Raw genomic sequence first — 253665 nt, 5'->3', positions numbered from 1 at the left:
AGTCCAGCCCACAGGTTCATCTCTTCCTTCTCCTCCACTCTTTTACCTAGTCTAGGGTCCATGGCTCTCCACAAGAGCACAGGCAGATGTGATGGACTCCCTCAGCAAGGCAGGCAAAGCTGTCCAGACATGCAGGGCTGAGGTAATGCAGAAGTTAGGATTGGTGCCAGTCATATACTCAGGATACAGTCTGGTAAGACTTTTGGTTGAGTTTGTGCAAAGGACTTATGGCTTCACTATTAAATCACAACATTTCTCCCATGTATGAATGGATACAACCTGTCCGTCAATGTCTTCCTGACTGAAGCCTTGAATTATGCCTTGAATTATGGTCAAATTATGGGAAACATCAGTTAATATGTTGGTTTGTGCCTGTTTTGTCTAGATTTTGTTAGTACTTGAAAATTTAGAAATAGTGAGGGGAGAGGAAAACTATCTCCTGTCCTGATCATGTCAAACCCCTTATTTTATTTTTCTTCCTCCATTCTTCCATTTCTTCGGCCTCTTCTTTCTGATCTGTCTCAGCCTGGTCTTTCACAGACATATGTGAAGAAAAAGTATTGCAGAAGCTCTTTCTCTCTGTGCAGTAAACATTTTCTTGCCTTTTATCCCAACAGACAGGACCTTTGATAGGTGATTCAGGGACACAAAAGCTCTCTCATCCCACTCATTCTTAGGGTGTCTCAGTCTCTCCTCTGCCTGGCAGGTTTAGTGGAGCATGCCCTGACTCTCCACTTCTCCTGCATGTTTGCAGAGCCAGGGCTTGCTTTTTTTTTTTTTTTTTTCTCTCTCCCTTACACTTGGAGACTTCCAAAAGGACAAGAAACAAGGAGCAGGATTAAACATCTCACAGGTCCCTCATCCTGCTGGATGAGTCCTGGAGCCAGCACAGAAGGACCAGGGACTACAAGGTGTTCCCTGGAGATTCTGGGCAGCATAATATTAGGTATGGAAGACCTGGTTCTCTCTGGAGTATCCCTATGGGAGGCAAATGGCATAATTTTGCTGTGGATACATGCTGAGGGAAAGAGTGGTGGAAAACCCCTGCTTTAGAACTGGTTTCCCTCTGCATCCTAGGACAGGAAAGTATTTGCCATATGCTGTGCAGGGAACACTTGCCCATTCTCCTCTCTGTGTGCTGCATACAACACCAAGGGCTGGCAGGAACCAACCAGAAACTCACCTGAGCTTCTGTAGTGCTTTTGATTCGTGAATTTCAATATACTCATTTCCTGCTGTGGGATAGGATTAGGAACAAAAGAAAGGCAGGCTTAAAAGTTAAAGGGCATAAAGAAAACTTTTATTAGCAACTGAAAAGAATAATAGAATGCAGAATAAAACCTTCAGACCACCCTCCTCCTCTCTCCCACACCCGCTTCTTCTCAACAACAACATACAGAAACACTTCAGTCAATTACCAACTTAAGAAAAGTCTTTTTTTTCAGTTCACTCTAGGGAGAGGAGTCTTCCCTTGTTAGGCTATGGGGACTTTTCCACAAGAGAAGAAACCAGTTCTCTCATGGCTTCACTTTTCACAAATAGCAGCTGCCTGGGAAACTGCACTTGTGAAACTCCTCCCATCTCCACATCCTTCCCAGAGCTGTGCTTATAGGCCGTGTCAGACTCAGGGGGTATTACTTTTAAGGACGAGCTGTTCAAAAACAAAAGTTTGCTTCATCTATCTTTAAAATCATCCTCATCTCTAAGAACAGAGATTTTCTTCTCCCCTCGGGTCAAAGGGTCCTCTTCAAAGGGTCACTCTTCTCTCTCAGTTCATGCACAGGTACCTGTGCTCATGATCTACAAGTGGAATACTCCAACCCCCCATGTCTTTTCCCATGGTTTATAGGAATCTTGACTGTAGTGCAGTTCACTCCTATGGCTTACAAAAGGATTTTCAGCCTAAATTCACAGTGTCTCCTCATTCTCCTTCCATCTGGGATCTGACTCCTGCTTCCCTGACCTTGGTGTCTTCTTTCTGTTCTTTTTTCCTCTCACTCAAGGAAGGATTGAAGGTCTGCAAGTTTTATCTGAGCATTGAAAGAGTTAAGATTTCACACGGGGAATGCAGCGGCTGTGGCCAGGCCATGCCGGAGCTGTGCCTGGATCTCAGGAGGCTCAGGGGGCTGGCCTGGGACAGAAACGGCAGCGGCCGCTCCAGAAAGGAGGGGGGCAGTGGTACGGCCAGGACCTCAGTCAGCCTCCCTGGGCTCAGCTGGCACCCACTGCCGGTGGCCACCCCTCCTCCCTGCCGGGACATGCCAGCCTCCCAGACAGGGGGCCCAGCCCTGCCCCCGCCAGGCCCACAGGCCGCAGTGGAGCAGGGCCCGGGCCCTGTTATCTGCACTCTTGCTGGAAGAGAAAAGGGCCGTTCCTGGGGTTTGCTCGCTTCAAAATGGCAATTCACAGAGGCGGACCAAATCCTCCAGTTGGTTTCCCAAGCTATCAACACCCTAACCAGCCTCCAATTGTTCCCATCAAGTCACAGAGGAAGTTCTCAGGGAGAAAACTTCTGTGGATGCCCTCTTCTAAGTTAAAGTTATTGAAAAATAAGCAAAATAAGGTATAGAAATATTAGGAGCTCTGTATTTAACATGTGCTGTTGTAGAAACCTCACCAAAAAGTTATTGGACCCTTATGTTTCAGTCAAGAAACTGTGCAGACTGCTATGCTCGCCAGTTATGCTGCTTGGAAACCCGCTACCCTTCCCATCCTGATTTTAGTATTGAGGTTTCCAGTCAGTAGACCGTAGTTGAGATGAGCCATGATTGTTTTAGGATAAGATTATCGATGAAGTAATTGATTATTGGAACTGATCAATGTAAAGGTTAAATTTAAGAATGGGCAGAGTTTGCGTAATATGTAAAATAATTTATGTAATGATGATTCAGCAGAAAAAGTTCATGAAATGGATGGGTTTTGTTTGTTAAGTGAAACATGTTTTCAGAGGAGCTAGCCCCCATGTTCTGGGCGCACCCAACAAAAAAGTGTCTTCCTATTTGCATCAAATTGGTACTGGATAAATTTCTTTCTTTCTTTCTTATTTGATGATACCCTCAAGGGATGATGGACAATGAGGTTAAATGGCCCTTGTACTTTTCTACCTGGAGACCTGTGGCAGGTTTTCAGCTTTTCTTTTCCTAATCATCTATACCGTGGCCTTTGTCTTCCAGCCATCCACTCTCCATGTATCCCAGACAGGACAGTCCAGAATAGCTCAGATGTCTTTATAATCCCAATTTTCAGAGATTCCCCATGAGCTTCAGGGGAGGTGGGAACTAGGAGGAGGGCATGGTACAGTTATCCTGTCTTGACACAAGCAGGAGGCCCTTCTGTGTAAGGCTGAGGTAGGGAAAAGGCCTCAGTTCTCCCCTGACATCCCAATTTGCCCCATGCACCCAGAGATCAGCAAACAAAAATCCGTTTTGTGTGAAGGTCTGGACTTACTGTCTAAGGGAATATGAAAATATGGTGTTCCAGTACCTCACCGACCCCATAATAAAGAATTTCTTCATAATATTTCTTCTAAAACGTCCTTCCTTTAGTCTAAAGCAATTCCCTTTATCCTATCACTACATGACCCTGTAAGAGGTCCCTCTCCAGCTTTATTTTAGAAAATGTTTAGGTACTGGAATGTGTAATAGGATTTCTCTAGAGTTTTCTCCAATCTGAGCAACCCCAAATCTCTAAACCTGTCTTCATAACAGAAGTGCTCCCACCCTCTTATCCTCTTCATGGGCCTCTTCTGGACTCCTTCCAGCAGGTCCACATCCTTCCTGTGTTGGGGGTCTGCTGTGTTAGGGGTCCCAGACCTAGAGACAGTACTCCAGGTGGAGTTCAAGGCCGTTTGCTGCTTGGCATGTGTAATGCAACACACATCAACACTTCATGGCTTCCTTTTAACCCTCTCTTCCAGCCTTGATTTGTGTTAACTCAGGAAGCTAGAAGCTCCCTGAGGTGGCAGAAGAGGCAAAATGCAACTTTTCAGCAACTGCCCGGGTCCTTCCTCCCACTGCAAGTGTCCCGGTCCCAGAACTCCAGTCTGTCCTTCAGAGGCTCTGAGTGGCTGCAGAGAAGGGCTCTGAGAGCTGGGATCTCCTCATAGTATTTTAGTAATTAAAAGGGACCTACCAAGAGCACTCAGAATTTTTCAGCACAAGGACCCACATGGAGGAGCTGTCTGTGAGGGTTACACGCTGAGTGAAGAGGAACTGGAGATGATTTGAATGCTGGCAACTGAGACCCAAGTGGTTGGGTGTCAGAGCAGGTGAAGCCTTGGTTTCAGCACATAGGAAGAGACAATCTCTGATGACTCTGAAGATGGACATGCTGCTGAACAAGACTGGGCCAATGAGAGAAGTTGGTAATTCCTCTGTGATGACATATTTAAGAAAAAATTCAAAACAAAGTAACACAGTTTTTCTCCTGGTAAGGAAGAGGAGGAAGAGAGAACATGTGAGGGAAAACAACATGGCAACACCAAGGTCTGTGGAGAAGGATGAGGAGGAGGTGCTCCAGGCACTGGAGCCAAGATTCTTCTGCAGGCTGTGGTGAGACCATGGTGTAGCAGCTGTGCCCCTGGAGCCCATGGATCCACTCGGATGCAGAGATCCACCTGCAGCCAATGAGGATCCATGGGGAATGCAGAGATCCACAGGGGATGAAGACATCCACCCATAGACCCTGGGGGAGGTGCCCATGCTGGAGCAGGTGGATGCCTGGAGGAGGCTGTGATACAGAGGGAGACCTGGTGAAGAGAGGGGCCCTGCTTCCAGGCTGCTCTCCATGGGAAGACAGACCCACATTGCAGAAGTTTTGGGTGGAGTGTCTGCCCATGGGAGGGACTCATGTCAGAGCAGGTGCCTGGCGCTGGGCCAGTGTCAAACCATGACACTTGCCTAGTTTGAGCATGCTTGATACCAGTTCCAACTTGTGAAATAACTGAGCCCTGAATATCACAACAGCAGCTGGGCCCTGCCATGTGCTAAAGGAGGTATGAGGTACATATCTGTCCCTATGCACTGGCCATGTACACCGGATAACGGAACACAGGAGAAGGAAGAGGCAAAATTGTGAGGTGTTCCCAGGCACTGTTGTTTTCTATTTTCACTACCAGTGTTTTTTGGATTGGTGGTCTAGTCACCATTGGCTGTAGAGTAGCAGGGAATGTCTTAATCAGCTCCAAGGGAAAGGGCAAAAAGTAAAATCCACTGCAAGTACTCACACCCTCTTCTTCCTCTATTTTTTCCCTTAGCAGACTGGCATAGTTTCTACAGGGAGTATCAGGGGCAGCCACTACGATGCAGTGGCCATCCTGCAGGTTGTCCATCAGCCTCTCCTATGGAAGGAGGGAGGGCAACATGTCCCCATTAGACTGGCCTGGGGAGATAAAGACAACAAAATAAAGAGAAAAGTGGAAGAAGAAAATAGCAACCTGAAGCTCTGTCATGTGCCCAAACAATGGAAACCTTGGGCATGCAAGTGAGAAGCACCAGAGTGCTGTTGCTTTCATGACAACTTTGCCATAAAGAAATCTACAGGCATGAAACAGGTTCACATCACTGGCCCACAGGGGATGCTGCCAGCCCTTGATCTGAGCATTGTGACTATGCTGATGTCTTTCTGCCCTGAAATTCTTGAACCTCTCATCTTGACACTTACAGATGTTTGCATAAAAGAAAGCATGTGGATGAACTAGGAAATGAAAAGGCAGCAATGCAGGAAACCAGGACACAGCCTCTACCATTAGCTGGGATAGTTTGCATTTGAAATGAGATGGTCAGAAAATTATTACTTCCACAAATGTGCTACTGGGCCTGAGGCAGTGCAGGACTGCTATAAAAGGCACACCAAGTCCCTACTCTCTCAACCACCTCTCTCACCACCTTCTTCTCAGGAAACAGGTGAGTGGGAAACCTCTTCTCCCCTTCTTCCTGCTTCAAGGAAGAAACAGGAAAGCTGTAGGTCACAGCTGAAGGTCTCAGCTGACCGCTTCCTAGCCCAGGGCTGGGAGCTGCTTGTGCTGGGACAGGGCAGGGGAGAGAAGGTCTTGTGAAGACACAGAGAGGCTGGGACATGGCGGGGGTGGCTCCTGGGCTTTGAGCTGGGCAGGGCAATGTGGGCCAGCAGCTGCCTTGGCTGCAGGCTGTTTGGGTGCAGTGCTGCTCCTCATGTGTCCTCACTTTCTGCTTCTCCCTGCGCTCTGTGCCAGGTGCACCTGTGACCGTGAGCCATGTCCAGCTGCCAGCCCTGCAACCCTTGCTGCCAGCCCTGCGGCCCCTGCCCGCTGGCCAACAGCTGCAATGAGTGCTGTGTCAGGCAGTGCCAGGACTCCCACGTGGCCATCCAGCCCTCGCCTGTGGTGGTGACCCTGCCTGGCCCCATCCTCAGCACCTTCCCACAGAACACTGCCGTGGGATCCTCCACCTCTGCTGCTGTTGGCAGCATCCTCAGCTGTGGGGGAGTGCCCATCAGCTCCGGGGGCTTTGACATCTCCTGCATCACCAACTGCTATGGTGGCAACAGATGTCGTCCCTGCTAAATCTACTGGCAACCTTCTCCAGCAAGAACCTCCACGACCTCAGGAGCTCAACAGATAGAGCTTTGGGACATTTTAGAGTTTCAAGGCATTGTCCTTCTTCTCCTCTCTCCTTTTGCTCTTTCTTTTACTGTCCATGTCTCCTCATGCCAGTCCAGTGGAGACCTGCTGTCCTCCCCTCCCTCTGCAGGCCAAGCAGAAGGATACCCCCACGGCTTCTTAGTAGCTGCTCCTAATTCTCTCTCTGAGCCACACTGAGTATTTTTTTCTCTATGCTCAATAAAGCTGTTTTGCATCCATATATGGGCCTCTGAGTCCTTCTTTGTTCTGTAACAACTCTTCCAGTATGCTCAGGGAAAAAAGCTGGAGAAAGCAAATGGTGGGATTCCATGTAGTGGATTTCCCTTTGTGCCTTTTCCCTTGGCTCTGAAAAAATCATCCCTGACTTCTTGGCAGCCAAAGGCCATCAGGGAGATTGGCTCCAAAGGGTGGCAGGAATGGGGAAGGGAAAAACAATTCCTGTAACTAGCCCACAGGGCTGGGAAGACCCTTCTTCCTTCTCTGCCACTCCCTTACCTGGTCTAGGCTTCATGGCATGCAAATAGAAGCACAGGCAGATGAGATACACTCCCTCAGCACAGGCAGGCAAAACTGCTGTCCAGACATGCAGGGCTGAGACAATTCACAAGCTGAGATTGGTATCAGCCATACTCAGGGTATGCAGTGGTAAATGACTTTTGGGTTGAATTTATGCGAATGACTTAGGGCTTCACTGTAAGTTCATATTTCTTCCTCTTATGGATGGATGTTGTCTCAACATCATCTACCCTTTTGACCAAACCTTTGTCCAAGAGTATCAAGTAAAGGATGACAGACCCTGGTGAAAAAATGGTCTGCCAGAGACAGCCCACAGAACATGGAGTTATAGAATGGTTTGAGTTAGAATGGATCATACATATCATCTAATCCCACCCAGGTGCCAAAATCACAGGTGCCTTTATCTAGATCAGGATGTTCCAAGCCCCATAAGTGAGAGACTGGAAGGATTGGTGGCTTGAAATATTTAATGTGATTTTTCATAGAGAAGAAGCAGCTTGGGCTCTGCCTGGGTGAAGTGATATCCTACTCCCTACACTCGATTCTCTGGAGCTGTATCCCAACCCTTCAATGGCCACCATCCCTGGAAAACCAGACACAATGCTCCATGCCCTACCCCTGCACCCCAGTCTAGCACCAGAGTGGCCAAATGGCTGGAAGTCCCACCAGGACCCAGAAAAGTCAAGGAGTATTTAACATGAGACACAAGACAAGTACGTCTTGACCCTACCTGTTCTTGGAATTTCTATAAGCTAGACACCATTGGAACCAGAAATGGTAGCTGTGTTTGTTATTTTCTATTCCTTTTCTGTCTTTTCCCCCTTTTTCTAATTCCCTTCTGGGAATTTTGAGTAACTTAAAATCAGATGTGTTCATTGGAGGCTGCTTGAGACCTTTTGTCAAAGTTCTTTGATTTTCTAAACTTGTCAGTAAAGGGATTTTTTGTTTTTGTGACCTCTTGAGAATATCTTGTTGGTGTTTCTGCTGTATATCTAACTCAGAGTACATGAAAAACAAAAGCCCTTTTAAGTGTCACATTGAATGAGATTTTGGGGGCCTTAGATTTTAATTGGCACAGTGAGCAGGGTACTCTTGAGGTGAAGAAGAGGTATTTCATACAGAGAGAAATGCTCATTGCAGAATAAAGGAGAAACTAATTTTTGCTTGAAACCGGTATTCTCTATCAAAAAGGTCATAGAATCCTGGGTAAAAACTGATCTGACCTGTTCTCCACTGACAGAATTGCTATGAACAAAAAAGCTTGTGAACCTTGTCCAACCTCATAAAGGGGTGTTACAGATGTGCAATGAGATGGTTTGCTCTTGCAATTAAGGGATGAATATTATGTGTATGTTAAGAGCAGTTTTATTGATGCATAGTTATGTTATTGTGATTTATTTTCCCCATAGTCCTCTTTCCCCTCCCCCTTGTATTGTTGCCACTGGACAGTCTTGGTAGTTGAGGCATTTGGGAGGAGAGAAGGTTTATTATAGGAGGTGCAGCATGACCTGACCTCCAACCAGGTTGCAAAAAAGTGATCTCCACCAATGTGGTGAAGAAGGAGTTGATGGACAGACTTTGGGAGGGGTCAGGGTTGGCTGATATAACACAGGGGTATAAAGGGGGGAGCAGCCATTTTGTGGGTGAGCACGTGGCTGCTGGTCACAAAGACTCCTGTAGTTTTTTCTTATTCAGTCTTCTGTTGTATTTTGTTAGGGTTTAATAAACCTTTGAAATTCTAAAAATTGAGTGTCGTTTCTCACAGAGGGATGTGAGCTAAGAAAAATTGGCAAAATCTGTAGTTAGTTGCAGAGAAAACTTGAGCTTTGACAGGCAAAATACTACCTACGTACTAAAAGGTGGAGGCTGAACAGGAAGAGAAATATGTTGTGGAGCAGCAACAGAAAGACCTGACTGAGTTGCAAATTGCCTTGGGGGCTGAACCAATAGCCCACCCCAAGGCAGATTAAAAATGGAATGCCCAGAAGAAACTAGCCCAAAATCTGAAAAAACAGTTAAACAAACTTGTCCAAAGCCAAAGAGTTTAGGAGTTGCAAATTAACACTGCTGTGCTAACTGGGGGGTGAGGGGGTGGGGGAGGTGTGGATAGTGAGTTTTTCTGCCCTGAGGAAAAGGTGAACCTCCTTGAACATGTTGTGACAGTCCTCAGCTTTTGCGAATTTAATGCAGAAAAACCAAACCCTCCCTGCACCCTTATCTCCTGCAAAGCAAGAGGCTGAGAGGGAGGCAGGACTCCCTGAGCCTGATGCCACTTCACTCCCCAGAAAAGGGGATTGAGTCAGCAAAGCCAACCCTTCTTCATTTACCTTCGCCCCAAGCTCTGCCCACTTGAAAAGCAAAATAAATTTATCAGGAGGCAGAGTACACAGTTAAATTATCTCGCTCTGCAATAGAATTGATTAAGTTACAAGAGAAAATTTGCGATTGTCCCAAAGAAAATAGAACAGAGAAAGTTTTGAAAATTTCACTGGTGGGGGTTGTCTTGGATTAAGATAATTTTAAGAGCTGGACACTCTAAAATTAGTATTCTTCCCTTAATTCTAACCAATCCTTTTCCACAAAAATAGGTGGCCTATGTTGGCCACCTAAGCCAAAATAAATCCTTTGTTTTCACCAATAAAGAACAAGATATGAGTAGATATAAGTGAAAAAATTACAGTTTACTAACAAACAGAACAGGCAAAAAATAACAGTAAATAACTGCTAGATATAAAATTGCTGAACCTCACAAAACCCATGGGAACAAAGAGAGACATGAAATTCCAGAAAAATCCTTCCTGAAGTGGCTGTATGGCTTGAGGGACAAGGGGAAGATGGCATCACACCCTTTCTTTCCAAGATGGCAGGTGACCATGTGGTCCCAGGAAAAAAGGGACAAGATAATGGTAAACCCTAACAGGGAAGGCAAGAGCCTGTAGAGCTGTTCTAGTGGCCTATGAAAGCTTGCCAGCTCACAAGGGGTCTGCACTAATGCCACTCCTTCCTGCCATTTGTGTGGCTGCCCTGGTACTGCTGTTGTGCTCTGCTCTTTGCCTGTGGTGGAGGGGAAAGGACAGGTCTGTCCACACCAGCATAGGGTGGTCTGACCCCAAGAACTTGCTCCCTTTTTTGCTGCCTGCAAAGTTTTTGAAGTTCATTTCAGAACAATTTCTAACTTTGAAATGCAGTCTTTACAAGTGGCTACAGTTGTAGCCAAAGCAACTACCCTCAAAGCCAAGATCCCACCTTCACCAAAAGCTGCCATGAAAGAGAAGGAGTGTCTGTCTCTGTATTCTTCTTTACAGGAGTGGGGACTAATCCATCTTGACCAGCTTGCCTGGAGCATGGCTGCCTTTGGTAACAGGGAGTACCAGTGGGATTCACCTCCAGGCAGCTCAAAACTCCTACCTGTAGTCACTCTGAGACAAGGGAAAAAAACCAAAAAGAGAACCCAAAAATGAAGAAGCCTCTGCCCAAGCAAGACCAAGACCCCAGCCAGGCAGTAGCCCATACAGGTATTTGGTTCACAGGAATGGGGACTGCAAATGCATAGCCTGAATATGGCAGATATTGATACCAGCTTGTGATTCACACAAGCCTCGCAGGTCTGCAAGGCAGTCAGGCCCTGCCAGGTAATGGAGTGCATATCTCATCTGTCTTTGACCATGTGTGCTGACCAAGGACAGTAGATAATGTGATGGTGGGGAGGAGAAGACAGAGGTGAGGTTGTGGGCTGTACCCAAGACTTTGTTTCCCATCTCTATTATCGTGACATTTCAAAGCCAGGGTCTCCCTGAAGCCCGTTCTCTGTAGGCTTGCCAGAGAAGATTTGGACAGCTCCAAAAGAAAAGGCTTGAAGTAAAATTCACTGCAGGGAGTCCCAACACCAGCTTTCTCCAACATTTGCCTTGAGATGACTGGAAGAGATGCCATGGAAAGGAGGATTTGGAGGCCATGGCTTGGTTGCAAAACAACTTTATTAAGTCTAAAGACGAAAAGGAAGTGTCACACAGAGAACAACTGAAAGACCTGCAAGGATGCAGTGGAGTTCCTGCAGTGTGTCCGTCTGCCCACACTACAGAGGGAGGAAGAGGAAGGGTAACATGTTCTCCCATGTTGGTTGGGGGAGAAATAGATTGCAAAAGAAAGAGATAAAGAAGAGTAAGGAGAAGGAAAGAGTGGACTGAAACACCAGTTGCAATATCCCAAAGCTCTGTCTCTTGCCCAAAACCAGGTTCTGAGCTCATAGAGGATCTTGCCCAAGGATGTTGCCAGCAAATTTAGCAGGGATGACATCTGTTGCCACCATAACAGTTGGTGATGCAGGAGATGTCAAAGCCCCCGGAGCTGATGGGCACTCCGTCACAGCTGAGGATGCTGCCAACGGCAGCGGAGGTGGAGGATCCCACCACGGTGTTCTGTGGGAAGGAGCTGAGGATGGGGCCAGGCAGGGTCACCAGCACAGCGGGCGGCTCAATGACGACGGTGGAGCTCTGGCACTGTCTGACACAGCACTCATTGCAGCTGTTGGCCAGCGGGCAGGGGCCGCAGGGCTGGCAGCAAGGGTTGCAGGGCTGGCACTGCTGGCACTTCTCAGGGCAGGACATGTCTGGAGCCTGGCGCTGCAGCTGGCACACGGGGCAGGGAGGAAGCAGAGCACATGCACACCTGAGACACAGCCCGCAAGGCACCCCAAACAAGACAAGGCCCTGCTGCCTGCCGAGCTCCAGGCCGTGCTGGCCCAAACTGGGGATCCTTTGCCCGAGCCCAGCACGGTCCTGCAGAGCTCAGCCGGGCCCAGCCGTGCTCCCGCCTGGACTGTGTTAAAATCAGCACCTCAGCCCATTCTCAGCCTCTGGCCACAACACACGAGCTCCCCTCTGCCCACACCACCAGCATTGCAGAACACTCCCAGAAGAACAAGGAGCAGGAAGAAGGGCTGGAAAGCTCAATGCTCTCCAAGAGGAAGGAGGAGGAGGAGGAGGAGGAGGAGGAGGAGGAGGAGGAGGAGGAGGACAAAAGGGCTTGCAACTCACCTGGTTCCCAAGGAGAAGGAGGAGACAGAAGTGGTTGACAGTGCCAGCACTGAGGCTGCCTTTTATCTTGGCCCCACAGTGCCTCAGGGCCCACAGTTTGTGCTGCATCCGTGACGATATTCCTGTATGATTCCAAATGAACGGAAACATCTCAGGGAACGCTATGGCATGAGTTGGTTTTTCCCTCCACCATGACTTTGGATTTCCTGGCTTACATCATTCCCATTCCCTTCAGGACAGTTCTTCAGAGCGCTGTATGTGAGATTCCAGGTTCCCTGGGGGCAAGGATGAGTCAATGTGGGCAGAAGACATGAACTAACTGCAGAAGTGTTCCAAAGGAGGGCAGGTGATACCAGCCTGGGGCACTCTTGTGGAGATGTATAATGCTGCCGGATTTTTGTAATTCCTGCTGACTGGGAGGGCCTTCTCTGCTCCCAGCCCTTCCAGTCTTTTGCTCAGCCCCTAACAGCGCCACTATGTGCCTCGTCTCCTCCATGTGCCCTCCTTGCCCTCCTCCTCAGCCTGCACCATCCTTGAGACTGGTGCAGCGCTGCTGCCTGAGCATGTGTCCTGCACTGTGTGCTCTGAAGCAGCTCTGAACCAGAGCTCCCCAGCATCTCCTCAGTCACATCCCTTGCTACGGCCTGTGGCCCATGTGCTCAGCCACATGCAGTCATGTGTGTGGGAGTGTGGCTGTGCCCCGGCGTGTGCGAGTATCTGCACACGCCTGTGCTCGTGGCCTCACGGGAACAACCCCTGAGAGCCTCTGACCTACCCGAGGACGGTTGTGCGCAGGGCAGAGCACTTGTGCGCAACCCCCCTGCCCGTGTGCCTGTGCACGTGTGCCGGGCTCCGCGCGTCTGCCTTCTTCTCTGTGCACACCTGGGCAGGCTGGCAATGTGTCAGTGCCCCTGGGTGTGTGTCTCCACAGCTGTGCCTGAGCTGGCGGCTCAGCCCAGCCACCACAAGGCCCGCAGGCACTTCCCTGCCCAGCGGTGCCAGCCACTCACACACACTCGGCCCCCAGTTCCTTCAGTGCAGGAACCTGGAGAGGGCCACGGCCCTCCGGTCGGTCTCACCAAGCACAATCCCATTGCCAGGCCATGCCCAGGCCAGGCCACCTCCAGGCAGCCTTGGGGCACTCAGCTCTGTCCCAGGGTCCTTGCTCCTTTCTCAAAGAGAGGCTTTGAGGTGACAGTGTTCTGGTGGGACAGTGGAGATGGGGGCGTCCTGTGGCCACACTGGCCTTGGTCCTGAGCCAGGGGCTGTGGGAAAAAGTTTCTGTCTACCAGAATGGGGTGTGCGGAGAAAAGTTATTGACCGTGTCTGGGAGGTGGAGGATGGAAGATGGGAGAGTTGCTCCTTTCCCACAGCCAGAAGGGGGAACAGTGGCAGGCTCCAACAATGTGGGAGCATGGCTTTGGTTCTGTCCTCATGCTCCGTTGATCCTGTGAAACCCCTCAGCCCTGCCCTGTCGCGATGGGTGAGGGTGGTGGTTGCCGTGACCTTCCTAGGGAAGTGTCTTAGAAGCACAGCCCTAGGCACAGAGGCACATCTGCCTTCACCTGAGTGATTTCAGCTCTCTTGTGAGCGCTGCTGAGTGCAGCGCGGAAGAAAGCTACGGGAGTGTTCGTATGGGGTTCCACGGAGATCTTTTATTCTTCTCTCACAAAGGATTTAGGGACGAAGAACGGCCCACTGGGTTTGAGGGAGGCGGGATTGTATCAGAAAGGCAGGGGTTGGGGAAAAGCAGCAGGGCCGACCATCTGAGGGTTTAGGGGAGGAACAAAGGGGAATGGCCAGTGGGGTACACAGGATTTGTATGCAAATGAGGGTCACTGTGGGAGACACCTTTCTCTTACCATGAACAAGGCAAGAGGTGGCCCAAGGGCTCTATCTCCGGGGCTGAGGTGTGAGCATTTTGGCTTAAGGGCTTTCCCTCCAGGGAAGGGCCAGGGCCTCCATTAGGCCTTGTGCCTCCACACTGCCTGTGGGGTTAGAAGGTGGGCAGAAGAAGGCTAATGTGAGGGAGGTGTTTGAGGAGAGGAGGTTGTGGACTATCCCCAGGCATTGCTGTTTCCCACGTGCTCTCGTGTGACCTTTAGACGTCAACTTCTCAGGATAATCACCATTTTGGGGAAGCCCTGGATGTATTTGTGAGCTCCAATAGAAAAGGCACCAAGTAAAATCCACCATGGAGTGGGTCCACCCTCTGCTTCCTGCACCTTTTGCCGCGAGCTGGATGGAAGAGTTCCCACACAGGGAAGGAGGAAGCAGAGGGCCAGGTTTGGATGCAAAACAATTTTATTGAGTGTACGGAAGTAAAGGAGGTAGCTGAAAGAGGACACCAGGAGCAGGCACTGGGGTGCAGAGGGGGTGTCCATTTGCCCGGCCTGCAGAAGGACGGAGGGAGGTAAACAGGTCCCACTGGGCTGGCATGGGGTGGTGCTGACAGGAAAGGCAGAGAAGGGAAGAGAGCCAAAGAAAACAACAGAAAAGCAAGGGCACACATCCATTGTTCCAAAAATCCATCCTCAGTGCAGTACCACGTTCTGAGGTTGTGGAGGTTCTTGCCGGAGAAGGTTGCCAGGAGATTTAGCAGGGGGGACAACATCTGCTGCCATAGCAGTTGGTGATGCAGGAGAGGTCAAAGCCCCCGGAGCTGATGGGCACTCCCCCACAGCTGAGGATGCTGCCAACAGCAGCGGAGGTGGAGGATCCCACCACGGTGTTCTGTGGGAAGGAGCTGAGGATGGGGCCAGGCAGGGTCACCAGCACAGCAGGCGGCTCAATGGCCACGTGGGAGCTCTGGCACTGCCTGACACAGCACTCATTGCAGCTGTTGGCCAGCGGGCAGGGGCCGCAGGGCTGGCAGCAAGGGTTGCAGGGCTGGCAGCAGGACATGGCTCACGGTCACAGGTGCACCTGGCACAGAGCGCAGGGAGAAGCAGAAAGTGGGGACACATGAGGAGCAGCACTGCACCCAAACAGCCTGCAGCCAAGGCAGCTGCTGGCCCACATTGCCCTGCCCAGCTCAAAGCCCAGGAGCCACCCCCGCCATGTCCCAGCCTCTCTGTGTCTTCACAAGACCTTCTCTCCCCTGCCCTGTCCCAGCACAAGCAGCTCCCAGCCCTGGGACAGCCCTGACAGCCCCTGTCAGCTGAGACCTACAGCCAGGAAAGAGCTGGTCTTGAGCAAGCTGCAGGAGGAGAAGCTCTAGAAGGAGGACAAGGAGGAGGAGGAGGGGGGGCTTCCCACTCACCTGTTTCCTGAGGAAGAGGAGGAAGAGGTGAGAGAGAGAAGTGGATGAGAGTGTAGGGACTTGGTGTGCCTTTTATAGCAGTCCTGCACTGCCCCAGGCCCTGAGGCACCTCAGTGGAAGTCATAATTTTGTGTCCAGCTCATGTCAAATGTACACCATCCCAGCTAATGGTAGGGGCTGTGTCCTGGTTTCCTGCACTGTGGCCTCTATTTCCTGGCTTCTGCCGTGTGCGTTCCTACCTGAAGACTTCGGTAAGTGCCAGGATGAGAGGCCCAAGAATTTTCAGGAAAGAAACAATTTCAGAGTAGGCAGAATGCTGGGATCATGGTCTGGTGGCATTCCATGCAGGCACATGACATGAACCTGTGTCATTCCTGTGGGTGTGTATATGGCAAAATGTCAGGGCATCCCTCTCATTCTTCTTCTCCACCTGCCCATCTCTCCCTTCCTATGCAAGCACATGTATACTGGAAAAAGATAAACATGATGCCATTCTGCTCTCTGGAGGTGAGGGCTGGCAGTTTGCCTGGAAGCAGGGCTTCCTCCTATGTTGCGATTGACCAAAAAGACAAATTTGGAAATGCGGCTGCAGGAACAGGCTCTATGAGAAGAGTCCAGTGGCTCCTGCCACGTCTGACTGAGTCAGTTCCAAGTGTGTCCCAAGGGCACTCAGCACTGCCCAACACAAAGCACATTTGTCACGCTGCTGCTGCCTGTGTGAAAGTGGATTTTGTTGGCAATGGTATGGGCTGGAAAGAAGCTTCAAGGCCATTTCATTCCACTGCTCCTACCCTGAGAACATGGGCACTGATGCCACGCACTGAACCAGTTTGCTCAAAGCTGTGTCCAAGCAGGTCGTGCCCAATTCCGGGTTTGAGGCATCCGGAAGGTTTCTGGGCAATTCAATGCAAGGCCTCAGCACCCTCAGAGAGAGGAACATCTTTGTCAGCTCCAAGGGAAAGGGATCCAAGAAAAATGCACTACAGGGATTTCAAGGCACTTCTTCCTCAACACATTTACACATGACCAAGCGGAAAGAGCTGTCACAGAAAGATGGAGAAATCAGAGGCCGAGGTTTGAATGCAAAAGCAACTTTATTGAGCCCAAAGAAGAACAGACGGAGGCTGCTGGAGGGCAGCAGGAGCAGCTACTAAGATGCAGTGGGGATGTCTGACGTCCTGGCCTGCCAAGGGAAGGAGGTCAACATGTTTGACTAGGCTGGCATTGAGTGGTGGGGACCGGAAAGGAATGGAAGAAATAAATGAGAGGAGGAAGAGAGGAAGGAAACAACAAAATGAGAAGTTCTAAATCCAATGCCTTCAAGTTCCATCTTCATTCCAGCACCGTTATCTGAAGTCGTGGAGGTTCTTGCCCAAGGATGTTGGCGGCAGCATCTTTAGCAGGGACGACAACATCTTTCACCATAACCACAGGTGATGCAGGAGATGTCAAAGCCCCCGGAGCTGATGGGCACTCCGTCACAGCTGAGGATGCTGCCAACGGCAGCGGAGGTGGAGGATCCCACCACGGTGTTCTGTGGGAAGGAGCTGAGGATGGGGCCAGGCAGGGTCACCAGCACAGCGGGCGGCTCAATGACGACGGTGGAGCTCTGGCACTGCCTGACACAGCACTCATTGCAGCTGTTGGCCAGCGGGCAGGGGCCGCAGGGCTGGCAGCAAGGGTTGCAGGGCTGGCACTGCTGGCACTTCTCAGGGCAGGACATGTCTGGAGCCTGGCGCTGCAGCTGGCACACGGGGCAGGGAGGAAGCAGAGCACACGCACACCTGAGACACAGCCCGCAAGGCACCCCAAACAAGACAAGGCCCTGCTGCCTGCCGAGCTTCAGGCCGTGCTGGCCCAAACTGGGGATCCTTTGCCCGAGCCCAGCACGGTCCTGCAGAGCTCAGCCGGGCCCAGCCGTGCTCCCGCCTGGACTGTGTTAAAATCAGCACCGCAGCCCATTCTCAGCCTCTGGCCACAACACACGAGCTCCCCTCTGCCCACACCACCAGCATTGCAGAACACTCCCAGAAGAACAAGGAGCAGGAAGAAGGGCTGGAAAGCTAAATGGTCTCCAAGAGGAAGGAGGAGGAGGAGGAGGAGGAGGAGGAGGTGGAGGAGGGGGAGGAGGAGGAGGAGAACGAGGAGGAGGAGGAGGAGGAGGAGGAGGAGGAGGAGGAGGACAAAAGGGCTTGCAACTCACCTGGTTCCCAAGGAGAAGGAGGAGACAGAAGTGGTTGACAGTGCCAGCACTGAGGCTGCCTTTTATCTTGGCCCCACAGTGCCTCAGGGCCCACAGTTCGTGCTGCATCCGTGACGATATTCCTGCATGATTCCAAATGAACGGAAACATCTCAGGGAACGCTATGGCATGAGCTGGTTTTTCCCTCCACCATGACTTTGGATTTCCTGGCTTACATCATTCCCATTCCCTTCAGGACAGTTCTTCCGAGCGCTGTATGTGAGATTCCAGGTTCCCTGGGGGCAAGGATGAGTCAATGTGGGCAGAAGACATGAACTAACTGCAGAAGTGTTCCAAAGGAGGGCAGGTGATACCAGCCTGGGGCACTCTTGTGGAGATGTATAATGCTGCCGGATTTTTGTAATTCCTGCTGACTGGGAGGGCCTCCTCTGCTCCCAGCCCTTCCAGTCTTTTGCTCAGCCCCTAACAGCGCCACTATGTGCCTCGTCTCCTCCACGTGCCCTCCTTGCCCTCCTCCTCAGCCTGCACCATCCTTGAGACTCGTGCAGCGCTGCTGCCTGAGCATGTGTCCTGCACTGTGTGCTCTGAAGCAGCTCTGAACCAGAGCTCCCCAGCATCTCCTCAGTCACATCCCTTGCTACGGCCTGTGGCCCATGTGCTCAGCCACATGCAGTCATGTGTGTGGGAGTGTGGCTGTGCCCCGGCGTGTGCGAGTATCTGCACACGCCTGTGCTTGTGGCCTCACGGGAACAACCCCTGAGAGCCTCTGACCTACCCGAGGACGGTTGCGCGCAGGGCAGAGCACTTGTGCGCAACCCCCCTGCCCGTGTGCCTGTGCACGTGTGCCGGGCTCCGCGCGTCTGCCTTCTTCTCTGTGCACACCTGGGCAGGCTGGCAATGTGTCAGTGCCCCTGGGTGTGTGTCTCCACAGCTGTGCCTGAGCTGGCGGCTCAGCCCAGCCACCACAAGGCCCACAGGCACTTCCCTGCCCAGCGGTGCCAGCCACTCACACACACTCGGCCCCCAGTTCCTTCAGTGCAGGAACCTGGAGAGGGCCACGGCCCTCCGGTCGGTCTCACCAAGCACAATCCCATTGCCAGGCCATGCCCAGGCCAGGCCACCTCCAGGCAGCCTTGGGGCACTCAGCTCTGTCCCAGGGTCCTTGCTCCTTTCTCAAAGAGAGGCTTTGAGGTGACAGTGTTCTGGTGGGACAGTGGAGATGGGGGCGTCCTGTGGCCACACTGGCCTTGGTCCTGAGCCAGGGGCTGTGGGAAAAAGTTTCTGTCTACCAGAATGGGGTGTGCGGAGAAAAGTTATTGACCGTGTCTGGGAGGTGGAGGATGGAAGATGGGAGAGTTGCTCCTTTCCCACAGCCAGAAGGGGGAACAGTGGCAGGCTCCAACAATGTGGGAGCATGGCTTTGGTTCTGTCCTCATGCTCCGTTGATCCTGTGAAACCCCTCAGCCCTGCCCTGACGCGATGGGTGAGGGTGGTGGTTGCCGTGACCTTCCTAGGGAAGTGTCTTAGAAGCACAGCCCTAGGCACAGAGGCACATCTGCCTTCACCTGAGTGATTTCAGCTCTCTTGTGAGCGCTGCTGAGTGCAGCGCGGAAGAAAGCTACGGGAGTGTTCGTATGGGGTTCCACGGAGATCTTTTATTCTTCTCTCACAAAGGATTTAGGGACGAAGAACGGCCCACTGGGTTTGAGGGAGGCGGGATTGTATCAGAAAGGCAGGGGTTGGGGAAAAGCAGCAGGGCCGACCATCTGAGGGTTTAGGGGAGGAACAAAGGGGAATGGCCAGTGGGGTACACAGGATTTGTATGCAAATGAGGGTCACTGTGGGAGACACCTTTCTCTTACCATGAACAAGGCAAGAGGTGGCCCAAGGGCTCTATCTCCGGGGCTGAGGTGTGAGCATTTTGGCTTAAGGGCTTTCCCTCCAGGGAAGGGCCAGGGCCTCCATTAGGCCTTGTGCCTCCACACTGCCTGTGGGGTTAGAAGGTGGGCAGAAGAAGGCTAATGTGAGGGAGATGTTTGAGGAGAGGAGGTTGTGGACTATCCCCAGGCATTGCTGTTTCCCACGTGCTCTCGTGTGACCTTTAGACATCATCTTCTCAGGATAATCACCATTTTGGGGAAGCCCTGGATGTATTTGTGAGCTCCAATAGAAAAGGCACCAAGTAAAATCCACCATGGAGTGGGTCCACCCTCTGCTTCCTGCACCTTTTGCCGCGAGCTGGATGGAAGAGTTCCCACACAGGGAAGGAGGAAGCAGAGGGCCAGGTTTGGATGCAAAACAACTTTATTGAGTGTACGGAAGTAAAGGAGGTAGCTGAAAGAGGACACCAGGAGCAGGCACTGGGGTGCAGAGGGGGTGTCCATTTGCCCGGCCTGCAGAAGGACGGAGGGAGGTAAACAGGTCCCACTGGGCTGGCATGGGGTGGTGCTGACAGGAAAGGCAGAGAAGGGAAGAGAGCCAAAGAAAACAACAGAAAAGCAAGGGCACACATCCATTGTTCCAAAAATCCATCCTCAGTGCAGTACCACGTTCTGAGGTTGTGGAGGTTCTTGCCGGAGAAGGTTGCCAGGAGATTTAGCAGGGGGGACAACATCTGCTGCCATAGCAGTTGGTGATGCAGGAGAGGTCAAAGCCCCCGGAGCTGATGGGCACTCCCCCACAGCTGAGGATGCTGCCAACAGCAGCGGAGGTGGAGGATCCCACCACGGTGTTCTGTGGGAAGGAGCTGAGGATGGGGCCAGGCAGGGTCACCAGCACAGCAGGCGGCTCAATGGCCACGTGGGAGCTCTGGCACTGCCTGACACAGCACTCATTGCAGCTGTTGGCCAGCGGGCAGGGGCCGCAGGGCTGGCAGCAAGGGTTGCAGGGCTGGCAGCAGGACATGGCTCACGGTCACAGGTGCACCTGGCACAGAGCGCAGGGAGAAGCAGAAAGTGGGGACACATGAGGAGCAGCACTGCACCCAAACAGCCTGCAGCCAAGGCAGCTGCTGGCCCACATTGCCCTGCCCAGCTCAAAGCCCAGGAGCCACCCCCGCCATGTCCCAGCCTCTCTGTGTCTTCACAAGACCTTCTCTCCCCTGCCCTGTCCCAGCACAAGCAGCTCCCAGCCCTGGGACAGCCCTGACAGCCCCTGTCAGCTGAGACCTACAGCCAGGAAAGAGCTGGTCTTGAGCAAGCTGCAGGAGGAGAAGCTCTAGAAGGAGGACAAGGAGGAGGAGGAGGGGGGGCTTCCCACTCACCTGTTTCCTGAGGAAGAGGAGGAAGAGGTGAGAGAGAGAAGTGGATGAGAGCGTAGGGACTTGGTGTGCCTTTTATAGCAGTCCTGCACTGCCCCAGGCCCTGAGGCACCTCAGTGGAAGTCATAATTTTGTGTCCAGCTCATGTCAAATGTACACCATCCCAGCTAATGGTAGGGGCTGTGTCCTGGTTTCCTGCACTGTGGCCTCTATTTCCTGGCTTCTGCCGTGTGCGTTCCTACCTGAAGACTTTGGTAAGTGCCAGGATGAGAGGCCCAAGAATTTTCAGGAAAGAAACAATTTCAGAGTAGGCAGAATGCTGGGATCACGGTCTGGTGGCATTCCATGCAGGCACATGACATGAACCTGTGTCATTCCTGTGGGTGTGTATATGGCAAAATGTCAGGGCATCCCTCTCATTCTTCTTCTCCACCTGCCCATCTCTCCCTTCCTATGCAAGCACATGTATACTGGAAAAAGATAAACATGATGCCATTCTGCTCTCTGGAGGTGAGGGCTGGCAGTTTGCCTGGAAGCAGGGCTTCCTCCTATGTTGCGATTGACCAAAAAGACAAATTTGGAAATGCGGCTGCAGGAACAGGCTCTATGAGAAGAGTCCAGTGGCTCCTGCCACGTCTGACTGAGTCAGTTCCAAGTGTGTCCCAAGGGCACTCAGCACTGCCCAACACAAAGCACATTTGTCACGCTGCTGCTGCCTGTGTGAAAGTGGATTTTGTTGGCAATGGTATGGGCTGGAAAGAAGCTTCAAGGCCATTTCATTCCACTGCTCCTACCCTGAGAACATGGGCACTGATGCCACGCACTGAACCAGTTTGCTCAAAGCTGTGTCCAAGCAGGTCGTGCCCAATTCCAGGTTTGAGGCATCCGGAAGGTTTCTGGGCAATTCAATGCAAGGCCTCAGCACCCTCAGAGAGAGGAACATCTTTTTCAGCTCCAAGGGAAAGGGATCCAAGAAAAATGCACTACAGGGATTTCAAGGCACTTCTTCCTCAACACATTTACACATGACCAAGCGGAAAGAGCTGTCACAGAAAGATGGAGAAATCAGAGGCCGAGGTTTGAATGCAAAAGCAACTTTATTGAGCCCAAAGAAGAACAGACGGAGGCTGCCGGAGGGCAGCAGGAGCAGCTACTAAGATGCAGTGGGGATGTCTGACGTCCTGGCCTGCCAAGGGAAGGAGGTCAACATGTTTGACTAGGCTGGCATTGAGTGGTGGGGACCGGAAAGGAATGGAAGAAATAAATGAGAGGAGGAAGAGAGGAAGGAAACAACAAAATGAGAAGTTCTAAATCCAATGCCTTCAAGTTCCATCTTCATTCCAGCACCGTTATCTGAAGTCGTGGAGGTTCTTGCCCAAGGATGTTGGCGGCAGCATCTTTAGCAGGGACGACAACATCTTTCACCATAACCACGGGTGATGCAGGAGATGTCAAAGCCCCCGGAGCTGATGGGCACTCCGTCACAGCTGAGGATGCTGCCAACGGCAGCGGAGGTGGAGGATCCCACCACGGTGTTCTGTGGGAAGGAGCTGAGGATGGGGCCAGGCAGGGTCACCAGCACAGCGGGCGGCTCAATGACGACGGTGGAGCTCTGGCACTGCCTGACACAGCACTCATTGCAGCTGTTGGCCAGCGGGCAGGGGCCGCAGGGCTGGCAGCAAGGGTTGCAGGGCTGGCACTGCTGGCACTTCTCAGGGCAGGACATGTCTGGAGCCTGGCGCTGCAGCTGGCACACGGGGCAGGGAGGAAGCAGAGCACATGCACACCTGAGACACAGCCCGCAAGGCACCCCAAACAAGACAAGGCCCTGCTGCCTGCCGAGCTCCAGGCCGTGCTGGCCCAAACTGGGGATCCTTTGCCCGAGCCCAGCACGGTCCTGCAGAGCTCAGCCGGGCCCAGCCGTGCTCCCGCCTGGACTGTGTTAAAATCAGCACCGCAGCCCATTCTCAGCCTCTGGCCACAACACACGAGCTCCCCTCTGCCCACACCACCAGCATTGCAGAACACTCCCAGATGAACAAGGAGCAGGAAGAAGGGCTGGAAAGCTAAATGGTCTCCAAGAGGAAGGAGGAGGAGGAGGAGGAGGAGGAGGAGGTGGAGGACAAAAGGGCTTGCAACTCACCTGGTTCCCAAGGAGAAGGAGGAGACAGAAGTGGTTGACAGTGCCAGCACTGAGGCTGCCTTTTATCTTGGCCCCACAGTGCCTCAGGGCCCACAGTTCGTGCTGCATCCGTGACGATATTCCTGCATGATTCCAAATGAACGGAAACATCTCAGGGAACGCTATGGCATGAGTTGGTTTTTCCCTCCACCATGACTTTGGATTTCCTGGCTTACATCATTCCCATTCCCTTCAGGACAGTTCTTCAGAGCACTGTATGTGAGATTCCAGGTTCCCTGGGGGCAAGGATGAGTCAATGTGGGCAGAAGACATGAACTAACTGCAGAAGTGTTCCAAAGGAGGGCAGGTGATACCAGCCTGGGGCACTCTTGTGGAGATGTATAATGCTGCCGGATTTTTGTAATTCCTGCTGACTGGGAGGGCCTTCTCTGCTCCCAGCCCTTCCAGTCTTTTGCTCAGCCCCTAACAGCGCCACTATGTGCCTCGTCTCCTCCATGTGCCCTCCTTGCCCTCCTCCTCAGCCTGCACCATCCTTGAGACTCGTGCAGCGCTGCTGCCTGAGCATGTGTCCTGCACTGTGTGCTCTGAAGCAGCTCTGAACCAGAGCTCCCCAGCATCTCCTCAGTCACATCCCTTGCTACGGCCTGTGGCCCATGTGCTCAGCCACATGCAGTCATGTGTGTGGGAGTGTGGCTGTGCCCCGGCGTGTGCGAGTATCTGCACACGCTTGTGCTCGTGGCCTCACGGGAACAACCCCTGAGAGCCTCTGACCTACCCGAGGACGGTTGTGCGCAGGGCAGAGCACTTGTGCGCAACCCCCCTGCCCGTGTGCCTGTGCACGTGTGCCGGGCTCCGCGCATCTGCCTTCTTCTCTGTGCACACCTGGGCAGGCTGGCAATGTGTCAGTGCCCCTGGGTGTGTGTCTCCACAGCTGTGCCTGAGCTGGCGGCTCAGCCCAGCCACCACAAGGCCCGCAGGCACTTCCCTGCCCAGCGGTGCCAGCCACTCACACACACTCGGCCCCCAGTTCCTTCAGTGCAGGAACCTGGAGAGGGCCACGGCCCTCCGGTCGGTCTCACCAAGCACAATCCCATTGCCAGGCCATGCCCAGGCCAGGCCACCTCCAGGCAGCCTTGGGGCACTCAGCTCTGTCCCAGGGTCCTTGCTCCTTTCTCAAAGAGAGGCTTTGAGGTGACAGTGTTCTGGTGGGACAGTGGAGATGGGGGCGTCCTGTGGCCACACTGGCCTTGGTCCTGAGCCAGGGGCTGTGGGAAAAAGTTTCTGTCTACCAGAATGGGGTGTGCGGAGAAAAGTTATTGACCGTGTCTGGGAGGTGGAGGATGGAAGATGGGAGAGTTGCTCCTTTCCCACAGCCAGAAGGGGGAACAGTGGCAGGCTCCAACAATGTGGGAGCATGGCTTTGGTTCTGTCCTCATGCTCCGTTGATCCTGTGAAACCCCTCAGCCCTGCCCTGTCGCGATGGGTGAGGGTGGTGGTTGCCGTGACCTTCCTAGGGAAGTGTCTTAGAAGCACAGCCCTAGGCACAGAGGCACATCTGCCTTCACCTGAGTGATTTCAGCTCTCTTGTGAGCGCTGCTGAGTGCAGCGCGGAAGAAAGCTACGGGAGTGTTCGTATGGGGTTCCACGGAGATCTTTTATTCTTCTCTCACAAAGGATTTAGGGACGAAGAACGGCCCACTGGGTTTGAGGGAGGCGGGATTATATCAGAAAGGCAGGGGTTGGGGAAAAGCAGCAGGGCCGACCATCTGAGGGTTTAGGGGAGGAACAAAGGGGAATGGCCAGTGGGGTACACAGGATTTGTATGCAAATGAGGGTCACTGTGGGAGACACCTTTCTCTTACCATGAACAAGGCAAGAGGTGGCCCAAGGGCTCTATCTCCGGGGCTGAGGTGTGAGCATTTTGGCTTAAGGGCTTTCCCTCCAGGGAAGGGCCAGGGCCTCCATTAGGCCTTGTGCCTCCACACTGCCTGTGGGGTTAGAAGGTGGGCAGAAGAAGGCTAATGTGAGGGAGGTGTTTGAGGAGAGGAGGTTGTGGACTATCCCCAGGCATTGCTGTTTCCCACGTGCTCTCGTGTGACCTTTAGACGTCAACTTCTCAGGATAATCACCATTTTGGGGAAGCCCTGGATGTATTTGTGAGCTCCAATAGAAAAGGCACCAAGTAAAATCCACCATGGAGTGGGTCCACCCTCTGCTTCCTGCACCTTTTGCCGCGAGCTGGATGGAAGAGTTCCCACACAGGGAAGGAGGAAGCAGAGGGCCAGGTTTGGATGCAAAACAACTTTATTGAGTGTACGGAAGTAAAGGAGGTAGCTGAAAGGGGACACCAGGAGCAGGCACTGGGGTGCAGAGGGGGTGTCCATTTGCCCGGCCTGCAGAAGGACGGAGGGAGGTAAACAGGTCCCACTGGGCTGGCATGGGGTGGTGCTGACAGGAAAGGCAGAGAAGGGAAGAGAGCCAAAGAAAACAACAGAAAAGCAAGGGCACACATCCATTGTTCCAAAAATCCATCCTCAGTGCAGTACCACGTTCTGAGGTTGTGGAGGTTCTTGCCGGAGAAGGTTGCCAGGAGATTTAGCAGGGGGGACAACATCTGCTGCCATAGCAGTTGGTGATGCAGGAGAGGTCAAAGCCCCCGGAGCTGATGGGCACTCCCCCACAGCTGAGGATGCTGCCAACAGCAGCGGAGGTGGAGGATCCCACCACGGTGTTCTGTGGGAAGGAGCTGAGGATGGGGCCAGGCAGGGTCACCAGCACAGCAGGCGGCTCAATGGCCACGTGGGAGCTCTGGCACTGCCTGACACAGCACTCATTGCAGCTGTTGGCCAGCGGGCAGGGGCCGCAGGGCTGGCAGCAAGGGTTGCAGGGCTGGCAGCAGGACATGGCTCACGGTCACAGGTGCACCTGGCACAGAGCGCAGGGAGAAGCAGAAAGTGGGGACACATGAGGAGCAGCACTGCACCCAAACAGCCTGCAGCCAAGGCAGCTGCTGGCCCACATTGCCCTGCCCAGCTCAAAGCCCAGGAGCCACCCCCGCCATGTCCCAGCCTCTCTGTGTCTTCACAAGACCTTCTCTCCCCTGCCCTGTCCCAGCACAAGCAGCTCCCAGCCCTGGGACAGCCCTGACAGCCCCTGTCAGCTGAGACCTACAGCCAGGAAAGAGCTGGTCTTGAGCAAGCTGCAGGAGGAGAAGCTCTAGAAGGAGGACAAGGAGGAGGAGGAGGGGGGGCTTCCCACTCACCTGTTTCCTGAGGAAGAGGAGGAAGAGGTGAGAGAGAGAAGTGGATGAGAGTGTAGGGACTTGGTGTGCCTTTTATAGCAGTCCTGCACTGCCCCAGGCCCTGAGGCACCTCAGTGGAAGTCATAATTTTGTGTCCAGCTCATGTCAAATGTACACCATCCCAGCTAATGGTAGGGGCTGTGTCCTGGTTTCCTGCACTGTGGCCTCTATTTCCTGGCTTCTGCCGTGTGCGTTCCTACCTGAAGATTTCGGTAAGTGCCAGGATGAGAGGCCCAAGAATTTTCAGGAAAGAAACAATTTCAGAGTAGGCAGAATGCTGGGATCACGGTCTGGTGGCATTCCATGCAGGCACATGACATGAACCTGTGTCATTCCTGTGGGTGTGTATATGGCAAAATGTCAGGGCATCCCTCTCATTCTTCTTCTCCACCTGCCCATCTCTCCCTTCCTATGCAAGCACATGTATACTGGAAAAAGATAAACATGATGCCATTCTGCTCTCTGGAGGTGAGGGCTGGCAGTTTGCCTGGAAGCAGGGCTTCCTCCTATGTTGCGATTGACCAAAAAGACAAATTTGGAAATGCGGCTGCAGGAACAGGCTCTATGAGAAGAGTCCAGTGGCTCCTGCCACGTCTGACTGAGTCAGTTCCAAGTGTGTCCCAAGGGCACTCAGCACTGCCCAACACAAAGCACATTTGTCACACTGCTGCTGCCTGTGTGAAAGTGGATTTTGTTGGCAATGGTATGGGCTGGAAAGAAGCTTCAAGGCCATTTCATTCCACTGCTCCTACCCTGAGAACATGGGCACTGATGCCACGCACTGAACCAGTTTGCTCAAAGCTGTGTCCAAGCAGGTCGTGCCCAATTCCGGGTTTGAGGCATCCGGAAGGTTTCTGGGCAATTCAATGCAAGGCCTCAGCACCCTCAGAGAGAGGAACATCTTTGTCAGCTCCAAGGGAAAGGGATCCAAGAAAAATGCACTACAGGGATTTCAAGGCACTTCTTCCTCAACACATTTACACATGACCAAGCGGAAAGAGCTGTCACAGAAAGATGGAGAAATCAGAGGCCGAGGTTTGAATGCAAAAGCAACTTTATTGAGCCCAAAGAAGAACAGACGGAGGCTGCTGGAGGGCAGCAGGAGCAGCTACTAAGATGCAGTGGGGATGTCTGACATCCTGGCCTGCCAAGGGAAGGAGGTCAACATGTTTGACTAGGCTGGCATTGAGTGGTGGGGACCGGAAAGGAATGGAAGAAATAAATGAGAGGAGGAAGAGAGGAAGGAAACAACAAAATGAGAAGTTCTAAATCCAATGCCTTCAAGTTCCATCTTCATTCCAGCACCGTTATCTGAAGTCGTGGAGGTTCTTGCCCAAGGATGTTGGCGGCAGCATCTTTAGCAGGGACGACAACATCTTTCACCATAACCACAGGTGATGCAGGAGATGTCAAAGCCCCCGGAGCTGATGGGCACTCCGTCACAGCTGAGGATGCTGCCAACGGCAGCGGAGGTGGAGGATCCCACCACGGTGTTCTGTGGGAAGGAGCTGAGGATGGGGCCAGGCAGGGTCACCAGCACAGCGGGCGGCTCAATGACGACGGTGGAGCTCTGGCACTGCCTGACACAGCACTCATTGCAGCTGTTGGCCAGCGGGCAGGGGCCGCAGGGCTGGCAGCAAGGGTTGCAGGGCTGGCACTGCTGGCACTTCTCAGGGCAGGACATGTCTGGAGCCTGGCGCTGCAGCTGGCACACGGGGCAGGGAGGAAGCAGAGCACACGCACACCTGAGACACAGCCCGCAAGGCACCCCAAACAAGACAAGGCCCTGCTGCCTGCCGAGCTCCAGGCCGTGCTGGCCCAAACTGGGGATCCTTTGCCCGAGCCCAGCACGGTCCTGCAGAGCTCAGCCGGGCCCAGCCGTGCTCCCGCCTGGACTGTGTTAAAATCAGCACCGCAGCCCATTCTCAGCCTCTGGCCACAACACACGAGCTCCCCTCTGCCCACACCATCAGCATTGCAGAACACTCCCAGAAGAACAAGGAGCAGGAAGAAGGGCTGGAAAGCTCAATGGTCTCCAAGAGGAAGGAGGAGGAGGAGGAGGAGGAGGAGGAGGTGGAGGAGGGGGAGGAGGAGGAGGAGAACGAGGAGGAGGAGGAGGAGGAGGAGGAGGAGGAGGAGGAGGAGGAGGAGGAGGAGGACAAAAGGGCTTGCAACTCACCTGGTTCCCAAGGAGAAGGAGGAGACAGAAGTGGTTGACAGTGCCAGCACTGAGGCTGCCTTTTATCTTGGCCCCACAGTGCCTCAGGGCCCACAGTTCGTGCTGCATCCGTGACGATATTCCTGCATGATTCCAAATGAACGGAAACATCTCAGGGAACGCTATGGCATGAGCTGGTTTTTCCCTCCACCATGACTTTGGATTTCCTGGCTTACATCATTCCCATTCCCTTCAGGACAGTTCTTCCGAGCGCTGTATGTGAGATTCCAGGTTCCCTGGGGGCAAGGATGAGTCAATGTGGGCAGAAGACATGAACTAACTGCAGAAGTGTTCCAAAGGAGGGCAGGTGATACCAGCCTGGGGCACTCTTGTGGAGATGTATAATGCTGCCGGATTTTTGTAATTCCTGCTGACTGGGTGGGCCTCCTCTGCTCCCAGCCCTTCCAGTCTTTTGCTCAGCCCCTAACAGCGCCACTATGTGCCTCGTCTCCTCCATGTGCCCTCCTTGCCCTCCTCCTCAGCCTGCACCATCCTTGAGACTGGTGCAGCGCTGCTGCCTGAGCATGTGTCCTGCACTGTGTGCTCTGAAGCAGCTCTGAACCAGAGCTCCCCAGCATCTCCTCAGTCACATCCCTTGCTACGGCCTGTGGCCCATGTGCTCAGCCACATGCAGTCATGTGTGTGGGAGTGTGGCTGTGCCCCGGCGTGTGCGAGTATCTGCACACGCCTGTGCTTGTGGCCTCACGGGAACAACCCCTGAGAGCCTCTGACCTACCCGAGGACGGTTGCGCGCAGGGCAGAGCACTTGTGCGCAACCCCCCTGCCCGTGTGCCTGTGCACGTGTGCCGGGCTCCGCGCGTCTGCCTTCTTCTCTGTGCACACCTGGGCAGGCTGGCAATGTGTCAGTGCCCCTGGGTGTGTGTCTCCACAGCTGTGCCTGAGCTGGCGGCTCAGCCCAGCCACCACAAGGCCCGCAGGCACTTCCCTGCCCAGCGGTGCCAGCCACTCACACACACTCGGCCCCCAGTTCCTTCAGTGCAGGAACCTGGAGAGGGCCACGGCCCTCCGGTCGGTCTCACCAAGCACAATCCCATTGCCAGGCCATGCCCAGGCCAGGCCACCTCCAGGCAGCCTTGGGGCACTCAGCTCTGTCCCAGGGTCCTTGCTCCTTTCTCAAAGAGAGGCTTTGAGGTGACAGTGTTCTGGTGGGACAGTGGAGATGGGGGCGTCCTGTGGCCACACTGGCCTTGGTCCTGAGCCAGGGGCTGTGGGAAAAAGTTTCTGTCTACCAGAATGGGGTGTGCGGAGAAAAGTTATTGACCGTGTCTGGGAGGTGGAGGATGGAAGATGGGAGAGTTGCTCCTTTCCCACAGCCAGAAGGGGGAACAGTGGCAGGCTCCAACAATGTGGGAGCATGGCTTTGGTTCTGTCCTCATGCTCCGTTGATCCTGTGAAACCCCTCAGCCCTGCCCTGTCGCGATGGGTGAGGGTGGTGGTTGCCGTGACCTTCCTAGGGAAGTGTCTTAGAAGCACAGCCCTAGGCACAGAGGCACATCTGCCTTCACCTGAGTGATTTCAGCTCTCTTGTGAGCGCTGCTGAGTGCAGCGCGGAAGAAAGCTACGGGAGTGTTCGTATGGGGTTCCACGGAGATCTTTTATTCTTCTCTCACAAAGGATTTAGGGACGAAGAACGGCCCACTGGGTTTGAGGGAGGCGGGATTGTATCAGAAAGGCAGGGGTTGGGGAAAAGCAGCAGGGCCGACCATCTGAGGGTTTAGGGGAGGAACAAAGGGGAATGGCCAGTGGGGTACACAGGATTTGTATGCAAATGAGGGTCACTGTGGGAGACACCTTTCTCTTACCATGAACAAGGCAAGAGGTGGCCCAAGGGCTCTATCTCCGGGGCTGAGGTGTGAGCATTTTGGCTTAAGGGCTTTCCCTCCAGGGAAGGGCCAGGGCCTCCATTAGGCCTTGTGCCTCCACACTGCCTGTGGGGTTAGAAGGTGGGCAGAAGAAGGCTAATGTGAGGGAGGTGTTTGAGGAGAGGAGGTTGTGGACTATCCCCAGGCATTGCTGTTTCCCACGTGCTCTCGTGTGACCTTTAGACGTCAACTTCTCAGGATAATCACCATTTTGGGGAAGCCCTGGATGTATTTGTGAGCTCCAATAGAAAAGGCACCAAGTAAAATCCACCATGGAGTGGGTCCACCCTCTGCTTCCTGCACCTTTTGCCGCGAGCTGGATGGAAGAGTTCCCACACAGGGAAGGAGGAAGCAGAGGGCCAGGTTTGGATGCAAAACAACTTTATTGAGTGTACGGAAGTAAAGGAGGTAGCTGAAAGAGGACACCAGGAGCAGGCACTGGGGTGCAGAGGGGGTGTCCATTTGCCCGGCCTGCAGAAGGACGGAGGGAGGTAAACAGGTCCCACTGGGCTGGCATGGGGTGGTGCTGACAGGAAAGGCAGAGAAGGGAAGAGAGCCAAAGAAAACAACAGAAAAGCAAGGGCACACATCCATTGTTCCAAAAATCCATCCTCAGTGCAGTACCACGTTCTGAGGTTGTGGAGGTTCTTGCCGGAGAAGGTTGCCAGGAGATTTAGCAGGGGGGACAACATCTGCTGCCATAGCAGTTGGTGATGCAGGAGAGGTCAAAGCCCCCGGAGCTGATGGGCACTCCCCCACAGCTGAGGATGCTGCCAACAGCAGCGGAGGTGGAGGATCCCACCACGGTGTTCTGTGGGAAGGAGCTGAGGATGGGGCCAGGCAGGGTCACCAGCACAGCAGGCGGCTCAATGGCCACGTGGGAGCTCTGGCACTGCCTGACACAGCACTCATTGCAGCTGTTGGCCAGCGGGCAGGGGCCGCAGGGCTGGCAGCAAGGGTTGCAGGGCTGGCAGCAGGACATGGCTCACGGTCACAGGTGCACCTGGCACAGAGCGCAGGGAGAAGCAGAAAGTGGGGACACATGAGGAGCAGCACTGCACCCAAACAGCCTGCAGCCAAGGCAGCTGCTGGCCCACATTGCCCTGCCCAGCTCAAAGCCCAGGAGCCACCCCCGCCATGTCCCAGCCTCTCTGTGTCTTCACAAGACCTTCTCTCCCCTGCCCTGTCCCAGCACAAGCAGCTCCCAGCCCTGGGACAGCCCTGACAGCCCCTGTCAGCTGAGACCTACAGCCAGGAAAGAGCTGGTCTTGAGCAAGCTGCAGGAGGAGAAGCTCTAGAAGGAGGACAAGGAGGAGGAGGAGGGGGGGCTTCCCACTCACCTGTTTCCTGAGGAAGAGGAGGAAGAGGTGAGAGAGAGAAGTGGATGAGAGTGTAGGGACTTGGTGTGCCTTTTATAGCAGTCCTGCACTGCCCCAGGCCCTGAGGCACCTCAGTGGAAGTCATAATTTTGTGTCCAGCTCATGTCAAATGTACACCATCCCAGCTAATGGTAGGGGCTGTGTCCTGGTTTCCTGCACTGTGGCCTCTATTTCCTGGCTTCTGCCGTGTGCGTTCCTACCTGAAGACTTCGGTAAGTGCCAGGATGAGAGGCCCAAGAATTTTCAGGAAAGAAACAATTTCAGAGTAGGCAGAATGCTGGGATCATGGTCTGGTGGCATTCCATGCAGGCACATGACATGAACCTGTGTCATTCCTGTGGGTGTGTATATGGCAAAATGTCAGGGCATCCCTCTCATTCTTCTTCTCCACCTGCCCATCTCTCCCTTCCTATGCAAGCACATGTATACTGGAAAAAGATAAACATGATGCCATTCTGCTCTCTGGAGGTGAGGGCTGGCAGTTTGCCTGGAAGCAGGGCTTCCTCCTATGTTGCGATTGACCAAAAAGACAAATTTGGAAATGCGGCTGCAGGAACAGGCTCTATGAGAAGAGTCCAGTGGCTCCTGCCACGTCTGACTGAGTCAGTTCCAAGTGTGTCCCAAGGGCACTCAGCACTGCCCAACACAAAGCACATTTGTCACGCTGCTGCTGCCTGTGTGAAAGTGGATTTTGTTGGCAATGGTATGGGCTGGAAAGAAGCTTCAAGGCCATTTCATTCCACTGCTCCTACCCTGAGAACATGGGCACTGATGCCACGCACTGAACCAGTTTGCTCAAAGCTGTGTCCAAGCAGGTCGTGCCCAATTCCGGGTTTGAGGCATCCGGAAGGTTTCTGGGCAATTCAATGCAAGGCCTCAGCACCCTCAGAGAGAGGAACATCTTTGTCAGCTCCAAGGGAAAGGGATCCAAGAAAAATGCACTACAGGGATTTCAAGGCACTTCTTCCTCAACACATTTACACATGACCAAGCGGAAAGAGCTGTCACAGAAAGATGGAGAAATCAGAGGCCGAGGTTTGAATGCAAAAGCAACTTTATTGAGCCCAAAGAAGAACAGACGGAGGCTGCCGGAGGGCAGCAGGAGCAGCTACTAAGATGCAGTGGGGATGTCTGACGTCCTGGCCTGCCAAGGGAAGGAGGTCAACATGTTTGACTAGGCTGGCATTGAGTGGTGGGGACCGGAAAGGAATGGAAGAAATAAATGAGAGGAGGAAGAGAGGAAGGAAACAACAAAATGAGAAGTTCTAAATCCAATGCCTTCAAGTTCCATCTTCATTCCAGCACCGTTATCTGAAGTCGTGGAGGTTCTTGCCCAAGGATGTTGGCGGCAGCATCTTTAGCAGGGACGACAACATCTTTCACCATAACCACGGGTGATGCAGGAGATGTCAAAGCCCCCGGAGCTGATGGGCACTCCGTCACAGCTGAGGATGCTGCCAACGGCAGCGGAGGTGGAGGATCCCACCACGGTGTTCTGTGGGAAGGAGCTGAGGATGGGGCCAGGCAGGGTCACCAGCACAGCGGGCGGCTCAATGACGACGGTGGAGCTCTGGCACTGCCTGACACAGCACTCATTGCAGCTGTTGGCCAGCGGGCAGGGGCCGCAGGGCTGGCAGCAAGGGTTGCAGGGCTGGCACTGCTGGCACTTCTCAGGGCAGGACATGTCTGGAGCCTGGCGCTGCAGCTGGCACACGGGGCAGGGAGGAAGCAGAGCACACGCACACCTGAGACACAGCCCGCAAGGCACCCCAAACAAGACAAGGCCCTGCTGCCTGCCGAGCTCCAGGCCGTGCTGGCCCAAACTGGGGATCCTTTGCCCGAGCCCAGCACGGTCCTGCAGAGCTCAGCCGGTCCCAGCCGTGCTCCCGCCTGGACTGTGTTAAAATCAGCACCGCAGCCCATTCTCAGCCTCTGGCCACAACACACGAGCTCCCCTCTGCCCACACCACCAGCATTGCAGAACACTCCCAGAAGAACAAGGAGCAGGAAGAAGGGCTGGAAAGCTCAATGCTCTCCAAGAGGAAGGAGGAGGAGGAGGAGGAGGAGGTGGAGGAGGGGGAGGAGGAGGAGGAGAACGAGGAGGAGGAGGAGGAGGAGGAGGAGGAGGAGGAGGAGGAGGAGGAGGAGGAGGAGGAGGACAAAAGGGCTTGCAACTCACCTGGTTCCCAAGGAGAAGGAGGAGACAGAAGTGGTTGACAGTGCCAGCACTGAGGCTGCCTTTTATCTTGGCCCCACAGTGCCTCAGGGCCCACAGTTCGTGCTGCATCCGTGACGATATTCCTGCATGATTCCAAATGAACGGAAACATCTCAGGGAACGCTATGGCATGAGCTGGTTTTTCCCTCCACCATGACTTTGGATTTCCTGGCTTACATCATTCCCATTCCCTTCAGGACAGTTCTTCCGAGCGCTGTATGTGAGATTCCAGGTTCCCTGGGGGCAAGGATGAGTCAATGTGGGCAGAAGACATGAACTAACTGCAGAAGTGTTCCAAAGGAGGGCAGGTGATACCAGCCTGGGGCACTCTTGTGGAGATGTATAATGCTGCCGGATTTTTGTAATTCCTGCTGACTGGGAGGGCCTCCTCTGCTCCCAGCCCTTCCAGTCTTTTGCTCAGCCCCTAACAGCGCCACTATGTGCCTCGTCTCCTCCATGTGCCCTCCTTGCCCTCCTCCTCAGCCTGCACCATCCTTGAGACTCGTGCAGCGCTGCTGCCTGAGCATGTGTCCTGCACTGTGTGCTCTGAAGCAGCTCTGAACCAGAGCTCCCCAGCATCTCCTCAGTCACATCCCTTGCTACGGCCTGTGGCCCATGTGCTCAGCCACATGCAGTCATGTGTGTGGGAGTGTGGCTGTGCCCCGGCGTGTGCGAGTATCTGCACACGCCTGTGCTTGTGGCCTCACGGGAACAACCCCTGAGAGCCTCTGACCTACCCGAGGACGGTTGCGCGCAGGGCAGAGCACTTGTGCGCAACCCCCCTGCCCGTGTGCCTGTGCACGTGTGCCGGGCTCCGCGCGTCTGCCTTCTTCTCTGTGCACACCTGGGCAGGCTGGCAATGTGTCAGTGCCCCTGGGTGTGTGTCTCCACAGCTGTGCCTGAGCTGGCGGCTCAGCCCAGCCACCACAAGGCCCACAGGCACTTCCCTGCCCAGCGGTGCCAGCCACTCACACACACTCGGCCCCCAGTTCCTTCAGTGCAGGAACCTGGAGAGGGCCACGGCCCTCCGGTCGGTCTCACCAAGCACAATCCCATTGCCAGGCCATGCCCAGGCCAGGCCACCTCCAGGCAGCCTTGGGGCACTCAGCTCTGTCCCAGGGTCCTTGCTCCTTTCTCAAAGAGAGGCTTTGAGGTGACAGTGTTCTGGTGGGACAGTGGAGATGGGGGCGTCCTGTGGCCACACTGGCCTTGGTCCTGAGCCAGGGGCTGTGGGAAAAAGTTTCTGTCTACCAGAATGGGGTGTGCGGAGAAAAGTTATTGACCGTGTCTGGGAGGTGGAGGATGGAAGATGGGAGAGTTGCTCCTTTCCCACAGCCAGAAGGGGGAACAGTGGCAGGCTCCAACAATGTGGGAGCATGGCTTTGGTTCTGTCCTCATGCTCCGTTGATCCTGTGAAACCCCTCAGCCCTGCCCTGACGCGATGGGTGAGGGTGGTGGTTGCCGTGACCTTCCTAGGGAAGTGTCTTAGAAGCACAGCCCTAGGCACAGAGGCACATCTGCCTTCACCTGAGTGATTTCAGCTCTCTTGTGAGCGCTGCTGAGTGCAGCGCGGAAGAAAGCTACGGGAGTGTTCGTATGGGGTTCCACGGAGATCTTTTATTCTTCTCTCACAAAGGATTTAGGGACGAAGAACGGCCCACTGGGTTTGAGGGAGGCGGGATTGTATCAGAAAGGCAGGGGTTGGGGAAAAGCAGCAGGGCCGACCATCTGAGGGTTTAGGGGAGGAACAAAGGGGAATGGCCAGTGGGGTACAAAGGATTTGTATGCAAATGAGGGTCACTGTGGGAGACACCTTTCTCTTACCATGAACAAGGCAAGAGGTGGCCCAAGGGCTCTATCTCCGGGGCTGAGGTGTGAGCATTTTGGCTTAAGGGCTTTCCCTCCAGGGAAGGGCCAGGGCCTCCATTAGGCCTTGTGCCTCCACACTGCCTGTGGGGTTAGAAGGTGGGCAGAAGAAGGCTAATGTGAGGGAGATGTTTGAGGAGAGGAGGTTGTGGACTATCCCCAGGCATTGCTGTTTCCCACGTGCTCTCGTGTGACCTTTAGACATCATCTTCTCAGGATAATCACCATTTTGGGGAAGCCCTGGATGTATTTGTGAGCTCCAATAGAAAAGGCACCAAGTAAAATCCACCATGGAGTGGGTCCACCCTCTGCTTCCTGCACCTTTTGCCGCGAGCTGGATGGAAGAGTTCCCACACAGGGAAGGAGGAAGCAGAGGGCCAGGTTTGGATGCAAAACAACTTTATTGAGTGTACGGAAGTAAAGGAGGTAGCTGAAAGAGGACACCAGGAGCAGGCACTGGGGTGCAGAGGGGGTGTCCATTTGCCCGGCCTGCAGAAGGACGGAGGGAGGTAAACAGGTCCCACTGGGCTGGCATGGGGTGGTGCTGACAGGAAAGGCAGAGAAGGGAAGAGAGCCAAAGAAAACAACAGAAAAGCAAGGGCACACATCCATTGTTCCAAAAATCCATCCTCAGTGCAGTACCACGTTCTGAGGTTGTGGAGGTTCTTGCCGGAGAAGGTTGCCAGGAGATTTAGCAGGGGGGACAACATCTGCTGCCATAGCAGTTGGTGATGCAGGAGAGGTCAAAGCCCCCGGAGCTGATGGGCACTCCCCCACAGCTGAGGATGCTGCCAACAGCAGCGGAGGTGGAGGATCCCACCACGGTGTTCTGTGGGAAGGAGCTGAGGATGGGGCCAGGCAGGGTCACCAGCACAGCAGGCGGCTCAATGGCCACGTGGGAGCTCTGGCACTGCCTGACACAGCACTCATTGCAGCTGTTGGCCAGCGGGCAGGGGCCGCAGGGCTGGCAGCAAGGGTTGCAGGGCTGGCAGCAGGACATGGCTCACGGTCACAGGTGCACCTGGCACAGAGCGCAGGGAGAAGCAGAAAGTGGGGACACATGAGGAGCAGCACTGCACCCAAACAGCCTGCAGCCAAGGCAGCTGCTGGCCCACATTGCCCTGCCCAGCTCAAAGCCCAGGAGCCACCCCCGCCATGTCCCAGCCTCTCTGTGTCTGCACAAGACCTTCTCTCCCCTGCCCTGTCCCAGCACAAGCAGCTCCCAGCCCTGGGACAGCCCTGACAGCCCCTGTCAGCTGAGACCTACAGCCAGGAAAGAGCTGGTCTTGAGCAAGCTGCAGGAGGAGAAGCTCTAGAAGGAGGACAAGGAGGAGGAGGAGGGGGGGCTTCCCACTCACCTGTTTCCTGAGGAAGAGGAGGAAGAGGTGAGAGAGAGAAGTGGATGAGAGTGTAGGGACTTGGTGTGCCTTTTATAGCAGTCCTGCACTGCCCCAGGCCCTGAGGCACCTCAGTGGAAGTCATAATTTTGTGTCCAGCTCATGTCAAATGTACACCATCCCAGCTAATGGTAGGGGCTGTGTCCTGGTTTCCTGCACTGTGGCCTCTATTTCCTGGCTTCTGCCGTGTGCGTTCCTACCTGAAGACTTCGGTAAGTGCCAGGATGAGAGGCCCAAGAATTTTCAGGAAAGAAACAATTTCAGAGTAGGCAGAATGCTGGGATCACGGTCTGGTGGCATTCCATGCAGGCACATGACATGAACCTGTGTCATTCCTGTGGGTGTGTATATGGCAAAATGTCAGGGCATCCCTCTCATTCTTCTTCTCCACCTGCCCATCTCTCCCTTCCTATGCAAGCACATGTATACTGGAAAAAGATAAACATGATGCCATTCTGCTCTCTGGAGGTGAGGGCTGGCAGTTTGCCTGGAAGCAGGGCTTCCTCCTATGTTGCGATTGACCAAAAAGACAAATTTGGAAATGCGGCTGCAGGAACAGGCTCTATGAGAAGAGTCCAGTGGCTCCTGCCACGTCTGACTGAGTCAGTTCCAAGTGTGTCCCAAGGGCACTCAGCACTGCCCAACACAAAGCACATTTGTCACACTGCTGCTGCCTGTGTGAAAGTGGATTTTGTTGGCAATGGTATGGGCTGGAAAGAAGCTTCAAGGCCATTTCATTCCACTGCTCCTACCCTGAGAACATGGGCACTGATGCCACGCACTGAACCAGTTTGCTCAAAGCTGTGTCCAAGCAGGTCGTGCCCAATTCCAGGTTTGAGGCATCCGGAAGGTTTCTGGGCAATTCAATGCAAGGCCTCAGCACCCTCAGAGAGAGGAACATCTTTGTCAGCTCCAAGGGAAAGGGATCCAAGAAAAATGCACTACAGGGATTTCAAGGCTCTTCTTCCTCAACACATTTACACATGACCAAGCGGAAAGAGCTGTCACAGAAAGATGGAGAAATCAGAGGCCGAGGTTTGAATGCAAAAGCAACTTTATTGAGCCCAAAGAAGAACAGACGGAGGCTGCCGGAGGGCAGCAGGAGCAGCTACTAAGATGCAGTGGGGATGTCTGACGTCCTGGCCTGCCAAGGGAAGGAGGTCAACACGTTTGACTAGGCTGGCATTGAGTGGTGGGGACCGGAAAGGAATGGAAGAAATAAATGAGAGGAGGAAGAGAGGAAGGAAACAACAAAATGAGAAGTTCTAAATCCAATGCCTTCAAGTTCCATCTTCATTCCAGCACCGTTATCTGAAGTCGTGGAGGTTCTTGCCCAAGGATGTTGGCGGCAGCATCTTTAGCAGGGACGACAACATCTTTCACCATAACCACGGGTGATGCAGGAGATGTCAAAGCCCCCGGAGCTGATGGGCACTCCGTCACAGCTGAGGATGCTGCCAACGGCAGCGGAGGTGGAGGATCCCACCACGGTGTTCTGTGGGAAGGAGCTGAGGATGGGGCCAGGCAGGGTCACCAGCACAGCGGGCGGCTCAATGACGACGGTGGAGCTCTGGCACTGCCTGACACAGCACTCATTGCAGCTGTTGGCCAGCGGGCAGGGGCCGCAGGGCTGGCAGCAAGGGTTGCAGGGCTGGCACTGCTGGCACTTCTCAGGGCAGGACATGTCTGGAGCCTGGCGCTGCAGCTGGCACACGGGGCAGGGAGGAAGCAGAGCACACGCACACCTGAGACACAGCCCGCAAGGCACCCCAAACAAGACAAGGCCCTGCTGCCTGCCGAGCTCCAGGCCGTGCTGGCCCAAACTGGGGATCCTTTGCCCGAGCCCAGCACGGTCCTGCAGAGCTCAGCCGGGCCCAGCCGTGCTCCCGCCTGGACTGTGTTAAAATCAGCACCTCAGCCCATTCTCAGCCTCTGGCCACAACACACGAGCTCCCCTCTGCCCACACCACCAGCATTGCAGAACACTCCCAGAAGAACAAGGAGCAGGAAGAAGGGCTGGAAAGCTCAATGGTCTCCAAGAGGAAGGAGGAGGAGGAGGAGGAGGAGGAGGAGGTGGAGGAGGGGGAGGAGGAGGAGGAGAACGAGGAGGAGGAGGAGGAGGAGGAGGAGGAGGAGGAGGAGGAGGAGGAGGAGGACAAAAGGGCTTGCAACTCACCTGGTTCCCAAGGAGAAGGAGGAGACAGAAGTGGTTGACAGTGCCAGCACTGAGGCTGCCTTTTATCTTGGCCCCACAGTGCCTCAGGGCCCACAGTTCGTGCTGCATCCGTGACGATATTCCTGCATGATTCCAAATGAACGGAAACATCTCAGGGAACGCTATGGCATGAGTTGGTTTTTCCCTCCACCATGACTTTGGATTTCCTGGCTTACATCATTCCCATTCCCTTCAGGACAGTTCTTCCGAGCGCTGTATGTGAGATTCCAGGTTCCCTGGGGGCAAGGATGAGTCAATGTGGGCAGAAGACATGAACTAACTGCAGAAGTGTTCCAAAGGAGGGCAGGTGATACCAGCCTGGGGCACTCTTGTGGAGATGTATAATGCTGCCGGATTTTTGTAATTCCTGCTGACTGGGAGGGCCTTCTCTGCTCCCAGCCCTTCCAGTCTTTTGCTCAGCCCCTAACAGCGCCACTATGTGCCTCGTCTCCTCCATGTGCCCTCCTTGCCCTCCTCCTCAGCCTGCACCATCCTTGAGACTCGTGCAGCGCTGCTGCCTGAGCATGTGTCCTGCACTGTGTGCTCTGAAGCAGCTCTGAACCAGAGCTCCCCAGCATCTCCTCAGTCACATCCCTTGCTACGGCCTGTGGCCCATGTGCTCAGCCACATGCAGCCATGTGTGTGGGAGTGTGGCTGTGCCCCGGCGTGTGCGAGTATCTGCACACGCTTGTGCTCGTGGCCTCACGGGAACAACCCCTGAGAGCCTCTGACCTACCCGAGGACGGTTGCGCGCAGGGCAGAGCACTTGTGCGCAACCCCCCTGCCCGTGTGCCTGTGCACGTGTGCCGGGCTCCGCGCGTCTGCCTTCTTCTCTGTGCACACCTGGGCAGGCTGGCAATGTGTCAGTGCCCCTGGGTGTGTGTCTCCACAGCTGTGCCCGAGCTGGCGGCTCAGCCCAGCCACCACAAGGCCCGCAGGCACTTCCCTGCCCAGCGGTGCCAGCCACTCACACACACTCGGCCCCCAGTTCCTTCAGTGCAGGAACCTGGAGAGGGCCACGGCCCTCCGGTCGGTCTCACCAAGCACAATCCCATTGCCAGGCCATGCCCAGGCCAGGCCACCTCCAGGCAGCCTTGGGGCACTCAGCTCTGTCCCAGGGTCCTTGCTCCTTTCTCAAAGAGAGGCTTTGAGGTGACAGTGTTCTGGTGGGACAGTGGAGATGGGGGCGTCCTGTGGCCACACTGGCCTTGGTCCTGAGCCAGGGGCTGTGGGAAAAAGTTTCTGTCTACCAGAATGGGGTGTGCGGAGAAAAGTTATTGACCGTGTCTGGGAGGTGGAGGATGGAAGATGGGAGAGTTGCTCCTTTCCCACAGCCAGAAGGGGGAACAGTGGCAGGCTCCAACAATGTGGGAGCATGGCTTTGGTTCTGTCCTCATGCTCCGTTGATCCTGTGAAACCCCTCAGCCCTGCCCTGTCGCGATGGGTGAGGGTGGTGGTTGCCGTGACCTTCCTAGGGAAGTGTCTTAGAAGCACAGCCCTAGGCACAGAGGCACATCTGCCTTCACCTGAGTGATTTCAGCTCTCTTGTGAGCGCTGCTGAGTGCAGCGCGGAAGAAAGCTACGGGAGTGTTCGTATGGGGTTCCACGGAGATCTTTTATTCTTCTCTCACAAAGGATTTAGGGACGAAGAACGGCCCACTGGGTTTGAGGGAGGCGGGATTATATCAGAAAGGCAGGGGTTGGGGAAAAGCAGCAGGGCCGACCATCTGAGGGTTTAGGGGAGGAACAAAGGGGAATGGCCAGTGGGGTACACAGGATTTGTATGCAAATGAGGGTCACTGTGGGAGACACCTTTCTCTTACCATGAACAAGGCAAGAGGTGGCCCAAGGGCTCTATCTCCGGGGCTGAGGTGTGAGCATTTTGGCTTAAGGGCTTTCCCTCCAGGGAAGGGCCAGGGCCTCCATTAGGCCTTGTGCCTCCACACTGCCTGTGGGGTTAGAAGGTGGGCAGAAGAAGGCTAATGTGAGGGAGGTGTTTGAGGAGAGGAGGTTGTGGACTATCCCCAGGCATTGCTGTTTCCCACGTGCTCTCGTGTGACCTTTAGACGTCAACTTCTCAGGATAATCACCATTTTGGGGAAGCCCTGGATGTATTTGTGAGCTCCAATAGAAAAGGCACCAAGTAAAATCCACCATGGAGTGGGTCCACCCTCTGCTTCCTGCACCTTTTGCCGCGAGCTGGATGGAAGAGTTCCCACACAGGGAAGGAGGAAGCAGAGGGCCAGGTTTGGATGCAAAACAACTTTATTGAGTGTACGGAAGTAAAGGAGGTAGCTGAAAGGGGACACCAGGAGCAGGCACTGGGGTGCAGAGGGGGTGTCCATTTGCCCGGCCTGCAGAAGGACGGAGGGAGGTAAACAGGTCCCACTGGGCTGGCATGGGGTGGTGCTGACAGGAAAGGCAGAGAAGGGAAGAGAGCCAAAGAAAACAACAGAAAAGCAAGGGCACACATCCATTGTTCCAAAAATCCATCCTCAGTGCAGTACCACGTTCTGAGGTTGTGGAGGTTCTTGCCGGAGAAGGTTGCCAGGAGATTTAGCAGGGGGGACAACATCTGCTGCCATAGCAGTTGGTGATGCAGGAGAGGTCAAAGCCCCCGGAGCTGATGGGCACTCCCCCACAGCTGAGGATGCTGCCAACAGCAGCGGAGGTGGAGGATCCCACCACGGTGTTCTGTGGGAAGGAGCTGAGGATGGGGCCAGGCAGGGTCACCAGCACAGCAGGCGGCTCAATGGCCACGTGGGAGCTCTGGCACTGCCTGACACAGCACTCATTGCAGCTGTTGGCCAGCGGGCAGGGGCCGCAGGGCTGGCAGCAAGGGTTGCAGGGCTGGCAGCAGGACATGGCTCACGGTCACAGGTGCACCTGGCACAGAGCGCAGGGAGAAGCAGAAAGTGGGGACACATGAGGAGCAGCACTGCACCCAAACAGCCTGCAGCCAAGGCAGCTGCTGGCCCACATTGCCCTGCCCAGCTCAAAGCCCAGGAGCCACCCCCGCCATGTCCCAGCCTCTCTGTGTCTTCACAAGACCTTCTCTCCCCTGCCCTGTCCCAGCACAAGCAGCTCCCAGCCCTGGGACAGCCCTGACAGCCCCTGTCAGCTGAGACCTACAGCCAGGAAAGAGCTGGTCTTGAGCAAGCTGCAGGAGGAGAAGCTCTAGAAGGAGGACAAGGAGGAGGAGGAGGGGGGGCTTCCCACTCACCTGTTTCCTGAGGAAGAGGAGGAAGAGGTGAGAGAGAGAAGTGGATGAGAGTGTAGGGACTTGGTGTGCCTTTTATAGCAGTCCTGCACTGCCCCAGGCCCTGAGGCACCTCAGTGGAAGTCATAATTTTGTGTCCAGCTCATGTCAAATGTACACCATCCCAGCTAATGGTAGGGGCTGTGTCCTGGTTTCCTGCACTGTGGCCTCTATTTCCTGGCTTCTGCCGTGTGCGTTCCTACCTGAAGACTTCGGTAAGTGCCAGGATGAGAGGCCCAAGAATTTTCAGGAAAGAAACAATTTCAGAGTAGGCAGAATGCTGGGATCACGGTCTGGTGGCATTCCATGCAGGCACATGACATGAACCTGTGTCATTCCTGTGGGTGTGTATATGGCAAAATGTCAGGGCATCCCTCTCATTCTTCTTCTCCACCTGCCCATCTCTCCCTTCCTATGCAAGCACATGTATACTGGAAAAAGATAAACATGATGCCATTCTGCTCTCTGGAGGTGAGGGCTGGCAGTTTGCCTGGAAGCAGGGCTTCCTCCTATGTTGCGATTGACCAAAAAGACAAATTTGGAAATGCGGCTGCAGGAACAGGCTCTATGAGAAGAGTCCAGTGGCTCCTGCCACGTCTGACTGAGTCAGTTCCAAGTGTGTCCCAAGGGCACTCAGCACTGCCCAACACAAAGCACATTTGTCACACTGCTGCTGCCTGTGTGAAAGTGGATTTTGTTGGCAATGGTATGGGCTGGAAAGAAGCTTCAAGGCCATTTCATTCCACTGCTCCTACCCTGAGAACATGGGCACTGATGCCACGCACTGAACCAGTTTGCTCAAAGCTGTGTCCAAGCAGGTCGTGCCCAATTCCGGGTTTGAGGCATCCGGAAGGTTTCTGGGCAATTCAATGCAAGGCCTCAGCACCCTCAGAGAGAGGAACATCTTTGTCAGCTCCAAGGGAAAGGGATCCAAGAAAAATGCACTACAGGGATTTCAAGGCTCTTCTTCCTCAACACATTTACACATGACCAAGCGGAAAGAGCTGTCACAGAAAGATGGAGAAATCAGAGGCCGAGGTTTGAATGCAAAAGCAACTTTATTGAGCCCAAAGAAGAACAGACGGAGGCTGCTGGAGGGCAGCAGGAGCAGCTACTAAGATGCAGTGGGGATGTCTGACATCCTGGCCTGCCAAGGGAAGGAGGTCAACATGTTTGACTAGGCTGGCATTGAGTGGTGGGGACCGGAAAGGAATGGAAGAAATAAATGAGAGGAGGAAGAGAGGAAGGAAACAACAAAATGAGAAGTTCTAAATCCAATGCCTTCAAGTTCCATCTTCATTCCAGCACCGTTATCTGAAGTCGTGGAGGTTCTTGCCCAAGGATGTTGGCGGCAGCATCTTTAGCAGGGACGACAACATCTTTCACCATAACCACGGGTGATGCAGGAGATGTCAAAGCCCCCGGAGCTGATGGGCACTCCGTCACAGCTGAGGATGCTGCCAACGGCCGCGGAGGTGGAGGATCCCACCACGGTGTTCTGTGGGAAGGAGCTGAGGATGGGGCCAGGCAGGGTCACCAGCACAGCGGGCGGCTCAATGACGACGGTGGAGCTCTGGCACTGCCTGACACAGCACTCATTGCAGCTGTTGGCCAGCGGGCAGGGGCCGCAGGGCTGGCAGCAAGGGTTGCAGGGCTGGCACTGCTGGCACTTCTCAGGGCAGGACATGTCTGGAGCCTGGCGCTGCAGCTGGCACACGGGGCAGGGAGGAAGCAGAGCACATGCACACCTGAGACACAGCCCGCAAGGCACCCCAAACAAGACAAGGCCCTGCTGCCTGCCGAGCTCCAGGCCGTGCTGGCCCAAACTGGGGATCCTTTGCCCGAGCCCAGCACGGTCCTGCAGAGCTCAGCCGGGCCCAGCCGTGCTCCCGCCTGGACTGTGTTAAAATCAGCACCTCAGCCCATTCTCAGCCTCTGGCCACAACACACGAGCTCCCCTCTGCCCACACCACCAGCATTGCAGAACACTCCCAGAAGAACAAGGAGCAGGAAGAAGGGCTGGAAAGCTCAATGGTCTCCAAGAGGAAGGAGGAGGAGGAGGAGGAGGAGGAGGAGGAGGAGGAGGAGGAGGAGGAGGTGGAGGAGGGGGAGGAGGAGGAGGAGAACGAGGAGGAGGAGGAGGAGGAGGAGGAGGAGGAGGAGGAGGAGGAGGAGGAGGAGGAGGAGGACAAAAGGGCTTGCAACTCACCTGGTTCCCAAGGAGAAGGAGGAGACAGAAGTGGTTGACAGTGCCAGCACTGAGGCTGCCTTTTATCTTGGCCCCACAGTGCCTCAGGGCCCACAGTTCGTGCTGCATCCGTGACGATATTCCTGCATGATTCCAAATGAACGGAAACATCTCAGGGAACGCTATGGCATGAGTTGGTTTTTCCCTCCACCATGACTTTGGATTTCCTGGCTTACATCATTCCCATTCCCTTCAGGACAGTTCTTCCGAGCGCTGTATGTGAGATTCCAGGTTCCCTGGGGGCAAGGATGAGTCAATGTGGGCAGAAGACATGAACTAACTGCAGAAGTGTTCCAAAGGAGGGCAGGTGATACCAGCCTGGGGCACTCTTGTGGAGATGTATAATGCTGCCGGATTTTTGTAATTCCTGCTGACTGGGAGGGCCTCCTCTGCTCCCAGCCCTTCCAGTCTTTTGCTCAGCCCCTAACAGCGCCACTATGTGCCTCGTCTCCTCCATGTGCCCTCCTTGCCCTCCTCCTCAGCCTGCACCATCCTTGAGACTGGTGCAGCGCTGCTGCCTGAGCATGTGTCCTGCACTGTGTGCTCTGAAGCAGCTCTGAACCAGAGCTCCCCAGCATCTCCTCAGTCACATCCCTTGCTATGGCCTGTGGCCCATGTGCTCAGCCACATGCAGTCATGTGTGTGGGAGTGTGGCTGTGCCCCGGCGTGTGCGAGTATCTGCACACGCTTGTGCTCGTGGCCTCACGGGAACAACCCCTGAGAGCCTCTGACCTACCCGAGGACGGTTGTGCGCAGGGCAGAGCACTTGTGCGCAACCCCCCTGCCCGTGTGCCTGTGCACGTGTGCCGGGCTCCGCGCGTCTGCCTTCTTCTCTGTGCACACCTGGGCAGGCTGGCAATGTGTCAGTGCCCCTGGGTGTGTGTCTCCACAGCTGTGCCTGAGCTGGCGGCTCAGCCCAGCCACCACAAGGCCCGCAGGCACTTCCCTGCCCAGCGGTGCCAGCCACTCACACACACTCGGCCCCCAGTTCCTTCAGTGCAGGAACCTGGAGAGGGCCACGGCCCTCCGGTCGGTCTCACCAAGCACAATCCCATTGCCAGGCCATGCCCAGGCCAGGCCACCTCCAGGCAGCCTTGGGGCACTCAGCTCTGTCCCAGGGTCCTTGCTCCTTTCTCAAAGAGAGGCTTTGAGGTGACAGTGTTCTGGTGGGACAGTGGAGATGGGGGCGTCCTGTGGCCACACTGGCCTTGGTCCTGAGCCAGGGGCTGTGGGAAAAAGTTTCTGTCTACCAGAATGGGGTGTGCGGAGAAAAGTTATTGACCGTGTCTGGGAGGTGGAGGATGGAAGATGGGAGAGTTGCTCCTTTCCCACAGCCAGAAGGGGGAACAGTGGCAGGCTCCAACAATGTGGGAGCATGGCTTTGGTTCTGTCCTCATGCTCCGTTGATCCTGTGAAACCCCTCAGCCCTGCCCTGTCGCGATGGGTGAGGGTGGTGGTTGCCGTGACCTTCCTAGGGAAGTGTCTTAGAAGCACAGCCCTAGGCACAGAGGCACATCTGCCTTCACCTGAGTGATTTCAGCTCTCTTGTGAGCGCTGCTGAGTGCAGCGCGGAAGAAAGCTACGGGAGTGTTCGTATGGGGTTCCACGGAGATCTTTTATTCTTCTCTCACAAAGGATTTAGGGACGAAGAACGGCCCACTGGGTTTGAGGGAGGCGGGATTATATCAGAAAGGCAGGGGTTGGGGAAAAGCAGCAGGGCCGACCATCTGAGGGTTTAGGGGAGGAACAAAGGGGAATGGCCAGTGGGGTACACAGGATTTGTATGCAAATGAGGGTCACTGTGGGAGACACCTTTCTCTTACCATGAACAAGGCAAGAGGTGGCCCAAGGGCTCTATCTCCGGGGCTGAGGTGTGAGCATTTTGGCTTAAGGGCTTTCCCTCCAGGGAAGGGCCAGGGCCTCCATTAGGCCTTGTGCCTCCACACTGCCTGTGGGGTTAGAAGGTGGGCAGAAGAAGGCTAATGTGAGGGAGGTGTTTGAGGAGAGGAGGTTGTGGACTATCCCCAGGCATTGCTGTTTCCCACGTGCTCTCGTGTGACCTTTAGACGTCAACTTCTCAGGATAATCACCATTTTGGGGAAGCCCTGGATGTATTTGTGAGCTCCAATAGAAAAGGCACCAAGTAAAATCCACCATGGAGTGGGTCCACCCTCTGCTTCCTGCACCTTTTGCCGCGAGCTGGATGGAAGAGTTCCCACACAGGGAAGGAGGAAGCAGAGGGCCAGGTTTGGATGCAAAACAACTTTATTGAGTGTACGGAAGTAAAGGAGGTAGCTGAAAGAGGACACCAGGAGCAGGCACTGGGGTGCAGAGGGGGTGTCCATTTGCCCGGCCTGCAGAAGGACGGAGGGAGGTAAACAGGTCCCACTGGGCTGGCATGGGGTGGTGCTGACAGGAAAGGCAGAGAAGGGAAGAGAGCCAAAGAAAACAACAGAAAAGCAAGGGCACACATCCATTGTTCCAAAAATCCATCCTCAGTGCAGTACCACGTTCTGAGGTTGTGGAGGTTCTTGCCGGAGAAGGTTGCCAGGAGATTTAGCAGGGGGGACAACATCTGCTGCCATAGCAGTTGGTGATGCAGGAGAGGTCAAAGCCCCCGGAGCTGATGGGCACTCCCCCACAGCTGAGGATGCTGCCAACAGCAGCGGAGGTGGAGGATCCCACCACGGTGTTCTGTGGGAAGGAGCTGAGGATGGGGCCAGGCAGGGTCACCAGCACAGCAGGCGGCTCAATGGCCACGTGGGAGCTCTGGCACTGCCTGACACAGCACTCATTGCAGCTGTTGGCCAGCGGGCAGGGGCCGCAGGGCTGGCAGCAAGGGTTGCAGGGCTGGCAGCAGGACATGGCTCACGGTCACAGGTGCACCTGGCACAGAGCGCAGGGAGAAGCAGAAAGTGGGGACACATGAGGAGCAGCACTGCACCCAAACAGCCTGCAGCCAAGGCAGCTGCTGGCCCACATTGCCCTGCCCAGCTCAAAGCCCAGGAGCCACCCCCGCCATGTCCCAGCCTCTCTGTGTCTGCACAAGACCTTCTCTCCCCTGCCCTGTCCCAGCACAAGCAGCTCCCAGCCCTGGGACAGCCCTGACAGCCCCTGTCAGCTGAGACCTACAGCCAGGAAAGAGCTGGTCTTGAGCAAGCTGCAGGAGGAGAAGCTCTAGAAGGAGGACAAGGAGGAGGAGGAGGGGGGGCTTCCCACTCACCTGTTTCCTGAGGAAGAGGAGGAAGAGGTGAGAGAGAGAAGTGGATGAGAGTGTAGGGACTTGGTGTGCCTTTTATAGCAGTCCTGCACTGCCCCAGGCCCTGAGGCACCTCAGTGGAAGTCATAATTTTGTGTCCAGCTCATGTCAAATGTACACCATCCCAGCTAATGGTAGGGGCTGTGTCCTGGTTTCCTGCACTGTGGCCTCTATTTCCTGGCTTCTGCCGTGTGCGTTCCTACCTGAAGACTTCGGTAAGTGCCAGGATGAGAGGCCCAAGAATTTTCAGGAAAGAAACAATTTCAGAGTAGGCAGAATGCTGGGATCATGGTCTGGTGGCATTCCATGCAGGCACATGACATGAACCTGTGTCATTCCTGTGGGTGTGTATATGGCAAAATGTCAGGGCATCCCTCTCATTCTTCTTCTCCACCTGCCCATCTCTCCCTTCCTATGCAAACACATGTATACTGGAAAAAGATAAACACGATGCCATTCTGCTCTCTGGAGGTGAGGGCTGGCAGTTTGCCTGGAAGCAGGGCTTCCTCCTATGTTGCGATTGACCAAAAAGACAAATTTGGAAATGCGGCTGCAGGAACAGGCTCTATGAGAAGAGTCCAGTGGCTCCTGCCACGTCTGACTGAGTCAGTTCCAAGTGTGTCCCAAGGGCACTCAGCACTGCCCAACACAAAGCACATTTGTCACGCTGCTGCTGCCTGTGTGAAAGTGGATTTTGTTGGCAATGGTATGGGCTGGAAAGAAGCTTCAAGGCCATTTCATTCCACTGCTCCTACCCTGAGAACATGGGCACTGATGCCACGCACTGAACCAGTTTGCTCAAAGCTGTGTCCAAGCAGGTCGTGCCCAATTCCGGGTTTGAGGCATCCGGAAGGTTTCTGGGCAATTCAATGCAAGGCCTCAGCACCCTCAGAGAGAGGAACATCTTTGTCAGCTCCAAGGGAAAGGGATCCAAGAAAAATGCACTACAGGGATTTCAAGGCTCTTCTTCCTCAACACATTTACACATGACCAAGCGGAAAGAGCTGTCACAGAAAGATGGAGAAATCAGAGGCCGAGGTTTGAATGCAAAAGCAACTTTATTGAGCCCAAAGAAGAACAGACGGAGGCTGCCGGAGGGCAGCAGGAGCAGCTACTAAGATGCAGTGGGGATGTCTGACGTCCTGGCCTGCCAAGGGAAGGAGGTCAACATGTTTGACTAGGCTGGCATTGAGTGGTGGGGACCGGAAAGGAATGGAAGAAATAAATGAGAGGAGGAAGAGAGGAAGGAAACAACAAAATGAGAAGTTCTAAATCCAATGCCTTCAAGTTCCATCTTCATTCCAGCACCGTTATCTGAAGTCGTGGAGGTTCTTGCCCAAGGATGTTGGCGGCAGCATCTTTAGCAGGGACGACAACATCTTTCACCATAACCACGGGTGATGCAGGAGATGTCAAAGCCCCCGGAGCTGATGGGCACTCCGTCACAGCTGAGGATGCTGCCAACGGCCGCGGAGGTGGAGGATCCCACCACGGTGTTCTGTGGGAAGGAGCTGAGGATGGGGCCAGGCAGGGTCACCAGCACAGCGGGCGGCTCAATGACGACGGTGGAGCTCTGGCACTGCCTGACACAGCACTCATTGCAGCTGTTGGCCAGCGGGCAGGGGCCGCAGGGCTGGCAGCAAGGGTTGCAGGGCTGGCACTGCTGGCACTTCTCAGGGCAGGACATGTCTGGAGCCTGGCGCTGCAGCTGGCACACGGGGCAGGGAGGAAGCAGAGCACACGCACACCTGAGACACAGCCCGCAAGGCACCCCAAACAAGACAAGGCCCTGCTGCCTGCCGAGCTCCAGGCTGTGCTGGCCCAAACTGGGGATCCTTTGCCCGAGCCCAGCACGGTCCTGCAGAGCTCAGCCGGGCCCAGCCGTGCTCCCGCCTGGACTGTGTTAAAATCAGCACCTCAGCCCATTCTCAGCCTCCGGCCACAACACACGAGCTCCCCTCTGCCCACACCACCAGCATTGCAGAACACTCCCAGAAGAACAAGGAGCAGGAAGAAGGGCTGGAAAGCTCAATGGTCTCCAAGAGGAAGGAGGAGGAGGAGGAGGAGGAGGAGGAGGAGGTGGAGGAGGGGGAGGAGGAGGAGGAGAACGAGGAGGAGGAGGAGGAGGAGGAGGAGGAGGAGGAGGAGGAGGAGGACAAAAGGGCTTGCAACTCACCTGGTTCCCAAGGAGAAGGAGGAGACAGAAGTGGTTGACAGTGCCAGCACTGAGGCTGCCTTTTATCTTGGCCCCACAGTGCCTCAGGGCCCACAGTTCGTGCTGCATCCGTGACGATATTCCTGCATGATTCCAAATGAACGGAAACATCTCAGGGAACGCTATGGCATGAGTTGGTTTTTCCCTCCACCATGACTTTGGATTTCCTGGCTTACATCATTCCCATTCCCTTCAGGACAGTTCTTCAGAGCGCTGTATGTGAGATTCCAGGTTCCCTGGGGGCAAGGATGAGTCAATGTGGGCAGAAGACATGAACTAACTGCAGAAGTGTTCCAAAGGAGGGCAGGTGATACCAGCCTGGGGCACTCTTGTGGAGATGTATAATGCTGCCGGATTTTTGTAATTCCTGCTGACTGGGAGGGCCTCCTCTGCTCCCAGCCCTTCCAGTCTTTTGCTCAGCCCCTAACAGCGCCACTATGTGCCTCGTCTCCTCCATGTGCCCTCCTTGCCCTCCTCCTCAGCCTGCACCATCCTTGAGACTCGTGCAGCGCTGCTGCCTGAGCATGTGTCCTGCACTGTGTGCTCTGAAGCAGCTCTGAACCAGAGCTCCCCAGCATCTCCTCAGTCACATCCCTTGCTACGGCCTGTGGCCCATGTGCTCAGCCACATGCAGTCATGTGTGTGGGAGTGTGGCTGTGCCCCGGCGTGTGCGAGTATCTGCACACGCTTGTGCTCGTGGCCTCACGGGAACAACCCCTGAGAGCCTCTGACCTACCCGAGGACGGTTGCGCGCAGGGCAGAGCACTTGTGCGCAACCCCCCTGCCCGTGTGCCTGTGCACGTGTGCCGGGCTCCGCGCGTCTGCCTTCTTCTCTGTGCACACCTGGGCAGGCTGGCAATGTGTCAGTGCCCCTGGGTGTGTGTCTCCACAGCTGTGCCTGAGCTGGCGGCTCAGCCCAGCCACCACAAGGCCCGCAGGCACTTCCCTGCCCAGCGGTGCCAGCCACTCACACACACTCGGCCCCCAGTTCCTTCAGTGCAGGAACCTGGAGAGGGCCACGGCCCTCCGGTCGGTCTCACCAAGCACAATCCCATTGCCAGGCCATGCCCAGGCCAGGCCACCTCCAGGCAGCCTTGGGGCACTCAGCTCTGTCCCAGGGTCCTTGCTCCTTTCTCAAAGAGAGGCTTTGAGGTGACAGTGTTCTGGTGGGACAGTGGAGATGGGGGCGTCCTGTGGCCACACTGGCCTTGGTCCTGAGCCAGGGGCTGTGGGAAAAAGTTTCTGTCTACCAGAATGGGGTGTGCGGAGAAAAGTTATTGACCGTGTCTGGGAGGTGGAGGATGGAAGATGGGAGAGTTGCTCCTTTCCCACAGCCAGAAGGGGGAACAGTGGCAGGCTCCAACAATGTGGGAGAATGGCTTTGGTTCTGTCCTCATGCTCCGTTGATCCTGTGAAACCCCTCAGCCCTGCCCTGTCGCGATGGGTGAGGGTGGTGGTTGCCGTGACCTTCCTAGGGAAGTGTCTTAGAAGCACAGCCCTAGGCACAGAGGCACATCTGCCTTCACCTGAGTGATTTCAGCTCTCTTGTGAGCGCTGCTGAGTGCAGCGCGGAAGAAAGCTACGGGAGTGTTCGTATGGGGTTCCACGGAGATCTTTTATTCTTCTCTCACAAAGGATTTAGGGACGAAGAACGGCCCACTGGGTTTGAGGGAGGCGGGATTGTATCAGAAAGGCAGGGGTTGGGGAAAAGCAGCAGGGCCGACCATCTGAGGGTTTAGGGGAGGAACAAAGGGGAATGGCCAGTGGGGTACACAGGATTTGTATGCAAATGAGGGTCACTGTGGGAGACACCTTTCTCTTACCATGAACAAGGCAAGAGGTGGCCCAAGGGCTCTATCTCCGGGGCTGAGGTGTGAGCATTTTGGCTTAAGGGCTTTCCCTCCAGGGAAGGGCCAGGGCCTCCATTAGGCCTTGTGCCTCCACACTGCCTGTGGGGTTAGAAGGTGGGCAGAAGAAGGCTAATGTGAGGGAGGTGTTTGAGGAGAGGAGGTTGTGGACTATCCCCAGGCATTGCTGTTTCCCACGTGCTCTCGTGTGACCTTTAGACATCATCTTCTCAGGATAATCACCATTTTGGGGAAGCCCTGGATGTATTTGTGAGCTCCAATAGAAAAGGCACCAAGTAAAATCCACCATGGAGTGGGTCCACCCTCTGCTTCCTGCACCTTTTGCCGCGAGCTGGATGGAAGAGTTCCCACACAGGGAAGGAGGAAGCAGAGGGCCAGGTTTGGATGCAAAACAACTTTATTGAGTGTACGGAAGTAAAGGAGGTAGCTGAAAGAGGACACCAGGAGCAGGCACTGGGGTGCAGAGGGGGTGTCCATTTGCCCGGCCTGCAGAAGGACGGAGGGAGGTAAACAGGTCCCACTGGGCTGGCATGGGGTGGTGCTGACAGGAAAGGCAGAGAAGGGAAGAGAGCCAAAGAAAACAACAGAAAAGCAAGGGCACACATCCATTGTTCCAAAAATCCATCCTCAGTGCAGTACCACGTTCTGAGGTTGTGGAGGTTCTTGCCGGAGAAGGTTGCCAGGAGATTTAGCAGGGGGGACAACATCTGCTGCCATAGCAGTTGGTGATGCAGGAGAGGTCAAAGCCCCCGGAGCTGATGGGCACTCCCCCACAGCTGAGGATGCTGCCAACAGCAGCGGAAGTGGAGGATCCCACCACGGTGTTCTGTGGGAAGGAGCTGAGGATGGGGCCAGGCAGGGTCACCAGCACAGCAGGCGGCTCAATGGCCACGTGGGAGCTCTGGCACTGCCTGACACAGCACTCATTGCAGCTGTTGGCCAGCGGGCAGGGGCCGCAGGGCTGGCAGCAAGGGTTGCAGGGCTGGCAGCAGGACATGGCTCACGGTCACAGGTGCACCTGGCACAGAGCGCAGGGAGAAGCAGAAAGTGGGGACACATGAGGAGCAGCACTGCACCCAAACAGCCTGCAGCCAAGGCAGCTGCTGGCCCACATTGCCCTGCCCAGCTCAAAGCCCAGGAGCCACCCCCGCCATGTCCCAGCCTCTCTGTGTCTTCACAAGACCTTCTCTCCCCTGCCCTGTCCCAGCACAAGCAGCTCCCAGCCCTGGGACAGCCCTGACAGCCCCTGTCAGCTGAGACCTACAGCCAGGAAAGAGCTGGTCTTGAGCAAGCTGCAGGAGGAGAAGCTCTAGAAGGAGGACAAGGAGGAGGAGGAGGGGGGGCTTCCCACTCACCTGTTTCCTGAGGAAGAGGAGGAAGAGGTGAGAGAGAGAAGTGGATGAGAGTGTAGGGACTTGGTGTGCCTTTTATAGCAGTCCTGCACTGCCCCAGGCCCTGAGGCACCTCAGTGGAAGTCATAATTTTGTGTCCAGCTCATGTCAAATGTACACCATCCCAGCTAATGGTAGGGGCTGTGTCCTGGTTTCCTGCACTGTGGCCTCTATTTCCTGGCTTCTGCCGTGTGCGTTCCTACCTGAAGACTTTGGTAAGTGCCAGGATGAGAGGCCCAAGAATTTTCAGGAAAGAAACAATTTCAGAGTAGGCAGAATGCTGGGATCACGGTCTGGTGGCATTCCATGCAGGCACATGACATGAACCTGTGTCATTCCTGTGGGTGTGTATATGGCAAAATGTCAGGGCATCCCTCTCATTCTTCTTCTCCACCTGCCCATCTCTCCCTTCCTATGCAAGCACATGTATACTGGAAAAAGATAAACATGATGCCATTCTGCTCTCTGGAGGTGAGGGCTGGCAGTTTGCCTGGAAGCAGGGCTTCCTCCTATGTTGCGATTGACCAAAAAGACAAATTTGGAAATGTGGCTGCAGGAACAGGCTCTATGAGAAGAGTCCAGTGGCTCCTGCCACGTCTGACTGAGTCAGTTCCAAGTGTGTCCCAAGGGCACTCAGCACTGCCCAACACAAAGCACATTTGTCACACTGCTGCTGCCTGTGTGAAAGTGGATTTTGTTGGCAATGGTATGGGCTGGAAAGAAGCTTCAAGGCCATTTCATTCCACTGCTCCTACCCTGAGAACATGGGCACTGATGCCACGCACTGAACCAGTTTGCTCAAAGCTGTGTCCAAGCAGGTCATGCCCAATTCCGGGTTTGAGGCATCCGGAAGGTTTCTGGGCAATTCAATGCAAGGCCTCAGCACCCTCAGAGAGAGGAACATCTTTGTCAGCTCCAAGGGAAAGGGATCCAAGAAAAATGCACTACAGGGATTTCAAGGCTCTTCTTCCTCAACACATTTACACATGACCAAGCGGAAAGAGCTGTCACAGAAAGATGGAGAAATCAGAGGCCGAGGTTTGAATGCAAAAGCAACTTTATTGAGCCCAAAGAAGAACAGACGGAGGCTGCCGGAGGGCAGCAGGAGCAGCTACTAAGATGCAGTGGGGATGTCTGACGTCCTGGCCTGCCAAGGGAAGGAGGTCAGCACGTTTGACTAGGCTGGCATTGAGTGGTGGGGACCGGAAAGGAATGGAAGAAATAAATGAGAGGAGGAAGAGAGGAAGGAAACAACAAAATAAGAAGTTCTAAATCCAATGCCTTCAAGTTCCATCTTCATTCCAGCACCGTTATCTGAAGTCGTGGAGGTTCTTGCCCAAGGATGTTGGCGGCAGCATCTTTAGCAGGGACGACAACATCTTTCACCATAACCACGGGTGATGCAGGAGATGTCAAAGCCCCCGGAGCTGATGGGCACTCCGTCACAGCTGAGGATGCTGCCAACGGCCGCGGAGGTGGAGGATCCCACCACGGTGTTCTGTGGGAAGGAGCTGAGGATGGGGCCAGGCAGGGTCACCAGCACAGTGGGCGGCTCAATGACGACGGTGGAGCTCTGGCACTGCCTGACACAGCACTCATTGCAGCTGTTGGCCAGCGGGCAGGGGCCGCAGGGCTGGCAGCAAGGGTTGCAGGGCTGGCACTGCTGGCACTTCTCAGGGCAGGACATGTCTGGAGCCTGGCGCTGCAGCTGGCACACGGGGCAGGGAGGAAGCAGAGCACACGCACACCTGAGACACAGCCCGCAAGGCACCCCAAACAAGACAAGGCCCTGCTGCCTGCCGAGCTCCAGGCCGTGCTGGCCCAAACTGGGGATCCTTTGCCCGAGCCCAGCACGGTCCTGCAGAGCTCAGCCGGGCCCAGCCGTGCTCCCGCCTGGACTGTGTTAAAATCAGCACCTCAGCCCATTCTCAGCCTCTGGCCACAACACACGAGCTCCCCTCTGCCCACACCACCAGCATTGCAGAACACTCCCAGAAGAACAAGGAGCAGGAAGAAGGGCTGGAAAGCTCAATGCTCTCCAAGAGGGAGGAGGAGGAGGAGGAAGAGGAGGAGGAGGACAAAAGGGCTTGCAACTCACCTGGTTCCCAAGGAGAAGGAGGAGACAGAAGTGGTTGACAGTGCCAGCACTGAGGCTGCCTTTTATCTTGGCCCCACAGTGCCTCAGGGCCCACAGTTCGTGCTGCATCAGTGACGATATTCCTGCATGATTCCAAATGAACGGAAACATCTCAGGGAACGCTATGGCATGAGTTGGTTTTTCCCTCCACCATGACTTTGGATTTCCTTGCTTAACATTTTTCTCATTCCCTCAAGGATAATTCTTGGGAGTCCTAGTATGTGAGATTTCACTTGTCCTGGGGGATAGGATGTGTCTTTGTGGGCAGAATACTTGAAATAAGTGCTGATCATATTCTGATGAGTCAGGTGATTCCCGCCTGGTTTACTCTTTTGGATTATTTGTGTTTCTGCTGACTCTCAGGGCTTCATCCTTTCCCAGCCCTCCAAATTTTTGCTCCTCAGCCTTAGGCTCCCTTGAATGTGTGCCTTGTCCTTGTCTTAAAATCTCTTTGGATTCTTTCTTAGCCTGCACAGTCCCTGAGGTTCCTCTTGCACTGCTGTCTTAACCACAGTGTGTGTGAATACCTGCATATCCATGTGCTTGCCCACTTGTGTGAACACACTCCCTTGTGCTCTTGTCCAACATGGGGAGTGTTTTGCACAGGAGTGAGCAGTTCTGTGGAACCACACACTGAGAAACTGCATTTACTCATTGCTGCATTTTCAGTGGTTGCAAGAGACAAAAGTATCCTTGGTCACAGCAAGGAAAGTAAAAGTGTTGGAACAATGCTTTGTACTCTGAGTTTTGACTAGAGTCCAGGGTCTCAGGGGCCACCAAGGTGTTGCTGGAGATGGGCTTTGGACACTGGGCTTCCCTGGAGGCTCTGAGAGTCTTGTGGATTTATGACAACACATTAATGATTGGCAGCCCCATTTCAGAGCTTGCTCTTAGGTCTGGATGAGCAGGAGGTTTGGGGATTGGAGCAGGAGAAAGCAGAATGCCAGGACCTTGATTCTTTGAGTCCCTGCTGAAGGGAATACAGGATGAGCACACTGAATCCAGAGAGCCTGGAAACAACACTGTTCATGGCTGGTACTCAGTAGAATGGGGTTTGGCCTCTGTGGAACAGTGATTGGAGCTTTCCATGACCACATCTCATTGTTCAGAGCACCTGTCCTCCTGGAGGAACTGAGGTGAAACAAAAATCAAAGAGTTAAGAGCTTAGCTAAGGAATAGAAGCTATACATATAGTGATTATAGTAGAAGTAATGTAGAAAGTTAATAATTAGTGGCTGAGCCAGTAGAGCTAAGACAATAAATCATTTGCTTGGCTTTGTTGTGTCAGGACGGGTAGATGGGATATTGTTAACGTGAAGAAACCATAATTGCACCTGGACCTTGAAACCAGCCAGAACCAGGCTGAGGTGCTTGAATTGTGCCAAGGAGCCAGAGGGCCTGGCAACAGGACAAAGGTGAAAAGTTGAAGGTGAGGAAGACTCCCTGACTTCATCTTAGAAGACCACTGACCCATTTCAAACACCCACCAACCCATTTGAAGGAAAAAACTGGGCAAGCATAAAAGAATTTTGAGCTCATTTTAATACAAAGCAGGGTAGGCGGGGTTGGGTAATGCATATGTATAGGTGTATTGGGTAATTATATGAATATCTAAGACTCGTGGATAAAAGAAGGCAAGAGCCATGCCTACTTCGCACATCCCTGTAGCAGATTTCTCCCGGGTGAATAAACATATCACTTTCTAATTCAACTAGCTGGACAGTCTTTGTTTCTGCATCAGAAGGGCCATGCCTGGTCACTGCTCTGTGTGGAGAGTCAAATGGTCTCTGTGTGGGATGGGGAAGGAAGGCCATTCCTAGTACCTTTCTCTACTTCTTCAGAAAGGCATCAGAGTGTTTTGCCTAAAGAAGCATCTTCCATGCTGTCTCTAAAGGTCACCCAGCCTTGTGTCAGGGATGTGTCAATCCCCAAAGGGACAGATTTCCATCCATTCCCATGTCAGGCTGCAGAAAGATGCCTGTAGTTGTCCCACTATAGCTTTTCCTCTTTGGCATCTCTCACCCAGAGCTCTCTCTTTTGCCAAATCACGTCTGATTAAACGTCTTCATTATGGAGAGGATTGTATTTGTTTTACCTACCACAAGCCTCTGACACTACCTGTAAGGGTTCTCAATCTCTGCCACTACCTGGAAGGAGGTAGTGTAGAGATTGGTGTTGGCTTCTTCTCCCAAGGAGCCAAAGTTCTTGGCTGTCCCAGTGCCACCCAGAACATCTATCCTACCACTCAGAGCAAGACAATATCTGTACCCTGATCCCTTCAGTTCCGTACCCTCATTTGTTGTGACGTCTTGGTCCCCACCTCACCCAGCACCAGTTTGAGCGGGAGCATTGGCCTGGACAGGAAGAGACCGTGTCCCATCCTAGTGGACGAGTCTAGGAGATAAGGGCTGATGTGTATGTCTCAAACACGAAGAGCCGGATGCCCCTGGAGCCAGCTAAGGCTTGGGGGTGTATTGGGTCTGGCTGAGATGCAATTCATGTTCCCTGCAGCAGCCCTGGCAGGGCTGTGCTCTGCACTGAGTGATACAAAGGTGCCAGTAACACTCAGTCATTTGGCTCCTCCTGAGCAATGCTCACACAGCATCAGCACTGTCTCTCCAACAGTCCCTTCCCCATCAAGAGCTGGGGGGTGGCAAGATTCTGGGAGTGGATCAGACAGTTGACCCAAAGGGAATGAAAAGAATATCCCATGCCATATGACATGAGCTCAGACACAACAGCTAAGGAACGAAGGAAAAAGGGTGGGCATTTGCTATTTGCAATGTTTGCCTTCAAGCAACTCCCCTACATGTGCTTCCTGGGAAGTGGCCAGATAAAACTTTCTGACTGGAAGAAGAAGAAAAAAAGGAGTTTGTTGTATGCTTTTTTTCAGCTTACAACTGCATGCACAATCTTCTGATTATGTTTTAGGAAATAGATAAATAGGAATACTCTAGTTGTTTTCCATCTTATTTTCTCTTCCTTGTTCACCTCAGAAGGGGGAGTGATAGAGTGGCTGGAGGGCTCTGGCCATCCAGCCAAGGTCAACCCAACACAGGTGGTAATAAGAACCAAGGAGAGTTGGTAAGATGATGTGGCAAGAAAGACCAGTATTTGGCTGGGGTCTTAGGGAGCCAGGGCATCATTTTGTTGGAGAAACGTCCATGCTGTGACTCCTGGAGAGAAGCAAAACAGAACACTGGGGAAGAGCAGGAAGGAGGTGGAGAAGCAGGCATGATCTGTTGAAATAAGCCTGACCCAGAAGGGAGGAATCAAGACATATCATGTGCCTGCATGGAATGCCACCAGACCATGATCCCAGCATTCTGCCTACTCTGAAATTGTTTCTTTCCTGAAAATTCTTGGGCCTCTCATCCTGGCACTTACCGAAGTCTTCAGGTAGGAACGCACACGGCAGAAGCCAGGAAATAGAGGCCACAGTGCAGGAAACCAGGACACAGCCCCTACCATTAGCTGGGATGGTGTACATTTGACATGAGCTGGACACAAAATTATGACTTCCACTGAGGTGCCTCAGGGCCTGGGGCAGTGCAGGACTGCTATAAAAGGCACACCAAGTCCCTACACTCTCATCCACTTCTCTCTCTCACCTCTTCCTCCTCTTCCTCAGGAAACAGGTGAGTGGGAAGCCTCTCCTCCTCTTCCTCTTTGTCCTCCTTCTAGAGCTTCTCCTCCTGCAGCTTGCTCAAGATCAGCTCTTTCCTGGCTGTAGGTCTCAGCTGACAGGGGCTGTCAGGGCTGTCCCAGGGCTGGGAGCTGCTTGTGCTGGGACAGGGCAGGGGAGAGAAGGTCTTGTGAAGACACAGAGAGTCTGGGACACGGCAGGGGTGGCACCTGGGCTTTGAGCTGGGCAGGGCAATGTGGGCCAGCAGCTGCCTTGGCTGCAGGCTGTTTGGGTGCAGTGCTGCTCCTCATGTGTCCCCACTTTCTGCTTCTCCCTGCGCTCTGTGCCAGGTGCACCTGTGACCGTGAGCCATGTCCTGCTGCCAGCCCTGCAACCCTTGCTGCCAGCCCTGCGGCCCCTGCCCGCTGGCCAACAGCTGCAATGAGTGCTGTGTCAGGCAGTGCCAGAGCTCCCACGTGGCCATTGAGCCGCCTGCTGTGCTGGTGACCCTGCCTGGCCCCATCCTCAGCTCCTTCCCACAGAACACCGTGGTGGGATCCTCCACCTCCGCTGCTGTTGGCAGCATCCTCAGCTGTGGGGGAGTGCCCATCAGCTCCGGGGGCTTTGACCTCTCCTGCATCACCAACTGCTATGGCAGCAGATGTTGTCCCCCCTGCTAAATCTCCTGGCAACCTTCTCCGGCAAGAACCTCCACAACCTCAGAACGTGGTACTGCACTGAGGATGGATTTTTGGAACAATGGATGTGTGCCCTTGCTTTTCTGTTGTTTTCTTTGGCTCTCTTCCCTTCTCTGCCTTTCCTGTCAGCACCACCCCATGCCAGCCCAGTGGGACCTGTTTACCTCCCTCCGTCCTTCTGCAGGCCGGGCAAATGGACACCCCCACTGCACCCCAGTGCCTGCTCCTGGTGTCCTCTTTCAGCTACCTCCTTTACTTCCGTACACTCAATAAAGTTGTTTTGCATCCAAACCTGGCCCTCTGCTTCCTCCTTCCCTGTGTGGGAACTCTTCCATCCAGCTCGCGGCAAAAGGTGCAGGAAGCAGAGGGTGGACCCACTCCATGGTGGATTTTACTTGGTGCCTTTTCTATTGGAGCTCACAAATACATCCACGGCTTTCCCAAAATGGTGATTATCCTGAGAAGATGATGTCTAAAGGTCACACGAGAGCACGTGGGAAACAGCAATGCCTGGGGATAGTCCACAACCTCCTCTCCTCAAACACCTCCCTCACATTAGCCTTCTTCTGCCCACCTTCTAACCCCACAGGCAGTGTGGAGGCACAAGGCCTAATGGAGGCCCTGGCCCTTCCCTGGAGGGAAAGCCCTTAAGCCAAAATGCTCACACCTCAGCCCCGGAGATAGAGCCCTTGGGCCACCTCTTGCCTTGTTCATGGTAAGAGAAAGGTGTCTCCCACAGTGACCCTCATTTGCATACAAATCCTGTGTACCCCACTGGCCATTCCCCTTTGTTCCTCCCCTAAACCCTCAGATGGTCGGCCCTGCTGCTTTTCCCCAACCCCTGCCTTTCTGATATAATCCCGCCTCCCTCAAACCCAGTGGGCCGTTCTTCGTCCCTAAATCCTTTGTGAGAGAAGAATAAAAGATCTCCGTGGAACCCCATACGAACACTCCCGTAGCTTTCTTCCGCGCTGCACTCAGCAGCGCTCACAAGAGAGCTGAAATCACTCAGGTGAAGGCAGATGTGCCTCTGTGCCTAGGGCTGTGCTTCTAAGACACTTCCCTAGGAAGGTCACGGCAACCACCACCCTCACCCATCGCGACAGGGCAGGGCTGAGGGGTTTCACAGGATCAACGGAGCATGAGGACAGAACCAAAGCCATGCTCCCACATTGTTGGAGCCTGCCACTGTTCCCCCTTCTGGCTGTGGGAAAGGAGCAACTCTCCCATCTTCCATCCTCCACCTCCCAGACACGGTCAATAACTTTTCTCCGCACACCCCATTCTGGTAGACAGAAACTTTTTCCCACAGCCCCTGGCTCAGGACCAAGGCCAGTGTGGCCACAGGACGCCCCCATCTCCACTGTCCCACCAGAACACTGTCACCTCAAAGCCTCTCTTTGAGAAAGGAGCAAGGACCCTGGGACAGAGCTGAGTGCCCCAAGGCTGCCTGGAGGTGGCCTGGCCTGGGCATGGCCTGGCAATGGGATTGTGCTTGGTGAGACCGACCGGAGGGCCGTGGCCCTCTCCAGGTTCCTGCACTGAAGGAACTGGGGGCCGAGTGTGTGTGAGTGGCTGGCACCGCTGGGCAGGGAAGTGCCTGCGGGCCTTGTGGTGGCTGGGCTGAGCCGCCAGCTCAGGCACAGCTGTGGAGACACACACCCAGGGGCACTGACACATTGCCAGCCTGCCCAGGTGTGCACAGAGAAGAAGGCAGACGCGCGGAGCCCGGCACACGTGCACAGGCACACGGGCAGGGGGGTTGCGCACAAGTGCTCTGCCCTGCGCACAACCGTCCTCGGGTAGGTCAGAGGCTCTCAGGGGTTGTTCCCGTGAGGCCACAAGCACAGGCGTGTGCAGATACTCGCACACGCCGGGGCACAGCCACACTCCCACACACATGACTGCATGTGGCTGAGCACATGGGCCACAGGCCGTAGCAAGGGATGTGACTGAGGAGATGCTGGGGAGCTCTGGTCCAGAGCTGCTTCAGAGCACACAGTGCAGGACACATGCTCAGGCAGCAGCGCTGCACGAGTCTCAAGGATGGTGCAGGCTGAGGAGGAGGGCAAGGAGGGCACATGGAGGAGACGAGGCACATAGTGGCGCTGTTAGGGGCTGAGCAAAAGACTGGAAGGGCTGGGAGCAGAGGAGGCCCTCCCAGTCAGCAGGAATTACAAAAATCCGGCAGCATTATACATCTCCACAAGAGTGCCCCAGGCTGGTATCACCTGCCCTCCTTTGGAACACTTCTGCAGTTAGTTCATGTCTTCTGCCCACATTGACTCATCCTTGCCCCCAGGGAACCTGGAATCTCACATACAGCGCTCTGAAGAACTGTCCTGAAGGGAATGGGAATGATGTAAGCCAGGAAATCCAAAGTCATGGTGGAGGGAAAAACCAACTCATGCCATAGCGTTCCCTGAGATGTTTCCGTTCATTTGGAATCATGCAGGAATATCGTCACGGATGCAGCACGAACTGTGGGCCCTGAGGCACTGTGGGGCCAAGATAAAAGGCAGCCTCAGTGCTGGCACTGTCAACCACTTCTGTCTCCTCCTTCTCCTTGGGAACCAGGTGAGTTGCAAGCCCTTTTGTCCTCCTCCTCTTCCTCCTCCTCCTCCTCCTCCTCCTCCTCCTCCTCCCCCTCCTCGTTCTCCTCCTCCTCCTCCTCCTCCTCCTCCTCCTCCTCCTCCTCCTCCTCCTCCTCCTCCTCCTCCTCCTCCTCCTCCTCCTCCTCCTTCCTCTTGGAGAGCATTGAGCTTTCCAGCCCTTCTTCCTGCTCCTTGTTCATCTGGGAGTGTTCTGCAATGCTGGTGGTGTGGGCAGAGGGGAGCTCGTGTGTTGTGGCCAGAGGCTGAGAATGGGCTGAGGTGCTGATTTTAACACAGTCCAGGCGGGAGCACGGCTGGGCCCGGCTGAGCTCTGCAGGACCGTGCTGGGCTCGGGCAAAGGATCCCCAGTTTGGGCCAGCACGGCCTGGAGCTCGGCAGGCAGCAGGGCCTTGTCTTGTTTGGGGTGCCTTGCGGGCTGTGTCTCAGGTGTGCATGTGCTCTGCTTCCTCCCTGCCCCGTGTGCCAGCTGCAGCGCCAGGCTCCAGACATGTCCTGCCCTGAGAAGTGCCAGCAGTGCCAGCCCTGCAACCCTTGCTGCCAGCCCTGCGGCCCCTGCCCGCTGGCCAACAGCTGCAATGAGTGCTGTGTCAGGCAGTGTCAGAGCTCCACCGTCGTCATTGAGCCGCCCACTGTGCTGGTGACCCTGCCTGGCCCCATCCTCAGCTCCTTCCCACAGAACACCGTGGTGGGATCCTCCACCTCCGCGGCCGTTGGCAGCATCCTCAGCTGTGACGGAGTGCCCATCAGCTCCGGGGGCTTTGACATCTCCTGCATCACCCGTGGTTATGGTGAAAGATGTTGTCGTCCCTGCTAAAGATGCTGCCGCCAACATCCTTGGGCAAGAACCTCCACGACTTCAGATAACGGTGCTGGAATGAAGATGGAACTTGAAGGCATTGGATTTAGAACTTCTTATTTTGTTGTTTCCTTCCTCTCTTCCTCCTCTCATTTATTTCTTCCATTCCTTTCCGGTCCCCACCACTCAATGCCAGCCTAGTCAAACGTGTTGACCTCCTTCCCTTGGCAGGCCAGGACGTCAGACATCCCCACTGCATCTTAGTAGCTGCTCCTGCTGCCCTCCGGCAGCCTCCGTCTGTTCTTCTTTGGGCTCAATAAAGTTGCTTTTGCATTCAAACCTCGGCCTCTGATTTCTCCATCTTTCTGTGACAGCTCTTTCCGCTTGGTCATGTGTAAATGTGTTGAGGAAGAAGAGCCTTGAAATCCCTGTAGTGCATTTTTCTTGGATCCCTTTCCCTTGGAGCTGACAAAGATGTTCCTCTCTCTGAGGGTGCTGAGGCCTTGCATTGAATTGCCCAGAAACCTTCCGGATGCCTCAAACCCGGAATTGGGCATGACCTGCTTGGACACAGCTTTGAGCAAACTGGTTCAGTGCGTGGCATCAGTGCCCATGTTCTCAGGGTAGGAGCAGTGGAATGAAATGGCCTTGAAGCTTCTTTCCAGCCCATACCATTGCCAACAAAATCCACTTTCACACAGGCAGCAGCAGTGTGACAAATGTGCTTTGTGTTGGGCAGTGCTGAGTGCCCTTGGGACACACTTGGAACTGACTCAGTCAGACGTGGCAGGAGCCACTGGACTCTTCTCATAGAGCCTGTTCCTGCAGCCGCATTTCCAAATTTGTCTTTTTGGTCAATCGCAACATAGGAGGAAGCCCTGCTTCCAGGCAAACTGCCAGCCCTCACCTCCAGAGAGCAGAATGGCATCATGTTTATCTTTTTCCAGTATACATGTGCTTGCATAGGAAGGGAGAGATGGGCAGGTGGAGAAGAAGAATGAGAGGGATGCCCTGACATTTTGCCATATACACACCCACAGGAATGACACAGGTTCATGTCATGTGCCTGCATGGAATGCCACCAGACCGTGATCCCAGCATTCTGCCTACTCTGAAATTGTTTCTTTCCTGAAAATTCTTGGGCCTCTCATCCTGGCACTTACCGAAGTCTTCAGGTAGGAACGCACACGGCAGAAGCCAGGAAATAGAGGCCACAGTGCAGGAAACCAGGACACAGCCCCTACCATTAGCTGGGATGGTGTACATTTGACATGAGCTGGACACAAAATTATGACTTCCACTGAGGTGCCTCAGGGCCTGGGGCAGTGCAGGACTGCTATAAAAGGCACACCAAGTCCCTACACTCTCATCCACTTCTCTCTCTCACCTCTTCCTCCTCTTCCTCAGGAAACAGGTGAGTGGGAAGCCCCCCCTCCTCCTCCTCCTTGTCCTCCTTCTAGAGCTTCTCCTCCTGCAGCTTGCTCAAGACCAGCTCTTTCCTGGCTGTAGGTCTCAGCTGACAGGGGCTGTCAGGGCTGTCCCAGGGCTGGGAGCTGCTTGTGCTGGGACAGGGCAGGGGAGAGAAGGTCTTGTGAAGACACAGAGAGGCTGGGACATGGCGGGGGTGGCTCCTGGGCTTTGAGCTGGGCAGGGCAATGTGGGCCAGCAGCTGCCTTGGCTGCAGGCTGTTTGGGTGCAGTGCTGCTCCTCATGTGTCCCCACTTTCTGCTTCTCCCTGCGCTCTGTGCCAGGTGCACCTGTGACCGTGAGCCATGTCCTGCTGCCAGCCCTGCAACCCTTGCTGCCAGCCCTGCGGCCCCTGCCCGCTGGCCAACAGCTGCAATGAGTGCTGTGTCAGGCAGTGCCAGAGCTCCCACGTGGCCATTGAGCCGCCTGCTGTGCTGGTGACCCTGCCTGGCCCCATCCTCAGCTCCTTCCCACAGAACACCGTGGTGGGATCCTCCACCTCCGCTGCTGTTGGCAGCATCCTCAGCTGTGGGGGAGTGCCCATCAGCTCCGGGGGCTTTGACCTCTCCTGCATCACCAACTGCTATGGCAGCAGATGTTGTCCCCCCTGCTAAATCTCCTGGCAACCTTCTCCGGCAAGAACCTCCACAACCTCAGAACGTGGTACTGCACTGAGGATGGATTTTTGGAACAATGGATGTGTGCCCTTGCTTTTCTGTTGTTTTCTTTGGCTCTCTTCCCTTCTCTGCCTTTCCTGTCAGCACCACCCCATGCCAGCCCAGTGGGACCTGTTTACCTCCCTCCGTCCTTCTGCAGGCCGGGCAAATGGACACCCCCTCTGCACCCCAGTGCCTGCTCCTGGTGTCCTCTTTCAGCTACCTCCTTTACTTCCGTACACTCAATAAAGTTGTTTTGCATCCAAACCTGGCCCTCTGCTTCCTCCTTCCCTGTGTGGGAACTCTTCCATCCAGCTCGCGGCAAAAGGTGCAGGAAGCAGAGGGTGGACCCACTCCATGGTGGATTTTACTTGGTGCCTTTTCTATTGGAGCTCACAAATACATCCACGGCTTTCCCAAAATGGTGATTATCCTGAGAAGATGATGTCTAAAGGTCACACGAGAGCACGTGGGAAACAGCAATGCCTGGGGATAGTCCACAACCTCCTCTCCTCAAACACCTCCCTCACATTAGCCTTCTTCTGCCCACCTTCTAACCCCACAGGCAGTGTGGAGGCACAAGGCCTAATGGAGGCCCTGGCCCTTCCCTGGAGGGAAAGCCCTTAAGCCAAAATGCTCACACCTCAGCCCCGGAGATAGAGCCCTTGGGCCACCTCTTGCCTTGTTCATGGTAAGAGAAAGGTGTCTCCCACAGTGACCCTCATTTGCATACAAATCCTGTGTACCCCACTGGCCATTCCCCTTTGTTCCTCCCCTAAACCCTCAGATGGTCGGCCCTGCTGCTTTTCCCCAACCCCTGCCTTTCTGATATAATCCCGCCTCCCTCAAACCCAGTGGGCCGTTCTTCGTCCCTAAATCCTTTGTGAGAGAAGAATAAAAGATCTCCGTGGAACCCCATACGAACACTCCCGTAGCTTTCTTCCGCGCTGCACTCAGCAGCGCTCACAAGAGAGCTGAAATCACTCAGGTGAAGGCAGATGTGCCTCTGTGCCTAGGGCTGTGCTTCTAAGACACTTCCCTAGGAAGGTCACGGCAACCACCACCCTCACCCATCGCGACAGGGCAGGGCTGAGGGGTTTCACAGGATCAACGGAGCATGAGGACAGAACCAAAGCCATGCTCCCACATTGTTGGAGCCTGCCACTGTTCCCCCTTCTGGCTGTGGGAAAGGAGCAACTCTCCCATCTTCCATCCTCCACCTCCCAGACACGGTCAATAACTTTTCTCCGCACACCCCATTCTGGTAGACAGAAACTTTTTCCCACAGCCCCTGGCTCAGGACCAAGGCCAGTGTGGCCACAGGACGCCCCCATCTCCACTGTCCCACCAGAACACTGTCACCTCAAAGCCTCTCTTTGAGAAAGGAGCAAGGACCCTGGGACAGAGCTGAGTGCCCCAAGGCTGCCTGGAGGTGGCCTGGCCTGGGCATGGCCTGGCAATGGGATTGTGCTTGGTGAGACCGACCGGAGGGCCGTGGCCCTCTCCAGGTTCCTGCACTGAAGGAACTGGGGGCCGAGTGTGTGTGAGTGGCTGGCACCGCTGGGCAGGGAAGTGCCTGCGGGCCTTGTGGTGGCTGGGCTGAGCCGCCAGCTCAGGCACAGCTGTGGAGACACACACCCAGGGGCACTGACACATTGCCAGCCTGCCCAGGTGTGCACAGAGAAGAAGGCAGACGCGCGGAGCCCGGCACACGTGCACAGGCACACGGGCAGGGGGGTTGCGCACAAGTGCTCTGCCCTGCGCACAACCGTCCTCGGGTAGGTCAGAGGCTCTCAGGGGTTGTTCCCGTGAGGCCACGAGCACAAGCGTGTGCAGATACTCGCACACGCCGGGGCACAGCCACACTCCCACACACATGACTGCATGTGGCTGAGCACATGGGCCACAGGCCGTAGCAAGGGATGTGACTGAGGAGATGCTGGGGAGCTCTGGTTCAGAGCTGCTTCAGAGCACACAGTGCAGGACACAAGCTCAGGCAGCAGCGCTGCACGAGTCTCAAGGATGGTGCAGGCTGAGGAGGAGGGCAAGGAGGGCACATGGAGGAGACGAGGCACATAGTGGCGCTGTTAGGGGCTGAGCAAAAGACTGGAAGGGCTGGGAGCAGAGAAGGCCCTCCCAGTCAGCAGGAATTACAAAAATCCGGCAGCATTATACATCTCCACAAGAGTGCCCCAGGCTGGTATCACCTGCCCTCCTTTGGAACACTTCTGCAGTTAGTTCATGTCTTCTGCCCACATTGACTCATCCTTGCCCCCAGGGAACCTGGAATCTCACATACAGCGCTCTGAAGAACTGTCCTGAAGGGAATGGGAATGATGTAAGCCAGGAAATCCAAAGTCATGGTGGAGGGAAAAACCAACTCATGCCATAGCGTTCCCTGAGATGTTTCCGTTCATTTGGAATCATGCAGGAATATCGTCACGGATGCAGCACGAACTGTGGGCCCTGAGGCACTGTGGGGCCAAGATAAAAGGCAGCCTCAGTGCTGGCACTGTCAACCACTTCTGTCTCCTCCTTCTCCTTGGGAACCAGGTGAGTTGCAAGCCCTTTTGTCCTCCTCCTCCTCCTCCTCCTCCTCCTCCTCCTCCTCCTCCTCCTCCTCCTTCCTCTTGGAGAGCATTGAGCTTTCCAGCCCTTCTTCCTGCTCCTTGTTCTTCTGGGAGTGTTCTGCAATGCTGGTGGTGTGGGCAGAGGGGAGCTCGTGTGTTGTGGCCAGAGGCTGAGAATGGGCTGCGGTGCTGATTTTAACACAGTCCAGGCGGGAGCACGGCTGGGCCCGGCTGAGCTCTGCAGGACCGTGCTGGGCTCGGGCAAAGGATCCCCAGTTTGGGCCAGCACGGCCTGGAGCTCGGCAGGCAGCAGGGCCTTGTCTTGTTTGGGGTGCCTTGCGGGCTGTGTCTCAGGTGTGCATGTGCTCTGCTTCCTCCCTGCCCCGTGTGCCAGCTGCAGCGCCAGGCTCCAGACATGTCCTGCCCTGAGAAGTGCCAGCAGTGCCAGCCCTGCAACCCTTGCTGCCAGCCCTGCGGCCCCTGCCCGCTGGCCAACAGCTGCAATGAGTGCTGTGTCAGGCAGTGCCAGAGCTCCACCGTCGTCATTGAGCCGCCCGCTGTGCTGGTGACCCTGCCTGGCCCCATCCTCAGCTCCTTCCCACAGAACACCGTGGTGGGATCCTCCACCTCCGCTGCCGTTGGCAGCATCCTCAGCTGTGACGGAGTGCCCATCAGCTCCGGGGGCTTTGACATCTCCTGCATCACCCGTGGTTATGGTGAAAGATGTTGTCGTCCCTGCTAAAGATGCTGCCGCCAACATCCTTGGGCAAGAACCTCCACGACTTCAGATAACGGTGCTGGAATGAAGATGGAACTTGAAGGCATTGGATTTAGAACTTCTCATTTTGTTGTTTCCTTCCTCTCTTCCTCCTCTCATTTATTTCTTCCATTCCTTTCCGGTCCCCACCACTCAATGCCAGCCTAGTCAAACATGTTGACCTCCTTCCCTTGGCAGGCCAGGACGTCAGACATCCCCACTGCATCTTAGTAGCTGCTCCTGCTGCCCTCCGGCAGCCTCCGTCTGTTCTTCTTTGGGCTCAATAAAGTTGCTTTTGCATTCAAACCTCGGCCTCTGATTTCTCCATCTTTCTGTGACAGCTCTTTCCGCTTGGTCATGTGTAAATGTGTTGAGGAAGAAGTGCCTTGAAATCCCTGTAGTGCATTTTTCTTGGATCCCTTTCCCTTGGAGCTGACAAAGATGTTCCTCTCTCTGAGGGTGCTGAGGCCTTGCATTGAATTGCCCAGAAACCTTCCGGATGCCTCAAACCCGGAATTGGGCACGACCTGCTTGGACACAGCTTTGAGCAAACTGGTTCAGTGCGTGGCATCAGTGCCCATGTTCTCAGGGTAGGAGCAGTGGAATGAAATGGCCTTGAAGCTTCTTTCCAGCCCATACCATTGCCAACAAAATCCACTTTCACACAGGCAGCAGCAGCGTGACAAATGTGCTTTGTGTTGGGCAGTGCTGAGTGCCCTTGGGACACACTTGGAACTGACTCAGTCAGACGTGGCAGGAGCCACTGGACTCTTCTCATAGAGCCTGTTCCTGCAGCCGCATTTCCAAATTTGTCTTTTTGGTCAATCGCAACATAGGAGGAAGCCCTGCTTCCAGGCAAACTGCCAGCCCTCACCTCCAGAGAGCAGAATGGCATCATGTTTATCTTTTTCCAGTATACATGTGCTTGCATAGGAAGGGAGAGATGGGCAGGTGGAGAAGAAGAATGAGAGGGATGCCCTGACATTTTGCCATATACACACCCACAGGAATGACACAGGTTCATGTCATGTGCCTGCATGGAATGCCACCAGACCGTGATCCCAGCATTCTGCCTACTCTGAAATTGTTTCTTTCCTGAAAATTCTTGGGCCTCTCATCCTGGCACTTACCAAAGTCTTCAGGTAGGAACGCACACGGCAGAAGCCAGGAAATAGAGGCCACAGTGCAGGAAACCAGGACACAGCCCCTACCATTAGCTGGGATGGTGTACATTTGACATGAGCTGGACACAAAATTATGACTTCCACTGAGGTGCCTCAGGGCCTGGGGCAGTGCAGGACTGCTATAAAAGGCACACCAAGTCCCTACACTCTCATCCACTTCTCTCTCTCACCTCTTCCTACTCTTCCTCAGGAAACAGGTGAGTGGGAAGCCCCCCCTCCTCCTCCTCCTTGTCCTCCTTCTAGAGCTTCTCCTCCTGCAGCTTGCTCAAGACCAGCTCTTTCCTGGCTGTAGGTCTCAGCTGACAGGGGCTGTCAGGGCTGTCCCAGGGCTGGGAGCTGCTTGTGCTGGGACAGGGCAGGGGAGAGAAGGTCTTGTGAAGACACAGAGAGGCTGGGACATGGCTGGGGTGGCTCCTGGGCTTTGAGCTGGGCAGGGCAATGTGGGCCAGCAGCTGCCTTGGCTGCAGGCTGTTTGGGTGCAGTGCTGCTCCTCATGTGTCCCCACTTTCTGCTTCTCCCTGCGCTCTGTGCCAGGTGCACCTGTGACCGTGAGCCATGTCCTGCTGCCAGCCCTGCAACCCTTGCTGCCAGCCCTGCGGCCCCTGCCCGCTGGCCAACAGCTGCAATGAGTGCTGTGTCAGGCAGTGCCAGAGCTCCCACGTGGCCATTGAGCCGCCTGCTGTGCTGGTGACCCTGCCTGGCCCCATCCTCAGCTCCTTCCCACAGAACACCGTGGTGGGATCCTCCACCTCCGCTGCTGTTGGCAGCATCCTCAGCTGTGGGGGAGTGCCCATCAGCTCCGGGGGCTTTGACCTCTCCTGCATCACCAACTGCTATGGCAGCAGATGTTGTCCCCCCTGCTAAATCTCCTGGCAACCTTCTCCGGCAAGAACCTCCACAACCTCAGAACGTGGTACTGCACTGAGGATGGATTTTTGGAACAATGGATGTGTGCCCTTGCTTTTCTGTTGTTTTCTTTGGCTCTCTTCCCTTCTCTGCCTTTCCTGTCAGCACCACCCCATGCCAGCCCAGTGAGACCTGTTTACCTCCCTCCGTCCTTCTGCAGGCCGGGCAAATGGACACCCCCTCTGCACCCCAGTGCCTGCTCCTGGTGTCCTCTTTCAGCTACCTCCTTTACTTCCGTACACTCAATAAAGTTGTTTTGCATCCAAACCTGGCCCTCTGCTTCCTCCTTCCCTGTGTGGGAACTCTTCCATCCAGCTCGCGGCAAAAGGTGCAGGAAGCAGAGGGTGGACCCACTCCATGGTGGATTTTACTTGGTGCCTTTTCTATTGGAGCTCACAAATACATCCACGGCTTTCCCAAAATGGTGATTATCCTGAGAAGATGATGTCTAAAGGTCACACGAGAGCACGTGGGAAACAGCAATGCCTGGGGATAGTCCACAACCTCCTCTCCTCAAACACCTCCCTCACATTAGCCTTCTTCTGCCCACCTTCTAACCCCACAGGCAGTGTGGAGGCACAAGGCCTAATGGAGGCCCTGGCCCTTCCCTGGAGGGAAAGCCCTTAAGCCAAAATGCTCACACCTCAGCCCCGGAGATAGAGCCCTTGGGCCACCTCTTGCCTTGTTCATGGTAAGAGAAAGGTGTCTCCCACAGTGACCCTCATTTGCATACAAATCCTGTGTACCCCACTGGCCATTCCCCTTTGTTCCTCCCCTAAACCCTCAGATGGTCGGCCCTGCTGCTTTTCCCCAACCCCTGCCTTTCTGATATAATCCCGCCTCCCTCAAACCCAGTGGGCCGTTCTTCGTCCCTAAATCCTTTGTGAGAGAAGAATAAAAGATCTCCGTGGAACCCCATACGAACACTCCCGTAGCTTTCTTCCGCGCTGCACTCAGCAGCGCTCACAAGAGAGCTGAAATCACTCAGGTGAAGGCAGATGTGCCTCTGTGCCTAGGGCTGTGCTTCTAAGACACTTCCCTAGGAAGGTCACGGCAACCACCACCCTCACCCATCGCGACAGGGCAGGGCTGAGGGGTTTCACAGGATCAACGGAGCATGAGGACAGAACCAAAGCCATGCTCCCACATTGTTGGAGCCTGCCACTGTTCCCCCTTCTGGCTGTGGGAAAGGAGCAACTCTCCCATCTTCCATCCTCCACCTCCCAGACACGGTCAATAACTTTTCTCCGCACACCCCATTCTGGTAGACAGAAACTTTTTCCCACAGCCCCTGGCTCAGGACCAAGGCCAGTGTGGCCACAGGACGCCCCCATCTCCACTGTCCCACCAGAACACTGTCACCTCAAAGCCTCTCTTTGAGAAAGGAGCAAGGACCCTGGGACAGAGCTGAGTGCCCCAAGGCTGCCTGGAGGTGGCCTGGCCTGGGCATGGCCTGGCAATGGGATTGTGCTTGGTGAGACCGACCGGAGGGCCGTGGCCCTCTCCAGGTTCCTGCACTGAAGGAACTGGGGGCCGAGTGTGTGTGAGTGGCTGGCACCGCTGGGCAGGGAAGTGCCTGCGGGCCTTGTGGTGGCTGGGCTGAGCCGCCAGCTCAGGCACAGCTGTGGAGACACACACCCAGGGGCACTGACACATTGCCAGCCTGCCCAGGTGTGCACAGAGAAGAAGGCAGACGCGCGGAGCCCGGCACACGTGCACAGGCACACGGGCAGGGGGGTTGCGCACAAGTGCTCTGCCCTGCGCACAACCGTCCTCGGGTAGGTCAGAGGCTCTCAGGGGTTGTTCCCGTGAGGCCACGAGCACAAGCGTGTGCAGATACTCGCACACGCCGGGGCACAGCCACACTCCCACACACATGACTGCATGTGGCTGAGCACATGGGCCACAGGCCGTAGCAAGGGATGTGACTGAGGAGATGCTGGGGAGCTCTGGTTCAGAGCTGCTTCAGAGCACACAGTGCAGGACACATGCTCAGGCAGCAGCGCTGCACCAGTCTCAAGGATGGTGCAGGCTGAGGAGGAGGGCAAGGAGGGCACATGGAGGAGACGAGGCACATAGTGGCGCTGTTAGGGGCTGAGCAAAAGACTGGAAGGGCTGGGAGCAGAGAAGGCCCTCCCAGTCAGCAGGAATTACAAAAATCCGGCAGCATTATACATCTCCACAAGAGTGCCCCAGGCTGGTATCACCTGCCCTCCTTTGGAACACTTCTGCAGTTAGTTCATGTCTTCTGCCCACATTGACTCATCCTTGCCCCCAGGGAACCTGGAATCTCACATACAGCGCTCTGAAGAACTGTCCTGAAGGGAATGGGAATGATGTAAGCCAGGAAATCCAAAGTCATGGTGGAGGGAAAAACCAACTCATGCCATAGCGTTCCCTGAGATGTTTCCGTTCATTTGGAATCATGCAGGAATATCGTCACGGATGCAGCACGAACTGTGGGCCCTGAGGCACTGTGGGGCCAAGATAAAAGGCAGCCTCAGTGCTGGCACTGTCAACCACTTCTGTCTCCTCCTTCTCCTTGGGAACCAGGTGAGTTGCAAGCCCTTTTGTCCTCCTCCTCCTCCTCCTCCTCCTCCTCCTCCTCCTCGTCCTCCTCGTCCTCCTCCTTCCTCTTGGAGAGCATTGAGCTTTCCAGCCCTTCTTCCTGCTCCTTGTTCTTCTGGGAGTGTTCTGCAATGCTGGTGGTGTGGGCAGAGGGGAGCTCGTGTGTTGTGGCCAGAGGCTGAGAATGGGCTGCGGTGCTGATTTTAACACAGTCCAGGCGGGAGCACGGCTGGGCCCGGCTGAGCTCTGCAGGACCGTGCTGGGCTCGGGCAAAGGATCCCCAGTTTGGGCCAGCACGGCCTGGAGCTCGGCAGGCAGCAGGGCCTTGTCTTGTTTGGGGTGCCTTGCGGGCTGTGTCTCAGGTGTGCATGTGCTCTGCTTCCTCCCTGCCCCGTGTGCCAGCTGCAGCGCCAGGCTCCAGACATGTCCTGCCCTGAGAAGTGCCAGCAGTGCCAGCCCTGCAACCCTTGCTGCCAGCCCTGCGGCCCCTGCCCGCTGGCCAACAGCTGCAATGAGTGCTGTGTCAGGCAGTGCCAGAGCTCCACCGTCGTCATTGAGCCGCCCGCTGTGCTGGTGACCCTGCCTGGCCCCATCCTCAGCTCCTTCCCACAGAACACCGTGGTGGGATCCTCCACCTCCGCGGCCGTTGGCAGCATCCTCAGCTGTGACGGAGTGCCCATCAGCTCCGGGGGCTTTGACATCTCCTGCATCACCCGTGGTTATGGTGAAAGATGTTGTCGTCCCTGCTAAAGATGCTGCCGCCAACATCCTTGGGCAAGAACCTCCACGACTTCAGATAACGGTGCTGGAATGAAGATGGAACTTGAAGGCATTGGATTTAGAACTTCTCATTTTGTTGTTTCCTTCCTCTCTTCCTCCTCTCATTTATTTCTTCCATTCCTTTCCGGTCCCCACCACTCAATGCCAGCCTAGTCAAACATGTTGACCTCCTTCCCTTGGCAGGCCAGGACGTCAGACATCCCCACTGCATCTTAGTAGCTGCTCCTGCTGCCCTCCGGCAGCCTCCGTCTGTTCTTCTTTGGGCTCAATAAAGTTGCTTTTGCATTCAAACCTCGGCCTCTGATTTCTCCATCTTTCTGTGACAGCTCTTTCCGCTTGGTCATGTGTAAATGTGTTGAGGAAGAAGAGCCTTGAAATCCCTGTAGTGCATTTTTCTTGGATCCCTTTCCCTTGGAGCTGACAAAGATGTTCCTCTCTCTGAGGGTGCTGAGGCCTTGCATTGAATTGCCCAGAAACCTTCCGGATGCCTCAAACCCGGAATTGGGCATGACCTGCTTGGACACAGCTTTGAGCAAACTGGTTCAGTGCGTGGCATCAGTGCCCATGTTCTCAGGGTAGGAGCAGTGGAATGAAATGGCCTTGAAGCTTCTTTCCAGCCCATACCATTGCCAACAAAATCCACTTTCACACAGGCAGCAGCAGCGTGACAAATGTGCTTTGTGTTGGGCAGTGCTGAGTGCCCTTGGGACACACTTGGAACTGACTCAGTCAGACGTGGCAGGAGCCACTGGACTCTTCTCATAGAGCCTGTTCCTGCAGCCGCATTTCCAAATTTGTCTTTTTGGTCAATCGCAACATAGGAGGAAGCCCTGCTTCCAGGCAAACTGCCAGCCCTCACCTCCAGAGAGCAGAATGGCATCATGTTTATCTTTTTCCAGTATACATGTGCTTGCATAGGAAGGGAGAGATGGGCAGGTGGAGAAGAAGAATGAGAGGGATGCCCTGACATTTTGCCATATACACACCCACAGGAATGACACAGGTTCATGTCATGTGCCTGCATGGAATGCCACCAGACCGTGATCCCAGCATTCTGCCTACTCTGAAATTGTTTCTTTCCTGAAAATTCTTGGGCCTCTCATCCTGGCACTTACCAAAGTCTTCAGGTAGGAACGCACACGGCAGAAGCCAGGAAATAGAGGCCACAGTGCAGGAAACCAGGACACAGCCCCTACCATTAGCTGGGATGGTGTACATTTGACATGAGCTGGACACAAAATTATGACTTCCACTGAGGTGCCTCAGGGCCTGGGGCAGTGCAGGACTGCTATAAAAGGCACACCAAGTCCCTACACTCTCATCCACTTCTCTCTCTCACCTCTTCCTCCTCTTCCTCAGGAAACAGGTGAGTGGGAAGCCCCCCCTCCTCCTCCTCCTTGTCCTCCTTCTAGAGCTTCTCCTCCTGCAGCTTGCTCAAGACCAGCTCTTTCCTGGCTGTAGGTCTCAGCTGACAGGGGCTGTCAGGGCTGTCCCAGGGCTGGGAGCTGCTTGTGCTGGGACAGGGCAGGGGAGAGAAGGTCTTGTGAAGATACAGAGAGGCTGGGACATGGCGGGGGTGGCTCCTGGGCTTTGAGCTGGGCAGGGCAATGTGGGCCAGCAGCTGCCTTGGCTGCAGGCTGTTTGGGTGCAGTGCTGCTCCTCATGTGTCCCCACTTTCTGCTTCTCCCTGCGCTCTGTGCCAGGTGCACCTGTGACCGTGAGCCATGTCCTGCTGCCAGCCCTGCAACCCTTGCTGCCAGCCCTGCGGCCCCTGCCCGCTGGCCAACAGCTGCAATGAGTGCTGTGTCAGGCAGTGCCAGAGCTCCCACGTGGCCATTGAGCCGCCTGCTGTGCTGGTGACCCTGCCTGGCCCCATCCTCAGCTCCTTCCCACAGAACACCGTGGTGGGATCCTCCACTTCCGCTGCTGTTGGCAGCATCCTCAGCTGTGGGGGAGTGCCCATCAGCTCCGGGGGCTTTGACCTCTCCTGCATCACCAACTGCTATGGCAGCAGATGTTGTCCCCCCTGCTAAATCTCCTGGCAACCTTCTCCGGCAAGAACCTCCACAACCTCAGAACGTGGTACTGCACTGAGGATGGATTTTTGGAACAATGGATGTGTGCCCTTGCTTTTCTGTTGTTTTCTTTGGCTCTCTTCCCTTCTCTGCCTTTCCTGTCAGCACCACCCCATGCCAGCCCAGTGGGACCTGTTTACCTCCCTCCGTCCTTCTGCAGGCCGGGCAAATGGACACCCCCACTGCACCCCAGTGCCTGCTCCTGGTGTCCTCTTTCAGCTACCTCCTTTACTTCCGTACACTCAATAAAGTTGTTTTGCATCCAAACCTGGCCCTCTGCTTCCTCCTTCCCTGTGTGGGAACTCTTCCATCCAGCTCGCGGCAAAAGGTGCAGGAAGCAGAGGGTGGACCCACTCCATGGTGGATTTTACTTGGTGCCTTTTCTATTGGAGCTCACAAATACATCCACGGCTTCCCCAAAATGGTGATTATCCTGAGAAGATGATGTCTAAAGGTCACACGAGAGCACGTGGGAAACAGCAATGCCTGGGGATAGTCCACAACCTCCTCTCCTCAAACACCTCCCTCACATTAGCCTTCTTCTGCCCACCTTCTAACCCCACAGGCAGTGTGGAGGCACAAGGCCTAATGGAGGCCCTGGCCCTTCCCTGGAGGGAAAGCCCTTAAGCCAAAATGCTCACACCTCAGCCCCGGAGATAGAGCCCTTGGGCCACCTCTTGCCTTGTTCATGGTAAGAGAAAGGTGTCTCCCACAGTGACCCTCATTTGCATACAAATCCTGTGTACCCCACTGGCCATTCCCCTTTGTTCCTCCCCTAAACCCTCAGATGGTCGGCCCTGCTGCTTTTCCCCAACCCCTGCCTTTCTGATATAATCCCGCCTCCCTCAAACCCAGTGGGCCGTTCTTCGTCCCTAAATCCTTTGTGAGAGAAGAATAAAAGATCTCCGTGGAACCCCATACGAACACTCCCGTAGCTTTCTTCCGCGCTGCACTCAGCAGCGCTCACAAGAGAGCTGAAATCACTCAGGTGAAGGCAGATGTGCCTCTGTGCCTAGGGCTGTGCTTCTAAGACACTTCCCTAGGAAGGTCACGGCAACCACCACCCTCACCCATCGCGACAGGGCAGGGCTGAGGGGTTTCACAGGATCAACGGAGCATGAGGACAGAACCAAAGCCATGCTCCCACATTGTTGGAGCCTGCCACTGTTCCCCCTTCTGGCTGTGGGAAAGGAGCAACTCTCCCATCTTCCATCCTCCACCTCCCAGACACGGTCAATAACTTTTCTCCGCACACCCCATTCTGGTAGACAGAAACTTTTTCCCACAGCCCCTGGCTCAGGACCAAGGCCAGTGTGGCCACAGGACGCCCCCATCTCCACTGTCCCACCAGAACACTGTCACCTCAAAGCCTCTCTTTGAGAAAGGAGCAAGGACCCTGGGACAGAGCTGAGTGCCCCAAGGCTGCCTGGAGGTGGCCTGGCCTGGGCATGGCCTGGCAATGGGATTGTGCTTGGTGAGACCGACCGGAGGGCCGTGGCCCTCTCCAGGTTCCTGCACTGAAGGAACTGGGGGCCGAGTGTGTGTGAGTGGCTGGCACCGCTGGGCAGGGAAGTGCCTGCGGGCCTTGTGGTGGCTGGGCTGAGCCGCCAGCTCAGGCACAGCTGTGGAGACACACACCCAGGGGCACTGACACATTGCCAGCCTGCCCAGGTGTGCACAGAGAAGAAGGCAGACGCGCGGAGCCCGGCACACGTGCACAGGCACACGGGCAGGGGGGTTGCGCACAAGTGCTCTGCCCTGCGCACAACCGTCCTCGGGTAGGTCAGAGGCTCTCAGGGGTTGTTCCCGTGAGGCCACGAGCACAGGCGTGTGCAGATACTCGCACACGCCGGGGCACAGCCACACTCCCACACACATGACTGCACGTGGCTGAGCACATGGGCCACAGGCCATAGCAAGGGATGTGACTGAGGAGATGCTGGGGAGCTCTGGTCCAGAGCTGCTTCAGAGCACACAGTGCAGGACACATGCTCAGGCAGCAGCGCTGCACCAGTCTCAAGGATGGTGCAGGCTGAGGAGGAGGGCAAGGAGGGCACATGGAGGAGACGAGGCACATAGTGGCGCTGTTAGGGGCTGAGCAAAAGACTGGAAGGGCTGGGAGCAGAGAAGGCCCTCCCAGTCAGCAGGAATTACAAAAATCCGGCAGCATTATACATCTCCACAAGAGTGCCCCAGCCTGGTATCACCTGCCCTCCTTTGGAACACTTCTGCAGTTAGTTCATGTCTTCTGCCCACATTGACTCATCCTTGCCCCCAGGGAACCTGGAATCTCACATACAGCGCTCTGAAGAACTGTCCTGAAGGGAATGGGAATGATGTAAGCCAGGAAATCCAAAGTCATGGTGGAGGGAAAAACCAACTCATGCCATAGCGATCCCTGAGATGTTTCCGTTCATTTGGAATCATGCAGGAATATCGTCACTGATGCAGCACGAACTGTGGGCCCTGAGGCACTGTGGGGCCAAGATAAAAGGCAGCCTCAGTGCTGGCACTGTCAACCACTTCTGTCTCCTCCTTCTTGGGAACCAGGTGAGTGCAAGCCCTTTTGTCCTCCTCCTCCTCCTCCTCCTCCTCCTCCTCCTCCTCCTCCTCCTCCTCGTCCTCCTCCTCCTCCTCCTCCTCCTCCTCCTCCTCCTCCTCCTCCTCCTCCTCCTCCTCGTCCTCCTCGTCCTCCTCCTTCCTCTTGGAGAGCATTGAGCTTTCCAGCCCTTCTTCCTGCTCCTTGTTCTTCTGGGAGTGTTCTGCAATGCTGGTGGTGTGGGCAGAGGGGAGCTCGTGTGTTGTGGCCAGAGGCTGAGAATGGGCTGCGGTGCTGATTTTAACACAGTCCAGGCGGGAGCACGGCTGGGCCCGGCTGAGCTCTGCAGGACCGTGCTGGGCTCGGGCAAAGGATCCCCAGTTTGGGCCAGCACGGCCTGGAGCTCGGCAGGCAGCAGGGCCTTGTCTTGTTTGGGGTGCCTTGCGGGCTGTGTCTCAGGTGTGCGTGTGCTCTGCTTCCTCCCTGCCCCGTGTGCCAGCTGCAGCGCCAGGCTCCAGACATGTCCTGCCCTGAGAAGTGCCAGCAGTGCCAGCCCTGCAACCCTTGCTGCCAGCCCTGCGGCCCCTGCCCGCTGGCCAACAGCTGCAATGAGTGCTGTGTCAGGCAGTGCCAGAGCTCCACCGTCGTCATTGAGCCGCCCGCTGTGCTGGTGACCCTGCCTGGCCCCATCCTCAGCTCCTTCCCACAGAACACCGTGGTGGGATCCTCCACCTCCGCGGCCGTTGGCAGCATCCTCAGCTGTGACGGAGTGCCCATCAGCTCCGGGGGCTTTGACATCTCCTGCATCACCCGTGGTTATGGTGAAAGATGTTGTCGTCCCTGCTAAAGATGCTGCCGCCAACATCCTTGGGCAAGAACCTCCACGACTTCAGATAACGGTGCTGGAATGAAGATGGAACTTGAAGGCATTGGATTTAGAACTTCTTATTTTGTTGTTTCCTTCCTCTCTTCCTCCTCTCATTTATTTCTTCCATTCCTTTCCGGTCCCCACCACTCAATGCCAGCCTAGTCAAACGTGTTGACCTCCTTCCCTTGGCAGGCCAGGACGTCAGACATCCCCACTGCATCTTAGTAGCTGCTCCTGCTGCCCTCCGGCAGCCTCCGTCTGTTCTTCTTTGGGCTCAATAAAGTTGCTTTTGCATTCAAACCTCGGCCTCTGATTTCTCCATCTTTCTGTGACAGCTCTTTCCGCTTGGTCATGTGTAAATGTGTTGAGGAAGAAGAGCCTTGAAATCCCTGTAGTGCATTTTTCTTGGATCCCTTTCCCTTGGAGCTGACAAAGATGTTCCTCTCTCTGAGGGTGCTGAGGCCTTGCATTGAATTGCCCAGAAACCTTCCGGATGCCTCAAACCCGGAATTGGGCATGACCTGCTTGGACACAGCTTTGAGCAAACTGGTTCAGTGCGTGGCATCAGTGCCCATGTTCTCAGGGTAGGAGCAGTGGAATGAAATGGCCTTGAAGCTTCTTTCCAGCCCATACCATTGCCAACAAAATCCACTTTCACACAGGCAGCAGCAGCGTGACAAATGTGCTTTGTGTTGGGCAGTGCTGAGTGCCCTTGGGACACACTTGGAACTGACTCAGTCAGACGTGGCAGGAGCCACTGGACTCTTCTCATAGAGCCTGTTCCTGCAGCCGCATTTCCAAATTTGTCTTTTTGGTCAATCGCAACATAGGAGGAAGCCCTGCTTCCAGGCAAACTGCCAGCCCTCACCTCCAGAGAGCAGAATGGCATCATGTTTATCTTTTTCCAGTATACATGTGCTTGCATAGGAAGGGAGAGATGGGCAGGTGGAGAAGAAGAATGAGAGGGATGCCCTGACATTTTGCCATATACACACCCACAGGAATGACACAGGTTCATGTCATGTGCCTGCATGGAATGCCACCAGACCGTGATCCCAGCATTCTGCCTACTCTGAAATTGTTTCTTTCCTGAAAATTCTTGGGCCTCTCATCCTGGCACTTACCAAAGTCTTCAGGTAGGAACGCACACGGCAGAAGCCAGGAAATAGAGGCCACAGTGCAGGAAACCAGGACACAGCCCCTACCATTAGCTGGGATGGTGTACATTTGACATGAGCTGGACACAAAATTATGACTTCCACTGAGGTGCCTCAGGGCCTGGGGCAGTGCAGGACTGCTATAAAAGGCACACCAAGTCCCTACACTCTCATCCACTTCTCTCTCTCACCTCTTCCTCCTCTTCCTCAGGAAACAGGTGAGTGGGAAGCCCCCCCTCCTCCTCCTCCTTGTCCTCCTTCTAGAGCTTCTCCTCCTGCAGCTTGCTCAAGACCAGCTCTTTCCTGGCTGTAGGTCTCAGCTGACAGGGGCTGTCAGGGCTGTCCCAGGGCTGGGAGCTGCTTGTGCTGGGACAGGGCAGGGGAGAGAAGGTCTTGTGAAGACACAGAGAGTCTGGGACACGGCAGGGGTGGCACCTGGGCTTTGAGCTGGGCAGGGCAATGTGGGCCAGCAGCTGCCTTGGCTGCAGGCTGTTTGGGTGCAGTGCTGCTCCTCATGTGTCCCCACTTTCTGCTTCTCCCTGCGCTCTGTGCCAGGTGCACCTGTGACCGTGAGCCATGTCCTGCTGCCAGCCCTGCAACCCTTGCTGCCAGCCCTGCGGCCCCTGCCCGCTGGCCAACAGCTGCAATGAGTGCTGTGTCAGGCAGTGCCAGAGCTCCCACGTGGCCATTGAGCCGCCTGCTGTGCTGGTGACCCTGCCTGGCCCCATCCTCAGCTCCTTCCCACAGAACACCGTGGTGGGATCCTCCACCTCCGCTGCTGTTGGCAGCATCCTCAGCTGTGGGGGAGTGCCCATCAGCTCCGGGGGCTTTGACCTCTCCTGCATCACCAGCTGCTATGGTGGCAACAGATGTCGTCCCTGCTAAAGTTCCTGGCAATATCATTGGGCAAGAACCTCCATGACCTCAAGATGTGGTGCTGGAATGAAGATGGAATATTTTGAACATTACATTTATGCCCTTAGCCTATTGTTGCTTTGTCCCACTCTCTTGCATTTCTCTTGCATTCCTTTTCTGTCAGCGCCACCCAATGCCAGCCTTGTGGGACCTGTTGGCTTCTCTCCCTCCCTCTCTCTGCTGTCCAGGCAGATGGACACTCCCAGTGCTCCTTAGTGGCCTCTTCAGGTGCCCTCTGTGATCCTCCTCGTTTTCTTCTTTTGACTCAATAAAGCTGCTTTGCATCCATGCCTTAGCTTCTTATTATCTTTTCATCTGTGGCAACTTCTTCCAGTAAGTTGTGGAGCAAACATAGAGAAGAATTGGGTGGGACTCTCTACAGTGGATTTTACTTTTTTGGCCGTTCGATGGGAGCTGATAAACACATCCCTGGCAACTCCATGGAAATGACTGCCAGGGCGAAGAGGGCAGGGAGTAGAAAACTGCAAGGCCTGGGATCACCCACAGCCTCTTGTCTTCCAACGCCGTCCTCACTTTTAATATTTGTCCTAGCTTCTGTCCAGACAGACAGGACTGAGGGGCTTCATGGTTAGTATTGGTATCAGCCACAGAAAAGAGCTGATTTGGAGCAACTTTTCTATGGACTCCTCTGCTGGTTCATCCATCACCGCCAAACTTCCTCCAGTGTCACACAATGCGACCAAGTGGGCATTTTTTTACCATGGCTCCTTCAGATTTTCCACTACCCATTTCCAAATATGTCGTGGTTTGATACTGGCCAAATGCCAGGCACCCACAAAATTTGTTGCCTCACCCTCGTCTGCTAGAGTTGGGCAGAGGAAAGGGAAAAAAAAAAAAGAAACAAAGGGCTCATGAGTTGAGAAAAGGACTGGAAGAAAAACACACCAAGGGAAAACTGGTTAAAATTAAAAGGTATAAGGTAAATTTAGTATTAACACCGTCAGAGGAGGATAATGAGAAGTAAAATAAACCTTTAAAATGCCTTTTTTCCTTCCCAGCCCCTCCCTCTTTCCCACTGAATGTGCAGGGAGACAGGGCATTGGGGTTTTGGTCAGTTCCTACCTTGAGATCTTCTTTGGTTTGCTCAGGAAGAAGAGTTTTTTCTCTGCTATGCCATTGGGTCCTTCCCACAGGCAGTTTTCCCAAAACTGCTGTGGCATGGGTCACCCGTCCATGGGGTGCAGTCCTCTAAGGAGAGGCTGCTCTAGTTTGGGAGCAAGGGCCCTCTCTCTGTCTCTAGAAGCAGGGGCCCTCTCTCTGTACATTCAGTCTCCCACTGGATCACAGCTTTCTTTGGCAATACACCCTCTCCAGCGTGAGCACTTCTCTCATGGGCTGAGAGTGGATCTCTGCATCCGCCATGGACTTCATGGATTACAGGGGGTCAGTTTGTTTCACCATAGCCCTTGCCAAGGCTTGCAGAGGAATTTTGGCTCTGGCACTTGGAAAATTCCTCCCACTCTTTTTCCCAATGCCCTTGGTGCCGCCGTGTTGTTTTCCCTCACGAGTCCTCACTTCCTCCTCTTCTCTGACTAGAAGAAAAACTGCTGCTCCTAGGCACCATTGCCAAAGAGTTCCAGCAATTCAAAGATTTCTGCAGGAGCACCGAGAAATCGATTTTTCTTGGTTCCACACCAGCGAGTCCCTTGCCGTGTTTTTGCTGCCAGCCATGTGGCCCTGTCACCATCCCATGGGCAGTGGTGGCTGCCAGGGTGCTGGCCCTACTTAACACCTCTCCTCATGTGGGGCACCAGGAGGGAGAAGTCGCTGTCACCGGCCCTGCACTTCTGGCTAGCCCATGGCACGGCTGGCTAGGAACAGCCAGGCAGGCAAGGCTTGCCGTGGGCCATGTTGAGATGGCAGTGGCTGCAGCACAGGGCATTGTTCTCAGCTGTGCAGGGATGGCCACAGCAGCGGCTCCTTAGCATCCCTGGAAAATCTGCCCTTGTGCTGTTATGATTTTCCTCCTGAATATGTCATCACAGAGGCGTTACCAGCCTCTCTAATGGGGCCAGCAGCATGTCCATCTTCAGAGCCATCAGAGATTGGCTTTGTCAGACATGCTGGAAGCTTTTTAGCAGCTTCTTACAGAAGCCACTTCTGTGGCCCTCCCCTGCTACAAATAACCAGGCTCTGCCAAACCAACACAAAATACTAGATCAGAAATATTACTACACTGATACAAATACAAAACTATTATCAATTGATCAAATCAACTCAAATACTAAATTCCAGAACACTGAATAACCCTCGCCCAGCACCAAAAGATCCACGCATCGTACACATGCAGGATTGCCAAAAGAAGGTCTTGTTATCAAATGATGTCTTGCTTGTGTCCCAGACTGGTCCATGGCTCTATGGTCTTTCCCAGGAAATTCCCAGTGCATACCAGAGATCTTCCAAACCCACAGGAGATCAGGTACAGTGTCCAATTGCACAGGCAAAATATGATTCTCACATCAGCCAGCCAGACAAATTAGAACACATTTTTGAGTATTAGGAAGCAGGAATTCTTCATTGCAGCTTTTGGCTCTTGGGGGATCCATCCTCTGACACAGTGCACCAGACATTCAGGCAAAGAGATTTTTTTTTATCATACACACTGATTACATATTCATTAGCTAGCCCAACTCACTTGACTTTATTTTACACACTTGCCATCCTTATCAGCTGTCCTATGCTCCTTTGGCATCTGTCCTCAAGTTTGATGACCTTCTTAGGTAGCTGGTCCTCAACTGCCATATTTGAGTAAGCCCAGTCTTGTTGTTTAGAAGAACTTCTGTCCTGTCAGCCTTGGAGAGCTGAGGGGGAATCCTACTTGCCTTTTGCAGGATTTCTCTTTGCCCAAGTTACATCTTTATCTATAACTAAAAGTTTGTGATGTTTTGGGATATTGACATTATCAGAATAAAATGCCGATCTCTTCTGCTGTCCTTTTTACCTCCCTACATCTACCTCCCAGACACAGTAAAACTTTCCTCCACATGCCTAATTCTGTTTGACAGAAACCTTTTCCCATAGCTCGTGGCTCAGGACAAAGGCCAGTGAGGCCACAGGACGCCCCTATCTCCACTGTCCCACCAGAACACTGTCACCTCAAAGTCTCTCCTTTCTTGGAGGCTATTCTCACATCCTTCTTTTGCTTCTTCAGAAAGGCATCAGAGTGTTTTTTCTAAAGATGCGTCTTCATGCAGTACTTCTAAGTGAGCCCATACTGTCTCACAAACGTGTCAAATCCAGCAGCTACTGCAATCCTGCTGTATGTATCAGAGATGACCAAAGAGCTGGAAAGCCTGTGCTGTGAGTGAAGGTTTGGAGCCTTTCTCTCTCAAAAGGAGAAGGTTTTGGAAAACTCTGTTCCAGCAGTTCAAGGATTGCAAAGAAAAGGATAAAGCCTCTTTGATTCCAAGCATTTCCAGGGAAAGGGAGGGTCAATTCCAAGGGGTGCACTTGTTCATGAAAAGAATGCTCCAGGGCAGCTCCCCAACAGACGAAAAAGTCCTGCCAGCAGAGCTGGCTCAATTTTGCCTGTCTCTCCACTTCAGGGGTCATTCCTGATAGGAATATTTTCTGGTGCAGGCTCCTCCTGGGGATGCAGATTCCTTCATGGTACATTCACCTGCAAATGTCCTCATAGAACTGCTGACCCAAATCAGCTCTTCTGTGTGGGGGATTGTGAACCTAAGCCATGACACCCCTCAGTCCTGTGAGTCTGGACAGCAGCTGAGCAGGACAGTAAATGTGAGGGAAAAGACAGAAAAGAAGAGGTTGGGGGCTATCCCCAATCACCGCTCATCCTCACCCACCCTGTTTCATCCCCCCTTTCTTCAAGTTTGGAACCATCTTCCTCCCCCAGTAGTTGCAGAGGAGTAGTGAGGGATGTGCTTGTGAGCTCCAACAGAAAAGGCGGAAAGTCAAATCCACTGCAGGGAGTGCCAAACTCTGCTTCCTCAAACATTTGCCTGGAGATCACTGAAAAAATTGACATGGATGGAAAATGAATCACAGCCATTTCCATGGAGTAGTCAGGAATGTGTTTATCAGCACCCATCGAACGGCCAAAAAAGTAAAATCCACTGTAGAGAGTCCCACCCAATTCTTCTCTATGTTTGCTCCACAACTTACTGGAAGAAGTTGCCACAGATGAAAAGATAATAAGAAGCTAAGGCATGGATGCAAAGCAGCTTTATTGAGTCAAAAGAAGAAAACGAGGAGGATCACAGAGGGCACCTGAAGAGGCCACTAAGGAGCACTGGGGGTGTCCATCTGCCTGGACAGCAGAGAGAGGGAGGGAGAGAAGCCAACAGGTCCCACAAGGCTGGCATTGGGTGGCGCTGACAGAAAAGGAATGCAAGAGAAATGCAAGAGAGTGGGACAAAGCAACAATAGGCTAAGGGCATAAATGTAATGTTCAAAATATTCCATCTTCATTCCAGCACCACATCTTGAGGTCATGGAGGTTCTTGCCCAATGATATTGCCAGGAACTTTAGCAGGGACGACATCTGTTGCCACCATAGCAGCTGGTGATGCAGGAGAGGTCAAAGCCCCCGGAGCTGATGGGCACTCCCCCACAGCTGAGGATGCTGCCAACAGCAGCGGAGGTGGAGGATCCCACCACGGTGTTCTGTGGGAAGGAGCTGAGGATGGGGCCAGGCAGGGTCACCAGCACAGCAGGCGGCTCAATGGCCACGTGGGAGCTCTGGCACTGCCTGACACAGCACTCATTGCAGCTGTTGGCCAGCGGGCAGGGGCCGCAGGGCTGGCAGCAAGGGTTGCAGGGCTGGCAGCAGGACATGGCTCACGGTCACAGGTGCACCTGGCACAGAGCGCAGGGAGAAGCAGAAAGTGGGGACACATGAGGAGCAGCACTGCACCCAAACAGCCTGCAGCCAAGGCAGCTGCTGGCCCACATTGCCCTGCCCAGCTCAAAGCCCAGGAGCCACCCCCGCCATGTCCCAGCCTCTCTGTGTCTGCACAAGACCTTCTCTCCCCTGCCCTGTCCCAGCACAAGCAGCTCCCAGCCCTGGGACAGCCCTGACAGCCCCTGTCAGCTGAGACCTACAGCCAGGAAAGAGCTGGTCTTGAGCAAGCTGCAGGAGCAGGAAGAGGAGGAGAGTATTCCCACTCACCTGATTCCTGAGGAGATGGAGGTGAGAGAAGTGGATGAGAGTGTAGGGACTTGGTGTGCCTTTTATAGCAGTCCTGCACTGCCCCAGGCCCTGAGGCACCTCAGTGGAAGTCATAATTTTGTGTCCAGCTCATGTCAAATGTACACCATCCCAGCTAATGGTAGGGGCTGTGTCCTGGTTTCCTACATTGCAGCCTTTTCATTTCCCATCTAATTCTATGTGCTTTCCTCTCTGAAGGCCCCTGGAAGTGCCAGGATGGGAGGCCCAAGTATTTCCAGGTTTTAAACACGTCAGCTCTGGCAGATGGCCCAGATGGTGGCATTGCATGTGGTCAGTTGATGTGAACCTGTGTCATGTGTTTGGGGGATTTTTGTGCTAATATTTTCAGGGAATGTACACTGCTCTCATTCCTGCATGTGAAGGACTGCTATGTGAGGGGACATTAGGCATCCTTTTCTACTTTTCTCCCTGACTCTCTGTGACAGTCAGTCATTGCTACACTGACCCTATTGCTACAACAAATACTGCTCTCAGAAAAATTTAGCTGGTCTCATTTCCCTCATTTCTACCTATGCAGTCTCTGTGGTCATCTGTGAACACCAGCAGTGTGTCTGTGACCTCATCTTTTCCTGATATACCTTAGTCCTCTCCTGTCAGAATTGCTCCCAACGTGTCCTCAGCTGAAGTCTGAGTTTCTGGTATTTTTATGGCCTTCTATGAATATAAAGAGTTTTGCTTGGCTCCATGCAGCTATTCATGAGCCCAGCATGAGTCAGAGTGTGTGTGTGTGTGTGTGTGTGTGTGTGTGTGTGTGTGTGTGTGTGTGTGTGTATGTGTGTGTGTGTGTGATCCTCATCATGAGGGCATGAGAAGATTCTCTCAGTCGAGAGGGAGCAGAGGGGAACTCCAGCATCAGCTGGCATCACCACACAGGGAAACCACCCATTGTCTCTCCTCTTGAACGGTTATTATTAAAAGCAAGCTTCCTGGCCAAATGATTTTGGCCTTTGCCAGATACAGCCTTTCATCTGCAGGAGCTGCAGCTGCCTGCTCTGACTCCTGCCAAGTTCAGCTGTCTACTATCAATGTTTCCAGGCAACCTGCAGCCTTCCTTCCCCAGAGGCTTACATTCCTGAAAAGGCTACTATCTACATCTCAACCTAGTCTCTAAGCCAGTTTCTTCACTCCTGCTCCCTCCATGTCCTGGAATCAGTTTTACCTCCTCTGGCTACTACTGAGAATTTCCTGAGCAGATGCAAGGCCATATTCAAATTGATTCCAGAGGTAGACAGGAAAGTCTTATCCCTTTCTCCTTCATCACCTGGACTTCGCATTCCTACTACTGCAGCCTGAACATGTGATCCTAATAGCTCTTGTGCTGAATTGAAACTTTGCATTTCCTGTTCTCTGCACTAGGAAAGACAACTAGACAGAGTAAACTAGTAAAGTGTTCCAAGCTAAATATTTTTTGGCATTTACTGGTAAGGACCGGATGGAAATGCTGTCTCTGATGCATCCGAGGATACAGGTGGTCTTCCAAGAAAGAAGGAAAAAATCACTGTTTGTGGCTCCAGCATTAAACCAGCTGATGGAGTATCCAGGGTCCTGGAGGTGCTGCCTGGGTTTTGTGGGGCTGCCTTTTTATAGATGTGCTTTCCCACTTGAAGCTAAGTTTCCCACTTTGATGCAAACTAGTTATGAAGTGCAGTTTGTTCTCCCAGACACTTCTAGAAATGGGTCGGAGGGCTTTGGGGGCTTTGGTGGTCTTGATCCTCTGCATTTTGTTGGCCTATGGTCAACAGTCCACGCCCACTTCTCCACCCCATTCCCGCTCTTGCCCTGTGGTGTGCTTCTATGTAGCAGCCAGAACAAGGATATTTGTCCCAGAAAAGTGCTGTCCTACCTCCACATGGCCCCTTCTCCAGCCACATCCCATTTGTTCTCACAGTGTCTTCTTAACAAGTGCCCTCAGGTGGCTCCACAGCCATCAAGCTGTGGGTTTAAGACATACACGAGTCCCTCATCTTCTAATGCTCCTACACCACTGCTCAGTGAGATGTACACACATGGTGTCTGTGCCATGAACTCTGGGCAGGAAAAGCATCAGAGGAACCAAACAAGATCCATGGGGTATTGTGTGCCTGAGCTGTTTTTTTGAGCCCAACTGTGCCTTCAGGAGTTCTTGAAGATGCTGTGAGAAAAAAACAGGATGTGGCTGGAGAAGGGACCATACAGAGGTAGGCAGCTTGATACTGGGACAAACATCCTTGCTGTAGTTCCTGGAGAGAAGCACAACACAGGGCAGCACAAGGACAGGAATGAGGTCACAAAGTGGGTATGAACTGCAGGGGGGGATCAAGGCCCCCTAAGACCCCTGAAGCCTCCAACCCATTTGCAGAAAGGAAGAACAGACTGTGTATGAGAACTCATTTGCATAGAAAGCAAGAAACCTATCTTTGGGGCAGAGAAACCTATCCATGAAAAGGTACACCCCCCAGTCAGAGCACTGTCCTCATGTTGCGTTCCGCTGTGGAGAAATCTGAGGAGTTCTTTTTAAAATAGATGGTCTAGAACAAAATTAACTGAGACAACATTGTGTCTGACAACAGTTTTTTTGGTAATGAAAAAAAACCAACAAAACTAAGAAAGGAGTTGTCCTACTAATGAGGGCTAGAAAAGGAGGAAGGAAAATGGAAAAGGGGGGGTGGGGAGACAGAGAGAGGGGAGACAGAGAGAGCAAAAGCAGGCATTAACATGAGAAGATGGGGGAGTGCCATTGACATCCATGCTGCAGGGGTGTGTGCAGGCTCCCTGCCAAGGAGTCTGTGCAGCTTTTGGAGGGACACAGCTCCACAGGCACAGCTCCCACAATATTGGGCAGCCAGACACCAGGTGAGTGGGGAAAGGGCAGGAGTGTGCGCCCCTGGACAGGGTCATCACAGGGATCGCAGTGGCCCTGCTGGATTGGAGGCAGGCAGGGCTGGATGCAGGTGGCTCAGGCAGGAATACAGGGACAAAGCAGGCAAAGCACCAGACAGGAACACAGGGAGGCAGGACAGGCTGTGAGTGGGATGGGTGAAGGGGTAGGGCAGGACACAGGCTACAGACAAAGGTCAGAGGTAACCTGGTGTCCCACCAAGTGCCCAGAGAGAGGGAAGGTGAATATGTGGAGGTGAGCAAGGGCCAGCAAAGGCTGGAGTGCCAAAAGGAAGGCTGGATGCAGGGCAAAAAGGACAAAAAAATGGGCCAGGGCCAGGATAAAGAAGCAGACCTCAGTAGACTGGAGCCAAAGCAAAACCACAAAACTCAAAAGGGCCCCAGACTTAAAAAGCCCAGACTCAAAAAGGCCCTAAAAGACAAGATTCAAAAACCCAAACCAAAAAGCCCAAAGCCAAAAAGCCCTAAAAGCCCCAGAGTTTATGATCAAGTTACTTTAATGCCCTCTGGCTCCTCCCAAAGTCTGCCTGATGACAAGAGACCATTGGCCCAGTCCAGCACTTCTGTGGCAGTCTGTTGGTGGAGATATTTTTGCCATCTGATTGGAGAACCTCTCTGGAGGGTACAGTGGCTCTGGTGTTCCCCCACTGATTGCCACTCCCCTGTGAGACATGAAATAGTTTCCAGGCAAAGTCACCCCAGAGACAAGGCTTTCTCCCATCTTCTTCTAGCTGACTCCTCCAAGTGGCACTTGTGCAACCTGTGATGGCTAACAGCTGGCCTGCAGGCCTCGCAGTCATAAGTAACCCTGACTGCAACTCAACCAGCCTATACTGATAAAGGAAAGAAACCAACACTTCTGTGAAGAAGACACTGAGAGGCGGAGAGATTCAAATACAAACAATGGTCTCCAGTCAATCCCTGATGAGCATGTATGCAGGCAGCTTTTGGCCAGTGAGCTGGGTGGTAAGAAAATTGTATCCAATCAGGACTGAACCTGGGGTTTTTGAAAACCCTATGAAAGGAAGCTGTAAACAATAAAATTTGCTATTGGCACATGAACCTTGGAGTGCCACATTGTGTCTGTCTCAACTGCGACACAAACGCTCCCCCGCATGCCTCTAACAACCAGTGTTGAGGCAGAAATCAAGATTAAATTGGCACCTTGGACATCCAAAGGACTGGACTGGCACAGCTGGATGGATGTTGAAACCAGGACTAACACTCCAGAAGCTGGGTCAACACTGAAACTAGGACTGAGATCTCACCCACTGGAATATCACTGAAACTGGAACTGACATTGTATCAGCTGGATGAAAGCTGGAACGAGGGGTAGTGATTTCTTTTTCTCTCTCTTTCCCTCTCTTTTCCTGCCTTTCTTTCTCTTTTTCCCGCATTAATTCATCACTCCCTCTTTAATTTCTCTCTTCCCTTTCACCAAACCCCTTAATCCAAAACACACTACCATTATTTATATAGTAGGTCTGGGACTACTATAACATACCAGTCTCCACACCAAGAGTGTAATTTACTAATAAAACTTTCTGGTGGTTCATGGACCCTCTGAACTCTGCCATTGCTTTTGAACTTGAGCTTTTAAGAAACTGAGTGTTTCCTTCACCTTAATGGTGCAACCCCACAGTCTGCTCAACTTTATTGGCAGATACAGATCCCACCTTCTGTATCACCTTAGCCCTGCATGTCAGGACATCAGCTGGGTCCTGCCAGGTGCTGGAGGACTCCATCTATAGGAGGCACCTATCTGTTGGAGGTTGTTTTTTTCCCTTTTCCCTCTGTGGAATTTTCCCCATTGTCATGCTAAGATACCTGTTGACTGGGCCCTGGTGACAAGGGGGAGGAGAGAGAAGAGGGAAACCCCACGAGATTCAAACAGCCAGAAGAGGAAACAGAAGGCTCTGGCTCGGCCCACTTCCCCCGCAGAGTTTGGACGAGAAGGATGATCATCGCCGCCTGTGCACCCCATCCCTGCCATCCCAGCGTTGGGAGCCATCCTCACTGCTGTCAGTCTCTCGCCTTATCTTGCCATCATCCAGCACTCTGCTGAGCACCAAGGCTGACACCGTGAGCGGAGAGCTCTCTCCATCTCTCTCTCCCCCTGGGACAGCACTGCCATCACCCCCAGCCCTCCTGCAGCTCTGCAGGACCTGCCCGCCCCCAGCACCGGGAACTGCAGCTCAGGGAAAAGGTGCCTGCAGCCAAAAAACACTGGGACTGAGTTACTGTTCTGTTTGTGGCTAATTTCATAGCTGTTGTTGTTCTTGTTTGTCTTGTTAGATATGCTAGTAAAGAACTGTTATTCCTACCCCCATATCTTTGCCTGAGAGCTCCCTTAATTTCAAAATCCTAATAATCGGAAGGAAGGAAGGATCACATTTTTCAGTTCAAAGGGAGACTTCTGCTTTCCTTAGCAAACTCCTGTCTTTCAAACCAGGACACTATCTCATCTGCCTTTGACCACATGTGCTGCACATGGGGTCTAGACTGGGTAATGCAGGGGAGAAGGAAGAGATGAGGCTGTGGGTTGTTCCTGCACATTGCTGTTTTGTTTCCTCATTCCTGCCACCCTTTGGAACTATCTTTTCACTGTTTGCCATTGGCTGTGGAGTAGCCAGGGATGTTCTTCAGCAGCTCCAAAGGGAAAGGCAGATGGTTAAATCCACTACAAGGAGTCTCATAGTTTGTGCCTCCACCTTTTACCCGGAGCAGACAGGAAGAGTTGCCATGGAAAAAAAAGGAAGATCTGGAGACCAAGGCTCAGATGCAAAACAGCTTTATTGAGTGAAAAGTGGAAAAGGAGATGGCTCACAGAGGCCAAAAAGAGCATTCACTAAGATGCAGTGGAGCTCCTGCAGGGTATGCATCTGCCTGCCCTGCAGAGGGAGGAAGGGCAACACATCCCCACTAGACTGGCCTGGGAAGACACAGACAGTTAATAAAAAAGAGGGGAGAGTAGAACAACAGAAGAGTAGCCTGCAGGTCTAAATACAATGTCCCAAAGCTATATCTCTGCCCAGAAGCAGGTTCTGAGGTTGTGGAGGTTCTTGCCCAAGGATGTTGCCAGGAACTTTAGCAGGGACGACATCTGTTGCCACCATAGCAGTTGGTGATGCAGGAGAGATCAAAGCCCCCGGAGCTGATGGGCACTCCCCCACAGCTGAGGATGTTGCCAACAGCAGCGGAGGTGGAGGATCCCACCACGGTGTTCTGTGGGAAGGAGCTGAGGATGGGGCCAGGCAGGGTCACCACCACAGGCGAGGGCTGGATGGCCACGTGGGAGTCCTGGCACTGCCTGACACAGCACTCATTGCAGCTGTTGGCCAGCGGGCAGGGGCCGCAGGGCTGGCAGCAAGGGTTGCAGGGCTGGCAGCAGGACATGGCTCACGGTCACAGGTGCACCTGGCACAGAGCGCAGGGAGAAGCAGAAAGTGGGGACACATGAGGAGCAGCACTGCACCCAAACAGCCTGCAGCCAAGGCAGCTGCTGGCCCACATTGCCCTGCCCAGCTCAAAGCCCAGGAGCCACCCCAGCCATGTCTCAGCCTCTCTGTGTCTGCACAAGACCTTCTCTCCCCTGCCCTGTCCCAGCACAAGCAGCTCCCAGCCCTGGGACAGCCCTGACAGCCCCTGTCAGCTGAGACCTACAGCCAGGAAAGAGCTGGTCTTGAGCAAGCTGCAGGAGGAGAAGGTGGAGAAGAGGCTTCCCACTCACCTGATTCCTGAGGAGATGGAGGTGAGAGAAGTGGATGAGAGTGTAGGGACTTGGTGTGCCTTTTATAGCAGTCCTGCACTGCCCCAGGCCCTGAGGCACCTCAGTGGAAGTCATAATTTTGTGTCCAGCTCATGTCAAATGTACACCATCCCAGCTAATGGTAGGGGCTGTGTCCTGCATCACTTCATTTTCATTTCCTGGCACGTGCCATATTCTTTCCCCCTTGAGGGCTTTTCTAAGTGCCGGGTGGACAAGCCCAAGGATTTCCAGGATGTAAACACATCAGGACCTGCAGAATGCTCAGATCAAGGGCTGCTGGCATTCTATGCAGGCACATGACATGGACCTGTGTCAATCCTGTGGGTTTGTTAGTGGCAAGGTTGCCATGAAATGGGTGCCCCTTTTGCGCTTCTTGCCTAAGGACTGCCATGTGAGCAAACATGTTGTGTCAGCAGAGCTGTGTCAGCTGCTGAACTTTTCCAGTGCGTATATGAGTGCACATATTTTTGAGTTTTGCCATTCAGACCACTGAACTGAAGTCCCTGAATTGATTGTCTTATGCTGGAGTGTTGCTGCTGACCGGGATGGGACACAGGTTCCTCCTCTGCAGACCAATGCCAGATGCACTTATACAACTCACCTGCCTGGTACTGAGGGGGAAGTGGTTGTATCTCACAGCAAATGGCTGTTGGACTGAAGGGACTGGGGTCTAAGTTGTGCTCTGTTGTGAGATGTAGAACAGACTCTCTGTGTGGTACAGGGGAAGTCAAACATCTTTAACTCAAACTCCTTTCATGTTCAAGCACCAGGACCTCCATACCTCCCCAAAAATGCCTAGAAACTGTGTCTGGAATGGTAGGAAAGTGTAATTTTTTTAGGCTAACTGCCAAAATCCTCCTGCTTTTTTATGATCATGCTTTGACCTTCATGTTATAGTAGATCTTTGCCCAAAAAATAACTGCTGTCTTCTGAGTGCAAACCCTCATTCTATATCCCACTGTTCTGCTTAAACATGGAGGAAATAGGAGGGAACCAGGGATGAGGAACAGCAATTGCGTTGGTGAAAAAGAGTTGGAGGTGAAGTTATTTTAGTGGTTTTTTGAAGTCTTGCTCTGTTTTTTTTGTGAAGTGCAGAATGAATGTTCCCCAAATCAAGCCTTGGTTTTTTTCTTCTGTTGGTAATTGGTAAGCAATCCCTCCATCTTTACCTCAACCCACAACATTTTGAGAGGGAAATACCTCTTCCTCTCAGAGAAGACAGATACTGCTCTTCCAGCACAGCCTTGCAGTGCCCCATGCAGGTCCAGATGTTCATTGCACACACTGTCAGGCCTGAGGTGTCCTGCAGACAGCACATTCCTTACTCTTGTTCCACGGAGCGCCTCCAGGAGAGGAAAGGTTATTCACATGGGCTAGCAAGATGACAGGTACAAGTCACCACCAGTTCCTGGCATGGTACTGGAACAAGAGCACCACAGCGCCCCCTGCAGGCGCGGGGGAATCATCGCACCCGCCCTGCCCGGCCGGGAGCCAGCAGCGCCCCTGCTGGCTGTGCCCGGAACTGCACCCGAGGGGAAAGTGCCTGCAGCCGAGAGCAGGCTGGGACTGGGGTCTGCTTCTGATGGAGCTGCTGCTGTTGGTTGTTTGTTTGCCTTGTTATACACACACATACTGGTAAAGAACTGCTGTTCCTTTTCCCATGTCTTTGCCTGAAAGCCCCTTAATTTCAAAGTTATAATTCGAAGGGAAGGGGATAATATTCTCCATTCCAAGGGATGTTCTCATCTTTCTTGGCAGACACCTGTCTTTCAAACCAAGACTTCTCAAAACTAAGATATTGGCTAGTATATATTAATCGCTGATATAAGTAAATAAGGAAGCATTATCTGACACAAGACTTATCAGTCACAGATGTAGGGAGTTAACACAAGATTACATTTATCTCTGGTATTTGCACTAAGCAATGTCTGCTACAAAACTAAGCATTAACTATAAATACAAGGATCATACAGTACGTGCTAAGGTCAAAAGAATTTTCCAGCCGTCTTCCCCTATTGCTGCAAGGACTCCTTTAAAAGATATAACTTTTTTAGTGACAAATCCACCCACTGAGACTTCAATATAATTTCTTTAAAGTGTCATATCCAGTTATTATACTGACCTAGTCTGCACAGCAGTAAGCACTGAATTAAACAAGTGATTACAGCCATGAACACCACATCAAATCATGACAAGTGTAAGAGATTATTTTAACCATCCTAAATTTAGGAGTGGAGGGGGATGAAACCAGCCAAGAGAAATCTAGTCCTTCTAATCCTAGAAGGCTAGATTTACTTGTTTCTTTCTTTTGTTTCTTTCTGTTCTATTAGTCAGGAGTTATTGGAAACATTGAATCAACACATCCCTTTAAATTCTTCACATCCCTTTTTATGTCTCAACAGCAAGTAGTCAATTGCTGCTTGATTTTCAAGAGCAGCCTCTCTGGCTTGTGTCATTTCTGTACTTAGGGCTGTTAATGCTTGTGAAGTGTAATTTATATCTTTAACTAAAGCACACATAGTTCTCTTTATGGTGTGACAGTTCACAGCTACCCTGACTCCAGGTGTTCAAAAGGCAGCAGCAACCAGTTCACTCTCACTATACAGGGTAATATCCTCTGTCAACTGGTAAGTTGAGCAGTTTTCTCTTTTATGCTTCACATACTCTTGGTGAAATAGTAGAGATGTTAATCTACCAATGGCACCGAGCCCTCAAGAAGTATTGGCCAGAACATATGAGTAGGGCAGTCAGCCACACAACAAAACCCATCCTTATAGGTAACTTCATGTGCTCCCAGGCATAAGAAATTTGTTCTGTGCTATTGCATTTTAAGGGAGGTTGTAGCTGGATTAGATGTTAGTACTTAGAGGAGCAACTGACAAATGTTACATATTGCTTTTCTCTGCACAGACTTATTGTGGCAGACACTGATCCCAACTTATGAATTGTCTCAGCTCTGCATGTCTGGACAGCAGCTGGGCCCTGCCAGGTACTGAAGGACTGTAGGAGGTACAGATGTCATGAGGGTGTCATGTCTTTGACCACACTCATGGATGGGGTAGTAGAGAGGAGGAGAAGGAAGGGATGAGGTGTTTGGCTGTTCCTCTCACAATGAAGATTGTTTCTCATATTCACTGCTGCCACTCTGCATCCAGGATCTCACTCACGGCCGTTGGCTGCAGAATAGCCAGGGATGTCTTTGTCAGCTGCAAGGGAAAGAACACAGAGCAAAATCCACTCAGGGACTCCCATCCACAGTTTCTCTACCTTTTTCACTATGCAGACTGGAAGTGTTGCCATAGAACAAAGGATGACTCAGAGTCCCATGTTTGGATGCACAAAGAATTTGATGAGTCTAAGGAAGAAAATGAGGTGGCTCACAGAGGGAACCAGGAGCAGCCACTAAGATACAGTGGAGCTACTGCAGAGTGTCCATCTGCCTCTCAGGCTGAGGGAGAGAGGGCAACACATCCCCACTAGACTGGCCTGGGGACACATAGAGAACAGCAAGTAAGAAGGAGAAGAGTGGAAGAAGGAAAGCATGTACAAAATCTCTGTCATGTCCCCTCACATTGCAGTTCTTAGGCATGTGAGAAAGAAGGAGAGCAGAGCCCCTTTCCTGACAACTTTACCATAAACAAACCACTCAGAAATGACACAAGAGAAGGTCACCTCCCCACAAGGGAAGATGCTGGCACTTGATCAGAGCATTCTGCCTATACTGACGTCTTCCTGCCCCGGAAATCCTTGGGCTTATCCTCCCGGCATTTGCAGAAATAGCTCATCATAAAGGAAAGCACGTGGAATTAGCCAGGAAATGAAAAGGATGCAATATAGGAAACCAGGAAACAGCCCCATAATTAGCTGAGATGATTCACACTTGACATGAGCTGGACACAAAATTATGACTTCCACTGAGGTGCCTCAGGGCCTGAGGTAGTGCAGGACTGCTATAAAAGGCACACCAAGTCTCTCTGCTCTCATCCACTTCTCTCACTTCTCCTCCTCCTCAGGAAACAGGTGAGTGGGAAGCCTCTCCTCCTCCTCATGGTGCTTCCAGACCAGCTCTTTCCTGGCTGTAGGTCTCAGCTGACAGGGGCTGTCATAGCCCAGGGCTGGGAGCTGCTTGTGCTGGGACAGGGCAGGGGAGAGAAGGTCTTGTGCAGACACAGAGAGGCTGGGACATGGCGGGGGTGGCACCTGGGCTTTGAGCTGGGCAGGGCAATGTGGGCCAGCAGCTGCCTTGGCTGCAGGCTGTTTGGGTGTAGTGCTGCTCCTCATGTGTCCCCACTTTCTGCTTCTCCCTGCGCTCTGTGCCAGGTGCACCTGTGACCGTGAGCCATGTCCTGCTGCCAGCCCTGCAACCCTTGCTGCCAGCCCTGCGGCCCCTGCCCGCTGGCCAACAGCTGCAATGAGTGCTGTGTCAGGCAGTGCCAGGACTCCCACGTGGCCATCCAGCCCTCGCCTGTGGTGGTGACCCTGCCTGGCCCCATCCTCAGCTCCTTCCCACAGAACACCGTGGTGGGATCCTCCACCTCCGCTGCTGTTGGCAGCATCCTCAGCTGTGATGGAGTGCCCATCAGCTCTGGGGGCTTTGACATCTCCTGCATCACCAACTGCTATGGTGGCAACAGATGTCGTCCCTGCTAAAGTTCCTGGCAACATCCTTGGCAAGAACCGCCAAGACCTCAAAGCATGGTTTTGGGTAGCAGATAGAGCTTCAAGATATTGTATTTAGAGCTTTGGACCATTGCTTCCTTCTTCTACTCTCCACTCCTTTTCTGTCCCTCTCTCCCCATGCCACCCTAGTGTATACCTCTCATCCTTCCTTCCTCTCAGGAGCAGAGCAAAGAACACCACATGGGAGTTCCATCTTAATGGCTGCTCCTGGTGCTCTCTGTGAGCTGTCTGCTTTTCTTTTTTGAACTTATTAAAATTGTGCTGCATTCAAGCCTCAGCCTCTGAGTCGTCTATTGTTCTGTCACAACTCCTCCAGTCTGTTCAGGAAAAAGGTGGAGAAAGCAATGTGCGGGGCTGACTGCAATGGATTTTACTTGGTGTCCTTTTCCCTTTGGAGCTGATGAAGAACATCCCTGGCTACTCAGCAGCCAAAGGCCATCATGGAGACTTTGGCTCCAAAGTGCTTAAGGAGTGTGGATGGAAAACAACAGTGCCTCAGGACAGCCCACAACCTCCTCTTTTCTTATCCTTCCTTCATTACCTGGCCTAGGGTCTGTGGCCAGCACCCCTGGGAACATGCAGATGAGATCCAAACCTCACACAGTCTGTCAGTACCTGGCAGGGGCCAGCTGCTGCCCAGATATGCAGGGCTGAGGTGAGTCACAAATTAGGATTGGTAGCACACTCAGTCTTTGCAGTGGAGTCTCCATCCCTGTGAACTCAACGCCTCCAAAAGGATCTAATGTTTTGTTCCAGGTGTCCATCTTCCCAGTACAAATGACTTGTTGCTCCACTACTGTTAAGAATGTTTCCAGCTGTACTTGAAAATTTCTAGTTAGCCTTGGACTTCAGCCCCAGGTAATGCTCCAAATCCTCTCCTCCCCTGGGTACCCATATCCTCTTGGGTGCAAAAAGTGAACTGCTGGAGGCATTGCTAGGCTCCAAAAACCAGTTCAGGTTCACAGGTCTCTGTAATGCCTGTGACCTTCCACACAGGCTTCTCTTGCCTGTATCTCTGGATAGAGACACTAGCTTTGTCCGTCAAATGTAGTACTGGCACATCTTGCGCTGTCCCAAAACCAGGGCTTCACTTGTTCCTAGTGAGACCTGTTGCCCATGCACTGGTCTCAGTTGCCAGAACCAAATCATCTTGAGTTCCTCTTCACTGTGTGTGTGACCACTACAGGCAGCCCCTCAACATGGCTCCTTTTGGGAACCACAACAGAGAAAAGATTTTAAGCTGCTAGAGAGTGACCAAGGCAGGCCGTTAGGATGAGGAAGGGTCTGGAGGGGTTGTATGAGGAGTGGCTGTGATCACTTATCCCATTCAGTCAGGAGCGAGAGCTGAGCTCAGATCTCATTGTGGTCTTGAGGGGCAGCAGAGGGGCAAGAACCAAAATCTTTTCTCTCATGACCAGTAACAGGACTTGAGAAATGGCTGGAGCTGAATTGGGAGAGGTGTAGTTGGTTAATCAGGAAAAGGCTCTTTACCTAGAGAGTTTTGGGTGATTGAGCAATGGAACAGTATCCCTAGGGAAGTGGTCTCTGCACCAAACCTGACAGAGCTCAATAAGTGTTTGGACAATACTCTCAGGTATATAGTGGGAGTCTCAGGGGTGTCCTGTGCAGGGCCAGGAGTTGGACTCGGGGCTTCTGACTGGTCTATCCCAACAAAGCATCTTCTGTGATTCTAGGATTCTATGATAGTGCTGAGAAAGTGTTAGTCCTCTTGGTAGATCCCATTTCATTACTAAAATACTATTATGAGGTCCTCCCCAAGCCTCCAGTTCTCCAGGGAGAAAAGACTGCATTCCTTCAAGCTTTCTCTTGAGGGTTAGGTTTTGGGGTTTTTTTCTCTCAAGGAATTTTCTTCCAGTTTGGTGCCAGGGAGATGATGAATGGACAATTATCAAGAGACTAAAGACATGGCCAAATGCCTTGGCATACCGTCAGAACTGTTCTGGGTGTCAGAGCAGGGAGGGGGCTGGGGGACTGGGGGGGAAGTGCAGCAGTGTGGTTTTTAGCAATTTGTTACCTGAGGGTAGCTCCATCCTTGCTGGGTGAGCAGTAGAGATGGCCATGTGCTGCTTCTTCGCCTTGCACCTCTCCTGTGCCACTACTTTTTTCAACACTGCCATGGAGCTGTGCCCGTTGCCAGCTTGTGAGCCCATTTGCTTGCAAGACACAAACACAGAAAGACTGACATGGTCCACCTGGATGCCTGGTGGGAGTCATCCCTTCCTCTCACCTCCCCTGGGGCCACCCTGTGCAGGGCTGCCTGGAGCCAGAGCAGCACCCCTGCTGGACCTGTTCCCTGTAGGGTAGTGTGACAACAGTAAAGCCCTGCCTCCCTTCCCAGCCTGTACCAGCTGCTGTTAACAGTGCCTAAGACTGATCACCTCTCGTGTGGGTGCTGGGGCAGTCAGCCCTTTTCCCCTCTCCCTCATCTGAGCCTCCATCACAACCAGGGAGTTCCCAATCTCACGTTGGAGCACCCTTGAAGCTGGGAGGGAATCACTGGAGCCGCTCTGCCTTGATGGCATCCAACAGTGCCCACCAAAGGGGAAAGGGCTTGAAAGGGCTTGATGGGTAGGAACAGGCTGTTATTGGCCTTTTTCTTTCTGTTTGTGTTGCTGTTGTTGTTGGTGGTGGTTTTGTGTGTTTATATATATATAAACACAACTTGCAACACTTTAGCAAAGAGCTGCTTTCCTTTTCCCATATCTTTGCCTGAAAGCCCTGTAATTTCAAAGTTATAATAGTTTGGAGAGAGGGCGTCATTTTTCCTTTTCAGGAAGGTTCTAGACTTCCTCCTCAAACACCTGTCTTTTAAACCAGGACACTTTCCTCAGCACATGTTCTTCAGCCCTTTCGTCATCTTTGACACACACGACGGGGTGGGAGCAGATTCTGGATCAGGATCACTGGAGGCCACATCAAGGGACTTGGATTAAGCAATGCCTTTGCTGGTGCAAAAGGGCCAGTCATCAGGAGAAACACAGGGGTAAAAATGACCCCAAAACCAATGTACACATGACCAGGGCTCGCAGGAAGCAGATTTTCTTTTTCATGACAATGGTGTAACAGAGCAGTGTGCAGATAATGGGATCTCAGTCAAAGGACATCACTGAGAGGATCATGAACCCAGCATCATTTCTCATGGCCCAGTCTCAAGAGTTGCAGGCAGTGGGGAGTCTGCTTGTTCCCAAAACACCACCCTCTTCAGGTATGAGAGCACAATATAGAAACACTGCTTCATGTGGAGGAGCCCTGGGTGGCCCCTGAATCCCTTGGGAGAAGCACTAGAGAGCTTTAACGATTCATGTAATTAGTGCTCAGGTATTTGAAGCCAACCCCAAGCATGAAAGAATTGTCAAATGCCTTTCAAGGAGAACATTTCACCATTCATATCACTGTGGTGGTGTTGCTGTTGGGGCAGATGCGACATATGAAATTATGTACTGCATCTCAGAAGGGTAATACCTCTTTATTACAACAGCTAGCTGTCTTTCATACCATCTACAAAGTTTGCACTTTATCCATTGGTTACAATAACGTTTATTGGTGTAAAACCATCTCCACCTCTGTTTTTCACAAAACTTTTCTAAAAATACTTATCCGAGGTTTCTTCTTGCTTATCTTCTTCTCCTTCTCTTCTCGGTCTCCATACCAATGGCTTTGGTAAAATTCCTTTCAGAAGTAAACCTTATCCATTAAATCTCCCTGGCTCACAGACCAGACGTAAGCCCCCTTCCATATTGTGGAAAACAGGTTTTACCTACACTTGATCAAAATTACCTCCCTTTCCTAACAGGGATTCCCATCAGGCTCACTGCAAAAGAAATTTGGAAAGACAGAAATGGAAGGTTGAGTGCCACCAGAAATGTTCAGTTCAAGAAACATCAGAAGTGCAATAGGGAGTGCCTGGTCATTGTCTGGGAAAGAGAAGAGGAAAGCTTTTAGAATAAAAATTATTCAACAAAAAATGGAAGAATGCAACACTCCCTTTCTGTCCCTCCTTCCTTCCCCCATTTTCCCTACTCCAATGTGAGTCAATCTGTCACGAGTGGAGTGGGAGCCTCAGACAGAATTTATTAAAGAAGCCTGGCCACTGAGTCACAAGGTACCAAGAAGACCCCCTTGCTCTATAAACCCCTTCCCAGAGAGAGGAGTCCAGGGCTGGCTGGATCTTATCTTAGCCTCTGACTGTCCTGTTTGAGTTATCTGACCTGTTAACAAACAACAGATAAATTGTTAGGGGGGTGAGATGCCCTGCTACACCATCCCACAGCCTGAAGTCTTTCAAGATCTGCTCCCATGAGAGTCCTGTCCACAGGCTGTGCTCCTTATGGATAAGGCTGCTCCAGGGGCCACACTCCTGCTGCAGATTTCCATCTGCTCTGGGGAGGGGTCCTCCATGGGCTCCTCCACCATCCCTCCCACAGGCTGCAGGGAATCTCCTTCCCATCACCAGAGGTACCTCCTGCAACTTATTCTCTGATCCTTGTGTTTGCAGGATTTTTAATGCAACCCACTGGTTCTGTTTTTCTTCATCCCACACTTCCTGTGCAGTGTTTTGCCTTTTCTTAAATATGTTTCCATGAAGGCTTGACCAGTGTCACTGAGAAGCTCAGGCTTGGCCAGCACTGAGTCCATTCTTCTGCTATCTGGATCAGGCTTTGTAAAACATGGGAACAGCACTTGGGATCTTCTTGTAACCTCCTCACTGTTACAAAAACCTTGTCATGTAACAGGCAGTACAAAGGAGTGTAAAGCAAATTCAGGTGAAGAACAAAGTTCGGAAGGAAAGAACCAATTCAGGTGGGTTTAATACAATATAAAACAAATTTAATTTAATTCATTTCAAATTCAACAGGAAAACAACGTTTCAGCTTCAATAAAGGGCAAATGCAACTTTGAATATTTTCAAAATAAGATATTATGATTCAGAAATAAATGCTCCAAAAAATAAAACCGTCTACAGTCCTTGGTAGATCTACTTCTACTTGTCTTTGGCAAGTTGAACAGATGGAGCTAGTTAAGGTGATTTCCATAAGGTTATTATCTGGAGATCTGAAGTGTGGTATTTCACATTCTCCCTGGGCCTCTTTGAACCCCAAGCACACTTCCCCAAAGGATTCTTCCTGGCAGGTCCCTAAAATGACAAAAAACTGAATTTATGGAGTTCAAGGCTGCAATTTTGCCCTCTATTCTGCACAACCACCACACACCACAGACAAGAGAGCTGCCTCAGCTTTCTCCAAAATCCCAGCAAGGTCCCAGGTCTGTAAGTATGCACAAACTTAACGATGTCTTGCTCATGTTCTGCCTCAGGCTTCTGTCTCACACGTGTGTGGAGTCAAGTTGGAAAGACAAGTCAGTGAGTCTGAGAGTAAAGGTCAGGATGAGGCCTCATGACGGCATTCAAGGTTCAACAGTACCCAGTGATTGCCAGGAGTGTTCATAGAGGTAAGGAAAGTGCCAAGTCAAGTTGGGAACTCACACATATGTCAGAGTCCAAACTGAGCTTGGTGAGGTCCATGGGCAGATAACGGCACAGATGTGTCACAGCAGGAGCTGTGGCTCTTTTCATGGCCAAGTACTAGAATTTCAGCTTGAGAGCTCCTCCAGTGGAAACAGAAGTTGGACCTGGCTGAAGCTTCCTGGCAGCACCATCTGCTAAAGGTCCCAGCAAGGCCACTAAAGGGAAGGGAGCAGCAATCAGCTATGCTATGTGGGTTGATCCAACTGTCCTACATCTCACAGCAGAGCAACACCTGGATATGGGTTCCTTCTGTCCAAGACTCATTTGCTGGGAGGTCTCAGCCCTGCTCAGTCAGCACCCGGCTATAGAAATACATCTGGCATTGGCCCAGACAGGAGGAGCCTGTGTCCCTCCCCAGTCAGCAGCAACGTTACACCAGAAGGGGATCCACAGAATGATAACAACCTGCACAAGTGGGCGGGCTTCCTTGGTCTTTCTCCCTTTCCATAAAACAAAAACTGGAGTGCAGGAGGCAGAAGCTGACTTCAGTGCTAGTTCTCTGCCACCTTGAAGCCATGACCATTCAGCTGTAGATTCCATACCAAGTGCCACTTCTGATGTCAAAGGCAACATGTTTCTCTCTGAGATCATGAACACTCCAGGGAAGAGTCCTGCTGCTCTGACCTGCACACGTGTCTGGTTTACAATACAACATACATATTCTATTACCATCTGAGAAGGGTGATCATCCTTATCTCTGTGGGAAATGTCTTCTGTTAATGGGCCATTGAGTCCTACTGTATAACTGATAAGATTACATCATCCCATTGGGAGATGCTCCAGCCAGGAGGACGAGCCAAACCTTTCCTACCTAGATAAAAACTGAGGTTTAGAACACCAAAGGCAACCTTTTTCCACTGGATTTCAGAGGAAGAACCAGGCTTTTTCCACAACATCGCTGGAGCCTTTGGAGGAAAACGGCACCAACACCCTGACTGACAGGGTATCAGGTTGTATTCTGACTCTGTCAGTGGTTTTATTTTTTATTATTGCATGTATTTTGTTTTTCCTTTTTCTCTTCCCTATTTAAAATTGTATTACTGACTTGAAGTCTCACTGGTTTTGCTTTTCAAACCAGTACTACACGCCCTCAGGAGGGTCGCCTGTAGAGGAGGGAAATCCCTCTGCAGACATCCTTGTGAGGGCCCCCTGGAACTTCCTTTGAGATAAGAAAAACTACTTGCTTAGAATGACTCATGATAGAAAAAATGTAAGCTCTTCTTCTTATCTTTTTAGAATATTATTGGTTAGGTTTGGTTCTTTATAATTGGTTGTCCCAAACAAAGAAAGATGATATAGTTGGCCAAAATGTGTTAACCCTGTTTTCCATTGGTTTACTTGTGATCCCCCCAAACCCTATAAAATTCCATGTGTGATCCCCCATCTTTGGATTTGTAGCCTGACCCCTTCATGGACGATAATAAAGTCTGTGGAAAAAGTCTGAGCTGTCTCCCAGTATTTTTATGCCGGCTGGAAACTATAGGTTTCTGTGAGAAACCAGGAAGCTAAGTGCTGGAAAGGCCAGCACTCACAAACCTTGTAACTGTCCCCTGCCCAACAACAACAGGGCAGGGGACACAAGAAGAAGTTAGTCACCCAAGCACAGAATGATGCATGTGTGCTCAAACACACCTGCATGGAATAATGCAAAGATCTGTATGCTCACACAGGGTCAGCAAACAGTCAAGAACAGACTGAAAAGATGTACAGTTCTGGAAATTCTACTGAAGAGATACTGGGGACAAATGTAGCAGAAAATTACTCAGGTAATCTGGAGAAGGATCAGGCCCCAGATAAATCCTGGTATTCCCACAGGACCCACGGAGAGTGCACAGGAAGACAATGAGCCAAATGAGGCCAACACAATTTTCCTCTCAGCACTGTTAGAGTAGGAACAGCATCCAACCCTCCCAGCAGATGCAGAGCTAGGTGCAACAGTGAGTGCCCATCATGGAGAGATGTTAAAAGAAAGATAAAATGATGTGTCATGTCCCTCACATGGCAGCCCTTGGGCATGTGGGCAAGAAGCATGAGAGCAATGCAATCATTCACATGACCTAAGCATTCTTTCTGTCGCAGAATTCCTTGAGTTTCTCATCCTGGCCCTTATAAAAGCTTTCATAGAGGAAAGCATGTGGAATTATACAGGAAACAAAAAGGCAGCACTACAGGAAACCATTAGCAGGGATGGTGTACATTTGACATGAGCTGGACACAAAATTATGACTTCCACTAAGATGCCTCAGGACCTGGGGCAGTGCAGGACTGCTATAAAAGGCACACCAAGTCCCTACACTCTCATCCACTTCTCTCACCTCCATCTCCTCAGGAATCAGGTGAGTGGGAAGCCTCTTCTCCACCTTCTCCTCCTGCAGCTTGCTCAAGACCAGCTCTTTCCTGGCTGTAGGTCTCAGCTGACAGGGGCTGTCAGGGCTGTCCCAGGGCTGGGAGCTGCTTGTGCTGGGACAGGGCAGGGGAGAGAAGGTCTTGTGCAGACACAGAGAGACTGGGACATGGCGGGGGTGGCTCCTGGGCTTTGAGCTGGGCAGGGCAATGTGGGCCAGCAGCTGCCTTGGCTGCAGGCTGTTTGGGTGCAGTGCTGCTCCTCATGTGTCCCCACTTTCTGCTTCTCCCTGCGCTCTGTGCCAGGTGCACCTGTGACCGTGAGCCATGTCCTGCTGCCAGCCCTGCAACCCTTGCTGCCAGCCCTGCGGCCCCTGCCCGCTGGCCAACAGCTGCAATGAGTGCTGTGTCAGGCAGTGCCAGAGCTCCCACGTGGCCATTGAGCCGCCTGCTGTGCTGGTGACCCTGCCTGGCCCCATCCTCAGCTCCTTCCCACAGAACACCGTGGTGGGATCCTCCACCTCTGCTGCTGTTGGCAACATCCTCAGCTGTGGGGGAGTGCCCATCAGCTCTGGGGGCTTTGACCTCTCCTGCATCACCAACTGCTATGGTGGCAATAGGTGCCTTCCTTGCTAAATCTGTGACAATATCCTTGATGAAGAACCTCCATGACCTGAGAACATGCTGCTAAACAAGAAATAGAGCTTTAGACCTTTGTATTTAAAATATCTCTTCATCTCTGTGTTCTTCTGTAAAGGGTGGCAGGAAGCATCCATCCTGCAATACCCATTTTCTGCTTTTCCAATTCTCACCTTCATCTCTCCTTTCTTTGCTGTCCACATCTCAATAGGCCAGTCTAGTTGAGCTGTTGGCCTCCCTCCCTCCCTCTTCAGGCCAGGCAGATGGACACCCCCACTGCATCTTTACAGCTGCTCCTGGTGCTCTCTCTGAGACACCTCCTTTTCTTTTTTAGACTCATTGAATTCGTTTTACATCCAAGACTTGACTTTAGAATCCTCCTTCATTCTATGACAACTCTTCAGTAAACTCAGGGAGAAAGGTTGTTTTTGGAGAGGATTAGGCTGGGCACAAAAGGGATACTTCCTCATTCCCAGAGGAAGGAGAGCATAGGACTCACTTCACTGGGTTGTCTTTATTTCCCTGTCCCTTGGAGGTGAAGGAGATGCTCCTGACTACTCCAAACCAATGACCACCAGTCCATGCAGCCTTGCTGCATCTCTTCCCAGGTCAGGCTGGAGCACTGCTCCCTGGAGATGCTCTGCGAAAGGGGAGTGGCCCAACCACTGCTGCCTGTGAGTGAGTAGCCCACAGCTGCAGGATGGCAGTAGATGAGGTCAGCAGCCCCTTTGGCTCTTGGGGAACAGATCTCTTGTGAGCTTTTCCTGCAGTAGGCAGTTTAAATAGAGGACAACACCAAAGGGTGGCAGGAGCAGGGACACAAAAATATCTGGGAGCAGTCCACAACCTCACCTATTGCTTTCCCACTTCTCCATAACCTGGTCTAGGATCCATGGCCAGTGCACACAGGCACAGGTAGATGTACCCCATATGGTCCTTCAGCACCTGGCAGGGCCCAATGACCCAAACATCCCCATGGGGACTGCAGCTCCCAAAGACCTATGGCTGCTCTGTGGTACTTTGTCTCCTCAAAGTGTGGGGCAGCTTTTTTTGGTCCTCTTAAGTCTACACCACTGCCAAATGCCAGCTCTGCTCTGGAACACCTCCTTGCAAGAGCAGTTATTCCTCCATCCCTACTGGGTGTTGTAGTGACAAAGAAATTGCCTGAGCAGTCAGAGATTGGATTTGGAAAGTTAAAACCCTGATAGAATTAAAATTGGCCTAGGACATCAAGGGCAATAGGAGAAGTTTCCAGTGGTAATCTGCTCATTAAAGGAAGACAGGAAAAATATGGGCCCTGACCAGAAGGAAACAGGAGACCTGTCTACCCAGATAATGTAGAAAGCTGAGGTAGTCAATTACTCCTTTTTCTGCCTTGATCTTCACTGACAGGTGCATCAGCTACATCACCTGATTTGCAGAAGGCAAAAGTAGGGGCTGGCACAGGTTGCCCAGAGAAGCTCTGACTGCCTCATCCCTGGAAGTGTCCATGGCCAGGTTGAACAGGGTTTGGCTGATGTCCAGGTGCATGGCTGGGAATGGACCTTCCTTCCCCGGCTACTTCCACTAGGAGATAAAACCACAATCATGTCTCCCAAGGAGAGATCTCTGTGCTTCAGAGGAGGCTGGTGTGATCCATGTGGCACTCCTCAAGAGCTCCTTGAACCTGGAATTTGCTCTTTTCCCAAACCCCTGGATCTGGACACAGGATGCTGCTAAGGGTGTTTGCCTCCACTGCAGAGGTTGGGGAGGAGATACTCAACCTCATCACCACCCCAATAAGCCACTACTGGACAAACTGAGCTCAAGACCTACATGCAAACAGTGCTGTAGGGGGAACCACTTCACAGGTAACATACACACAACTATATAATATTAATCATTCAGGCTGGAAATGATCCTTAAGATAAAGTCCATGCTTGGGGTATGCTGCCACTTTCATTGCTATGGATATATATTGGGATTATATTGAAATAATAGGGTCCTGCAGCTGTTAGTGGGACTGTGTTTTCATTGAGATGCTGACAGTCAATTGTCAATCACAATCTCCTGTCCAGCTCTTGAACTGACCAAAATGGTAAATTATATGAGGAGTGGGTTTTGGAGATAACTCAATATTTTTCCCAAATCATCTACAACTTCAGAAGCTCTTTTTCACACGGAAGAAGTTGTGTTTTGTGGTACATTAGCAATCTTTGAGGGAGTTCAGTTTTTTCAGGAGTACATACATTGTAACCTCCAAGTTTTAGGTTTTTGATCAGGGTTAGTGTCAATACATGAACCAAAGGACCACACACTGCCATTGGGCAGGTGCCAGGTTCAAGTTTTCAAAACATCAAAACCCCAAATGTTTTCATTGTGGTCTTCAAGTTCAGCTTCTCACCCAGGAGCCATAAATTAACTCCTGTGGTTTGGCACTTCACTCTTGCTCTGCTTACTTCAGTGGTTTTAACTCTTTGCCCTCCAGGCCAGACACACAGTTGTGTTAGTATTGAAATTTGTACTCCCATGTCTATTCCAAATGTCATTGTTAAAGAGGACTTACACAAATAAAAATGTATTACCATTATAATCTACCCACTGAAAAGCTTCCACTTGGCTGACTGACCCATCCAGGTGTTAATTGGGGCTTGATCTTGAACTTGGAGACAGAAAGTTATTATCCCCTCTTGGAGCTGGTCATGGTGTCCAAATGTTTGGAGTATTTTCTCTCTGATTGCTATCACTGTGACTTTGAACCATACTAACTAGACTCTGGATGACCCCAGCAGGCTGCTTCTGAATTGCAGCTCTTGGAATACCTAATGCTAATTATTGATTATATAACTCTCTCCACCTCTGAGTTCTGTTTGGACATTCAGTGGGTTCTCATTCCCAGGAACTACTAATTTGCCCAAGATTGCAGCCTGTATTTTTGGTTGGAACAAATAGATCACTCGGTCTCATCTCTTGCCCAGGGTCCATGGTATTGTGCATTAATGCTGCCCAGGCAGTGAGATTTCTGTACATTAAGTCTTCTTCCTGATCCTCAGCAACCTCCCTTATGGTCAACAGGGGGTTAAAATCTGTGTCTCTCTTAATGTTATCTCTTTTTGAGAAGAGGTAAGGTTTGAATATGTCATGTCATAGCATGTCACAGTTTAGAGCTGTCTAAAGAAGAACATTCAGAGCTGTGCTTGAGCATGGCCTGGCTGCAGCCAGCTTTTGTAATGCCTCTGGAGAATACATCAAGGATCTAATGGGTATTCACAGACACTCTCCTCTTTCCAACACATCCATTCCTCCGGCCCACGTGCCACCCCACATTATGGAGTGGGGATGATCTGGTTGTTGATCCTGGAATCAGAATTTAAAAAGACACCAGGACCCCCAAACCCCCTGGTCTCAACACCATTTAGTAAGATCCTATCTCCTCCAGTTAGACATGAAGCCTTGCAGTGGCTACCTAAAACAGAAGCTAGACAAAATTAAGAGAATTAAAGCAGGTATTTATTAAAGGCCTTCAGATACACCTTGGGCAGTCAAAAGCCTCTCAGAGGCCATACCCAAGATGGATGAAGGTCATGAGTTTTTCATACTGTTATAGGTTTGGTCCATTTACTTATCAGGGGTTAATATTCCAATTACAATTTCAGGTAATGAAGTCATCTATCCCCAGTTTTCCCCCACACACTTTTGTTTATATTTTGGGGGGTCTGAGACAGTGAGGTGTCCTTGAGTCCCAGGCCTAGAGAAGAATTGGTTTGTTTGACCAAAATGTAAAGACAGTAATTAATACTCTGTATGGAGTTTAGAGTTATACACTAAAGAATTGTAGGATTACAAATATATGAAAAACATAAAAGTTAAAATCCTAAGGCATCAGACATTCCTGCCACAAACATTCCATTTCAGTCTGTGAGGACACACCAGGGAAAAGAGGTCTGTGAAGAAGCCAGAGGTCACAGCAGACTTGATGGAATTGTTGGGCCACCACGTGGCAGCCCCAAAATCAGCCCCCAGTTTCATCACTCATCTCTGCCCTTGGCTCTGCACAGCCAAGGAGGGACACTGGCACACTACAGCCCCTTCACCCCACAAGCTGGTGCTGCCCTTGGGGCTGGTATTGTCAGCCTAGTGGTCCAGGTAAGGCTGGCAGCAGCCCCAGGGATAGAGGCTGTGAGTGTGGAGCAAGCAGGAGCTGCAGCTCAAACCTGAGACCTGGAGGGACCAGCAGGAGCAGAACTTCTTGGGGTAATTCTGGCTGCAGGGGAGTGTGAGCAGGGATTCCTCCTGGTCTCTATCACCAAGGGACTATCACCAGTCTTCCACAGTCATAGACACTGCCTTTTCTGTTCCTTGAGTCTATACCAAATGTCACCAGGAATGGATATGCAAATGTTTCTGCAGGAGACAACACAATGCTAAAATAATGAAATTATGGGATCATAGAATGGTTCAGGTTTGGAAGGGATGCTTACTGGAGTTGCTGTTTGGGTCCCTGTCTCAGTCATGGTATCCTCACATGTGGTTTAAGTCTCTGTCTCAACCACTGTGTTCTCAGATGCAGTTTGGATCTCTGGCTCAGTCGTGGCAATCCCAGAGGTGGTTTTATCCCTGCCTTAACCACAATCCTCATGAGTCATGACTCGACCAACACAGGTCAAGCCCCAACACAGTGCCAAAAGCTGATGGTTTTCACTGGGGTAGGCAAGGCACTCTTTTGTCATCTTCGACACCAATTTACCAGGAGTTTTAGCTTGCTGAAGTGTAAAATCCCAGGATATGGGAGGTGATAACTACTCTAGGCACTTGCCCAAACCCTTTCACACACCCTGTCACTCAGGTACCAGCCACCTCAGGGCATATTTCACTATTGTTTCACCCAAAAGTTGTCTCCTCTCACACCAGGATGACACTGGATTCCACAAACCTGACAACAAGCCCACAGTGTTAATTAGCACAGCTGCTAATTAAGCAGCTCAGGTGAGGATAACCAAGGACTTGGGGAGCCTGCAAAACAGAAGAATTTGTTTCATTCAAGGGTGGGAAGAGGGATGTGTATCCCCTCTTCCTCTCCACTCCACTGCTCCCAGCACAGCAAGGGCATTGCAAAGCACCCAGTGTTTGATCATGTCAAAGTGTGGACAAGCTCATTTTAGATGTCAGAGCACCTATCACAGCTAAGGCTTAAATCTTGACAATCTAAATTAACATCTGAGCTGTGCAGCAGGCAACTGATCTGCAGCCCTTACTCAGTGGGGAGAGTTATTTCAGGGTTCTCTGCAGGTGTCTCTGGTGGTGATCTGGTGTAGGAGGTGATGAAGCAACCATGGGAAGTGCCACTCTCTTTCCATGAATGAAGGAAAAGACTGAAATGAATGCCTTTGATATACTACACATAGCTTTACCATCCCACTGGGGACATCTGAAAGGAATCAGTCTCATAAACCTCCTTTTCTTGTCATAAATGAACAGAAACTGTGCTCCAAGGTAGAACTTCTCTGAGCTAATTGAGACTTTTCTGATATTTATTTGGAGATATAATTCTATATAGAATAGAATTTATCTCCTTGCACTCCAGAGCAGGTGTCTTCACCTGAGCTATTTGTCACAGAACATCAATGGGGTGAAATAGCCAATTTCAAATCTAAATTTATCTCCTCCAAAAGTTACTGTACCAGTCAGGCAAGCCACATTTTACAAGGATCAAATTTTCTCCCAGTGGTATTTAAGGAAGTTTAAGGACTAAAAATAACCTAGGCAAAAAAAAATAATAATTGAGTAGACGTCCATGTTTTATTGAGAATACTTCCACCCAAAAAGACGCTGTCTACACTGACTAGAGACAAAACAGGAAAATGTTGGACCTGAGAAAACCACTTTCTGCAACTCCTGTGTCAACTCTTAAGGCTCAGTGGGGTTAGAAGGAGGCTGATTTACTTGTGCTTTGTGTGACAGATGCAGCTGATTAGAGCAACCAGTCCAACTTCTCTTCTGCTCACAAAAACCCTCTCCCTGCCACCTCTCTCACTAGAATACTTTGGTCATAGGCATGAGGTTCAGCAACCAGACAGAGCTGCTGACCCAAGTTCTGATGGCAAGTGGTGGGTTCACATCTAATCATTTGCTGGAGTAAGTCATTCTCACAAGGAAATGGATGTGGATCACACAACTGGTTCCCACCATTCAGCTAGAGCAGTGAACCAATGAACAGTGAACATTCTGTTCACATTGGCTTAACCAAAACCTTCTGCCCTCTCTCTCAAATAATCCTCTCTCAAATAATCTTTATAGCCAAAGATAGAGAAGTGGAGTTTAAGGTGGGTGAAAATTCCACTAGACATCTGGGCTCAGAGGATTCTCACTGGAGCTAAATACAGAATCTCCCACACAGGTATCTTGATTGACTAAATTTGCCTCATCAGTATGTCCTGATTCTACCAGAAACAAAGGGCAAAGGTTCAGACAAAAGAATACACAAAGAAATGCCATTGTCTTGAGAGCTGATTAAAATCCTCCTGTTTACCATCTCCTGTGCCAGTAAAAACAAACAAGCCAACAAAACTGGAAAAGTTCCCTAATTAACCACATGGGAAAGATTTGTCTTCCAGTTCTTAATGAGCAGTGAGAAACATTCCACACTTCATTAGGGGCAGGGCCATGTGATGCCTTTAGGGGGATCACACACGGTTTAAAACTATTGCAGGCAACACAGGCACCAGGAGCTGAGTCTGATGCTACTGTACAAAAACTGTTCCTCTGGGAACTCTAGATGGAACCGTCTGTGCCAAGGGGATCCATTTCTGTATAATATCTCCTCAGGAGTGCAGTGAACAGCAGAGATTCAATACCAGTATAACACCCAAGGGAAGGAAGAATAAAGAGTAGGTAAAGGATGCTGTTGATTTCTTATGAGATTTAAGGATTGTGTGCATGATTTTGTCAAGTATTTCTATCCTTGCTCAGTATCCCTCATTCATCACTGAAATTTCTCTGGCAGTCACAACCAAATCCCCACCTGCAACACAAAGCCTTCAATCATGTGGTCACCCACAGGATGAGTTCTTCTCTACTCAGTCTTTTCCAACTTGGGCCCTCACACCCTTACTTCATCCCAGAGCTCTGTAGTCACCCTAGAAACACTTTGGACATAATCCCTGGAGTCCACATCAAAGAGCAGCAAATGGTATTGCTCCAAAGGCAGGGCAAGGTCAGCAGCCTTCTTCTGCAACAAGAAACTTCTTGAGACATCAGGTCAGGTTAGGAGACTGGTGCTTAAGAGTCCTAAGAGAGGGAGTCTCCTGAAGATGTCACAGGTATTTTCTCCTTCAAGGAGGAAAAATTATTTGAGCACAGGTCCCTCTGGCAAATTCCCCAAAGTGTCTCTTTGTCCTCACCAGTTTGCAGATGACAGCACCTATTCTAAAGTTAAAGTCCACAGGGGAGCAGCAGCCTTTTTTCTACTGCCAAAACTCACCAGCTTCCAGCCTTCCTGCCCCTGTCAATCTCCCCCTGACCTGGCTGGCCATGGCCCCATTTCCCCTGCCTTCCTTGCCCTGTGCAGCTGAAGCTCTTGACTCCGTGTGGCAGGCACCCACCACACAGCACTGGAAGCAGATCCACTCAGGGTTTCCATGCACAAGCTGGGCAGGATTTCTTAGCATTTCTCCCTGGACATAAAGCTAATGCGCTTTTAAGTTTTTTAACAATGGAGGATGCAAGAGGCAACCCAGCCTGCAGGGCCAAGCTGTGCTGAGGAAGAGCAGCTTTGGGGATGGCCATCACATCCTGCTGTGATGAGTGCCAGAAATGTACAGACTCATTTGTGCTCATCTGCACAGCATTGCATGCAAGTTTGTCCATGTCATATATTCAAAGGAATTTATCATCCACCTATGTCCATCCATCAAAAATGCCTTTAAGTGACAACTGTGGCTTCAGCAGGCACAACCCTGGCTGGGCTGGAGCACACCAAGGCACTTCAATGCCCAAAACACAGATCAGTTGAGGATCCCCAGTCATGGCCTAAAGAGTGGAGGAAGCCAAGCAGCCTGGGAAATCACTTCCAAGGTTGGTGTATGAAGGAGAACTACTGAAGCTCAGCAATGTGGTTTCAGCTGCCTGGAAGAGAAAGACCAGTAGCAATCAGAAGGTGCTGGGATGGAGAGAGGGAAAAGGATATGGCGTATCCTCACAAATGGGATCCATTTGGAGTCCACATAAGGATTGCAGGGCTGAGAGGACCTTGGCCTTTTGTCAGTGGGGTTAAAAACCCCACCCCAGGACTGCCCCAGGCTACTGGTCCTGATCTGTAGAGGACTTCTCTAGCAATTGGTATGAGTGTTCTGCCCACAATTATGTGCTCCTGTCCCAGAAATTTTAGGAAATCTCATTCTAATCTCAAAACAAACATCCATGAGGGAAATATCATAGTGTAATTTAGCTTTCAAGGAAGTGAAAGGCACCAGGACCCTGAAACACAACCTGTATCATTTGGGATGTCTTACATTTCAGAAGAGCTTGTAAAAATTTTTTCAGTCTGCTTGAGCAACCTCTGAGCCTGGGGCAGTGCAGGACCAGTATAAAAGCCAGTGCAGGTCCTTGGTCTCTCATCCACTTCACTCTCCTTTTTCTCCTTAAGAACTAGGTGAGTCTGCACTCCCTTTTGCTTCTGCTACTCCTAGAGGATGAAGCCATCACTCAGTGGACAGGTATTGTGGTTTAACCTCTGCCAGCAAAAGAGCATGATAGACCTGCTCACTCACAGTGCCCCAGCAGGATGGGAGAGAAATTCAGAACAGTAAAGGTGAGGAAATCCACGAGTTGAGATAAAAACAGTTTAACAAGTTCAACAAAACTCAGCACACAAGAAAAGCAAACCAAGGAATTCATTAAGTGTTTCCTAAGGCAGGTGGATGTTTAACCAACCCCAGGAAAGTAGGGCTCCAACATGTGGAATGCTGACTTGGGAAGACAAACACCTTACCTCCAAACATGCCCCTCATCCTTCTTCTTCCACATATTTATATTCAGAGCATGACACCATATTGTCTGGAATATCTCTTTGGTCAGTTGGGGGCAACCACCCCAAGTCCTTGTGCATCCCCAGCAGGTGTGATGGCGTGAGGAGTAGAGAAAACCTTGACCAGTCAACAATAACTAAGACATCGCTGTATTTTCAAAGCTGCTTCCACCACAAATCAAAGCATGATGAAGATGGTACGGAATAATGGGTGGGGAATATACTGGTTTTGGCTTGGTTAGAGTTAAATTTCTTTAGGGTGGCTGATATGGGGCTGAGTTTTGGAATTGTTGTGAAAACTCTGCTGATAATACACCTGAGATCCTGTAGTACAGGAAGCTGAACTTCATGTGGTGTTTAACAATGTGGTGAATGGGCTCCTCTCCTTGGAACCAGCTGCTGCCTGATACAACAACAACCTGTCCTCTCCTCTACTGCTACCAGATCATAGTGTAAAACTGAGAGCTCTGATAGGTGTGAGTGGTCTGGAAGTGGTCTGATTCTGTCCTACCATGACTTGGCCCTTTTTCTGGGTTATGGTGTCTGGAAAAATGCGAGAAACAGTATAAGTGCTCCAGAAAGGCTCCAGGAAACAATCCAAGATGTCTGATGCAAGTTCGTATGGAATAATTTTCCCCATTCCTTGCTTATCAGCAAGAATTCAGGAGCTGGGGACAGCAAAATGGTGAGGACAAGAGATCTCAGCTCAGTGTGATGCCACAGTGCAGTAATGATCTTCACCTCCCATAAGGTTGTCCTAGAGGACAACTGTATGTAACCCCACTCCCAGATTTCTGCTCTCTTGTTCCACAAAATTCTCAGGAAACTGTCTGTTGTGTCACCCTGGTTCTGGGATCTATGGAGTAGGTAAGAAAGTTGCATCCTTCCTCCAATTTCTTGTTATCTGGGGTCCAAATAACCACAAACCAAAGCCAGAATGAAGAACAGAGGGATCTTTGGCAGTTTTTTGACTCACAATAATAAATCAGTAGCCACAGTTGTGTGTACCAGACAGAAAAGAGAGTAGGACTGCCTGTTAGTGTTAATGGGCAAAGCTGCATCTTTGAAATACAGAGTCTATATTTAGAGGGCAGAGAATTCAAATAGCAGCAGAGAACTTCATCAGAGACACAAGTGAGAAACCACGGCCTGAATGAATTAGAAGATGAGGCAGAGATGAATGGAGGCAGAGAGGGAGCAAGGAATGGAAGAATGGGAAAAGAAAAGCAGTAGTTAGTGTGCAACAACTGAGGCCCCACGGCCATGTCCTGGACAGTGCTTGCTGCTGCTCTTACAGCTCTGCCAGCAGGCCCCAGAAACAACCAGACTGAGTCAGGCCACAGGGATTCCGTTCTATTCAGGGATACCTGAGATAGGAATCAGGTGCCACCCTGGCAGCAGAGCACTAGGGACAGGTGGGCACCTGTCAGGAGCTGGCAAACTCATACCTCAGAAGAGAATCTCTCTATCCCTTCAGCCTCAGGGCCAGTCTTGGATTATTGCATTCCCTGATACATCTTTCTACCCTCACTGGAGCAAGGTGAGAGCACTTCTTCTAAAGGAGCAGTCCCAAAGGTGAGCTGTGTCCTCACACACAGGAATCCTTGGCTGTCTGGTCAAGGACTGCAGGGCTGGAAGGAGCTTGGTTTTGTGTGTCCTGTCAGGTTGCCCCATGGGAGCATGCCAGGCCAATGACTCCAGCCTGCAAGGGAACTCTGCAGGAAACTGATGCAATTTATGGTAGCAAAGACACATTGCTGCAATGGAAATTCTCAGAATTCTCATCAGAGAAAATATACATTGGGGAATGAAGATAAAGACAGGAATCAAAAGTTATCAATGCAGGAATCTGAAACACAGACCATATAATTACCTGTAATGTTTTGCAACTCATTTCAGGAAATTATTGCTTCCACAAGGGAAAATCTCAAGGCCCTGGAGCAGTGCAGGACCAGACCAATTATTAAGTATCCCATTTATTTGTTGGAGGTTAGGATTTTTCTTTTTTCTTTTTTTTTATCTTTTTTTCTGAGGCAATTTTCTCCCATCTGTTACCTTAAAGAAAATAACAACCAGTACTTAAGAGTCAAAAGAAATAGCCAAGGTGAGGGGGGAAGGATGCAGCTGCACTCTCCTAGCTGAGGGACTTGGTCTTGAAAGGGCAGAGATACCGTGAGATTTTGGTGAGGCAGTGAGGGAGTGGGCTTGGCTCCTGTCTCTCTCATTCTCAGGATTGGAGGGGAACAGCCAAGTTGCTGCCCCTGAGGGAAGAATTCACCAGCATGGAGTTCAGCCTGGCACTGCTTCTTTACCGTGCGTGAGCCTCTGCTCATTTGAGCAGTCAGTGAATTGGGACCTCAGTAACACTCGATCTGACTGGAAAGGACCCTCACCCTCTACTCACGTCCTGCAGGGGAAAAACCCGAGATGCCAACCCCCTCCCCCTTCCCTGGGGTGCATCCCCCAACTGCACGCAGCAGCTGCTACAGAGAAGCCCAGCTGCTGCTGCCAGCCCACTGCTTTCTGCTGCTGCCTGGGGCTTTTCCACTACATTCTAACCCAACATCCCATGTCAGCCTGACCCCCACGGCTCCTGCTAAGGCTGTGGAGTTTCCTGATACATTTTTTTCACCACCCCAGGGTATGCCTGTCTCTGCCATTCCAGCTGCCACTCCTGCTACAGCTCATTTCACCACTGGGAGGGGCACAGGACCAGCTGCTCCCTGGGATCTGTAAAGGGAGCCCCTTCTCCATCCCTGGGGTCTGTAAAGGGAGCCCCTTCCCCATCCCTCAGGTCTGTAAAGGGAGCCCCTTCTCCATCCCCGGGGTCTGTAAAGGGATCCCCTTCTCCATCCCTGGGGTCTGTAAAGGGATCCCCTTCTCCATCCCTCAGGTCTGTAAAGCGAGCCCCTTCTCCATCCCCGGGGTCTGTAAAGGGAGCCCCTTCTCCATCCCTGGGGTCTGTAAAGGGAGCCCCTTCTCCATCCCTGGGGTCTGTAAAGGGAGCCCCTTCTCCATCCCTTCCACCCCCTGAGCCGCCATTAACAGCGGGAAAAGGCGGCCGAGCTCGCTCCACAGCGCCCCCTGCAGGCGCGGGGGAATCATCGCACCCGCCCTGCCCGGCCGGGAGCCAGCAGCGCCCCTGCTGGCTGTGCCCGGAACTGCACCCGAGGGGAAAGTGCCTGCAGCCGAGAGCAGGCTGGGACTGGGGTCTGCTTCTGATGGAGCTGCTGCTGTTGGTTGTTTGTTTGCCTTGTTATACACACACATACTGGTAAGGAACTGCCGTTCCTTTTCCCATATCTTTGCCTGAAAGCCTCTTAATTTCAAAATTATAATTATTTGGAAGGAAGGGTGTCATATTCTCCATTCCAAGGGATTTCCCACCTTTTTTGGAAGATATCTGTCCTTTAAACCAGGACCCTCTTCACTCCCCGTTGCTTCATTCTGCAACAGGTGAGAGGGGACCCTTGTTCTCTTCTGCCAGGACGTGCACTTGTGTGAATGAATCCTGTGCTCTGAGCTTGACGGAATGTTAATGGCTATGGCTGTTATTTGCAGAGTGCTTCGGACCAAAAAGCAAGGATTATATTTGCCATCCTACATAGCACCTAACTTACAGAAATGGGCCTTATATAAGAGCCCTGTTTACCATCCCACTGCTGGGCATGACTGTGTGCTCTGATAGAGGAGCTGGCCTGGTTTGATTTCTTTGGAATCCTTGCTTTTGCAGTTTAGCCAATTGGATCACAGTGCCTTTATAAACATAAAGGTATATCTTCAGTTGTTACAGTGGATCCTACCCCATAAATGAATTCATTTTTATACAAGCTGGCAGAGTTTAGGGTGAGGTGGGGAGTTTGGCTTTACTGCATCATACTCATCTGACAATGAATAAAGGATGGAGAGATCATATTGAATGAAGTCTGCCTCCCTCTCTACCCCATTAACAAGGCTGGAAAAATCCTCCTTATTCTTCAGCTCCCCACTGAGGCAGGCAGTTTGCAAATTTAATTCTCTTTCTCTTTGGAAGAAATCATTCAACTGGTTCCTCAAGTTTTCAGCCAATGTCTTTTTAGCATTCAATTCATTTTCAGATTTCTCTCCAGCTAAGTGTCCAACTTCTAATTTGCAAAGTTTTAGTTAAGTAAAACAAAGTCTAAGTGTCTTATTTCATTGCTTGGCAACATACTTCTCTCACCAAAATGGCAACATTTCCTTTTCTGTTGTCATGTCCCTGGTTTTCTTGATTATACTGTGGCTCTGCAAATATTCTGTTTTGTCTGTTTCTCAAAATTTTACATCCTGCCAACTACACCAAATTGTCACTGGTGGAGGGGGAACTTCACACAGAGTTTATTAGAAAAGTCCTGTTGAGTTGTGAGGTGCAGAGTGGACACCCTGGCTTTGGCTGCATCCAGTCTTAGCCCTAGACTGTCAGTGGTTTAAGTAACTTTGTCCAACAGAACTAATTGTAGAAAATTTTAGATACATACATATACATACATATATATATATATATATATGTAAAATTAATTATAATGACAAATTATTTGACTAAATATCTTAATCAGAATTATTTACTACACAGTAGAAAACTTAAAATTATTAGTACTATATAGAATATGATAGGATAATGCATTATATCAGAGGACTTACATTAAAGCTATCAAAAATTAAAAACTATTAAAATAGATATTGGTGCAAGTCAGCGTACCAGTGTTCATGGGCAGATCTCTTGACATAAAGGACTATTCTTGAAGAGACATGTCCACTCCGAGACAGGAAAGTTCACACACAAAACCAAGCAGGAAAATGTTAGAAAACCCTATTGTATAAAATTGGACTGGACTTCTATAGTATTGAGTGATTGACTCTAAGTTGTGTGTCTGTGGTTGCAGCAATGTAAGGATGTCCATTAGGGCTTGGTGAGCCAGATAAAGGGCTCCCCTCAGTCTACTACTGATATGCAGGCAAATAGGGCATTCTTCAAGCTGCTTGACCAAATCACAAAGCAGAGCACCCCGCTACAGTGTCTCACACTTCCATCCCTTCAGGAAGACACAGGGCTCTGATCTGTGCCTGCCACATTTCCCCAGAGCAACACCTTTCTCTCTGGCAGCTGGGGATGACAGTGTGGGGAGAGAGAAGGACCACACAGAGACACAGGCTGGGATGCAGCAAAACTTTAATGAGTTGGAAGAGGGAAAGGAGGTCCTCTGAGTGGGCACCGTAGTGCAGGGAGCACCAGGGGGATGTGGGAGAGAGTGTCACGTGGCCAGGGTGCAGTTCACATCTTGGATTGGGCTCAGCCAGTGATCACACAGCACAGGGGAGGGCATGAGAGTAGAGACAAGAAAGAAGAGCGGGAGAAAAAGGCAAGTTAGACAAGGACCATGGCTTCAGAAAGCCCAGGCACCACTCCTCCACTGCAGGTAGAGTCATGGATGTTCAGTGCCACTGAAGGCAATGGCCAGGATCTCCATGCTCAGTCAATTTCCATCTTCTGGGTTCCAGGGGGTCCTTCTGTGGAGCTGTCACCAGCAGCTTTAGCAGATCCTGTTGCAGTAGCGGTTGGTGATGCAGGAGATGTCAAAGCCCCCGGAGCTGATGGGCACTCCCCCACAGCTGAGGACGCTGCCGACAGCAGCGGAGGTGGAGGATCCCACCACGGTGTTCTGTGGGAAGGAGCTGAGGATGGGGCCAGGCAGGGTCACCAGCACAGGGGAGGGTTCAATGATGATGGTGGAGCTCTGGCACTGCCTGACACAGCACTCATTGCAGCTGTTGGCCAGCGGGCAGGGGCCGCAGGGCTGGTAGCAAGGGGTGCAGGGCTGGTAGCAGGGGCCGCAGGGCTGGTAGCAAGGGGTGCAAGGCTGGCAGCTGGACATGGCTCTGAGTCACAGGTGCACCTGGGAGAGAAGAAAGAGACAAGATGGGGATGGTTGAGGAGCCACCTCTCCACACACCACAAGGGAATCAAGGCATAGCCTGGCTTGGGAGATGCAGCCAGTGCAGGGAGGACCACACAACTCTTTGCCTGATCCCCACCACGGAGACTCACAAAAGCACTTTCTTTGTCAAGAGAACAAGAGGTCCCCCAGCCCAGACACAACCCCATGCCACACCAAACCCTCTGTCCCCTCCCCTCCCCAAACAGGCAGCCTCAGGACAGCCAGTATAGGACAGAGCTTCCAACTCACTTGCTTCCAAAGGACGAGAAGGACGGTGAAGTGGATGAGAGAGTGAAAAGCTGAGATGCCTTTTATACTGGTCCTGCACTGCCCCAGGTCCAGAGGAAGTCTCTCTGGAAACAATAATTTTCTGAGAAGCTCATTTCAAGTGCAAAACACTCCAATTAATGATATGGGCTGTGTTTTGTTTTCCCGTATGGCAGCATTTTCATTGTCTTCTTTGGCCACACACGTTTCTCCCTGAGGGCTCCTTTTTAGAGCTGGGCAGGGAAGCCCATGGACTTCTGGGACAGGAGCTCATTGGTGCCAGCAGAAGATGAGTCCTGAGTGCCAGAGGCATTGCCTGCAGTCTGGGTACATTGGCCTGGGGCACTCCTGTGGGCTTGTTTGCAGCCTCCTGGGCAGGAAGGGCCCTGCTGCTCCAAGCTCTGGAATGCTTGCTCAGATGCCAAAGGGTTACTGAATGTGTTGATGTGCCACGTCGACCCCTTCCTCCCCCCCTCCAAAATCTCTGATTCACACTGGCCATTGCCTTTGCAGGTTGGTCATCAGCGCTGCTGCTCTTGTCTCTTCCTCTGACTGCTGCTCTTAGGAGTCCTTGGTGCACTTGTTGTGTCTCCTCCACTCCATGCCCTCTCTCTGATAGTCCCCTGTTATCACAAACAGCCTCATCTTGTCCTCTCCCGGGATGCTCCAGCCTTACCCTCCCAAGAGGTTTCCCTGAGTCTCCTTTGCCACAGGAGCCCACAGCTGCATGGGGACAGGGCTGTTTGCTCAGTGGTGCTTACACATCATCACGGCCTCTTCTGCTTCTCACATTGCCCCACCAGTTAGTGGGGCTCACTATTGTGGGTGAACAAGAAGTGGGATGGGGGTATAGCTGGGACAGCTTGCCACAATTGCCTAAAATGTTATAAATGAGAATCAAAACATCTCAATATTCAGTAAAAATTTGATTGCTCTATTTGCTATAGATGGAGCAAGCAGTGCTGGGGAATGTGAGGGGTCACCACTAACTCACACTCCATCAAACCTTGGTTTGCAGCCACTTAGTGATGGTGGCAATGGGTGGTGATAAGCAAAGGAATAGAGAAGGGTCATGGTGTAACCCCATTTGTTGTCTTAGTACACAGAGCCAGTCACTCCCTACACCACACTGGGACAGAGGGGAGAATCAGAAGAGTAAAACTGAGAAAACCCATGGGTTGAGTGAAAGGTAAAATAAAAGCTGCACAATCAAGCAGAGCAAAACCAGGTATTCATTTACTACTCCCCATGTTCAAACAGGTGTTCAGCCATTCCCAGGACAGCAGGGATCCATCATGCATAATGGTTTACTGGGAAGACAAATGCCATCAGTCCAAACATTCCTGTCATGTTATTTCCTCCTGCAGCTTAATAAATTCAGCATGATGTCATATAATATGCTTTATCCTTTTATGATAATTGAAAAAAGATTTCTGTTAATCATAAAAGTATTTGGGCTTGTATAAATCAGAATACCAAAGTCTGAAGTGAAGCATGGACACTAGATAGAGGAAAATATATGCTTAAATAATTCTGTTTTAAATCCCCCTGTTACGAATATTATGTTTTTGAAATAAGTTGTATCTACTACCAGTTTGCAAAATCAGATTTCATGCCTTTGTTTGATCAATGCTGCCTATCTACAAAGACCAGACTTCCTGACTTTTGCTGGTTTTTATCTCCCAAGACCAGATGGTTATATACAAGACTGACTATCACTCAGAGACTTTACAGATGTTTATTCAACCACCACTGCTTACCTGGCAAAGTTAAAAATTACAGTGAGAGTCCATACTATAAGAAGAGGCTGCAAACCAAGGTTTGATGGAGTGTGAGTTAGTGGTGACCCCTCACATTCCCCAGCACTGCTTGCTCCATCTATAGCAAATAGAGCAATCAAATTTTTACTGAATATTGAGATGTTTTGATTCTCATTTATAACATTTTAGGCAATTGTGGCAAGCTGTCCCAGCTATACCCCCATCCCACTTCTTGTTCACCCACAATAGTGAGCCCCACTAACTGGTGGGGCAATGTGAGAAGCAGAAGAGGCCGTGATGATGTGTAAGCACCACTGAGCAAACAGCCCTGTCCCCATGCAGCTGTGGGCTCCTGTGGCAAAGGAGACTCAGGGAAACCTCTTGGGAGGGTAAGGCTGGAGCATCCCGGGAGAGGACAAGATGAGGCTGTTTGTGATAACAGGGGACTATCAGAGAGAGGGCATGGAGTGGAGGAGACACAACAAGTGCACCAAGGACTCCTAAGAGCAGCAGTCAGAGGAAGAGACAAGAGCAGCAGCGCTGATGACCAACCTGCAAAGGCAATGGCCAGTGTGAATCAGAGATTTTGGAGGGGGGGAGGAAGGGGTCGACGTGGCACATCAACACATTCAGTAACCCTTTGGCATCTGAGCAAGCATTCCAGAGCTTGGAGCAGCAGGGCCCTTCCTGCCCAGGAGGCTGCAAACAAGCCCACAGGAGTGCCCCAGGCCAATGTACCCAGACTGCAGGCAATGCCTCTGGCACTCAGGACTCATCTTCTGCTGGCACCAATGAGCTCCTGTCCCAGAAGTCCATGGGCTTCCCTGCCCAGCTCTAAAAAGGAGCCCTCAGGGAGAAACGTGTGTGGCCAAAGAAGACAATGAAAATGCTGCCATACGGGAAAACAAAACACAGCCCATATCATTAATTGGAGTGTTTTGCACTTGAAATGAGCTTCTCAGAAAATTATTGTTTCCAGAGAGACTTCCTCTGGACCTGGGGCAGTGCAGGACCAGTATAAAAGGCATCTCAGCTTTTCACTCTCTCATCCACTTCACCGTCCTTCTCGTCCTTTGGAAGCAAGTGAGTTGGAAGCTCTGTCCTATACTGGCTGTCCTGAGGCTGCCTGTTTGGGGAGGGGAGGGGACAGAGGGTTTGGTGTGGCATGGGGTTGTGTCTGGGCTGGGGGACCTCTTGTTCTCTTGACAAAGAAAGTGCTTTTGTGAGTCTCCGTGGTGGGGATCAGGCAAAGAGTTGTGTGGTCCTCCCTGCACTGGCTGCATCTCCCAAGCCAGGCTATGCCTTGATTCCCTTGTGGTGTGTGGAGAGGTGGCTCCTCAACCATCCCCATCTTGTCTCTTTCTTCTCTCCCAGGTGCACCTGTGACTCAGAGCCATGTCCAGCTGCCAGCCTTGCACCCCTTGCTACCAGCCCTGCGGCCCCTGCTACCAGCCCTGCACCCCTTGCTACCAGCCCTGCGGCCCCTGCCCGCTGGCCAACAGCTGCAATGAGTGCTGTGTCAGGCAGTGCCAGAGCTCCACCATCATCATTGAACCCTCCCCTGTGCTGGTGACCCTGCCTGGCCCCATCCTCAGCTCCTTCCCACAGAACACCGTGGTGGGATCCTCCACCTCCGCTGCTGTCGGCAGCGTCCTCAGCTGTGGGGGAGTGCCCATCAGCTCTGGGGGCTTTGACCTCTCCTGCATCACCAACCGCTACTGCAACAGGATCTGCTAAAGCTGCTGGTGACAGCTCCACAGAAGGACCCCCTGGAACCCAGAAGATGGAAATTGACTGAGCATGGAGATCCTGGCCATTGCCTTCAGTGGCACTGAACATCCATGACTCTACCTGCAGTGGAGGAGTGGTGCCTGGGCTTTCTGAAGCCATGGTCCTTGTCTAACTTGCCTTTTTCTCCCGCTCTTCTTTCTTGTCTCTACTCTCATGCCCTCCCCTGTGCTGTGTGATCACTGGCTGAGCCCAATCCAAGATGTGAACTGCACCCTGGCCACGTGACACTCTCTCCCACATCCCCCTGGTGCTCCCTGCACTACGGTGCCCACTCAGAGGACCTCCTTTCCCTCTTCCAACTCATTAAAGTTTTGCTGCATCCCAGCCTGTGTCTCTGTGTGGTCCTTCTCTCTCCCCACACTGTCATCCCCAGCTGCCAGAGAGAAAGGTGTTGCTCTGGGGAAATGTGGCAGGCACAGATCAGAGCCCTGTGTCTTCCTGAAGGGATGGAAGTGTGAGACACAGGCTCCTGCCTAGAGACTGTTCCCTCTAGCTGGGAAAGATATTCCTATCTCCTGCAGTCCAGGAGCCATGAGGCCCTGCCTTACTGCACCCCAAATGCAAATTGCTTCCTCGGCCTTTGAGAACGAGGCTAACTAGTCTTCTTTTGAGGTGTCCATCTCTCCAGCTGCACAGTGGGTGGTTGTTGGGAGGAGTGAGTGTAAATGGCAGAATTAGGCAAGGAGAAAGAATATAAGTTGTTTTTAGAGTTCTTTTCACTCAAAGACCAAACTTACACCTGAAAAATGCCAGAAATACTCAGTGTGGAAATTTCAATAATTTGTGTTTGCTTTGGATTTTTTTCTGCCTGCTGAAAAAAACCTGAATTCTCTCAGAAGAGAGAGCAGGATGTGTTTAAAGTCTTCGGAGCATTTTTCCCATAGACTTGGGCCTCCTTGTAGCAGGAGAAGTGAGTTTAGAAGCTCAGAGATTATAGAAACACAGCCACGTGAAAGAATGGGCCAGCATCAGGCCCTGAGTTAAGCGGGGCACAGGTCTGTTGCACACGCCTTTTGTCCCTCATATGATGGAATAAGCTCAGCTGTGTCTGTCAACCCATTTTGCCACTGGGATGATGGAATACATTGGCCCTTCACACTTGAGATTTTGGCCATTTTGGTTACCTGCACGTATTTCATGTGTGAATACACATTTGGTGTAGTTGGTGGCTGCCAAGAGCAAGCATGGCCAAGAGCCACGGAAAAGGTCAGGGACTGGGGAGTCTGTGACAGTGACTCCCCACATTTTGGAATGGCCTAGCACTGAGCACTGGACCCCTGTGGCTGCTTTCCCAGCAACAATGGCTCTGCCATGGCTTGAAGTTGATGATGCAGCTCTGGTCACTCAACAACCAAATTGGTAGTGTGAGAATAACCATGGAAAGGTGTTGCATATAGGTAAAACCCTATAAAATAAGGGTCTTCTTACCCTTGTAAAATGATGGCTCAGGCCTGCTACTTCAGCTAAGCAGAAAAGGACTATGGGAAAGTAACTCAGCTGAATTGGAGGTAGAAAAGCAAGTTATATAACCAAGTTATATAACATATTCACATCATGATTTATGGTGGTTGGCTGAATTATATTTGTTATACTAGAATGGAATGTACCTGATCATAGGCTAACTGCTTAAAAAAGGCCTGTTCTTTGCTATAAAGTGGCTCTCCTTTGTACCTGCCTGGGGACTCCGCATTGCTTTGCTAAGTCTGCTCAGAAATTAGCGGGGAGGCTGGGATGGTCGTTAGTCACTGGTCTCAGAGTTTTTGACCATGAAGTTACAGCCTTACAGGACCAAGTAAGAGAGTTAAAAGAGGAAAACTGTGCTTTAAACCATACAAAGGAATTTGTGTAAGAGGCCTATCCTGCTCCAAAGGAGAATTGCTGTGAGCAGCAACACACTACAGAACAGCTTCAGGGGCACATTGCTAACAAACATAGGCAAAATTATGAGAAAAGTAAGGTCTTGATTTCCCAAGTTTGCATTCTTTTTAAGGAACCCTCATGGGATCCTGAGGCTTGGGATGAAAATACCTGGACGAACTCTGAGACTGAGTTTGAGGCAAACTCAGCAGATGAAGACATGGTAGACGCACAACCCCTTGTACAAAGGGAAGGGCTGCAGGTTCTGCCAGGCAGAGGGGTAAAGGTCACATGGTCCTAAACCCCAGAGGAGTTACAGGAATTTTTAGAAACTTGCCTGCAGAAGAGCAGCAAGAGCACATTGCCATGGATTTTATGAGCTTGAGATGGTAGCACCACATTTATTCCTTTATTAGTGTGTGAAAAGGATCTCTGAACTCCCATAGCCACTGCTAATAAGGTCCAACAGGGGTATGCTCAGCTATGGAGTTTCAGGTGTCCTGAGGGGTGTCAAACAGTCTTAACTTTTCCCCACTGAGTTTTTTAAACTATTACACATCAGAAAGACCAGTGTCAGTGAGCACAAGACATTAGTCATGCCAGAGATAAAAGGCATTTTTGCTCTTATCAGATATACAACTTTGGTGCCATGTTCTGGTACCAGCACAAGGAAGGCCAACACATATCTGCTCTTGTATCCCACAGCAGCTGGTCTCAAGCAGGTCAGCTCAGCACATGGCTCAATGCTGTGGGGAAACACAGTCTGCAGCAGCTGGAGGAATTTCCAGTCTCTAATACCAGTTCATTCTTCTGTGCTGTCCATGATACCCTGGTGCAGGTACCTTCCTTGTCTGAGCATAAGCCTGGAAAAGAGATGTGCTCCTGTGCAAGGGGCACAAAGATGGTGAAGGGTTGGAGGGGAAGCTGGGATGAGAGGTTTAAGTCACTTGGCCTGCTCAGGATGGAGGAGACCAAGAGGAGACCTCATCCCAGTGTACAGCTTGTTCATGAGGGGGAGTGGAGGGGCAAGGGCTTACCTTTTCTTTCTGGTGACCAGTGACAGGACATGAGGCAATGGCTGGAAGTCTGTCAGGGCAGATTTAGTTTGGATATCAGGAAAATGGTCTTCCCCTAGAGTGGTCAGATATTGAACATGGTTCCCAGAGAATGGTCACAGTCCCAAGGCTGCCAGAGCACAAGGAGCATTTGGACAATGTTCTCAGGCACAGGGCAGGATGGCTGTGGTGTCTGTGCAGAGCCAGGATTTGGACTCGATGATCCTTGTGGGTGCCTTCCAGCCCAGGGTATTCGGTGATTCTATGAAGGTTGAGCTCCGGGCACAGCTGCTATTTCACCTCCACAGCTAGACATGTCCAGTCAATGAACCTCTTTCTGATAGCAGCCACTCTTCAGAGGATGGGCAAAGTAATGAAAAGATTCTGTGGTGGAAATTTTATCTCTCCATTTCCCAGGACCACATATCCTTGTAGACTATTGCCTACATTGACCTGGTCTCACTGCACTGTTCCAAGGGCTGAAAGAAACTGTTAAAGGCTCCACCAAATCCAGCAGTAGAGTGACAAAACCTTTTTGGTGTTTGCAGAGGTTTTTATCCCACAACAACAACAACAAAAAGGAGGGATTGTTTCCAGGTAGAGCATTTAAACATAACAAAAGGGATTCTGGCATGCAGTTTTTGTGGGTAGTGGACCCTCTAATCACAGAGAAGTGGATATTTCATGACATGGAAAGGATTGGTAGATATGGCCTAAATTATCCTGGTGCACTAGACAAAGAGTGGTGCTCTGTATGGACTTTCCACCCACAGAGATTAAAGTTGGCCATGGATGCCTTTAACAATAAAATCCCTTTGACGTCTGGAATGCCATCACGCTACTAGTTTTTCAAGATTTAGAAAGCAGAAAGTAATACAGTGTCTGACTAAGCAAACTTAATGTAAGCTTGTGTTACCAGTTCCTTCAGACACCATCCCCAAACACCTCCTCCCAGAAGAAAAGATTGAGCAACATCTCTTTTTCTAGTTGTCCTGGGAGAACAACTGCAAGGGAAATGACACAGAGGCAATGGCTCAAATGCAGCATAACTTTAATGAGTCAAGAGAGGCGAATTAGGTCATGTTGAGCAATGGTCATGGTGCAGAGAGCACGAGGGACAGATAAGTGATTGTGCCCCATGGCTGTGGCTGAAAACCCTCTAGAAGTCCATCTGCCTGCCCTACAGAGGGAGCAGAGCCAGCAGGTCCTCTCTGGGCTGGATGTGTGGGGTTCACAGCCCAGGGGAGCACAAGGAAACAGGGACACAGGAGGGAAAGGAGACAGGGGCAGAGGGCAGAGGCAGGGATGGGCTGTGCTTGCTAGCAGTCCTTCTGCAAGGGCTACTGGGGTTCCTCAGCGTCTCTAGGAAGCAAAGAGCTGATGGTCCATCCCCAGTGAAGCAGCATTTTGTTGAGTCCTTAGGTTCAAACCCTGGAATCATCACCAGCAGCTTTAGCAAGGGAAGCACCTCCTGCCACAGAGACCACTGCCCAAGCCTGAGAGACCAAAGCCCCCAGAGCTGATGGGCACTCCCTGAGAGCTGAGGATGCTGCCAACAGCAGCAGAGGTGGAGGATCCCACGGCAGTGTTCTGTGGGAAGGAGCTGAGGATGGGGCCAGGCAGGGTCACCACCACGGGAGAGGGCTGGATGGCCACGGTGGAGTCCTGGCACTGCCTGACACAGGGCTCATTGCAGCTGTTGGCCAGCGGGGTGGGGCCACAGGGCTGGCAGGGCCGGCACGGGGTGTAGCAGGACATGTCTTGGGGCTGGAGATGCACCTGAGAGAGAGGGAAGGGGGTAGAAAAGCATAAGGGGTAAGTGAATAGAAGCCTGTAACACCATCACAAGGGAGAGAAGACATGAGCTCACACAAAGAGCTGGAAGGATCATAGGGAGGCCCACAGGCTTCTCCTTCTCCAAAGCCCAAAAAAGACCTGCAAAAGACAACCAAGCCCTGGGAGATCCCTTCCGAGCCCATACCACAGGAGGCACCAAACTGACCCCTGGCCTATCTCCATGTCACCCTTTTTGCAGGCTTCTCTCCCCCATAGAACGCAACCCCAGAATCAGGTATAAAACAAAGGAGTCCTGTGCTGAAAAAAACCATGGAAGGATAGTGATCAGAATGAATAAAACAAGAAGAGCTTCAGACTTACCTTGTTCCCAAGGAGATTGTGTGAAGGAGAGGAGTGGATGAGAGAGTGAGGAGATGGAGCAGCTTTTATACTGTTGCTGTGCTGCCCCAGGCCCACAGTCACTGCATGAGGGCAGTAATTTTCCAACAGAGTCATCTCCAAAGCAAAATATCCCACCTAATGCCCCAGGTTGTGTTTTGTTTTCCATCACTATTGCCAGTACATTTCCTCATTTATGACATGCCCATTATGCTATGTAGGATCCTTTCAAGTTCCAGGATGACAGATCCAATGATTTCCCAAGATGGATCATGGCACTATCACCAGAAGAGGCACCCTCAAGTGCAGGAGGGGTCTGTGCAAATGTAGGGCATGGAACTGGGAAATCTGGAGATGCTCCTTTCAAACCCCATTACAGAAAGATTTGACTCTCCTCCTGCCAATGCAGGAGTCTATCCTGGGTACAAGAAGGCTCCTGTGCCCAATGACATGACTTATCCTTCTCCCTCAGTCCTTTACAGATTTACTTGGAAGAGTCATCTCCTCTCATGGCAGTTTCTGGGGGTCTTATATCACTGCTTAGTCACCATGAAGGAAGAAAATGCCATCCTTCCTAAGGACCATGATTACAGTTCTGATGGTACATGAGGGGTGTACTGGGGCTTGGCACAGCAGCTTGTTTGTCCCATTCTCCTCACAGTACCATGAACTTTGGCTGCATGCCTTAAACCCTGACCAACAGGAGACTTTTCCAAAACATGTTGACTGTCCTATGTGCCCCTGAAGCTGTGGGAGTGCTGTCAAGAAGGTTATGCTGACAGCAATGGCTGTTGTGGCTGCCTGAAACTGTGTACTCAGTTACAGCCCAGTGCTTGCACCAGCTTTCCTGGGTTATGGATGGATCTGCCCTTGCTGGAGGGCAATTGTGTCCCTGCAAGGGACATGGCTTTACAGACAGCACACCCTCCTGGCTTGACCTCACACCAAAAGGCTGACACATGGCCAACCCAAAATTAGAGTGTGACTCACCAGGTAGGGAGAGTCTCTCCCTGGAAATTTGCCTACTGAAGGCATTCTCTTGCCCTCCTGGGATGCATCCCAGCTGCCTCCATGTCTGCAGGGCAGGGAAGTGCATCAGTCCTTGATGTCATTTGAGGGCTTGGTTTTGTACCCAGGGCCCTCTTGAGCACATCCCCTCCCTCAGTGTTCTCAGATACGTGGCACTGCAGGGGTTATCACTGGCAACCCTCTTTTACTAGGGAGCTGGGCTAGTTCCTGCTTCCCCAAATGTGCTGGGTTCCTCTCCAAATGAGTTTTTTTGGGCATGGGAAACAAGGTATGCTGAAGCACAAATGTGAAGAGAATACTCAGTGTACGGGACCATTGATGAGCTCCAGCCAGTGGGGAGATGTTTTCTGCAACCCCTTCTGTCCCTCCACAGAGTATTCAGGAGGGCTCCTCAACACAGCAGGGTCTCTTTGGCCAAGAGGATGAGGCTTTTTCATCCACTCCACCCTCCAAGTCTCTCCGCAAGGCACATCTTTTCTTACAAGAGAAAAGAGAGCTGAGGGCTCTAAGACTGTAGCAAAGTTCAGTCACTCAGCCCATACTGTTGAAAGAAGTTTTTCATTTCCAAGTGCAGATCTTGCCATTTCTCTTTCTTGAATGCCAGAGGGCTCTTGTGGTCCAGTTCTCCAGATAGTTGATAACTTGCTTTATAGAAGCCATGACCCAGACTGCATTAGCAGGTTTTCTCTGATTGACTCTTGTCTTTTTTCTGACACCCATTCACTGCTGGGAAACACTGCCCCACCTTCTCAGAACTCTTTCAGGGGATGTAGCAGCCTGGGAGATCTTGTAGGTGAAGACTGAGACAGGCATCGTCTCCTCTATTTCCACACTTCTGAGATTACCTTCTATCATCTGAGAGACACTCCGTTCCTAAGCAGCCCAGGATATTGTCTGATGCAATTTCCACAAGGGCCCAGGGCTGTCTCATGGTGCCATCCAGAACCCCTGTCCTTTGCTGCAAAGCACTTCCACAGGAAATCAGCTCCAGCCTGTAGTGGGGGAGGAGATTTTTCTTCCCCCAGTGCAGGACTTTGGATAAAGGAGTTAAACAGTGCTGGCCCCAGTCTGGGCCCTGCAGTGCACCAGGTGCGCGTGTCTGCCAGCTGGATTTTGTGTCCCTCATCCCAACCCTTGGAGACCAACAATTTTCATAGATTTCAGTCCTCTGTACTACCCTCTTCCCCAGCTAGTATTTTGTCAGTTTGTCTCTAAGGATTGTTACAGGCAGCAGCATCAAAGGACTAAGATAGATGAGACAAACATTTGCTGAACTTCCCTCACCCACCAGAGCTAGGCACGAAATCAGACAAAGTAATGAGATATGTCAAGCCTCCAGAAATCCATGCTTGTCCCTCACAAGCAATTTCTCTTATCCTGAGAAATTACTTCCAGGTTGATTTGCTCCATTACTTTTGTAGGGATTGAGGTGAGGCTGACTGACATGGTTCCTTCTTCATGGCCATCTTGAAGACAAGAAGTCCACTGGCGTTCTTGCAGTCCCGAGATGTATTCTGAGTCTTTCAAAGAGAGTTGAGAGCAACCAGACACCAACATCCCTCATGAAGTGCACAGAATCAAGTCACACACACTCATCTGAGTCCATCTGTTAATATAGGTGGACTGATCCTGCCCTAGTGCAGGTAAGCCTTTCCTGCTGATTACTTTCCAAGAAGCCCAATGTTTTGACAGCAATTCCTGCTAGCAGAAAACAAGACCGAGAACCCCTTGAGTACCTTGTCCTCAGTGAAACTGCTACAGTCAGCCTTTGGAATTCTCATCTACCTGGAAGAATTTCTTGTGCCTATCACGTGTTTTGCCTGGTTCAAACTCATGCAGGCTTTGGTTGTCCTTAGTCCGGCATACTCAGACAAACTGGCAAACATTCTCCCCAGAGAAAAGCTCAGTAATAGGAAGAGAGCTGAAACTTCTTGCTGCAAGGGGAATTGTATACAATTGCAATTCACTGGTCCAAGCCAAAATCCCATGCATTCATGTGAATCAATGAACTTCCAACAACATCAACAATTCCAACCTATCTTCTGCCTTCACTGATACAGCATCACCCAGCATATCCTTGGGTGCCTCATCTCAGCACATGAAAGCAGAGCAGGAATGTTGAAAATGAGGAAATGAAATGGCATCATAGGTTGACAGAAACCAAAACACAACCTACACCACTAGGTAGAACATTTTGTTTTTGAGGTGAGTCTGTTGGAAAATTACTGCTGTCGTGCAATGTCTGTGGGCCTGGGGCAGTGCAGGAGCAGTATAAAAGCATGAGGTTCTCCTCACTCTCCCATCCACTCCTCTCGCCTCCATCTCCTTCAGTACCAGGTGAGTCTGAAGCTTTTCTCCTCTTTCTCTTCATATTCCTGAAATTCACCTCAGCTCATACGTGTCCCAGTCCTACACGGGGTCTTGGAACTGTTATCATGGGAGAGAGAAAGGATGGAAATTCTGTCATCACCAGAGGCTGAAACTTGGTTAAGTGTCTCATGAGCTATGGACCAGAAAGGAACTTCTTTGGGCTTGGTTGATATCCAGAGGGTTCTTTTGGGCAGAAACAAAGGTGATCTTCGTGGATCACACTGCAAAGTCCCCAGCCCCTTTCTCCAACTTGTGACTTATCTCACTTCTATTGGGGTGAAAGACAGCTCTTCATCCACAATTTCTCAACACTGCTTCCCCCTTCTCTCTCTCTCAGGTGCATCTCCAGCCCCAAGATATGTCCTGCTACACCCCGTGCCGGCCCTGCCAGCCCTGCGGCCCCACCCCGCTGGCCAACAGCTGCAATGAGCCCTGTGTCAGGCAGTGCCAGGACTCCACCGTGGCCATCCAGCCCTCTCCCGTGGTGGTGACCCTGCCTGGCCCCATCCTCAGCTCCTTCCCACAGAACACTGCCGTGGGATCCTCCACCTCTGCTGCTGTTGGCAGCATCCTCAGCTCTCAGGGAGTGCCCATCAGCTCTGGGGGCTTTGGTCTCTCAGGCTTGGGCAGTGGTCTCTGTGGCACGAGATGCCTCCCCTGCTAAAGCTGCTGGCCACGGCCCTGGGGAAGGAAGCCAGGGACTCCCAGGATGGAACTGCCCTGGGGACACAGCATCAGCTCTTTGCTTCCCCAGGGGCTGAGCAACCCCAGCAGCTCCTGCAGAAGGATGGGGCCAACCTGGGCTCTTGGCAAACACAGCCCATCCCTGCCTCTGCCCTCTGCCCCTGTCTCCTTTCCCTCCTGTGTCCCTGTTGCTTTGTGCTCCCCTGGGCAGTGAACCCCACACAGCCATCCTGGGGAGAACCTGCTGGCCCTGCTCCCTCTCTGGATCAGGCAGAGGGACATCTCCTGAGATCTACACCACAGTTATTTGGTGCAGACTCCTATCTGCCTGTGGTGGTCCTTTGACTCAGATTTACCTTGTTCTCATCTTTTGACTCATTAAAATTATGCTGCATTAAGGCCTTGCCTTTTCGTCATCATTTCCCCTGTATATGCCTCACAAAATGACCAGGGGGATTATTGGGTATGCCTGTATGGGGACCATTATCACAGGATTGCTTTGATTATTAACACGATCCTCTGTTTTTCAAACTTCTCTACCTATCTAGGGTGGGATGGAATGGTCCAACACAAGTCAATGACTTGAGCTCCATCAGAGATGCTATCACATAAAAAAGGGAGATTTACTTGACCCTTAGTGTTTAATTTCTCTGTCAGTGCCCCAGGAAAGCTGAGACCTTTGTGCGCAACCACCCTGTCAGTGCCCAATTAGGGGGGACCCTGCACTGGGCCATCCTGCTGGATCAGAGGGCAGCTTGACTGACTCAGGCAAGGAAACAACATAAGCCTCAGGGAGACCTCTCAGCAGGTCTTCCCATTTTTTGACCCCTAAGTAGGTCTTCCACAGTATTTGAGTATGTTCCCTGCTGCTGAGACTGAAAACACCGGTGAAGGACTGACACAGACAGTTTATGGAATAATACTCTTCATAATATAAAATTGTGACAATTACAGTTCAAGGATTGCCAGTGAGATATCTGACTAATAAATGTATTCAATGAAATACAAAGACAAGCTCTAATCCCTGATAAAAGTATTCAGTGCTCACAGAGTGTGGTTCTTTTGCAATAAATGTCCCAGTTTCAGCCTGCCGACCATCCCTGCAATTACAATGAAGTCTGGGCTCTTGTTCCACTGCTGTTACCGAGCACCCCTAGGTCCTTTCGCCCAGCTTTCCAGCCATTCTGCCCCAAAACTGCAGTGATGCAGGGGACTGTTGTGACCCAAGGGCTGGACCCAGCATTTCTTCTTGTTGAACCCTATACAATTGTCCTCAGTCCATTGATACAACCTGTCCAGATCCTTCTGTGGAACCTTTCTGCCTCTAGAAGATCAACAGTGACATCCAGCTTGGAGTCATCTGCAAACTTTCTGAAAGGTACACTTGATAGCCTGGCCCCAGTCACCCATGAAGATACTAATCAGAACTGGATTTAATACTGAGCCCAGGGCAATACCACTAGTGACTGGCTATCAACTGGACTTAACTCTATTCACCACCACTCTCTGAGCCCGACCATAAAGCCAGATTTTTATCCAGTGAATACAACCCACATTCAAGTCATGAGTAGCCAGTTTCTCCAAGAAAATTTGGTGGGAAATGGTGTCAAAGACTTTACTGAAGTTCAGGTGTGCTGGTTATGCCTTGAAGACATCTGGGGGAGGGCATACTAGGAAGTTTTCCTCCATGAGAACTTCCTCTGTGAATTGATGGGACCAATTGGAGGTTGGTTTAGTTTTTGACAGCCTGAAAAAACAAGTGGAGAACTTAGGTCGCTCTGTGAATCACATTTGAAGCAAGCAAACCTCGGGAAAAACTTTTTTCCAGCCTTTTACAAGGTAACACCGACCTGGCCTGGGCCCCTCTCGTGCGGCCCGGGGCAGGCCGGGCTGGGCTCGGGAGGCTGCTGGGCCCCGTTTCCAACCAGGAGCCCCGATAACCAAAACGAAGCAAAGGCCATTGCTAAATCCTCGCCCTCCCCCGGTGTGGCCGTGGCTCGGGGGGCCCTGCCCTGCCCCGGCTCGGAGCAGCCCTGGGGTGGCCGAGCCCTCCCGGCCGCCCTCACGGGCTGGGGGGAGGCAGCTGGGCCCGGTTCGGGAGAGCCCCCAGGGCTTTGTGTGCTGGGCAGGGCACAGGGAGAACCCCCGGGCTGCGGCTGGAGCTGGGGGCGGTTGGCACCAAAGGGCAGCCGTGGAGCCAGAGCCTTGTCACCGATTTCTCCTCTGGCTGGACTTTGCGGTTTTCGTCCGGCTCCCTCCAGCGTGGCCTGGGCGGCCTGAGATCCTGACACAGCTCTGGCATGGCCTGGCCCAACTCCTGCAACTTCTGTGTGAGATTTTAACTCTTCCAGTGCTCCGATGAGACTTACGGACCTTCCATCCTTCCTTGGATGAGAGGAAGAAGAACAGAAAGGACACACCAAAGTCAATGAAGGTAAAGCTAAGTTTCTAAATGGAAGGAGAATGAGGAGACACCATGATGGCTGGCTGAAAAATCTTTTTGTAAGTTACAGGGGTGGACTGTATTACACAAAAAAATCCTTTAAACCATGAAAAAAGACATGGGGGGGTGGAGTTTGAAGTGTTCAGAAGATCCTTTGCCCCAAGGGAAAAAGGGGATCTCTGTTTCTGGGTATGAAGTACGAACAAAGAGAAGAGAGCTGAGAACTTTTGCCTTTGAGTAGCTTATCCTTAAAAGTAATACCCCATGACTTCAACATGGCCCACAAGCACAGCTCTGGGAAGGCTGTGAAGGTGGGAGAAGTTTCATGACTACAGATCTCCCCGCGGCTGCTATTCGTGAAAAGTGAAGTCAGGAGAAAACTGGTTTTTTTCGTCTCTTGAAAAAGATCCCTATAGCTGAACAAAAAGAAACTCCTCTCCCTAAAGTGAACTGAAAAATATTATTTAAGGAATTGACTGAAGTGTCTCTGTATGTTGAAGACCTATTCTGAATTTATTATTATTTTCTTTGTGTTGTTAATAAAGTTTTTCTTTATCCACTTTTAGTTTTATACCTGCTTTGCTTTCATTCCTAATTCTATTTCACAACAGAAGATAAATATATTAAAATTGGCAAACCCAAACTATTACATTTTTGGTGCATTGGCTGGGAAATTCAAACTAAACCAAGACACCAGGAAAACAACTTCTATAATGTTTTCCTTGTCCACTTAGTGGGTAATCTTGTCACAGGAGATCAGGTTAGCCAAGTAGGGTGTGTGTTTCATAAAGACATTCTCACTGGGCCTGATCACCTGGTTGTCCTGTATGTGCCATGTGATTGTGCTCAAGAGGACCTGTTCCATAACCCTCCCTGGTGCCAACATCAGACGGACAGGCTTGTAGTTCTCTGGATGCTCCTCCTAGCCCTTCACTTTAGACCCCAAAACTCACGACAGTATTCTAGATGCCACCAACTGAGTTTTGAGGGGAGTGGGATCATCACCCCACTGATCTGCTGACTATGCTCTTGCTCATATATTCCAGGGTGCTGGTGCCAGTCCTCAGTGTCTGAAAATAGTTCTCGTGCCCAGAGATAGTCCTGGCAGTGGCACCTGTTCTGAAGGCATTGCCACAAAAGCATCTTTTCCTGGTCTTGCATTTGGGCTGCTATTACTCAGAGGGAGAAGGACAAATGACTGCTGCCAAGCCAACTTTGATGAGGGCTCTGGGGGGGATGTGTGTCAGCGCATGCAGCCGTGTCCTGCAGCAGCTCAGCCACTCCCCTCCCTCAGCTGCAAGTGTCTGCAGCCTGTGTTTCTGCCACTGCACTGCTCTGGAGAGCTCCTGGACAGCCCTTTGAGCCACCCAGCACACACCTGCTGACTGTCTTCCTGCCTTGAGTTTCTCTCTGCATCCATCTCTCAATATATTTTTCCAGGAAACCCCAGGCACAGACAGGGAAAGTGGAAGGTGAGAGAAAAGAGCTGCCTGTGTGTCTGTGTGGTGTGTTGACCTCAGTCAGCACTAAGCTCCCACTGGCTGTTCATATTCACTCAACTGCCACAGAACCAAGAACTGAAGAAGCAAGAGAGTGAAATACCCTGAGGCCAAGATGAGGGCTGTTTGGCAGGCAAAGAGACAATAGAGAAAAATCCACAAGTTGTACAAATGCAACCACCCACCACCTTGCACGAGCAGACCAATGCCCAGTCAGGCTCTGAAGAACAGCTACTCTGGAGAGACTGTCTACAGTTTTCTTGCTGAGCATATCATATTGCATGGCACAACCCTTTCATCAATTCAGCTAAACCATTGGGAGGACATTTCCCTCTTAATTCTCCTCCTCTGGCACAGTGGCAGCCAGAGAAGGAGGAATTGTTAATTCACCTCTCTTCTCTCATGTCTTTGCCTCTCTACTCTTTGCCTTCCCCCCTCCCAATACCTTTGGAGGTCATGGATGACATCCAAACTTCCAAATCCTTGCACCCAAAGGAGACCCACTGTACTGTGCCATATCCTCCCTTCCTTTTGTGACTGTTGAAGGCTCACCACACACCCCTAACTCCCCAGGGCACTGTTCTCTTCACCACTTGTCCTACAATGTCCACAGAAGAGGCAGTAAACAATCATTCCATTGGTGGTTCAGTCTTGTCTGACTACTAGGTGGTGGAGACATAATTATTAACTTACTGATCACATCCACAGAGATTCCACAACATCCCCCCTTCCATTTCACTCCCAAGAAAAACATTTCCTGTGCAGGTCTGTCAGCCTGGCTTCATTTCATGGGCAATTCACCTTCCAGAAGAATTGTAATTATTCTTTTACACTTCTCAAACACTTCTTCAAGAAGACTGACAGACTTCTTTCAGCCATCTTCCCCCCTCAGTTCACGTACACCAACTTTCACCTCAGAGGCAGGCCCTCACCACCCCACTTCCTCCATCCTCCCACTGCTCATGCAGGAAGAACCAGAGAGGCCCACCCAGTGCAAGCCTGGACCCCCTTTCCCAGTGACCTTAGTGGGAGAGGACAGGGTCCATGGGTCACCTTCCATCACCCCTCCCAGCTGAGGTGCTGGCCTGTGAGGACAGGGAGAGAGATTTTCTCTGAACTTTCAGAGCCAGGAAGATGCTCTCCCACACCTTGTGCGTGCATCCTCTTTGCTGAAGGACTGGATTCCTTTCTCCCTGTCACTCAGTCCACCAATGAGATGGTCCCATTCACCTTGTCCACGATTTTTTTCCACTACTGGGACAATTACCACAGATGTTGTTTGGGTCCCTATCTCAACCCTGGTGCTCTCATGTGTGATTTGGGTCAATTACTGTGTTCTTAAATGTAGGTCAGATGCACGATTTACTTGTGACATTCTTAGAAGTTATTGGGGCCCTGTCTGGACCCCTGTCCTCTGGTCAAGCCCCAGAGTTGTCTTAAAACTGCCACCAGCCACCTCAAGACATGTTAAACTGCTGCCACACCAAAAAATTCTCTCTTCTTACACCACCCTCACACCAGATACCTCAAACACCACATTAAGTTAATAGAGTTAATTAGTATTTTTAAACAACTCACATTAAGATGAAAAGGACTTTGTGAGCCTGCACAACAAAACAACCTGCATCACCCATGGATGAGAATGGAGAGGTCTATTTGCTCATCTCCTGCACAAGACGGTTCTTCCAGCACAGTCTCATCTTTCCTGGCCTTCAGGTGCCCATCAAAATGTTCAATCACTCCTTCTCCTCAGAGAGTATGGTGGCAGAAGATAAAGTACTGTGTGTTGAGATAAAGGCAGTGTAATGAAGAGAGGCAAGGAAATACTGCAAAAACACAGGAAAAAAATAGTTTTATTATTATCTTCCATCAACTGGCAATGTCCAGCCTCTCCTGGGAAGCAGGGACACAGCACACTTAGCAGTTTCTTCCTTGACAAACAATCTGTTAATAAATGCTCCCCTGCCACCCTCCTCCTCCTTTCCCTCAGCATTTTTTGCTGACCATGATGTGACATGGGATTGAATATCCCTTGGGTGAGCATGGATCAGACAGCCTGGCTGTCCTCTCCCAACCTCACTTCCACCACATCCCAGGCCTTTTGCAAAGGAGGATGGAGAGACAAAGTTGATGTTGGGTAAGTGCTGCCCAGAAAAATCAAAAATATTTCTGTGTTATCAGCACCATTCTAGCTTCAAGTATGAAGAACCAGTAGAAAGGCTAATTTGGTGAAACTGAACTCCATCTTGTATAGAACTTACACAATGCTGTTATCTATCACCAAATATAATCCCAAGTTAATCCTTAAAAAAACTGCCCTTAAAAATCTCTTTTCCCCTGGGCATATCGAGAAAGAGCCTGCTGAGGAAAGAATGACATAGACACATGGGCTGGGATGCAACAAAAATTTATTGAGACTAAACACAGAAATGAGGTTGATCAGTCTGGAGGTCCCAGTGCAGAGAGCAAGAAGGACAGAAGGCAATCTGTGCCCCAGCAGATGTCCCTCTGCCTGATCCAGAGAGGGAGCAGGGCCAGCAGGTTCTCCCCAGGATGGCTGTGTGGGGTTCACTGCCCAGGGGAGCACAAGGAAACAGGGACACAGGAGGGAAAGGAGACATGGGCAGAGGGCAGAGGCAGGGATGGGCTGTGTTTGCCAAGAGCCCAGGTTGGCCCCATCCTTCTGCAGGAGCTGCTGGGGTTGCTCAGCCCCTGGGGAAGCAAAGAGCTGATGCTGTGTCCCCAGGGCAGTTCCATCCTGGGAGTCCCTGGCTTCCTTCCCCAGGGCCGTGGCCAGCAGCTTTAGCAGGGGAGGCATCTCGTGCCACAGAGACCACTGCCCAAGCCTGAGAGACCAAAGCCCCCAGAGCTGATGGGCACTCCCTGAGAGCTGAGGATGCTGCCAACAGCAGCAGAGGTGGAGGATCCCACCACAGTGTTCTGAGGGAAGGAGCTGAGGATGGGGCCAGGCAGGGTCACCACCACGGGAGAGGGTTCGATGATGACGGTGGAGTCCTGGCACTGCCTGACACAGGGCTCATTGCAGCTGTTGGCCAGCGGGGTGGGGCCACAGGGCTGGCAGGGCTGGCATGGGGTGTAGCAGGACATGTCTTGGGGCTGGAGATGCACCTGAGAGAGAGAGAGGAGCAGACCATGAGAGGTGCTTGAAGATCAACCTATCACCACACCATGACTCAAGCCAAGAGGGAGACAAGAGCAGGAGATGTAGGGATGCCCACAGGTTTTTCCTCACATTTAGCCCACAGATTCCCTGACAACAGCAACTAGTCTCAGAAGGTTCCTGCCTAGACCATTACTCACTGCAGCAAATCCAGCCCTCCCTTCATAATGACCCTCTCTCACATTTTACCTCACACAGAGACTAGTGCCATGATGCAGCATATGCCCAAGTGACAGGTATGCGCTGGAAAATAGGAGGAGGGAGAGGGAGAGGGAGAGGGAGAGGGAGAGGGAGAGGGAGAGGGAGAGGGAGAGGGAGAGGGAGAGGGAGAGGGAGAGGGAGAGGGAGAGGGAGAGGGAGAGGGAGAGGGAGAGGAGAGGAGAGGAGAGGAGAGGAGAGGAGAGGAGAGGAGAGGAGAGGAGAGGAGAGGAGAGGAGAGGAGAGGAGAGGAGAGGAGAGGAGAGACCCAACTCACTTTGGTCCCAAGCAGACTGATGGAAGAACAGTGGATGAGAGAGTGAGGATGAGCTCTCTCTTATATTGCCCTTGCACTGCCCCAGGCCCACAGCCTCTGCACAAAGGTAGTAATTTTCCTACAGACTCACCTCCAAAGCAAAATATTCTCCCTAATGCCACAGGTTGTGCTTTTATTTCCATCAACATTGACATTTATTTTCCTCATTCCTGACGTGATCATTAGGCGTCCAAGGATCCTTTCAAGTATCGAGATGAAAGACTCAGGGATTTCCCAGACAGGGATACATCAGTACAGGCAGATGTGCTAGAGACATCTCTGGAAGGAAGGAATCATGTGGCCAGGGAAAAAGTGGTAACACTGATTTCCACCCTCTTTTACAGACAATAAGGTCCTGCTGAAGGCAAGGTGTATAGTGGCTGCCAGGAGCTCTGGGCTTGGCTACAGCCCAGTGTTGCTCTGTGCATGGATGGAGATGCTTTTGCTGGAGGGGAACTCATCCTGGCCTGGAACAAAGCCTGCAGACATCACGCACTCCTGGTTTGGCCTCACACCAAAAGGCTGACACACAGCCAACCCAAAATTAGAGTGTAGGTAGGGAGAGTCCCTCCCTGGAAATTTGCCTACTGAAGGTATTCCCTTGCCCTCCTGGGACGCTCCCCAGCTGCCTCCATGTCTGCAGGGGCTGTTGGACTAGGTGATCTAGGCAGGGAAGTGCAGCACTCCTTGGTTTAGCCTGGTTTTGTTCCCAGGGCCCTCTTGAGCACATCCCCTATGCTCAGAGTCTCCTCTTGGTTTTCTGTGTTTTTTCCTGGACCTTTCTTAATCCTTGACCACAGGATTCCTAAGGTGCTGCCAGCTTTTCTGACCTCTTACTCTTCACAGGTGCCTCCATGCTATCCAACCTGTCAGATGTCTGATGTCTGGGGGCTGTACATTTCTACTCATCTCCTCCCTGACACCACCTCTTCCTCTCCACTTTCTTTGGTGTGACAGCCAAGGCTGCCCTTGATTCCAATGTTCTTGATTCACATCCAGTTCTTCCTTCTCAGAGGCAGCTGTACATCACTGTTTTTTCCCCATAATAGACTCCATGAGGCTGGAAGGAACCTCTGGAGATCACCTAGTCCAACAGCCCCTCTACACAGCATGATCAGCTCTTGGAGGATGCTCATGGCCAAGTCCTGAATTTCTACAAGCATGAACAATTCTCAACCTGCCCATGTCAACCACAGGCAAGTTCTTTATCACCCTTACAGTAACAATATCTTTTCTTATGTTTCCCCAGAATTTCCCTGTATTTCCAGTGTGCCTATTTCCTCTTCGCCATTCTCTGGAGAAGACTCAGGAGAGCCTGGCTCTGTGTTCTGGACTCCTCCTACAGCTCTTTTAGCCATTGCTGAGCAATGTGCCCAGATGCCCCTCTCCTCTGGGGTGAGCAACCCCACCTCAAGCAGCCCCTCCTCTCTGAAGGGCTCCAGCCACCCCATGGGCTCTGAGGCCTTTTGCTGGACCTGCACCAGTATGACTGTGTCTCTCTTATACTGGGTAGCTGCTCTTTGTGGCACTGATTTCTCAGCACTGCAGAGCAGAGGAGAGGGGTCTGTTGGCTGCTAGAGGGTCCATGGAGATCCAATGCTCCAGACCCAGGAAGCCACCAACCTTCCCAGAGAGAGAGTCCCGCAAGGAACTGCCTTCCAGGGGTCTCTGGCTGTCTCCTAGCTGCCGGAGGAGCCAAGTGGTGGCCATGGCCACAAGTGATCAGCTCTGATCAGTGATTTCAGCTCATCCATTCCAGCTCTGCTTGCAAGGCTATCCCAGGCCAACTCAGGAACAGAGAGACAGGAACCCAGGAACAGAGAGACAGGAACCATCACATGGCAAATTCCACAGAGATTCCTTTATTATCCAGCAGCTCTGTGAAGGGAGCCAGGAATGACTGCTCCCTCCAGAACTGGGGACATGCTGGGGTTTTTATGGGGAAGAGCAAGGGTGGTACCAAGAGGGAAAGACCAATGGGTTACAAAGGATTAATATGGGTACTATGGCATGGTGGGATAGCTCACCATGACAAGAAAAGGTGAGCCAGCCTAAGGAGCATCCGTCCAGGAGGGCTGTGATTAGCTTATCGCAGCCCACTCAAGGGACATCCCTCCAGGGCAAGGCCATGGGTGGAGCCAGGCCAGGGCCATAGGCCTCCACAGGGGTCATATTCCACAGTCTGACATCTAACTCCTTCCTAGTGCAGCCTTAGATGCTGCCAAGTGCCAGCTCCACAAAGGCCCAGGGCTATGTCCTGATGCCCTGCAGGACCCCCTTTCCATACTGCAAAGCTCTTTAGCTGCCCCACAGCCCCAGCCTGGGGGGGGAAGAAGTTTCTCCCTCCAGCCTTGCAGTACTTTGCCCAAGGGAGTTAAAGAGTGCTGGCCCCAGTCTGTGCCCTGTGGTGCACCAAGAGTGACTCTGTTCCAGCTGCACTGCATCGACTCATCACAACCCCTGGAGACCTTCAGCCAAGCCAGATTTCAGTCATGGCCTTCTCAAAGTCAGGATGCCCACTGTCTTTCTCCCAGTCCTCAGCTGCCTTCCCTGACTACCAGCAGATCCAAAAGGGTGTTTAGAGGTGTTTTCACTGACACCAAGGTCTATGTGTCCATCACCAGGTTGCACACACTCATGTCAGTCCAGTCTGATTAAATGTTCCCACAGCTGATCCTCCTCTTCTGCTGTGGGGAAGCTTTCCCTTATCCAGATTTCTGAGGACTATCAGGAGGTTGATCCTGTGACACAAAAGCTTGCCAGTGAAAACCAAGACCCAGAAGCCTTGGAAAATCTTCCCCTTCCCTGTAACCCCTGCCCCCAGTGAAGCTGCCCCAGTCAGCCTTGGCTCAAGCCTCCCTTTTGCTCTTGCCCTCTGTGCAAGGTCTTGTTTCCCACCACAAGCTTTCCTGATTCAGCTCCAGGTGGGCTTTGGCTTTCCAACCCCAACCCTGGAATCCTCAGGCAGCCTGGCAAACCATCTGCATCACCAAAGGCCATCAAGAGGAAGGGAGGTGAAAGCGTTTCCCTGCAGAAGCAGTGTCCAGTGGGTGTTGGAGTGAGGTGAGAGGGAGGAGAGAGCAGCAGGCAGGACGTGCTGCAAGGAGAGGAGCCTTTGGGTGCTCTGCTGCTCTGGGCAGGCCAGGGCAGAGCTGGGGTGTCCCTGCAGAGGCAGCGGCCAACAATGGCAAGGCCCTGCCCCGAGCCAACATCCCCTGCCTGCACGGGACCCTCCGGCACGGGGGCACATCCTGCGCCTGCACGGACACGCTCGGAGCCCGGGGAGCTTCAGGCCTGGCATGGCACACGTGAAAGGAGCTGCAACACACACCAAGCATGCCAGAAATGAGGAAATGGAATGGCAGTCTTGATGGAAATCAAACCACAGCGTGTGGCGTTAGGGAGGATATTTTGCTTTGGAGGTGAATGTGCTGGAAAATGACTGTCCTTGTGCAGTGCCTGTGGGCCTGGGGCAGTGCAGCAGCAGTATAAAAGGGGGACCTGCTCCTTGCTGTCATTAACTCCTCTCACCTCCATCTCCTTGCAACCAAGGTGAGTCTGAAGGCCTCTCTTTTCTTCCTCTTTTGTGTTTTCTGATCACATTCTCTGCTTTAATCCCATGTGGTTTCTTGAGAACAGCTTGTTACAGTAGAGGGAAGGGGCAGAAGTTACGCATGGAGAAAGGCTGGGTTTTGTCTGACATGTCTCCTGAATTCTGGCCTAGGTGTAGAAGTCCCTGGCTAGGTCACTCTTGAGGTGTTTCTTGGGGGCTTGAGCAAACAGTGAGGCTGTTGGGCCTCTCGAAGCAGCCTCCTGCTGTCTTCTCCTTCTCTTTGCTTTTCTCCAGCATGGTGGGACAACAGATTGCTCTGAAATAGCCCTTTCTCAACTCTGCTTCCCCCTTCCCCCTTCCCTCTCTCTCAGGTGCATCTCCAGCCCCAAGACATGTCCTGCTACACCCCGTGCCGGCCCTGCCAGCCCTGTGGCCCCACCCCGCTGGCCAACAGCTGCAATGAGCCCTGTGTCAGGCAGTGCCAGGACTCCACCGTGGCCATCCAGCCCTCTCCCGTGGTGGTGACCCTGCCTGGCCCCATCCTCAGCTCCTTCCCACAGAACACTGCCGTGGGATCCTCCACCTCTGCTGCTGTTGGCAGCATCCTCAGCTCTCAGGGAGTGCCCATCAGCTCTGGGGGCTTTGGTCTCTCAGGCTTGGGCAGTGGTCTCTGTGGCACGAGGTGCCTCCCCTGCTAAAGCTGCTGGCCACGGCCCTGGGGAAGAAAGCCAGGGACTCCCATGATACCACAAGCCCAGGGATAGAGCATTGGTGCTCTATCTACCACTCAGCATGATTTCTTTCTCATCTTTTGACTCATTAAAGCTCTGCTGCATCCCAGCCCATGCACTTGTGTCATCCTTTCCCCTGCTCATGCTTACCCAACATATCCAGTGAGAGAGGTGTTGCTGCTGTGTGGCTCCACAAGGGCGTTGTTGGAAGAGGTATTGCCATGGTTGTCAGCATCACATCCATTATGTTAACACAGCATTGATTCATATTAGGTGTCACCTTTCTAAATTACTCTGCCCCTCTCTATCTGATACCATTCAGATACTCCGAGAACACTCTGAGTTCTCCCATTATAGGAGCAATGGTGGGTTGGATGGTCGGGACAGACAGAGATGAAAGGTCTCTGAAGCCAAGTCTTAGAACTTGTGGTTTATTGCAAAGGGCGTGGGTGAAAGGGACCTGCTTGGAGCTGCTAGGCACAGCTCAGAGCAGGCCCCAAATAGCAAGAGAGCAAGAGTAAGAGGAAGTAGGTGAGAGCCAGAGCAAGAAGAGAGCAAAGCTCCCATTACAATACAATAAATCTTCTGTGCTGAATATTCTAATTCTCACTAACCAATCTAATACAAGATACAAATCCTATAGCATTTACATACAGCCCATAAGAATCATTACATTACCATACTGAGTTACACTTTAAACCCTAAAAACTATTCTTTGGACCCCTTATGCCAAGCTAGTAGGGTCTGCTCTGACCCTTGGACCTGTCTGCAAGCAGAGGGAATTGTTTAATCAAAAGGGGATTACCTTCAGCTGGCCATACTATTGTTTTCCAGTTGTTCTGTAACTAAGGTTTGGTATCTCAAAGATTGCTTTCATTTCAATCTTTCTTAGAATTTCCATATTCTCAAAGCCTTTTGCCAGGCAATCATATTTATAAGGTTTTCCTGTTTCATCTTCCCCAACATCCCATTAAAGCCTTCTCTTCTCTGTTGTCAGCAAGCCTGTTTCCTCAGCCTCTCATCCACAAGTAAATGTCCCACCTCACTCACCACTCTGGTCATTCTTCATGTTTTTTACTTTCCCTTCTGGAGATCTTTCTGTGTTACAGTCCAGTCAGCAGCACAGCATGCTTGATGCCGTCTGGGGAGTGCTGAGCAGAGGGGGATCTTTGCTTCCATCAATATCCTGTTGACAGTTGTACTCTGATAGCCCAGGATGTCAGTGACAACACTTGGTGTCCAGGAACACTCCTGGGCAGTCCCTCCTGTTCTGATGGTGTTGCCACAAAAACACCTCATCTGGGCCCTACTTTTCAGAGTCTGAAGGATGAGGCAGGGTTGGCTACTATGAAGCCAACTTCAAATCTTGGCTCTGCATGGACATGTGTCGCTGTGCCCACCTGTGTCCTGCAGCAGTTCAGCCATTCCCCTCCCTCAGATGAGGGAGTTTCTGTCTCCAGAAACTCTCCCAGGGATGTTGCATTCTGGAAAGCCACAATATCAGAACAGCCTGGGAGAAGAAAGGACTGAGAGCAGGCCTTTAAGGAAGACATGGGGACACTAGGGATTGAAAACTGGACATGAGCCAGCAATGTGTGTTTGCAGCTCAGAAACTCCATCAGGGCCAGGGCTGCACAAACAGAAGCATGTCCAGCAGGTAAAAGGAGAGGATTCTCCACCGCTTATCTGCTCTGGTTACACTTCACCTGCAGACCTGAATCCGGTCTGGAGTCCTCAATTCAAAGGAAGCATGGACCTGTTAGAGCAGCTCCAGACAAGGGCTGCCAAAATGATCACAGGGATGCATTGCCCCTTCTTTGGAGAAAGGCTGGAGGGACTTAAGGTTTTGAGGCAGGAGAAGAGCTCTGGGGAAATGTTATTGCAGCCTTTTGATATGTAAAGGTGATGAAAGAAGAAGTTGGAGAGAGATGTTTTCTCAAGGCCTGAAATAATTGGACAAGGAGCAAGAGTTTTATAATGAAATAAGATAAATATAGACAGGACATAAGGAAGACTTTTACTGTGATGAGTGTGACACAACACTGGGACGTGTTGCCTAGAGAATGATGGGGTGTCCCATCTTGGGAAGATCAAGATCAGGTTTGATCAAGCCTGTCAGGAAAATTAATCAACAAACACGAGAGGTTTTTGTCCAAAAAGGAGACAGAGGAGTCCTTTTACTTTATTTGAATAAAGAGACAGGCCATGGGGCATTCCCCTGAGCTCTCTCAAAATTTTTTGAAGGACACAGTCTCCCATTATATCTTAATTTCACAGCTGCATTTCCTGCTCTCTTTCCCCATGGGATGAGGTACTTGAGAGGCACAGACTTCCCTGATGCCTGATACCTGAGATTCCCTCTAATGTGTAACCCTCCCTTTTAATTTGTAATTCTAATAGAATTCATGGTTTTTCCCCATTGCTTCTTTCATCTTTCAATATCCAATTTCATTTATCATCACACCACCAGGTTGTTTGTAAAGGCCAATATTTTTTCCATTCAGCAATCAGTGGAATCCTTCCCATTGTTTCCTTTATCAGTGCTAATAGACCCACAGCTTGTTTGTAAAGACAAATCCCACATTCCTCTCAAACCTGATGAGATGCAGTGAAGGATATCAGTGTCCACAACAACAGGGTTGAAAAAGGTAAACCTTAATGGTCTCTTGCAGCCAGACCCATTCTGTGATCCCATGATAACATGGCTCTGTGAGAAGGCAGCCCCATGCACTCTGTCCCTCCCTTTCAGAAACCTTTCAGATCCATGGGATCTGCTGGAGTCTGATGGGAATCCAGTGCCTCTCACTGCTGAGAACTTGTGCCACAGTGTTGAGATGAGTAAGGAAAAAGAAGTGCAGAGTGGATGTTTGTTCCTGGACAATGTAGGGAAGTACTATCCTGATCCAAAGAGGCAGAGAAACTCAGAACCCAGAGGGTCACTCAGAGCACATTGAGCACACCCAGTGCCAGCCTGTGATGACAGCCAGTGCAAAACCATCCCAAACTACCCCCTCCCAGAAACACCCCTGGGGCAACATCTCTGCCCTGGGACAGTGTCTGCAGGGCAAAGGATGACACAAAAACACAACATGGGCTGGGATGCAGCAGAATTTAATGAGTCATAAGAGGGAAAAGAGGGGGATCCAGGTGGAGGCCACAGTGCAGGGAGCAACTTTAGCAGGGGAAGCACCTCGTGCCACAGAGACCACTGCCCAAGCCTGAGAGACCAAAGCCCCCAGAGCTGATGGGCACTCCCTGAGAGCTGAGGATGCTGCCAACAGCAGCAGAGGTGGAGGATCCCACGGCAGTGTTCTGTGGGAAGGAGCTGAGGATGGGGCCAGGCAGGGTCACCACCACGGGAGAGGGCTGGATGGCCACGGTGGAGTCCTGGCACTGCCTGACACAGGGCTCATTGCAGCTGTTGGCCAGCGGGGTGGGGCCACAGGGCTGGCAGGGCCAGCACGGGGTGTAGCAGGACATGTCTTGGGGCTGGAGATGCACCTGAGAGAGAGGGAAGAGGGAAGCAGACCATGAGGGGTGTTCAAGAGCCGCCTCACCACACCATGCGGGAGATCCTTTCTTTCAGCCCCTATGAGCACCACCAAGAAGGAGAAAGCCAGGGACGACCCCATCCAACCCATAGCTCAGGAGACACCTCAGTCTATATCCAGCCTTTCTCCACCATACATCTGCCCTGTCCCGTGGGAAGCTGCTTCAAGACACAGCAGGCAACAAGGAGGGAGGCATAGGATTAGAAATCCCAGAGAATTATGAGGTGGAAGACAAAGGGAAAGAGGAAGGGCACAAGGAGAACCCAGAGGAAGACAAAAAGGGGCTCAAAACTCACCTTGTTCCCAACAAGATAGAGCTGAAGGAGTGGATGCGAGAGTGAGGAGAAGCTCCTGCTTTTATAGAGCTCCTGCACTGCCCCAGGCCCACAGTCACTGCACAGGGGCAGTAATTTTCCTACAGACTCATCTCCAAAGCAAACTGTCCTCCCAAATGCCCCAGGTTGTGTTTTGGTTTCTGTCAATGCTGCCATTTCATTTCCTCATTGCTGACATGGCCATTAGGCCACAGAGGATCTTTTGAAGTGTTGGCATGGCAGCCCTGAGGCTTTCCCGAGCATGATCACATCAGTACAGGCAGAAGATGTGCCCCCATGTGCTGGACAGGTCTGTGCAGGCAGAGCATGTGGCTCTGGGGAAACAGGGTGAGTGTTTTTACAAACCCCTGTGAGGAAACAAGGCCGTGTCTTTCCAACGGTGCAGTCCCCTCCTGAGTACCTGAAGACCTCCCTGAATGTGGGCATGCTGCATCCCTCTCCCTCCGTGCTGCCTCCCAGCTCCGGCCACGAGGCACTGGGCATTGCCTCTGTAGGCAGCTTGCTTACATTGCTGCTTTCAAACAGCTTTGCCTGAAGAAATCTTCTCCTTCAGGGAAGACATTTCCTGGTTATTTGGCAGATTTGTCTCCTCTCACTGCCATCTCTGGGGGACCCCAAGAGGTGCTGTCAGCAGGCTTGTGGACAGAGAGCACTGTCCTCTCAAAATCCCTTGATCACTCAGCAAGTCCTCTGGACTACGGTGCCTGTCATCTCCTCTCCCCACCCGAGGGATGTGCTGGCTCTTGGGACACTGCTCTCTTTGTCACCCTCTCCTCATCCCATGCTGCATTTTGGCTGCACCTTTGCACCGTGACCTGGGGGTGGGGGCGGGGGACAGGCACAAAGTCCTACCCAGTTTTTCAATGCACATTATCAGTGCTGAGAACACCCCAGTGCTGCCAAGCAGGTCTGGCTGAGGGCAATGGCCTTTGGGGCTGCCTTTGGGGCTGTGGTGTGTGGGACAGCCCAGTGCTTGAGGATGATTTTCCCCAGAGCTTGAAGATGGTTTTCCTGGAAAAGAGTGGAGTTGCCCAAAGGATATAGGCCTGGCAGGACCCTGCAATGCCCCAACCCTGGGGATGTTCAGGAGGGGATATGCTCAAAAAAGCCCTGGGTGCAAACCCAGCTCTCAAACCACATCAAGCAGGGCTGCACTTCCCTGCCCTGCAGACATGGAGGCAGATGGGGAGCGTCCCAGGAGGGCAAGGGAATGCTTACAGTAGGCAAATTTCCAGGGAGAGACTCTACCTGTAGGGAGTCACACTCTAATTTTGGTTTGGCTGTGTGTCAGCCTTCTGATGTGAGGCCAAGCCAGGAGTGCGTGATGTCTGCAGGTCAGTCCAAGGCAGGGATGAAACCCCTTACAGAATGGACATCTTCCTCTTGGTCCTGGGAAAAGGGGATGCCTGGAAACTCTTTCATGGATCAAGGATGCATGCAGGACTGACAGTGTGTATTGAATAAGTGGCCAGGACTTGTGTGCCCTGCAAATTATGGTACAAAATGTGCAGGAAATTGAATTGTGGGGTGAGAGAGGTAGGAATATGGTGCAATCCGAAGAGCCAACAAACCTCTCTGATAGAGACGGCAGTGAGGCCCAACCCTAAAGGAATCACAGGATTAGGGAGGTCAAAAATCACCTTCCACAAGCCTGCTGACAGCACCTCTTGGGGTCCCCCAGAGATGGCAGTGAGAGGAGACAAATCTGCCAAATAACCAGGAAATGTCTTCCCTGAAGGAGAAGATTTCTTCAGGCAAAGCTGTTTGAAAGCAGCAATGTAAGCAAGCTGCCTACAGAGGCAATGCCCAGTGCCTCGTGGCCGGAGCTGGGAGGCAGCACGGAGGGAGAGGGATGCAGCATGCCCACATTCAGGGAGGTCTTCAGGTACTCAGGAGGGGACTGCACCGTTGGAAAGACACGGCCTTGTTTCCTCACAGGGGTTTGTAAAAACACTCACCCTGTTTCCCCAGAGCCACATGCTCTGCCTGCACAGACCTGTCCAGCACATGGGGGCACATCTTCTGCCTGTACTGATGTGATCATGCTCGGGAAAGCCTCAGGGCTGCCATGCCAACACTTCAAAAGATCCTCTGTGGCCTAATGGCCATGTCAGCAATGAGGAAATGAAATGGCAGCATTGACAGAAACCAAAACACAACCTGGGGCATTTGGGAGGACAGTTTGCTTTGGAGATGAGTCTGTAGGAAAATTACTGCCCCTGTGCAGTGACTGTGGGCCTGGGGCAGTGCAGGAGCTCTATAAAAGCAGGAGCTTCTCCTCACTCTCGCATCCACTCCTTCAGCTCTATCTTGTTGGGAACAAGGTGAGTTTTGAGCCCCTTTTTGTCTTCCTCTGGGTTCTCCTTGTGCCCTTCCTCTTTCCCTTTGTCTTCCACCTCATAATTCTCTGGGATTTCTAATCCTATGCCTCCCTCCTTGTTGCCTGCTGTGTCTTGAAGCAGCTTCCCACGGGACAGGGCAGATGTATGGTGGAGAAAGGCTGGATATAGACTGAGGTGTCTCCTGAGCTATGGGTTGGATGGGGTCGTCCCTGGCTTTCTCCTTCTTGGTGGTGCTCATAGGGGCTGAAAGAAAGGATCTCCCGCATGGTGTGGTGAGGCTGCTCTTGAACACCCCTCATGGTCTGCTTCCCTCTTCTCTCTCTCTCAGGTGCATCTCCAGCCCCAAGACATGTCCTGCTACACCCCGTGCCGGCCCTGCCAGCCCTGTGGCCCCACCCCGCTGGCCAACAGCTGCAATGAGCCCTGTGTCAGGCAGTGCCAGGACTCCACCGTGGCCATCCAGCCCTCTCCCGTGGTGGTGACCCTGCCTGGCCCCATCCTCAGCTCCTTCCCACAGAACACTGCCGTGGGATCCTCCACCTCCGCTGCTGTTGGCAGCATCCTCAGCTCTCAGGGAGTGCCCATCAGCTCTGGGGGCTTTGGCCTCTCAGGCTTGGGCAGTGGTCTCTGTGGCACGAGGTGCCTCCCCTGCTAAAGCTGCTGGCCACGGCCCTGGGGAAGGAAGCCAGGGACTCCCAGGATGGAACTGCCCTGGGGACACAGCATCAGCTCTTTGCTTCCCCAGGGGCTGAGCAACCCCAGCAGCTCCTGCAGAAGGATGGGGCCAACCTGGGCTCTTGGCAAACACAGCCCATCCCTGCCTCTGCCCTCTGTCCCTGTCTCCTTTCCCTCCTGTGTCCCTGTTTCCTTGTGCTCCCCTGGGCAGTGAACCCCACACAGCCATCCTGGGGAGAACCTGCTGGCCCTGCTCCCTCTCTGGATCCAGCAGAGGGACATCTGCTGGGATCTCTGCCACAGCCATGTGATGGACATTCTAAGCTGACCCTGGTGCTTCCTGCACTGAGGCCTCCACTCCTCCAGAGTGACTTTGTTCTCATCTTTTGATTCATTAAATTTCTGTTGCATCCCAGCCCACGCCTCTGTGTCATCCTTTGCCTGTTGTCGGTTTCCCAAGATTTCCAGGGTGAGCAGAGCTGCTCAGGGATGGTTCTGTGTGACAGATTTAGGAGAAGGTGTTTGAGTGCCTTATAAGAAACGAGAGTAAAATCTGCTTTATTATGATATTGCTGCTTTATATCCTCCTTGATATCTCTGGAGCCGCTAGAATGAGCCAATCCTGTTCACTGACCCTGTTTACTCCAAGAATTATTTTCCGTCTCTGACCAAACCATTCTTGTCTCCATACTCAGAAATCCTTGGCCCTAAATTAAGTGCTCTGACCTCCTCACCATCCCAGCCACCCTGCACTGAACTCACTCCACTTGGTCCTGCTGGCTCTTGCATTACAGCCTGTGCCCAACATGGGGATGGCAGCAGGCGAGTGCTGAGCAGAGCAGCATCGTGGCCCCCACCCATCTCCAGGTTCCACTCCTGCTCACAGCCCAGGGTGCTGGTGACAGCCCTCAGTGCCAGGGCACAGTCAGGGCAATCACCCCTGTTCTGATGTGGTGACTGCAAGAGACCCTGTCCCTGGCCCTGCCAGAGGCTGAGGGAAGTGTGGGGAGACAGGGCTGGCCAGTCCCAAGTCATCTGCCCTTCATGGTTCTGGGGAGATGTGTGTCCCTGTGCCCTGCTGTGTCATGCAGCAGTTCAGCCCTCCTTCAGCTGCTTCTGTACAGCCTTTTGCGTGACTCAGCCCACACTCACTGCCTCTCTTCCTGCCCAGTATCTTTTTCTGCTTCCATCTCTCCAAAAACCTTCCTAGGAAGCCCTGGACAGAGACAAAGTAGGAGCAGGGCAAAGAGGAAAAGTACTGCTTGTCGATCTGTGTGGTGTTATGGCCAGCACTAAGCACTGAGCAGTGGTTCTCATGATCTGCTCACCCAGTGGGAAGGGGAGAACTGGAAAAGCAAGAGAGAAACATACGCTGGTGTAAAGATTAGGACATTCTATGAAGGAATGGAAGAAAAAAGAGAAAACCATGTGATTCCAAGGCAATCACTTGGCACCAGCAGACCAATGCCCAGGCAGTGTCTGGAGAATGGTTACTCTGGGAAGACTGTCCACAGCTTTATTGCTTAGATGTTATATCTGCCAAGTGCTGCGGTAGAATCACCATCCCTGGAGGGATTTAAAAGACATCTAGTTGTGACACTTGGGGACATGGTTTAGTGTTGAGTTTGGAAGAGCCAGATTAATGGTTGGACCCCTTAATCTCATAAGTCTTTTCTTACCTAAGTGATTCTGTAATTCTCCATGACCTGGAATAGCCCTTTGGTCAGTTGGGGTCATTTGTCCCGGTTGTATCAGCTCCAGCTGCTTGTCCACTCCTGACTTCCAGTGTGGGTGATTCAGCATGAGAAAGAGAGATGATCTTGATGGTGGGCCAGCCCTGTGCAGCAACAAGTCAGGTTTTGGTGTGTTCTTTGCACTGGTTTAGCCACACATTTGAAGAACAGAACAATGACCTCCAGCCCAGTCAGCACCAGTACAGACTGGGGTAAGAGACTTAAGGACCACAATTGCCTTAAACACTGTCAAGGCCACAGAACAAGATAAGCCACCACAGGAGGAACTTGAGAAAAACACAGAGAGAGGAATTTGCAACTAAAAGTTGGTAATTCCAGGCTTGATGAGGCAGATCTGGGGAGCATCATTGTTAAGCATCTGGACAAAAATTCCCACTCTGGGAAAGGAAGCAACTGCTTATGCACATTCCTCCCCAAGCTATGGGAAGTGTATCTACACCCTGAGGATACCCAGAACTTGGACTGCACAAAAGTGATACCCCAGAAGAATGACTCAGGGACACCCAACACTGAGAAGACCAGAAACAAAAACTGACAGGATGCCACTGGATCCACAGGGTGATGATATCTTTCAACTTAAACTGTCCCTCTCTCTCACTCTCTTCCTCTCTCCCACCCTCCTCCATCTCTTATTTTTATCTATCTCTACCTCACATTTACCATCAAATAAAATTCATACTGTTGACTTTGGCATATGGTCTCATCTGCACCTTAATTTGGGCAGAGGCACTTCTTAATAATCAGATGGAAACAACTGGTCCTCTGTTCCATCACCTATTGTACCCTGGGGCTTTTCTTGGTTTGTGCCTGCCCCCAAAGAACAAAGGCAGCCAGGGCAAGATAAAGTTTCCTTAATCTTCCTTTCTCCTTCTATCCACTTCCATGACACTTTTGGGGTTTCTGCCCTTCCAGGGCCCTCCACAACCCAGACTTCTCAGCCAGTGTCAGCACTGGCCACATGCCTGTTCTGCAGAATGAGTACCAAGGCCAAGGGAGGTCTGAGCAAAGCTGGATCTGATGGTCAGAGGGTCACTTAGGAGTCGTGGCTTCCCTCTTCACCTGCAAGTAACAGTGTCCCAGGAGAATTTTGAGAGCATCCCAGGATTTATACACACGGGCTTAATGTCCAAGTGGAAACCAGTGGTGAGTGGTGTCCATCAGGGATCAATACAGGGACCAGTATTTGTTAATATGTTCATCGATAACATAGATAGTGGGACTGAATGGATGCTCAATGAGTTGTGAATGACACCAAGCTGAGGTCTGAGGAAAGTGTTTCAATTCAGAGATTTGAGAATGGTCCCATGTGAAACTCAGGAACTTCAACAAGGCCAGAACTGGAAGAGAAATGGTTTAGACCAGCCCTACACGGAAGGAACCAGAAATAATGGAGGTAGAAAAATTGGATATGAGCCAGCAATGTGTGCTTGACATCCAGAAATTCAAACATGTCCTGGTCTGCACAAACAGAAATATGGCCAGCAAGTCACCTCTCATTAGACCCCACCTGGAGTGTTGTGTCCAGTTTGGAGTCCCCAGTTCAAATAGTCATGAACCTGTTAGAGCAGCCCCAGACAAGGGCTGCAAAAATGATCACATGGATGCATCATCCCTGCCATGAAGAAAGGCAGAGAGATTAAATTTTTCCTGCTGAACAGCAGGCTCTGGGGAGACCTTATTGCAGCATTTCAATATGTAAAGGGGACAGATAGAAAGTTGGAGAGATAGATTTTATCAAGGCCTGCAGAGATTAACAAGGAGCAACATTTTGAAACTGAATTAGGGCAGATGTAGATGGGAGAAGTTAATGATGTGGTGGGAAATGGAAAATGGCATGTACCATCATAGGAAGGGTTCAGGGTGAGTTTTAATGGAACTTTGAGTAACTGATATAATGCCACAATACTGTTAGGAAGGGTTTGCCTGGCACATGATGGGAAGCTGGAACCAGTATTCCTGCAGTAACACATTCACTTCTTGGTACTTCTGATGTAGTGCTGAGCTGAGTGAGAAACAAAAAGTGTGTGGAGAAAGTACAAGTTAACCACTGAACTGTTTACAGAAATTCCATTCTGATCCAAAGAGGCAGAGAAACTCAGAACCCAGAGGGTCACTCAGAGCACATTGAGCACACCCAGTGCCAGCCTGTGATGACAGCCAGTGCAAAACCATCCCAAACTACCCCCTCCCAGAAACACCCCTGGGGCAACATCTCTGCCCTGGGACAGTGTCTGCAGGGCAAAGGATGACACAAAAACACAACATGGGCTGGGATGCAGCAGAATTTAATGAGTCATAAGAGGGAAAAGAGGGGGATCCAGGTGGAGGCCACAGTGCAGGGAGCAACTTTAGCAGGGGAAGCACCTCGTGCCACAGAGACCACTGCCCAAGCCTGAGAGGCCAAAGCCCCCAGAGCTGATGGGCACTCCCTGAGAGCTGAGGATGCTGCCAACAGCAGCGGAGGTGGAGGATCCCACCACGGTGTTCTGAGGGAAGGAGCTGAGGATGGGGCCAGGCAGGGTCACCACCACGGGAGAGGGCTGGATGGCCACGGTGGAGTCCTGGCACTGCCTGACACAGGGCTCATTGCAGCTGTTGGCCAGCGGGGTGGGGCCGCAGGGCTGGCAGGGCCGGCACGGGGTGTAGCAGGACATGTCTTGGGGCTGGAGATGCACCTGAGAGAGAGGGAAGGGGGAAGCAGACCATGAGGGGTGTTTGCAGAGTAACCCATTACCACACCATGCAGCTGCCCTGCTCCAGCTTCCCAAGATGGGAGCAAGAGCTGGAGTTGTTGTATTGATGCCCACAGGCCTCTCCTTCCATTTAGCCAACAATTTCCCTGCCAAGAGCAGTCAAGCCCAGGGTGATCCCACCTATCCCATCATTCACTTCAGTCAAGTCCCAAACTCTCCCTATGCACATTTTCTGTTCCTTTCCCTCTCCCACCATAAGCAGCTTCATGAGCTGGCACAGAACAAAGGGACAGGTATGTGCAGAAAACAGAAGGAGGGAGAATAGAACAAGTGAGAGGAGAAGTCTTCAACCTTACCTTGTTCTCAGTGAGATGGAGACAAGAGGACTGGATGGGAGAGTGAGAAGGGCTGGCTTTTATACTCTTTCTGCACTGCCCCAGGCAGTCACTGCACTAGAGCAGTAATTTTCCAACAGATTCATCACCAAAGCAAAATATCCTCCTTAACACCACAAGTTGTGCATTTGTTTCTGTCAACACTGTCATTTCATTTCCTCATTGCTGACATTGCTGCTCTGCCTTGCATGATCCTTTCATGTGCCACAATGAGAAGATGCCAGATGAAAAGTCATGGCAGTGTGTGCAGAAATACAGGAGGGGTCCTGTGCAGGCAGATGTTAGTTTGGGGCAGTGAAGTGCTGTTTGCAATCACAGTGGGTGAGCTCCAAGTCAAGGATTGCCTGAGAAAACTCATACAAACAGAGGGTAAAAGGCCCCATATACCTGGCATGATGCTTGTCTCAGTCTGTGGTGAGGGTCTCTCCTGAATACTTTACAGACTTAAAGTTTTGCAGAAAATATCTCCCCACCATCTGGGACACACCATGGGCTTCAGGTGACATGACTTCTCCTGGCATTAGCACTTCATCATGCTTCCTTTCCCCTGACCCAAAGGCTGCTTCAGCCTGGAGCACAGATCAGCACCACTGGAGAAGCTGGAAACTTGCCCAGCTCCCCAGTAAATGAGAGCTGGAAGGATCCTGAGGTACCACGTTCCTGGGGATGCTCAGGGAGGGGATGTGCTCAGAAAAGCCCTGGGTGCAAACTCAGCTCTCAAACCACATCAAGCAGGGCTGCACTTCCCTGCCCTGCAGACATGGAGGCAGCTGGGGAGCGTCCCAGAGAGCAAGGGAATGCCTACAGTAGGCAAATTTCCAGGGAGAGACTCTCCCTGCCTGGTGGGAGTCACACTCTAATTTTGGGTTCTCTGTGTGTCAGCCTTCTGGTGATGTGCTGTGTGCAGGCCCATGACCAACACACAACTGAATTCCCCTCCAGCAAGGGCGGCTCCATCCATGCCTCAGGAAAACCTTCTTCAGTTGCTGGGCTGCTCCTTGTACAGAACTCCAGGCAGCTCAAACAGACATTGCCCTCAGCATGCATTTGCTGCCATCACTCCCTCAGCTCAGGGGGCTTCCAGGACAATCAGCATGTTTTGGAAACAGCTAAAAAATCCTCAGCTGTTATGAGGCAAATGTGTGAGGCCAAAGTGTACGGTGACATGAGAAAAATGGGGAGAATAAGGTATTTACTGAGCCTCCACACATCCTTATGAGAGTAGAAGAGACACAGCTCCATGAGGCATCTCAGGGAATCCTGGTGTTCAGGAGAGCAAAATTATCTTCCCTTACAACTGCTGCTGGCACACCATGAAAGGGGACAGCCTTGCCAAAAAAACTGCCACATGGGGAGAAGACAGGCTGGTGGGAGGGTATGTTCAGTTGCCTGCAAAGAGGGTAGAGAACAACCGCAGATATGTCCCCAGATAGGCATCAACTGTCTGCACAGACCCCTCCAGCACATGCAACTCATCTCCTGCGTGAACTGATGTGTCACTGCCCAGAAAACCCTTGGGTCTTTCATCTCAAAGCTTGAAAGGATCCTTGGAGGTCTATTGGTCACATCAGAAATGAGGAAATGAAAATGGCATCATTGATGGAAACAAAAGCACAACCTGTGACATTTGGGAGGATATTTTGTTTGGGAGGTGAGTCTGTAGGAAAATTACTGCCCCTGTGCAGTGACTGTGGGCCTGGGGCAGTGCAGGAGCTCTATAAAAGCAGGAGCTTCTCTTCACTCTCTCATCCATTCCTTCAGCTCCATCTTGTTGGGAACAAGGTGAGTTTTGAAGACTTTTCTCTTGTCCTCCTCTTTATCCTCCTTTTCTTCCCCTTGTGGATTGTCTCCCCCCATACCCTCTCTCTGTCATATTCTGGGGCCCTGAAAACGCTGACTCTGGGAGAGGAAAGGATGCAGACAGTAGGGAAAGGAAAAGGCTCAGGCTTGGCAGAGATGTCTCCAGAGCCATGGGCTACGTGGGGTCCTCCCTGGGTCTGCAATTCCTGCAGCATTCTTTGAAGGGAAAGGAGGTGCCTGTGAGCTCCTGGTGAAGTCCTTATGGATGGGAAAAAGGGTCTTGCTCATGTAGGGGGGTGACACATTACACTTCCAACACCCCTCATGGTCTGCTGCTCTCTTCCCTCTCTCTCAGGTGCATCTCCAGCCCCAAGACATGTCCTGCTACACCCCGTGCCGGCCCTGCCAGCCCTGCGGCCCCACCCCGCTGGCCAACAGCTGCAATGAGCCCTGTGTCAGGCAGTGCCAGGACTCCACCGTGGCCATCCAGCCCTCTCCCGTGGTGGTGACCCTGCCTGGCCCCATCCTCAGCTCCTTCCCACAGAACACTGCCGTGGGATCCTCCACCTCCGCTGCTGTTGGCAGCATCCTCAGCTCTCAGGGAGTGCCCATCAGCTCTGGGGGCTTTGGCCTCTCAGGCTTGGGCAGTGGTCTCTGTGGCACGAGGTGCTTCCCCTGCTAAAGTTGCTCCCTGCACTGTGGCCTCCACCTGGATCCCCCTCTTTTCCCTCTTATGACTCATTAAATTCTGCTGCATCCCAGCCCATGTTGTGTTTTTGTGTCATCCTTTGCCCTGCAGACACTGTCCCAGGGCAGAGATGTTGCCCCAGGGGTGTTTCTGGGAGGGGGTAGTTTGGGATGGTTTTGCACTGGCTGTCATCACAGGCTGGCACTGGGTGTGCTCAATGTGCTCTGAGTGACCCTCTGGGTTCTGAGTTTCTCTGCCTCGATGGATCTGAAAAGAGTGATAAAATTCCAGAAGGGTTTGGGTTGGAGACAACCTTCAAACCCACCCAGTGCCATCCTCTGCCGTGGGCAGGGACACCTCCCACTGTCCCAGCTGCTCCAAGCCCTGTCCAGCCTGGCCTTGAACACTTCCAGGGATCCAGGGGCAGGGACAGGTGCTCTGGGCACCCTGTGACAGGGCCTCCTCACCCTTATAATAAACAATTCCTTCTTGATATGCAATCTAAACCTACTCTCTGTCAGTGTGAAGCCATTCCCCTTATCCTGTCACTACATATTCTTGTAAATAGTCTCTCTCCTTCATGACTGCAATTTCCCTTCAGGTACTGCAGGGCCTCAATTCCATCACCTCAAACCTTTCCCTCCCCAGTCTGTGCAATCCCAGTTCTTCCAACCCAGCCTCATAGCAGAGCTGCTCTATCCCTCTGATAATTTGGCTTCCTCTGGACTTGCTTCTACAGCTCCAGGTCCTTCCTGTGCTGGGACCCCTGAGTTGGAGGCAGCTCTGCAGGTGGGGTCTCACCTGAGTGTGGCAGAATCCCCTCCCTTGTGCTGCTGCCCAAGCTGGTTTGGATACAGCCCAGGACACAGTTGGATTTCTGGGCAGCCAGAGCACAGCTCTGGCTCATGGCAGACCTATCATCCCACAGGCAACCCCAAGTACTTTCCTGGAAGGAAGAATAGAATAGAATAGAATAGAATAGAATAGAATAGAATAGAATAGAATAGAATAGAATAGAATAGAATAGAATAGAATAGAATAGAATTACCCTAAAACAGAATAAAATTTCCCTGCATTGTCCAGAGACAACCTTACACCTCTTTCCTCTTTCCTTTTTAAGCTGAACATTTAACACAAGCACTCAGCAGTGAATGTTTTACTGACAAGACAAAGGCACCAGATTCCCATCAGACTCTAGGAGTTCCCATCCTAACCAAATTCCCAAAAGGAGGGACACAGTGCAGTGGGCTGCCTTCTCACAGACCTGCATTCCCACGGAATCACAGAATGGGTTTGGTTGTGTTGCCCACAATATCAGATTTGTTACCCACTGTGCCACAACTCAATAATCACACACTTGGAAGAGACATTGATTATTTATGGCAGAGTTGCACAAGCCTGGGTGCCTGGTGGAATTCCCCAAATCAAGCATTCCCACCAGACTTTTCATGCCATTGTTTGCACACAGAAATTCAGAGTTAGAAGCACCCCTGTCTCCTCACACCGCCCTCAGCCCCTGACAAGCAGCAGCCCCACAGCAGCCCCAGGGACAGGGTTTTTGGAGTCACCTGTGCTGGGTGACAATGGGGGATATAACCAAACTCTGTGTTCTCCTCCCACTGACGTCATTCCTGATGAACTGTCAATGGTGCATCATTTGCAACAGCCTCCCAGTGCACAACCAACCCCTCAGGTGGCAGAGCTGGGTGTTAGATAGAGGAAAAGATTAAAAACTCTGCAAGGCAGTGATTTTTTTGTCTTCACAATTGACTGGGCTGTGATAACCACACCCATGCTCAGGAGGTCATCTCTGCTAATGGGCCATCATGGAATCAATGGCCCTAGCAAGAATAGGAACTGCAATGACTGAACAGGATTCCAACCTTCCATTGTGAAACTCCCAGCCCTGGGGGAGGTACCACCCGTAGCTGTCTGTATAATCTGGGGTTTTGGGGATTTGGGACAACACCACTGCTTGAGAGATGCAGGGTAGGACCAGACCTTCTATAGGAAAACTGCTTTCGACCAGAGTGCAACCAGCACTTAGTCAGACTGTGACCACCACCCTGACCCGCAGTGTGTTGAGTTGGGCTCTGACTTTGTGGGTTTAAGGCAGTTGTTATTTATCATTGTAATTGTCATGAAAATTGTACATTGTAATTATCAGGAAAATTAAGCCACAAACGCCAGAGGTTTATGTCCAGAAAGGAGACAGAGGAGTCCTTTTACTTTATTCAGTTAAAGGGAGAGGCCGTGGGGCGTTCCCCTGGGACCTCTCAGATTTTTGGAGGATGAAGCCTCCCTTTTTATCCTGATTTCCCGGCCTTATTTCCCCCTCTCTCTTTCCCCATGACCTGAGGTACTTGAGAGGCACAGACTTTCCAGGACACCTGATACCTAAGATTCCCCACTAATGTATAACCTTGCCTTTTAATTTTTGACTCTTATGGAATTCAGGTTTTTTCCCCATTGTTTCTTTCATCTTTCAATATCCAATTTCATTTACCAGCAAACCTACAGTTTACTGTAAAGCCAAATATCTTTTTCCATTCATCAATCAGTGGAATCCTTCCCATTGTTTCTTTAATCTCACAGTGCTAGTCTTACCTACCAGCAGATCCACAGCTTGTTTGTAAAGACAAATCCTTCATTCCTGTCATAACATTTCTATAAAGGTTTAACTCCAACCTGAAAACTCAGGGTATTAGTGAGGGCTTCCTTTCTCCCACTGGTTTAGTTTCAAATGAGTACATCCTCACATCAGAAGAGGGATGTCTGTCCCGACTGTGCCCTGGCACTGAGGGCTGTCACCAGCACCCTGGGCTGTGAGCAGGAGTGGAACCTGGAGATGGGTGGGGGCCACGATGCTGCTCTGCTCAGCACTCGCCTGCTGCCATCCCCATGTTGGGCACAGGCTGTAATGCAAGAGCCAGCAGGACCAAGTGGAGTGAGTTCAGTGCAGGGTGGCCGGGATGGTGAGGAGGTCAGAGCACTTGGCTGGAGACAAGAGGCTGAAGGCCACGGCAGTGTAGGGAAAGGCCCATTGCTGAGTGTAGGGAACAGCATGCTTTAAAAAAATCATCTTTCTCATTATTATGATCATAGAAGAGAATTGAGCCATGCTGTCCAGCCCTGCGTCAGTAGGGAAAATTAGAAAACTGAGTTACCTATGACATGACTAAGAATATTTAAATTGAGCTAGTGTTAACACCCTGTGAAAAAAACATGCCCCATAATCCCCTCCCACAACCAGCCCTGAGCAATACCTCTCTTTCTGGGCAGGTTGGGAGAGGATCTGCAGGGGAATAAATGAGATGAAAACATGGGCTGCCATGCAAAAGAACTTTAATGAGTCAAAACAGGAAAATTAGGTCAATCCAAGCTGAGATGCCACTGCAGAGAGCACAAGGGGCAAACAACAGTCTGTTGTTTTTCAAGGTATGTTTTCCAAGCAGATGTCCACACAGGGGGGAGGCAGCAGGTTCTCCCCAGGATGGCTGTGTGGGGTTCACTGCCCAGGGGAGCACAAGGAAACAGGGACACAGGAGGGAAAGGAGACAGGGGCAGAGGGCAGAGGCAGGGATGGGCTGTGTTTGCCAAGAGCCCAGGTTGGCCCCATCCTTCTGCAGGAGCTGCTGGGGTTGCTCAGCCCCTGGGGAAGCAAAGAGCTGATGCTGTGTCCCCAGGGCAGTTCCATCCTGGGAGTCCCTGGCTTCCTTCCCCAGGGCCGTGGCCAGCAGCTTTAGCAGGGGAGGCATCTCGTGCCACAGAGACCACTGCCCAAGCCTGAGAGACCAAAGCCCCCAGAGCTGATGGGCACTCCCTGAGAGCTGAGGATGCTGCCAACAGCAGCAGAGGTGGAGGATCCCACCACGGTGTTCTGAGGGAAGGAGCTGAGGATGGGGCCAGGCAGGGTCACCACCACGGGAGAGGGCTCGATGATGACGGTGGAGTCCTGGCACTGCCTGACACAGGGCTCATTGCAGCTGTTGGCCAGCGGGGTGGGGCCGCAGGGCTGGCAGGGCTGGCACGGGGTGTAGCAGGACATGTCTTGGGGCTGGAGATGCACCTGAGAGAGAGGGAAGGGGGAAGGGGGAAGCAGAGTTGAGAAAGGGCTATTTCAGAGCAATCTGTTGTCCCACCATGCTGGAGAAAAGCAAAGAGAAGGAGAAGACAGCAGGAGGCTGCTTCGAGAGGCCCAACAGCCTCACTGTTTGCTCAAGCCCCCAAGAATCACCTCCAGAGTGACCTAGCCAGGGACTTCTACACCTAGGCCAGAATTCAGGAGACATGTCAGACAAAACCCAGCCTTTCTCCATGCGTAACTTCTGCCCCTTCCCTCTACTGTAACAAGCTGTTCTCAAGAAACCACATGGGATTAAAGCAGAGAATGTGATCAGAAAACACAAAAGAGGAAGAAAAGAGAGGCCTTCAGACTCACCTTGGTTGCAAGGAGATGGAGGTGAGAGGAGTTAATGACAGCAAGGAGCAGGTCCCCCTTTTATACTGCTGCTGCACTGCCCCAGGCCCACAGGCACTGCACAAGGACAGTCATTTTCCAGCACATTCACCTCCAAAGCAAAATATCCTCCCTAACGCCACACGCTGTGGTTTGATTTCCATCAAGACTGCCATTCCATTTCCTCATTTCTGGCATGCTTGGTGTGTGTTGCAGCTCCTTTCACGTGTGCCATGCCAGGCCTGAAGCTCCCCGGGCTCCGAGCGTGTCCGTGCAGGCGCAGGATGTGCCCCCGTGCCGGAGGGTCCCGTGCAGGCAGGGGATGTTGGCTCGGGGCAGGGCCTTGCCATTGTTGGCCGCTGCCTCTGCAGGGACACCCCAGCTCTGCCCTGGCCTGCCCAGAGCAGCAGAGCACCCAAAGGCTCCTCTCCTTGCAGCACGTCCTGCCTGCTGCTCTCTCCTCCCTCTCACCTCACTCCAACACCCACTGGACACTGCTTCTGCAGGGAAACGCTTTCACCTCCCTTCCTCTTGATGGCCTTTGGTGATGCAGATGGTTTGCCAGGCTGCCTGAGGATTCCAGGGTTGGGGTTGGAAAGCCAAAGCCCACCTGGAGCTGAATCAGGAAAGCTTGTGGTGGGAAACAAGACCTTGCACAGAGGGCAAGAGCAAAAGGGAGGCTTGAGCCAAGGCTGACTGGGGCAGCTTCACTGGGGGCAGGGGTTACAGGGAAGGGGAAGATTTTCCAAGGCTTCTGGGTCTTGGTTTTCACTGGCAAGCTTTTGTGTCACAGGATCAACCTCCTGATAGTCCTCAGAAATCTGGATAAGGGAAAGCTTCCCCACAGCAGAAGAGGAGGATCAGCTGTGGGAACATTTAATCAGACTGGACCAATGGAAGTATGTGACCTTGTGATGGACACACATGACTGCTGGTGTTAGAGAAAGTACGTCAGAGCTCTCTTTGGGAGGTGCAAGCGGTCAGGGAATGCATCTAAGGATAGAGAAAGAGATGATCAGGGAGGATACGAGTAGCAACGCACAGACCCTGGACTTAGAACATGCCAACTCTTCACCCACTCAGGCATCTAGCAGGTCAGATGTGTCTTCACAGGAACCTGTGAAGAGCAAAAGAGATCAGAAAAGCTGGCAGCATCTTAGGGGCACCTCGTGGTTAAAAGGAGCACGGAATGTCAAGGCAAAACACAGGCAAACGGGGAGATGTTTATGGAGAGAGAGAATGAACACTAGGACTCATCTTCTTGGTCAAAGGCACCTGGCTGTGGAGGGGAGCTCTCCTGGAGGGTCAGGATCTGAAAGAAGAGGTTTCAGCAAACACCTCCCTACTGCTTTGGACACATCCTGGAGTTCAAAGCTCTACGGCTTCTGCAGGCATTGTGACTTAAACCCGTTCCTTTCTGATGCTCCAAATGCCTGCTCAGCCTAGAGAACAACCCAGCACCATTGGAGAGGGAAGGAAACTTCCTCCATTTCCCCAACATGTGAGAGCTCTGGGGAAACTGCAGTGCCATGCCCCTGGGGATGCTCAGGGAGGGAATATGCTCTGAATCGCCCTGGGTACAAAACCAAGCTCTCAAAATACACCAAGGACTGATGCACTTCCCTGCCCTGCAGACATGGAGGCAGCTGGGGAGCGTCCCAGAGAGCAAGGGAATGCCTACAGTAGGCAAATTTCCAGGGAGAGACTCTCCCTACCTGTGGGGAGTCACACTCTAATTTTGGATTGGCCATGTGTGTCAGCCTTTTGGTGTGAGGCCAAGCCAGGAGTGCGTGATGTCTGCAGGTCAGTCCAAGGCAGGGATGAATCCCCCTCCAGCTTCATCCTGGCCTTGGGAAAAGGGATGCTCAGCAGCTCACTCACATGTCCTATGTGTTCTCAGCACTGATGGCATGTATTGGAAAAGTGGTCTGTGCTTGTGTGTCATCCAGGTCACATCCACATTGTGCAGCCAAAGGGTACAGTGGGTGAGGAGAGAGGGAGGAACAGGGAACAGTCCATGTAGCCAACACCTCCCCCAGATGTTGAGGAGGAGCCCAGTGGCACAGGGCTTTGTGTGAGGCTTGATTCCTGCCAATGAAAAGAAAATTATTTAATCACAGAATCACAGGGATTGTCAAAGACCTCCAAGATCATTGAGTCCAACCATTACTCATGTGTTCCTGCAAGAAAAATAATTTGGCTTGTCATCCCTTAACATGAAAGGCATCTGCATGACCTAGTGGGGATGTCAGAAACGAGGAAATTAAATGACAGCATTAAAGGAAACCAAAACACACCCCACGGCAATAGGGAGGATATTTAGTTTGGAGATGAGTCTGTAGAAAAATTGTTGCCCTGTGCAGTTACTGTGGGCCTGGGGCGGTGCAAGAGCAGTATAAAAGTGGCTCCTTCTCCTCACTCTTGCATGCACTCTTCACATCTCCAGCTCCTTGGGAAAAAGGTGAATTTGGATAATTTCTTCTCCTCATCTTCCTCCAAATGGATTTCTAAGGACATTACTTGTCTTCAGCTGGGCACTGAGGCTCCTTACCCTGGGTGAGGGAAGGAGGCAGAAGTTGTGGCAGAGAATGACACTGAGGCTTGGCTTCAGTGTCTCCTGAGCTATTGGTGAGGTGGAGATCGCTATGGACCTTGTCATGATTTTGGGAGCCTTTTGTGCTGAAAGGAGCAGGGTCATCCTCGTGGTGGGGTGACAGGCTGATCCTCACCCACTCCTTGTGCTCTCCTTCCCCCTTCCCTCTTCTCTCTCTCTCTCAGGTGCATCTCCAGCCCCAAGACATGTCCTGCTACACCCCGTGCCAGCCCTGCCAGCCCTGTGGCCCCACCCCGCTGGCCAACAGCTGCAATGAGCCCTGTGTCAGGCAGTGCCAGGACTCCACCGTCATCATCGAACCCTCTCCCGTGGTGGTGACCCTGCCTGGCCCCATCCTCAGCTCCTTCCCTCAGAACACTGTGGTGGGATCCTCCACCTCCGCTGCTGTTGGCAGCATCCTCAGCTCTCAGGGAGTGCCCATCAGCTCTGGGGGCTTTGGTCTCTCAGGCTTGGGCAGTGGTCTCTGTGGCACGAGGTGCTTCCCCTGCTAAAGCTGCTGGCCACGGCCCTGGGGAAGGAAGCCAGGGACTCCCAGGATGGAACTGCCCTGGGGACGCAGCATCAGCTCTTTGCTTCCCCAGGGGCTGAGCAACCCCAGCAGCTCCTGCAGAAGGATGGGGCCAGCCTGGGCTCTTGGCAAACACAGCCCATCCCTGCCTCTGCCCTCTGCCCCTGTCTCCTTTCCCTCCTGTGTCCCTGTTTCCTTGTGCTCCCCTGGGCAGTGAACCCCACACAGACATCCTGGGGAGAACCTGCTGGCCCTGCTCCCTCTCTGGATCCGGCAGAGGGACATCTCCTGGGATCTCTGCCACAGCCATGTGATGGACATTCTAAGCTGACCCTGGTGCTTCCTGCACTGAGGCCTCCACTCCTCCAGAGTGACTTTGTTCTCATCTTTTGACTCATTAAATTTCTGTTGCATCCCAGCCCACGTCTCTGTGTCATCCTTTCCCTGTTGTCGGTCTCCCAAGATTCCCAGGGACAGTGGTGTTGCTAAGGGATGGTTCTGTGTGACAAATTTAGAAGTTGTTTGAGTGCCTGTTAAGATGGGAGACTTGAATATGCTTTATTATGGTATTGCTGCTTTCTCTCCTCCTCCATGTGTCTGTGCTATGAGCCACTGCAGAAGGTGAGAGGTAAGCCAGGTTCTTGTTAATACATCCCTTGAGGTTGATTAGAGAGAACCAACACTGTTTGTTGTTTATAAGTACACACGGAGGGTTTATTGTAGAACATTGTGTTTGCACAGGAAAACACATTTGTGGCCATTTTGGTTATTATTCTCTAAATCAATACAACAACATGAAAGCATTGCAAGATGAAAATACAACCACATCAACCAGGGTCATGCACAAGGCAAAAGAAAGGAAGAGAGATAAAGGGCAAGATTGTGAAGATATCTCCAGCTATAGCCCCTGTCATGAGACTTGGCTGCTGTGCAGTCTTGGTCAACGTGCTTGCAGGCTGGACCTGCCAGGCTGTGGGGAAACTCTCAAAGAAGTGATAGGGGGAAATCCCTGGGAAAATCCGTGGACCATAAAATCTACTTGGCTTATATTCACTCAGTTTCAAGTGGGGATGGCCAGGTTCCTCCTTCACACTGGATTATGTAACTTTGTGGATCATGGGACACTTCAGGAGCCCTTTGCACCTTCCAAAACAACACAGCCTCCCATGACACCCAGCACAGATGCTTTGGTTTTGGCCAATATGGCCCATCAGCAGAGATGAAGACTGTCAGGGCACACATTAATGTCCTGGTGCTTCCCCTGGGGGAAGAGAGCGAGTCACACAACCCCACGGTCTGTGCAAGGGAGGGCAGCTTCGAGTGACAAGAGGCATCAGCATCCACCTCCTGTCTCATCCAAAGCCCATCATTCACCCTCTCTCTTACTAGATTAGAAGTTGGCCATTACACATCCAGAGCTCACCTCCCCCAGTTCACCAAATCACCCGGGTCTCCACAAATGGGTCAATGTTTTGACTCATTATCCCTTAAAACTTCAGTGTCTTCCAGTCTGCAGGTGGACAGAATGAACCAAACCTCGCCCTATCTACTCCAAGAATGATTTTCTGTCTCTGACCAAACCATTCTTGTCTCCATACTCAGAAATCCTTGGCCCCAAATTAAGTGCTCTGACCTCCTCACCATCCCGGCCACCCTGCACTGAACTCATTCCACTTGGTCCTGCTGGCTCTTGCATTACAGCCTGTGCCCAACATGGGGATGGCAGCAGGCGAGTGCTGAGCAGAGCAGCATCGTGGCCCCCACCCATCTTCAGGTTCCACTCCTGCTCACAGCCCAGGTGACAGCCTGGTGACAGCCCTGCGTGTCTGAGAGAATCAGTGACATGGACCATGGCATTGGGCGCACCCTCACAGCACTTTGTGATGTGCCTTAGTGGCCATAGGGATATTTTGTTACGGTGATGATCTTGGAGGTCTTTCCCAAACTTAATGATTTGTGACTCTCAGCAATGAGATGAAGCTGAGGGGAGCAATAGCTCTGCTATATGGGAGAGTTTAAATCCACAGGGATCTTGACAGAATTGAGGAATGGTCCCATGTGGAACTCAGGAACTCCAACAAAGCCAAGGACAAGGTCCTGATGCTGCTTTGGGGCAATCTTAGAAATCAATAGGGACTATGGAGTGAATGGCAAGAGAGCTTGCGCTGCAGAGAAGAGCTGCAAAAACAGTCACACCTGCACAACTGGATGCATCACCCCTGCTCTGAAGAGCAGCTGAAGCAGCTGAGGTTTTTCAGTCAGGAGAAGAGCAGGATCTGGGGGACCATATTGCAGCCTTTCAGTACATCAAGGGGTGGTGTAAGGAAATTGGAAAGAGACAATATATGAAGTGACTGGACAAGGGGCAGGAGTTTTAAACTGGAATAGGCCAGCTGGTGCTGAGATACTGTCCTTGGCAGGATGGCTGGACTAAATTATCTTTAGCAATCTCTTCCAGCAAAACCCATTCTATGATGCCATGATAACATGGCTCTGTGAGAAGGCAGCCCCATGCACTCTGTCCCTCCCTTTCAGAAACCTTTCAGATCCATGGGATCTGCTGGAGTCTGATGGGAATCCAGTGCCTCTCACTGCTGAGAACTTGTGCCACAGTGTTGAGATGAGTAAGGAAAAAGAAGTGCAGAGTGGATGTTTGTTCCTGGACAATGTAGGGAAGTACTATCCTGATCCAAAGAGGCAGAGAAACTCAGAACCCAGAGGGTCACTCAGAGCACATTGAGCACACCCAGTGCCAGCCTGTGATGACAGCCAGTGCAAAACCATCCCAAACTACCCCCTCCCAGAAACACCCCTGGGGCAACATCTCTGCCCTGGGACAGTGTCTGCAGGGCAAAGGATGACACAAAAACACAACATGGGCTGGGATGCAGCAGAATTTAATGAGTCATAAGAGGGAAAAGAGGGGGATCCAGGTGGAGGCCACAGTGCAAGGAGCAACTTTAGCAGGGGAAGCACCTCGTGCCACAGAGACCACTGCCCAAGCCTGAGAGGCCAAAGCCCCCAGAGCTGATGGGCACTCCCTGAGAGCTGAGGATGCTGCCAACAGCAGCGGAGGTGGAGGATCCCACCACGGTGTTCTGAGGGAAGGAGCTGAGGATGGGGCCAGGCAGGGTCACCACCACGGGAGAGGGCTCGATGATGACGGTGGAGTCCTGGCACTGCCTGACACAGGGCTCATTGCAGCTGTTGGCCAGCGGGGTGGGGCCACAGGGCTGGCAGGGCCGGCACGGGGTGTAGCAGGACATGTCTTGGGGCTGGAGATGCACCTGAGAGAGAGGGAAGGGGGAAATAAATCACAAGGAGCAGGTGAGTATCCAACTGTGACCCCACTATGAGGAGCCAAGGCATGAGCTGGGAATGAGAGCTGGCATCTGTTTGTGGAGGCACTTGGGCTCTTCTCACACAAACCACATAAAGAGCTCAAGCCCCAGCCTGCCCGGAATTGGGGCAATACTTCTGCCAAGACCCAGATGTCATACATCTCCCAATCCTTTCCTCCTCTCACAAAAAGCATCTGCAAGATCTCACATGGGACAAAGTCACAGGTGTGTGCTGAGAAATCCCAGAGGAGAAGGAGAAAATGGAGAAGGGGCTCAAACTCACCTTGTCCAAGGAGATGCAAGTGAGCAGGGGGAATGTGAGAGTAAGGAGAAGAGCCTGCTTTTATAGAGCTCTTGCATTGCCCCAGGCCCACAGTCCTGCACAAGGGCAGTAATTTTTCAACAGACTCATCTTCAAAGGACAATATCCCACATAGTGGCAGCGATTCACATTTTCTTTCCACTACGCTGCCATTTCATTTTTTCATTTCTGACATTCCTGCCCTGCATTGCAGGATCCTTTCATGTTCTGTGATCAGAAGCCAAAGGATATTCCTGGCAGAGCCATGTCACTGAGGGCCCATGACCCAAGTGCTGGATGAAGGCAGGGAGTGTTGGCTTAGGGCAGTGTAAAGCACTTCTTTGCAATACCCCTTGCAGGAAGGAACCCTGTCTTGCACTGCACATGTCAGAAGGCATCCAAATAATCTGCTTTTTATGGACATTTCACTTGCTTGTCTCTTTTCCCTCTCTCTCTGCTCTCTGCAAGGGCCATGAGCTGTGGCATGCCCAGGTAACCAGGCTGTGCCAGTGTTTCATCTCTCTTCCTCTTGTTGCTCTTTGTTCTGGAGAGGCTGTTTGCCAGGCATTAGGAAAGCCAAAGCCCACTTGGAGCTGAATCAGGCAAAGCACATGAAGGGGCAATAAGAAGGTCTTCCCCAGAGAGGTGGTCAGTAAAGGGAGCCTTGGACACAGGCAGCCCCGGTATTCAACAAGGCAGCTTCCATGAGGGCAGGGGGTACAGGAAAGGTGGACGTCCTCAAAGGTTCCTGTGCTTGGTCTTTACCATTAGGAATTGCTGTCAAGAACTGATGTTCCTGGTACTCCTTGGGACAACTAGAACAGAAAAGACTTCCCCAAGCAGAATAGAATCTGATGGGGGAATATTCAAACACACTGATCTGAAATGAGTATGTGTGAATTGATGTTATGTGTTCACTGGTGTCAGTACGAAGCCTTTCTCAGCTCCCTTTAAAAGTCACAGTGACCATGGAATGCATCTGAGAACTGGAAGATAGCCAGTGAGTGTCTTGTCTTCAAGAGAGGCATGAAAGAGGAGTCAGGGAATAACAGGCCAGTCAGACTTGTCTGGATATCTGGAAAGTTGATAGAGAAAAGCTGTACAAAATCCAACATGCAGTGCTCAGGGAGGAGGTGTGCTCAGAAAGGCCCTAGATGCAAAACCAGCTTTCAAACCACACCAAGGAGTGCTGCACTTCCCTGCCTTGCAGACACAGAGGCAGCTGGGACGCGACCCAGGAGGGCAAGGAAATGCCTTCAGTAGGCAAATTTCCAAAGTGAGACACCTGAGCCATGGCGAGTCACACTCTAATTTTGGTGTGAGGCCAAGCCAGGAGTGTGTGATGTCTACAGGCTTTGTCCCAGGCGGGGCTGAATTCCCTTCCAGCAAGGGCAGCTCCATCCATAACCCTGGAAAACCATGTTCAAGCACTGGGCTGTGCCCAGACCCACAGCTCCGGGCAGCCCAAAGGCCATGGCTGTCAGCCTGACCTGCTTGGCAGCACTGCCACAGCTCAGGGTGTTCTCAGAATTGACAATGTGTGACAGGTCTTTGTGTGTCCTCCAGGTCAGGGTGCAAAGGGCATGCCAAAGTGCATCATGGGGTGAAGAGAAGGCACTGTCCCAAGAGTAAGCACATCCCTCAGGTAGGAAGGAAGTACAGAATTCCACATGGGTCAACATGGGCTTGATTCCTGCCCATACTAATGTGTTCCTGCACATGAAATGTTTGCACTTCTCATCACACTACATGATAGAAGCCTCCATGACTTAGTGGGAATGTCAGAAATGAGGAAATGAAATGGCAACAGAGGTGGAAACCAAACCACAATCTGTGCCATTGGGTAGAATGTTTTGCTATGAGGTGAGTCTGTAGGACAATTACTGTCCTTGCGCAGTGACTCTGGGCCTGGGGCATTGCAGGAGGAGTATAAAAATGGGCCCTTCTCCTCACTCTCTCATTCACTCCTCTCACCTCCATCTCCTTGAGAACAAGGTGAGTCTGAAGCTTTTTCTCATCCTTCTCCTCTTCCCATGGGATTTCTCAGTCTATACATGCTTTTTCTGTTTCATATGGATTCTTGCCATGGAAATAGGAAGGGGGCAGAAGGTGTAACATGGGAAAAGGCTGGGGCTTGTCTGAGGTGGTTCCAGAGATATGGACCAGACAGGGACCTTCCTTGGGTAGCTCCTGGCAGGGCTCTTCTGAGGAAAGGAGAAGCCTGTGGATCTCTATACAGCCCCCAAGGCTTGTCTGCAGTTCATAGCTTTGGTCTCTCACTGTGGAGCGACAGGCTGATCCTCACCCACTCCTTGTGCTCTCCTTCCCCCTTCCCTCTTCTCTCTCTCTCAGGTGCATCTCCAGCCCCAAGACATGTCCTGCTACACCCCGTGCCGGCCCTGCCAGCCCTGTGGCCCCACCCCGCTGGCCAACAGCTGCAATGAGCCCTGTGTCAGGCAGTGCCAGGACTCCACCGTCATCATCGAGCCCTCTCCCGTGGTGGTGACCCTGCCTGGCCCCATCCTCAGCTCCTTCCCTCAGAACACCGTGGTGGGATCCTCCACCTCTGCTGCTGTTGGCAGCATCCTCAGCTCTCAGGGAGTGCCCATCAGCTCTGGGGGCTTTGGTCTCTCAGGCTTGGGCAGTGGTCTCTGTGGCACGAGGTGCCTCCCCTGCTAAAGCTGCTGGCCACGGCCCTGGGGAAGGAAGCCAGGGACTCCCAGGATGGAACTGCCCTGGGGACACAGCATCAGCTCTTTGCTTCCCCAGGGGCTGAGCAACCCCAGCAGCTCCTGCAGAAGGATGGGGCCAACCTGGGCTCTTGGCAAGCACAGCCCATCCCTGCCTCTGCCCTCTGCCCCTGTCTCCTTTTCCTCCTGTGTCCCTGTTGCCTTGTGCTCCCCTGGGCAGTGAACCCCACACAGCCATCCTGGGGAGAACCTGCTGGCCCTGCTCCCTCTCTGGATCCAGCAGAGGGACATCTGCTGGGATCTCTGCCACAGCCATGTGATGGACATTCTAAGCTGACCCTGGTGCTTCCTGCACTGGTCTCCTCTTTTGGATTGACCTGTTTATCTCTTCTGACACATTAAATTTCTGTTGCATCCCAGCCCATGCCTCTGTGTTATCCTTTCCCCTACAGGCAGGCATGATCCCAAGATGTCCAAGCAGAGCAGTGTTTACCAGGGATGGTTCTGGGAGGGTATTTCAGGGATGTTTGTGCAGTGATTGTTCACACAATAATTGGTAAGTCTCCGTGCAGGGTCTCTGCCTCTGTGGACACTGCAGACACACACTGTCAGGAGGAAGAGTGTTTCTCTGGAAGGTTAGGGGTCCATAGGGTATATGGAGAGCCTTCATTATCCCCAGGAGGAAGGATGAACAGTGTACTGAATCCTTTTCAGCCTTTGCAAATGAGCAAAAAACCACTGCAGGTCATGTGTGCAGGGAGACACAATCCTTTGACAGATTTTGTCTATCTCAGGCTTCTGGAAATTTTTTGACATATTTTTGCAGACAAGACTGGAAGAGGCAAGATTCTCTGTGCTTGAAAATGTCTTTTGTTCATATTTCCACTCAAGAGAAGCCTAAACTGCTATCCTCATGTACAGTTATGATTCTATAAACACACTATCGCTTGTACCTTAAGATGATTCTACTGTTTATGCTACCAGAGAGCACTGGTAAGCCTTTACTCACCTGCTGGAATTAAATTAGGCAAATTTCTGGCTACTGCCAGAAAAACCTTGACCTGAAACTCCTAACTACAACAGTGGGAAGACTTCTAGTGTATCTTCTTTCCCTAAAGGAAATCAGGGGTTTGAAAGTCAGTGCCTTTTGCTCATATGAGATTCCGCATTTGAAGTCAGCTCCAAAAGAGGGTGATTGCCTCGAGGAGAGAGGGACTGTGAGTGTGGATTGCCCAGGGAGGAGAAGAAACAACTAGAGCACAAGTCTGATGAGAAGAAGCTGAGGGAGCTGGGGGGACTCAGACTGTAGAACAGGAGGCTTAGAGGGACCTTCTCACTCTCCACAACTCCCTGATAGGACGGTACAGCCACCTGAGGTTCAGGCTTTGCTCCAAGGGAACAAGGGACAAAGTGAGTGTAAACAGCCTCAAGTTGTGCCAGGAGGGGTTTAGGTTGGCTACTGGGAGAAAATTCTTCACTGAAAGGGCGCTAAGACATTGGAACTGGCAGTGCTGGAGTCATTATCCTTAGAAGTGTTCAAGGAACATGCAGATGTGGTACTTGGGGACATAGGTGGTCTTGGCACTGCTGGGGGAATAGTTGGACCTGATGATTTCAGAAGGATTTTCCAACCTTGATGATACTGTGATTCTGTGAAGCAGAGGCAGAATGATGGGCCCAAGCTTTGGTTTCCCAAAGCAGAGTCCCAGGCATCAGATTTATAAAAGCAAATAATTTAATAGAGCAGTGCACAGCAGGTGAGCTCAAGCTGCTGCAAAGAAATCCCCAGGCAATATATCCCTGCAACTTGAGTACCTGCCCCCCACATCTCTTGGTTCAAGTTTTGGTCTGGGGTCTTCTAGTACCTTGCTAAGTTTTCTCCAAGTCAGTGCAGAGAGACATTCTGAGCTGACAGAGTTGCAGCCTCTGCTGAGGCTGCAGATTCCTGATCTCTTGATCTGGCTTCTGGTGCCCCAGGGGACTAAAACAGCCCCAGACACAGGATAAACATGACTGAGCACCAAAGTGTGTTACTGCTGCAAAATGTGGAGTATGTAAAATTTTCTTAATAAATTATTTTCTTTGATGTGTGATCTTTCAAGACTAATTGACAAGAAGAGAGATTTAATCTGTGAAATAGAGAGCAGCCAGCAAACTGTGAGTCACATACAGGTGTTAGAAAGACAACTTGTTCCTAAAATTGCCTTGTTAATGTTCAGAGGTGGACATGCTTCACTGATCTCAGAGGTAGGGAGAGATTAACAAAGCTTGTGAAGAAGGACAAACCACTAGAGTGGGCATAAGGAATATAGAATTTATGGCCTTCAAGGACATCTGGCAGAACTCCCAAGATAAGGAAGAAACTAACAAAGCCAACTCAGCAATTGTGCTGAAATCAGCTCGAGTGGTGAAAGATAATTCCATCAGGGGCAGACCATGGCCACCAACACACAGACCACCGATCCAAGAAACCCCCTGACCTAGAATAAACTAAAGACTGAGTATGTGGACTAATTACCATGAAAAATAAGAGAATCATTAACCAATAGAAGATAGAATACTAATTAATTAAAGATCTATGTTACATGTAGCAAATTAACACTAATTCCTTTGTTTGCTAAAATGCATAAATAGTAAAAAGTTTTAATATTTGGCATGCTTGGTTTGTAGAATTCCACCAAGCACCCAGGCTTGTGCAACTCTGACAGAAATAATTGATGTCTCCCTCGAGTGTGTAATTATTCATTTGTTATACACAGGGTAATGAATGAAATTTTTGTGGGCAACATTATCAGTGTTCTTCCCATACTAAAGTCAAAACACAGCACTGTGCTAGCTACTGCAAAATTACTGTGGGAATAGAATTCCAGCCAAAATTAATTGTCTTATGTTATAGACTGATTGTGTGGCTGGAGGTCTGAGTCATTTATAACAATTTCTGGGACCCCAAAGCAAAAGGGACAGCACTAAGAGCGTGGCTGACCACCAGAGGCTCACCCACAAAATGGCAGCTCTGCCTTTATACCCCTGGTGTTGCATCAGCCAAATACATATTCATAAACATACATATCCAAACATTGTCCTTCTATATCCCTGGCCCCTCCCCAAGTCTGGCAGTTGACTCCTCTTTGTGGTCCTGGCTGGAGGTGAGGTTCCTGGTGGTGGTTCTTGCAGCCTGGTTGGAGGTGAGCTGTTGTAACACCAAGTTCCCCAGGGAGTCCCCAGTTTCCCCATCCCCAGCTGCCCCATGCAAGGGGCACCTGTACACACCCTAGCCACATCTGTGACAGCACTGGCCACCAGGGCTGTCTGGTGGCCACAATACAGAGGGGAGCAGAGAGGACTGAAGGGAGAAGAATGATGGATTTGTCTTTACAAACAAGCTGTGGATCTGCTGGTAGGTAAGACTAGCACTGAGAGATAAAAGAAACAATGGGAAGGATTCCACTGATTGATGAATGGAAAAAGATATTGGCCTTTACAAACAGCCTGGAGGTGTGATGATAAATGAAATTGGATATTGAAAGACGAAAGAAGCAATGGGGAAAAACCATGAATTCTATTAGAATTACAAATTAAAAGGGAGGGTTATACATTAGAGGGAATCTCAGGTATCAGGCGTCCCAGGAAGTCTGTGCCTCTCAAGTACCTCAGGTCATAGGGAAAGAGAGCAGGAAATGCAGATGGGAAATTAGGATAAAAAGGGAGGCTTCATTCTCCAAAAATCTAAGAGATCTCAGGACGATGCCCCATGGCCTCTCCCTTAATTCAAATAAATAAAAGGACTCCTCTGTCTCCTTTCTGGACATAAACCTCTGGTGTTTTTGCATTAATTTTCCTGAGAAAAGGGTGGACAAAAAGGGGTCCAAAACCAACCTACAACAAGAGTCACACACCGAAAGAACTTCAAACCCTAACAAAGCTTCTTTTAACACATATAATATCCAGTCCTCATTTGCAAGAACCAATCACCACACCACCCATCTGTAACATTTATGAGGAAGGGTTGAGGGACACAAGTTTGTTTAGCCAGGAGAGGAGGCTCAGGGGGATCAGGACGCAGGGGTCACTCTGCAGCTCCCTGAAAGGCTGCAGTGAGGAGGGGTCGGTCTCTTGTGCTGTGCCTGCAGTGAGAGGTCGGGGAATGGCCTCGAGCTGGGACAGGGGAGGTTCAGATTAGATCAGGGTGCTCAGGCCTTGCAGGGGCTGCCCAGGGAGTGGAGGAGTCCCCACCCCTGGGGTGCTCAGGAGGTGTCAGGATCTGGTGCTGGGGGATGAGGTTCAGGGGTTTAGGGGTCACAGTGGGAGGACAGCTGGACTGGACGCCCTCGATGATATCAAAGGTCTCTTCCAACCTCGACAATTCTGATTCACTGTCCAGGGTCAGTTCATAGCCAGCGCCTAAGGCCGCAGCAGTCCCAGCCAAAAACATCAGAACGAGTCTAAGCCTGGCTCATTCTATCTAAACGGGTTTATTTCGGTTGAATATTCCCCACCACCTCAGGGCGGCTCCAGGGTCCCGAGCCGGGCCCGACCCGGCCGCCCGCGATAGCGCCGCGCGCGCGGCGTTACCGCGGTAACCGCGGCTGGGCGGAAAGGGCGGGACCGGCCCGGCCCCACAGCGACCCCACGGCCACCCCACAGCGACCCCACGGCCGCCCCACAGCGACCCCACGGCCACCCCACAGCCGAGCCCACAGCCGAGACCACAGCCGAGACCACAGCGACCCCACAGGCAGCCCCGAGGCGGAGGCGGCCTCGGACCCGCACGGACCGCACACCCCGCCCCGGATCGGACCAGAAGCGGAGGCGGACCCGGACCCACATCCACACCGACCCCACATCCCATCCCGGAGGGGACCCGTCCGACCCCGCCATGGAGCTCGAGGAGGACTTGGGTGAGGTTTGAGGCAGGCTTGGGAGGGACGGGGAAAGCGCTCGTGTGCTGCGGGCAGGACCGGGAGCACAGCCGCACCACTGGCGTTCCCTCTCGGGCCGGCTTTGTCACTCCCCTCAGGCTGGGCCTGGACCCCACCCCGGGCCAGTTCTGTCGCCTCTCGGGCTGGGTCCGTCCCGGTGCCCAGTGCCCGAGCCGGCCGGGTCCCCTCGGGCCCTCTCTCGGTGATTCCAGCCCAGGTTCCCAGACAGGTGTAGCTGGTGCGGGTGAGGTCCGGCCGGCGGGATTTGACTGAACAAAGCTCTCAAACAACAGAGGTTTGTGTCCAGAAAGGAGACAGAGGAGTCCTTGTACTTTATTCGAAGAAAGGGAGAGGCCATGGGGCGTTCCCCTGGGCTCTTTCAGATTTTTGGAGAATGAAGCCTCCCTTTTTATCCTAATTTCTCATCTGCATTCCCCTCTCTCTTTCCCCATGGGATGAGGTATTTGAGAGGCACAGACTTCCCGGGACGCCTGATACCTGAGATTCCCTCTAATGTATAACCCTCCCTTTTAAATTGCAATTCTAATAGAATTCATGGTTTTCCCCCATTGCTTCTTTCGTCTTTCAATATCCAGTTTCATTTATCATCACACCTCCAGGTTGTTTGTAAAGGCCAGTATCTTTTTCCCTTCATCAATCAGTGGAATCCTTCCCATTGTTTCTTTTATCTCTCAGTGCGAATAGACCCACAGCTTGTTTGTAAAGACAAATCCATCATTCCTCTCAAAGCGACTTTGGTTCGAGTGTGGCTTCCACCCGTGTCTCTCGGCTCAGCCTCTGCGGGCGGTTTTTGGATCCACTTCCATGCAGCGTGGACAGGGACGGGTACAAGGATCTCCCTGCACGCGGCATTGTTGTGGTGCCTTTGGTGGTTTCTGCCGCATATAAATTGCAGCTGCTCGGCTGCCCGAGGCGCTCCTGTGCTGCTGGAGTTTGGTGCTGGACATGCAGTGCTGGGGGCTCTGCTCTTCCTCTGGTGCTTGTCTCTGTCCCCTTTTCCTTCACTGGCAATGTACTTGGTCTTGTGTGGAGCCAGTTCAGAGAGAGAAACTATTGGAAAAAATCTTTTAACAAATAGTGTTTAATCTTGTGAATTCCTTAAACAGACAGTGCTTAATCCTGTATTTATATATATCAGTGATTAACGTGCACAAGTGTGTATCTTAGCCGTGAGAATAAAGACTGTGTGTCTGATAAAGGGTGCATCTTGGCTAGAGCCCGTAGTTGGAATGCATTCAAGGAGAAGAAACCCTCCTCAGAAGAGAGATGTTTGGAAGAGCATCCCCCACAAAGCTGGTGCCAAAATAGAGAATGCTGCTTTCTAATACTGAAATTACAGAGTTAGAGTGTTTTATTTTTCGCAGCATTTTCGGTGGCAAAACTACTTGTGACTGCTCTTCCTGGGGCAGCTGAGCCAATGCAAAGCCAGGTGGGTTTTCAGCTGCTCTAGTGCTCCAAGGGGGCTGATGAGGTGAGAAGTGCTCCGAGGCAGCAGCACTGTACAGTTCAGATGGAAGTGAGGATCCTGTCTGTCCCCTCTCTTTCCAAGTGGCTCTCAGCATGAATCGTTGGGACTTCTGGAACAGCATTTAACACCTGCCAGCCTGGGGCCTGATGGAGCCTCGTGTGAGAGAGGAGGGCAAAGGCAGCAGCAACCAGTGCCTAGAGCTGGGTTAGCTCCTGCATAATCAAATCGTAAATGTGCTGAAAGCCTGGGCAACAAGAGTGGCAGGGCAGAAAGGATGGGAGCAGCCCAGCCTCCCTGGTATGCACCCCACAGGCAGTAGTAGGGCCTTGTGTCTCCTCCTGGGTGCCTCTCTTCACCGAGAATATGCATATTTATTAATATTTATATTTAAATATATTTACAATTATGTATGCATAGATTGACACTGCTTCATGTTCAGTATGTTTGTTCCTCGGTGTTTTTGCTGCTTTAGTAACACCTCAGCTCTTAAGTAATTACATGATTAAAAGCTTCATTCAGAGTCTCATGTACCATGTTAGGCACACTGCTACCTCCAGAATGTAATTCAGCTCCCTTACATTCTGCTTCCAGCAAAACAAGCTGTTGATGGAAAAAAGATTTGGTTCGGCTGCTGAAGGTGCTGGTGGGTGTGACATGATCCCACTGATCCTCCAGGAGAGCTGGAAAGTGCTGCTGACTTTCCCTTGGAGTAAGGGTGGTTGCCTCCCTAATAAGAAGGTAACCAAAAGAGTTATTACACTCAGTGATGCTGACTCTCCTCTGTTTTAACTAATGTCCCAGTTATGAGAACTTCAAGTTTAATAAATTTGGTTATGCAAAGCAGGTGCCTGCCTTAATGAATGGTTTCAAACTGAGAGCAACTGGTTTAGCTCCCTCAGGCCACAGCCCTGATGTGGTGGTGTGGGGGTTTTCCCCAGTGCACTGTGTGAGTGATTCTTGTCTTCCTAAGCAGCTCTCTTCCCTGTTCTCATGTTCCATCAGATGTGCTGGATCCAGAGAGGTTAATCCAGTGCCCGTTGGTCAAACACCATCTGATCAGAGCACGACGCTTTCCCTATCACCTGGTGAAGTGTAAGGAGGTGAGCTGTGGGAAATGGATTTGTACAGAGTTTTTAGGGCTTGACAGAAGGCCTGAAAATGGAACCAAAGTTTTTTTAAATGCCTTATAGTTGCCCCATCTCTGGGTCAGAAAAGAACAAAACCTAACAGAGCTGGACAGGCAGTGACTGAGTGATTCTGTGCATGCAAACATACCCTCTGTTCCTGCATTTCCTGACAAGTAGTCCTGTTTAACTTCTATTTCCTATAACTTCAGGATTTGTTTAGTAATAGCTCCAGTCACACAGGAATTCACCCATTCACACTCAGGCTCTGTTGGAAGGAGACAAGAGATCGTTCATGGTTAGTTCAGGGAGGAGACTATGGTTTCTTCCAGCACCTCACAGGGAGGCCATATTAATTTTTCCACTTTGAGCTGAAGAGAGGACTCTTGGAGTTCCATGCACCCCTCTGGGCCCCTAAGAGCACAAGTGCTGTGAAGTTGCAGGTTATTCTTTCACTGCAGTGAAAGTTTCACTGCAGTTTGGTTTTGCCAACAGCTGTTTCATGGGCATCTGGCAGAAACTGCACATCCTGGGCTCAGCATGTTTGGGAGAGGTTTATTCCACTCTCCATCTTTAATCCAGAATTTCAAAATTACAAATCATTTCATACTACACATTCCTTCCTCTCTTCTCCTGTGTTGTCCTCATGATTTGATTTCTTTAAACCTTCTGAGATTTTTTTTTTATTTTCTGAGACTTTTGAACAATTTTAAAAATTTCCAGTGTGTTTTTGAAACGGTCCAGCATTCTTGTGCCTTCCACTTAAGTTGCAGTTGTAGGCAGCATGTCCTGGTATCAGTATAATAATTTCATTTTGGTAGAACTAGAGCCTTAAAAATACTAATTAAGCTAATTATTTAGCTAATGAAAGTGGGGGCAGAGCTAAGTGGCAAGTACCAAACATTCAGAGAGGGCTGAAATGTTCCGTGTTGAACCTCTACATATTTTGACAGGAGTGTGCTGGGTGAACAGTGTGAGCAAGTAATACATTGCAATTTCTTGTTTATTATTGTATTTTTTAAAGCAACACCACAAATATCCCAGTCTTTTTTTCCCCTATGTATCAACAAGAGGTAAGTGAACTTGAGAGATGTGGCACAAAATTTTTGTTTTCTCCAGAGCAATCCTGAAATTGCAAAGAAATTGGCCACGTGTCCCTTCAATGCTCGTCACCTGGTTCCTCAGGATGACCTCAGTGACCACATCATGAAGTGCAACGACAAAGCCTTTGTGGAGCAAGATGTGGGTAAGAGACCCCCTGTGCACCCTGGGGACTGAGGTCTCCTTGTGGAGTAACCCAAAAGTGGGAGGCAAATGATTGTCTGTATTTTGTGTGACACAGCAGCTTGGGAGAAACTTGATCTTATTTGCTTGGCTTTATTAGGCAGTTTCTTGAGAATGTGACAGATGCTCTGGGTAGGCCTTGCATGCTTTTTGTTACCAGGCTTGTTGAATAGAAAGGTTTTACCCAAAACCATGCAGGAAGGAGTGGGATGCATTAATGGCTACAAGGACGGGCTGCCCTTCTTGTAAAGCTGATCTTCCTTTAACTCTTGCACACCACAGGGTACACAGTTTCTGTCTTCTGTAGAGGTGCACAGGCAGTGATTCCTGTATCCATGTCAGCAGGTTTCCTCTTCACTCCAGCATTCCTGCTCAAAGTTCCAGGGAGCAGAATCTTCTTTTTTTCATTGAAAAAGGCAAATTTGAAGTTGCTGGATTTCAGCTGCCCTCAACCTGTTTGTGTTGGGTGGGACTTGTTCTAAAGCCCAGTGATGTTTTACAGCTTGAGCCAAAGTGTTTAATGGATTTAAGGACTGCTGGTCACTGCATTTTCTGTCTTCCTGAAGCGAGCTGGTCCTGTGAGCCCCCTCAGGAGCAGCTGAATAATGGGAGTACATGGCAGGCACCTCCATGTGCTGAAGATTGGGAAACAGGTGAGGAGCTTCCCTGTCTGCTGCCTTCTTCCTGGCCATGTCCTTCAGCTCGTCTGGGGACAGTGTGAGGCCAGGGGTGCCTGTAGGACACTTTGCTTATTCTCATTTATATGAACATGGATCTCTCCACCCAGGAGGCTTGGCTTGGTATAGAGAGCAATCCAAAATGTCAAGCATCCCTTCCTGCCATAAGAGCTTTTGTACCTTATGTGCAGTGATAGCAATGGAAACGTGTTCTTCCGTGATTACACATTTCCTCATAGGTCAACTTTTCCTCCCTCTTGAACATGTAAAAATATGACAGAGATATTCCTGATCATAGAATCACAGAATCCTGGGATGGTTTGACTTGGATGGTACCTTGAAGTTCATCTCATTCCATGAGCAGGGACACCTTCCACTATCCCAGGCTGCTCCAAGTCCCTTCCATCCTTGGACACTTCAGGGGCAGCCACAGCTTCTCTGGGCACCCTGTGCCAGGGCCATCTCACACTCACAGGGAACGATTCCTTCCCAGTATCCCATCTAACCCTGCCCTTTGGCAGTGGGAAGCCATTTAAGCCACTGATCAGATGGTGGTTTCTGGGGTTTCTTAGTTCTGAGTCACAACATCTGCTTGCTTTCACAGAGTTGCTGGAGGGATCTGAGTCTACTTTTGTCTGGGGTGTAATCAACTCTGCCATAAACAGGTAGGGAATGCAAGTGTGCTTCTTTACATCAGTGTTTGTTTAAACAGATATTGCAGCCATCTCCCAGCCTCACCTCGATGGCTGGAGGAGATGCCTTTGCTGCTGTACAGCCCTGGGAGGAGAGATGCTGCTGGTTCAGTGCAGCCTCCTTCCTCACATGGCCTGGACTAGAGAAGGAAATCCTCAGGAGCACAGATACTGCTCCTGTGTGCCTGTGGCAGGCTGTTCTTCCTGTCCATGGCCTGTGTTCAGGGACTGATGGATATCTGGGCAATGTACAGGGAGAAAGGTGGTCACACCTCCTTGTGGTCTTTTTGATTCCTTGGGAGATCCCTTGTGAGCTCCTGTCCCCTGGGGCCTGGCAGATGTGCTGGAGTTGGGCGCTGTGTCAGCAGAATCCTTCCCTCATGCCCTTTCCAAAGTGTGGTCAGAGTTTGGAGCAGGGGGAGTGAGGAGCTTAGTGCCCAGCTGTGAACAGGAGGGGGCTGCTCTGGCTGGCTGTGGCACCACCAGAGCTGTCCAAGGTGTTTGAAGGTTTATTTAACAGGTTCATTTATGGTTCAGCAATAATCCTGCCCCTGGCACCTCCGAGTTCTGTGTGAGCTCTTCCATAGGGGCTGACAGCAGCACTGCCTGGTTCCAACTGTCAGACTCTTTAAAAGACCTTTTGAGTGTTCAGAGCACATCTAGGGCCTTGCTGCAGTGAAATGCATAAATGTGAGCCAGTACATTTGCCACAAGTAACCAAAGTCCTTTAATTCCAGCACCATCAGTGACCAGAACAACTCGTTGCCCGCACGGATGCGGCCCCCTGAGACCCTCCCGTACACCATGTCTGCAGGACTGTGAGTACTGAGCGTGGGGCTTTGGAACCCAGTCCAGAGCTGGGACAGCTCCTGAAATCTCTGGCTGTAGCAGCACTTCCTGGGTCCCACTGCATGGACAGGAGTGGTTGTACTGAACAGCTGCTTCTTGAGAGCAGCTTCTGAGAGAATCTGCTGCACAGATCATCCTCTGTGTTCTTCCTTTGAAGCATCCTCTCTGTTCTTTCCTTCCTCCATTCCTGTGGCCCAGGTTAGGCAGAGCTGCTTTCTGGCCACATTGGCTCTGTCTCCCTAAACGTGCCCTTCCACAGCAACCCCATTATCCCCTTGCACCCCCCATCCTGCCCCTGACTTAAACCAAATTGTTCCTTTACTTTGTGCTCTGTCCACTGTCTGGCCCAGCTAAGTAAGAGCTGGGGTGAAATAAGGGGTCCTTAAACCAGCAGGGGGAAGAAGCTATCAAATTCCATCTGTGGGAGAGAGAGAAGAACTCCCCATGGGGAAATGTCTAATGCTGACACCAAAAACTTTGTCTTTAGCAGCAAAGCAACAGCTCAAAGATACTTTGAGGAATGATTGCCCCGATTCCCACTGGGAGCAACTAAACCTGGTGCTCCCAGGGCACTGCAGACACAGCTCCTGCACAGCCAGGGACTGTGCAATTGCCACAGTGCTGGGCTGAGTCTGGCAAACAAACTGAAATCTCAATTGTAAACAAGTATTGTTGCTAAGGGGACAAGTGCTGCCTCTGCAGAGGCCGCTGTCCTTTGGGGGGAGTGGGGGAAGTTGTATCTTCGTATCTCATGCAAAAATTGTGTCTTGTCCTTCACAGAATTCAAAATATCAATTCCTCCCCCTGGAACTTGGTTTTGCCCCAGCAGTAAGTATCTCCTTGATTTGGACAGGAGAGCTCCTGCAGATGACAGACATGCTCTGGCCCTGATGGCAGGACTCTCTATCTACACTGGACTTTTGTTGCATAATGTGTTTTTTGCAACATTTGAATATGTGGAACTGTCCTTGTTTGCCAGACGTTTCCCCCAAGTACTTGTTTTTAAAGTTATCCTCACCTTTACTTGATGAGTATTGTTACTGTTCTTGAAAACATAGATTGATAAATGTACACAGACTCAGAAGCTTTCCCTGGGTCATGGTAACTCCCTGTGAACAGGAAAAACATTGGAATTGGCAAGCCTCTGTTTTGTCTAACAGGGAATGATTTGTGAGACTCTTCTGTGTGCTCCAAAGATTGGGGAGCAGTATCAGATGGGGTTTAAGGAGTGGGGACTGAGAGAGTGATTTTAAGCAGGGGGAGGTAGGATCTGATTAGGTTCCTAATTAGAGAAGCGATAGTGGGAAACAGAGCAGTTTGGCAGGCTGAAAATACCCCCCGGAGTCTTGTCCCTTGGCTTGACTCTTTAAAACCTGTGTGCACTTGGAGCTGGATGTTCATGGTCAGTGCTGTCTGCAAACAGAGGGATGCAGCAATGGGAGGGGAATGTCCTGCAGGAATGGCAGATTTGGGAGAATTCAGGCCTGGCATAGCAGCAACTGTTACAGTCCTGTTTCAGTGGAACTCAGGACCCAGCAGTAACTTCCAGCAATGTGCCTTAAGCATCTTGCTGTTCTCTGGAAGCCTGGAGGGATTATGTGAAACTTCTGCTGGGCATTTTAACATGGGAAATCCTGACAGGATTCTGTAAGGATTCTCCTGACGTTTGGGAGAAGTTTTGGCTGCTTGCTGGGAAGCTGCAGCAAACTCCCTGCAACTGAGGCTCCAGAAGTCATGTCCTTACAAAGCAAAAACTATCTTCCTTTTTAGAGGCTGAGATTAAAATCATCAGGAGCAGTCAGATTTAGAAATATTTTTTCTGTTCATGCACTTTATTTTTATCTTGTTGGAGTCTGTCCAGTCAGTGTATGCCAAGTGTTCAGGTTGGATTTTAAACCGTGTTGTCATTTGCAGAGACTGCTTTGAGAGCATCCTGACCTTAACTTTTGCACCTTCACACTTCCAGCCTTGCCTTTGTATCCTGTGTGTGAGGGGCTTCCCCAGGCAGACCTTAACAGAGAATCCTCTGTAAATTCCTTGCATCACACACAACTCCAAACAGGGGAGGTTTCAGGAGGACACTGAGGTGCTTTTCCCATTTCCATTAGAGTTTTGCAGTTTTCTAAGGCTTAAAACATGTTTGAGAGCTCTCAGGTATGTGTTCTGTATTGGGGGAGAGGAGGGAGGGAGTAGGAATGGTTTAAATCAGTAAAAATGCATATTGAGGACTGAAAATGTTCAGATCAAGCAGTATGTTTCTAAACATGTGAAGTACAAAATGGGATCTAAATATACAGCTGTAAAGAATTAAGAAGCCAGACATGGTGTTTGTCTAGAAAAAGATAAATGCCTTCATATCTTCCTCTAAAGACTGGATTTCCACCATCTGTATACGACCACTAGAAAATTATGCATATTGACTGGAATGTGCATTATTAGGATTATTTTAAAATTCTGTCAATTTATGTCAAGGTTTTTGTTGGCAATTTAGAATAAAAATGTTTCAAATGCCCTGCAACTGCTTTTCTTTGGAATTAGTAAGTGCTGACATGGGAAGCTCTCCTTTCTACCTTCATTATTTTTTGTCACTTGGAATGAAAGTGGTGACAAACACCAGCTGTGATCATTTCTCGTTTGACAGCAGTAGCTCATTTGTAGGATTTGTGGGCCCAAGCACTACAATTTTACAGGTAAATGCCATAATTGGGCACCATAAGTCTGAGCTCCTTTAATTAGCAGTGGGTGAAAGCTGCTCGTGGTTGGGGCTCACATGTGTCTGTGCTGTGGAGGAGAGCTCCTCCGTGTTATTAATACTGGGGGTAACACTGTTCCCCCAGTCTGGGGTGAATCCTGTACCCCAGTCTTTCTGGAAAGGACCAGGCTTGGGAGGTTGTGGTTGTGACTTCAAACACCCTCAGGCCACAAGAACTGGAGGTAGGGTCCATAAGAAGAGGGTTTGTCTTGCAGAGTGGGTGCAGCCCACCTGTGACTGACACCTGAGCTCTCACATCCCAGAGACCTGGAATCCCATATCCTGGGCAGTGTCCTGGGGCACAGCCTGCCCCTGCCACCGCCTGGGAAGGGCAGGGAGGCCGAAGGGCAGAGGGAGGCTGTGACTCTGCTGCTCCTGCAGTGCTTTGGGAATGCTGGCTGAGCCTCCCCCAGCACTGGGAATGTTTCCAAGCCCAGTATTGGCTATCACTGGGCTCTCGGCTCTCTCTGCTTGTTTTGTATTTGCCACAGGACACAGAATACCTTTTCAGGTCTTTCACAGGGCACCTCCATCCTGGTGACAGAGTAAGGACTTTGCTGTCATATGCTCCTGTGTTGAATCCTCAGTCTCGTGTGCTGGGTGGGTTGTGCAGTTCCAGAGCCTTCACCCCATTCCCTGGAGGCTGGATGTCCTTGCCAGGAGCAGATAGGATGTAGAGCCAAAATCCTAGACATGGTTGGAAGGGGACCTTAAAGCCCATCCAGTGCCACCCCTGCCATGGGCAGGGACACCTTCCATTGTCCCAGGCTGCTCCAAGCCTTGTCCAACCTGGCCTTGGACATGTCTAGGGATTCAGGGACAGCCCCAGGTGCTCTAGGCATCCTGTACCAGGGTCTCGCCATCCTCACAGGGAAGAATTTTTTCCTAACATCTAATCTAAATCTCCCCTCTTCTAGTTAAAAACTGTTCCCCTTGTCCTATCACTGTGTAAGAAGTCCCTCTTCCTCTTTATGTATAAGCCTTTAGGCACTGGGAGGGGCTCTGAGTTTTTGGAGCTTTCTCTTCTCCAGGCTGGGCAGCCCCAGCCCACTGTCCCTTCCCCCATTTCTCCCTTTGTTCCCTCTGGGGGCTGCACTCTCACTGGCCTTTCTGTTCTCACCTGGATCACTTGCCAAGTGACTTTCCTGACCCCATCCCTACACACCCGATGCAGACATCCCATAATGGCCCAAGGCAGCAGCTCCTTTGTGCTGTGTCCAGCACAGCCAATATCTGACAATATTCCTGCCCTGTATTTTGGAACTCCAGAATAATTCCCAGTCCTGCTGGGCTTTAATTTCTATGGCCCCTTTCCACAATGTTGATGGGACTCTGATCCCTTATCCCCCTGTCTCCCTTCCTTTCTCTTGGCCCTTCCCCTCCCTAAGCCAAGGCACAAAGGCATCCAAGAGTGCTGGAACAGGAGCCCGGCGATGCCCGGGGGGGGTGGGGAGGGGGAAGAGGGAAACTCCACACCAGGAATCCTCTGGGGCTGGGGAGGGAAGGGCTCCATCACCCACAGGCCTTGGGGAGAGAAAGGGGGGCAGGAGCAGGGAGCTGACAGAGCTTTTCCCTTCACACGGGGCTGGGAAACACAACACCTTCACTTGTTACAGCCCGGGAAGAGACGTTTTCCTCCTCCAGCTGGGCCTTCCAGCACTGGGCAGTGTGTTGCACTAAAGGAGGTCGATTTTTCACACATCCCCTTGTGTGAAAACCTCAGCCATTCCAGGGTTAACGTGAAGAAAGAGTGAACAGGGAGAGGCAGACACAAGAGCAGGCTTTGGGCCAAGTACAAACATCCTCTGGTACTGATCTACAGCTGTCTTCCTTCTAAATTAATTCTGTCCCACCCAATCATTATTTCTTATCACTCATTATCTTCCCCTCTATTCTGCACAAACCTTACTCCCATTTCACTGGTTTTGAATGCTGGTTTAGTCTTTTTTTAAAAAAGGTTTCCCTGTCAGATTTAACCCCAGCCAGCAACTAAACATCACAGCTCACTGCTCCCCATGCAGGGAGATGGAGGAATCGGGGTGGGGGGAAAGTAAATCTCACAGGTTGAGATAAGAACAGTTGAATAATTGAAACCAAGTTATAATTAATAATAAAAAGAAATAACGAGGGAGGGAGGGAGGGAGAGACATAAAACCCAAGACAGACAAATGCTGGCCACTACAGCTGTTCACCACCCTCTGACGACTCCCAGCCCATCATTCCCAGCTGATACACTTGGAATGACTGACTCTGTGGTGTGAAGTATCCCTTTGGCTTGTTTCGGGTCACCTGTCCTGGCCCTGATCCCTCCCAGCTTCTTGAGCCGGGGAAACTGAAAAGTCCTTGATTTAGAGTAAACACAAAACACTGGTGTGTTATCAACATTATTCCCCTATTTAATCCCAAACACAGCCCCGGGAACAGCTGCTGGGGAGAAAATTAACTCAATCCCAGGTGAAACCAGGACATAAAACCTCTCCTGGATTTCTTCCACATGTTCAGTCACTCTCAAACACACTCCTGAAGCATCAGTCTCATTTCCAGCTGCTGCTCACAGTATCAAAGCCCCTCAGGGCCCACCCTGGACAGGATCTGGTGCTGCCCCATGCCAGCACTGCCACGGGCTGGTCCCACCTCTGCAGCAAGTTCATCCATACAGCACTTACAACTTCATGCATTCTTTGTTGGGTATTTTCTGATTTAGTAAGTGTTTTGTAGCTGTGGGGACTGGAACTACTTCAAAACAGAATTTAAGAGAAAGATAATCCAAGCCCTTGATCTTATTTTTTAAATCCACTATCTCTTCATCAACAGCCACATTTTACCCCCCAACCTCTTCCTTAATTCCTCTTAATTAAAAACCCTCACCTTCATCGCTGCCAGGCAGAGAGGAGGGTCTGGCCCCTCTCAGGACCTAAGGAGCAGTGGGCAGAGCACAAGGGCCTGGATGTGCTCCAGCTGCCCCCACTCCTGTCCCACCCCCCACCCCTGTCCAGCTCCTTCTCACCACCAGCTCTGGGGCTGCCCCAGCCTGGCATCTCCCCCCACATCTGAGCAGTGAGGTCCAGCACAGCCAGCCCAGGCTCCCCCTCCTTCCACCCCCAGGGCAGTGGGACCCATTTCCTACTGTCACCCAAGTGGCACCCCCCCCCAGCACCCCCGTGGCCCCCTCCCTTCCAGACCCCTCCTCCACCCACAGCGAACCAGGAACCACTCCTGGAACTGGTCCTGCTTGTTTATTTTGGCCCCAACATGTCTGGTAGGTAAGGTAACAAAGGAAAGGTAACAAAAAAATTATTTTTGGTTGAAAAAAAGTCTTTATTCACAGAACATCACATGAATCACGTCCCACCCCTGCTCCTTTATGTATAAAATACTGGTAAAAAGTTTTATTCCAGAGGCAAATGAATTCCCACAGAGTCCCCTCCTGAGAGAGCAGCTCACCCCAGAGCTGGAACTCGTGTCACAGTTTGGAAGCAGAAGTGAGGTGTTCAGTGAGGAAGGAAACACCACCAAGCTACAGCAGCAAAGCTCCAGCTCCAGCTCATTTCCTTTGGTAGGGACCACAATCCCACCAGGGCTCCAGGCTCCAGCTCATGTCCCACTGCATCCCATGGGAGATGTGGGGCTTGAAGGAACCACCCGTGTCCCTGCCATGTCCTGCTGCAATGGAGGTTTTTGGGTTTCACATAAACCACCTGAGATGCCCTTGGAAATCTCTCTGCACTTCATAAGCACAACAAACGCGTCTGATGTCCCCAGATCCAGTTCCCCAGGGAGTTCCTTCAAGCCCCATGTGTCACCTTTGGATGCCATGGGCAGCAAGGACACTTGGCTCACTAAGGAGAAATCAGCCTCTGCAGGGACAAGGAGACTACAGAAGACAAAAAGAAATTAACAGGAAAACATGTATTAAAATGTCAAGCTAGGCTCAGAAACAGAAAAATAATCCAGTTCCAAGTATCTTACAGCTCCTACCACAGCCCAAAAGGAAAGAGATTGGCCAGAGCTCCACCTTGGTGTAAGACAAACCCTGCTACACCAGCTCACAACTGCAGAAACTTTGAACAATGACAGCCTTAAACCCTGAACCCCAAGACTGTAAAGTCCAGTGGAATTGGATCAGTTCATCAGAACTGAGATTTTGCCAGGACCCCTTGCAAGTGCTCTGCTGCCCTCCCAAGGGCAGAATCCATCAGTTTTCATATTCAAAATAAATTTTGGGCAAATCTTGATTTATGATTTCTGTAACACAGCAAGACAGATGCTCCATCACTGCAGAGTCCCTATTTTCCTTTTAATTCCTTACTACTTTGGGCTCAAATGAAAACCGTTCCATGCTTGCTGTGCTACAGTATTTCCTTGGAAAAGCTGGACAAATAGGGAACTTCAGGAGCAGGAAGCAGTTCACAAGTATCAAGCACATGGAGAAGCCCATGAACAGAACTGGTCAATCCAGGTGTCTCGCTGGGCCCCAGCCCAGCTCACCAGCATTGCCCTGTTTTATGGTCCATATTCCCTAAAATTCTTTCTAAAAATTTTCAGTTATTAAAACCCTTTCTCCCAGTTAGCAACAGGCCAGATAATGAAAGCAAAGCTCAGTGCAGTGAGGTCAGAATGTAGAACTTGTGATTAGTTACCAATCCAGAGACCCACAACCATTCCAGACAGGAAACAGGGAAGGAGTTGCCAGCATGAGGCCACATCAGCTGGATATGACACATCTGTGCCATATGTGGGGATGCGAATGGATCTGCAGGGTGATTGAAATGGATGATCTCCAAAATCCCAGGATAGCCCCTCAGACACCCCCAGGCTGCAGGGGAAGCAGTGCTGGACTGAGATGAGGATTTCACAGCTCCAGTGTTTCACTGGAACAGGGAAGGACCCCAAGGGGACAAGTGTGAGCCAGCAGCACCCCCAGGAGGTGACAACTGAGTGTCCTTCACAGTAACTCCTCAGTGCAAAGGGTACCAGGTACCCCTTCCCAAGGATGGGGACCTCACCATCCCATAGCACAAACTTGAGGAAACTCTCCTGACAAGCTGATTTTCAGTGCCAGGCCTGTTGTGCTGACCCCACCATTCTTCTGGTGTGAGGAACCTGTTCCAGCTCTGTGAACAATCCCACACCTCCAGGGAGCACAGGGGGACTCACTCACCTGCTCCATTCATTCAGAAGTTCCAGCTCCAGAGCCCTAAACCCAACCAGCATCTCAGGAAATGAACACAGCTCCCCAAACCTCTGTGCTCCAGCACTAGAAATGTCAGTCTTGGAGGCTGGATTTGGCAGGAGGCCCAGGGAGATACCACAGGCCTGACATGCATCCCAGTGGAAGCAGGAGGAATGTGGCACTCAGCATCCTCTGGGAAGCAGCAGGGCAGGGAGAGGCACCAGAACATCCCTCAGATGGGCAGAGCAGCATTTCAGCCTAAACCAGAGAGATCTGCGCTGGTTAATACTGTGTGTGAAGTTTAACTGAGGTTATAACCATGTTCTAAGACTCTACCCCACAAATCCTTCAAGGAAATGGAACAGCAGATTGGAGCCCTTCACTTCCCAACTCTGTGCACACTCAGTCCACAGGCTGAGCTCAGGCCAATGAACACTGGAAACATTCAATGAAAATGAACGCAGTGAAATCCTCTGTGCCATTCTTGCACTGCGAAATGCAGGGATCAGGTGGTTCTGGCCAGCACAGGAAAGATTTGCTGCATCCTAGGCTGTGCCTTTGTACCCTCCCATCCCTGTGTGCCCAAAGGAACATTCCTGCCTCACGACAGCTGGGCACGATGCTCACTTCTGCTTCCTATTAACCAGACCATTAAACCTGCAGGCTTGAGGGGAGAGCAGTAAAGGCCAGGAGTTATTTTCACAGGGCCATTCTCAAGCACAGCGTCCCCACACAAATCCATTTCCTGACGTGCTTTCCGTGTGACGCTGTCCGAGTGGGATTTGTAAACTCTGAAGTCCACGGGAAGGGCTCATCCAAAGCAGCACCCAGAGGAAAGTCAGTCCTGGAGACAGTCCTCTTGCAGGAGGTCAGCAGCTCATGTCAGGTACTGCACGACGAGGAACATGATGAGGCAGGTCAGGGCCATCCCCCCCAGCATGAGGAACTTGTCCTGGAAGGCGCGTTTCTCAATCAGCCGCATCACCGTGTTGGACAGGCCCAGCATGTTGGCAACGTCCAGGATCTTCTTGTGAGTGCCCTGAGGACAACAACACAGCAAAGTCACAATCACCCTCGTGCTCTGAGCCTCCTTATTCCACAGTCCAAGACTATTTCATCATGGTGGTGAGTGATGGATTCTAATCCATGGAAATTCTCTCAGCCAACCATCCCTACCATTCTATAGGAGGTGACCACAGGACCCTGGGAACAACTGGAAGTTTGGCATAATTTATTCACAGACATGAACAGGAACATGGTTAAAGACACAAAACAATCTGTCTGGACAGAGACAAGATAAAAAGTGTTTCAGAAAAAATGCATTCATTCTTTAGGGAGAAGTAAGAGTTCTCCTGGTCCTGTTCCAGTCACAGTCTACAAAGAGCCCTGACCAGCCAAGGTTTTGTGCAGAGCTACCCTTGCTCAAGTACAGTTCATAGCAACAGAGACTGAGAAGGTCCAAACACTTGCAAGGTAAGTAGCAGAAAAAAGGCAGACAAACATGTAATTAATGCCATTTCCTGAAATCCTTCTACAGAAAAGCACAGGTGCTGCAGGCAGGACACCTGGTATTATTAGCAATATGGATCCCATCACTACATCAGCAGCAGGGACACAACAGGAATCCTCCTGCTTCATTTCAGGGCAGTGGTTGGAGGAAACAGTATGAAATACAAGCATAGAGATACACTCCAGGCACAGGTCAGGGTGGGATATTGCCCTGAGAAGGAAGGGGACGCAGGGCTGCAGAGTCCCAATGGAGGTGAGAAGGACCCTTCCAGGAAAGCTGGACACAGTGATCCCCTGTGAGCAGACAGGGCACAGAGCCACAGCCAGACACTGGCCAGGACCCTCCTCACACCCACGTGTGCACAGAGCAACTGCCAGAGGGGCCCTGCCACAGCAGAGCCAATGGACAGTGACACCCTCACAGTGACACCTGGGCTGTCCCTGACACAACACCCCACTCCAGGATGTTCTAACACTGCCTTCATCTCTGAGCCAGGTCAAGAGCACAGATCCCCATCACAGTGCTGAATTCTATATGCTGACTTTGAAATAAAAACTTCAGCCTTTCTTCTTTAGTCCACATTATTTTTGGTCTCAAAACTGTGAAAATGTGAAAATTGGAAATTGTTTAGAGTATAAACCTGATTCAAGTGCAGGAAGGAAGGAATTTAGACCAACTATATTAGACCCACATGCAGAAGTTTCTCAGTCCATAAAACACAGATTTGCAATGCCTAAGTACATCATCAGTGCCTTGTGTTTAAGGCAGTTCAGGCCTATCACTGAAGTTGGGTTGTGTCTCTGCCAGTCCCACATAATCCATTTTCTCCAGTTCCCACACCTCCTATTAACCCCCTGCACACTGCTCTCAGGCTCAGTACCTCCCTGTCTCTGCAGAATCCTTTCACAGTGCTTTAGAACAAAATCAAACCTTGCTGGGAGAACAGAAACCAAATATGAAGCTTTAAAATGAAAGCAAACAATAGAAAGTGAAAACAATTATTGCAGTCATGGAACAGTGGAATTGTACAACTGGATCAGTTAAAGTGACACTCTATGAATACTCATTCCATATCTATTTATACCAAACATACACAAAGTTACAGAGAATGAAGCTATTAGTGTCCAAAGGAGGGACACAAGGATGAGGAAGGGTCTGGAGGAGCCACAGGAGGAGCAGCTGAGGTCACTTGTTCAGCTGGAGCAGGGGGGACTGAGGTCAGACCTCCCTCGGGGCTGCAGCTCCTCCTGAGGGGCAGCTCTGATCTCTGCTCTGTGACAGGGACAGAAGCCAGGGAATGGCTGGAGTTGAGCCAGGGAAGGGTTAGGTTGGATATCAGGAAAAGGTTCTTCCCCCAGAGGGTGCTGGGCACTGCCCAGGCTCCCCAGGGAATGGTTCCAGCCCTGAGGCTGCCAGAGCTCCAGGAGTGTTTGACACCACTCCCAGGGATGCACAGGGTGGGGTTGTTGGGGTGTCTGTGCAGGGCCCAGAGTTGGATGCAATGATCCTTGGGAGGCTCTTCCAGCTTGGGATGTTCCATGATTCCACATTAACCCTTTTCTCTTTGTAAGCTGTCTCTACACCAGCTGCTTCTGCCAGATGTTCTCAGGCAACAAAGTCTGTGTCAGTGTAAGAAAAACTGAGCTAAGGGGAAAAGGAACACAAACAGACATTTCCTCACCTGCGAGGGAGAAGCAACATCCCCCTGAACACCCAGGAACATGATGCCCCAAAAGCACAGACTGTGTGTACCAGCAGTCACAGACAGACACCCAGCAATTCCCTGCTGCAGGGCTGGCCCAGAGCTGCCCTGCCTGGCAAAGGCTGGAGAAGGGCCAGGAGGCCCAGGGAGACCCAGCAGGAAGCAGGCAGTCAGTGCAGCCAGCCAGCCAAAGCAGCTATGAGGACTGGTGCTAACACAAGGAACAGCTTTTCCTCATCCCTGCAGGGCACCAGCTCCTGCCAGGGCTCCCCTATGGCACTGCTGAGCTCTCCTGTGGTGGGATGCCCCTTCTTCTCAGAAACCCTCCAGAATCCATGTGTTTCATCCAGTCCCTCATGAGACATTTTCTTAGATCAGTGATTTCCCACCTTGGAGAACCAACTCCAATTCCCTGACTGCTGCACAGGGACACTGATGATTGGAAGCTCCAGGCCAATGTGATCAGCCACCAAAGAAACCCAGTGCTCAACATGGTGGACAAATGTCCACAATCCTCTCAGGGATGCAGGAACTTCAAGGAAGGTGCTCTTTCCAAAAAGCATTCACAACTCCAATCTTGTCCCAGCACCAGTACTGAGTCCTTCCACCCTTTTCCTCATGAGCTGGCAGCAGAACCCCTCCCTCTGCCCACCACTCCTGTAGCCAGACTCCTCAGCAACACCATTCCTCTGCAATGAACACTGAACCATCCACTGAGTTTTCTTCAAGGTTTCTCTAGTAATGGACTTTGTTTTAAAACAAATCCATACTAACCAGGTCAGTGAACAAGTGACCTGAACCAGAAGCTAAACCTCATCTTGGAAAGAACTCAGCTTCAAACTCTGCTTTAATGTCTCCATGTAAGATCTGTGGGTGCAGGGCCTGGTCACCAGACTAGGGAGTAAAGAAGGAGCTGCAGCCCTGCTTGGGACCCAGTGCTGGTCCTGTGCAGGGTTCAGGGAACACCAGGCAGCCTGGAACCCTGGGGTCAGGACAGCAAAGTGCCCACGCACACCCAACTCAGCCTGCAGACCAGGCTTGCACTGCCTGCCACACCATGGAGCTGCAGGTGTGACAGACCTGACCAAATCTGGGATTTATGTCATTAAAAATGCCTAAATCTGGCAAATACATCCCAAAACAAAGCAGTGTAACAAAACTGAGAACAGCAGTTATCCCCATCAGAAAATGAATACAACAGACAGGCATTTCCCTACATTTTTCACAAGTCCAGCTTCTCTCCACACACTTACTAAAAGGTTTTTAGTATCCATGAGCTTTTCACTCAGAACTGACCATCACTTTGAGCAGTCTGCAAAATAAAAGACAAATATTTGCTATGAAGAGACATGCAGACATGCAGCTGTTACCAGCAGGGAAGGAGGACTGTTGAGGTGCACTATCTTTATTACTAATCTTAATCACCAGCTTTGTGGCTGCTCTGAGTGATGCTCATCTGAACTAACATCTGTCTCCCTGCCAGCCAGGTCCTGCCCCTCCTGAACCTGAACAAAGAAACAACCATCAACCAAGGAAAAACAAACATTCAGCACTCCAGATGCTGCCCCGCAGGTGAAGACCAAGCCAGCCCCAAGAGATCATAAAGATATTATTAACAGGATGGTAAAATGTAAAGATTTCAAGTTGTTTCATTGAAATTTGGGGCTTTCCAGCATCCTCAGCTCAGAGCAACGTACTGAAACAACATATATATTGATTTGACTTCACCTGACCAGCATGAACACAGAAAAACGTGGGGTCTTTCTGGTAAAAAACGATGCCCCCACCTTTAATGTGACTCTCTGGTCCCTCAGCCCCGCCAGGATGCTGGTGCCACTGCCAATAAGCTCATCCATGCCTCGGTGGGCACTCTGCAGGGATTCATTAAACTGCAAGGTTTCGTCGATCGGGATGGTGGTGTCAGAGTCCTGTGGGGAAAGCAGGGGCTCAGTTACCTGCTCACTCAGAAACACAACATGCACCAGCAGACATGGCCAAAACCCAACAGGACTGGGAGAGCTCTGCTTGCACTTTTTTTTTTTTTAGTAATGACCTAAAATACAACATTGATATTTGAGTGAAAAGAGTCATTTAGAGAAGACAGGGAGGAAGCCAAAAGGCAAATCTGAGCAGCTGCTCAAGTGCAATGAGATCTCAAGGATGAAAAGAGCAGAAGCAGAGAATTTTTATAATCTCAGTAGGAAAGGGTACTGCAGGAGAGAACATCAAAGCTAACAGAAGGTGTTTAACAAGGTGTCAAACACCAGAAGGTGCTTAGTCATTGATCACTGCAAGTGAAAGACTTGTGGAAGATTTCACACCACATTTTTGAGCAAAAAAAGGCCTGAAAAAATGTTTGCAGATAACATTCTAAACATTTACAAAATAGTGCAAATTTCTGGCAGTAAGGCCAAACAGACATAGGCCTGCTTCCCTGTGCTCTGGCTCACTCACCCAGTGAGTGTAAAATAAATTAGTATTTTTCATGTTTTTCCAGAAAAGATGCATTCACTCAACTAGGAACTGGGAATCTTGAAATGGAAATAACAAGTTAAAACTCTGATCTGGACTGCACCAGAGGGAAGGGATGGGAACACCCCTGTCTGCCAAAGGCCTCCAGATCACCGCTCTCCATCCAGAGGCAAGGAAATGGCTCCCACATGATTTAGAGCAGGAACTGGGGTAAGGGGCAAGTGTTGGGAACACTGATCACCTGCTCCTGGTACTCAGAACAAGAATCACCCCAAGGCAGAACTGACAATGGTTGGCACTTCATGTGCCAGCAGCTGCAGGTGACATACAGACACAGCAGAATGGTAAAAACCCCAAATGTTCATCTGAAAATGCCAAGTAGGACCCAAGGTCTGGTGTTGCCCTGCCTGGGCAGGGGTTCTGCTCACTGTGGAGAAGGAAGAATCAGGGACAGAGCTCTCAGGGCTCTGGATGAAGGGGCTGTGACAGAACACACAAACCTGGGCCCCTGTGAATGCAGCACCAAGGCTCACACAAGTGTCTGAGCAGAAGCACTTAGATTTCCATGTGAATGGCTCTTATTCCAGATATTTAACAACCTTCAAACCAGTGGATTTCATTTCTGTACAAAGTTTTTTTAATCCACTATAAGGCAGCAATAAAAATAGAGCAGTAGATTTGTGATCCCCCTCCCAAGGAGATGGGATAATACCGAGCTTGGTTTTGCTGCTTGTGATTTTCTTCAGGTACAAGGAAAGGCTTTAAAGATAAAGACCACTCTTAACTCTGAATTAAGGAAACTGTTCAGAACACTGCTACAGCTTCCAAAAGCTGTTCTGGATGTTCCAGTGATCTACTCACACACTCAGCTGACATCTCTGATAGAAGAGGGGAGTATATGAATAGGAACTGTGGAAACCTGTAACCAAGAGAGGCTGATAACAGATAAATGAATCTAAATTTTCCTATTAAAGGATTGCTTTAAAGCAACATTTTTGTAGCAAGCTATAAAGAAATACAAGGTAATTGTGCATTTTTTAAAATTTATTATACTTTTCAACAACTGAAGGAGAAAATAACTCGCTTGTTCTATATTTTGCATCTATATGCCTGCTACTGCTCTTTAAAACTCTTCCAGTACACACTTCTTACTTCTCAAAAGCAAATTTTCCTGTAGGAAAACTTGACCCTACTTGCAGGGAAGCACAACACTGTTTAAAAATAACAAATTGCAGTGTTTCTTTCAAGCCTTGTTTATAATTTTGAAATAGCCAACAAAATACCAGACATTATCTTTATGGAAGACTTTGAGAGATGCATCAAACTGCCAAAATCTCAGTTAATTAGGATTGCTCACATTCTTTCTTTCTTGCCCTGACAATGACTGAAAACACAGATAATCAATGTTAGGTGAGACGCTTTCAACAAAGAAGGGAAATAAAGAGGGAAATCAAACAAAAATTTTAAAACCAAACCAAAAAACGTAACACCCCCCCCAAAAAAAAACCAAAAACACAACAACAACCAAAAAAACGCCCCCAAAACACCCCAAGACTAACTTTTCAGTTGCAGAAAAGTAAAATCTGAAAGCAAGCCTGCATTATTCAGAGCAAAATTCCTCCAGGAATTTGCACTGGGGGCACTTCCCAATGGAGCAACAAACAAGAACAGGTGGAACACATTCATATTATTACAAACTTCTGACTCATTTCTAGGCAAAAAAAGCAAGGGCTTTGTCCCAGCTGTGTGATTTGTGTTTGGTTACACTGAAGTTTGCTGACACCTGCTGCCAGTGGGGTGTGTAAAAGTCAGGTTTTTTACACACCTCAGGATTTGGCAGACATTTGACACAAATCCAAGTGAAATGTACACTTTGGTACCTACCTCACTGACCCTTTTACAGCTGCTGTGTAAATCCAGGTGGAACTGCACCGAATAAAACAGGAGCAGCAGCTTCTGGAGCCTTTTCCTGCTGCCGTATGAGCCCAGCTTTTCCTCACGACAGCTGTACTTTATCCCCACATATTTTGATTCCTCTCTACCTTTACTCTCACTCACAGCAGCTTCCAGCAGTCCTGTTGCCATGCTGCCTGCCTCCCCCCTGGTGGATTTGAGCTGCTGGAGCACAGAGAGCCCCAGCAGGGATATTTACGTTGGTGGTGAAGGTGCGGGCCAGCAGCTCCTCGCGCTGCCGCTCCTGCTGCTCCCGCAGGTAGCGCCGGTGCTGGAAGTTCCTCAGGGCTGTCTGCAGGTGCTGCACGTCGTATTTCAGCTGGTCCACTCTCCTGCAAAGGACCAGCAACACAAAAACACTCTGCTTCTCTGTACAAGCAAAGGAGCATCATAAATTAACAGCAATGAATAACAAGGAATGATGGGTTCTACTTCTCTACACGATGCAGGTTCAAATTCCACACCTACGTATTCCCAGTCTTGTTTTTCTACTTCACCGGTGATTATTTCACAGGTGATTGTTCATTTTAATCAATTATTTAGCCTCCAGGCTAATGGCAGAATGTGAAGCAGAACTCCTGAGCTGTCTTGGACATCCTATCCCATGGATTGTCTCTTCAGGTGTTATATAACTGTATCCATGCCTCATTTAACACAGATTTGGAAAGATGGTAGGAGTTGTACAGGTTCTAGTTCATGACCCTCTCCCTTCACATAAAAGATGCTGCTTTCCACTTTCTTTAATTAGCATCATGTTCTGAACTTTGAGGTTTTATTAAAAGGAGCTCAAAAGTCAGTGGGCAATACAGGAGACACCCCAGACATCTCCACTGGGTTGGAACAAATCATGCCCAGAACTTCACTGGCCTTGATTAAATGACCGATAAAATTTAATGTTTGATCACCAGACTATCCTGGTCTACTGGAAGGTGTCCCTACCCATGGCAAAGGTTGGCACTGATCTTTAAGGCCCCTTCCAACCCAAACCATTCCAGGATTCTACAAAGAAATCAATGACTATTTCAAATACTGACCTCTTTCTTTAATAGAGGTGACATGAAATCCACCCCTACTATCTACAAGGGCATTCTGGACCAAACATTAATAAACCAGTCACAGAACTAATCAAGAACAGCAAGTCCTGACATCTGTAGTCCAACCTCCTGCTCAAACTATTGCTCACTTTAGAAACCTCTTTACTTCACTCACCAACAGCCTAGAAAATGGCCTAGAGAAAAGGACACCAAATGAAGGAATTTTTCTCTCTACCTCCACAAATGCCATTAAAAGCAAGTGACAGAGAGAGCATCCAAGTGCATGTTCTGCTCATCTGAGAACAGAGCCATGAATCCAGCTGCATCACCAGTCTGGGCTTGATGGTCTTTTCCAACTTTAATGATTCTCATGATCCTGGGGTTAAATGCAGAAAAGTGATTTTGCCTCTGTGCCTCAATTTCACTACTGTAGAGCACAGAGATGAGTTATGCAAAGTATAAACATTTCACACAAATCAAAAGGCAAAGGGCTTCAGTAAATTTAATTAAAACAAGTACAAAGACTACCCTGCACAATCACAGCAGAGCGAACTCACAGCTTGGCACTCTGCCTCTTGTTGGGAGGTTCTTTGCTGGACAGGATTTCCAGACGTTCCAAGTTGCTGAATATGTTATCTATTCTTGCCTGAATCTCATTTTCTACCACTGTAAGGAGATAAAAAACAGGATTTGACTTGAATTAAACAACTGCAATCTGATGAAGGCAAATGCTCAAAAGCATTCAAAGTACTATGTAAAACATGACAGATGCAAATCTTTACTAGATGAAAATAATCAGGTAACTGAGAACTATAAATATAATGAAATGTCACTACTTTAGCTCAGTAATTCGACACTCCCACCTGTCATTCCTCCCCTGAGAAGGCAGCTAGGAAACCTCCTGCTCATTCCAGACAACTGAGCCTCTTTCCCCATTAGCTCCATGAATTAGGATTTCAAGCCCCCACATTCCCCCTGCAGCCCCTTCCTGCTCCCTCAGCAGGATTTGCTGTCACAAGAGCACAGAGAAGCTTCATGAACCACCTGCCAACCACTCCACATATCAGCACTTCCCAGAAAACCACACTCAGCAGCATCCAGAGAAGCAAAGAGCACACACGACCTCATCTTTGCCCTGGATCTCACAGAGCCAAAGAGTGACTGACTCACATCCAGAGACAGATCAATTAAACTGTCCTAATCCATCTCTCCATTATTTACTGCACCTGAACTCAAGACAGGAGAGCTGACAGACCAAACTAGACCAATACACATTTTTTCTGAGCAAGAAGGGACTATTTGCTCAAAGTTGGAAAAGGCAAACTGCAAGTTTGATTTCTTAGCCCCTGTTCCTGCTCTTCAACCATGGATAATCCTGTTTTCCATAAATTCTGAAATACACACTTGTATCTTTAGAGAGAGAGATACAGATACATATATTTATTCATTTGTTAAGTATGTAAATTGATGAACTGACTGTAAACTATGTAAACTACATAACCCTATCTCTTGAAACGGTCTCAAGAAATAGAAGCAAAATGGAAAATCATACTGATTTTCAGGAATTTCTAAATCACTCCCAGTGAACAGCAGTTTGGGAAGTCTGGCATTGTAGAAGGAATAGTATAACACCCACAAAAACCACAACCAGAATTATTAGTAAGTTACTATTTTTTGATTGGAAATTTATCACAGCCCTTCCTACAGCCCAGTCAAGCTTCACAAATGTGTTTAAGTAAGAGAAGTCAGTGAACATGTACAGAAATGGATCCAGTCAATGCAGTGTCCTTTCACCTCAGAAGTTCCTGATGAACTCATTATTAATGACTCATGCAGGAATTAAGGGTTCAAACACAGGTCCAAAATACATGTGCCAATTCTGCAGTGGGATAAAAAGTCCTACCACACATATCAGAACATCTTATTACTACAGTCATTTATGAGCATAGGGTTATAGTCCAAACTGACTGAGGTGACCTCAGACCTAATGGTTCTACACACTTCCCACAGCAGGTGGAATGACAGGTTCTGACTCTGATGCAGCAGAAATGTCAGAAGCATCCTGCTTAAGTTCCTGCACACAAAGACCCAGCATCTTCCCCAAGACTGCACTGAGCATCTTTAGGGGAAAGCTGCCATTGGTGGATGCTGAGAGAATAACCACGCAGCAGGGCAGGCACAGTCACATCTCTCAGCTTTCTGAGCTTCTAACAAACCAGCCCAGAGAGGCTCCCAACCTGCAGGTCTGTCCACACCAAGGTTCATTCATTCAAGGTGTTCAAAAACCTCCATGAGTGCATCAGTGTGGGGGTTTTTGATCTGTCTGTGCTAAAGGTCTGCATAGACACCCTGACCATGAGCTCCAAAATCTAAAAGCACCAAAAATTTGGCATGCTACCATGACATTAAAGAAGCATTCACAGCAAGCACTCTCTGTCAGTCAGGGAACTGTAACAGGAAGATGAAGCAAATTCTTGTCCTGTCTTTTCTGCTCTGTCCTCATACAAAGCATATGTTGAGATTGTCATAGGAGTGGCTTAATATACTTTAACTTATCTAAAGGTTTAATTTAATTTAATTTGCATTCTGATCTTTCTTTTACACACTCCAACAAACATCACCTTACTGAAGTTAAACAGCAATACAATTTCAATGCATTCAGAATTGGTGATGTGTCTCAGCAGCTGGTCACAATGACTCTGGAGGAAAATTTGTTCCAATAATGACTAAATTTAATGACAAGGCATACAAGGTTAAAGATGCAAACAAAATAAAACTTCCCTCACTCATTACTTACAGTGCACTGACTCTTTGTCTGAAGTCTCTAGGTGCCCCATGTAAGACTGGACCTCATGGACCTGCCTGTCAGGAGATAAAGAGAAAATGAACAGAGAAGTCAGTTAACAGCAATAAAATCATTGCCAGCGCCTCACTTTTCAGCTTCTTTTACTAAAATGCACTTCTCAGAACAGCACAGGAATCAGCAATGCAGTGTCAGAGCAGACAGCCCATCCCTGACCACCAACCCAGGTCCTCAGCAGGAAGCAAGCTGTGCTCTCACCTCATATGCACCTACAAAGTAATTTTATTTAAAAACAAAATCAAGGTGAAGATGAGGAAAAACACAAAACAGCTTTTCTACAAGAAAGAGCTGTTCAGCTTGCTCTGGTAATGACAGAGGGGAGCCACACAAGAAGACAAGGTAAGGAATGATTTTTCACTGTCTACAACATATAAATTCACAGGCATCAAGTGAAATTGAAAGATTGCAATTATAAGAAAAAAGCTACTGTGGGTGGACAAGCAGCTGCATAGGAAAACAAAAGAAAAAAATATTGATGGTTGTTAAATTATTCTGGAACTAGAGGGGCTTTAAGGTCCCTTCCAACCTGAACCATTTAATGATCACAAAATAAGGCACTACAGAAATGGGAACAGGACAACATCAGTCCCCACATCCATAACAGCTGCTGTCATGTTCCTGCATTTCCAGATCTCCAGCAGGATGTCCTGCTCTTCCCTACAGGGTCACTCTGTATCATTATTCAATGACAGAGAAATGATGATTCAATACAAGATTCAATCCAACTCTCTTACCAACCTCACCCCCTTAACAGAGCCCCACAAAGATGTAAAATCACCATGTAAATTTGGAATATTGGCTTAACTGTGTCCTTTGGCCCCTTTCCCGTGAGTTATTCCATATGGATCAGCAACAGAACCCCGAAAATTTTTGCCTTGTTTTGCAATTTCCACACCACTCCTCCCTCTCCAGACTGGCATTATCTGTGAAATATGGGATTTATCCTCAAGGAGCCACACACCTCCACATGTGGTTTAAACTGCGGCAGCCAGACCTCTCAAACCCTGATGCAAAAATCCTTACAAACGAGCGTGCTTTGAATAAACCAATAAGCGGGAATCACCGATCCCGGTGCCCCGGGCCGGCCGAGCCCTCGGGGCTGACGTGGCACACGCGGCCGGGGTTCTGCTCCCCCGGGGACTCGCTCCGGGATGGGATTTTATGGGGAAACGATTTTAAAGGGTGCTGAGATCTACGGGGTGTCGGCCCTGAGCTACCGCACACCCGGTCCGGCCCGGCCCGCGCTTCTCACACGGCCGGACTCACACATTGAGTTTGTGGGTCACCCCCCCGATCCTTCGGCAACTGCTGCTTTGACGGTACAGCCCCTCACACCCCTCAATCCCTCACGCACTTGTTGGTTTGCTGGTACAGCCCCTCACACCCCTCAATCCCTCACGCACTTGTTGGTTTGCTGGTACAGCCCCTCACACCCCTCAATCCCTCACGCACTTGTTGGTTTGCTGGTACAGCCCCTCACACCCCTCAATCCCTCACGCACTTGTTGGTTTGCTGGTACAGCCCCTCACACACCCCTCAATCCCTCACGCACTTGTTGGTTTGCTGGTACAGCCCCTCACACCCCTCAATCCCTCACGCACTTGTTGGTTTGCTGGTACAGCCCCTCCATCCCGCACGGGCTCCGCTCCGCACACGTCGTCTCCCTCCACTTCCGGCCCCACCGCCTGCTGCTACTTCCGCTTCCGCCTCCCCGGGCGGTGGCCCCGCCCCTGCACCCCGCGCGGCCGCCAGGGGGCGCTGCAGGACCGGCGTGAGGGGCCGTGAGGGGCCGGGCTCGGGCGGCGCTTCCCGCACAAATCATTCGTGGCTGTGTCCGGCCCCAGAGTTGGAAATAGCGGTGCACGGACAGTCGGAACGGTGTGAGCTGCGACAGCCGCCTGGGGTCGCGGAACTGCATCTCCAGCACGGGAGGATGGAAAGGATTCATCGTACAGTGCCACTGCACCCTGCCGTGGGCAGAGACACCTTCCACTGTCCCAGGCTGCTCCAAGCCCTGCCCATGGATTGGGTCAGGGATCCAGGGGCAGCCACTGCAGCTCTGGGCAACTCAGGGCCTGCCCACCCTCCCAGGGAACAGTTCCTTCCCAATATCTCATCTGTCCCTGCCCTCTGTCCGTGGGTACCTCTTTCCTGTGTTCAGTCCTTCCGTCTCTTGTCCCCATTTGCTCTCCAGCTCTCCTGAAGCCCCTTTAGGCGCTGGAAGGAGCTCTAAGGTCTCCCTGGAGCTTCCCTTCTCCAGATGAACACCCGAGGTCTCCCACCGTGGCTCCATGCAGAGGGGCTCCAGCCTCGGAGCAGCTCCACATCCTGATGCCCAGGAGGGGCTGAACACAGCTCGGCAGGTGGGACCTCCAGAGGTCAGGTCACCTCTAGGAGTCCAGGTGACCAACACACCTGGAGATGCAGATACTGAGCTGATAACTCCTTCCTCATAGGATGAACCCTACCTCCAGGTATCCCTTCTAAAACAGCTGTTCTGCTCTTTCATCATCATTACACCCATCCTGCACCGTGCCTTGCTGTCCTGTTCAGTGTTTCATTGCCAGGGAACTGCCTGCACTTCATGGGTTTGTTCACACACGATCATGGTCAGTTTAGGGTGTCCACCCTGCAAACAGTTTTACTTTCTTAATGATCCTGTTTTTTCTCCATACTTAGAGATATTCTTTCCAGCAGGATGTCACCCATTCATGGTGGAACTGCAGGTTCCTGTCCTATCTCCTCTCCTGGGGCTGGATGAGAGACTGCTTCTCAGTTTACTCTTCATTGTTTGGACCAGATAATACACCACAGTTGAAGCCACAACTGTTCTTGTATGTACTGGGCTATAACACCCAAGATCTTTATGGTCAGAGTCTGCTGAGCCACATGAACTCCTGTTACTTTTTACTTAATGGAAAAAGCAAGAAGGTGAATTATAAAAAAAAAAAAGAAAACTCCAAAAAACAATGTGGTGGGGAGGTACAGCCCAGTAACTCAGGGCAGTGGGACATCAGAGGCACAGGTACAAATACTGTTTTATTAAAAAGCTCAAATTAGGACCATAACTCTGTCTTGTCACTGTGGTTTAAAGGAAAACAGTTCTTGTCAACAAATCTAACTTCATGCTAATAAAAGCTCGATTGGGAAAAATTGGGAAAGGCTTGTATTCTGTAAAGCATTAAACTCTATACCACAATATCAATAAGTTAAAAGTCTGTAGCTTCTGTCATCATGGTCCAGAAAAGCACTCAGCTCTTTTCTTCTCCACTATTTCTTCCCTCTATTATAAGTTGTCTTTTTGTACTTGTTCCTCGGGCTTTAAATTCCCCCTGATGTTGAGCTGATTCTGCCCTTTACTGGGTTTGTGCTGCCTGTCCTACCTGTGGTGTGAAGGGAGACCTGCTTTATCCACAAGAATAATGTCTTAAACTGGGTCTATCCAAATAAAACACTCTAATACTACTGAATAAAATACACTGATTTAAATCCTAAACTTCCTTCAGCAACCTCAGCCTTGTCCTGCACTTGACCTAGGCAAAACCAAAATAACTGTACAGCAAAAATTCAGGCTTCTGAAGGATGACAATCATTGCAGGAAATGTGAGAAATTATTTTCAGAGGTGGGGAAGCTGAAGGCAGACACCTCCTGGTGTGAGACTGGGCAAATTGGGAAACCTGGAGGCTGGAACAGTCTCTGAAGTGTTGAGATCTTTCTGTTGTTGCTCATTTGCAGTTCAGGGTGAGCACCTGAAGAATGCAGCCTTGTCACAGGAGAACACATCCCCGAGCACTACACAGATATAAAAGAGGGAAACAACAACACATATTTAATTAATGAGAGATTCTGTCCCTGTGGGTCCATCTCTTGTGTCTCAGATGATGCATCAAACTTAGTCTGCCCTGCCCTGCCATGCAGCCAGCCTGGCCTCTGGCAAGAGATTATCCCCTGGATGTCAAACAGCAACTCAAGTCCCAGAAATCACATCAGCCCAAGGATAAACAGCATATCAACAAAACTATTAACTGCAGCAGTAACAAACACATTCCCTCCCATCCTTTGCTCCCCCTTCCCTGAGCCATTAGACCCCATTTTCAAACACTTCTGGAAACAGGTTGAATGGAAATAGACCCTGGGATTTCCTCCTGGCCAAGGCTGTGAGAGGTATCACAGGAGTCCTGATGAAATGGCAAGCACTGAAATACAAGAACAGATTTCTGTTCTTTTGTGAAGAAATTGATTTTTGCCAGAAACAACATGCTGCAACCCAGCATCTATTCTTGTTAGACTTCAAGTCCTTCCAGGAGGAGTCCTTCAGTAAATTGGCTCATTTAGACACAACAGCCAGGAGCATGGAGAGAGAGAAAAAAGGTTTTGTTCAAGGAAAGCCTCTGTATTGTAAACAGGATAAAAGGGGATGGAGAGAGTCACTTATCACTGCCTCTCATGTCCCCAGGTCATTCCTGTGTAGCATCTACTGGAGAAAAAGGATTTCATGTTCCCTGCTCTCCCAGAAACCCAACTGCGGGATTTTCTCTACCACACAACCTGCAGACCCCATGTGCATTCAGCAGCAGCTTTCCAACGCCGTTGCTGTTCCCCATTGCCCTCCACTGTGAACCTGGCAGCAATCAAGGGAGAGCTGGATCTTCACAGGGTCTCCTTTGCTCTGCCTGCACCAGCCCATGTCCCCCTCACAGCCATGGCACTCGGGGTTCTCTCCAAAAACACTGATGCTCTGCTTGATATCAGAGCCCAGTAATGCATCTCTCCTTGTTTCCCTGAGTGTGATCCCATCAGGTACAGAAACTCTCTGCCCCCTCCCTCTTCTCCTTCCCTCTCGTTTTGGGGCACTCTTAGCATGCTTTGCTGATACAAATAACTGTGGCTTTCAAAACAAAGGAGTGCCGAACCCCAGGGCATTCCGCCCGGGAGAGACGTTTGGATGAGTGCTTGATGGAGACTCCTGTGAGTCCAGCTGCAGGCCATGGGCTGCATGTCCCAGCTCTGACAGGCTCCCCGACACAAGGCAGACCTCACAGCATGCCTCTCAGCACTTCCAGCCTGCGGAAGGGGGCAAAATGAGAAGGGGAGACATGACAAGAATGTTGGAGACTCATCTATCAAATTTCTCGGGCTCTTGGGTGATGTTCTGGACCCAGGTCTCCCTGGGCAAGGAGCTTTTTAAAGATACATTGCACCTTCCTGCTCATCTTCCCAAATTAAGAACGTTTCTGCATGACTGTCACAGTCAGTTTTGAGACTGATCTGTGGCTGTGAGAGTCACAAATTTTCAGACCATCATTCCCTTCTGCATAAATATCCCAGAGAAAGGGATATGGAAAGGATGGAGAAGGCCAGGACAAGGGAAGAAGGAGTCAAGGAGCATCTCTGCAATTTCACACCCTCCCTCCCTTCTGTAATGAGGCCAGGGAAATATGGCAGGAATAGGATCAAAATATACCCAGTGGTGAGGAACACTGCAGCATCCCCCAGCTTGAGGAATCTTTTGAGGCACAAACGTCTGGAGGTTTGGAGAATATCCTGGGTGAGTGTATTTTCCTCATGCTTTCATCCTTCCCTGATGGGAGCCACACAGAGCTGCTGGAGGTGAAATAATGACCTTGATGGATTTTTGGTGCAGGCACCACATGGCTCTGTTGCTGAGCCCCATGCGTCTACTGCACTATAAATGTTATATTATCATAATAATGATTAAATACAACTCAGTTCTCCATGTAGGACTGAGTTCCTTGTGCCTTTTCACTGCTGATCCTGCCTGTTTGACCTTATCAATGAAATTCAGGAAACAGGAGCAAAGAGTCTCCTCCAACAGAACCAAGGAGGCAGAAGGGGCAAGAAATTACATTGCCTTCCCCAGACAGTGCACAAAACAAATTCCAGTAATCCTGCCACTACTCCTTCCTTTTGTCCAGCATCAGGAACCTGTTAGGAGCCTCAGCTGCCTTCAACTGAAATGGTATCCCCCCTCAATTCCAAATCCCACAGAAATCTCTGAGTTTTGGCCTTAAAAGCTCTGGTTTTGAAAATCTTTTGAATTTATTTACTGGGCATCCCTGTTTGATACATAAATGTATAATGGCAGATTTTGTCTGGGTACTATTAACCCTGGACTGGATGTATAATGTAACACTTACATAGGAAAATCTTATAATCTGTGAGCAATACCATGTGCCATTATCCTGATTTTTCCAGGGGTCAGTTCCCTGACAGTCAGTCTCTCTGAAATGTGTCAGGTTAAGAATTCCATTGAAATTAGACAGCATGATCAGCTGCTTTGGGAAATTTTAGGGGCAGATCTTTTATGTTCTCTTTCCATCTGAATAAATAGCCATTTCCTGGGTCTAATTTTGGCAAACCAATCCAGATAACTGGAGTTCATTAGCTTAATAGGTTAATGCTGAACTGTTTCCCAAGTCAAATCTGGATGTCAGTCTGTCTCATACTCACATTTTGTCAATATGAGGGATCTTAAAATGAAAAAAAAAAAAAAAAGTTAAAATAATTTTCATCTGCATTTCATCCAGGGGGTAATCCAGGCATGAGGAGCTGGCCATGCCAGGTCCCTCTCCCCATCTCCCTGGCTGGCTGGGAGCTGCAGGGGCTGTGCTCTGTTTGTTGTTAAAGCAGCCTGACACAAAGAGGCCCCGGGAGCTGCATGCACTCACAGGATGGATGTCAGCTCCTGTCAATCCAGCCCGAGTCCCCCAAGAGGGAAAACAGGATTGTCTGCAGCAGTGAGGGGGAGAGTTTTCTCAAGAATGTCATAGAAGAATTTTCTAAAATCTTCCCCGGTAATCTGAACAAAACCTTCCCAAGGTACTTGTGTTAATGGAGACCAGGGGAAAGTGTGGGGACAGGACGGAGGCATAAAATATGGAATTCACCATTCAGTCCTGCCTGGCAGCTCCTGTGCCAGAGTCACAGAATCATGGAATCCCAGGATGATTTGGGTGGGAGGGAGCCTTAAAAGCCCATCCAGTGCCACCCCCTGCCATGGGCAGGGACACTTTCCACTATCCCAGGTTGCTCCAAGCCCTGTCCAGCCTGGCCTTGAACACTGCCAGGGATCCAGGGGCAGCTTCTCTGCGTAACTACTGTGAGTCCATAGTAGCCAGTGTGGTGTTGCTCAGTGTAACCACGGCAGGGTGGTGCTTTCCAGGCCATTTCCCAGTTAGGTCAGATGCTCTGTGGTCTGGGGTCCCAGGAGTTTCTGAGAGCCCAGGAAGCTCTGGTCTGTAGTGACACTCAGGAATGCCCAGCACAGCTGGAGACAGAGATCCCTTTGGAGTGGATCTCTTTACCAAGCTTGCACACAGTACCCAACACACCCCACTGAAGAGAAGATCCAGCTCTAGCACTGACTCTCCTGATGCTCTACAAACCTTTTCCTTAGGAATTTAACTTTGCCATCCCCTCACAAGATGGTTTTGGTACCTGTGGGTAACATGAATCGCATTTCCTTGCGCTGGAAAACACCTGCCAAGGGATGGAGAGGCACATTGTGTCTCATGAGCTTTTAGATTCCCTAAGATTCCATCAGAGGCTGAGGTTGGCAGTGGTTTGGCTCAGCCTCCTTGGCAGCAGGGCTGCACCAGGCGCTGCTGCCACAGCTGGAGCTGCACGTGTCCCCTGGGACATGAGGTCACTCCTTGGTGCGGTGGCATTTCCTCACCTGCCGGGATGTCTGCAGGGACAGGGACGGTGCCACAGCAGGGGCTGGGATCTGCCTGTGTTGCAGATCTTATCTCCAGTGATTAGCTGGCCCCACCGAACTGCTCCTGCTATCCTGAGCCATCTGTCAATTTGCTGCTTCTATTTCAGATTCAGAGAAGGACTTGTTTTCCCTACAGCTTATCAGCTTTTTCTGACCAGACTAAATGGTCTAATCACAAAAAAATCTACCTCCAGCAGCCAGCCTTGCACCTCTTACCTCACATTTACGACTCCTCCCAGATCCAGTTGCATTTCTCACGCCAGCTACTGATTCCACTGGCAGCAGGGTTTTATCTGCCCCACTAAAAGGCAGGTGGGTTTAACACCAAATGAAATCTGCAAAATTACATCTACCACTCTTCCCTGTTTTAATGAAATGGATTTCCTTTATTGCTCCTTCAAGTTTGCCAACACTGCCCCAAGCATGATGGTGCAGCAGCTGGGGACATGAGAGGTGGCACAAGAGCTCCAAGGTTTACTGCTGATTCCAAGTGTTTTGTATTATCCCATAATCACTTTAGTCCCTGGTAAACCAATGTGTCCTGAGCCTATTCAGGAGTGGTCTCCTCCCACAGCCAGAACAGCTCCACTGACAGCAAGGTGACCATGCATCATGGAGAGATTGATTTTTTTTTTTTTAACATAGTTCTTGTATTTTTTTCTTCTTATTTTTGGAAAGGTAGCTGAAATTCAAGAACACTCTCTGTTGGCCACATCTGCCATTGAATTTGCTATAGCTTACTATCTTTGTTGATCTGAATTTTCCAAGATAAAGTTTTAACTCCTGCTGGACGATTTCATGAATTTAAAAGAAATATATAATATAAAATTATATGTTATAATTATATTACTGTAGAATGTTATAAATGTGTGTTAGTAGCAGGCACTCACATTTTATCCCTTCCTGTCCAGTCACAGATTTTTCTGCATCACTTCCCTGCAGCCTCCAAACCAAGTAAGTGCTTTGTTCACAAGTGTTGCAAAATCAGCCCATCTCCACTGATGGCAAAAGACTTTGGTGCATTTCCACCTGCCAGTACCCTTTTCCCAGTGTCCACAGCATGAGCTGGTTGGGAGAACCACTCTTACTTCCCCCAGTGATTTTACTTTTCTGCTACAACTGTTTTAAAACACCGAATTTTTGAGTATTTCAGACGCCACAGTCTTCACTTGCATGGCTAAGAGCTAAAATTAGAACTATCACATGTATTTTTTTGGGAATTTTTATACTCAAAATAAAAATATCATTTGCATTGCAGGGTAATTGCTCTGGCCTGTGTCAGGTGAGGTGATGCCTCAAACCTGTGTGATAAATGCCATTATCTGAGTTGTCAGCTGGAACATAAGGATGCCCACTAAGTCCTCACTTTGAACCACCAAGCCTCTGTCTGAAGGGAGACAGAGGAACAGCAGGAAGAGATGTGCCAGTCTTATGTAATTACCAAGCACATCACCCTCAGCGAGGAGAGCTGGGTTTGCCAAGACCACAGTAATGATTGCACTGGCCCCGGGTGCTTGAGCTCAGCCTTGTGTGGATTTGCAATGTAAATCCCTGTCCCTGCACCTGCCAGCACTGCCTCCCTGGGATCCGCAGCAGCAGCAGGACCATTCCTGCATTCTGGCAGCTCTGCCTTCCCTGTGCCCAGCTGACACTGCTCCTTCCCACACTGCAGGGCTGGGCAGAGAGGCTTGGCAGGCAAAGCAGGCTGTGTCTGCCTGGGCTCTGCCATGAGCAGGCAGGACGTGGCTGGGGGTGATTCAGGGTGGGGTCCCCCACTTCCCAGTGTGGAGCAGAACTCACCTTGGGGTCCCCCTGTGGTGCAGAGCTCAACCTGGGGTCCCCCACTGCCCATGGGCAAGGCCAGTGAAGCTCAGCAGGTGCCCACCATGGCAGCACACCTGGCTTGGCATCAAAAGGTCACATGTGTCTGCAGAACCATTCATGCCTCAAACTGGGGGTGACAATGGCCAGGGACAGCACACCTGCCTTTCTCCATTCCCATCTTGGGAAGTGGAGATGCTCTTCTCAGCAGCCCCAGGGTGGGAGGTTGCTGGAGTGGAGGGCTGGAGGTGGAGCTGGTCAGCAGTGTCCTGGCCTGGGTGACACAGTCACCTTCTCCCCAGTGTCAGCCCTGGGGGTGCCTCAGCACGTGAGAGAGAGGGACAAACAGAGCAAGCACAAGGGCGAGGGGAAACCTTTGAGAGGGGAAGCTGGGATCATCATCTCCATGAGCAACTGGAGACCAGTGGTGGGCTTGGGGCTGAGGGGGTCATTGCAGGTCTCCAGCTCTTCTTCAGCTGCTGACAGCTCCTGAATGTTCCCAGGGAAAGGCAGAATCACAGAGTCATAGAATCACAGAATTATTTGGGTTCGAAGGAACCTTTAAGCTCATCTACTTCCAATCCCCTGCCATGGGCAGGGACACCTTCCAGTAGGAAAAAATCCAGATTTCTCCAAGCCCCGTCCAACCTGGCCTTGAACAGATCCATGGATGGGACATCCACAACTTCTCTGTGCTTACTTTTGGACTGCTGGTTAAGGCCTGCTTGTACTGGGTGGGAAGAACTCAGCAAAGTGAGGGAGATGAGATCTCACAATCTGCCCAGAGCACAGGAACAGCTCTGCAGTGTTCCCACTGTCTGTCCCTGCTGTGCTCCTGCCACCAGTGTCCAGGAATGGTCCTGTACAGCCACTCCTCCCCTCCTCTCATCATTACATTGCCCACAGCTATCCAAGTGCTCTCCCACAGATAGCAAAGTTCTATCAGCTTCTTTGTTGGAAGTTTTGAGGAAGAAGGAGGAGATCCCAGTTGCCCAATAATAGATCTGAGGAAAGACTTGAGCACAACTCCCCTGGCCCTGCTGCTCTGACCACTGGTCCCCACAGGTGTCTCCTCCTCTCCTCAGTGAGATGCTGAGTGTACCTGCAGCCCTGACTGGGATGTTTTGCCCAGTTGCAGACTGGGGAGAGCAGCACTGCAGCTCCTCCCAGGGAGCGCAAGGAGCGGCAGTGCCTCAGGGCACTCGGTAAATGAATAAAAAAACAGAGTCAGAACTGATTAGGGAGCTCAGGTTTTGGCTCGGACTCTCTAGAGCCTCCAAGGCATTGCAGAGGCCCAGAACCTCATTACTTCTATAAAGTGAATTCAGTAATTAGCTCAGGTCAAAAGTTTACAGCTTGGAGGCTGCTGCTAGGGAATGGTTCCTCCTGGACATTAGAAACCAAACTGCAGAAAGCAGGAATTGGCATCAAGGCTAAACACTTAATCAAGGTGTTTTGGATGGGACTGTCTTGCTGTATAGGCTGACTGGGCAGTGATGTGCCCTCAGAAGGAGAGTTACTGCCCTGGAGAAGCAGACAGGACATTGCCACGAATCCTTGTGAAGCTGGGAATTGCCTCCCTGGGTGTGTCCTGGGTTAGCTGAGCCAAATCCTGCCATGGCCAGAACAAGGTTTTTCAAGCAGGCTGCAGAAAGCTGCTGCAGGCTGTTCTGCCCTGTTCCTCCACACAGCCCAGCTGAAGAGCAGCCGAGTCCTAAAGCAGGAGCTCATCCCAGTGGGACAGGGCTGGCATCATTTTAAGTAGCCAATCATTGCTTAAATGTTTCTATGCTCCTGATTTCAAATATAGCCCAAAGCAACAATTCCACATCCTTGATTCGTTCAACATACAAAAGCCTTCCAGTGATGGGTAATTTTTTATTTTCCAATTTCATGTAATGTCCCCCACTAATATGTTAAGAGACAGGAAAGCCCAGCACCATTTGCTGGTCAATTATTTTAGTTCTGTTTTAAATGATTCACCTGACTCACAGACAATTCATTTTCACTGTAATGATCAGACCTCTGGGTCTCATCCCAGTCTTAGTGGCTTCTGCACCTATGCTACATCCCTTAGGAGGCTAAGTCTAAGTTGTCAGCAACCAGAGCTGGGCTCTGGCATGGAACTGGGTGATTTTCCATCCCAGCCTTTCCCAGGACTCCCACATCCTGTCCATTTGGAGGCCAGGACTCAGGGACTGCCACCGTGCCCAGCAGGACACCTTGCCTGCTCTCCCCTCTTCCTGACAGTGCCAGAGAGAAAGTGGGACGGGGAGGAGGGAAGGGAGGGGCTGAAGGATTAAACAAGACAGACCAGAAAGCTTTGCATTTTTCCCCTAATACTCAGCTATTTAATGACTAGTTTGATGATAAGCATGAAATTAAATAGACAAAGAAAATTCTCTCATGTCTAAGAAGTCAGCAGATAATTAGGCTTTGATGGGGACATTCTGAGGCAGTTTCTCCTTATTTTGTGAGGCTGATTTAATGCAGGGGCTGTCTCAGTTGTCCCTGCAGTCAAGCTCTACTGATCTCTCCTGGCTAGAGCTCTGAGAGATGCTCATGCTGGTTGATGCCTCCTTACCTAGGAGGTGCTGATCCCCTGGAAGAGCCTTCCTCAGCAGGAAAAAGTTTTCTGCTCCTTTCAGTTTTCATTTCCTATGCTCATCCTCTTTTAAGCTCCATAGCGCTCACTTCATGCAGAAGAATAGTAACAAAGAATTTGGAATTCAGATTTGTCTTCTCTCCTTGTGAGGGTAAAAGCAGTATCAGTGTGAGGAGCAGTCCTTCAGCAACTTTAAACCCAAATTCTTTCTTTCTGTACCTATTCACAGATGGAAGTCCTTCATTTCAAGTCCAAATGTTTTGAAATCCAGAAGATAATCAGCTCCAAGTTTCAGACCCAAACCCACCAGCTCTGAGGGCCTGAGGACCTAAATAAGAAAACCACTGCACATCAGATACTGGGAATGCACAGCACCCTGGTTCCTCCAGAGGCAGAGCTAGAATCTGAGCACCCCTAAGCATCAGGAAAAACAAAATCCCTTTTCTCCCATGTAAAAACTCCTAAGGATGTATTATGCTTTATTTTCAGGAAAATGCTGGTTTGTTATGGCAATACTTTAAGCCAAAATCACAAATGCAAACTGTCTCCAAAGTAGGAGCCATGAAATCAGAGGTGACCAGGGCTGCCAGCAAAGTGAGGCTCATCAGGTGTTTGCCAGGAGCATCTCTCAAACCTAGAGATAGGACAGAGGTGGTTAAAGGAGGGAGAAATGGAAAATAGGGGAGAAAGGGAAGGAAGGGGAACATGTAAGAAATCCCTTTTGTGAAGCAAAAGGGAGTAGTGTGCCTTTACACAGGGGATTTAAAAAAACAAAGCAAAGCTGAGAGCATGAGAGAGTGAACCAGGCATGCTGATTCTGCACTGTGAACTTTGGGGCTGGAGAAAAGGAGGAGGAACCCAGCACTGACAGCCAAGGATTGTCTGAGAGTGTAGATGGAACAAGCTGTGATAAAATCACTGTCCTTAGAGCAACATCTCCCCAGGTTTTGAAAAGAAGTTCTTATCATTCCAGTTGAAATGTTGGAACTGGATCCAGCTCAGTGTTAAATTCTTAATACTGAGTGTCCACAACGTTTCTTTGTTTTTACAGGTTAGAGATTAGCATGTATATTAATTAAAACATGTTTCTATTTCAACTGAAATACAACAACAGTCACAATAACACTAATAACAATCATAGCAGTAAATTGTTGTTATTATTGTTATTGTTATTATACCTCTCTTCAGGCCTGAAGTGAAGCCTCTGCTTTGTTGCCACATCCAATCACATACAGTAAAAGGGTTTAATGGAGCCATAAGCCTAATCTTAAACACTGAACTCTGATACTGAGTCAGATCTTGAACTTCTTGCTCAGTCTTGAGTGCAGCAAAGCTCTCCCTGAGCTCTCTGCAGCTTTGTCAGATCCTATGGGATTTTTCTCATAAGCATTTTCCTTTTCTCTCCTTGCTGCCAGACATAAAGCACCATCCTGTTGTGCTTGCCATCTACCAAGTTAAATTTAAATGACAAATCTAATATACCCCACTGAAAAATCAAACTGACACTGCATGATTTATGCTTTGATCACAATACATGATGGGTAAAATTCCAAATCTTTGAAAACCTGTCCCACAAATGAAAGAAAACCCTTTTAAAACCATCTCAAATACATTTTGCTGTTTATTTTTGGAGGGAGAAGACCAGCAAACTTGACAGTGCCCACAAGGAATGTCCAGCTGCCAGCAAGCTGTCCAGGGCTGCTGGAGGAGTGATGGGAGGCGGAGGGAGTGTCCAGTCCTGGAATGCTGCTCTCCTGGAGCAGGCAGAGCTGGGCTGGACAGCCAGAGACCCCCGAGAGGCTGCGCATCGCCTGCAGCTATCCCGGACTCAAAGCTCAAACATCCCGTGGAAAGGTTAGCTTTTAATGGATGGTAAATGTTTGGGGAGACCTTTGACCAGCGCTAATACTGCAGCTGACCGGGCAGGAGTGGGGAGTCAATGACCTGCATTAGAGGCTGGGCTGCTCACTTTAGTGAACAATAAGTGTCAAACCTCCTGCTGAACCCCCCTCCCTGCGCACTCCTGCCCCTCAGGTGCTCCCTGAACAGGTATTGATGGGGTGAGACCTGGCTTTGGGTCGCCCTTGTTCTGTACAACCATCAAACCAGCCCAGAGCACCATGCTGAGTTGGAGAAGGTGCAGGAATACCTTCAGATGCCTCTGAAAAGTCATTTTAACTGATTTTTCAAACATCCAAATTTGTTTCAGCCCTGGACATTGTCAGTAGTTTCATCTGCTCTGGCAAAAATAAAGCATTGAGTGTGGAGGACTTGAATCCTGACTTGGTCATTCTGAAGAATGGAGACATTTTGTTTCCTGTGTCCTCAGCATATACCACTGGGCTCAAATTCCTCTGAGAATTTCACACTTTAGGGTGCTCAGCATTCCCTGAAAATATTCACAGTATTCCCTGCAGATATTCCCACAAGCATTTTTTGTCAAACTGGAAACTCCTGGAGCCCCTAGGTAAGACATTTGTCATAATAGCCCTCTTTTAGTGCTCTCTTCACTACTTTTCCATGTCAGATATTCCATTTTTTTCTCTTTAAAAATTTAAACTCTTTCAAGAGACTTTCAGCTTGGCAAAAATAATTCAGATCATCTGGGGCAAAGCTATTAATGCAAAAGGAGCGTCCTTGTCCCCACTGTTGAGCACTGTCCACAGGGCAAGGAGGGCTCCAGTTGTGATCCTGTGGCTGTGAGGACTGACAGGAGAGCAGCTTCCATGGCTTTCTACCCAGTGTCTTCCACGAGGAATTTCAGAGGAAAATATTTCACAGAAAGGGAGTTGTGAATGGCTCATTAGAAATGAGTAGGAAAGAAAGCAGCACATTACACGATAATGTATCGTGGAGGAAATGTGATTAAAATGAATATGAAAGAGCTGAAACGAGGCTTCAGGCCTTGGGCCAGTTCCTCAAGAGCCCCTTGAAGCATATCCTGGATTTGTGCTCTCTCTGTGGTTACAGATTATTGTGCGGGTCCATGATCCTACTGCCAGTTTTCCATGATGCTGTGCCTTGGGAATAGGTGAGAGACTCTGTGAGTCTTCTGAAGTGCCACTATGGGAGCAAAAAGAAGAGGTTGGATTAGGGTCAGGGAATTCACACAAAACTCCTAGCAACTACACAAGCTGTTGTTGAGTGTCTCTGGTTTGAGAACAAGGAAGGAAAATCATCATGACTGATTTACAGAGACGCCCTGATGAATGCTACCATAACCTGACATTTTGCATGGAGCGAACGGGAACAATAAACTTGTGATTTTGCTACATTTCTTATTGTCAGGTGGTATTTTCCCTTGCAGGCCCCTGGATCAACCCTGCAGGTTCTGCCAACTGAATCCTTGTGACTTTTAAAATCCCAGTCAATTCTCATGGGAATAGAAGTATTTACTGTCATGGCAGTGCTAGAACCAAAGCTATGGTCAGAAGTTTACTGGAGGGGAGAAAAGTGCCTGAAGGGTCACTCAGCAAGAGTGACTGCAATCAATGCACACAGCTTTGAGTTGTCTTTGTTTTCTGAGCCCAAGCCAGATCTGGCAGTAGCTGGCACATGAGATACAGGGAAGACAGAGGGTGATGGTCCTATGGAAACTTCCCATGTCAGGCTGTATCACAGTCAGAGGCCAAGCTGAGTCAGATTCAAACAGCTCTGAAATGCTTCACCTTTTCCTGAAGGGGTGCAGGTTCACCTTCCCATGGACTTATCATCACAGGTAGCTTCTTCCTTACTCCAGAGGTTCTCCAAACAGACTGTGCATCCACTCTGGGACAGTGCATCCCTGTCCCCAGGAGTCCAGCCACAGGTATCACAGATCTCTAGCAAGAGAATGAAAATGGTCATCAGAATCTTCATAGCTCAGGAAATGAATCTTTCCTCCAGGTGGTCAACAGGTCTCTCATCATGACCTTCTTTGCTCTGTTTCCAGCTGGGGTGGAAGCAGGTGCTATTTGGATGTCCCTGAAATGAGTAAGGTATGTGAAGGTCTGTACCTGCAGGATGATGTACTTGGACCTGTGTTTGCAGGATGAGTCCTGGGATGGATCCCTGGTGGGACACAGATGTCACCACACACCCACTGCCCTGACACCTCTGCTGCACAGGGAACTCCAGGGGCTGCATGCCATGGCCCTGGTCCAAACGAACTACAGCATGGTGAATAGATGACCAGGATAACAATATGTCCTATCCCAGGAATCCCATGGTCATTGCTGCTGGACACTTCACAGCAGGTTTGGGGTTTTTTTCAGAGAAGAGAAGGCTCCAGGGAGACCTTAGACCTTCCAGTGCCCAAAGGGGCTCCAAGAGAGCTGGAAAGGAACTGGGGACAAGGACAGGATAAAGGGGAATGACTTCCCACTGACAGGCAGCAGGATTAAATGGGATATTAGGAAGGAATTGTTCCCTGTGAGGGTGGGCAGGCCCTGGCACAGGATGTCCAGAGCAGCTGTGGCTGCCCCTGGATCCCTGGCAGTGTCCAAGGCCAGCCTGGACATGGCTTGGAGCAGCCTGGGACAGTGGAAGGTGTCCCTGGGGGTTGGAGTGAGATGAGCTTTAAGGTCCCTTCCCACTCAAACCATTGTGTGATGTGATACATGCCTGTGCCTCTGTGCATGTGAGTGGCTGCGCGGGTGCAGGTGTGTGGTGTTCATGTGTGTAAATATGTGCAGACACCTGTGTGTGTCTGGGTGTCTGAGTGTCTGGGTGTGTGTCCAGCCGTACCTGCATTTGTGCATAGGCATCGATGTGCACATTTTGGAAAAGAAAAGAGGAGCTTTTCTGGGAAAAGGATGACAAGTAACGCTCTCAGCAGAGCTCTTACTGCTCTCAATCTGGAATTGCTCACTGTGGTTGGAGGCAGTGGGATGCGGCACAGCCCTGACCAGATCCTGCACAGGAACAGAAGCCCAGTCTCCAAGCTTGGCACAGGCCCTAGGAGCAGCAAAGATCTGGACAGTATATGCAGAATGATGAAACAGGAGAGCACATCTCTCTGGGAACAACTATAGAGCTTTTTCATCATCATTCACAACAGTGTCAGTGGCAGTCTGGGAAAGTCTGAGCAGGAAAAGCAGAAAACTCAGCTGAACCTGGAGCAGACTGGCTGAGATGCAATCCTGCTGCCAAAGGCTGGTGGTGATGGAGGATATCAGTGTGAAAATGAGCTGGCAGTTGTTCACTGCAAACAAGACGAGCTGCCTGCTGGAGTTGGCGTGGAGGAGCACAGCTGAAAGCAGGAGGAAGTTGTTGTCAGTGCTCAGTGCCCCTGGAACACTGCATTCAGTTTTGAGCTGCCAGGGGAGAAACAATGGGGAGAAACTGGAGAGGACCAGGCAAGGCAACCGAGATGGGCAAAACCTGGGGTACATGATCTGCCAGGAGAGGTGGAGCGAGAGGCAGATTTGGCAGAGAGGTAGAGGGAAGGCATCACGTCCTGTGCTGGGTGAAAGGAGACTGAGAATGTCTTAGAGCAGCTTGTGACCTTCTGAAGGGCCAATACACAAGGATGACAGAGCCAAACTCTTGTCACTGATGCTAGACAGTATAGGAAGGGCCAACAAACACAAATGAAGTATAGGAAGTTCAGGTTAGGCATTAGGAAGCATTCACTGTCCAGAAGGGTGGTGCAGCCTTGGGCCCATTGCCAAGAGAGTCTTTATCCCCCAGTATTTACAGAGTTCAGTTGTACAAAACCCTGGTTATCCTGGTCTGGTCCTAGGCTCATCCTGCTCCAGGGAATCCTGGGCTGGAGACTTCCAAGGGTCTTTTTCTACCAGCACTGTTTTGATTCCTATAGCTCAGTTTCTTTGAGAGTTGTTTTCCCATGGATGTGCATCCTTCCCCAGAATGCCACTCTTTCATGGAGGTAAGGAGTTTTGTTAACACTCTTGCAAGGTTCCCACACCCTCTCCATGCAAGATCTCCACCCTGTCACAAATTCCATCTAAGGTCCTTGTTGCACAGACAGTAGTGAGGGGCCACCAGTATCCTTGTGCTTCCTGTAGGCTTTTCCCACAGGTTTCACCTTGGTCCTACCTTTCTCCCCACAGCAGCACCCACACATTAGACTCGGCCTGGATATCATCAGGGGGCAGAATCCTGTCTGCAGGAGGTGAAAGAGGGATGTTTTTCTCACAGTGGGACTCACTGTGGCTTGGGGAGGACACGGTGTGGGAAGGTCAGTGTTGTGACAGTGGAGGTGGTGTGGGAACAGTGAGCCAGGCAAAGCCCACCTGCAGGTCCATGAGAAGGACAAGGAAAGTCCATGACATTGAATATGCAAAGTGGAGAGAAACACAGAAGGCTGTGATCTACATCTGAGGAGTGATGTGTGTGGAGGTGGCGACTTGAAGGTTCCATGGGTGGGAGGAGAGCACCAAAGGCTGATGGAAAGGCACCCAGACAGGCTGAGCAAGGTTCAACAAAACTCTGCTTCTCTTTGCATGCTGATGGCACATCTGACATGAAACAGGCTGGCACAAAGTTAACCAATCAGCCCTATTTGAGCAAACCTGAGCTGGCACAAGAAGTTTATTCCAGCTCAGCTCCCTGGGTTGGGAGGCTGGATCACTGAGAGCCCTCAAGTCAGATTTAGCTATCACTGAACTGCAGTTGTAAATCACAACCTCCCATGTACGCCTTCCTTTCAGAAAAAACAAGCATCAAAGGATTCTCTTAGGAGCTTCCCCTCCTATTCCTTCTATCTCATTTTTCAATTTGAAGGAAATCATTGTATGGTAATTTCACCTCCCTCCTCTCAGTTTCTTCCATTCTGCTGATGCCTTTGGACACTGCTCCAGTGTCTGTGAATATGCAAATGCCACTTTGTTTGTCTTGCCTTGGGACAATGAAAGCTTTGAAATGCAGATGTGGGAGCTTCAATTTGTCTTGCTAAGAACCTACTTTCTCTTTAACTCTTATGTTTTTATACAGTTAAATTGAAGGGCTCTTCTCTTTCACTCTCACTTCCAGCTAAGCTATTCACCCTCATTTAGACACATTAGACACATCTGGTCACTGGTTTTGTTTCCTGAACTACATCACAAATTAGATGTTTTTAAAAGCTATTTTGTTCAATCCTGGGCATCATGACAGCTGTCTGTTTTTCCCCAGAATTACACAGTGTGTACATTACACCTAAATATAGCTGAGAGATGCACAGGGTGTACAGAGCCCTCCTGGTTTAGATATGAGGACATTGGAGTGTCAAATCTCAGTCGAGCCCAAGATCTTTTTAGCTCAGTGCTGTGTCCCTGTCTCTGCCGAGGCGAAATCCCTAAGGAAGGTGACAGGAGCAAGCTGATTAGAAAATGAAGCCAGCCAAAGAAGTGCCGGGGCACTTATGTAGCAGGAGGTACTTGTGCTGTAAGCAAGTAAACACCCCAGAGCCTCTCACTTACACCCCACACACAGCCCCAGCAGGGAGGAGAATAGAAAAAACTTTAAAACTCATCGGTTGAGATAAGAACAGATTGAAACAGAATAAATGTAATCAATAATAATGATGATCATAGTAATGAAAATGGTACAAAGGAATAAAACCCAAGACAAACCAGTGATGCACAACACAATTTCTCATCCCCCACTACCCACTGCTCAGCATATCATCCACAGCAATCATCAGCTCCTGGGCAGCTCCCCCAGTTTATATCCTGGAAATGACATTCTATGGTGTGGAATATCCCTTTGGCCAGTTCAGCTCTGCTTCTTCCCAGTTTCTTGAGCACCTGCTTGCTGGCAGAGCTTGGGAAAGAGAAAAGACTTGGATTTGAGGTAAACACTGCTCAGGAACAGCTAAAACATCACTGTGTAATCAACATTTCTCTCATCCTGAATCCCAAACACAGCACTAAGAGGAGAATCAAATCCACCCCAGCTGAAACCAGGAGGACCTGTGAGTTTGGTACCTCCATGAATGCAGTGAGTGTGTAACTGAGAAAGAACCAGTGCAGAACAAGGCCCCAGGTGTCAGCAGAGACCTGTCCCTGGTGGCAGGACCTCACCCCTCCAGAAACACCCACACAGAGCTGTCAATCCTCGTGCTGTGAACCATGCCCCAGAGTGTCTGCTTGTGGGGTACACCCTAGTGCCCTCTGCACAGCTCTGTCACACCAGGGGAGTGGTTACAGTCCTGTTTGAATTAACAGTGAGACCTGGATGGCTGCACTGAGACTGAGGTCCCTGTGCTCATTCCATGAGCCTCTCCCCATTTTCATGTGGTTGTTTCCAGGGAGGACAATCCCTCTGTTCTGGGGCGCTTCTGGTGAGGTACCTCAGTGTTGTGGAGGTTCAGGATGAGGAGCTGCTCTGACAGCTGCTACCTCAAGAATGAAGCTGGTCACCCACCCTGTCATGACTGCCCTGATCCAACCCTTCAGTCTCACTCAAAGCCTGGCTGGTGGTACAATCCAGTGACCCAGGGCTGCTCTCCTGCTCTGCTTCTGCAAGCACAGAACAACTTGATACAAACCATCTCCACTTTGCCCTTCTCCACAACCATGCTGACCACCACCAGTGAAAAATTCAGTCCTAAAAATCAACTTTTACAGGTGGTTTCACCCCACCTGCCCATATCTGATTGTTGTGATCTATTTTTACTCTTAAATGTCAAGTTTTCAGTCATTCCAGAAATGTTTTCTTCCTTGAGCCCCTCAACTGGACATTCTTGCCCTGCTCACATATTCATCCCTGAGATCTGTATTTGCCCTTTTAGTCCAAGATAACTGTTATGTTCTTGTCTGCTTGGTTAACTCACAAAATATATTCTTACAAACACATGTACAGGTTGTTTTTAGATCTTGGGAAAAAAAAATTGTCTGTATCTCATCATCCTATGCAGAATCATTGTCTTAGATTAATTAGTTAAAGAATGCCACAGATTTAATTCTTATCTGAGTTCTAGCTGAATTTTTTTATAACTGCATTCCTCTATGTGGTAAACCAGGTTTTATTTCAAGTGCAAGTTTTACCTGTGGGTTCAAATGTTCTAAAGCAAGCTTTTCTGCTTCAGCTTATGTGATGCAGTGTTTGAGGAGGCTGGGGGAACTGACACGGTCCAAGAAGGACTCCAAAACATACATAGATTGAGATCCACAGCATTTATTATAGTTTTACTGCCAGAACTGAAGTTCTCTCCCAAAATCTCCAGTAGGCTGCTGTCCACCATGTTGATCCATCCTAAAATCTTAGGTTAAAAAAGACCCTCTTACTTTTGATTCCTCCATGAAGATATATCTAAATGGAATTGTTCAAACCTCCCATGGTCAGCCTTGGCCCACAAAACTGATTCCCCCACCCAGACCCCTGAGTGATTGAGCCTTGGAGGATTTTTTTTGATTGAACATGAAAACAAAAATTATTCGAATGACAGTTTGTGATTGAGCAGAATGAGAGTCACAACTGCCCCTCTGTAAGAGCTGGGTGCAGATGTGATGGAGGAATCTCTCCACATGTGTGGCCCTTCCATCCACATCTTCACTTTGAGCCCTCTCAGGGAGTCCCAGCAGAGCCAGTGGAGCTTCTGAGGGCTCTGGGTACTGAACACAATTCTGTCCTTTCTGCAACTCTCTCTCTTCACTGATTAATGGACACCCACTGCAGGGGTATTTCTGCTGCTAATTCACAGTGACCTACTGGGAAATGCCAAGACAATTCGTGGTTTCACTCTTGGCTTTCAACCCTATTCCCGATTCCTCTCCCAACCTGGCTCATGGTTTCAGTGCTGGCCCCATGGCCTATGACCCCATAGAGACAGAATTCAGCCTCACTTCTTTGCCCTATCGTTGCCTGTTGCCTGATCCATCACCCCACAATGTCCTACTTTGTGGGAAACTCCTTGAAAATGCTGAATTTGGAATTGTGAGTGACTGAAAACCCCAAATCACACATTGCACAGTTCAGTCACCACTGCCTGAGCCCCTCACAAATCTCACCAGAAGTTTACAAAAAGACCCACAAGCAGATTTCCAGCTCGTGGAAGTCAGGATTGGGGGAAACAAAGATTACAACAGGAAGCAGAAAAAAATCTGACTAGTAAATATGGCTTAAAATTAACGTACAATAGCAGATTCTTTTCAAAGATAATTTAGGTAAAGTTTCATGAGGTTGTTATCTTTTAATTTCTTGATACATTTGTTCACTGTTGCTCCAAGTTCTCCAGGATTTAAGGATGCTTGGAACACATTCCTTAAAAGAAAAGGAAATGCTCTGTATCTCACTGTGAAATTACAAAACCTCTTAAATATACTTTCAAGAATAGAAACAGCCTTGTTAAAAGAATGAACTTCCAGTGCACTGAAGGGTGAAATGCAATAGGAAACTGACTTGATAAAAGCATAATTCCAGTAAATGAATAACACTTCCCTTGTATCACACAAAATACATAATGCTCAGTTGATAAAAATAGCAACGGCAGCACATGTTCTGAGCAGCTTTTCTGGCAAATTCGGGTGAGAGCCTGTTGAGAGGAAGCTTTTCAATCAGTCCAGATGAGAAGTAAGAAGTGTCATGGTCCAAAGCAGTCCTAGATGATCAGCAGAGCTAAAAATTGTTTGTCTTGCTGTTGAAAACATCACTCCCTGTACCAAGGGGAGGGTGCAGGTGGGGATCCAGGGCCTGACAGTCTGTGGATGGGATTCAGCTCCTTCCTGGAGCTGGGAAGTCAAGAATCAGCCAGTGACCCTGGGCTCTGCTCATGCTCAGAGAATGAAAAAGGCTCAGGGCAACTCACGTGTCTCTTAGAGAGTGTTCATCCTTTGTGCACCTGATTCTTCCTCCAGCCAGAAAGTGAGCCCAGAGCTCAGGTGGGGCCATTGGATGAGCTGAAGAAGCTCTGACAAAGAGCCCTCACTGTGTCATACAATCACAGAACCTTGGAATATCCTGAGTTGGACAGAACCCACAGGGATCATCCAACCCACCCCCAGCCCTGCACAGACACCCCAACAATCCCACCCTGTCCATCCCTGGCAGTGCTGTCCAAACACTCCTGGAGCTCTGGCAGCCTCGGGGCTGGAACCATTCCCTGGGGAGCCTGGGCAGTGCCCAGCACCCTCTGGGGGAAGAACCTTTTCCTGAGATCCAACCTGACCATCCTCTGGCACAGCTCCATGTCAGGACTACTTATGAAGGATGCCTGACTAAATGGCATGTCTTGAAATGGATTATCCTTGAAGTTATTACCAGAGGGAATGGAGAGTGCCACCTTTATTTCATGGCTGTAACTCTGATCTGGCACTGTACTCTGGATCAGTCTTGTCCTCTGCTCTTCTCTTTCTAAGTGCCCAAAACCAGCTGTGAGCTTGAGGCTCGTTGGAAAGCTGTGGATGTGGGAAGCTGCCGTGCAGGGTGTGCAGCATGTCAGTCAGCCATCACAGCTTCCTCAGCCCACACAGCTCCAGACAGCACCCAAAGTGCCAGACACACCATGGCCCTGCCACCCTCCAGGCAGGCTCTGAGGGCTCAGAGAGCAGTGACAATTTATGGGCACCCAAAGCCAGATATGAACATGGCCCCATGGTCACAGGAGTCAGAACAGACATGTTAATTCTGGGCATTAACACACAGTGCACTGATAGCCCTGCAGAGGAGGAAGGTGTGGGAGCTGCCTCCATGAACCAACATCAAGACTTACTCCAGTGTATTTGGAGCTGTGGGATGAGCCCATCCCACTAAACACACCCCAAATGAAAAGTGTTTTCCTAACCCTGTGAAAATATTTGTATTCCAGTGAGGACCAGAGTGGCAATGTACTGATTTTAGAGGCTGGAGTCATTAGGAAGGAGCATGGCAAGCAAGGGGACCATTTAACCCTCCCACCTTGGAAGAGGTGTCCGTGTCCTACAGTAAATCTCCATGTCCTGGTGCTGGCAGGTGACAGGTATTCATGGGACAGCAGCCAACACTCTGCCACACTGTGTGAGCACTTAGGCTAAAAGGGGAGTGAAGAAGATGAAGGCTTTGTCCTTCCAGGCCCTCTGAAGAAATGGGCTTCTCTTTCAGCATGGCCAACCTCTGCAAAACTCTTCTTCGAGCTGCTCCGTTGGTGGCAGAAGCAGCTGGAGCCCTTCTGAGGTCAGATAGTGGAATTTTAGCTAGAGGCATTTTTTGTCTCAACAGAGATGCCGCCAGTTTGTTCGGCTGAAAGATCTAAAGTCGGGGCCGCTGAGCAGAAATCCACTTGCTTGGGCCAACCACTGCCCACCCACCCTGGAATGACTCCAACACCCTCCCTAGACCCCCCAGCTCCTGTTTAATCTTTAATGCACCTCCAGTCGCCCTGGGCTGGACAGCACAGCGAGATAGCAGTGATGATTAGCTGCTGACCCCTGGGCTGTGCTGGGCACTGGGAAATGCTGCTGACCCTCCATCGATCCCAGCCGTGTCCCCCGGGCAGGAGGAATCATTAGTGCTCCCCATGGAGGGGCCTGCAGTGCTTCTCACTCTGCTGGGTGCAGGCACACGGAAAAGCCACAGGCACAGCAGACCCGTCCTACCTGTTCCTGCTGCCCTGGCTCTCACTCGGGCTGTTCTGAGGTGTCTGGTGGAGTAAGGGATGGGGGAGGGATGAAGGAGTGTGCCCTGTGCACAGCCCCTGCAGTGCTCCCCTGCATCCTGCTCTCCCTGTGCTGCCCATCCCATGCTGAAGAGAACCAGCCCAGATGTCCTGTCTACAGCAGGTCTGCAGACCTGGCAGACACAACACCTCAGAGACTCCTGCAGAAAACTGCACTGCCCAAACCCTGCTATCTGCACTCGGCTTTGGTGCTGGAATGGAAATACACACAGGGAGGGAAAAGGAACAGGAGAGGCATGGCCCCACCAAAGAGGAACTTCTTCAAAACTGGAGAAACCCAAGATCTTGGGTCAAGCATCATTATATACGACAAAAGATGGGGTTGACGATGACTGTGAGGGAACTCAGATCAGACAAGACAATAGAAAATAGCAAAAGTAACAAATGTTGTAGCCAACACATGAAATAAGAGAACTTCTCTCTTCCTAATAAATAAAAGCAACATTTGGGACAACAAGAGAAGGGGCTGAGAACCCAACTATAGAAGAAAGTAGAAAGAAAATGAAGAGATGAGGGAGCTTAAAGATAACTGGATAACTCCACTGTCATCATGTCCCATGGGCTGGACACCAACAGGGCAAAGGCTTCCTCTTTTTTTAATTCATCTGTAGATAATTGAAAGGAATAGTTCTATAATAATAAACAATTATGATTTATAATATTAAATAATTTCTATATTAAAATTACATACTAAATATTTTAAAGACAAATTTCCCTAGGGGAAATAGTTTCTCTAAGAGAAAGCAACTGGTTAAGCAATACTGAGAATGTGTTTTGTGCAGGTTCTATCCAGGGTCCATCTGGAGATACTGCTCTGGGTAGGGATCATGCCTCAGCTGTGATATGAGAATGGACTAACATGGCAGGAAGAAATTTCCCAGCTGAAAATATCATTCCAAATGCCAGTGCAGGATCCTGGAGGAGGAAGGACTTTGTTGGGAGAGATTACTGAAGTCATGCAGGCAGCACCAAGACCAGTAACACCCAAATCAATTATTTGGCTGCTGAAACAGAAATGAATACCTGGAAATGGTCCTGCCCAAAGCAGCCTCAGGCAGACAGGCCTGGCATGGGGAGGGGACGTTTCCAGCAGGTGTCAGACCCAGGAGAGGACACGTCCCACACGGTGAGTGCCCATCCCAGGGCAGTGACTGAGCCCCTGAGGGTATGCAGGGCACAGCCTCTGATTTACTTGATAATCTTGGGGTTCCCCACACTCAGTCCTGGTCAGAACAATGTCACACCTGCTCCTCTGTTCCTCCACCATGTGGGTGGTTGGTCATGGCTGGGTCCTTTTTTGTCCTTCAGCAACACCCAGAGCAATTACAAAGGGTCAGCCTTGCTGGATTGAAAATATTTATCAGCAGTATGTTCAGAAAAACTTTCTTCAGGGTTATAACCCTCTCCTTGTACCAGAGAGCACAGTAAATTACCCCCCTCAATCCCACCACATGGATGCCAAACTTAATAACCACGAGCCACCACCAGACTGAAGGGATCTGACAGGAACAAACCTTCTACATTTGTGTGGTTCCTCTCTTCTTTCTCCTCCCCTACTCCTCCCACCCTTCTGCATTTCATGGTTGCAGCATGATCTGTTCAGTACCTGCCTGTACTCCTAAGCTTTTCTTCTCCCCTGATGCTTTCCAGAGACAGACTCCAAATTGGCAGCAGAAAGAGCTTTTAGGAGTTTGTAAATGTGCATCATCCCATCCTCTACTCCTCAGTTACAGTTCTTTGTTATTACACAGTGGCAGGGACATGGAGAGCCCCAGGATATCACTGTTACTTCTGTCTTGGCAATGCCTCCCAGCTTGGAGCTATTTACATATTATATAGATACATCTGATGTGGATTTCTCAACAAGAGATGTCACCAAAACTGCTCAGCTCCGTGGTGAGGATTTTGGTACCTCTCTTACCTGGTGACCGTGAGGGAAGCAAGTGGATTTATGGATCTTGTTCTTACTTGAGTGACTGAAGTAGGGTAGAAATACAAAGGTTACCTCTGAAAAGGTATCACAAGGGAAGGGATTATGAAGCTTCATTATGAATCTTCATGCAACATCCCTCATGTTCTGATATTACAAGAATTTGAAAGAGTTCTTCATTAGGATCCTCAGACAAATAATTCCTTTCTGAACCTGTAAGTGATGGAAGCCAAGGGATCTTCTTCCTCCATGTTAAAAGACAAAAGGTCAAATTAATTTCAAATTAGTTTGGAATTCAGGGTTTTTAGGAAAACAATTTCTTTATCTAACACTTTTAATGATCTATCACAAATCAGTTTTAGCCCAATCCCACTTCTTTGCTGGTATATTCCATCAAAATTCTTTGCTTAAATACTGAGATCAAATATCCAGACCTACAACCACTCACATCACGTTTTTTCTCTCCGTTTTTATCCCAAGGCACTGACCCTTTCACGGCATGCAGGACACTTTGGCAGGAGCTGAATGTCAGTGTGATATGACCACCCAGAGCCTGCCTGATGTAGGATGACCAGCCCAGCTCCATAATTCCCTCCAGGATGTGGATAATGCAGACAATGGAGTGAGGAAGGGCAAGGGCAGGGGCTCAGCCACAGCTGAGAGAAGAAGGAAGGACCAATAGCAGTGAGCACATTGCCCACAGCCCCAGGCTGCTCCCCAACACAGGAATGCTCTTTTGCTCCCCATCTGCTTGTCCAGGTGATGCAGCTTGCCCATTATTTTATCCTCCTTTATTTATCTCTTCCAACCGTGCAGTTCACACAAGAATCTCCCAACTTTCTCTTCCGTCTCTTCCATCTCTCTCTTGGTTTGACATTTGTCTGAGCCACCCTGGGCTTCAGCTCAGATTCCCTGCACTTTGGTTTACTTACTGGGAGGAAATTGTTTCCAATAAATGCACTCTGAGGGTGGAGCATCAAAAATCATTCTAAATCATCAAGTCTGATATTAGCTGTGTACTTTGATTTTGTTGGCACTCTTTACCCTTTTTCCCAGAAATGGGAATTCTATTCATGGGCACTTCCATTGCTCATTGGGTAGGTCCTGTTTTGGCAAGAGAGCTTCAATCCATCCCAGCATTGCCAAGGACAAGAATGGGTACTTTTATGCCCCAATATTGTTTTTATCAGCCTCAAATGCTCGTTTCATACTTCATCCTTGGTAGATGTAGCATTCCTAAATTTTTTGAAACTTCTTTGAAGAATTACCGACTTGTCAAATTCCCAGTTAGAAATTAATCTTCAGTGCATGTAGACTGTAAGAGAATTAATGCAGAGGTTTCAACTTGAATCAGGAGTGGGTTTGCTCTGTAAAATCCAGGTGTTCAGTCTATTCCAATATCAAAATCTGAGGCTGAGAAGTGGAACAATTGTTGTTTCAGTTAGCAAAGCAAGCCCAAATGGAGTTACAACTAATAACCCTCATTTACAAGGAATATAGATCCAGATGGAAAGACAACACTTCACATGAAAATGTGTCTGGGACGCTGAGAAATAATATTTTAAATTATCAGAAAAATAGGTTTGAAAAAAGTAAATGCCACATCTATATTGCCTCCCACAGGAAAGCCAGAAGGAATAAATCCCATGAGATAAATGTGGCATGGATGCTTCTCCAGATATATGATTTACAATTGCTTCTGCTCCAAGTTGAGACAAGTTTGGGGTCTTATATCCTTCAGAAATTAGTTTCTGAGCTGCAGGAGCCGTAGTGGCAGCTAATATTGTGAAGTCAGGGCAGAAGCATGTTCCTCCAGCAGAAGTCACTCAGGATTTCTGTGCCCATGTCCAGTCACACCATCACTGGAAATTTCTTCCTGTCACAAAGACAGTGTGAGGCAAGGGACTTGTATTTCCATAAAGCAACTTTAACAAGACATTCAGTCCTGTTTTAGGTGTTGGGTGGGGGTTCTTTTCGCTAACTGGAATGACAGAAATTGCCTAGATAACTGTAGAAACTCTTTCACTGTTATCTCTGCTCAAGCCACAGGCTTGTCTTATCTCTCCCACAATACCACACTATGCAGCTCCTATGAGCTCCCTGTTCCCCCTGTACTGTTCACTCCCTCCTATATTTTTGCTTTTCAATATGTCCTGAGGAATCCAATAAAGGCTCCTGCAGGAATTTGCAGCAACACATTCCTTTTCCATCATCATCTGCACTTTGAGAAAAGCTCTTCTCTTATATATCTCTTCTGACAGAATATGAAACCACAAGTATTTTAAGCTGAGACAAAGAAGGCAGAGGGCTGTAATCCAACCTGACAGCAATGTTATTAATTGGGGAAGAAGAGGTTGAGCAGAGCAGATTGCTCAGAGATGTAAGAAATGGCATCTTGTTGGGAGGGGGCTCACAGGTAGTTCTGGGCACTGTGGATGTGCTGCAGAGCCTCTCACGCAGAGGACACACAGCAGTCCCCAAAGGCAATGGTAGAACAGAGATAGGAGACCACACAGGGCTGAAGTGCACCCAGTCCCAGCATCTGCTTTCCTTCAGAGCCTGCTCTGAGCTCTCGCTTTGATCCAGGGAAAAGGGGGCAGGCACTCCTTTCAGAATGTCTTAGTGGGATTTTTACCAGCACAGGGCCCTTTTCCTGACAGTGCTCCGTGCTCTCCTGGGTGCAGGTTTAGGATGTGGGTGCAGGTTGTGGCATCATTGGCTGGGTCCCAATCTATGCAAGAGGTGGCTGAGCTGTGCTGAGCCCACAGCTGGGAAGGGGATAAACACTGCAGCACTGCAGCTGGACATGGACTCACCCTCCACACCCCACATGCCCAAGCACTTGGATAAAACCCACTCCTAAATACTTGTTACAGGTGATGGAGAACTAAGGGAGTTGCATTCAAGAGGTGCGTGCTGGGGGCCTGGTGAAGAAGCTCATATTGAAGGGTCTGCAAGGTGCTGGAATGACAGGGATGGTCCTCAACCATGATATTTAAATAATTTGGTTGTGGTGTAATCCAATGCCTTCTTTAAATCTAGCTTCTGATTTTAATTACACATTTAACTACACAGGATTATTTGGATTTTCTGCAATTTTTGCTGATAATAATTTGCACTGGTCCCATCACCAGTAGGAACAAACCCTGCCATGAATGTCCCTATTAGAGAATAATTCCCTTGAAATTCCTTTATCAGTCTCATTTATATTGATTCATAATGGGTGATCTTTATTTTGGATTTTTAAAATAGATTATATGTTGTCACTTCATCAAATGAATGAGAGAAACTATCCTTCATACCTAGAAAAAAGCAGCACATCCTTCTGAATTGATCAAAGAGGGAGATAAATGGCAGACCTGGAAGAAAGAGACTTCCAAGGTCTGTTTATTCCAACAGGGAATGGACAATGTGAGGTAGCAGTTTGCAGCTGAGGCTACACAGATTTATATTCTATCTCCTGTCAGCTTTTCAATCATCTTCAGGGCATCAGTGAAACCAGTCCATGATTCCACAGGACCTTTTCCCCTCCTCCCCACTTCTCCAGTAACCCAAGGTTTGTTAAACATCATTGCTAATGACCCCAAGCTTCCCAGACATCTCCCTTTAACTTCAGAGCAGCAAATTACTTGGCCCAGCCAGTACAAAAATACAGACCTTGTGTGGAACCCAAAGGGACAGGAAGGAGCTGGGTGTTGCAGATGAAGGCAACTGCACCTTCACATCACCGGTCTGCAACTCTGGTCTCAGAGAAGGCTGTCAAGTTATTATATTTCCATTTATTAACAGAGAATTATTTCAATTGAGACATTAGTTACTGTACGTTTACTTCTCTTCATATCAAAAAAGCAGAAAATGAAGTACAGGAGAATTAAGGAACTGCTTCCAGTCCCTACAAACTTCTTTGGTCTTGTGCTTTAGAATCTCTATTTTTCTTTTCTTACACTTGATTGCTTTTTAAATTACCAAATTCATCCCTTGGGAAGAGCAATACAGAGTGGTAAGCTGAGCAGTCTGTAAGTAACCGTGACAGGTTGTACATTCTCAGCATCATGACATCTCATGGAGGATGCTGCAGCCAAGCCAGACCAGCCTGAGTTAAACTTCCAGGGGAGATGAGGTTGGAAAGTTGTGCCTCGTTCACAGGCTGAGGTGCTAGCCCAGAGCACAGGGACAGCTGATAGGAGAGGCAATGAGGGTGGTCCTCTTTCCCTTCAGAATCCCTTCAGTCACTGTGGAAGTTGAGCTTTTTGGAGGTTTACATGAATTCTTACTGAAATCACAGCAATGGTAGACAGCCCAGGATCAAGTGCTCCTACAGTGTTCATTACTCTTCCCAAGCCCCAGGGTGCTTTTAGGTCAAACTGAATTCCACCTGCACGCAGATGCAGACTGGGACAACATCACTCCTTCAGCTGGAATTCAGACTTACCCTCCAAAACTTCCACAGGAATGCACATGCCCTCACTTACTAATGCTAAAGCTGTTGATGTCTGTGTTATGTGAGCATCTGGAGGCCTCCTACGGGCCAGGGCATCTTTGTGCTCTGCCCAAAAGAGAGCAGGGCCTGCAGGAGCTGCTCACAGTCACAAACACATCAGCAGCTGAGTTGGGGAGGTGATGTTGGAGTTTTGCCTCAGAGGACACCGGGGTGGCCCATCCTGCCCATCCCCAAACCTCTGCCTGGGTGCCGGGGGCTGAGGCCTGGGGAGGGCGTTGGGTTATCTCTGTAACAGCAGCCCAGTGGGACATGTCACTGTCTGTCTCACAGAAATCTCATTTGACCTTGGGCTATGAGCCCCAGACTAAATCTCCTGTTCAAACCTGACCCAGCTCCCTCCACAGCCGAAATGTGAGACCTGACGCTGGCAGCTCTGGTTCCTGACGTGTGTCACCCCCTCCAGCAGCCCCCCATCATTCCTGGAGCTGGGCTGGGAGCAGAGCCCTCTGTGCTCCCACACCTGCACGGGCTGGGGCTCCTGGAGCACCTGGGCACTTGCAGGGAGCTCGGCACAGGGGTGGGAAACACGCTTTAGGAGATTTAAAAAAATAAATAAAATGTGCTGGTTTCAGGTGACCTCGGGGATTTGGATTGTAGGGAGGGGATCCTTCTCCCCCTCTCCCAAGTCAGTAACACAAAAGTCACAGCCCGGATCAGTACAAGCTACTGATCTTTATTTCCCTGTCTTCCATGCTGCTGGGCTTGTCCAGAGAAAATGGCAAGCCTGTCCTGGCAAATGTGGTTGGGAAAGAGTTTCCCACCTCATCTGCACTTGTGTCCTGGCTCCTGCTCTCCCTGTGGATCTGTTGTCTCCTTAACTGAGTGTAGCTCCAGTTCCTTAGCCAAGAGGAATTTGCTGTTCTTTTTCTTTTCCTCTGTTTTCTTCCCTCCATCTCTAGACCTGCAGAATTCAGGGAGTGGATTAAACACCAGAAGAACTTGTCTCAGAACTGAAGGAGAGGAAAACTGAAACAAAACAAGCTTGATTTTGGACTGCAGCTGAGATACTCAAAAAGGGACAAGTTCCTGTTTCCACCTCCCAGCTCTGACACCAGGTGACTCTGATGGGGATAGGAGTGACTGTGTGAGCACTGACACCAACCTTGCTGACAGCTCTTCTCAGGACAAGCACGACTTCCAAAACCTGGAGAGAAGGGCCCTGCAGATGAGTGTGAACCATGGCTGGGGCCACACCAGGATCTGGGAGACCCCCAACACTCTCTCTTTCCACACATGTCCTCTTTCCAGCTGCCTGTGTGCAAGATCTGGCTGCAGCCCTGCCTGCCCTGCTCACCCCAGCCATGCCCCCCTGCTCCCAAGGTATTTTTGTGCTGGTGTTTGCCTGGGGCAGTGCAATGCCATGAATAACTTCCCTGCTAAAAGCAAGAGGGGATGGAGAAATGGAAGAGGCATGTGGGTTTTGGCAAGAGAAGCACAGAGGGAAAGATAAAGAATTTGGGTTGAGTCAAGGGTGGAGGAGGAAAAAACAGAAACTGGATAAAAAACAAAAGGAGGTAAAGGACATTGGAGCAAAGCCAAATCAGACCAGGCTGCAGGCAAGGAGAAGGTGGAATCGAGGCAGCACCAGGGTATGGATTTGTGTCTCTGCAGCAGGACCAGGCAGGATCAGATCCACAGCAGAGATCCAAGGGCCAGCAGGTGACTCAGAATAACTGATTTAATGGGCAACAGCTGAATCTGACACCTTATGGAGACATTTCAGCAGCATAGGGTTGTCTTGCTCAATTCTCCATCCTGCCCATCCATGGAGTTATGTCTCCAGACCTAGCAGGACCAGATGGAGACCAGGAAAACTCTGCAGAGGAAACACCTGGAGCAGTGGATGCAGCTGGAGGGTGTAGGGTGGGATGGAGACACAGCAGAGCTGTTCAGCAGAGCAGAGCCATCTACAATTTTTCTACATAAGCACAGGTCTATCGAGGGGCAAAGCAGTGGAAATGTGAGAACTCTCATTCCTCAGCACATGACACTGCACCTGGTGCTGCTGCAAATGTCTTCTGGCTCAGCAGATGCTGGGCCTAGGATCCAACAGCCCAAATCCATTCCCAGCTGCTTGTAGGGCTGTAGGAAAGCAATTGGCAGCAGATAAAGCAAAGGTGACAAAATCTAAGGGCTGTGTTGTGCATTCAGCTAAAAGCATCCCTGTAGGTAGAATATATGCAAGGGCTCTCCCAGGGCTCTAAAACAGGGCCAGCAGCTGAGCACTTCCCATGTGCCATTTGGGACCTTTCCCATGGAGTCTTGGGAGTTATTTCTGCATCTAAAATGTTCCACCAACAGATATTGACAACATCATCAAGATCTGGTAGATCTGAGGCATCAGATACTACAGACCTGATATTACTAACCAAGACAAAAAGGAGAAGAATCTCCAAAATCTTCCGGAAAACATTCATAACCCTAGGTTAAAGAGCAGAGAAATGTATTATCAGTGGGAAAATACCTTACTAGGAAATGAAGATTGTCAGTAAGTACAGAAAACTTGGGATGTGCCTCTATCCATGGACCAAATGTATACAAGGATTTCAGCAATTCATACTTTGATGGGTAGTTTCTGTCTCATGTGGCTACCAAGATGTCTTATCTACAGCTATTAATATTTCAGATTGCTATGTCACAAGGGATGCTGATAGGAACAGATCATTTGGCTGGGAGCTGGCAAATGTGATCCCTCCAAATTCATATCCCAGGTTTCTATCAAAGCCTGGGGACAAGACTGGAAGTCAGAGCCAGGCCAGGCCCAGCAAAGCTAGCAGAAGGTTTTGTGCATTTCAAAAATGAGGCTTGGCAGAAACTTTTACCCAAAGCCTTTCAAACAAGTGCAGAAGAAAGGCATTAGCAAACACAGCACAGGTTGCAGAGGCCACTGTCCCAGGCATGGCTGTGGGATTTAAATTTTGTATAAGCTGGGAAAAGTAGAGTGGAGTTAATTTGTCCTAAACCTTTAATACAGATGCCCTGCCTGGGAGGTGCCTCCTTCTTTTCCTGGGCTCACTCACATTTGCAGCTTGAGACACACAAGGTTAAGCTGGAAGCCACTGAAATGGTCAGTTTTAGAAAAGTGGAGCCTGGAGCACACACAGACAGAGGGTCAGGGATGTGTCCTGGGGGCTGGCTTTGCCACAGCACAAACCAGGGCACAGAAAGGCATTTTGCAGGGGCATTACAGGGAGCACAGGGATCTCAGCCAACCTTCACCCCCACATGTCAGCGAAAACAGCCCCAACTGGTGTTTCAGCAGCCAGGTTGAGGATGGGGACAGTGGTGAGGACACATGGGGGACACACAGCTCATACTTCACTGCTGTCTTTGTAGGGGGTGTTGGATTTACACAATAATTGAGATGCAGCTGTGGAGGAGAGGAAAAAAATTCTTGACTGGGAATTGCCAGAGCCCCCCAGTGATGACATAAAACAGGATTGTGATTTGTGCTCTTTATTAAATGTTTCCATTGAGCTGCTTGCTCCCAAAGCAATGGTACTTTGGCCATGCATGATGCTGCTTAGAGAAGGAACCCATCTGGGAAGACACTGATGTGCAATAAAATATATTTCCAGCATTTCCTGTATTTAAGGTGTGACTTGTAAAGTACCTTGTGTTTTCTCATAGAATCACAGAAATGTTTTGGTGGAAGGAACCGTAAAACCCTTTTTGTGTACAGGGTCCTGCTGCTCTCCTGTGACTTCAAAGAGCCCCTTGGAGTCCCCATTGCCTGGGGAAGAGATGGCACAAATGGCTGGGAGCTGCCACAGCGTGTCTGCCTCAACCCAGCACATCTCCCAAAACACAGGACCTGACCCCAAAGGTCCTGATTTCCTGCACCCAGCAAGGGCAGGGATTTTCAGCATGGCCGCACAAATGAGCAGGGATCCCACCGGCCTGCTTTGCCAGGAGCTCTTTCCCATGACATTTTAATCCCACTGTGACAGTAACAAGCAGCACGAGGAGGTTTCACTGCACCCACCCAGAGCTCACACAACCCCTTCCACTCAGCACCATGAAGAAAACAGATTCCTCACATCACCATTCTCCCAGGAGCAGATGATCTCCAGAAAACTATCCCCCTGCTAAGGCTGGGCTGGCTCCTTGTGTGCCCAGGCTCTGGGCTGTGACAGTGCTGAGGGAAGGTGGGACCTCTCCACATGTTCTGCCACCCACCTCCCCACCTTTCCCTCTAGGAGGTGAGCCTGGGCATTAGACACAGCCACAGCCAAGGCCCTTCCTTGGGTCTTGTGGTGGTGTTGAGCACCACAGTGTGAGGAGATGTCACCATGCCATGGTGGCCTCATACCAAACCAAGGTCTGGAGGGGCTATTTGGGACCACCTGGTAAAGCCGTTCGCAGCCACTGCCAGAGACAGCAGCTCCTGTGTGTCCAAGATGAAGGGCAAGGAGCCACTGGTCTGTCACTGGCACTGGAGAGCCACTGGTCTGGCACTGCCACTGCAGCACGAGGCCAGTCCATCATCCCTGCAAAGACTGAGCTGGGGTTCCACAGCTTCCCTGAGACAACCTTCCCAGGGAGAGCCTGCAGAGCACAGGACACCTTGCAGTCATGTCTCTGAGACTCAACAATATCTGTCCCAGTGCCATCAGCCCAGTTCCCAAGCTGTCACACCCAAACATTTGGCACAGAGGCACCAGCAAAGGAGAGAGCAACCAGGCAAAGGAGCATCATTTGTTTTGCTGCTCCAGGAAAGGTGCCACTGACATGTCCTGGATGAGATTTGGCTCACCAGAGTCACATTTCCTCAAGGCAAAAACACCTGAGCTCAGCCTGCCTGAACAGCCCTTATGGTTAGGGTGGGCAGGAACGGGCACTCCCAGTTATCTTCTGCACAGGGTGTGGGACAACGAGAACTACAGGAATAACATCACTGTGGCTGTGGAGGAATGGGGTTATTTATGGGGTGTTCCCTGAAAGGCAGAAATGAACATTCTTAAAAAACAGCTGGTATTTATTGACTGACAAGAACATAGCAAAGCAGACACTTGTGCAACACTGGACAACACATTATAATCAAAAGGAATATATAAAAGTTAACACAAGGTACAAGCAGGACTGTAATGCAACTTAAACCCCATAGCACCATTTTATTTCTAGAGGAAATACAAGAAATATAAATAACACCCACACTTCTTCTCACACAAGTTGTACATCTTGAGGTAGACTAAAGTTTTGTTTCCCTTAAAGCACAGACTTTTTTTTCCCAAGTGAGATCTTTATTATATTGCTGTATATTGGCCTCCAGGTCTGACACAAGGTGTAGAGTGACTACTGCAGGAGTGGGGTTTACCATTCCCCATAATGGTGGGTTTTGATTTACATGGCCCCTTTTGTTGATCTAAGAAACCACTCCCCCCCCCCCCCCCCCCAGCACTGCACTGCACTGCCCTGCCCTTCCATCACAGCAACAGATCCCTGGATAAGGCTCCAGGAATTAGATGGGGCAGCCTCCTGAAATGAGATTTCTTCCCAAGCAGGTTCAGCTCCTCACTTGGGGATGGTGGGATCCATAAACATCAGAAAATTTTCAGTGAAAGTTTTTATAGAACTCCAGAATGGTCTGGCTGGGAAGGGACCATAAGGCTCATCCCATTCCACTCCTTGCCATTCCACTGAGGGCAGGGACACCTTCCACTTCCCCAGGCTGCTCCAAGCCCTGTCAAACATAGCCTTGGACACTGCCAGGGACAACTACAGTTCCTCTGTGCCAGGGCCTCCTCACCCTCACAAGTAGGAATTCCTTCCCAATATCCCACAAAACCCTGCCCTCTGGGAAGCCATTCCCCCTTTCCTTGTCAGTCCATGCCCTTGTAAAAAGTGATGGATGGATGGATGATGGATGGATGGATGGATGGATGGATGGATGGATGGATGGATGGATGATGGATGGATGGATGGTGAATGATGGATAGATGGATGGATGGATGGATGATGGATGGATGATGGATGGATGGATGGATGATGGATGGATGATGGATGGATGGATGGATGGATGGATGGATGGATGGATGGATGATGGATGGATGGATGGTGAATGATGGATAGATGGATGGATGGATGGATGATGGATGGATGATGGATGGATGGATGGATGATGGATGGATGATGGATGGATGGATGGATGATGGATGGATGATGGATGGATGGATGGATGGATGATGGATGGATGATGGATGGATGGATGGATGGACGATGGATGGATGGATGGATGGATGGATGGATGGATGGATGGATGATGGATGGTGGATGGATGATGGATGGATGGATGGATGGATGGATGGATGGATGGATGGATGGATGGATGATGGATGGATGGATGATGGATGGATGGTGAATGATGGATAGATGGATGGATGATGGATGGATGGATGGATGGATGGATGGATGATGGATGGATGGATGGATGGATGATGGATGGATGGATGATGGATGGATGATGGATGGATGGATGGATGGATGATGGATGGATGGATGATGGATGGATGATGGATGGATGATGGATGGATGGATGGATGATGGATGGATGGATGGATGATGGATGGATTTCTATCTCCCCCCTGCAACAGACATGCTGGATCCATAACTACCAAGCCCAGCACTGCAACACACCAGGAGAGGTAATAAAAGCTGACTAGGAAGTCCACAGAGGGCCAGGGCCAGCGACAGGGACAGGAACTAACCTGTGTGGGCAGTGTAGCCCCTGTGTGGGCAGTGAGGACCCTGGGTAGTGATGGATGGAACAGCTATGGCTGTTCCCAGGTTATTTGGATTTTAGGTGCAGAGTAAAAGATTCAGACCCAACCAAAACTCTTCCAGCAAAGCCTGTGCAGCCCAGACTTCAACCATCAGTAGTCACTGAGGTACATTTGCACTTGAAAAAGGCTTTTTTTTAGGCAGCTTATGAGGTTTTAACTTTGCTGCGGAGAAGATTTCTTTGTCAAAACTTAAATGCAATCCCCTTGTATCTCCAGCCTGTCATTCCAATAATTTACACATATAACCAAATCCATGGGATTTGCAGTACATTGTAAGGTGTGTGACGCAATTAAAAAGCTCTTCCAGGTCTTCCTGGTGAGATGGACTTCCAGATCTTCACTGCCCAGATCTCCAAGAGGTGGCAGAAGAGCTTTGCTCAAGATGATGGTTGGTCTTGGTTCAGAGGAAAATACAATTCAAGCCTAAGAATATCAAGGGCCAAACAGACTCAGGTTTTGCTCCCTGCTCCTACTGCTGTCAGTTGAATTAACTCACATTTCAGAATATCAACCCAACGAAACAACTCTGGACAACTGAATGAAATAAAAACCCCAGAGCCACCATGATATCTGTCCCAAGCAAACTTTGTCCTTCCCTTCTCCATGGCACCATCTCTAAAAAACTTGGTGCTGAAGGACATCAAAAGGATTGACATCAGTGTTGCCTCCAGATAAAACTATGCTCAAGTCTTTTCCCAATCTTCAAATCCAGCATTTGAAATTCTCTCTTTCCCATCAGTGTTCGTCATTTGGTGTCCAGCCCTTGAGGCTGTGCTGCCTGGCAGGGGCTGGACAGGAAGAATTGCAACAGTGTCAGGAGGGGGTGAAAAGGGCTCTGAGTTAACCAGAGCAAATCTGGGGGACATCAGATATCCTTGTCCAGACCTGGCTAACAGTGAAAAACCCAAATTCACTCCAGCCCAGTGCCAAACCTCCACATCCCACTGAGCCCAAACCCCAGGGTACCAGAGAATGAACCATCTCTTCCTCAGATCTTCTCCAGCATCTCTGAGCCACACAGGACAAAAAATTTCCAAAAGTCTCCTTTGGTACAAGAAGAAACTTAATTTTCCCAGAAATTTGGTTTTGTTCAGTTCTTATTCAGCAATTCCTGTGCAGCTTTGATAAGAGCAAGAGGACAGAGTGATGTCTCCTCCACTTGCTTCCCAAGGAATGGGATCCAGCTGTGCCACCCCTGTCCCCTCTTTCCACTGAGCCACAGTCCCTGTTTAAATGGGAATGATCCATGTAAAGGCATGGGATCCCAAAGGACCCTCCCAAGATGAGGTATTCCCTTCCTCTCTGGTGCTGGACAAGGCTGGAGGTCAGTGGAGCAGAGGGTTTGGGATCAATAGTTCAGCCAGAGCGAGTTCCCTGCTCACTTCACCCATGATGCCAATTTTAGCTTATTTGGAAGCTTTTTCATTGAGTGCTCAAAATTGAGACTCGTGGGAAGATTTCAACTACAAAAAGATTAAAAGCAATATATAAATAATGGTCTGCTCTTGGGTATTTAGGAGGTAAAAAAATAGAAAAAAAGGCTAATTAAGCCTATATGCAGTATTATCATAAACTCTTTAATTCAGTTCAAGTCAGCTTGAGCCAGAAAAGGGATAAAAAGGAATAAGCCCTTTAAAAGAATTGTAGCTGGTGAGAGGGGTGGTCTGAGTGGCCTCTGAACAGCCAGTTAATGGCTTGATATGCTCTGAGACTGGTCTATGCCAGCCCTGGAGAGAGCAGAATTCAAAAATAGTTGTAAAAACCAAAAGGGCAACAAAGTCAAGGTAAAGAGAAAAGAGCGTGAGCACACACTCCTCACTGCAGGGGAATTGCTCAGAGCAGCTGTAAATGAGTGGCTGAGCTGCCCAACTCCAGCAGATCCCCACTGAAGAGCTGAGCACACAGGGCAGACCCCACACCTCTGAGAGCTCCATCCTATTGGAATTCAGCCCAATTCTGTCTGTGGATGAGCCCATCCAGCAAACCAAACCAGCATCTTCACCCCTTACACTGCCAGTGAATTTTGATTTGAGTTTAAGGATTCCCATATTATTTGCAGCACCAGCCCATCTCCACTCTGGCTGGTTTGTACCCATTGCCAAAACTGAGTAAATGCGGCAGATTTGTTACTTCAGGGACAATCCAGAGCTGCTGCAGGATTAACCAGGAAAACCCTGGAGCAGGAAAACACACTGTCAGAAAGCTGAACACCCAGAGAGGCTGTGCTACACCTATATTTACCTGGTGGCCAGGTCAGGGGGTGCCTCACTGCCATTCCCAAAACTGCTCCCTAAATCAGCCAGGAACTGAACAGGCTGTCTGGTGTGTTCAGCTAAAAGTCAAAGGGAAAAACAAGGTTCAAAATCAGGGGCTCATGACTCTACAACAGCCTGTGCTTTTTTCCCTGGGTCACCTTCCCTCACACCTCTGGATATATCCAACTTCTCAGGGCAGGGATTGTCACTCATGACTTGCACATTTTACAGATGCCCCAGCTCCTGTGGTTCCTAATTCCCTGTCAGAAGCTTTAGCTGTCATTGGCACAGGGCAGGACTGTGGGATGTGACACAGTGTGCTGCACATAGAACAAAAAGGTGATTGATTGATTGATTCACTGGGGGGGAGAGAGAGATGCATAACTGGCACCATCACCCTGGATCCATCACCCTGGATCACCATCAACAAATACCCCTCTGTGAGGCCACATGATGCAGAGGGGTGACTTCACACCCCTCTGAGCTCCCATGGCTCAATCTGGGATTGCCACAGAGGCAATCCCAGGTGACCTGGAACAGCAAGGTTAAAACGTGGTTAAAATGCACCTGGAGTCCAATATCCAAACTACAGACCTGGGAGGTGATGGATGTGAGCTGCCTTTGTTTGTAAAGTGGTATTCCTGAGGCACAATTCTTGTGCCAAAATGAGATTATTCGGCAGTGTGTCAGTGAGTTCACAGCAGAAAGGCTCCAGCCAGCTCCCAGGGAAGGGCACTGGCACCCCCTCACTGCCAGATCCTTTTGCCTTGGTAGGAGCACGGCTGTCCCTGCCACACCTGGAGCCAGTCTCTGGTTGGTGCCTCCCCATTCCCTGAATTCTCTTCTGTGCAGGACCCAGTGTCCCAATGTCACCACCCCAATGCATTTCCAGGAGCGCACCTGAGCGGTGCAGGAGGAGGATGTTCCCGCAGAGGCGAGTACAAGTTTGAACTTGAGGGACGTTTGTGGCTCCATCGGGGATTCTGCCGTCCCTACATCCGCCCCGCTCTCTGTCCCTCCTTCCTGACCCCAGACCCGACAAAACCTCTGGGTTTCCCCCCTCATGCAGGGGCTCTCCCCAGGCTGCAGCATCTCAACGCCGAGGCCGGAGCAGCACCGCACTCCGGTGCTCGCTCTGCCGTCAGCCCGCAGCAGAGAGCCGCGTCCCTGTCCCTGTCCCTGTCCCCGGCCCTGTCCCCGGCCCTGTCCCCGCTGCCTCCCTGCTCCCTGCGCTGTCCCTACTGCTTGCAGCTGTACACCACCTCCTCCTGCATGCACTGCTGGCACTCCACGTAGCAGCACCAGCGCACCTGGCAGTGGCACGAGAAGGTGACCAGGCGGCTCTGGGTGTTGTAGCCCCTCCCGCAGCACATGCTGTCGCAGTTGCCCTCTCGGGAGCAGGTCCTGCCCGCCGTGCCCAGGGAATATTTGCTGGGCCGGCAGAAGCTGGGCGAGTCCTCCACGTACACCAGGTCGGTGGGACGGGGCAGGGCCGGCTGCTTGGCCGAGTGTCCGTGTCTGTGCGGCCCCGCCAGCTCCGAGTGCCCCACGGCGTCGTTGCTGGTGCTGAACACCTTGACGGCGTCGTCGTAGCGCAGCTTCAGGAGCCGCCCGATCTCGTGGAAAGGCGAGAGCTGCTTCCAGCAGGTCCGCACCGCGCAGGAGCCGGACACGCCGTGGCACTTGCAGGTGGTTTTGAGGCCGTTCTTCACCGCCTGATGAGCAAGGAGAGTGGTGGTTATTACCTGCCGGGACCTAGTTCTGGTAGAGGCAACACCTCAGATCAGAGACAGCTGCAAGCGCTTCTGTTTTATCGGAATTATTTCTATTTCATGGGTGAAAAAATGTTAATAATTAAAAAAAAAAAGCAAAAAAAAACAAACAGAGGAATGGCTACAGAGTTGGCAGGTGAGCCAGAGAGTGGATAGCCTGAGGACAATCAGCTGAATACCAAAGTAAAATTTTATTAATTCTATTTGGCACAGTAGAAGTAGCCAGTCATAAAACTGGTATCACCAACATGGTGGATTCCTTTTTGGTATATTCAAATGAAGACAGTGCTCTAATTAAGCAATCAATTTGACTCAGTAAATGGAAGACAGTGATGAGTCAGTAGCCTGTAACCTACATATGCTCAATCTGATGGTCTCTCCGACCTCATTCCATAAAAAGTCACCAACAGACTCATAACTGATCTCAAGAGTTTCAGTCTTTAATTTGCTTCACACGTGCCACCAGCTCTAAGCTCCAGCTGTTCTCAGAACAGCTCTGTGGCCCTGGCATAACCCCTGGAGTCAATCAGCCGTGGAGTTTCTGTTACTGTGCTGCCCCCCTGTCACCCATCTCGGGACCACTGGAGGACACAGGATGCTCCTCTGCCACTCAACATGCATCTCCTCACACAAGAGCTCAGGAGACTTCCCAGGAACTCTCAGCACCACGAGGCCCAGGACACACATGTGAGCACGCCTGGTTTGTGAGCAGGGCAGTGAACACCCCTGTCACACACAGGATGGGTTGGAAGACTTGTACCGAGTCCATAGTTCATCCCAAGCTCGCCAGTGCAGCTCCTACCTTGATGCCCACATTGGTGTTGTGGATGTCCACCTTTGCCCGCAGGTCTTTGCCGATCCTCTTCTGCCCCAGGAACTTTTTCAGGAACTTGGTGCTGTACTTGAGGTTGTCCCCACAGACTCCCCACTGCCAGGCCTTGCGGTTCTCCAGCCCCGGGGAGTCGTCGCAGGTGCAGCGCTCCATGCGCCCCGCGCTGCACGCCCGCGCCAGCGAGTGCGTCAGGGCGGCCGAGGACACGGCGTACAGGAACGCTGTCTCCTTAAAACCTGCACGGGACAACGGTTGGGAGATGCCAGGTAAAGGCCTTGGTAAGCCTCTAAAGGGGGGAAATTATTTCTCAGAATCTCTGCTGCTTAGTGCGTAAGTCTGAAACGTCACATTAGGTGTTAGTGAGTTCTCTTCACAGGGGAGTGACAAAACAATTCCTTCCCAGCTGGAGAATCAAGGACAACTGGTACCCAAAAAAGGGGAAGGGAAGGGAAGGGAAGGGAAGGGAAGGGAAGGGAAGGGAAGGGAAGGGAAGGGAAGGGAAGGGAAGGGAAGGGAAGGGAAGGGAAGGGAAGGGAAGGGAAGGGAAGGGAAGGGAAGGGAAGGGAAGGGAAGGGAAGGGAAGGGAAGGGAAGGGAAGGGAAGGGAAGGGAAGGGAAGGGAAGGGAAGGGAAGGGAAGGGAAGGGAAGGGAAGGGAAGGGAAGGGAAGGGGGAAAGGGGGAAAGGGGAAGGGGAAAGGGGAAAGGGGGAAGGGGAAAGGAACCAGGGGGCTGAGACTTCATAGACTGGGGCTGTGGTTGGATAATTGACACCAATATATAGATGAACCACAACTTATAAAAGTGTAAAAACTCATGACTTGGATCCACCTTGGATGTGATTTGGGTGTAGCCCCAGCCAGGCTCTTGCACTGCCCAAGGTGTATCCTTTCAATAAATACCCATTTTATTCCTTTTGATCTGTCTAGTCTCTGTTCCAGGTCAGCCTTTCCAGGAAGCAGTTGAAGCAGGAAAGGCACCTCCCTGCCTGTCCTGCCTGTCCATGGACTAAACACAATAGTTAGAAGTACCAAGAGACAAAACTCCTCAGGTATTCCCACACCATCCCCAGCAAAGGAGCACAGATTGAAGTGATCGGGGTAGTGACACCCCAGTCTCACCCATGACTGGTTCAATGTGGACAAGGGAAGGGTGGCAACAAACAGTCCTGGGGAAACACCCAACTGCAAAAAGTGACAGCCACCAAGCTCTGCTTGTTCCCAGCACAGAGCTGATTGGTGCAATTACAGACTGTCATTGAAATCATGTTGTGCCATAAAATCAGAAAATCTGTAGTAGAGACTGAGAAAGTGCCTTAAAATCCAACCTGTTATTTAAAAATGTTTTTAAATGGGATTGTAGTGGTATTTCCTATTAAAAGACCACATGTATTTGGAATGGGAAGGGTTCCATGTTGAAGGACATCTTGGCAAGAAGGAAAACCCTCATGTGTGTGGGTTTTCTGAACTCCCTATAAATTGTCTACTCCAATGACTGTGGGGTGTGTTCTGAAGCTATTCTCCCCCCAAAGTAGGATTCCCAGCTTGGCTACAATCCCTGAGGTTGTGGTGTGATTATGACATTTCAACCAGGAAACAAAGTATGGTGAACTGAATGAAAATTCAATGTGGAGACGTGAGATCAGACAGGAATAGGAATATTGATACCCATGAGCTTCACAGAAGTTTCAGAAACTCTGATTGACACAAACCTGACCCAAACACCAAAATATTTTATTTATTTATTTATATTTACCTCCTCTCCCATTCAGTCATGGGGAAAATCTTAATATTTCCTCTAGAGTTCATTTGCAGGAAAAAAAACCCAACCTATTAATGGGAAATTGCTTAACAAGTCAAAAATGTAGGAATTAGTGCGAGGAAGAGACAGGTGACTGATCAATAGCTCTGGGTGCAGGAATGGGTAAAATCAGCCAAAACAGAAAAAGTTTGGTTTATGGGAGATAGAGCACTTATATATCACATGGAAGAAAACACAATAAAGAAAACAAATATTCCACATGGGAAAATTCCAAATTTCCTTCCACATCAGAAGGAAAATCTGTTTTCCCCAGTAATGGAAGAGAGAGAGACAATCACAAAGACTTGATCTGGACTCGCACTGAGCTCTGCCTGGAGCAAAGGTCAGAAACCACCTCTAGAATTCACCAAGTCCAACCTCAAATCTCTCCATCACTCTGCTCCCTCAGAGATTTCCCATCCAGCTGTAACAGTGGATCAAAACAGAGTGCTGAGATCTGAGTGATGTCCACCATAAACATCAGGACAAAGAGTTCTCCTGATGGCTGCCAGCAAGACTAATGGAAAATGTGACTAATCATGAACATAATGGAGAGGCTTCATTAGCAACTTCAATGGACTTTATAGGAGCTTTTTGGAATAACAGAATTTTAGATAAAGATCTACCAGCAGCATGGACATGAGGGAAGAGTTTGGAAAATATGGAGGAGATCAAGGAGATAACCAACCACCTGCTTCCTGTCTCACCATTTTGGTTGCCATAACCACTGGGGCAATAATTTGCAATTAACCTTTCTGGTTGATGATCCTCTACAGAATTTCTCAGGGTACTCCAAAGATAATGAAAGAATGTCACCAAATCCACCAAAAGTTTTGTAAAAGCTGGAATGGGACATGGTCAATGCAGGCTGTGGACAGCAGCATAATGCTCACAATGCATATTCAAACAGAGTCTAACCCTCTCCAAAGGAGCTAAGAGAGGGTGACTGATACTTGAGATCCTAAATCTACTAAATCATTCCAGCAGCCAATCTCCACATGCTTTCCAGATTCCCAACATCCCCTCTGACACGCTGATGCCAGAAGTGAGGAGAGCATTCCGGAGGCCCTTTCCCAGCCATGAGGAGCCAGCAGGCCCCGTCGCCTCCACAGCCCCTGCTAAATCTGACTTTGTGGATCACCACACTGCTCCTGCTATTTCAGATGTTTTGGTTTCCCCATGTAAGTCCTGGCCAGTTTTCAGCCCACTGAAAATCAGAGGTCGTGGCTGTGGTCAGGCCACTGCAGACAGCAGCAACTGCAGATAGCCAGCAGACTTTGAAACATCTCCTTCTCCTTCCAACAAAGCTTCAACATCACCAGGCTGCCAAAGACTTGTCTGAAAAGTCCAAGATGATTCCCTCCACTTTATCATGAGGAATCAATCACTATTTAATTGTTAACTCACAAAACAAATGAGAGAAGTTAAAGGTGTCCTTCAGCCCTTGTGGAAAGTGCAGCAGAGCAGCTGCTGGAGCTGGATGTTCAGGAGGTCACAGCACAAATGGCAGTGATCAGCTCCAAGGAGCACAGTTTGGGATCTGAACAGAGGTTACTCCATGTGTCCTGCTCTCTCTCCTCCCACAGTTACAACGGAGCTCCTGTCACCACAGGCAGTGGTGACAGTCCCAGGCTCTCAGGGTCTGGGTTGGGGATGGGTCACTCCCCTGACCCCACTGAGTGTCTTGTCAGGGACAAAATGAGATCTGAAACTCTCGGTGCAGGGGGAACATCTGGGTGCAGATGTCTGTGCTGGGCAGCTTGGCTGCAAACATCCAGCACAGAGATGAATGTCAGGAAGCTGCAGCAAACCAGCTCCCTCTGGTAGCACCTTCCATGTGCCCAAGCCTCGCCCTGAGCTCTCCAGAAAGGTTTCTTAGCTCAGCAGCCTACAAATACAGAAGGACTTTTCCTGCAATAGCACCACTGTTGTGTGCTGTGGTGTGCTCCAGACCACAGGGAAAATTGTAACAGGAGGAGTTTAGCTATGGGGTGACTCTGCCAGAGGAAAGATGCTCAGGGTCAGAGGATTTTCAATGATGTAGTGAAGGAGTGTGAGCATTTCAGAGCAGGTGGAGAAGGCATCTCTCTGAAAACAACAGCAAAACCAACCAACAACAACAAAAAAAAAGCTATAGAAGTATAGAAATAATTAGGATGGAAGGATTCTCAAGGTCTTTAGAACCACCTCCTGCTCAAAGCAGGGCTGGCTCCAATGCCAGCTGCTCAGGGCTTTGTCCAGCTGACTTCTCCAAACCTCCCATCCTGGAAATTCTGTGTCTGTGAGTCACCACTCCTCTGCTGCACCATTCCTGGATTCCTCATGACAACAGTGAAACCACTGCTGGAAGGTCAGAGTCCAACCAGCAGGAGGCAAAGCAATGGATTAAGGGATGGAAGGAGTGCAGAGCACTCATTTCTCAAGAAGGATTTTGTGAGTGGCTGGCTCTGACCTCTTTGCTAAAGGTATTTATTTCCCCAGATCACTGAGTTGTTTGAGATGAAATCCTGCTTTACCTGACTTCAGCAGCCCTTAATGGCACACCCAGGACACCACAAGGTCATCACTGCTTTACATGTTTTTATAAAGATACCAACTGCCCCTGTGTAACAAGGTGACTCGAAATCATTTAAACTCTAACTCTTCCCATCTTTAATCTTTAAAGAAGTGGAGAAGGAATACAGGAGGATTTTGCATGGATCGATGAGGAGCAATAGCTGTCATAAGTGACAGTGGCCACAGAAAGGTTGCAGGTTATGCAAAAGGAGTTTCCCAGAGAAACAAATGGTGCAGACTGGTAAAATAATCTGGCATTTCAGGAAGCAGAAAACCTCTGGCTTATTTTTTGTTTGTTTTTTTGGCATCTCTAGAAGCAGAAAAAGCACTGATGATCCAGTCACAGCAGTTTGTCATTACAAATTGAGTGTGGCTTTTCACCTGCTACAAAAATGCCCCATCTCACTGGGAAGGAGCTTTTGCACCCCCTTGCACTCTTAAGACCATTTAGGATTGTTAAAAATGTGTATTTTTCTTCATGGATTCTCTAGGACCATGGTGATATCAAATGATTTCAATATTTCTAAAATGCCTCGTCACTACCTGGGTGACAGGAGAGTTGCATGACCAACAATTTCCAACAAAGTTCCAACAAATGTCACAAGCAGATCAAAAGTGGCAGCTGAAAGCATTCATGTTCTTTATGAAAGAAACAAACCCCTTTGCAAGCTAAAGGAAAATGAGAACTAATAATTGCTCCCAGCCAAGTGTCCTGTCACACAGGGGGTGCACTCAGCATACTTGGCTGTATTAAATCATCATTTGATCCTTAAGATTGTGTAATAAAAGTTTTCAAACACTTATCCCCATCTGCCAAAACAGGTTTGAAATTACAGGTGATATTTTATTTTGTCAGTCAG

The 253665-nt window shown here is 50.8% G+C and overlaps 40 protein-coding genes and 7 pseudogenes across 43 annotated transcripts in view; 19 read left to right on the top strand and 28 right to left on the bottom strand.

Annotated features, from left to right (window-relative positions):
• Positions 1-5770: 5770 nt before the first annotated feature.
• On the top strand, positions 5771-6541 carry LOC134053058 (feather keratin Cos1-2-like; annotated as a pseudogene).
• Positions 6542-11415: 4874 nt separating this feature from the next.
• Positions 11416-11742, bottom strand: LOC134053022 (feather keratin Cos1-1/Cos1-3/Cos2-1-like). The gene has a single exon (XM_062507813.1). It carries the CDS (start codon positions 11740-11742, stop codon positions 11416-11418), a length of 327 nt encoding a protein of 108 aa, XP_062363797.1.
• Positions 11743-14766: 3024 nt separating this feature from the next.
• On the bottom strand, positions 14767-15075 carry LOC134053025 (feather keratin Cos1-2-like). Its single transcript, XM_062507817.1, has one exon. It carries the CDS (start codon positions 15073-15075, stop codon positions 14767-14769), a length of 309 nt encoding a protein of 102 aa, XP_062363801.1.
• Positions 15076-16829: 1754 nt separating this feature from the next.
• Positions 16830-17156, bottom strand: LOC134053023 (feather keratin Cos1-1/Cos1-3/Cos2-1-like). The gene has a single exon (XM_062507815.1). It carries the CDS (start codon positions 17154-17156, stop codon positions 16830-16832), a length of 327 nt encoding a protein of 108 aa, XP_062363799.1.
• Positions 17157-20231: 3075 nt separating this feature from the next.
• Positions 20232-20540, bottom strand: LOC134053024 (feather keratin Cos1-2-like). Its single transcript, XM_062507816.1, has one exon. The coding sequence runs from the start codon at positions 20538-20540 to the stop codon at positions 20232-20234; it is 309 nt and encodes a 102-aa protein (XP_062363800.1).
• A 1754-nt stretch (positions 20541-22294) lies between these two features.
• LOC134053270 (feather keratin Cos1-1/Cos1-3/Cos2-1-like) lies at positions 22295-22621 on the bottom strand. Its single transcript, XM_062508177.1, has one exon. The coding sequence runs from the start codon at positions 22619-22621 to the stop codon at positions 22295-22297; it is 327 nt and encodes a 108-aa protein (XP_062364161.1).
• Positions 22622-25633: 3012 nt separating this feature from the next.
• On the bottom strand, positions 25634-25942 carry LOC134053259 (feather keratin Cos1-2-like). Its single transcript, XM_062508156.1, has one exon. The coding sequence runs from the start codon at positions 25940-25942 to the stop codon at positions 25634-25636; it is 309 nt and encodes a 102-aa protein (XP_062364140.1).
• Positions 25943-27696: 1754 nt separating this feature from the next.
• LOC134053290 (feather keratin Cos1-1/Cos1-3/Cos2-1-like) lies at positions 27697-28023 on the bottom strand. Its single transcript, XM_062508220.1, has one exon. It carries the CDS (start codon positions 28021-28023, stop codon positions 27697-27699), a length of 327 nt encoding a protein of 108 aa, XP_062364204.1.
• Positions 28024-31113: 3090 nt separating this feature from the next.
• Positions 31114-31422, bottom strand: LOC134053241 (feather keratin Cos1-2-like). Its single transcript, XM_062508129.1, has one exon. It carries the CDS (start codon positions 31420-31422, stop codon positions 31114-31116), a length of 309 nt encoding a protein of 102 aa, XP_062364113.1.
• A 1754-nt stretch (positions 31423-33176) lies between these two features.
• LOC134053272 (feather keratin Cos1-1/Cos1-3/Cos2-1-like) lies at positions 33177-33503 on the bottom strand. Its single transcript, XM_062508178.1, has one exon. It carries the CDS (start codon positions 33501-33503, stop codon positions 33177-33179), a length of 327 nt encoding a protein of 108 aa, XP_062364162.1.
• Positions 33504-36593: 3090 nt separating this feature from the next.
• Positions 36594-36902, bottom strand: LOC134053222 (feather keratin Cos1-2-like). The gene has a single exon (XM_062508100.1). The coding sequence runs from the start codon at positions 36900-36902 to the stop codon at positions 36594-36596; it is 309 nt and encodes a 102-aa protein (XP_062364084.1).
• A 1754-nt stretch (positions 36903-38656) lies between these two features.
• LOC134053273 (feather keratin Cos1-1/Cos1-3/Cos2-1-like) lies at positions 38657-38983 on the bottom strand. The gene has a single exon (XM_062508179.1). The coding sequence runs from the start codon at positions 38981-38983 to the stop codon at positions 38657-38659; it is 327 nt and encodes a 108-aa protein (XP_062364163.1).
• A 3087-nt stretch (positions 38984-42070) lies between these two features.
• On the bottom strand, positions 42071-42379 carry LOC134053221 (feather keratin Cos1-2-like). The gene has a single exon (XM_062508099.1). It carries the CDS (start codon positions 42377-42379, stop codon positions 42071-42073), a length of 309 nt encoding a protein of 102 aa, XP_062364083.1.
• A 1754-nt stretch (positions 42380-44133) lies between these two features.
• Positions 44134-44460, bottom strand: LOC134053252 (feather keratin Cos1-1/Cos1-3/Cos2-1-like). The gene has a single exon (XM_062508148.1). The coding sequence runs from the start codon at positions 44458-44460 to the stop codon at positions 44134-44136; it is 327 nt and encodes a 108-aa protein (XP_062364132.1).
• A 3117-nt stretch (positions 44461-47577) lies between these two features.
• Positions 47578-47886, bottom strand: LOC134053214 (feather keratin Cos1-2-like). The gene has a single exon (XM_062508091.1). It carries the CDS (start codon positions 47884-47886, stop codon positions 47578-47580), a length of 309 nt encoding a protein of 102 aa, XP_062364075.1.
• A 1754-nt stretch (positions 47887-49640) lies between these two features.
• Positions 49641-49967, bottom strand: LOC134053253 (feather keratin Cos1-1/Cos1-3/Cos2-1-like). Its single transcript, XM_062508149.1, has one exon. The coding sequence runs from the start codon at positions 49965-49967 to the stop codon at positions 49641-49643; it is 327 nt and encodes a 108-aa protein (XP_062364133.1).
• A 3084-nt stretch (positions 49968-53051) lies between these two features.
• LOC134053215 (feather keratin Cos1-2-like) lies at positions 53052-53360 on the bottom strand. The gene has a single exon (XM_062508092.1). It carries the CDS (start codon positions 53358-53360, stop codon positions 53052-53054), a length of 309 nt encoding a protein of 102 aa, XP_062364076.1.
• A 1754-nt stretch (positions 53361-55114) lies between these two features.
• Positions 55115-55441, bottom strand: LOC134053286 (feather keratin Cos1-1/Cos1-3/Cos2-1-like). Its single transcript, XM_062508215.1, has one exon. It carries the CDS (start codon positions 55439-55441, stop codon positions 55115-55117), a length of 327 nt encoding a protein of 108 aa, XP_062364199.1.
• A 3964-nt stretch (positions 55442-59405) lies between these two features.
• On the top strand, positions 59406-63643 carry LOC134053427 (feather keratin Cos1-1/Cos1-3/Cos2-1-like). Its single transcript, XM_062508451.1, has 2 exons — positions 59406-59529; positions 63315-63643. Exons 1-2 carry the CDS (start codon positions 59406-59408, stop codon positions 63641-63643), a joined length of 453 nt encoding a protein of 150 aa, XP_062364435.1.
• LOC134053038 (feather keratin Cos1-2-like) lies at positions 59888-60196 on the top strand. Its single transcript, XM_062507830.1, has one exon. It carries the CDS (start codon positions 59888-59890, stop codon positions 60194-60196), a length of 309 nt encoding a protein of 102 aa, XP_062363814.1.
• Positions 63644-65397: 1754 nt separating the features above from the next.
• On the top strand, positions 65398-65706 carry LOC134053037 (feather keratin Cos1-2-like). Its single transcript, XM_062507829.1, has one exon. It carries the CDS (start codon positions 65398-65400, stop codon positions 65704-65706), a length of 309 nt encoding a protein of 102 aa, XP_062363813.1.
• Positions 65707-68733: 3027 nt separating this feature from the next.
• LOC134053036 (feather keratin Cos1-1/Cos1-3/Cos2-1-like) lies at positions 68734-69060 on the top strand. Its single transcript, XM_062507828.1, has one exon. It carries the CDS (start codon positions 68734-68736, stop codon positions 69058-69060), a length of 327 nt encoding a protein of 108 aa, XP_062363812.1.
• Positions 69061-70814: 1754 nt separating this feature from the next.
• On the top strand, positions 70815-71123 carry LOC134053151 (feather keratin Cos1-2-like). The gene has a single exon (XM_062508011.1). The coding sequence runs from the start codon at positions 70815-70817 to the stop codon at positions 71121-71123; it is 309 nt and encodes a 102-aa protein (XP_062363995.1).
• A 3033-nt stretch (positions 71124-74156) lies between these two features.
• On the top strand, positions 74157-74483 carry LOC134053243 (feather keratin Cos1-1/Cos1-3/Cos2-1-like). The gene has a single exon (XM_062508132.1). It carries the CDS (start codon positions 74157-74159, stop codon positions 74481-74483), a length of 327 nt encoding a protein of 108 aa, XP_062364116.1.
• A 1754-nt stretch (positions 74484-76237) lies between these two features.
• Positions 76238-76546, top strand: LOC134053202 (feather keratin Cos1-2-like). Its single transcript, XM_062508073.1, has one exon. The coding sequence runs from the start codon at positions 76238-76240 to the stop codon at positions 76544-76546; it is 309 nt and encodes a 102-aa protein (XP_062364057.1).
• A 3101-nt stretch (positions 76547-79647) lies between these two features.
• On the top strand, positions 79648-79974 carry LOC134053242 (feather keratin Cos1-1/Cos1-3/Cos2-1-like). Its single transcript, XM_062508131.1, has one exon. The coding sequence runs from the start codon at positions 79648-79650 to the stop codon at positions 79972-79974; it is 327 nt and encodes a 108-aa protein (XP_062364115.1).
• Positions 79975-81728: 1754 nt separating this feature from the next.
• Positions 81729-82037, top strand: LOC134053156 (feather keratin Cos1-2-like). Its single transcript, XM_062508022.1, has one exon. It carries the CDS (start codon positions 81729-81731, stop codon positions 82035-82037), a length of 309 nt encoding a protein of 102 aa, XP_062364006.1.
• A 4539-nt stretch (positions 82038-86576) lies between these two features.
• LOC134053199 (feather keratin Cos1-2-like) lies at positions 86577-87352 on the bottom strand (annotated as a pseudogene).
• A 5891-nt stretch (positions 87353-93243) lies between these two features.
• On the bottom strand, positions 93244-94019 carry LOC134053074 (feather keratin Cos1-2-like; annotated as a pseudogene).
• Positions 94020-97810: 3791 nt separating this feature from the next.
• On the top strand, positions 97811-98575 carry LOC134053034 (feather keratin Cos1-2-like; annotated as a pseudogene).
• Positions 98576-106387: 7812 nt separating this feature from the next.
• LOC134053035 (feather keratin Cos1-2-like) lies at positions 106388-107129 on the top strand. The gene is given in 2 exon segments (XM_062507827.1): positions 106388-106486; positions 106800-107129. Coding segments are annotated over 2 exon segments (429 nt in total).
• A 14556-nt stretch (positions 107130-121685) lies between these two features.
• Positions 121686-122027, bottom strand: LOC134053426 (feather keratin Cos1-1/Cos1-3/Cos2-1-like). The gene has a single exon (XM_062508450.1). The coding sequence runs from the start codon at positions 122025-122027 to the stop codon at positions 121686-121688; it is 342 nt and encodes a 113-aa protein (XP_062364434.1).
• A 3485-nt stretch (positions 122028-125512) lies between these two features.
• On the top strand, positions 125513-125854 carry LOC134053425 (feather keratin Cos1-1/Cos1-3/Cos2-1-like). The gene has a single exon (XM_062508449.1). It carries the CDS (start codon positions 125513-125515, stop codon positions 125852-125854), a length of 342 nt encoding a protein of 113 aa, XP_062364433.1.
• A 4418-nt stretch (positions 125855-130272) lies between these two features.
• On the bottom strand, positions 130273-131112 carry LOC134053424 (feather keratin 1-like). The gene is made up of 2 exons (XM_062508447.1): positions 130978-131112; positions 130273-130599 (listed from the first exon to the last, which is right to left on the bottom strand). Exons 1-2 carry the CDS (start codon positions 131110-131112, stop codon positions 130273-130275), a joined length of 462 nt encoding a protein of 153 aa, XP_062364431.1.
• A 3176-nt stretch (positions 131113-134288) lies between these two features.
• LOC134053052 (feather keratin 1-like) lies at positions 134289-135058 on the top strand. The gene is made up of 2 exons (XM_062507856.1): positions 134289-134361; positions 134751-135058. The coding sequence occupies exons 1-2, from the start codon at positions 134304-134306 to the stop codon at positions 135056-135058; spliced, it is 366 nt and encodes a 121-aa protein (XP_062363840.1). The 5' UTR covers positions 134289-134303.
• Positions 135059-141822: 6764 nt separating this feature from the next.
• Positions 141823-142718, bottom strand: LOC134053400 (feather keratin Cos1-1/Cos1-3/Cos2-1-like). The gene is made up of 2 exons (XM_062508417.1): positions 142677-142718; positions 141823-142149 (listed from the first exon to the last, which is right to left on the bottom strand). The coding sequence occupies exon 2, from the start codon at positions 142126-142128 to the stop codon at positions 141823-141825; it is 306 nt and encodes a 101-aa protein (XP_062364401.1). The 5' UTR covers positions 142129-142149; positions 142677-142718.
• Positions 142127-146966, top strand: LOC134053399 (feather keratin 1-like). The gene is made up of 3 exons (XM_062508415.1): positions 142127-142151; positions 146230-146267; positions 146640-146966. The coding sequence occupies exons 1-3, from the start codon at positions 142127-142129 to the stop codon at positions 146964-146966; spliced, it is 390 nt and encodes a 129-aa protein (XP_062364399.1).
• A 3207-nt stretch (positions 146967-150173) lies between these two features.
• Positions 150174-150977, bottom strand: LOC134053079 (feather keratin 1-like; annotated as a pseudogene).
• Positions 150978-153078: 2101 nt separating this feature from the next.
• On the top strand, positions 153079-153882 carry LOC134053072 (feather keratin 1-like; annotated as a pseudogene).
• Positions 153883-158004: 4122 nt separating this feature from the next.
• On the bottom strand, positions 158005-160601 carry LOC134053423 (uncharacterized). The gene is made up of 4 exons (XM_062508446.1): positions 160486-160601; positions 160040-160133; positions 158706-158801; positions 158005-158331 (listed from the first exon to the last, which is right to left on the bottom strand). Exons 1-4 carry the CDS (start codon positions 160599-160601, stop codon positions 158005-158007), a joined length of 633 nt encoding a protein of 210 aa, XP_062364430.1.
• Positions 160455-161226, top strand: LOC134053075 (feather keratin 1-like). Of its 2 annotated transcripts, none has more exons than XM_062507895.1 (2): positions 160455-160526; positions 160919-161226. In XM_062507895.1, the coding sequence occupies exon 2, from the start codon at positions 160921-160923 to the stop codon at positions 161224-161226; it is 306 nt and encodes a 101-aa protein (XP_062363879.1). In that variant the 5' UTR covers positions 160455-160526; positions 160919-160920. The 2 variants fall into 2 exon arrangements, with proteins under 2 accessions (XP_062363879.1, XP_062363880.1); XM_062507896.1 differs by having other exon boundaries at positions 160489-160526; positions 160900-161226.
• A 3748-nt stretch (positions 161227-164974) lies between these two features.
• LOC134053398 (feather keratin 1-like) lies at positions 164975-168492 on the bottom strand. The gene is made up of 3 exons (XM_062508414.1): positions 168468-168492; positions 165674-165711; positions 164975-165301 (listed from the first exon to the last, which is right to left on the bottom strand). Exons 1-3 carry the CDS (start codon positions 168490-168492, stop codon positions 164975-164977), a joined length of 390 nt encoding a protein of 129 aa, XP_062364398.1.
• Positions 168493-171773: 3281 nt separating this feature from the next.
• Positions 171774-172514, bottom strand: LOC134053395 (feather keratin 1-like; annotated as a pseudogene).
• On the top strand, positions 172078-175134 carry LOC134053396 (feather keratin 1-like). The gene is made up of 3 exons (XM_062508413.1): positions 172078-172102; positions 174413-174450; positions 174808-175134. Exons 1-3 carry the CDS (start codon positions 172078-172080, stop codon positions 175132-175134), a joined length of 390 nt encoding a protein of 129 aa, XP_062364397.1.
• A 4887-nt stretch (positions 175135-180021) lies between these two features.
• On the top strand, positions 180022-187011 carry LOC134053384 (gametocyte-specific factor 1-like). The gene is made up of 7 exons (XM_062508385.1): positions 180022-180043; positions 182556-182653; positions 183797-183923; positions 184528-184614; positions 185243-185303; positions 186068-186148; positions 186960-187011. Exons 1-7 carry the CDS (start codon positions 180022-180024, stop codon positions 187009-187011), a joined length of 528 nt encoding a protein of 175 aa, XP_062364369.1.
• Positions 187012-192231: 5220 nt separating this feature from the next.
• On the bottom strand, positions 192232-207307 carry GOSR2 (golgi SNAP receptor complex member 2). Of its 3 annotated transcripts, none has more exons than XM_062508023.1 (6): positions 207240-207307; positions 205573-205637; positions 203333-203441; positions 201941-202073; positions 199104-199244; positions 192232-195143 (listed from the first exon to the last, which is right to left on the bottom strand). In XM_062508023.1, the coding sequence occupies exons 1-6, from the start codon at positions 207266-207268 to the stop codon at positions 194982-194984; spliced, it is 639 nt and encodes a 212-aa protein (XP_062364007.1). In that variant the 5' UTR covers positions 207269-207307; the 3' UTR covers positions 192232-194981. The 3 variants fall into 3 exon arrangements, with proteins under 3 accessions (XP_062364007.1, XP_062364008.1, XP_062364009.1); XM_062508024.1 differs by lacking the exon at positions 207240-207307 and adding an exon at positions 206993-207011; XM_062508025.1 differs by lacking the exon at positions 199104-199244.
• A 39779-nt stretch (positions 207308-247086) lies between these two features.
• WNT9B (Wnt family member 9B) overlaps positions 247087-253665 on the bottom strand; it is a 9242-nt gene continuing 2663 nt past the window's right edge. The window contains exons 4-5 of the mRNA XM_062508445.1: positions 248423-248688; positions 247087-247563 (exon numbers count right to left, since the gene is read on the bottom strand). Of these exons, the coding sequence (XP_062364429.1) occupies positions 247087-247563; positions 248423-248688 (743 nt within the window). The remainder of the gene's footprint in view (positions 247564-248422; positions 248689-253665) is intronic.

This window comes from Cinclus cinclus, chromosome 24, assembly GCF_963662255.1.
Source record: "Cinclus cinclus chromosome 24, bCinCin1.1, whole genome shotgun sequence".
Classification (NCBI taxonomy): Eukaryota; Metazoa; Chordata; class Aves; order Passeriformes; family Cinclidae; genus Cinclus; species Cinclus cinclus.
This window is presented reverse-complemented; position numbering and strand designations above follow the sequence as displayed.

Excerpts from the sequence above, each read along its gene's own strand:
- LOC134053022 (XM_062507813.1), bottom strand. The coding sequence starts at position 11,742 with ATGTCCTGCCCTGAGAAGTGCCAGCAGTGCCAGCCCTGCAACCCTTGC.
- LOC134053025 (XM_062507817.1), bottom strand. The coding sequence starts at position 15,075 with ATGTCCTGCTGCCAGCCCTGCAACCCTTGCTGCCAGCCCTGCGGCCCC.
- LOC134053023 (XM_062507815.1), bottom strand. The coding sequence starts at position 17,156 with ATGTCCTGCCCTGAGAAGTGCCAGCAGTGCCAGCCCTGCAACCCTTGC.
- LOC134053024 (XM_062507816.1), bottom strand. The coding sequence starts at position 20,540 with ATGTCCTGCTGCCAGCCCTGCAACCCTTGCTGCCAGCCCTGCGGCCCC.
- LOC134053270 (XM_062508177.1), bottom strand. The coding sequence starts at position 22,621 with ATGTCCTGCCCTGAGAAGTGCCAGCAGTGCCAGCCCTGCAACCCTTGC.
- LOC134053259 (XM_062508156.1), bottom strand. The coding sequence starts at position 25,942 with ATGTCCTGCTGCCAGCCCTGCAACCCTTGCTGCCAGCCCTGCGGCCCC.
- LOC134053290 (XM_062508220.1), bottom strand. The coding sequence starts at position 28,023 with ATGTCCTGCCCTGAGAAGTGCCAGCAGTGCCAGCCCTGCAACCCTTGC.
- LOC134053241 (XM_062508129.1), bottom strand. The coding sequence starts at position 31,422 with ATGTCCTGCTGCCAGCCCTGCAACCCTTGCTGCCAGCCCTGCGGCCCC.
- LOC134053272 (XM_062508178.1), bottom strand. The coding sequence starts at position 33,503 with ATGTCCTGCCCTGAGAAGTGCCAGCAGTGCCAGCCCTGCAACCCTTGC.
- LOC134053222 (XM_062508100.1), bottom strand. The coding sequence starts at position 36,902 with ATGTCCTGCTGCCAGCCCTGCAACCCTTGCTGCCAGCCCTGCGGCCCC.
- LOC134053273 (XM_062508179.1), bottom strand. The coding sequence starts at position 38,983 with ATGTCCTGCCCTGAGAAGTGCCAGCAGTGCCAGCCCTGCAACCCTTGC.
- LOC134053221 (XM_062508099.1), bottom strand. The coding sequence starts at position 42,379 with ATGTCCTGCTGCCAGCCCTGCAACCCTTGCTGCCAGCCCTGCGGCCCC.
- LOC134053252 (XM_062508148.1), bottom strand. The coding sequence starts at position 44,460 with ATGTCCTGCCCTGAGAAGTGCCAGCAGTGCCAGCCCTGCAACCCTTGC.
- LOC134053214 (XM_062508091.1), bottom strand. The coding sequence starts at position 47,886 with ATGTCCTGCTGCCAGCCCTGCAACCCTTGCTGCCAGCCCTGCGGCCCC.
- LOC134053253 (XM_062508149.1), bottom strand. The coding sequence starts at position 49,967 with ATGTCCTGCCCTGAGAAGTGCCAGCAGTGCCAGCCCTGCAACCCTTGC.
- LOC134053215 (XM_062508092.1), bottom strand. The coding sequence starts at position 53,360 with ATGTCCTGCTGCCAGCCCTGCAACCCTTGCTGCCAGCCCTGCGGCCCC.
- LOC134053286 (XM_062508215.1), bottom strand. The coding sequence starts at position 55,441 with ATGTCCTGCCCTGAGAAGTGCCAGCAGTGCCAGCCCTGCAACCCTTGC.
- LOC134053427 (XM_062508451.1), top strand. The coding sequence starts at position 59,406 with ATGACTTCCACTGAGGTGCCTCAGGGCCTGGGGCAGTGCAGGACTGCT. Across the intron at positions 59,530-63,314 it reads TCCTCTTCCTCAGGAAACAG|ACATGTCCTGCCCTGAGAAG; the intron begins GTGAGTGGGAAG and ends GCCAGGCTCCAG.
- LOC134053038 (XM_062507830.1), top strand. The coding sequence starts at position 59,888 with ATGTCCTGCTGCCAGCCCTGCAACCCTTGCTGCCAGCCCTGCGGCCCC.
- LOC134053037 (XM_062507829.1), top strand. The coding sequence starts at position 65,398 with ATGTCCTGCTGCCAGCCCTGCAACCCTTGCTGCCAGCCCTGCGGCCCC.
- LOC134053036 (XM_062507828.1), top strand. The coding sequence starts at position 68,734 with ATGTCCTGCCCTGAGAAGTGCCAGCAGTGCCAGCCCTGCAACCCTTGC.
- LOC134053151 (XM_062508011.1), top strand. The coding sequence starts at position 70,815 with ATGTCCTGCTGCCAGCCCTGCAACCCTTGCTGCCAGCCCTGCGGCCCC.
- LOC134053243 (XM_062508132.1), top strand. The coding sequence starts at position 74,157 with ATGTCCTGCCCTGAGAAGTGCCAGCAGTGCCAGCCCTGCAACCCTTGC.
- LOC134053202 (XM_062508073.1), top strand. The coding sequence starts at position 76,238 with ATGTCCTGCTGCCAGCCCTGCAACCCTTGCTGCCAGCCCTGCGGCCCC.
- LOC134053242 (XM_062508131.1), top strand. The coding sequence starts at position 79,648 with ATGTCCTGCCCTGAGAAGTGCCAGCAGTGCCAGCCCTGCAACCCTTGC.
- LOC134053156 (XM_062508022.1), top strand. The coding sequence starts at position 81,729 with ATGTCCTGCTGCCAGCCCTGCAACCCTTGCTGCCAGCCCTGCGGCCCC.
- LOC134053426 (XM_062508450.1), bottom strand. The coding sequence starts at position 122,027 with ATGTCCAGCTGCCAGCCTTGCACCCCTTGCTACCAGCCCTGCGGCCCC.
- LOC134053425 (XM_062508449.1), top strand. The coding sequence starts at position 125,513 with ATGTCCAGCTGCCAGCCTTGCACCCCTTGCTACCAGCCCTGCGGCCCC.
- LOC134053424 (XM_062508447.1), bottom strand. The coding sequence starts at position 131,112 with ATGACTCTGTTGGAAAATTACTGCCCTCATGCAGTGACTGTGGGCCTG. Across the intron at positions 130,600-130,977 it reads ACAATCTCCTTGGGAACAAG|GTGCATCTCCAGCCCCAAGA; the intron begins GTAAGTCTGAAG and ends CCTCTCTCTCAG.
- LOC134053052 (XM_062507856.1), top strand. The coding sequence starts at position 134,304 with ATGAGGTTCTCCTCACTCTCCCATCCACTCCTCTCGCCTCCATCTCCT. Across the intron at positions 134,362-134,750 it reads TCCATCTCCTTCAGTACCAG|ATATGTCCTGCTACACCCCG; the intron begins GTGAGTCTGAAG and ends TCCAGCCCCAAG.
- LOC134053399 (XM_062508415.1), top strand. The coding sequence starts at position 142,127 with ATGTCTTGGGGCTGGAGATGCACCT. Across the intron at positions 142,152-146,229 it reads TTGGGGCTGGAGATGCACCT|TCATTAACTCCTCTCACCTC; the intron begins GAGAGAGAGAGA and ends TGCTCCTTGCTG. Across the intron at positions 146,268-146,639 it reads TCCATCTCCTTGCAACCAAG|GTGCATCTCCAGCCCCAAGA; the intron begins GTGAGTCTGAAG and ends CCTCTCTCTCAG.
- LOC134053400 (XM_062508417.1), bottom strand. The coding sequence starts at position 142,128 with ATGTCCTGCTACACCCCATGCCAGCCCTGCCAGCCCTGTGGCCCCACC.
- LOC134053423 (XM_062508446.1), bottom strand. The coding sequence starts at position 160,601 with ATGGGGGGAGACAATCCACAAGGGGAAGAAAAGGAGGATAAAGAGGAG. Across the intron at positions 160,134-160,485 it reads CTGAAGGAATGGATGAGAGA|GCAACTGAACATACCCTCCC; the intron begins GTGAAGAGAAGC and ends CCCTCTTTGCAG. Across the intron at positions 158,332-158,705 it reads TCCATCTCACTGAGAACAAG|GTGCATCTCCAGCCCCAAGA; the intron begins GTAAGGTTGAAG and ends CCTCTCTCTCAG.
- LOC134053075 (XM_062507895.1), top strand. The coding sequence starts at position 160,921 with ATGTCCTGCTACACCCCGTGCCGGCCCTGCCAGCCCTGCGGCCCCACC.
- LOC134053398 (XM_062508414.1), bottom strand. The coding sequence starts at position 168,492 with ATGTCTTGGGGCTGGAGATGCACCT. Across the intron at positions 165,712-168,467 it reads TTGGGGCTGGAGATGCACCT|TCATTAACTCCTCTCACCTC; the intron begins GAGAGAGAGAGA and ends TGCTCCTTGCTG. Across the intron at positions 165,302-165,673 it reads TCCATCTCCTTGCAACCAAG|GTGCATCTCCAGCCCCAAGA; the intron begins GTGAGTCTGAAG and ends CCTCTCTCTCAG.
- LOC134053396 (XM_062508413.1), top strand. The coding sequence starts at position 172,078 with ATGTCTTGGGGCTGGAGATGCACCT. Across the intron at positions 172,103-174,412 it reads TTGGGGCTGGAGATGCACCT|TCATTCACTCCTCTCACCTC; the intron begins GAGAGAGAGGGA and ends CTCCTCACTCTC. Across the intron at positions 174,451-174,807 it reads TCCATCTCCTTGAGAACAAG|GTGCATCTCCAGCCCCAAGA; the intron begins GTGAGTCTGAAG and ends TCTCTCTCTCAG.
- LOC134053384 (XM_062508385.1), top strand. The coding sequence starts at position 180,022 with ATGGAGCTCGAGGAGGACTTGG. Across the intron at positions 180,044-182,555 it reads GGAGCTCGAGGAGGACTTGG|ATGTGCTGGATCCAGAGAGG; the intron begins GTGAGGTTTGAG and ends ATGTTCCATCAG. Across the intron at positions 183,924-184,527 it reads CTTTGTGGAGCAAGATGTGG|CGAGCTGGTCCTGTGAGCCC; the intron begins GTAAGAGACCCC and ends GTCTTCCTGAAG.
- GOSR2 (XM_062508023.1), bottom strand. The coding sequence starts at position 207,268 with ATGGAGGGGCTGTACCAGCAAACCAACAA. Across the intron at positions 205,638-207,239 it reads CTGTACCAGCAAACCAACAA|GCAGGTCCATGAGGTCCAGT; the intron begins GTGCGTGAGGGA and ends ATCTCCTGACAG. Across the intron at positions 203,442-205,572 it reads AGACAAAGAGTCAGTGCACT|TGGTAGAAAATGAGATTCAG; the intron begins GTAAGTAATGAG and ends ATCTCCTTACAG.